Here is a 288,358-nt window from a genome sequence, read left to right as displayed (position 1 = left end):
ACACATACACACACACACACACACACACACACACACACACACACACAAATGCATACACGAACAGATCACAGCTACTTCAATAATTACACTCGAAAGTTTGGCAATAACATTCGATCTTTGGTAGGAACATTTGACAGCCGACAACAGAAACCAAAACAATGCATTGAAACAAGGGTTCAGTTCATAGTGCTGTGGAATGTGGGAAAAAAACCGGAAATTGGCATTCATAAGAAGAAGAACAACACAAAAAATGCAACAGGAGCGTAATATGTAAGAAATTGTTCCTGCAACCTGTAAGTACAGTTCAAAACATTACTACTTAATGGGAAATACCAACCACCAGAACTGTTTATAACCTATAGGTACAGTGACAAAAATGTAAATTAAATAGCAAACATATGTACATATTCCAGGCCACTGATGATGCCTTGCAGAGAACAAAGGCGAAACGCGTATGGCACTAAAATTGTGTTTCATTCAGTTGCTGTCACACGGTCCATAAGTAAAAATTATCAATATACCGTAATCCCACAACAAAATTTGCCTTTTTTAACCGAAACTGGCCGAGATAAAAAAGTGGTGCGTTACTTATTGAAGGCCCCTTGTAGTATCCACATATACCACCGAAGATACCTACAGAATAATGTCATTGTACGATTTATAGTTTAGGAGAGAAGCTTATACTTGGGATAGCCGTTTTGGTTTTGACTCTTCATCAGTCTGTGCGTGAATAATCCGAAACTAATGAAACAAAGATACTTAGGGTTTTCCGTCTTCAACCATCTTTATCTTCTTTATAAACTTATCGACACATTAACTCATTTCCAGTCAGACGTTTAAAGCTGTTTTATGCATTGGAGTTTATGTAACACCGCATCCAGTCTTGATAAAGGTTGAAGTTCGACGGTGAAGAGAGTCCACAAGTTTCTACTAGACTGCGGAGATGTTTACATCTCACCCATGGTTCAAAAGTATGCAAAATTTGGCGTTATTTAGAGGAACAGTCAAAGTTCGATAGGATGCCCTATTATTTCTCAAACCAGGAACGCATGAGTTCCACGGTCCAGGGGTAGCGTCTTTGATTAGTAGTCAAAACGTCATCGGTCCCGGGTTAATAATGCTGACTGATAATCAGCATTGGCGGCCAAAGGCAGTTTGCAATGGCTCCTAATCCTTCATTATCACATGAATCAGGGCATCATCTCCAGAGCCGGCCGGAGTGGCCGAGCGGCTCTAGGCGCTACAGTCTTGATCCGCGCGACCGGTACGGGCGCAGGTTCGAATCCTGCCTCGGGCATGGATGCTTGTGATGTCCTTAGGTTAGTTAGGTTTAAGTAGTTCTAAGTTCTAGGGGACTGATGACCTCAGAAGTTAAGTCCCATAGTGCTCAGAGCCATTTGAACCAGCCATCATCTTCAGATTTCTGCAAAGAATTTTGTGACACGGTCAAACGAGACTGAATGAAGTGTTTTGTTGAAGGTTCAACTTCAACAGATAAAGAAGGAGGCGATGCTAGCAATATTATGGTCGAGGAACGATTACCGGTATTTATAGAGACAGTAGTATTGGCGGCCGATGATTTTCGTCATAAGAAGTCACCCTCATTCTGCCAACGGGCTTGTCAAAGAGGGTGGAGGAGCGGACTGAGGTTCAGGGCACTCTCCTCTCCTTGGGATGGGAAACCGCCCCTGAAGGCGGAAGAATCAGCAATGATCAACGGCATGACAATGCAGAAGGCAATGAAAACCACTGCATTAAAGACACATAACGTGTATCCACAGGACATGTGGCCAGTAATTGAAGAAGTGTCATGATGATCTCTACATTGTCTAAAGATTCAGGAGTACTCCTGCTTTCGGACCTCTGGAAGGGGACTGCCAAGGGGGAGGTGATCATGAGAAAAAGATTCAATAACGAACGATTCTGTGCTTGACATGTCAGAAGCTTGAACATGGTAGGGAAGCTAGAAAAATTTAAAAGGGAAATGCAAAGGCTCAATCTAGATATAGTAAGGATCAGTGAAGTGAAATGGAAAGAAGACAAGGATTTCTGTCAGATGAGTATAGGGTGATATTAACAGCAGCAGAAAATGTATAACGAGAGTAGGCTTCGTTACGAAAAGGAAGGTAAGGTACTGTGAACAGTTCAGTGATAGGATTGTTATCTGTGTCGACATCGACAGCAAACCGTCACCGACTACGACAGTTCAGGTATACATGCCCATGTCGCAAGCTGAAGACATAAAGAAACTATATGAGGATATTGAAAGGGTACTACAGTACATAAAGGGAGATGAAAATCTAATAGTCATGGGGGACTGAAATGCAGTTTCAGGGGAAGGATTACAAGATAAGTTTACAGGAGAATATGGGCTTGGGACAGGGAATGAGAGACGAAAAAGAATAGCTGAGTTCTGTAACAAGTTTCAGCTAATAATAGCGAATACTCTGTTCAAAAACCACAAGAGGAGGAGGTATACTTGGAAAAGGCCGGGTGACACGGGAAGATTTCAGTTAGGTTACATCATGCTCAGACAGAGATTCCGAAATCAAATACTGGATTGTAAGGCATACCCAGGAGCAGATATAGACTCAGATCACAGTATAGTGGTGATGAAGAGTAGGCTGAAGTTTAAGACATTAGTACGGAAGAATCAGTATGCAGAGAAGTGGGATACGGAAATACTAAGGAATAACAACATACGCTTCAAGTTCTCTAAGCCTATAGATATAGCAGTAAGGAATAGCACGGTAGGCAGTACAGTTGAAGATTAATGAACATCTCTAAAAAGGGAAGTCATACAAGTTGGAAAGAAAAATAGATACAAAGAAGGTAACTGCGAAGAAACCATGGGTAACAGATGAAATACTTCAGTTGATCGACGAAAGAAGGAAGTATAAATATGATCAAGGAAATTCAGGAATACAGAAGTATAAGTCGCTGAGGAAAGAAATAAATAGGAATTGTAGGAATTCTAGGATGAAATGGCTACATGAAAAAGTGAAGAAATCTAAGAAGAAATGATTGTTGGAACGACAGACTCAGCGTACAGGAAAGTCGAAACAACCTTCGGTGACATTAAAAGCAAGGGTGGTAACATTAAGAGTGCAACGGGAATTCCACTGTTAAATGCAGAGGAGAGAGCGAGTACGTGTAAAGAGTACGATGAAGGCCTCTATGACAGGGAAGATTTGTCTGATATGATACAAGAAGAAGCAGGAGTTGACTTAGAAGAGTCAGAGATCCAGTATTATAGTCAGAATTTAAGAGTGCTTTCGGGGACTTAAGATCAAGTAAGACATAAAGGATAGGTAGCGTTCCATCAGAATTTATAAAAGCATTGGGGGAAATGGCAACAAATAGACTATTCAATTTGGTGTGTAGAATGTATGAGTCTGGCGCCATACCATCTGACCTTCGAAACAATATCATCCACACAATTCCGAAGACTGCAACAGCTGTCAAGTGTGACAATTGTCGCACAGTCAGCTCAACAGCTCATGCATCCAAGTTGCTGACATGAATAATATACAGAAGTATGGAAAAGAAAATTGAGGATGTGTTAGAAGGCTCTGAGCACTGTGGGACTTAACATCTGTGGTCATCAGTCCCCTAGAACTTAGAACTACTTAAACCTAACTAACCGAAGAACATCACACACATCCATGCCCGGGGCAGGATTCGAACCTGTGACCGTAGCGGTCACGCGGTTCCAAACTGAAGCGCTTAGAACCGCACGGCCACAACGGCCGGCCTGAGGATGTGTTAGACGACGATCATTTTGTCTTTAGGTAAAGGCACCAGAGAAGCAATTCTGACCTTGTGGTTGATAATGGAAGCAAGACTAAATAAAAATCAAGACATGTTCACAGGATTTGTTGGACTGGAAACTTTTCACGTGAATCACCTGAGTGCAAATGTCTGCTCTGCCAACGCACTCGGCCATCCTGATTTAGGTTTTCCGTGATTTCCCTAAATCGCTTCAGGCAAATGCCAGGATGGTTCCTTTGAAAGGGCACGGCCGATTTCTTCCCCCAATCTTCCCTCACCCGAGCTTGCGCTCCGTCTCTAATGAACTCGTTGTCGATGGGATGTTAAACACTAATCTCCTCCTCCTCCAACGCACTGTCCTTTTATATCCTGGGTACCCGATACTACCCCCGTCTGCGTATGTGCATATCGCTACCGCACGACTTTTGCCACCTCAGTGTATATGCCACAAGTGTGGCGTAGTCTTTGAAGTTGAGGGAGATCGCCTTGGACACCGAGCGCTGAATCCAGAGCCCCACACTGGTATCGCAGCCACCGGGCACGCAGAGCAACGAGCAGGCTGACAAGAGCCGCGGTTTCCGCCGTCGCTACGCGCGTAATCGGCGCGCGGCCTCTTCCGCGTCTGTTCCTACTGCGGAAGACGCCTTCCGGCTGGGTTCCCGCTTGTCGCCCGCCACTATCTGCGGAAAGCCTCGACGCCGGGACGCAAAACAAGATTCGCCTCCACTTCTGAGGGTACAGCTGCAACAACGTTGCCGAATCGGTCACCGAGCGAGGTGGTGCAGTGGTTAGCACATTGGACTCGCATTCGCGAGGAGGACGGTTCAGACCCGCGTTCGGCCATCCTGATTTAGGTTTTCCGCGATTTTCCTAAATCGCTTTAGGCAATTACTGGGATGATTCCTTTAAAAGGGCACGGCCGACTTCCTTCCCCCTCCTTTCCTAATCCAATCGTCGCTGTTTGGTCCCCTTCCCCGAATCAACCAACCACCCAATGGTTCAAATGGCTCTGAGCACTATGGGACTCAACTTCTGAGGTCATCAGTCCCCTAGAACTTAGAACTACTTAAATCTAACTAACCTAAGGACATCACACACATCCATGCCCGAGACAGGATTCGAACCTGCGACCGTAGCGCCTAAAACCGCTCGGACACTCCGGTCGGCAACCAACCACCCAATTCGGACCCCACGCATTTCAGGAGGAACACTAGTTTACGTTCGCAATCTTCCCATATTAGGGCTCCGTACCTCAGTGTTATAGGATCACCTTGTTGTTCATCTGTTTGCCGAGTCGAAATTTATGTGACGTACAAGAGTCTATGGTCTCTTGGCGGTGTGAAAAATTTAAGCTTCTGTCTATGTAATCAAAATATATGACCATTTATGTCACATACTTTAATCTCGAAAGGTGCCTCTCGTGGATCATAAAATTTGACAAGAAGACAGGACTGGCATTACAACCAAAGGAAAAATCGGAAGATCGTTAATTAGTAGAATAAAAAACCAGTTCAAAGCTGCAAATTTTACTTTTTTATTCAAACGATCACTAATTTCGAGCCGAGACCCGTTTTCAAATCATACCGGCCGCGGTGGTCGAGCGGCTCTAGGCCCTTCAGTCCGGAACCCCGCGACTACTACGGTCGCAGGTTCGAATCCTGCCTCGGGTATGGATGTGTGTCATGTCCTTAGGTTAGTTAGGTTTGATTAGTTCTAAGTTCTAGGCGACTGATAACCTTAGAAATTAAGTCGCATAGTGCTCAGAGCCATTTGAACCATTTGAACCACTTGTCTAATTTTACTTAACGTCATTTACATTCCCCTTACCAAGGCAGGCTACCAAATTTCTAGTCTACCACAATCTATAAAGTCGCATTTCAAAAATCATGGCATATATGTATGTTGCATACCTCCTCCTAAACCACTGAATCGATATCAACTTGGTATACATGTCACTTACTGTCTGTAAATAAGCAGTTCGATAGTCATAGGGGATGAAGAAAATATGGTGATACAGAGCCTTAAATCAGGAACGTCTGGAGCTACGGCAACTAAATTTTGTATTCGGGGTGAACATTAATAAAACCGACAAATAGCAGGGACGCTTTCTTGACTGGAAATGGAGGAAAACGTATCCTACGGACATAAGCCCGGAAATGCGTCATTGCCACAATGGATGGCGCTGATGAATGACAGTTGCTATGACCGCGTGCCGTGTGTTCCTTGTTGTTGTAGGCTGTGTTATTGACGGTGCGTACTGTAAGCTGCAGCAGAATGGTCCGGTATTCATGTCGACAACAAGTTGAGATGGTGTTTGTGTATGGCCAAGGAGATGGAAGCGGTCGAGACGCAGCACGGCTATATCAAAACAAGTACGATCACAGGCACCAACCACATCACACAACATTTCAAGCCATTTTTAGGCTCAAATGGTTCAAATGGCTCTGAGCACTATGGGACTTAACATCTGAGGTCATCAGTCCCCTAGACTTAGAACTACTTAAACCTAACTAACCTAAGGACATCACACACATCCATGCCCGAGGCAGGATTCGAACCTGCGACCGTAGCGGTCGCGCGGTTCCAGACTGAAGCGCCTAGAACCGCTCGGCCACAGCAGCCCCCCCCCCACTTTTTTAGGCGTTTGTATGATCACACTGGCAGGAATCCGTCGCTGAAGTTTGTCGGTTTTATTGATGTGTACCCTGCAGACACGTCCCCATTACCTATACTATTTGAATAATTCTTTATATAAAAATACGCTGCCGTAAAAGAAAGTACATCTGGAAAGACGACGCCGATTTTGATCCGTTGAAGGCATATGCTACCTGGGGGAAGATGTACCGACAGTGGTTTTAACGTCCCCAGCCAACAGATAGCTTAGTGGTATAGCTAACACAGCGCTATCTCTGTCTACCCTTTAATAGGGAATGCTCACAGGCAGAAGGCTCAGTGTGGTGAAAACGTATCAAGCATGCAAGAAACCATGCAACGGAGACGCACTCGTGCTTCCTACAGCCAAATAAGCGAATTTCAAAGGGATGAAATTTTGATCTTTTGGCCGAGCGTGGTTGCGTGGCAGGATCGTCCTTTGGGAGAATTGCCAACAAGTTGGACGTGCTGAGTGAGTCGTGCAACGATGATGGTGTGAGTGGTCACGTGAACATTCTCACACCTGTTCGCGAGGTACTGGATGTCCACGGAGCACAGGACCGTCATATTGCGAGGGCAGCCGTGGTAGATCGTACAGCTATCACAGTGCAGATAAGAGAGCTTGCGAGGCAGACACGTGTCAGCACGAACTACTGCGAACCGGTTATTAGCAGTGGGACTACGGACTCGCGGAATAGCCGCGCGGTCTGAGGGTCGTGTTACGGTTCACGCGGCTGCCCCCCCCCCCCCCTCCATCCGTCGGAGGTTCGACTCCACCCTCGATCATGTGTGTGTTTGTGTGTGTGTGTTTTCCATAGCGTAAGTTAGTTTGAGTTAGATTAAGTAGTGTATAAGCTTAGGGACTGATGACCTAAGCAGTTTGGTCCCCCATAACGTCTTACCATAAATTTACAGCACCGACGAGCAAGACTCGACTGATGCTGTCATAGGATGGAAGACAGAATTGCGCGCGTTAGTCTTCAGCGATGAAAGCGGATTCTGACGGACCGCAAGTGACGTTCTTTTGCGCGAACGACGTAGAGCAGTGTCTCATAGAGTGTATTCGTCCGAGGCCCCACCAAAGGCATCACGGTCTGGGTGCGATGAGCTACAACTCTCTTTCATCTTTGATGTTTCTGGAAGGGGCGCTTAACAGCGGCCGGTACCTGCAGAACGTTGTCAGATCAATTATTTTGCCGTGCGTTCAACGAGAAGGCGACGTGTTGTTCCAACAGGAAAATTCTTGCCCGTGTAACTGCAACACGTCCAGGAACTTCGCTGCCCAGCACGATTTGTGGACTTGTCTGCAGTCGAACACGTGTGGGGTACGATGGGGCGAGAAGAGAATTGTGCGACTCGTCAACCAACAACTTTTACAGAACTATGTGAACAGGTCGAGCAGGCGTAGCATAACGCATCCCAGGACAGTATTCGCCATCTGTACGACTGGACACCAGAGTAAGAGCCTGCGTTTCCGCGTGTAAAGGTTACACCACGTACTAATATGCGTGCTTCGGCATGGGTCAATACCTGAGACCTCAGTACGGCTTGTACTACTGTAAATATAATCATTTCATGTACTCCGTATGCACTGTTGCAACAATAAATCTTGATTGACTAGGAAACCCCTAAAAGGGTTTGCTATTTTTTCCAGCAGTGTACATTAAGGATAATTTACCCCAACCACCCTGAAATGACAAGGCTGTGGAAGAGGAGAGTGGTAAGGTGCTGGTAGAAACGAACAATTAACAGCAAAACTTTTATTTAAATCATTCCCAATATTTTTTAAAAAAATCTTCCTCTTGTACTCGTATAATTTTTTCTTTTATATAAAAAATATTTATAAAAACCGTTAAAAGATATGTTTAACCTAGTAGTAATCATACTAGTCCAGATCACTGGCCTAAATCCATCAAAGATTACTATGCACTAATATTCCGAAGCACAGACAGACACGTGTGTCCCTTAAACAAAAAGGACGTTCCGTCTAACACCATGAGAGCCGATACACAAAATGTGAGTTTATTTTAACTGCATAAAAGTACACTCCATCAAAACGTGACGTATGTCACCTTGCAGAGAGACAAGACTTTTATCTAAACTGAATCAAAGATATCATATTGTCAGACGTGAGACATGTCAGTCTTAAGAAACAGGAATTGCTTAAACAGAACCAAGAGAAACAACGAGGCTAAGCGTGACGCATGTCACTAAACAAAATTAAAATGACTAACGTAGAATATACGTGTTGTTTGAGTTTAAGAAAACACAGAACTTTTAATTAATATGATCTCTAATTATAGATTAACTCCCCGTGACGTGCCGTGCCATTAAAGGGAGTAAATCTTCCCTCTTTATTCTTATTAAACAGTTCATACCCGTGTCAGGTGTGAAATGTAATACACTACTGGCCATTAAAATTGCTACACCTTGAAGATAACGTGCTATAGACGCCAAATTTAACTGACAGGAAGAAGATGCTGTGATATGCAAATGATTAGCTTTTCAGAGCATTCACACAAGGTTGCCGCCGGTGGCGACACCTACAACGTGCTGACATGAGGAAAGTTTCCAACCGATTTCTCATACACAAACAGCAGTTGACCGGCGTTGCCTGGTGAAACGTTGTTGTGATGCCTCATGTAAGGAGGAGAAATGCGTACCATCACGTTTCCGACGTTGATAAAGGTCGGATTGTAGCCTATCGCGATTGCGGTTTATCGTATCGCGACACTGCTGCTCGCGTTGGCCGAGATTCAATGACTGTTAGCAGACTATGGAATCGGTGGGTTCAGGAGGGTAATACGGAACGCCATGTTGGATCCCAACGGCCTCGTATCACTAGCAGTCGAGATGACAGTCATCTTTCTGCACGAACAGTTCGACGACGTTTGCAGCAGCATGGACTATCAGTTCGAAGATCATGGCTGCGGTTACCCTTGACGCTGCATCACAGACAGGAGCGCCTGCGATGGTGTACTCAACGACGAACCTGGATGCACGAATGGCAAAACGTCATTTTTTCGGATGATTCCAGGTTCTGTTTACAGCATCATGATGGTCGCATCCGTGTTTGGCGACATCGCGGTGAACGCACATTGGAAGCGTGTATTCGTCATCGCCATACCGGCGTATCACCCGGCGTGATTGTATGGGGTGCCATTGGTTACACGTCTCGGTCACCTCATATTCGCATTGACGGCGCTTTGAACAGTGGACGTTACATTTCAGATGTGTTACGACCCGTGTCTCTACCCTTCATTCGATCCCTGCGAAACCCTACATTTCAGCAGGATAATGCACGACCGCATAATACAGTCCTGTACGGGCCTTTCTGGATACAGAAAAAGTTCGACTGCTGCCCTGGCCAGCTCATTTTCCAGATCTCTCACCATTTGAAAACGTCTGGTCAATGGTGGCCGAGCAACTGGCTCGTCACAATACGCCAGTCACTACTCTTGATGAACTGTGGTATCGTGTTGAAGCTGCATGGGCAGCTGTACCTGTACACACCATCCAAGCTCTGTTTGACTCAATGCCAAGGCGTATCAAGGCCGTTATTACGGCCAGAGGTGGTTGTTCTGGGTACTGATTTCTCAGGATCTATGCGCCCAAATTGCGTGAAAATGTAATCTCATGTCAGTTCTAGTGTAACATATTTGTCCAATGAATACCCGTTTATCATCTGCAATTCTTCTTGGTGTAGCAATTTTAATGGCCAGTAGTGTATAACACCGCCCGCGCCTCAATAGGATAGAAAGAGCAACCACTAACAGCCAAGGCTATCTGTGAGACACGCAACACAAAAGTCAAATACAGTGCAAACATTAAAGCAATCTGTCAACGTTTAGGTGTAATCGTAATTCCGCACGGGAGCCTTAGCAATGAAAGATTAATGCAGTTCACTTCAGTGGCGTAATCAAATATCAGAACAGGTTTTGATTCAGGCCTAAGGTGTAACTGAGGTGGTGCAACGCCTACTGCTGAAAATATATTAGTTAGCCTTAAAATATTAAATCCTCAAGATGATGCTATTCGAGGAACTAAATTACTCACTGGATTACCTGAACCCAAGCCTCAACAAACCTATACACAAGCTCCTTAATTACAGTCATCAACACCAGCGACGAGAGAACACGCTGCACTAGAAGGCAAAATGCTGCGGGTGATACACAAATTTGAACTGACCCAATGAACAACCGTCGCCTGCGCTCAGTTGACACTCGTTAACTGGAGTAGACAGCAAATTACAGTAATTAAACAAAATATCAAACAGAATACAGTCACCTTAGCACGAAGTGCCGACATCAGTGGACACAGTCCTGCCCTAATACAGTCACTGCGAGTGCGACTGAACATTAACTAAATTCGTGCCAACAACAGATCCATAGATCTAGTGCTGATCGGTGCTCGTGCGCTTTCGGACGAAGTTAAACAACGTCACCTGAAACTTGCACGATAGTTAAATGGTTCAAATGGCTCTGAGCACTATGGGACTCAACATCTTAGGTCATAAGTCCCCTAGAACTTAGAACTACTTAAACCTAACTAACCTAAGGACATCACACATACCCATGCCCAAGGCAGGATTCGAACCTGCGACCGTAGCAGTCCCGCGGCTCCGGACTGCAGCGCCAGAACCGCTAGACCACCGCGGCCGGCGCACGATAGTTAGACATGGCCACAAAATATTTTAGCGCTAAACAGCAATCAAGAAACCCCTCCAAAAGCAAAATTCAATACAGCCTCTCTAGATACTGGAAATGAGTGGTGCTGTGCACAAACTAAGATTTCACTCATCTAGGCAAATTAGCACTACTTGTAGAATAACTGACCATACACTCTCAAGCAGTTAACTGGCAGACGCACTTACACTGGGCAGTCCTCACTACTGTGACACTGGTAGTGAACAGGTTGGCGAGCGAAACCCACGGGCTTGACATATCTTTCCAGAACTACGTTTTTCATAAGGCTTTCAATCCCACATGGGCAGTAGTCAGTAGCTCGGACTTGCCCCACGTTCTGTCAGTACTAACAGAACTACCTGTACCTTCTCTTGGGCCGGCCACGGTGGCCGAGCGGTTCTAGGCGCTTGAGTCCGGAACCGCGCGACTGCTGCGGTTGCAGGTTCGAATCCTGCCTCGCGCATGGATGTGTGTGATGTCCTTAGGTTAGTTAGGTTTAAGTAGTTCTAAGTTCTAGGGGACTGGTGACCTCAGATGTTAAGTCCCATAGTGCTCAGAGCCATTTGAAGTTTTGAACCTTCCCTTGGTGCCGTCCAAACATCGCCTGCCGCAACCAGCGTTCATTAGTCCAGATTACTCGAACCCCACAGCCCCGCTCCTCACTCTCGCTATCCTCAAAACCCCTCTGGTCTCAGCCGGGCACCAAAGAATATAGTCACTTCCAACCACGAGTATATCGATACCCGAGAAACCATGAGATACACGTTGCACGGCACACACCCGTAATTAAATGAAACAACAAGTTTACTGTTACCAGTCACTGTTTATTTACCTCCACGATGCCTTTCAAAGGTTTAAACCTCCATCATTAGGTGGATTTGCATTTGATAGTATGACATTTGTGTGTGTGTGTGTGTGTGTTGTGTTACGATTTTTTGGAGGAACTTGTGGCACTGTCTAGTGGACGAAACAAAACACTATTTCAGAACATGGTTTTGGGTTTTTTTTTACAAAAAATTAAACGTATATCTAACGGTGAACGTAAAATAAGTAAAATAGAGTAACTCCAGTGGTCACAGGTTCCTTTCTCTGTCGTAACACATCAGGTACTTTATGTTGTTATGATGTACTTGAAGTATTTATTCCAACGCATGGGCCGGCCGGAGTGGCCGTGCGGTTCTGGGCGCTACAGTCTGGAGCCGAGCGACCGCTACGGTCGCAGGTTCGAATCCTGCCTCGGGCATGGATGTGTGTGATGTCCTTAGGTTAGTTAGGTTTAATTAGTTCTAAGTTCTAGGCGACTGATGACCTCAGAAGTTAAGTCCCATAGTGCTCAGAGCCATTTGAACCATTTGAATCCAACGTATGTATTCGACACCTCAAAACAAATACCTCCAAATCCTTAAAAATATTCTGTAATAATGTTGTTACGATGTATATTCTCTGTACTTTGCGATAAATTTTTTCTCTTCTGCTATACGATCCTTGCACCCAATAGTTTGCAGATACCATATTTGTTTGCAAACTCTGACAGTATACATGTGATGTGTTACGATACTCTGGAGGTATCGTTGTGCTGAGACGCGCATTCAGCATCACATTTGGTCCAAGAAGAGCTCCATTTGGAATGGCCATTTCACGACGAGATTACAGTACAGAACTGAAGTAAAATTGTGATGGAAAATTTTAGCATCCTCTGAAACAAAACTTGTGTAATATTTTTCCTGATTCTTAACAGGATGATGAAACTGAAAAGACCACATCCCTACATGATTCCAGGAAGGTCCACTGAGGACGACCAGCGTCATTTGTAATCCTGGAGAATTTGAAACCAGTGCGAACCTTATTCAGCGAGGAGCCTATTAAACCAACAAGATTTGCATCACAGTAACTCTGGATGTTATAATGGTCTCTGCAGAGGATAATGAAAGAGAAACTTACTCTTTGCCCTCACTAAAGTCAGCGGCGCTAACCGTTGACGGAAAGGGATGTGGAGTGCGATATTCTTTTGGAAATGAGATGATTAAGGCCTTTGAAAATGGAAAAGTCGATGCAGATCAGAATTGGTTTAGTGAAGAGGCACACTTTCATACCATAAGTTCAAGCTGCTACTCCACCTCATCAACAAAAAGTCAGTGTTTCATGCGCAATCAGTGCACAATGGATTAGTCAGACCATTTTTGTTGAGGGGCCTGTCACTAAAGGTAAATAGAGACAGTTACCATAAAGTGAACTTGTACCGGCTGCACGGCGTCCCTGGTTCGAGCAGGTTGGAGCGCGTCCACACTTGTCAAACTCGCTGTAAAGAAACTTCATCAATATTGCGCAAAATCAGCCTTAATACTAAAGTTGTATTATTATGCAATGACACTTTCCGGTTAACAGAACAGAGAAGTGATTTTTCTCGAGAACTAACACGAAAATAACAGCAACACTTTTGCAACACGTTTGTTCATAAAAGAGCTTCCACCAAAGTAGCGTCGAATGTGTAAAAGACGCCGCTGGTCCGTCTCATCCGGTGTCCCAATTCTCCTGAATTCCCTGTAGTGCGTCTTTTGCCAAGCATATCCATAACTACGCTTGCGTTTCGTTTTCACAGTCCCGCTTGGCAGCAGCACTATTTTGTAATCTCAAACGGTGGTGGTGGTGGTGGAGAGGGTTGTATGGGCGCACGATGGCAAGGTCTTCAGCGCCCGCTCAGTAACAGATTGAGACGGGTGTCAAGAAAAGGCTCAGAACAGTAAGATAAAACAGAACGTAAAACACATGTAACAAGCTTGGAAAAATATGGGCCTACCCTCACTGAAGCTTGGGACTAAGCACGTCGCCAGCAGTAAAACATGGACAACACAGGAAGAAAGTGGTAGAGGGAGCTAAAACAATAATAGCAGATGGAAGTTGCTGGCTGACCGCAAGGAAAAAGGGAGGAGCCAGCCACTGAGCAAAACACTAAAACCTCCAGTCTAAACGTTTAGGCCAGAGTACAGACACATCACAAAACTTTAAAACCCTAGCCATACGCGTCTCATCATTAGCTAAAACACAGGGCAGATTCCCATCAACTTGTGCTTCTGCCCTTGCATCACGGTATAAAATGCAGTCTGTTAAAATGTGGCGGACAGAGATGTGCACACCACAAGCATCACGAAACGGGGGATCCTCCCGCCGTACTAGAAAGCTATGTGTGAGAGGACAGCGCCCGATCCGAAGTCGTGTGAAGGTCACTTCTTCCCGCTTGAGCAACCAGCAGGAGGAACGCCACGGCCGAGTTGTTGACTTCACCAACCGCAGTTTATTGGCCGTCACCGCCAGCCATTCTTCCTCCCACAACTCCATGCACTTCTTGTGGAGTGCAGAAATGACATACTGCCATGGAATAGGACACTGGACCACATCCTGCTCTCTGCAGGCCTCCTTGGCAGCCCGATCGGCCTGTTCATTGCCCCATATTCCTACATGACCAGGCACCCAGCAGAAAGACACCTCCTTACCCCGCCGTTGGAGCAATTACAGTTGGTCATATATCAGCTGGACCATCTCCTCAGTTGGGTACAGATTCTGAAATGATTGTAAGGCACTAGGAGAATCGGAGCAGAGGAGAAATCGATTGCCGCGAACACGATTCATCCGCTCCAGTGTCTTCAGGATCGCGTGGAGCTCCGCTGCAAAAACGATATATTCATCAGGGAGGCGAATCCGAGTAACATTATCAGGGAACACTACAGAACAGCCAAGGAAATTCTCCTGTTTGGAGCCATCAGTGTAAACGACGGTAAAACCGTGATGCGCATCTAAAATGCGATAGTTAATTTAATTTAGAAGGGTTTCTGGTCCGTCAGAATTGGCGTCTACCACAGAGCTCCGTGAATTCTGGTGTGTGTGTGTGTATATGTGTGTGTGTGTGTGTGTGTGCTTCTACTTTTCTTGTTAGGAATCTACACCAATGCAATCGGAGGTCATAGCATCTAAACAACTAAATGTGTTTTTATAAGCGTAGCGGTTTATTCATTTCATGGTGTACGATTCTCTTCGTGGTTTGTGTTCATTCGAAGATTCGTTAGGCCACACCAACGGGAGGGCAGCGTAAAACCGACTGCAGAACAGGTAACGGACATGCGGATCGACTCTGAGTTCACAGAGTAAAAATGTAGGTTTTCAATCGAACATACACTCCTGTCCAGAATGAGATTTTCACTCTTCAGCGGAGTGTGCGCTGATATGAAACTTCCTGGCAGATTAAAACTGTGTGCCGGACCGAGACTCGAACTCGAGAGCTTCTGTAAAGTTTGGAATGTAGGAGACGAGGTACTGGCAGAAGTAAAGCTGTGAGGACGGGGCGTGAGTCGTGCTTGGGTAGCTCAGTGGTAGAGCACTTGCCCGCGAAAGGCAAAGGTCCCGAGTTCGAGTCTCGGTCCGGCACACAGTTTTAATCTGCCAGGAAGTTTCATATCAGCGCACACTCCGCTGCAGAGTGAAAATCTCATTCTGGAAAAGTCCCCCAGGCTGTAGCTAAGCCATGTCTCCGCAATATCCTTCCTTTCAGGAGTGCTAGTTCTGCAAGGTTCGAAGGAGAGCTTCTGTAGAGTTTGGAAGGTAGGAGACGAGGTACTGGCAGAAGTAAAGCTGTGAGGACGGGGTGTGAGTCGTGCTTGGGTAGCTCAGTGGTAGAGCACTTGCCCGCGAAATGCAAAGGTCCCGAGTTCGAGTCTCGGTCCGGCACACAGTTTTAATGTGCCAGGAAGTTTCATACACTCCTGTCATTCCCCATTCACGGATGAAGGCAATTATTTCAAGTACACGTTGCGGGAGTGGTCTTGTGCATTTTTATCCTACCCAATTAAACCGATGCAGTAATTTTTCGTGACTAAATAGTCTGAGCTATATCTGTGGAGCGCGGGTCTGCTTCTATATATGAATAACATTTGGATAATTCAACGGAGGGATGAAAGATTTGTTACGAACTTTCGGCTGACATCCAGGCCTTGACAATACTTTTGCCATTCTGCTGAATTCTTCATGTTGTCCTCGTGGCGTGTCTGAAAAAGCTGCATCGGTACTTCACCACAATCTATGAGATGTTGAGTCGAAGATAATGGAAAGAGCTTAGAATTGTCCATCATATATCTTGGGCACAGAATTTTACAGTAAGATATACACTCCTGGAAATTGAAATAAGAACACCGTGAATTCATTGTCCCAGGAAGGGGAAACTTTATTGACACATTCCTGGGGTCAGATACATCACATGATCACACTGACAGAACCACAGGCACATAGACACAGGCAACAGAGCATGCACAATGTCGGCACTAGTACAGTGTATATCCACCTTTCGCAGCAATGCAGGCTGCTATTCTCCCATGGAGACGATCGTAGAGATGCTGGATGTAGTCCTGTGGAACGGCTTGCCATGCCATTTCCACCTGGCGCCTCAGTTGGACCAGCGTTCGTGCTGGACGTGCAGACCGCGTGAGACGACGCTTCATCCAGTCCCAAACATGCTCAATGGGGGACAGATCCGGAGATCTTGCTGGCCAGGGTAGTTGACTTACACCTTCTAGAGCACGTTGGGTGGCACGGGATACTTGCGGACGTGCATTGTCCTGTTGGAACAGCAAGTTCCCTTACCGGTCTAGGAATGGTAGAACGTTGGGTTCGATGACGGTTTGGATGTACCGTGCACTATTCAGTGTCCCCTCGACGATCACCAGTGTAGGAGATCGCTCCCCACACCATGATGCCGGGTGTTGGCCCTGTGTGCCTCGGTCGTATGCAGTCCTGATTGTGGCGCTCACCTGCACGGCGCCAAACACGCATACGACCATCATTGGCACCAAGGCAGAAGCGACTCTCATCGCTGAAGACGACACGTCTCCATTCGTCCCTCCATTCACGCCTGTCGCGACACCACTGGAGGCGGGCTGCACGATGTTGGGGCGTGAGCGGAAGACGGCCTAACGGTGTGCGGGACCGTAGCCCAGCTTCATGGAGACGGTTGCGAATGGTCCTCGCCGATACCCCAGGAGCAACAGTGTCCCTAATTTGCTGGGAAGTGGCTGTGTGGTCCCCTACGGCACTGCGTAGGATCCTACGGTCTTGGCGTGCATCCGTGCGTCGCTGCGGTCCGGTCCCAGGTCGACGGGCACGTGCACCTTCCGCCGACCACTGGCGACAACATCGATGTACTGTGGAGACCTCACGCCCCACGTGTTGAGCAATTCGGCGGTACGTCCACCCGGCCTCCCGCATGCCCACTATACGCCCTCGCTCAAAGTCCGTCAACTGCACATACGGTTCACGTCCACGCTGTCGCGGCATGCTACCAGTATTAAAGACTGCGATGGAGCTCCGTATGCCACGGCAAACTGGCTGACACTGACGGCGGCGGTGCACAAATGCTGCGCAGCTAGCGCAATTCGACGGCCAACACCGCGGTTCCTGGTGTGTCCGCTGTGCCGTGCGTGTGATCATTGCTTGTACAGCCCTCTCGCAGTGTCCGGAGCAAGTATGGTGGGTCTGACACACCGGTGTCAATGTGTTCTTTTTTCCATTTCCAGGAGTGTATTAAGCTCATACAGTTTACTGTGGAACGACAGATTTTTATTATTGTATAATATTAATTTTTACCGTTCTCTGTTTTGTGTTATTTGATTAATGACTTTTTTAGTATGAATTATTTAAGACGCGTGCTCTAACCGACTTTGCAAACATTTGGATTTTAGCTCTCTCTTTAATCTTCTTGACAAATTTACTGTACAGATTTGTTCCATTGGAAAAAAATATCTTTGTCCATTAATAACAAAGTGAAGCCCATTCCTTTCAGCACTACAAATGATAGAAATTTATTTACAGATATCGGCTTTCTGAAACTATTCGTGTAAATTCAAAACTTAGCGTTCGATTATCCTCAGCAGTACTGTCGTTCCGTTGCATATTGCAGGCCATGCCTTTCCCTCACTTACGTAGACGATTTTATCAGTTGTGAAACACGATGAAGTGTCGAGATAATTACAGGTAGTAGCCTAATGACGAAGCACCGGTAGACGAAACATATACACTGCATCCTATTAGTAGAGTTCAGGGTGGGATGGGTTGTGTCAGTAACGCCCACTTTGCTTATCGGTGAACATTTCAGCTGTGTCGTGCCCAGTTACTTCGTTTTTATGTTACGGTCCCAGAGACTAGACGTTTTTCGGAGAGATGGTATAATTCTACGCAGAAATGCTATCCGACGACAAACTCTGATGTGTAGTACAATGGAAAGTAACCTCTACTATACCCTTCACAGTGGTTTGCAGAGGATGGAATTAGATATAGATGTCGGAACTTCATGTACGCAGACTGCAGACGACATTTCGTACTGACGTTGATAATCTGAAGGTCCTCCTGAGTGAGACGTGGGACTTAGGTAAAGCAGGAAAAGGTGTTGACGGGACCTAACCAGTTACCGTTGGTTGCACGGTAAACACATACACTTTATTTAAGGAAATAATTTTTAAAAGCAATCATTTTGTTAAAAATTGACTGTAACACAAGCTACACTGACGGCTGAAGGCCTTATTAAGAAAGAATTCAAAATTATTTGTCGGCTGAAGGCCACAAGCAATACTTCAGAACAATTAGCGGCTGAAGGCCTGAATTACAAATGAGGAAGACAATTACAAGTTAAAAATACCAAAATAATTTTTAAAACAATCATTAAAAAATTGACTGTAACCCAAACTACATTGAGGCTGAAGGCCTTATTAAGAAAAAATCAAATTGTCGTCTGAAGGCCACAAGCAATAGGAATAATTTAAACAAAATATTATTTTTAAACAATTGACACAATCAGACCAAATAAAGAAGGGAGTGATCCACAGACAGTGCTCCAGCGATCGACCTGAGAAAAGTCCCTACAGCTGCGTAAGCGGTGAGACAGGCAGCCAAGAGTTATGCTCACTTAACAGGATGGCAAACTAGGGACAGCTTAAACGCCGACCAGCACACTCGCAAAATCCACCTAAGACGCGATAACCAACACCACGACAGAATAACAGTTAACATCGTCAAATGACAAGCATTTAATTACACAAGTTGGCTCCATCAAATCCTAGAACGCAGACAGGGTTAAGACCAAACTGCCTATTCAAAATCTGACTAGATGCACATGGAACCGCAAAAGACAATTCCACAAACAACTCAAACAATTCTAAAACAGTCACTATACAGCAACAAGACGAACTGCGCGTAGAGATGAACGCAAAGAACACAGAAACGGTCGAAAGATCAGATACACGTCATCCAGTGAGACGACCGACCGAACGACCAACCATCAAGTCAGGCAAGGGAAACGTCGGAGTATAAAACCGCCAACTGACAGCTTGGTGGCATGAGGTCACTTCGACGGGCGGACACGCACACACACACACACACACACACACACACACACACACACACACACACACAAGTGAAAGTTGCCTTACTCGAATATAACTATCCATTCAACTTAAACTCGCTGACCACATCCTTCCATCGGGCAGTGCATATATCGCCAGCTCCCTCGACGAGTACTGGCGCTGTCGGAACTCACTACTGCTCCGTCCCAACTGAACTCCGACACATGACGAGTCGGAAATACTCGAGGTCACTCCAAAGATAGTACCACAGTACTCGCCTACGATAAACGCCGCTGCTGCCACTCACAGACAGACAAAGCGAGCAAACGTAATGGTTCCAGTAAACGGACTAAGAAAACGAGAGGTCACAATCCGAATAACGACGCCAACCTGTCAACGGCACAAACACGATCCGGAGCAGGCTCACTGAGTTTTCCCACAAATTTGTAATGGTACGTTCCCACAAATGCACGAATTTGTACAAGAAAATTTCTTTTGGTTTTAATTTAGTATAAACTGGCTTTAGCTGTATGATAAAGCAACATTCAACTGTAAGAAACAGACCTATACAATGCTGTGAATTTCACGGTACGACTATCACTTTTCTTATGCTAGATGATAAGAGTACAGCGATAAACATAAAAATTAAATAACTCTTTGCGAAATCTTTTCTACAGGGAATGGACAAAAATATTGAAACGCCACCGGAAATGCATGCTTGAGCGCCGGCCGCGGTGGTCTAGCGGTTCTGGCGCTGCAGTCCGGAACCGCGGGACTGCTACGGTCGCAGGTTCGAATCCTGCCTCGGGCATGGGTGTTTGTGATGTCCTTAGGTTAGTTAGGTTTAAGTAGTTCTAAGTTCTAGGGGACTTATGACCTAAGATGTTCAGTCCCATAGTGCTCAGAGCCATTTTTGCATGCTTGAGCGTAATGAAGACGCTAGCCAAGCCTGGAGGTTGCTCCCGCAGGTTGTGCTGTTGTGTTTGACATCGAACGACACCTTCAACACGCTGCAGGTGTCAGTCGAGGTCAGAAAACAACGCTCTGTGTAGATGTGAGTGCATCAGGTCGGAGCTAAGTGAATTCGAATTTTGGCAAATTATTGGCGCTAATATGGTGGTGATTCCTTAATAAAGGTAACAGTAGCCTTTCGTGTTTCAGACGGCCAGTGTGGCCGTGCGGTTCTAAGCGCTTCAGTTTGGAACCACGTGGCCGCTAGGGTCGCAGGTTCGAATCCTGCCTCGGGCATGGATGTGTGTGATGTCCTTAGGTTAGTTAGGTTTAAGTAGTTCTAAGTTCTAGGGGACTGATGACCACAGCAGTTGAGTCCCATAGTGCTCAGAGCCATTTGACCTTTCGTGTTTCCAGTGGCACCCTACGGAAGATTTATACCGCGTACTGGGAAAGCGGAAAGACACTATCCACTAACGAGGGAAACTCCCCATTGCTACCCCTCTCCCTCTCAGATGTAGTTTTATAACGGCACATTGGGATAGTATGTTAAAAACTGAATGCAGATCAAGCATGAAAACAAGAAGAAGGTATACTGAAGCGTGATAAAAAAAGCAAAATAGAAACAGTGAACGCTCCAAGATTAACAACTGCAACATCGAGCAAGTTAAAAGGTCTGCAGCATTGCAATTAAGCGGCCACGGTATTGGACTCCAAACCGGATGAACTGTTTTCAAAACTCCCTGGAGCCAATTCATTTTCATTGTTATTTTTTCACAAAATTATGAACTGTCTGTCCGGTCATTGAAATTTTTGATCTCTTTCTGTAGTCTTGGCTGTTGTCATTGGTGTGATTTCCTTAGGTTAGTTAGGTTTAAGTAGTTCTAAGTTCTAGGGGACTGATGACCTCAGATGTTAAGTCCCATAGTGCTCAGAGCCATTTGAACCATTCTGGAAAACTGCGTGATTGTTAAACTGTTGCGTTCATTTATCGCAACTTACGCGAGAAACTATTGTGTTTTCATCATTTCCTTGTGAGTTGTCAGATTCACATTCATACGAACATCTAAATCGGAAAAGGAGGCATATCACACTTACTCACCAGGCATAGAAGTTAGGTGCGTCGTTAAGAGATTCCTGTCACATGACACACGTACTGCCACTAAAGCCTTGCGTGACACACCAAACGTGTTTTCCAGCTGAGACTTCGGTTGACTTGTCGCTTTGTCATCAAACGTCTGCAGTTCCCATTCGAAAGCCACTTCTGTTCGGCTGCTGATAGAGTAGTTCTGCAGAACGAACTTCTATTATAGGTCCCTGCCTTACACCTCGCTGTTGGCAAAGGACGTTACACCACGACACGCACACAAATTTGAATACAGCGAGCACTGGAAAAAAAATTGGGGACCAGAGAGCTTTAAAGACCCGCTCTGTAGTCTAATATCGTGACCACTGAACGTCGACGCCGCGCGGTGGCTCTTCCATACAGCTCTGTGTTGCACTTCTTATGCTTGGACCATTCGCTGTTTCTATTTTGCTTCTTTTTCCACAGTTCAGTACACCTTCTTCCTGTTTTCATGCTTGATGTGTGTTCAGGTTTTGACGGACTGTCCACTCGGCCCTCTTATCATTAGATCTGAAGGATTCAAGAAAGGAAATAGGAGTAATCCATTGAATTACAGACCCATATCACTGACCTCAATTTGCAGTAGGATTTTGGAGCATATACTGTACTCGAACATTATGAATCACCATGAAGAAAATGACTTATTGATACATAACCAACACGGACCCAGAAAATATCGTTCTTGTGCAACACTTTATTCCCATGAAGTAATGAGTGCTGTCGACAAGGGTTCTTAGATCGATTCCATATTCCTAGATTTCTAGAAGGTGTTTGATACCGTTACTCACAAGCGACTATTAATCAAATTGCATGCTTATGGAGTATCGTCTCAGTTGTGTGACTGGTTTCCTGATTTCCTCTCAGAGAGGTCACAGTTCGTAGTGATAGACGGCAAATCATCGAGCAGAACAGAAGTGATATCTCGCGTCCCTCAAGGTAGTGTCATAGGCCCTCTGCTGTTCCTGATTTACATAAATGATCTAGGTGATAATTTGTTTTCAGAAGACGCTGTAATTTACCGTCTACCAAAATCATCAGACAATCAATTCCTGTTACAAAATGATCTAGAGAGAATTTCTGCATGGTGCGAAAAGTGGCAATTAGCACTAAACAAAGAAAAGTGCGAGGTCATCCACATGGGTACTAAAAGAAATCTGATAAATTTTAGGTATACGATAAATCGCACAAATCTAAGGGCTGTCAATTCGACTAAATTCCTAGGAATTACAATTTAGAGCTACTTAAATTGGAAAGACCACATGGATAATACTGTGGGGAAGGCGAAACAAAGATTGGGCTTTGTTGGCAGAACACTAAGCAGATGCGACAAACCAACTGAAGAGACAGCCTACATTACACTTGTCCGTCCTCTGCTGGTATAATGCTGCGCGGTGTGGGATCCTTACCAGGTAGGATTGACGGAAGACATCGAAAAAGTGCAAAGAAGGGCAGCTCGTTTCGTGTTATCGCGCAATAGGCGTGAGAGTGTCACTGATATGATACGCGAGTTGGGGTGGCAGTCACTGAAATAAAGGCGGTTTTCTTTGCGGCGAGATCTGTTTACGAAATTCCAGTCACCAACTTTCTCTTCCGAATGCGAAAATATTTTGTTGACACCCACCTACGTAGGGAGAACTGATCATCATAATAAAATAAGAGAAATTAGAGCTCGAACGGAAAGATTTAGGTGTTCCTTTTTCCCATGCGCCATTCGAGAGTGGAATGGTGGAGAAGCAATATGAAAATTGTTAGATGAGCCCTCTGCCAGGCACTTAAACGTGAATTGCAGAGTAACTATGTAGATGTAGATGTAGAGGTGCGCTGGGCAGTTTCCATTGTAAGCACGAACACGAACGAATGTGTGGGTTGAGTGAACGCGAATGACGGTCATTGAGGAGGACTGAGACCAAAATTTAGAAGATGACAGCTGCAATAATCACTCCAAAACTGAGTATCACAATCGCGAACCCTGCCAGCACCAAAACAACACGAAGAGAGCTCCTGAAAAACGAAGCTGAGGGGACCGCTGGAATCCCAAAACTACTCACCGGTGGCGCAGGGAAAACATAGTGCCGAATCATTAAATCCTGGTTTACTGAGCAATGCAAGAAATTCATTTGGTCGGATGAGTCTTGTTTCACACAGTTTCCAACTTCTCGCGGAGTGTTAAAAAATATATCGGCTCAACCACTTGTTTATAGTGTAAAACATTAAGACTGACGCGTCTCGGAAGTCAAGCTTCCATCATCAGAATAATAAAAAGTAAAAGAACCTGTTAAAACTCGCAAATGGAACATGCACCAGGCACAATAAAATTGATGATAAAATTAAAACATCGTGGCTACTTCCCTTGTTGCAGCCGTGTCTTCCAAGGTGCAACTCCACATAGTCGACAAAATACAAAAAACTCTATGGCGTCGCCTATGGTGTTCAACATCTAACCACATGGCTCTCTCCTCCATCGTCGTAAACCGCCCGTGCGTCTTCGCTGATACCACACACCACGTAGCCAAACGCAACACTGAAACGTGAGTGAGCTCACGCGCAAGTAAACAAGGAAGTATTTCGAAAAGTCAGCTGTAGCCACGCATATTTGGGAAACGGGACACCCCACGTTGGGAATAGATCAGGATCTCGTTATTTTACATAGATAGGACAAAGGCAAAAAGCTGGATCTACTAGAACAGCTGGAAATTACGACACATAGCGTGGATAATCAGAACACACTGAATGAACTTCTAACTGGTGATACAAATAACTTTTTCAAACATTTCACTGGTTTCTTTTAGTAACTACATTTTTAGGAATTGGCAGGATACCATCACCTCATGAGGTCCTTGGAGCATGTATACGTTATCTATTTGTATGGACATCTCTGTGACTTCCTGGTGCATGTTCCATTTTAGCGAGTTTTAACAGGTTCTTTTACTTTTTATTATTCTGATGATGGAAGCTTGACTTCCGAAACGCATCAATCTTAGTGTTTTACACTATAAACAAGTGGTTGAGCCGATATATTTTTTAACACTGACATTCACAACCACGACCTCTCATCCAGTATGTCGCAAGAGCGAAGAATGGTGGGGGTTCGGTAACGATTTGGACAGCCTATCAAGAGATTTCACAGTCCCCTTATTCACTGGAATATTCGCAGCATTCGCTCCAACCGAGAGGACTTGAAGTTGCTGCTCCGCTTGCACCGTCCGCTCGTCGTAGCCCTCCAGGAACCGAAGCTACGCACATGCGATCAAATTGCCTTCGCACACTACACCTCTGTGCGTTTTGACCTACCCCCTGTGGTAGGTATTCCGGCTCATGGAGGGGTTATGTTGATGGTTCGGGATGATATTCACTACGATCCCATCACATTGCACACTGGCCTGCAGGCAGTTGCCATCCGAATTACTCTCCCCACTTTCACATTTTCCATTTGTACCGTTTACACTCCATCGTCGTCTGCCGTTACCAGGGCAGACATGATGCAAATTATAGATCAGCTCCCTGCACCATTTTTGTTAACTGGAGACTTCAATGCCCACCATCCCCTTTGGGGCTCTCCAGCATTCTGCCCTAGGGGCTCCCTGTTAGCAGACCTTTTCAACCAGCTCAATCTTGTCTGCCTCAATACTGGCGCCCGTACTTTTCTTTCGGACACATCTCACACCTATGCCCATTTAGACCTCTCTATATGTACTACCCAACTTGCACGCCGGTTTGAGTGGTATGCACTTTCTGATACATATTCGAGCGACCACTTCCTGTGTGCCATCCATCTCCTGCAGCATACCCCCTCTCCGTGCTCATCTAGTTGGAACATCTCCAAAGCAGACTGGGGGCTCTTCTCTTCCAGGGCGACCTTACAGGATGAAACCTTCACAAGCTGCGATCGTCAGGTCGCACACCTCACGGAAGTCATTCTCACTGCTGCTGAATATTCCATCCCTCACCCTACTTCTTCTCCACGTCGCGTACCGGTCCCCTGGTGGACCGCAGCATGTAGAGACGCTTTACGTGCTCGTCGACGTGCTTTACGCACCTTTAAACGCCACCCTACAGTGGCGAATTGTATCAATTATAAACGATCACTTGCACAGTGTCGTCGTATTATTAAAGAAAGCAAGAAAGCCAGCTGGGCTGCTTTCACAAGCACCTTCAACAGTTTTACTCCTTCTTCTGTTGTCTGGCGTAGCCTGCGCCGGCTATCTGGCACTAAGGTCCACTCACCAGTTTCTGGCTTGACGGTCGCGAATGACGTCCTTGTGGCCCCTGAGGATGTCTCCAATGCCTTCGGCCGCTTTTTCGCAGAGGTTTCGAGCTCCGCTCATTACCACCCTGCCTTCCTCCCCCGAAAACAGGCAGAGGAGGCTAGGCCACCTAACTTCCGCTCCTCGAATCGTGAAAGTTATAATGCCCCATTCACCATGCGGGAACTCGAAAACGCACTTGCCCGGTCACGGTCCTCCGCTCTAGGGCCTGATTCTATTCATATTCAGATGCTGAAGAACCTTTCTCCTGCGGGTAAAGGTTTCCTTCTTCGTACTTACAATCGCATCTGGATTGAGCGACATGTTCCCGCATGTTGGCGCGAGTCTATTGTTGTCCCGATTCCTAAGCCGGGGAAGGACAAGCACTTGCCTTCCAGTTATCGACCCATCTCGCTTACCAGCTGTGTCTGTAAAGTGATGGAGCGAATGGTTCACTCTCGTTTGGTTTGGGTGCTCGAGTCTCGACGCCTCCTTACCAATGTACAATGTGGATTTCGTAGGCGCCGCTCTGCTGTTGACCATCTGGTTACCTTGTCGACCTTCATCATGAATAACTTCTTGCGGAAGAGCCCGACCGCAGCTGTGTTCTTTGATTTGGAGAAGGCTTACGACACCTGTTGGAGGGCGGGCATTCTCCGCACCATGCTTACATGGGGCCTTCGCGGTCGCCTCCCTCTTTTTATTCGTTCCTTTTTAATGGATCGACAGTTCAGGGTACGTGTGGGTTCTGTCCTGTCAGACACCTTTCGCCAGGAGAATGGGGTGCCACAGGGCTCAGTTTTGAGCGTCGCTCTCTTCGCCATAGCGATCAATCCAATAATGGATTGCCTCCCAGCTGATGTATCGGGATCCCTTTTCGTGGACGATTTTACCATCTATTGCAGCGCTCAGCGTACATGTTTCCTGGAGCGCTGTCTTCAGCGTTCTCTTGACCGTCTTTACTCTTGGAGTGTCGCCAGTGGCTTCCGTTTTTCTGCCGAGAAGACGGTCTGTATTAACTTCTGGCGTTACAAAGAGTTTCTCCCACCGTCCTTACGACTCGGTCCCGTTGCTCTCCCATTCGTGGAGACAACAAAATTTTTAGGTCTTACATTTGACAGGAAACTTAGCTGGTCTCCACATGTGTCATATTTGGCTGCCCGTTGTACCCGTTCTCTAAATGTCCTCCGTGTTCTCAGTGGTATGTCGTGCGAGCGGATCGAACCGTCCTACTTCGTCTATATCGGTCGATCGTCCGCTCCAAGCTGGATTATGGGAGCTTCGTATACTCCTCTGCACGGCCATCCATCTTACGCCGCCTCAACTCCATACAACATCGGGGTTTACGTCTTGCGATCGGAGCGTTTTACACTAGTCCCGTCGAGAGTCTTCATGCTGACGCTGGTGAATTGCCACTCACCTACCGGCGCGATATACTGCTTTGTCGGTATGCCTGTCGGCTACTGTCCATGCCCGACCACCCGTCTTATCGTTCCTTTTTTGACGACTCGTTCGACCGTCAATACGGGTTGTATGTCTCTGCCCTGCTACCCCCTGGAGTTCGCTTTCGTCGCCTCCTTCAACACCTTAATTTTTCACTCCCTGCAACCTTTCGAGTGGGCGAGAGCCACACGCCACCTTGGCTCCAGGCTCAGGTTCGCGTTCACCTTGACCTCAGCTCGCTCCCAAAGGAGGTTACCCCCGGTTCGGTCTACCACTCCCGTTTTGTCGAACTTCGAACGAAGTTCGTTAATATGACCTCCATTTATACAGATGGCTCTAAGACCAATGACGGGGTCGGGTGTTCTTTTATTGTCGGGGCACAAAGTTACAAATACCGGCTCCATGGCCATTGTTCGGTCTTCACAGCTGAGCTCTTTGCCCTCTACCAGGCTGTTCTTTACATCTGCCGCCACCGACATTCTGCTTATGTCATCTGCTCAGATTCCCTGAGCGCCATCCAGAGCCTCAGTGATCCGTATCCGGTTCACCCTTTCGTGCACCGGATCCAACGCTCTCTTCAGCAGCTGGTGGACGTCGGTTCTCCGGTTAGCTTTATGTGGGTTCCTGGCCATGTCGGTATCCCTGGGAACGAAGCTGCAGATGCAGCGGCCAAGGCTGCGGTCCTCCAGCCTCGGACAGCTTCTTGTTGTGTCCCTTTGCAGATTGTAGCAGGGTCATTTGTCGGCGTATTTTATCGCTGTGGCATGCCGATTGGGCTGCACTTACAGACAACAAGCTTCGGGCCTTGAAAGCTCTTCCCGTGGCTTGGACGTCCTCCTCCCGCCCTTCTCGGCGGGAGGAGGTCGTTTTGGCCCGGTTACGAATTGGACACTGCCGGTTCAGCCATCGCCATCTGCTGACGGCTGCGCCGGCGCCGTTCTGCCCATGTGGGCAATTGCTGACGGTCCGCCACATTTCAACGTCCTGCCCGGATTTTAACACACTGCGTCTTGATCTTGGCCTGCCCTGTAGTCTAGATGCCATTTTAGTGGATGACCCACGAGCAGCTGCTCGCGTTCTTCATTTTATCAACTTGACCAACCTCTCTCAGGACCTTTGATTATGCTGGTTTTTTTTTTTTAATCTTATGCCTGTCAGTCTGTCTTTTATCGTGTTTTCCCTTTTAGTTGCTGTTTTAAACTTGTGCCTGGCGGTGCATTCCTAACGTAGTCTGGGCGCTAATGACCATTGAAGTTTTGCGCCCTAAAATCACAAAAAAAAACAGTCCCCTTGGTTACTCTGCACGGCCGAATTATTGCCAAGGATTACGTGACCATTTTAACTGATCAGGTCGATCCCACGGTACAATGTTTGATCCCCATTGGTGATGCTGTGTTCGAAGAGGATAGGACTGCTGTTCACACAGCCCACATCGTCCTGGGTTTGTTTTGTGAGAACGAGAATGAATTGTCGCATTTTTCCTGGTCACCATAGCCACCAGATATCAATATTATTGAGCCTTTGTGCTCTACTTTAGTGAAGAGGATGTGTGATGGCTATCCATCTCCATCAAAGTTCCCTGAACTATTTTCCACAAAGAATGGTATAAGGTGCTCTTGAAAATCATACAGGATCTGTATTATCTATGTCGAGGTGACTGGAGGCTCAAATGGTTCAAATGGCTATGAGTTCTATGTGACTTAATATATGAGGTCATCAGTCCCCTAGACTTAGAACTACTTAAACATAAGTAACCTAAGGACATCACACACATCCTTGCCCGAGGCAGGATTCGAGCCTGCGACCGTAGCAGTTGCGCGGTTCCGGACAGAAGCGCCCAGAACCGCTCGGTCGCAGCGGCCAGCGACTGGAGGCTATTTTGAAAGCGAGCTGTTTTTCTGCACCATACTGGGCTTGGAAATATATTGTGGTTTTGGTGCCTTCATATTTTTGTCCACCCTTTGGAAGTGCTATGTACCTGACTGAAGAATGTTATTACTCACCCAAGAACGGCTCACAGAGTTTCCTGGTAGGCGTGTCTCGTCAAACGTCTCTCGGTGCATGATTTTCACAATTCTGTGTCAGCATGCCGGAAGAAACTGTAAAATACGCAACTTGACATTAATCTTCATTAGAGCCAGCTGTCAAGTCTGGTATCCGGATTTTATCTTGCCGATATTTGATTTCACATTTTTGCAGTTTTCCGTGACAGCATTCTGTCAAAGATAACTGCCTTCTTCATGAACGTCTGATTTAGCAACTGTTGATACCTACCTAGGAACTAACGCACGACTTGATCAGTCAGTATTATGACGCCACCGAAATTTGTCTCTGCACGACAGCGCCCGGTAGCAGTCCACTGCAAAAATTTTCAGGGTTCACATCTCGGGGTCAATTGTTTTGTACAGCCCTTGGCCTAAGGACCATTTGTATACCTACTGAAAGAACGGGCATACTGTAGCGATCCTGCAGCACGGAGTCAAAATTTAAATATTACATTCTCCTTCCAGCCGAGGCAAATTGAGTAGATCGGTCGCTCGTTTTGCATCAGGTACGATCTAGGGTGAATCTTAGACAGCTTATAAAATCACAATTTGTTCATGGGCCGTTCCTGCGAAAATTCAGAAAAACTGTTACTTTTGGGTACGAAAAGTACCAATTGAGATGATGGACACTTATAATTTCCATTCACGGAAGATCTTAGAAATTTTTGCCATACATTCTTAAAATGATTTTCTCTGGGAACTCGAAAACATTTTTAGATATCATTATCTGTTCCGACATACAGAGGTTCAAAGTTACCTTACTAAAGCAGAAAACCACAAAGCCATCTTGTCACCGTGGGCCGCAATTGTCCAAACAACCAACCATACAAAAGGTTCAAATTTTAACTGTACATTCTTTAGACATTCATCGAGAAATGCTATTTTCCAATTATCGAACATCTGAATCCGTTATCAAGATACAACCGCTAAACCTTAATTTTTGGAAACCAAAAGGACTAATATGGGAGGATGGTCATTTTTATAATTTTTATTCATGAAAAATCGTCGAAATTTTTATCATACGCTCTTAATACGAAATTTTTATCGAATCATTATCCGTTACCGAGTTCCAGCGGTTCAAAGTTATCCGTACTTATGCACCTAAAATATGCGCGTGATATGCGATCTGGGACGCACATGTAGTGAACACCTTGCAAGAGTTATAGGGTCACCAAAAGGTTTCTGAGGTTACCTGATTATGTTTTTAGCCAACATTTTTCACGAGTAAATCTTTATGACTCGCTGTCTCCGTATAATGGTCACTTCACGCCTGTACAAATATGCCCAACGTGGTATTGCAATGACAAAAGGTGGACTAAAATGGGTTTTAACATGCCGGAAAAGAACTTAGAATAACTGTCAAAAATTTTCTAAAACTGGAAAGAATCCAAAGTCAGTAAGTTATTTCTAATGGCATTTTTACTCTTTTACGAAACAAATCAGAAGCCGGACGTTTTCCACCCTTCATGCTTATGAACGGCATCCATTCAGGATTCAGCTACTCCAGCACCTAGCAGAGGATGACCCAGAGAGAAGTATGCAGTTTTGCATGTGGGCCCTAGAGACACGTTCAACAAGATCCATCTTTTGCGCAAAGTATCTTGTTCATGATGAGCAAACTATTTTTCACTGGTGAAGTCAACAGTCATAGCCACAGATACTGGAGAACCCGAATCGACACTGGATGGAATCTTCGAAGGTAGCTGGTGACGTAAAGGTTATTGTGAGATGTGGAGTATGGGGTACCCGTGCAAATGGACACATTTTCATTGTCCAGAACCTAAATGCTACCTTGAATGCTGCAAGAAGTGGTGTTTCCCTTAGTTCTGAATGGAGGGGGCTGCTTTCCCTCCTACTTTCACGAGGATGAGGCTCCACCACACTACAGAGCAGTTGCTCGTCAGTGGTTAGATGATTGATTTCCTGGTCATTGGATTGGCCGACGTGGTTCTATGAAATGGCCACCCAGATCACCTGATCTCACACACTTGACCTTTATCTGTGGGGTCATTTAAAGCAACTCGTATATGCAAAGAAAAGAAAAAAGAAAGAAAGAGCAGACGCCATCTCGATAGCACGTTTCAAACGTCCCCTTAGAACAATTATACAAGACTGTGCTTAAACTGACACAGAATGTTTTTAGCGCAACGCAATCTGACTATCAAAGATCCCTGCAAAAGAATGGCCCTGAGTAACATTAAACTATACCTTTCAGAAATCACTTACCTCACAAAAATCTTCGTTACTCGAACTACTGCAATACAGCGAGCGCCACTACTGCCAGCTAAATAAAAGATTCAAACTACGGAAGGCACTAACTACTGATAGGGATAGTTAGCAAATGAAAGATTTTAATAGAGAACAAACAATGTATTTACCTTAATAGTCATAATATATATAGCAGTTCATGACAAATTACAAAACTCCGCCATCTCTCTCCCCACATTCACCACTGCTGGCGGCTCACCTCCAACTGCGCAACGCTACGCGCTGTTCACATCCAGTTGCCGCTGCCCAACACTACAATGGCAGACAACAATGCAAACTAGCCACAGACTGCACACAGCACAGCCAGTGATTTTCATATAGAGCGCTACGTAACGTTGCCGATAAGAAAACATAAACAGCCTACTTACACGTTGAACAAGCGTGTGCCAGGATTTCTGGGGAAATCCCTCTGAGAGTGCAAGTCGAGTGGATTCAGCACCTTTAGATGTGCGTTGTTGACTGAGAGGGAGACCATTCTGAAAACATTAAATGACTGTCCTTAATGGAGAACAGTCCAGCCTGTAAATCCAATAAAACGTGTTGTAACTTTTGAACCGTAACTGCTACTTCGAATCCGTTTGCTGGAACGAACTTTTCAGAAAATGCATATTTCTGTTAAAAAAATTAACTTAGAATGAAGATGGCCGATTTCAAAATGGTGCCCATGTTCGGTACATACCTTAAAAGATAGCCCACCTCACCCATACCTCGCTGGAATATTCATGTTTACCCTGTCCTGTATTGTTTTTGACATAACAGGGTGTACGGCAACGTTTGACTGACCCTGTAATCGCTGCACCATGGACAAAGAGCGGGAGGATTTACTCGTTAACGAAAACTGTTCCGTATTTCTGGTGTTAGTCTTGTAGCTTTAATTTCTCCTTTTACAAGGGATGTTTCCCGACCTAATATTCGGTTAATTTTTTCTGCAGCTGTAGTCAGAGATTCAAGATGAACAGTTAAAGCTGCATACGACAACACTAGCTGTCTGAGCTCCCCGGCGTAACAGTGACAACGAAATCTGCCGCTGTCGCTATTGATAAATGACAGCAGTGGGAAAAGTATGGTGTATCCTAGGCCAAAAGATATTTTTACACGCGTTTTCCTCACTTATTGTGTTACAAAGAGTTCGAGGCGTTCAGTTTGAAGCTAGAGCTCTACCTTAACAATCCACATGATTGTTGAGCTCGCTTCTTTCTAAATATACCACGTATGAAGGGTGCTTATAATTAAAATGCAGCCAACCATAGAGGTCCAGTGTGGGCGGTAATCATCGTAAGGCAGTGAAACTGGGTTGATATGCTAATGCGGAACCGATATACGCTGGGAAAAAAATTACTTCCAATTTTGTCCACCAGGTGCAAATCTAGTGTTGTAGGGCTCTGAGCACTATGGGACTTAACATCTATGGTCATCAGTCCCCTAGAACTTAGAACTACTTAAACCTAACCAACCTAAGGACATCACACAACACCCAGTCATCACGAGGCAGAGAAAATCCCTGACCCCGCCGGGAATCGAACCCGGGTACCCGGGCGTGGGAAGCGAGAACGCTACCACACGACCACGAGCTGTCTAGTGTTGTACAGTATCTCGTCAACGACTCGTCGCTCATATGGAACGTATTGTGTCAGTGGCGGTTAATAATAAAATGAACATCATGCTTTTCTCACTTGTTTGACCTTTATTGCCCACGTCCTGTTCTCCATCCTTTACATATGGAAACATTTCTATACTTCTTTCTTGCATTCACAGCACCAGAGCAGCACTTGGTGATAAAACTGGAGCTAATATCTTTCGAGAGTAAATCGGTGTCACATTAGCTCATTAGAATATCCACCAATCTGCACTACCATACGATGATTACAGCTCACACAGGAGCTCTGCGAGTACGTGCACTTTAATTATAACCGTCTGGTATGTACTAGAGGCTGTCTTAAAGATTTAATTATCACTTTGAAAAAATGTTGTTTTGGACTTTAGTCCACAGACTGGTTTGATGCAGCTCTGTACGCTAGTCCGTCCTGTGTAAGCCTCTCCATTTCGGTTTGTTGACTACATTCAAGCCCTGATGTTGTTACCCCCTTCATTTCCTCCAATACTACACCAAACTGACGTTTTCTTGATGTGTCGTATCAACTTTGTAACCTTCTTGTAATCAAGTTGTGTTATAAATTTCTTTTATCCCCAGTTCTGTTCAGTTCCTCTTCAGTAGTACTGAGATCTACCCATCTGAACTACACGTTCCTCTGCAGCACCACATTCCAAGTATTTCTATTTGTATTTGAACTGTTTATCGTCCAACTTCCACTTCAGTACAAGGCTACGCACATGACAAACGTCAACTAACACATCTCAGTAACAAATTCATGACTGAAGTTACGCCTTTATTGTTTCTACGAAGGTATATGTCTGCAGTCATGGTTGCCAATGAAATCTATACTCCCCAACAAGCAGAATTCGTTCTTTTTGCAGATGAATCTAGTATTGTAATCGTCTAAGCTTGTATACAGAAACGGAAGAAATGGTGAACAAAGTTCTTTAAAGTATTATTGTCTGGTTTTTCTGCGACTTGGCTGATCCTCAGTTTTATAAAATACAACATATTCAATTCGGCACATTTAGGGGTACTACACCAATGATAGTGTAACAGATGGCGAGGAAATAATAAATAGGGTGGAAACTACTGATGAGAATTTAAATTGGAAAAAGCAGGTTGAGAAAATCCTAAAAGAGCTTAGTTCAGTCACTTTTGCACTTAGAATCATAGCAAATCGTGGGGTGACACGAATGAGTAAGTTGATATATTTTACATATTTTTGTTCAGTAATCTCATGAGGAATAACTCACCTTTAAGAAAGAAAGTCTTCATTCCGCAAAAAGGTGCTGCAAGAGTAATACATGATACTCACCCACGATCATCTTGTAGACATCTGTTTAAGGAGTTGGGCATTGTGACTGCTATTTCACATTAAATTTATTCTTTCATGATGTTTGTTGCATATAATCCACAACAGTTCAAAAGCAGCGCTGATGTACATAATTACAATACAGAAGGAAAAATGGCATTCATTACTCCAAATTAAGGTTGTCTGTACACAAAATGGGGTGCACAATGCTGCAACAAAAATTTTTGATTGCTTCCTCAGTGATGTAAAATTACTGACAGACAGCGAAAAAAATTTGACAACAAACTGCGAAGGTTTCTCCTTGACAACTCCTTGTATTCAGTAGAAGAATTTCTATTACTGTAATGTGTAAAAGATGGTGGGTAAGAATTACTAACTCACACCTGTACTTTTTTTTCTTTTTGTAATGTATATATAATAAAAAGACTTAGAAATGTTCAGAATGTAACCATTTGTAAAAATTAATTTTTGATTTGGATTTAAGATTACACATTATTACGATCTATCATGCAAAATGATCCATGGAACATGTAGCTAACTGACAGTACCGCAGCACGCCACTACAGAAGCCAAACAAAATGCCGTAGCCCAATGATAAAGTAGTCTCGTGCGCCAGTACTTTTCTGTGTATTCGAAGGGGAACACTGTTGCCAGCTATCCAAAATGAAATAAGCTAAATGTGTCTACGAAAAAAGCTAGAAAAATACGAAATATACCAATGTGTGTTATTGAGCAGTTTTTGCAATAATTATTCTGTGTGAAGTATTTAAATGGGGGAGGAAATACGAGTATCCAGTAAGGCAGATATTGTTAGACAACTCCAGCTACATGCAGAACGATTGGATGAAATTTTATACGCAGACAAGCCAAAATGTAATCACCGCTTCCCCAAGCCGGAGGTTCGAGTCCTCCCTCGGGCATGGGTGTGTGTACTTTGTAAGCTTAGGGACCGATGACCTCAGCAGTTTGGCCCCATAAGACCTTACCACGAATTTCCAAATTTAATCAACGCTAATATTATTTTCATGGATTTTTTTTAAACTTTAGAATCCAGTTCTTGAAAGAGTTCTTTACTCAGAGTAACTCATATCAGGTATGAATTTAGTTTAAAGGAATTTCAAGAAATAACAGTTCAACAGGATTTCGTATCATATTTTTAACTCATGTACAATGTTTCAGTTTAATGGCTTTAATAGTCGGAGAGAAACGGACGAAAGAATAAAAATTTAGAGGTATGCCTTGTGCATCTCGATAGAGAAATGAATTCTGAATGCACAAGTACTTTGAGTGCACATATAATAATTTCAGTTTTTATTTCTATGATCTGCATTTAAAAAATCAACTCTTTTTTAAACCTCGATATTTGAACGCGAAAATGTATTTAAATAAACATCTTCATTCGCATAAATTTATTTTTCTCACAATAAAAGTTAAAATAATGTTTCTATGAGGTACTTATAAGGAAAGGTTCTTAACACCTGCACTGTAATATTACATTATTTCTTACAGTTAGCAAACTACTGCACCAAATAGAAGTTCGCTGTTCCTCTTCTCAGTTCAATCGCAGGCACATTCTTTATTCCAACTGTGAAGCGTATGATTTCTGCTTCATCTGTATAAATCAAAGCCTGCTTTGTTTAGAACAGCTTCCTTCATTAACGTATTGAGAAGTTGCGTACTTTGCTATGCTGCAACAGCGTTTCCACTGTTTATTTTTCGCAGAAATATTTTTGGTCTTGTGTGTGTAGATGTTAACGAGTCCAGAATACACACCAACAAAGCTTTAGTCTGCTGTGTTGTGCTTTGTAATTCAACCTATTAATACGTTTTCATGGAAATTTGAAACAAGTTTTGAAACCTTAGTTCAATGTAAATAATTTTCCTTTAACCAACATGGATTTCAATGCTTTTCTTTTATCAAGGAAAAACCCTGGATAAGAAGTCAGATGACTGTGATAAGTATTTAGTCCGAGCCCCACCTAAATCACTCATTTGCCGGCTAAATGGTATTAAAAAGAAATCCGAGTTAGCTCTAAAGAAGCTGATTTGGCGATAATGAATGGGGACAGCCTTGCGACAATCCATGGTGAGTTCGTGGAAATGTACGTCAACAATGCACCATCGTACGTGACTGTGGTTAGGTTGCGCCGACGCTTCCATTGTGGTCAGACGAGTCTGAATGCCGAAGAACGAAGTGGCGGATTACCTGTGTGTGTGATGAACGGGGAATCGCAAAAGAAGCACCTCCACTCTGGGAGGACGGCGAATCACAGTCGAGAAGATCGTGAAAGAAGTAAAAAATCAGTCACAGAGTTGTTTTCAGCACCTTACAAGACATCAGGACAAGTAGGATGCTCCACTGAACAATCTGGGATAGGGAACCTGGGATCGGAGAAGCTAGCTTAAGGAGATACTAGGAATAAAATCTCATTGCTGTGTACTTTTTAATTTAAATTAGTTACAGTTAACTGCAAATACCATCATTGACACAATGAACATACCGTTTGTACAGTTTCTAACAAAATGTGCTGAAACTGACAGCCATCAACCTCAATGCAAGCATGCCATCGGCGAACAAGATTATGACACACTCTTACAAATATTTCGAATCACATCACAGGCAGCTACAATTCTGGCAGCTAAGTCCATTTCCGTATCCACTGGGACCTCGTACACAAGCGACTTCACATGTCCCCATAAGGAATAATCGAGAGGATTCAGGTTAGGAGACCTCGCAGGCCATGAAATAGGACCTCCCTTCCAATCCAGATCCGGCGACCAGGAAATACTGTAGCGGTACTGCTCCACCATACTGTACTGTACGTCTCTGAATAGCACTGAGTAATGAATGTGTCTATCTACACCTACATGGTTACTCTGCAAATCACATTTAAGTGCCTGTCAGATTCGTGGGTTCATAGCACGTTGTGTCATGGGACAACGTAAATACGATACAACAGACCACCTATGGACAAGGAAAGTGAACAAAACCTGCATCATGACTTCCAGGCAACCAGGCTCGTCCTCCTTTCCTTGCAGAAAATAACGAATGTACAGTCGTGGACAAAACGAGCGAGACCCCTCGCCTTTTCGTTATGCTGATCAGCACACCTTTAAAGTCTGCTACACAGTATAACAGGCAAGGCGACGAAGTGTTCCCAACATACTCTGTACAGGCGTGAAATTGACGAACTATCCAAACTTTGTCAGACTGCTTTCAGTCATATGTAAGACTATACGAGGGTTGGAACTTAGATAGTGGCAACTATTTATCCACAACCGATACAAAAGAGTTACATGTTTGCACCTGTTATTGTCCTTCAAAGTAGTCACTAGCGTTGTATAGAACACGCTGCCGTTACTAACAGTATTTTGTTATTTCGGTAAACATCCCGAATGATTGTCACATAGGCGGTGATATAAAAGTAGAAAATTCATGTTTTAGAGTCCAGAAAACTCTATGCAACAGAAACTGAAGATCATTTTGCCATTTTCATTGCGAAACTGCCGGCTTATTGATGTCTGGGGTAGTAATAGAGGGCTGTTTGCCTGGGTTGTCTGCTAGCATGGAGAAAGGTGTTTGCTACTGCAAGGGAGGTCTGGTTTGTTTTCGGTTCTAATCTCGATGGAGGCAAATATACTATCAGTTAAGCAATTTTAAGAAATTCTCGCGCCCCCAATACGTTTTATTGCTACATTTATTCTGTATTGGCGCCCTGTGGATATCAATATGAAACTCTTGTAGAATTTCGTACTTGTTGCTGCCTTCCTTTTTCCGATTCTGTCAATAATTGAATTGACTTCCGTGTGGCACTGAATGATTTTTAACTGAATTTCGTAATGAATCTTCACTCATTGCTAAATTTGCACACTTTCATTGTAGGTCAGCAACAGTAATCCACTATGACTGGTCTGAAAGTTGACACAAACCTTTTTGCGGCCGAATGCACATAATATTTTTCTAATTCGTAACGATCTGGGGTACTTTGTCTTACTAAAACAGTTGTGTTATCTCGATAAGCTGAAATTCATTTTTATTAGTACAGTTCATACTAATTAGCGTTTCTTTTTTCGTTTATATCTTATATTTACGTGTTGTGTTTAACACACTAATGAGCATTAAAATAGTCTTACACATGATTGAAAACAGTCTGACAAAGTTCGGACAGTTTGTCAATTTCACGCCTGTGCATAGTATGTTGGTAGCACTTCGTCGCCTTGCCTGTTATGCTGTGTAGCAGACTTTAAAGCTGTGCGGATCAGCATAACGAAAAGGCGAGGGGTCTCGCTCGTTTTGTCCACGACTGTACATGTAAATAAACAGCACAGTACGTGTAAACTAAACTTATACGTATTTTATTTGCAAATAAGCTGGAAAACAGGAATGCTAGGCAAAGCGGTAGACAAATTTATTTGCCGACCGCTATGGCCGAGCGGTTCTAGACGCTTCAGTCCGGAACCGCGCGACTTCTACGGTCGCAGGTTCGAATCCTGCCTCGGGCATGGATGTGTGTGATGTCCTTCGGTTAGTTAGTTTTAAGTAGTTCTAAGTTCTAGGGGACTGATGACCTCAGATGTTAAGTCCCGTAGCCATAGTGCTCAGAGCCATTTGAACCATTTTTGAACAAATTTACTTCTGTATCTTCTTAAGCCGGCTTCTCCGACACCAAGTTCCCTGTCTCAAATTGTTCAGTAGAGCATACAAAGGGGCAAAGCAAGCAATAGAAATCAGTAGATTGACCACAGTCACAAATGCGGAGACGCTACAATCATCTGGCCTAAGTGACGCTGAGTGATTTTTGGGCCTGCCGTTGTGTTGTACTGATAGGTTATGGTCATAAGGAGCAGACCGTCAGAAGAGCATCGTCTGGGTGATTGTCCAGACCAAAGGCTCCCAAACTTTTCCTGGACAGAACGCTTTGGGAATCCTGGTACTTTGATGAAACGCCATATTTATTTTGAAGGTTTTTTTTAATGAGGAAATACTTCTCATATTTAGTGACTAGCTGAAAAACCCGGCATTTACAGGGTATTTACTTTGCCAGCATTCTGTTAGAAACGAAAACAAAAAAGAATTGTGTTTGTTTAAAAGTATCGAAAAAATATCATTTCCACGTATTCATGAAAGCATCTTTGAAATTGTCCTGGACATTCCATTGTTAATTATTGTCACGTAGAATAAGGTGTAATTAGATGAATGACGAACACTAACTTCACTTAACGAAGGTTTATTCAGCACTTGCACGTACAAGAGCGCAGAGCGAACTGTCTCCGGCCAGAACACATAAGGTATATGTACAGTTACGTAACATTCCAGTACAATGATTTCTGAGATTTGTGGATACTTCTAGAATGGTCTCGAACCTATATAGAAATTAAAATTTTACGGTTTAGTTGATTTTTGAACTCACGAATCCTCTAGGCAATACTCTCGTATAATAACCACTACACCACGGTGACAGGGCTACGCAGCTTCTTCTGCGACATTGCTCCCTCCTTAAGAGAACAGTGTCTCGGAGTTCCGTCCTCCTAGTCCGGGAACGGGTCATCGGTCCTGCATCTCCGACTCCCGATGACTGATGTTCGCCCTGGAGGTGATCTTCTTAGAACGTCCTTTTCCGATACGCTCTTCGTCATCTTTCCGCTTGTTGCCTGTCGCTGGAGCTTCGAATTTACCCTGGATTGCAGGATCCTTACAGGGCTTCATTCGAAGGACGTGGACCGTATCTTTGATCTTTCGTCGTCTTGTGTCGGGGTCGAAATCTTCAACTTCATAAGTAACATCAGACAACTGTTTTACAACCTTATAAGGTCCAAAGTAGCGCCTGAGGAGCTTCTCAGAGAGATGAGCCTTCCGAACAGGAGTGAAGATCCAGATGAGGTCACCAAGCTGGTAGATAACAGGGCTGTGTCTGGCGTCATACATTCGGCGATCGTTTTCTTGAGCCTGCAGCGTGCGGAGTCGAGCTAACTGCCGAGCTTTCTCAGCTCTCGTTAACACCTAGCCGGTGTAATCGCCGCCCATGTCATCAGGATGTAACGGAAACATAGTGTCCATTGTCGTATTCGCCTCACGCCCGTGCACCAGGAAAAATGGCGTAAGTCCTGTGGTGTCTTAAATGATAACTAACTGAAAACCTCAGCTGCCGACAGGTGTTGTTGACATACCTCGATGTGGACAGATGAAAATGTATGCCGCGACCGGGACTCGAACCCGGGATCTCCTGCTTACATGACAGGCGCTCTATGCATCTAAGCCACCGAGGACACAGATGAATAGCGCGACTGCAGGGACTTATCACTTGCACGCTTCCCGTGAGACCCACATTCCCAACTGTCCACAATTCTACATATGTATTGTACCTTATAGACATGTGCCCAACCACTCATTACTCGCGCACGCTTTGGCGATTCCCGTAAGAGTTTGGGCAACCTGTGCGCAATCGCACAGACGAAGGTCAATGGCTGGGTAGCCTTTAACTATATGTACGAAGACAGTAACTTGTTCTCGAAAGAACAGTTGCTGTTGATGGCCGTGCAGCTTTTCCCTGGAATAAATGATAACTAACTGAAAACCTCAGCTGCCGACAGGTGTTGTTGATATACCTCGATGTGGACAGCTGCTGGTTTATCTCTGTCACAAAATTCGATTGAAAAACTTTCCCTCGATCAGTAATTAACGACCTTGGGGCACCATGTTTTAATACGATGTCTTCCACGATGAATTTGGCTACCTCGAATGCTTCGGCTGTTTTCACGGCTTTTGTAATGGCATAGCGTGTCAGATAATCAGTGCAAACAATAATCCATGTATTGCCTCTAGCAGACGTTGGAAATCGTCCGAGGAGGTCAATCCCAACACGCTGGAAAGGTGTTATGGCTGGTGGAATTGGTATCAGTCGGCCAGGTGGTTTCTGAGGAACTGCCTTTCTCCTCTGGCACTCTCGACAGTGCGACACATAGTAACGAACACTCCTAAATAAACCTGGGCAGAAAAATCTCTTTCGGATTCTATCGTATGTCTTAATAAATCCCAAATGTCCGGCCTCAGGTGTGTCATGGAATTTCTGTAGAACATCTAAGCGCATGTGTTTAGGAATCACTGGTACCCACCTGTTTCCAAATGGATCAAGTTTTTCTTACAAAGTAATCCATTAACTACCTTAAATTGTCCTTTCACATTCTCTGACCGATTTAAGGCAATCATAATTTGTGATAACTTGGCGTCCTTCTTCTGCTTAGCAGAGAGATCCTGGAGTGCAGCGAGACAGTCACTATCTTCATCAAAGTCTTGCACAGGGTTTCTTGAGAGACAATCGGCAGCTTCCTCTTTTGTACACTATGGTAATGACATAATCTTGAAAACGTAGTGCCCACCTGGCGAGTCGCCCTGATGGATCCTTAAGACCTGTCAACTAACAAAGTGAATGATAGTCTGTAACAACTGTGAATGGCCTTTCATAGAGACAGTCGAAATTTGCGCATGGCTCAGATCACAGCAAGACACTCTCTTTCTATAGTTTAGTAGTTTCTCTCGGCTTTTGTAAGAGTCCTAGAAGCATAGGTTATAACCTTCTCTTTTCCATCCGAAATTTGCACCAGAACAGCACCGATCCCATACCCACTGGCGTCTGTGTGTAGTTCTGTAGGTACTCTCTCATCATACAGACCAAGTACAGGGTCAGTCGTCAGAATTCTTCGCAGTACATCAAAAGGATCTTGTTGAGCACCACAACTCTTGGAGTGGCCTGGCTGTGATACAGAAGTCTTTGATAAAACGACGGTAATAAGAACATAATCCGAGGAAGCTTCTCACATTTCTAATACTTTTAGGAATAGGAAATTCCGTAACAGATCTCACCTTTTCTGGGTCTGTCCTCACACCTTCGTTTGACACAAGGTGTCCAAGTATTCTGATTTCTTTTGCTCAAAAGAGGCACTTTCTTGGATTAATTTTCAGTCCGCCTTGTTGGAGACACTTAAGAACTGCCCTCAGTCTTTTCATGTGTTCATCAAATGTCTCTGAGAACATTGTAATGTCATCTAAATAACAAAGACACATCGTCCACTTCAGGTGACATAGAAGATTATCCATCATCCGTTCAAAAGTTGCTGGTGCATTTCACAAACCAAACGGCATTACCACTCATACAGGCCCTCAGGGATGATGACTGCAGTTTTCTCACGATCAGCCTCATCTACTTCGGTTTTCCAGTATCCCGAGTACATGTCCATGATTGAGAAAAACTTAGACCCCTTCAGACGATCTAGTGTATCGTCAATTCGTGGAAGGGGGTAAACGTCGTTTTTAGTTATTTTATTAAGCTGTCTGTAATCAACACAAAAGCGCCAACTGCCATCCTTCTTCCTGATGAGAACCACTGGTGACGACCATGGGCTCTGCGAAGGCTGAATGATGTCGTTCTTCATCATTTTCTCTACCTCGTCGCGAATTATTCGACGTTCCATTGCTGACACACGTTATGCTCTCTGGCTTATTGGTTGATGGTCTCCAGTGCTAATCCGGTGTTTGTTCTTCACCTATGGTTTGAAGCATTCATAGAACTCTTGAAGAATGGCAAGTAGCTTCCTCTGTTGTTCTTTAGTGAGATCTGGTGATAGTCTAGCTAGAAAACCTTGTCTCGCAGTGGTAGCGCCAATTTCGCCCACAGACTCGGCGTGGGAGGTTTCTATGACTCTCATCTGTTCGACAATTAACGACCCAGCGTTTGCTATGCACATGCGTCTTGGAAGGACCTGCGGTTCTCGGCGACAGTTAACTATCCGCAATTCACCGAATCCGTTCTTAAACGAGACGACAGAGGCTGGGATGACCAAGTTATGCTTCAGTGGTATGCTTCTCTTACATTCTACTACAAAATCCATGGGTTGATGCATGGCATGACACATGACAGTTACTTTTCTAGCTCTGACTGCAGGAATGATCACTTCATCCAGCATACATAGTCTCCAAACACTCGGATGCTCATCTTCCTGTCCACAGTATCTCATCTCATCCAGCATAATCTACGAGGGACCACAATCAATCATTGCCTGAGAAGCTTTCAAAACGTGCCATCCGAGAATGACGTCATGACTACACTCTTGTAAGATGATGAATTGTAAGGGCTGTGTATGGCCACTTAAACCCAAACGAATGACACATATTCCTATAGGTTTTACATATTTCCCATTAGCCACCTTCAACAGAGATGTTTTGCTGTCGACGAATACGGTTTTCTGCAACTGGCGACGGTACTTCTCCGAAATGACTGAATATGATGCTACAGAGTCCACAAGAGCTTGGGCTGGTCGGCTATTTATGAGGATATCGATGTAGTTTCCTATCATTTTTGTGGTAATCGACGGCGGAGGATTTTTCTCTTCGGCGACCGCACCTCCAAGGTAGGTCGCACTCTTCAATTTTCGAGGTTGCAGTGGCTAGGTGATCGGCTGGGGCTTATAAACGGCGATGGAGACCTTGATCGGCGTGTTTGGGAGCGTCTTCTCCAGCGGCTAGCTTGCGGCGATGGTGACCTTCGTCGTCCTACACCCACATCTTCTTATTCATCTTCGTCGTCCCGGAGTTGGCGTCGGCAAAGATCGGTCTACTGTCTTCTGGCGCGGGCGTCATCAAATACCCGCCACATTTGTCGACAATAGCACACCACATGTCCCGGACGTCCGCTGTGATAACATACTGGTTGGTTATCATGGGACCTCCAGACGTCAGTCTTCCTTGGTGCCCTAACAGGTTCCTCATGCGGCATTGTAGGAACGTAACTTCACCTGGGTCTCGACTTTTTCATCGTTTTAAAGGGAAATGAAGGACGAGAGATTGGGTTCAATGTCTGTTCCACTTCCTCCCTTATGACCTCTTGAAGCATCTCGGTTTATTTGCTCGCCGTGCAATCCAAGTGCCTTCCGAACTTTCTCTCTCACTATCTGACGAAGAACACTTTTGAAATCAGTTCCTTCCTCCATCACAGACATCAATACGACGTTTGGAAGCCGTTCAAACTTCTTGCGTGTAATTATTTTTTGATGCATTTTCTCGATATACCCGCGCCATTTTATGAAGTCGTCTGCTGTCGAAACCTCCTTCAGAAGTAGGGCTTGACACATGTCTTCAGCAACAGCCTTCATGAGATGTGTAACCTCGTGTTCCTCCTTCATTCTAGGATCCACTATTTTACACAGCTCCAAGACGTCTTGAATGTAGGATGCTTTAGTTTCTTATGGACGCTGTGCCCTGCACTTTAATTTATCTTCAACCTTGCCCTTCTGTCGTTGTGTGTCGCCGAAATACTTGCGCAGTTCCGCCTGGAGTATTTCCCAGCTTGTGAACTTCTCCTCGTTGCTCTCATACCATCGCTTGGCAGTGCCCTCCAAGCAGAAAAATACGTTACCCAAACACACGGTGCCATCCCATTTTTTTAAATCTGGCTATACGCTCGTATACCTTCAGCCACATGTTTGGGTCTTGGCCATCGTCACCAGAGAACCCGGATGGATGTCTCATGTGGTGACACACAGTTGCTGTCATCGTAACGTCCTTTTCTTCTTCTGTCTCCGATAGATTGCGATCTGTTGAATATAGCTCGAACTCGGGTTTCTCGCCGCGTAAACGGCGGCTCTGTCATGGCCTGATGGGAGCCACTGTGTCGTCGATAATGTGCGCTATCACAAGTTCCAATACCAGCGTCTCCACCAGAATAATGTCACATAGAAGCAGATGTAATTAGAGGAATGACAAACACTAACTTCACTTAACGAAGGTTTATTCAGCACATGCACGTACAAGAGCGCGTAGCGAACTGCCTCCAGCCAGAACACATATGGTACACTCCTGGAAATGGAAAAAAGAACACATTGACACCGGTGTGTCAGACCCACCATACTTGCTCCGGACACTGCGAGAGGGCTGTACAAGCAATGATCACACGCACGGCACAGCGGACACACCAGGAACCGCGGTGTTGGCCGTCGAATGGCGCTAGCTGCGCAGCATTTGTGCACCGCCACCGTCAGTGTCAGCCAGTTTGCCGTGGCATACGGAGCTCCATCGCAGTCTTTAACACTGGTAGCATGCCGCGACAGCGTGGACGTGAACCGTATGTGCAGTTGACGGACTTTGAACGAGGGCGTATAGTGGGCATGCGGGAGGCTGGGTGGACGTACCGCCGAATTGCTCAACACGTGGGGCGTGAGGTTTCCACAGTACATCGATGTTGTCGCCAGTGGTCGGCGGAAGGTGCACGTGCCCGTCGACCTGGGACCGGACCGCAGCGACGCACGGATGCACGCCAAGACCGTAGCAGTGCCGTAGGGGACCACACCGCCACTTCCCAGCAAATTAGGGACACTGTTGCTCCTGGGGTATCGCCGAGGACCATTCGCAACCGTCTCCATGAAGCTGGGCTACGGTCCCGCACACCGTTAGGCCGTCTTCCGCTCACGCCCCAACATCGTGCAGCCCGCCTCCAGTGGTGTCGCGACAGGCGTGAATGGAGGGACGAATGGAGACGTGTCGTCTTCAGCGATGAGAGTCGCTTCTGCCTTGGTGCCAATGATGGTCGTATGCGTGTTTGGCGCCGTGCAGGTGAGCGCCACAATCAGGACTGCATACGACCGAGGCACACAGGGCCAACACCCGGCATCATGGTGTGGGGAGCGATCTCCTACACTGGCCGTACACCACTGGTGATCATCGAAGGGACACTGAATAGTGCACGGTACATCCAAACCGTCATCGAACCCATCGTTCTACCATTCCTAGACCGGCAAGGGAACTTGCTGTTCCAACAGGACAATGCACGTCCGCATGTATCCCGTGCCACCCAACGTGCTCTAGAAGGTGTAAGTCAACTACCCTGGCCAGCAAGATCTCCGGATCTGTCCCCCATTGAGCATGTTAGGGACTGGATGAAGCGTCGTCTCACGCGGTCTGCACGTCCAGCACGAACGCTGGTCCAACTGAGGCGCCAGGTGGAAATGACATGGCAAGCCGTTCCACAGGACTACATCCAGCATCTCTACGATCGTCTCCATGGGAGAATAGCAGCCTGCATTGCTGCGAAAGGTGGATATACACTGTACTAGTGCCGACATTGTGCATGCTCTGTTGCCTGTGTCTATGTGCCTGTGGTTCTGTCAGTGTGATCACGTGATGTATCTGACCCCAGGAATGTGTCAATAAAGATTCCCCTTCCTGGGACAATGAATTCACGGTGTTCTTAATTCAATTTCCAGGAGTGTATACAGTTACATAAAATTCCAGTACAATGATTCTTGACGTTTGTGGGTACTTCTAGAATGTACTCGAAACGAATATAGAAATTAAAATTTTGCTGTTTAGGTGAGCTTTGAACTCACGACTCTCTATGCACCAGTCCAGCATCATAATCACTACACCACTGCGACTGTGCTACTCAGCTTCTGCGACAGTATTGTTGCGATCCATCCTGAATTTTCCATTGAAATAATGAAACGGTCTTAGAGAGAAATATGCATAATGTACAAATATAAAAGTGCAGTATCCAAATTAAAAGACATGGTCCCAGACAGTTTCTGTACGCTGGGCGCCTCTGCTTCGCGTGTCTACAACGCCATTTCGTAAACGTCTCTTATGCCAGTGCCTCTCCGTCCTTCTGTAGACGGCTATCGTTTTCGCCTACAGCCGTTTGCACTTCGCAGTTGAAAGCTGTCAAAAGCGCTGCCAGATGTCGAAATTCAGTATACTGCTGTGATTATGCATTTCGTTAGTATGGTTACCTTCCAAAGTCATGTGTGTTGTATTGCAATTCATGGCATGCTCCACATACAAGACGTGGCCGTTATTCATGAAATGACAGGTGTGATGATGTGACTTACACTGCTTTAACTTTAATCCGTGAAGATGGTCAGTGACTGAAACCGGTCGATATTTGGGTTTTAAATAAAGAAAACAGCTGATGGTCAAACATGTTGTTGTGGTCTTCAGTCCTGAGACTGGTTTGATGCAGCTCTCCATGCTACTCTATCCTGTGCAAGCTTCTTCATCTCCCAGTACTACTGCAACCTACATCCTTCTGAATCTGCTTAGTGTATTCATCTCTTGGTCTCCCTCTACGATTTTTACCCTCTACGCTGCCCTCCAATACTAAATTGGTGATCCCTTGATGCCACATAACATGTCCTACCAACCGGTCCCTTCTTGTCAAGTTGTGCCACAAACTCCTCTTCTCCCCAATTCTATTCAATACCTCCTTATTAGTTATGTGATCTACCCATCTAATCTTCAGCATTCTTCTGTAGCACCACATTTCGAAAGCTTCTATTCTCCTCTTATCCAAACTATTTATCGTCCATATTTAACTTCCATACATGGCTACACTCCATACAAATACTTTCAGAAACAACTTCCTGACACTTAAATCTATACTCGATCTTAACAAATTTCTCTTCTTCAGAAACGCATTCCTTGCCATTGCACGTCTACATTTTATATCCTCTCTACTTCGACCATCATCAGTTATTTTGCTCCCCAAATAGCAAAATTCCTTTACTACTTTAAGTGTCTCATTTCCTAATCTAATTCCCTCAGCATCACCCGACTTAATTCGACTACATTTCATTATCCTCGTTTTGCTTTTGTTGATTCCTCCTTTCAAGACACTGTCCTTTCCGTTCAACTGCTCTTCCAAGTCCTTTGCTGTCTCTGACAGAATTACAATGTCATCGGCGAACCTCAAAGTTTTTATTTCTTCTCCATGGATTATAATACCTACTCCGATTTTTTCTTTTGTTTCCTTTACTGCTTGCTCAATATACATATTGAATAACAACGGGGAGAGGCTACAACCCTGTCTCACTCCCTTTCCAACCGCTGCTTCCCTTTCATGCCCCTCGATTCTTATAACTGCCATCTGGTTTCTGTACAGATTGTAAATAGCCTTTCGCTCCCTGTATTTTACCCCTGCCACCTTTAGAATTTGAAAGAGAGTATTCCATCGTTAAAAGCTTTCTCTAAGTCTAAAAAATGCTACAAACGTAGGTTTGCCTTTCCTTAATCTAGCTTCTAAGATAAGTAGTAGGGTCAGTATTGCCTCACGTGTTCCAACATTTCTACGGAATCCACACTGATCTTCCCCTAGGTCGGCTTCTACCAGTTTTTCCATTCGTCTGTAAAGAATTCGCGTTAATATTTTGCAGCTGTGATTTACTAAACTGATAGTTCTGTAATTTTCACATCTTACAACACTTGCTTTCTTTGGTATTGGATTTATTATATTCTTCTTGAAGTCTGAGGGTATTTCGCCTGTCTCATACATCTTGCTCACCAGATGGTAGGATTTTGGCAGGACTGGCTCTCCCAAGGCCGTCAGTAGTTCCAATGGAATGTTGTCTACTCTCGGGGCCTTGTTTCGACTCAGGTCTTTCAGTGTTCTGTCAAACTCTTCACGCAGTATCGTATCTCCCATTTCATCTTCATCTACATCCTCTTCCATTTCCATAATATTGTCTTCAAGTACATCGCCCTTGTATAGACCCTCTATATACTCCTTCCACCTTTCTGCTTTCCCTTGTTTGCTTAGAAATGAGTTTCCATCTGAGTTCTTGATATTCATACAAGTGGTTCTCTTATCTCCAAAGGTCTCTTTAATTTTCCTGTAGACAGTATCTGTATTACCCCTAGTGAGATAAGCCTCTACATCCTTACATTTGTTCTCTAGGCATCCCTGCTTAACCATTTTGCACTTAATGTCGATCTCATTTTGAGACGTTTGTATTCCTTTTTGCCTGCTTCATTTATTGCGTTTTTATATTTTCTCCTTTCATCAATTAAATTCAATATTTCTTGTGTTACCCAAGGATTTCTACTAGCCCTCGTCTTTTTACCTGCTAGATCCTCTGCTGCCTTCACTACTTCATCCCTCAGAGCTACCCATTCTTCTTCTACTGTATTTCTTTCTCCCATTCCTGACAATTGTTCCCTTATGCTCTCCCTGACACTCTGTACAACCTCTGGTTTAGTCAGTTTATCCAGGTCCCATCTCCTTAAATTCCCACCTTTTTGCAGTTTCTTCAGTTTTAATCTATCTACATTTTATAAATTACTTGGCACCTGTTAATGGTCACCTTCCAAAAATGATATTTCCTTTAAGTTGAGTCGACCTGAAGAGTGGTTCAAATGGTTCTGAGTAGTATGGGACTTAACATTTGAGGTCATCAGTCCCCTAGAACTTAGAACTACTTAAACCCAGTTAACCTAAGGACATCAGACACATCCATGCCCGAGGCAGGATTCGAACCTGCGACCGTAGCGGTCGCGCGGTTCCAGACTGAAGCGCCTAGAACCGCTCGGCCACACCGTCCGGCGACTGTAAGGGTGTTTTAGTAGTAAAGAATAATGTACTACAGCTTCGTGAATGATTCGGCATTTTTTCCACGTATCTCAGTGTTTATGACGTCATATGTCTTGAACTATGCCTCGTACAATGGCATAATTTTGTAGGTACATTCAGCCGGATAACAGATCAGTGATACCCGTCATCCACTACACTATTGTCAAGCTATCTAACAATACACAGAAAGAGCTTTTTCTCCAGGACTCAACTACTGGAGGGAACACCTGAACGGTGCTGCAATCGCCAGATGGCAGAGTAAGCTGCCGCCGGATATTCTTGCAAAGGAAACAACCTGCTGCACCTTATGTGGACATCACCCAATCGTCTTAAAGTGCATTTACACCTGTTCAATCTTCCGTGCGTATTAGGTTCATGCGATCGTCGCACGAACTGGAAAGAGGGCGCAAGGCCAAGTGCAAGGTCACCCATGCCTCCGACTTAGGCCGACGGGCTGCCCTGCACAGGCGCAAGAGTCTCCCCATAGCAGACACGGAGATATGTGCAACAGTCATGCACCTGTTTGCTGTTTTCTCCTGTTTGTACTTTGTTTTACTACGTCTCACTGATAAAAGATGTAGGTTTTCGCGCCTTATCTTTTCGTAAGTACTTTGGCCAATTGGAATTTGGACAGTATTATCGTGCACCTTCTTCTGTCTGACTGGTCTGTTCCATGGATTATAATAACTGAGTGAAACTTATCAACTACCTACAGCTCCTCACAAATAAGAACAACCTGGAAGCAAGATAGGGAAACATGAACAAAATAAAAAGCCTTCGTCGTACTTCAGATGACTACTTTTTAAAGAAGAGGAGTTACTCTGATACTTTTGATTAGTCGAAGTCATCTTGGATCCTTTACAAGCCGGTTTGATTCGTAAACAGGTATCGAGCAAATAATAATAATAATAAATCTCTTGCAGAAAAACGCATCCATGAAATACGTTTTCATTTGAAAATGAAATCGGAAACCCGACGTCTAACGTTTAGCATTCCTTCGTTAGCTGGCAGCCAGTCCTCATGTTTTGCAGATCAATAGACTGCAGAAACTGCTCCCCTCTAAGGTACGCAAGTTACAACTAGAGCGCACGTGGCTTTGATAGCGAATCGGCGGCAACATACCAACTATAACATGTCCAGACGCTTCAGAGGCTTCCCATTGTTTTATTCTTTGAGCTCTTCAAGCGGAGAAAAGAATATGCATTTGTAATGTATACTGGGCATGTTGCTGTGAGTGATTGTTACTTTTTTCCTTAATATGAAGTTTTCTCGTATTTCGAATTCGTCATTTCAGTTACACAGCTATGGTCGCAGGTTCGAATCCTTCCTCGGGCATGGATGTGTGTGATGTCCTTAGATTAGTTAGGTTTAAGTAGTTTTAAGTTCTAGGGGACTGATGACCTCAGATGTTAAGTCCCATGTTGCTCAGAGCCATTTAAACCATTTTTTTAGTTACACGATTTGCGAGATAAATAAAGTACACCCACTAACACGTTTTGCGAAGTAAATAAAATTCACGCGCTAGCACATTCCTCTATTTAGTGTAAATGATGAGACTATACATAGCAAGTGCTTTCTTCCCCACAGTAAGAAATATAAGTAATACACACATTAAAAAATGTTTTGCTTCACTGCGGCTCCGAGAGTTCCGAAACCTGTACAGAAAATTGGAAACATCGAATTGTACAAACATCAGTTCCGCCCTTTTTATTATCCATGAAAACCACACATTGCATGTTGTACCACCATACGGTGAGACCTTCAGAGGTAGTGGTCCACACACCGGTACCCCTAGTACCCAGTAGCACGTCCTCTTACATTGATGCATGTCTGTATTCGTCGTGGCTTAGTATCCACAAGTTCATCAAGCCACTGTTGGTTCAGATTGCCAGATTGTCCCACTCCTCAACGACTATTCGGCGTAGATCCCTCAGAGTGGTCGGTGGGTCACGTCGTCCATAAACAGCCCTTTTCAATTCATCCCATGCATGTTCGATAGGGTTCATGTCTGGAGAACATGCTGTCCACTCTAGTCGAGCGATATCGTTATCTTGAAGGAAGTCATTCACAAGATGTGTACGATGGGGGCGCGAATTGTCATCCATGAAGACGAATGCCTCGCCAGTATGCTGCCGTTATGGTTGCACTATCGGTCGGAGGATGGCATTCACGTATCGTACAGCCGTTACGGCGCCTACCATGACCACCAGCGGCGTACGTCGGCCCCACATAAAGCCACCCCAAAACATCAGGGAACCTCCGCATTGCTGCTCTCGCTGGACAGAGTGTCGAAGTTGTTCAGCCTGACCGGGTTGCCACCAAACACGTCTCCGAAGATTGTTTGGTTGAAGGCATATGCGACACTCATCGGTGAAGAGAACGTGATGCCAATCCTGGGCGGTCCATCCGGCATGTTGTTGGGCCCATCTGTACCGCGCTGCATGGTCTCGTGATTGCGACGATAGACCTCGCCATGGACGTCGGGAATGAAGTTGCGCATATTGCAGCCTATTGCGCACAGTGTGAATCGTAATATGATGTCCTGTGGCTGCACGAAAAGCATTGTTCAACAGGGTGGCGTTGCTGTCAGGGTTCCTCGAAGCATTAATCCGTAGGTAGCTGTCATCCAATGCAGTAGTAGCCCTTGGGCGGCCTGAACGAGGCATGTCATCGTCAGTTCCCGTCTCTCTGTTTCTCCTCCATGTCCGAGCAACATCGCTTTGGTTCACTCCGAGACACATGGACACTTTCTTTGTTGGGAGCCCTTCCTGGCACAAAGTAAATGTGGACGCGATCGAACCGCGGTATTGACCGTCTAGGCATGGTTGAACTACAGACAACACGAGCCGTGTATCCCCTTCCTGATTGAATGACTGGAACTGAGCGGCTGTTGGACCTCCTCCGTCCAATAAGCGCTGCTCATGCATGGTTGTTTTCATCTTTTGGCGATTTTAGTGACATCTCTGAACGGTCAAAGGGACTGTGTCTGTGATACAATATCCACAGTCAACGTACATCTTCAGGAGTTCTGGGAACTGGTGTGATGCAAAACTGTTTTTGTTATGTGTATTTGGTGATCCTCAGTCAGCCTGTAGGGGACACTTTTATGTTGCAGACTCGCTTGTGCACATCGTCAGCTCACCTGGCTGGCTCTGATAAACAAACCGACTGCCCACTTGCCAGCCACACAGGCGCATTTGGGCCAGCAAGTGCAGCTTCATAACTAGAATGGCCTGCGTGTTTCTCCCCATGTGTGAATGGAATCACTCATGCGCACATGTTGAAAAAGAACCTCTACTAGCATTGTGGGCTGGGCGTTTCCCGTTGCAAGACAAACATGCAAAAAGGGGGCAGCCTTACAGCTAATGTGAACGGGTCTTGCGTGTGAGGAACAACGCAAGATCTGGGTCACTTGCTGGTATGTCCTCTACTGGAACAGCCGCAAGGCAGGACTTGATCGGGGCAAATGAAAAGGTCATCAGAAAAGCTGACTTGACACGGAAAGGAATGAATGGACGCAACTTGATTTTTTTCGAGATGATACATAATATAAGATGAACATCAACAAAAGCAAAACGAGGATAATGGAATGTAGTCGAATTAAATCGGGTGATGCTGAGGGTATTAGATTAAGAAATGAGACGCTTAAAGTAGTAAATGAGTTTTGCTATTTTGGGAGTAAAATAACTAATGATGGTCGAAGTAGAGAGGATATAAAATGTAGACTTGCAATGGCAAGGAAAGCGTTTCTGAAGAAGAGAAATTTGTTAACATCGAGTATAGATTTAAGTGTCAGGAAGTCTTTTCTGAAAGTATTTGTATGGAGTGTAGCCAGTAGTGAAACGTGGACGATAAATAGTTTAGACAAAAAGAGAATAGAAACTTTCGAAATGTGGTGCTACAGAACAATGCTGAAGATTAGATGGGTAGATCACATAACTAATGAGGAGGTGTTGAATAGAATTGGGGAGAAGAGAAATTTGTGGCACAACTTGACTAGAAGAAGCGATCGATTGGTAGGACATATTCTGAGGCATCAAGGGTTCACCAATTTAGTATTGGAGGGCAGCGTGGAGGGTAAAAATCGTAGAGGGAGACCAAGAGATGAATACACTAAACAGATTCAGAAGGATGTAGGTTGCAGGAGGTACTGGGAGATGAAGAAGCTTGCACAGGATAGAGTAGCATGGAGAGTTGCATCAAACCAGTCTCTGGACAGAAGACCGCAACAACAACACAACTAAAACCTTGTGACTACCCCTCGTACGAGCAGAAGTGAGTTGGGCCCAGAATAGCGACCGCCGGTAAGCCGTATGCAGCTTCCACTCACTAGCCACGAGTAGTCAGTTGAGAGCAGAAATTCGTCCGCGTAATAGGGGCCCAGCAAGAGGCCGCACAGAGCCAGCGAGCAGCAGCAATCTACGCTGCGCGCACTGAGGAGGCGCCTTATCAGCTCCGGATGCTGTGGACCGGCGCGCGTTGCTCAATGCGTAATCCGTGACGCCGACTGGAGAGGCAGACACATCTCTGTCTGCGCCAGTCGTACAGCGCCGCGGGGAGGCGAGAGGAGCCGAAGCATCGCAGCCCGCCAACAACTCTGCTTCTCCGTGTGGGCGGCGCTGTCTGTCACGTGGCCCGCGTGACGTCATCACCACTGCTGTACGTACCAAAGTGATCCAGCCGTACACCGTCGCGGCTGCTATTGTGACTGTCCGCTTCGGTAAGAGTGAATTTAAGGGTATCCGTGGCGTTGTCCGTTTCGTACTGCTGTGTGGAAACGGTTCACTTGATGGATGATAGGAACAGAACACGGCCCGAGGCGTTTGATGCGCGTAGCCAACAACATTGCCCGTTCGTAATTTTCTGTGTTTCGTAAATGAAGCTAGCTTGTATTTTGTTTCACTTGCAGCTTTTTAAGATGGCCAGTTAGGTCCCAGCCTAACCAAAAATTCGGAAATCATCACATATTTGGAAAAAAGAAACAGCCAAATGTTCGTGACAACTAAGATTATAAATAGAGGGTATTGAAAAGAAGTATCCATATTTTAAGAGCTGGTAATATGGACCAAAACAAGGAATAAATGTCCAGTAAACATGGGGTGAACTGTGAGCTCTAGATCGTCTTGGCTACAGTGAAAACCATCTCTTCTACTGGGAGGCCTTGCGAAGTGGTATTATGGATCAAAACAAAAAAAGTCCGGTAAACACGGGCTCTTAAATGCATTATCTTAGGAGCTATTAGTTCTTATTCATTAGAAGAAATGTGTTTCGCAGTAGCGAAGATGAACAAGTGTTCAGAGATCTTAAAGTGTACATTTAAGATCCAGATTTACGTTGGTCATTATTTTTTGTTTTGGTCCATTCAACCACCTCTCAAAATATGGATTACTTTTGTGCCACCCTGTATTATTGCAGCTCGTGAATGTACTGTCAGGCTACAACCTACAAACAACATCAAAAATCGTGCCATATTCGGAAAAAATAGCCAAATATTTGTGCCAGCCAAGATTATAAGATTGAGTGTTTCTCATTGGCTACCGTATACCGTGACCTGATTGGCTGCGAACAACGATAACGAATTGCCAACAGCAGCACGCAGCGGAAGAGCAACTGACACCGTAAGTGCACTTTAACCTCCGCTTCAGTACCTTTTTGTTTATTTCTTCCATGACAGCAACCCTTGTTTTTCATTTTAACTCAGGAGTCACGCAGCAAAGGTGGCATACATTATTTCGATGTATTTTCGAAGCGTGATAGTTGGTGATGGTAGTGGCATACAAAAGAAATATGGAGAGGGGGGTGGGGAGGCCGGTAGAGGGGAGTAGATAGGTATTTCCTTGGACATGTTTCATGCGCAGTGAAGGTTAATTTTGTTCTTGTTTCTGTTGGATGCTGTAATTGGAATTACATGTTAAGAATACACGTGACGTAAGAATGACACCAAATATCTTTTTTACTTTGTTGCCTTTCCATAAACAGTATAAAATATACCAATGGACGCACGACTACTGATATTTTTGCAAATTATGTCATTCTTTATTTTCATAGAGGGATAATGTCTATGGACTGAGCATTTAGTTGTACAGAATGAAATTTTCTTCTTTTTCTGCCAATCTAGGGTTACACCTTCCTGCCTGTTGTGGCATGACCATCTCTTCATCAAATAATTTTATACTTTTCAATCTGATTTAAAAACATGCTACATTACAAATAAGTTTTTATTCAAACAATTATTTTACGGTGTGCTTATTACTCAGAAAGAAACTAGCAGTGATGCTGCACATCATTTGCGGAATACTTGATGATAAAATGTGTGCTACGAAATGTACATTGGCGTCAAATAAAATAGCTGCTTTAAGTCAGCTACTATGCTGTGGACGTTCTCACAATAGCTCACTCAAGTAAATATGACTGTTACTCTTGTTGCATGTTTTTCAAATTTTGTTCACAATATTGGTTTTGATAAGGAAAAGGGGAGGAAGACAAGGGATTGAGGAATGCCAAAGAACTTGCGATGTGACGCTCTAGCTATCTGGTAGCTACACAGGTTTCAGTTAAAACTGCAACATGTCACTTATTGCGCATGCAGTGTGCTTGACAGATTCGTGTACTTAGCATTGTAAAATTACAGTAGGCTACCGTAACACTACCAAAAGAGTAGACTATGGTAATTTTACTAATAACTTTTGTCAGTTAAGGTCATGTCCGCATTAGCTGTACGACGTGTGTGTTACATACCTATCGGGCGTTACCTTGTAACGATCGTTTTCTTCACATATAGGATCAGTGTCTTACGGGATTTCCCTAAAAACCGAAAACGGTGAATCGTCTAGAAACAGAGTGAGGATATATAAAGAACTGGGCAGTCTACAGAACATATTTGTTCTAGATAGTTATCCTCATGTCTATTGTATTGTATTGTATGTTAACCGGGGGCCTAGAAACGACGGAGAGGCTCCGTCCCCGCCGCAGCCGCAGCGGTCCACAACCCCACGACGACCACCGCAGTCCACTTCACCCCTCCGCTGCCCCACAGCGAACCCAGGGTTATTGTGCTGTTCGGCCCCCGGTGGACCCCCGCCCCCCACCCCCCTGGGAATGTCTCATACCAGACGAGTGTATCCTCTATGTTGGCGTGTTAGAGTAATGGTGGTGTACGCGTACGTGGAGATGGTAATGGCTTTGAGCAATATGGGTCTTAACATCTTAGGTCATCAGTCCCCTAGAACTTAGAACTACTTAAAGCTAACTAACCTAGGGACAGCACACACAACTATGCCCGAGGCAGGATTCGAACCTGCGACCGTAGCAGTTGCGGCAGATTCGTGCCGGGGACCAGCAGCTCCTTCCCGCCCGAAAAGCTGTGAGTTAGACCGCACGGCCAACTGTGCGGGGCCTCATGTCTGGACTCAGGAGTAAACAGTGTATCTAGCAAAACTGAAATTATCAATGTTGCATTCAGGTTTTATTTGAAAATTGTTGATTACAACGTGCATCAGAGTGATGTCGTAGTAACAATAAAAAAAAAAAAAAACAAGAGAGATTTGTCATATAGCGCTGGAAGATGAAATTTCCTCAAGAAAAAGTAAAAAAAAAAAAAAAACGCAAAACAAAAATATATCAAACATCATTTCACTACTTCGTCGAACTTATGTAAAACATATTTCTGTTATTCAGAATTGACTTACGCGTTTATCAATAATAGCAGAAACTCTTGCCTTTGATCATGATGAGCAATGTTTTATAGAGTACTGAATAACAACAGTAATTATATATACTTATTTATAAACTGTACTTGCATCAAAAGTAATTGCTTTGGTTACATGAAAGTGCAGAAGTTATGCGATCAACTAATTTTTCTTATAAAACGCCATTTTAAAATACGCAATGGCCTAACACTGAAATATGTGAGGGTCTAATTATATGCAAAAAGAACAAACAAACAGAAACAAAGAGAGGGTGCCGATTCCCAGTTCCTTTATTAGACATTCGTTTTTGTTTCCTTCCCTATCAACTATACTAATACTACCGGTAATCCTACCATTTCTTGCGTCCTTTATGTAGTGTACCAAAGCTACCGAACGGTAGTTCTGGTAGAGTGAAGCTCTACATGTACGGTCGTCCCATGGTGCTTCCACTCTCAACCAGCGTTCATCCATTATAATGTCACTCTCTCGTTAATCCATCACCTTTCTGTGGCTAGAGATCTGGAGAACACGCTGGCCAGGGCAGCCATCAACAGGTCTCAAACGCGATGTATCAAGACAGTACAGGGGAATATGCGGTCTTGCTTAATCGTGTTGAAAGATAACGTTAAAAAAAACATGGAAGCCATCGGTCTTAACAAGTCCTACATTTGTTTCTTACTGTCACAAATTATCGGTTATGTGAACCAGAGATTATCGTATTGTGCATCCGATGGCGCCTCTTCAGTCACGCCACGTGCTGGGTCCGTTTGAGGACGGTGATAACAATCTGCCGAAATTACTTGTACTCTGAGCCTCCACTCGTGGTTATGTTCATCGTGATGCTGTTTACAGGACAGAGAATAGTGTGAAAAAGAGGATGTGTCGCTCCAGTGTTGCCGTTTGGCGAAGTACTGTCGCCATCTCTCTCTCTCTCTCTCTCTCTCTCTCTCTCTCTCTCTCTGCTGACGCATCAAATGAAGCCACAACAAAGGAGCCTAGCTGACAGTCCTTGGCGCTGCTGAGGTTGTCTCACTGTCTGTGTGGACACATTTCGAGTTGCAAACAAGCCTGTTATCTGCCCTCAAGGTCTTGTACACGACTTCGTACACAGCGGTAAGGAGAGCTGGGCTACAGAGCGAAGTGGTAGCTGTCGTCGCAGGAAAGCTGGAAAAGAACGGAAATGACTGACGAATAAGATAATACAACAAACAGAAGATTTATGTAACCTGTATTTTCCAACCTTAAGAAGACTCATTGCAAATAATGAAGTAAGAATTAGAGTTCGCCTATCACAAGGACGAAGCACAAATGAAGGTGTAGTAGCATAGTGCTCCAAGTGCAAGTGCGCTCAGCAGCGTCACCGCTGTCCTAAATTATAGCTGCAGACGGGGCTTGTGGTACAGAGCTGCTGCAAGTGTGGCTCAGTGGATGCGCACCATTGGGTCCAATAGATCCCACATGACTGCTATCGGCGTCAGACAGAAATTTGCCATTCTGTACCAACCTTGATATGCCGTGGGGCGGTATCAGTAAGTGATACCAAACGAGCTATATGACGTGGCTGTACAGCCTTGGAAGGCTGACCGATCAATACGACTGTCGCATGGAACCGTTGAGATCCTGCGTGGCCCTGCTGATCCTATCAACTCCATAATTGACAGTCGTGGGACTCAGCCAGTTCCAGCAAGAATATGACGAGACGATAAACTGCAGCTTCAACACGTCAAGATCCTGCCACTGTTCAATCCGACACCTGGTGACAGGTGTTTCTTCTTCCTACAGCAGACATAACACCTTCTTATAAACATTCAAATGCGATTTCTGCCGCGTGATCTGTCCTTATAAACAGAATCAACATGATATAATTGCGTAGGCTTCAGCGACCAGAGTCAGTCGACACAAAAGTTTTCTGGGTTTGGTACCGCGTCATAATGTAAAAACTACTGCTGCTTTAGAAAAGCCAACGTTTCGGCCACGATTGCAGCGGCCTTCTTCTGGGTCTAATGGCGCGTTCTAGCTATGCAGTGTCCTTTATATTTTGTTGTTAGTGTTCACTGCGCATGCCATTACGTAATAATTTTAAAAAGGTAGTTAGTTTATTGGTCGCTTAAGGAAGAAGGAGAGGGAACTTTATTTTAATAGGTTGTTGCGGTGGAGGGAGAACGTGACCTCTGTTGTCCATTGGCGCTTGTGTTATGTGCCATGATTGTTGGCCACCGTCGAATGAGAAGTTGGCTGCTGTTTACCAACTGCTGGACGTCGGCCGCGCGGCGGCAGTTACTCGCCGGTGGTGCTCGTGCCTCATGTTGACAGTGCGGTCTGTTGGGCTCTCATGGCTGGCAGCCAAGCTGGGGCAAGCCTGAGTCTATCCTCCCTGTTCGTGTTGTTAGGGTGTTTAAGTATTTCGATAGCCTCTCTGATTTTGCGTTTCGTCATAATGGGCTGCTTGGCCAACACACAGGTTTCGCTGAATTTTATTTCTTGCCACAGTAATGGTAATGTTCTGCCACTGCGGAAGTAGAAAAGAATGGTACTATCCCATTTCTAGACGTCGAAGTGTACAGGAGAACGGAGGGCACACTGGGGCACAGTATATCGTAAGCCTACACATACTGACAGGTATCTGCACGCCCAATCCTACCACCACCCAACGCAGAAGAACTCTCATCCGCTCTTTGGCCATCCGTGCTCAGCGCCAAAGTGATGCTCAAAACATCACAACAGAGCTTAAAAGGTTACGCACAACGTTTTTAGCCAATGGCTACAGCCATAAGTCGATAAACACAGCCTTGTCGACGAACACAATCAAGAAAGATAAGCAGGAAATAGGCAAACTGCAGTCAACAGTTCGCTTACCCTATGTGAAAAACGTCACTGACCGAATAGGCAAACACCTTCGCCGCGTTGGGGTGCAGCCTGTCTACTATAGTGGTCGTAGGATCCAGGACGTGCTAGGCTCCACCAAGGACAAGGTGGATGCATTACACACTGCAGGCGTTTACAAGGAGGAATGCGAATGTGGAGAGGCATACATCGGCGAGACTGGTAGGCCAATAGCAACGCGCATTCGGGAGCACGAGAGTTATATTCGTATAGGGCAGCACAACAAATCCGCAGTGGCAGAACATCACCATGACTGTGGAAAAGAAATAAAATTCAGCGAAGCCTGTGTGTTGGCCAAGCAGCCAATTATGACGAAACGCAAAATCAGAGAGGCTATCGAAATACTTAAACACCCTAACAACATGAACAGGGAGGATGGAGTATGGCCGGCCGCGGTGGTCTAGCGGTTCTGGCGCTGCAGTCCGGAACCGCGGGACTGCTCCGGTCGCAGGTTCGAATCCTGCCTCGGGCATGGGTGTGTGTGATGTCCTTAGGTTAGTTAGGTTTAAGTAGTTCTAAGTTCTAGGGGACTTATGACCTAAGATGTTGAGTCCCATAGTGCTCAGAGCCATTTGAACCATTTCAACCATTTTGATGGAGTATGGCTTGCCCCATCTTGGCTGCCAGCAATCAGGGCCCAACAGACCGCACTGTCAACACGAGGCACGAGCACGACCGGCGGGTAACTGCCGCCGCGCGGCCGACGTCCAGCAGTTGGTAAACAGCAGGAAACTTCTCATTCGACGGTGGCCAACAATCATGGCACATAACACAAGCGCCAATGGACAACAGAGGTCACGTTCTCCCTCCACCGCAATAACCTATTAAAATAAAGTTCCCTCTCCTTCTTCCTTAAGCGACCAATAAACTAACTACCTTTCTACAATTATGACGTAATGGCATGCGCAGTGAACACTAACAACAAAATATAAAGGACACTGCATAGCTAGAACGCGCCATTAGACCCAGAAGAAGGCCGTTGCAATCGTGGCCGAAACGTTGACTTTTCTATAACAGCAGTAGTTTTTTACATTATGACACGGTACCAAACCCAGAAAACTTTTATGTAGAATGACCATGATGTCACTCCTATCTATGTTGTACGTTTCGACTTAAGTACGTATCATTTGCATGTCAAAGCATGAACGCTTCGTGCCGGTTTGACACTTGTTACACGCCGTCTTCATGATGTTGCAGTTTAAGTGGCCAGAAGTGTAGCAGTCTCACTGTGTTTGTGTGCGTACGTTGGTCACGATGCTCTACGCGTGACCGCGAGTATTGAGTAATACACGGCCTGACGTCATCTGACATGTCGGTTGCTGGCGCATCAGAGGCAACTAGGAAACCACAGAATGATTATGCAAACGCGCCTGGCTGCCTCTCCCACTCGCAGTGGACCTTTCAGTGCCGATAACACCGCAGTGCTTAACGAAGCCTGTTCGCAGCTTGCGGTGACCACTGGAAGAAGGAATGGAGTTGGTGATTTAGCGACACGTCGACTACGGTGCCATTTGAGACTGATATGCAGTTTCAGATTACAAAAGAATGGGACTCGGTCGTAGTGTTTTCTACACGTATACTTCGCAAGCTAAGTTTCCTTGTGTGGCGGAGCGTACTTCTGGTGCACTTCGCCTGTTCTCTGCTCCACTCGCGAAAAGCGTATGGGAAGAACAGCTGCCAATAAACCTCCGTACGGTCTCCGAATTCTCTCATTTTCGAATGCTTATTTCGTTAGACATATGTGGGAGGAAGCAATATGTCGTCCGAATCGTCTCGGGATTTAAAAAGTAAACATCTCCGTGATACACAACGCATCTCTTGCAGCATCTGCCGATGGAGTTCGCTGATGATCTCAGGAACGCAAACAGACGATCCAGTGACGAAACGCGCCGCTCTTAGTTGGATCTTCTCTATCCATGCCATTAACTCAATTTGGAAGGGTTACTGACTGATGACAAATACTCAACAGCTATCCGAACAAGTGTTTTGCTCCTCAGTATACAGAAGACGAATAATATACAATATTTCAAAAATAAAAGAGCCATTGCTGCAAAATAATGACAATTTAATAATCCGTTTCACCCTTCTGAGGCATCATCAGATTATATACAAGGAAATGGAATAATAAAAATTAATACGGAAAAGGGGGAGGGGGTCCTATCATGCACCTCTACAATGAGTAATTAAGTAATTTAAAAATAGTCGTAAGGGAAAGCTTAGGTAGTATGCTGTAAATAAGCGTTTGTCAAAACGCTATAACGCAAATATCGCGGTAATGAGTTTCGAAAGAACAGGCAAAAGGAACAAAAAAACGCAAGGAAGCCAGGGCACAGATTGCAAATTTTATCTTAAATACATCAACCAGCACCCAGAGACGTAGAAGCACAGAGCTAGGATCACGCGTATAAATCCGTAAATATCTGGCGTCATCTGTATACACAGCAGTAGTTTCCTTAAGACAAACATGTAACCATATACGTCAAACCAGAGGAAAACTGTACTCCGCGTGACGGAAAAAAATGGTTCAAATGGCTCTGAGCACTATGCGACTTAACTTCTGAGGTCATCAGTGGCCTAGAATTTAGAACTAATTAAACCTAACTAACCTAAGGACATCACACACATCCATGCCCAAGGCAGGATTCGAACCTGCGACCGTAGCGGTCGCTCGGCTCCAGACTGTAGCGCCTAGAACCGCAAGGCCACTCCGGCCGGCAGTAACGGAAACCTCAGCTAGGTGGCGTTGATACACGTAACATAGAAATTACTGCATTTAAGATATGATGAACAGTTATAATACACAACAACAACAAAAATTACAAACGTATAGAAACGAATTACAAATAATGGCAGAAAAGTTGATAAAAGTAAAAAGTACTGACGTGCAGCTTGAATGTATGGAAAAAGTGCTGCCCTAGAATTAGCAGCGGACAGCCTACGCACTAATATGTACAACCAGATACGGTATAATTATCATGATAGGACCATGCTCCCTTTTCGTATTAATATTTTCCTATTTTCCCCTTTGTATTTAGGTAATCTGGCGATGCCCAAAAAGGGTGAAACGCGTTATTAAATAATAGTTATTCTACAACCAAGGCTGTTTTATTTTTGAAATACTTGGTAACGGTTGCTGTGCAGCCAGCCAATGCAGTGAAAAGGTTTTAATATACAAATGTACGAGAAACAAGAGGAATACGTGCTAATGGAAGGCTAAGAAGGTGGTACTCGGATTAGAAAGACGGGAATATATCCCTGGCCCCCTCCCCCTCCCCCTCCCCCCCCCTATCAGTCTATAAACTGAGGAAGCAATGATGGAAATAAGTGAAAGGCTCAAGAGTGGGATTAAATTTCCGGGTGAAATGATGTAAATGACAAGATTCACTGATGATATTGCTGTCCTTAGTGAAAGCGAGGAAGCACTGCAGGTCTTGTTGAATGGAATGAACAGTCTACTGGGCACATTGAAACGTCCCCTTTGAACAATTATACAAGACTGTGCTTAAACTGACACACAATATTTTTAGCGCAACGCAATCTGACTTTCAAAGATCCCTGCAAAAGAATGGCCCTGAGTAACATTAAACTATACCTTTCACAAATCACTTACCTCACAAAAATCTTGGTTACTCGAACTACTGCAATACGGCGAGCGCCACTACTGCCAGCTAAATGAAAGATTCAAACTACAGAAGGCACTAACTACTGATAGGTATAGTTAGCAAATGAAAGATATTAATAGAGAACAAACAATGTATTTACCTTAATAGTCATAATATATATAGCAGTTCATGACAAATTACAAAACTCCGCCATCTCTCTCCCCACATCCACCACTGCTGGCGGCTCACCTCCAACTGCGCAACGCTACGCGCTGTTCACATCCAGCTGCCCAACACTACAATGGCAGACAACAATGCAAACTAGCCACAGACTGCACACAGCACAGCCAGTGATTTTCATATAGAGCGCTACGTAACGTTGCCAATAAGAAAACATAAACAGCCTACTTACATAAAGAAAACATAAACAGCCTTAGAGCGCTACGTAACGTTGCCAATAAGAAAACATAAACAGCCTACTTACAACATGCACTGAGGATTGACAGTAAACCGAGGAAATACGGATCTAATGAGGACCAGCAGAAATGACACCAACTTAACATCAAAATTAAAACTAAATTCCGCCTAAACAGGCAATGAAGCCCCAACAGCACCGACCGCCAGCCGTGTCATCCACAGCCCAAAGGTGTCACTGGAGGCGGATATAGAGGGGCATGCGGTCAGCACACCGCTCTCCCGGCCGTATGTCAGTTTACGAGATCGGATCTCAATCAAGTAGCTTGTCAGCTACCCCCTCTTGCCAACAGCGCTCGGCAGACCGGATGGTCACCCATCCAAGTGTTAGCCAAGCCCATCAGCGCTTAACTTCGGTGACCTGGCGGTAACCGGTGTAACCACTGCCGCAAGGCCGTTGGCTTAACATCAAAATTGAGGACCACAAAGTAGACAAAAGGGCTACCTTGGAAGCAAAATAATACATGATGGACAACACAAGAAGAACATAAACAGCAGGCTAGTACAGGAAACGACGGCGTTTTTTTATCAAAAGAAGTCTACAAGGAACTTCTGAGAATGTACGTTTGGAGCACGACACTTTATATAAGTGAATCACGGACAATAACCAGAACAGAAGAGAATAGAAGCATTTGAGACGTGGTTCTACAGAAGGGTTTTGAAAATAGGGTAGAGTGATAAGGTAAGAAATGAGAACGATCTCTGAGGAATAGTCGAGGTGTGGAACGTGTGGCAAACATTGTCAAGAAGGGACAGGTTGATACGACATGTGTTAAGACGTCAAAGAATATCTACCACGGTACTTGAGGACGCAATAGCGGGTTAAAATCTTTAGGGGAAGACAGAGATCTGAATATATCCGACAAACAACTCAGAACGTTGAGTCCAAATGCAATTCTGAGACGAAGAGGTTGGCCCAGGAGAGGAATTTGTGACGGTTAGAATATCCATGATGCAAAAAAAAAGAAAAGAGATATTCTTCCAAGGATCACAGCCTGGCATCTGCATTTGCTACAGTTAGTATTTTGTGGTCATTCAACTTCAGGTCGATCCGAACGGTTCGTGCTAGAGATCTTACGGTAGCTACTGTCTCCAATACCATCATGCTTCGTGACACCCACGTCAAATCAAAATCTGAGTGGCCAATTTTGGCTTTGAACTACTCTGTCCAAGCAGTGCTATTCTGGAAATACTGCATAAGGCGCACGTAGATGGTAAACAAAAAATTCAACAATATTAAAAACTTACATTCTTGAAGATCTGAGTGTGTCTGACATTTACGAGATGGATCTCGATTAGAGTAACGCCATTTAACGCTTTACAGATGTTTACAACAGCCGGGGATGGTGAATCCAAAGGCGAAATACTTCGGCCGAAAGACGCTTCCAGTATTACAAAGCAAAATGAAAACTGCGCTCAGAGAAAAAGAAAACCACGGGACTGCCAGTTATCTGCAAGAAACAAAGTCCAAGGATGGCTCGGAATAGCTGAAGAATTACAAAGGAATAATGTGTAGCAGTTCAAGGAGAACGCGTTGGATAAGTACCAGGTCGCAAATAGAGTAAAAACCTTAATTTTTAGTATACAAAGTTTCCAACTAGCTAACGAATGTTAAACTCTGCGTTGACATGACCTACAAAACGAGTTCCTTTTGGCGGATGCGATATTTTGGTGTAAGTGTAACAGATAAAAATGAAACTCTGTGTGCATGATTCCGGCGCTGAAATAAAATGTTTAGATCACCCCAACAGTAAAACCGCAAAAATTTTCGAGGTTGCCGACAAGAATACGAGGTGCATTCAAGTTCTAAAGCCTCCGATTTTTTTCTAATTAACTACTCACCCGAAATCGATGAAACTGGCGTTACTTCTCGACGTAATCGCCCTGCAGACGTACACATTTTTCACAACGCTGACGCCATGATTCCATGGCAGCGGCGAAGGCTTCTTTAGGAGTCTGTTTTGACCACTGGAAAATCGCTGAGGCAATAGCAGCACGGCTGGTGAATGTGCGGCCACGGAGAGTGTCTTTCATTGTTGGAAAAAGCCAAAAGTCACTAGGAGTCAGGTCAGGTGAGTAGGGAGCATGAGGAATCACTTCAAAGTTGTTATCACGAAGAAACTGTTAGGTAACGTTAGCTCGATGTGCGGGTGCGTTGTCTTGGTGAAACAGCACACGTGCAGCCCTTTCCAGACGTTTTTGTTGCAGTGCAGGAAGGAATTTGTTCTTCAAAACATTATCGTAGGATGCACCTGTTACCGTAGTGCCCTTTGGAACGCAGTGAGTAAGGATTACGCCCTCACTGTCCCAGAACATGGACACCATCATTTTTTCAGCACAGGCGGTTACCCGAAATTTTTTTGGTGGCAGTGAATCTGTGTGCTTCCATTGAGCTGGCTGGCGCTTTGTTTCTGGATTTAAAAATGGCGTCCACGCCTCATCTATTGTCACAACCGACGAAAAGAAAGTCCCATTCATGCTGTCGTTGCGCGTCAACATTGCTTGGCAACATGCCACACGGGCAGCCGTGTGGTCGTCCGTCAGCATTCGTGGCACCCACCTGGATGACACTTTTCGCATTTTCAGGTCGTCATGCAGGATTGTGTGCACAGAACCCACAGAAATGCCAACCCTGGAGGCGATCTGTTCAACAGTCATTCGGCGATCACCCAAAACAATTCTCTCCACTTTCTCGATCAGGTCGTCAGACTGGCTTGTGCAAGCCCGAGGTTGTTTCGGTTTGTTGTCACATGATGTTCTGCCTTCATTAAACTGTCGCACCCACGAACGCACTTTCGACACATCCATAACTCCATCACCACATGTCTCCTTCAACTGTCGATGAATTTCAATTGGTTTCACACCACGCAAATTCAGAAAACGAATGATTGCACGCTGTTCAAGTAAGGAAAACGTCGCCATTTTAAGTATTTAAAACAGTTCTCATTCTCGCCGCTGGCGGTAAAATTCCATCTGCTGTACGGTGCTGCCATCTCTGGGACGTATTGACAATGAACGCGGCCTCATTTTAAAACAATGTGTATGTTTCTATCTCTTTCCAGTCTGGAGAAAAAAATTCGGAGGCCTTAAAACTTGAATGCACCTCGTATTTTTAGATGTGCTATGGCTTCAGTCGCACATCCACTCTTAGTATCGGCCAGGCCAGGGTGAGACTAGCTGGTGCAGTGGTTAAGACGCTGGCCTTCTCTTTCAGAGAAGCTGACTTCAGTTCCTTGTCCGTCAGAATTTGAATCTCGACACCTGGTCAAGTTCCTTTCGACAGAATTCCGACTATTTCGTTCTTGTTTTTAAATGGACGTTAAACTCTGAACTTACTTCTTTCTTTCCCGAATCTCTAACCAAGAGTGGCACAAGCTCATTCTACTATGAGAGCAGGTACCGATGCGAGTCTCAACGTTCTGATACGCTGGCTTTTCAAAATAGCCCATGAATGTTCTTTCGGGTTTACTACTCGTATTCAGTAATAGCACCTAATTATTTGCAAAAACCGACGTACTGTCCTCGAAGAATATCCGCAATCATTCGCTGTAAAATTGATTTTTTCTGACCGTCTAGATTGTTTTGACATTTTTAGATGACTGGTTTCGTTTCTACAGGAACAATCCTTGGATCTATAGATAAATATAAAATAATAATTGACATATACTCTACGATATAAAGCGCTCTGTTATACTGTATTATCAGACATCAAATGTACTAGAACATAGATGACTGTCTCCGTTACAAGAGAAATCGGTCAAGCTTGTAACCAAAATATGCATGCTACGTCACAGGATGAAAAAGTAGTTTGCTAGAATCCTCGTTATTCATGTAGCCCGGAAGGTAACTGCCAATACGTGGCATCTGGTAAACTAGACAGATGTGAATGACAAATACATTTTAAATTAATGTTATCTTGTTGCTGCTGAAGTTCTCGGAAGTACTTGATTGAGTCTTATGATCTGTCACTTGTAAAAACATTATGAAAACTTCACAAAAACATGTAATTTGAATGGCAGATGGCTCCTGTCAAACCACAAGTTTTAATCAATTCAAGAAGAGTATTCTCAACAATAAAACATTGTTATTAATTTTATTTTCGATGTATTTTTCTTTCGTACGTGACAACGGGGATTCTATGATTTTTTTTATAAATAATTTTTTCTCCTACCAGTCATGATTTTCTTTTATTTATATCTTACACGACGCGTATAGAGAAATGACTCCCATTTTGAAGTGCGTTTTTATCAATGTACTGTGCCATACACAAATAAAAACGACTTGGAAACGGGAATCATTTCCCTAGACGCATCATGTAAAATACAAATAAAATAAAATCGTGATTGGTAGCAGAAAATGTATTTATAAGCAAACCCATTGTTTCCACAGTCGGAGGCTTTCACTAACTATCCATAATGGATCAAATCAAACGTGGATTCTACCAGACCGCTAATTTAGCCTGCGACGTAGCATCTCAGGTGACCTTGTTGCTGTTTGATGGAGGCTGTCCTTCATATATTAACGTTCGAATAAGTGCCTTGTTGTTTCAATGGCTGTCCCCGCAAATTGTTCTGCATTCTAAAAAAAAAAAAAAACTATGAAATCTAAACAAAGAGATGATTCGTACTCATTGTTCCATTCTATAATTTAATTTCGTAGACCGCTTGCAGATTGGTCCTTTGTGTTACATTCTCTTCTAAAGCCGGCTTGTTCCTCTAGGTAATTAAATTTTAAGGTGTTTCTTTCGTGGTTGGTGATGACATTAATGAATATCTGGTAAATTTCTCACAGTGACCAGAGATTTCTTGACAGTCTTGTAAAGTAGAATAATTTGTGTTTTGTTCCAGTATCGATGAATCGCCCTTCTCTGTGTTCAGGTTTGGATGCTTGTATTATTTGTCTTCCACGTTCATCAATTTCTAACAAAACTTCATTGTTTCCGTTCGCCTTCAGTTTCGCTACGCTCAGTTGGCTTTATGCATCTCATCAGACAGTACAACCGTAAAGCAACTTTTAACTTTGTTAATTCTCTGTGTTTGTTGTTCATCTCTTCAACTACGCGAAGAAATCTCCGAACGCTTGTACTTAATTCTCACTGTCTTTACTTCCGTGTCGTATGATATCCTAGCCGATGTAACAGGGTCACTTCCAGTTCTATTAAATCGTGAAGAGGTTGGGCGTGGGCCATCGCCGAATGACGACTGTTAAGTTTGCCGCACATTCATTTCTACCGTTCATTACACGCTGTGCGAAATGTGAAACTGCTGAAAATTCCCTTCTGAATATTCGGAAGTTCCTGACGGCACTGCAGCACTCCATGGCTAACGAAAGCCAGTAGCAGAAGACGTTCAGCTTCCTAACGACGCCTTGCATACAAGGATATGATACTGTACGAGTACCACACTGCTGCTGGGTTCGTTGTATTACATTTGTTTTATTTAACTTCGCATTTCTAATGTTAAATATTATAGTCGCATTTTACCGGATTACAGAACTGTTCAGTCGCTTGTAAACCGCTGTACGCCTGTTTCTCTCTGCGGCTGCTTACTCCACCAATACGTTCTGACCACTCCCTGCTTTCATATAGCACAGTTTAAATGGAACACTGAACGACGTTGACGTCAGACATCGTTTCTGTCCACACTGCTGCTAACTTTTGCCCTTTGGTCCTTCTGCCTACATATCACTACCGCCACTTTCTTTCTGCAAACGTCTTACGATTATGAACAGGTTTTCTCCATTCTGATTGGTGAATTTTTTTCTTTTTTCTTGGCTAATCAATGCAAATTGTGTACTGCTTCTTCTTGAATTACCACTACCTTTTCTGCGCTTTAACATTTTCCTGAAGCGAACCTTAACTCTCCTAACATTACCGCAGTTAATATTTTACGTGCATCAAATAGCACAAACATAGGTTTTATCTCTTTGCTTTTTTCGTTAATGTTGCTACGGAGACACATTTATTAGGCATCATTGTTAATACCTAATGGTTCATAATCTTCACACAATAATTGTGTTCACTGTATATCACGTCTGCAGCTGTTGAAGTCTCCGCAGATGATTCACAAATCCCACGCATTTTACTGTTCTTTTTATTTTAATATCTGCTTCACGAGGAGCATGATGTGATTGTCTTCGTCATCAGACTCTATTATGTGTATGAAAACATTCGGAGCGAATTTTTATTGCGTATTAGCTCGGCCATGCTTTGCTGTGACTCAGTCTACTTAAATAGAAAATAAAGAAAATAGAAAGCGCGCGTTTCCGATATATATGGGAGTTGCATATACGTCCTGATCTCTTTCTCTCTCCTCTCTCTGTCCATCACCCCTCCTCCTTTATTGTTGTCCGTCTTCTCTTGCTCCCACCCCCTCAACTCTCTCAGTCCGTCACTTCCTCCCCCCTTTCTCTGCCCATTTCCTCCCACCCGTCTGTCCATTTCTTCTCCCCTTCTCCCTGACCTATACATATATAAAGTATGTAATGTAGTCGTTTATTTGTAGCATGTAAAATTTAAAGTAACTCGTACATTTTGAGATTTTTGGTAATAATGTTTTCCATTTATATACGTCCATATATTAAAGAATTAGGTACCTGAAAACATGCCCACATTAGAATTCAACGTTTCGTCAAAATTTCAAAGCAATCGGCGAAAGTCATCAGAAGATCACAACCAACCGAAAAACGATTTAGAAAGGATATCAGAATGGTACAGAAATTGGCAGTTGACCCTAAATAATGGAAAGAGTGAGGTCATACACACAAATCATCATCATCATCATCATCATTTAACAGTTCCAGTTTCCCAGGTACTGGTAATGAGCCTCTTCCACTTCGTCCTGTCCAAATACACCTGTTCACCCAGAACGTCATCCACTGTCCATCCTCTGGTCACTAGATCAGCCTTAATCAAGTCCATCCATCAGGTTCGAGGTCTTCCTTGAGGTCTTTTCCCATCCACCTGTCTTTTCAAATTTATTTTGGCTGTTCTAGTTGGCTCCATTCTCATCACATGCCCGTGATGTAACACATCTACTAAAGAGAATGCCTACACTACGCTTGTCCGTTTTCTTTTGGAGTACTGCTGCGAGGTCTGAGATCCTTACCAAATAGGATTAACGAAGTATGTCGAGAAAGTTCAAAGAAGAACAGCATGTTTCGTATTATGGCGAAACAGGGGAGAGAGTGTCACGTACATGATGCAGGATTCGGGAGGGACACCATTAAAACGAAGTCGTTTTCCGTTGCGGCGGAATCTTTTGACGAAATTTCAATAATCAGCTTTCTCCATAGAATGCAAAATGTTTTGTTAACGCCGACCTACATAGGGAGAAATGATCATCATAATAAAATCAGGGAAATCAGAGCTCGCACGGAAAGATATAGGTATTCGTTTTTCCCGCGCGCTGTACGAGAGTGAAATAATGGAGAATTATTGTGAAGGTGATTCGATGAATCCCTCTGGCAGGCACTTTAATGTGATTTGCAGAGTATCAATGTATATGTAGATGAAGGAGATTTTTCGGAAATTTGAGACGTTGAAGAAACGAACATCTACATTTGTACATATACAGAAACTGTAAATGCTACTAATCGCAAATTTCCGAAAGTTTTTGACCGAACGCTTTGTAATTTTGAAACAACGTTGCACTGAAATACGCTTTCGTTTTATATATCTATTTTTTAATATATGTAACAATTTTTTGTAAATTTCATATTAGGAAAAAGTTGTTACAAAATATCTCAAAAAGTTACACTCAGAAACGCGTAAGTATTAAAGAAATAAGTCTAGGTACCTAAAAACACGCCTGAAAGAGACTGAAACGCGTCATATTTTCAAAACAAGCGGTCAAGAACTTTCGGAGACAAACTATTTTGAACAAACGAACATTTACATTTTTATTTATATAGATTTTGTGAAGGCTGTCGTATTGTCTTTTGAAGGTACAGTAACTGTTAATGGCTTATGAGTGATTATCAGTTTCATTCAGAGCGATATGTCCCCTAGTACTTATTATGTCGGTAAATATTTGTCCTTTACCTCTTCCTCGTCGTTCTTGTCACATCTTGTGTGCAGACTAGCGCCGCGCCGTCTGCGTCTGCTGCCGCCGTGCAGCAGCGCTAGGCGGCCGCTGCTGGACTACCCGTTAATCTCTGTATTTTGCGGTCCCTGTTAGTAAATATCGTTAAACTCAGTGTCGTACTAGACTAATCTGGGACCGCTCTGTAGAATGAGCACATAAAATTCCACATTAAAAAAGTTTTATTTTTAATGTTAAGAAAGATATATTTTCCGTTGCATCTGCACAATGCAAAAATGGAATTGCAAACATCTGTCAAAATATTTTACGAAATATTTTATGTTCGAGCGAATATTAACTTACTTTCGCGGTCACTCGCCACCAAGCACACCGACGACCAACATCAAACTTCAGCCTGTACTTTTTCTTTGGAACTAAAAATATTCAAAAATAATTTATCAGGAAACTTAAGAAAGCAAATTTATTAAACCCTAGAAAACTAAACTGGGGGGAAAATGTTACACTGTTACAAAATCATCGTAAATTTTACTGCGAGTACTCTATATTTTACTCAAAGGAAGTCATAATTTATAGTTTATGCACTTGTCAATGACAATACCACATTTTGTATACCACATACAAAATACGTACAAAATGTCCTGTGTTACACCCTATACTGACAATACCAGATGGGCACGAACCGCGAATGGGTACCAACTGCTATCGTAAATTTTACGAGAGTATAGTAATCTAAGGTTAAAAGGCTCAACGAATGCATGAGACTAATAAATTCTTTTCTATCGATGTTGAAGTGGATCCTTTCGATGAATACTTCATAATTTATCAGTACATTGAGAATTAACTAAAAGCACGGAAGGAAACACTTCATAGCTTTTGGACACACTTTGTAATTAAATATTAAACTTGTGCAACATACACTTGAAGAGTTGGTTGAGTTTTCCAAAGAAGTAGATAAAAAAAAGACGTAACCGGAAACATATGATAGTAATGATTGCACAATGCAAAAAGGCTTTCTGTGAAAAGAAGTAAGCACTAATATTCCAATAATAAACTTTTAAACTGAAAAATGGTTCACGAAGAACTATGTTTGCAGACCGCAGCTATATACCGGTTCAAACCATGAATACTGGGAAAGACAGAAATGAAACGATTTGTGGCCTCTGAAATACCTCAATGGAACTCTGTATATACAGGCTGTTCTTTTATTTTGAAATAAACACTTTCCTCCATTATTAGCGATTAGCTATTCGCACCCTTGGTCATTATCATGCTACATCAAAATATAGACTGTTAAGTTGCAGCACAGAACGGTGCAGGGAAAAGCAATATGCCAGCGCCGTCCCTAATAAGAGTTTCGTACAATTACAGTAGCTGCTGGCACAATTATCACAGATATCAAGTTCATTTGTAAAACAAAAAAACAGACAAAAAGTATTACTCGTAAGAAGTTGTACCTACTTAAAACATATAGGCCATTGTATAAAAACTAAAGAAAGTGACAGAGAACATACCATTGAAATTTCTTACAGTAAGTAACTCGTCTCATGTAGTGCAGACACTTACTCTGCTGTTAAAATTGCTCTGTGTTCTATGGTGCTAGATATTTAAGGTAGAGACAAACGCGAGTATGCTGGAGGGCACAACAGGATGCACAGTTACTCAATTAAATTTATCGTATAAGAAACCGAAGAAAATACACAGAAAAGAATGTTGGAATTTTAACTGATGGTAGGTGATAAATTTCACAACCGATCATCACGAAATGAAAAATAATTTGACAAATAAAGCACAAGATAAAAAAGAACAGAGTTCATTGGAGCAAGGGGGTTAGCTTTCTTCAGGGAAACAAAACATGGAAGTGCAACTTGCAGCAACACGGCTCTTATTTGCTAGAGGAAACGGAAGTCTTCAGAATCAAAAAGCAGGCTCAAGAACAGATTTTAAATGAACAGTACAAATTTAGCTAGAAGAAACATTTCTAAGAAACTACGTTAGTGATATATTTTAACGCCGTGTTTTACAATATGAAGCATTAACGTTTAGCAACAAGAATGATTCTGACGCATACTGCCTCTTCAGTGAATTAGCCGGCGGTGTAACGTTTCATCTCAATCCTTCTGCATCCCGTAAAAATTATTTCTTATTTTGTAGTTATTGGTTGTGGATTCTTCTTACTAACCTCAGGTAAACTTGCAATGCATTTTTCTGTGAATTTCATTTCATATTTTATGCGATAAACTTAATAATGTAATTGCCTATACCGCTGCGTCCTGTAGCAGATGTGCGTTTGTCTCTGTTTGAAATAGTAATGTCAGAGAACACAGAAAAAAAATTTCTTCCACTCCATTAGACCGTCTGGTGCAGCAACCGTATGTAGAATACTTGAATTAAAAATAGTCTTGGTTGCAACCTATTCTTTTATAAACAACGCGTTTCGCCTTCGTGGGGTATCTTCAGATTATCCTTAAGAACAACAAAACAAGAAAAACTTGGCGTACGGTCGCAGTTTGCACGATTCTAGATGTGAATAAGGAAATATTACTGACCTTACAATTTTCCCTTCACAACATTTTAAAAACTCATAACACGGCTGTGCGCTAGACTAAAGCACACGTCCAATCACATGAACCCGCAGAGACCCACTCAAAAACAACTAATATAATATCGTGTAACCGCGGGATACAGTTCTGAATATCTATACATAAAAGGCAATGTTCTGACTGACCGACTCACTATCCATCGCCCAGCCCAAACCTCTAAGGATAGAGACTTAAAAGTTTGTAGAAGATGTGGATCTTATACTGTAGGCTTCTTTTAAGAAGGGATTGTTTTTAAATTCCGCTCTTAAGGGGGTGAAATAGGAGATGAAAGCCTGTTTGAAAATATGTAGCTATTAAAGGAATTTTGAAACTAGAATTACGAAAACTGGTATTTGGTTTCTCAATCAGAAAACAAAAAATCCGTGTGTCAGCATCTTTGGAAAATCAACCGCTAAGGGAGTAAAATAGTGGGTGAAAGTTTTTTTTAAAATAAGTAATTACCGAAGAACTACTAAACGATTTTTAATGCTACATCTATGACAACTGGCATTTGACTTCTCGGTTAGAAACGAAAAAAAGAAAAAAAACGTGTTTCAATGCTTCTGGAAATTCAACCCCTAAGGAAAAGAAATAGGAGATGAAAATTGTTAAGAAAATATTTTGTTACATTGAAAACATTTTAAAGTTATGTTTATGACAATTGGTATTTCACTTCTTGGTTAGTTATAAAGAAATATTTGTTACTGAATAAAAGTTGCTATGGAAATATCTTTGCAAGAAAGGAAAAGGCGTAAGTAACAAAAACTTTTGACTCCAGCTAACAGCATCGGTTTTCGATCAGAAGTACATTCGGAAAAGACCATGCTTATATGGCCTTAATTCGCATGAAATTAGAAGGTGTTGCAGTTTGTGAACAACATAAAATTTCGATTAAATAGTAACAAAAAAAAGTGTTTGCAGGCCATACAGTCTACACGAACGAAGCAGCGAATTCTAAAGTAGTAAGTAAATCAACTGAACGAGACATACGGCATTAAAGTCGTACCATCAGACTAAAATTGGGCAATGTAGGACTACAGTCACAAAGACGTATGCACATTTAAATACAGTATACAGAGCTGCCGCCATAGCTTCACGGCAGAAGCAACAAGTGGCTACACAAGGGAGCAATGGCATGAGGCTGGTATACATCCTGTCGTGCTGGTATGACTTCAAGAAGGGACAGCATGACAATTATTGAACTATACGGGAAAAAACGTAAATTAGTTACAAACTACGGCCTTCACACACTTCTTTCGGCATGTGCACTGCACTCCGTCTTCAGGCCACAAGTAGCCCATCGTGACCATCCGACCGCCGTGTCATCCTCAGTTGAGGATGCGGATAGAAGGAGCGTGTGATCAGCACACCGGTCTCCCGGTCGTTACGATGGTTTTCTTTGACCGGAGCCGCTACTATTCGGTCGAGTAGCCCCTCAATTGGCATCACGAGGCTGAGTGCACCCCGAAAAATTGCAGCAGCACATAGCGACTGGATGGTCACCCATACAAGTGCCAGCCACGCCCGACAGCGCTTAACTTCGGTGATCTCACGGGAACCGGTGTATCCACGGCGGCAAGGCCGTTGCCAATTCGTCATGTAGACGTCACTATATATATTTGGATTTAGGTTATGATATGTTCGTAGTAAAGGAGTTTTGCTATTTGGGGAGCAAAATAACTGATGATGGTCGAAGTAGAGAGGATATAAAATATAGACTGGCACTGGCAAGGAAAGCATTTCTGAAGAAGAGAAATTTGTTAACATCGAGTATAGATTTAAGTGTCAGGAAGTCATTTCTGAAAGTATTTGTATGGAGTGTAGCCATGTATGGAAGTGAAACATGGACGGTACATAGTTTGGACAAGAATAGAATAGAAGCTTTCGAAATGTGGTGCTACAGAAGAATGCTGAAGATTAGATGGGTAGATCACATAACTAATGAGGAAGTATTGAATAGGATTGGGGAGAAGAGAAGTTTGTGGCACAACTTGACCAGAAGAAGGGATCGGTTGGTAGGACATATTCTGAGGCATCAAGGGATCACCAATTTAGTATTGTAGGGCAGCGTGGAGGGTAAAAATCGTAGGGGGAGACCAAGAGATGAATACACTAAGCAGATTCAGAAGGATGTAGGTTGTAGTAGGTACTGGGAGATGAAGAAGCTTCCACAGGATAGAGTAGCATGGAGAGCTGCATCAAACCAGTCTCAGGACTGAAGACCACAACAACAACATGTTCGACATGCCTTCCATCATTGAAGATGATGTGGCGCAGACGAATAGCGAAATTCTATATGACACGCTAAAGTGTCGGAACATCGATACTGACGATGACCTCCAGAACAGCTGTTTTCAGCTCAGCAATGGTTTTGGGTTTTTTGCTGTACCCTTGTGTTTAGTATAGTCCCACAAAAAGGTGTCGCATGTGTTCAGATGCGGAGAATATGGCGGCCAATCGAGGCCCATGCAAGTGGCCTCTGCGTATCCCACAGCCAGAATGCGGTCCCCATGGTGCTCCTCCAGGACTTCAAACACTCTCCTGCTTTAATGGGATCGAGATCCGTCTTACATGAACCACATCTTGTCGAAATAAGGGTCTCTTTGTACAATGGGGATGAAATCATCTTCCAAAACCTTTACTTACCGTCCGGTAGTCACCGTGCCATCAGGAATATGACACCGATTATTCCGTGACCGGACTTTGCACACCAAACAGTCACCCGTTGAGGCTGAAGAAACATCTCGATGGCGAAATGCGGCTTCTTAGTCCCCAAATGCGCTGTACCGTGACATTTTCACGTGCAAATGGCCGTCAACAACAAGGCGCATGCGCATCGTAATTCCCATCATGCCCCGTGCACTTTGAAAGTCCTAACACAAACCTTTCAGAAGTTGCGACGATTTTACAGGGTATTTCAAAATAAATATACGGGTTTTAAGGCTTTGTAGCACGTATTACATTCACCATACAATTATAAATAATACACCAAATGAAAGAGAAACACGAGCTGTTTTTTCTTAAAATTATTCAGTGTTAACACCGATCACACATCGAGTCGATAGGCGAGTTGTTCCGAAACCTTGATTAATGTGTCAGGAGTAACTGTTGCAATAACACTGTTTCTGAAGTCGGATAGATTAGCTGGTATCGCCGGCCGGACTGGCCGAGCGGTTCTAGGCGCTACAGTCTGGAACCGCGCGACCGCTACGGTCGCAGGTTCGATTCCTGCCTGGGCGTGGATGTGTGTGATGTCCTTAGGTTAGTTAGGGGACTGATGACCTCAGAAGTTAAGTCCCATAGTACTCAGAGCCAAGAGAGAGCCATTAGCTGGTATCGGAGGCACACTCACATGATCGCGTCAGATCGTGTGTGAACATGGAGCTCATGCATAAAGTGCTGTGTCAACAGGCCCTTCGCGCCCAATCCACCAGTCGGATACCACATTGTTTAATCAGTCGCGTACTGAGTTATGCCGGTGAGGCGGCGCACCATCTTGCTCCCAAATACAGATGTGTTGTTGAGCTTCTCCCCATTGAGGCACTAGCCAGAGCTGTAGCACATCAAGATCAGAAACATCAGTTACAGCTGATCCACCGAAAAATAAAGGCGGGGATATTTCTTGGGGCTAAGAGTGAAAGATTTGCACTCGTTCGACACGTTTTTTAAGTCACTCCTTGTCATTCCATTTTCTCCCCATTGCGCACGGGTATGCAAACAAATGCTCTTTCATTTGGTGTATTATTTACAATTGTAAGTTGAACGTAACAAATGCTACAACGAGTTAAAAACGGTATGTTAATTTTGAAACACCCTGTGTTTATATAGTTCAACAATTGTTACCCTGAATGTCTTGTCCAGTTTATTTATTTAGAATTCTATTCCGCGGTTACCTGATATTATATTAGTTGTTTTTGACTTGGTCTGTGCGGGTTCACTTGTTTCGACACATGATTGATTCTAGCACAGAGGTGATTTATGGCTTTTAAAATGGTGTAGAAGGAAAATTTTAAGGTCAGTGTGGGTTCATCTGATTCGATTGATGCTTCAGCCTAGCGCAGAGCCGTTATACGGGTTTTTAAAATATTGCAATAGGAAACTTTTACGAAAGCGATCCGAAAAGTAAGGTCACCAATTTATTAAAAAATATACAGAAACCTTACTTTACAATAAATTGTACGTCGTTTTGAAGCTTGAACATTTATCGATTTTTCCACAAATGTTCATATTTGTGTGAATTCGTAAGGGACCAAACTGCTGAGGTCATCGGTCCCAGGACGTACACACTACTTAAACTAACTTTAACTTATGGTAAGAACAACAGACGCACCCACGTCCGAGGGAGGACTCGAACCTCCGACGGGAGGGGGCCGCGCAATCCGTGACGTGACGCCTTTAACCACGCGGCCACTCCGCGCGACGATTTCTCCACATAATCGCCATTGCGATCGATGCATTTCTGTAAATGCTGTAGCAGTTTTTGAATGCTCCTGTCATTCCATCCCGCCGTCATGCTATTAAAGAAGCGTCGTAACTCTACCTTCACCTTCTTGTCGTCGCTGAAGCGCCTTCCTGCCAAGTGTTCTTTCATCTTGGGAAACAAGTGGTAGTTCCTGAGCACTAAGTCCGGATTATGGGGTAGATGGGTGATGATGTCCCACCCAAACTGTCGCAGAAGATCAACGGTTTGACGACCGACTGTCGTGGAGAAGGCTTATACCCTTGCTCAACATTCCTCTTCTTCGGTTCTAAATCGACTGTCTGAGTTTTTTTAAATGTTTGGCAATAACAGTCGGCGTTTATTGTCATCCAAGGAACCGTGAAGTCGACCAAGAATATTCTCCTTTCGATCCCAAAAGACACCAGTAGATTGTGTTCTTTTGAATTTTCGCGGCTTTGGTGAATCGGAATCCCGCCACTCACGTGATTATTATTTGGTCTCAGGTGTGAAGTGGAAAGTCCAGGTTTCACCAGCTGTGACAGCTGAATGCAAAAGGTTGTCCTTTACATCTGTACAGAGTTGCAGAAATTGGCGAGAAGTCTCAACGCGTTGCCGTTTGTGGTCTTCTGTCAGCACACCTTCGAAATTTCAACACTTCAGCCGAAGTCCAGTGAATGGAGCTTCGAGAAACCTCAGGAACAACATTGCAGAGCTGATTGAGAGTGATTCGTCGATCTCGAAGTACGATTTGTTCAATCTTCGCGATTGTCTGCTAGCGAATTGGCGGCCTCCCGCTTCTTTCGTCGTCATGAATTTCTGTACGACCACCTACAAACCCTCCATACCACTTGCGGACGTTTTTGACATCCATACACAACTCTCCATACACTTCCGTCAACTGTCGATGAATGTCGAATCGAATAACTGCTCTAACTTCGCATATGGCGGTAGTGTCTAACAACTGGCAGCCAAGCCCACTGAAAGCTCCAGCGAATGTGTAGTCATTTCTGTACAGAATGGAGAGGGCAAAGGAAAAAGCAGTGTGGCCACTAGCCACACAAACAGTTTTCCTGCTGCCTCAGCGCTTTGGAGACCTTACTTTTAGGATTAGGTCAGTGAAAATTCGTTATCCACTTTTAGCATCATGCAGGCTACGACCGTACCCTAATTTTTGCTTATTTATTATCCTTATAGATAATCTGTAGATCTCCCACGAAGGCGAAACACGTTGTTAATAAAAGAATAAATTACAACCAAGATCGTTTTTAATTCAAAAGAGCGCACAATAAATTACAACCAAGATTGTTTTTAATTCAAAAGAACGCAGATTAGTTTTAATAACACAGTTGGCGTTTGTGCTACACGTGACGGGTTACGCATTGTAACGGAATTTTAATGGTATGTACCCTTTCACCTTCTTTTCTTTTTATACAGTAGGGGAAAGTATCGTGCCTTGGAACGTTTTTCAGACTTCCGCCTAGGCCAGCTCTGCAATACTAGTTTAGTAAATTTTTTTCATTCCATGTTTAAATGATTGCATTCGCTTTGTACGTGCTGCAGCGTTTCTTCTGAAGTTTCAAAAACTTCTCTGGGAAATTAAGGTTTTTCCAAATAAGAAACATGTTGCAATGTGCAACACGTTCATGTATGTAGGTACAAATATACTATTGAAATTTAAAAGCATTATAATCGAGAAAATCTTCTCATAGCTGTATTCAGTCTTTTATCCGTTTCATTTTTACTCTACAACAAACCAACAATCAGACTGAAATCAAATAAAGGAGACATATTATCAAAAGCCAGTTACAAGTTTAATTATTACTGAAATCGAAGCTATTGGAAACTAACACATAATTCCATTAAAACCGAGACAGTACAAATCAGTCGCTAATAATCTGTTTATTGCCGATCTACCCATATTACAACCAATGGAATACTGTTATGAATGGTCTTGTAGGGGCTACTTGTATAGGCAAGCGATAATGATGTTTTGTTTTATATCTAACCGCACTGATGATACCCACACACTGGTTAAAATGTGAATAGGTTATTAGCGATTGATTGCTATACATTTGTCAATTTTAATAAACACAGTCGTTGAGCACACCGGTTCCATATAGAATCGAACCTGACAAATTACCATTTTCAAGACAGGTGAAATTTTTAAGACATTAACGAAACTCAGTTAACTTGCGAATATCTCGTCTTCCGTGGTATAACACCTTCTTCTCTTTCAAGGTACAAGAGATGCACTCCTTGCGAAGTATGATTACTCCGTTCATACGTTATACAACTAGTTTTAGAAAAACGTAGAAGTCTACTTGCAGCAAAAATGTGTGACTGAAGAATTAACTGTATATTGGAAATAACTTTAATATACTATACAGCACTTAAATGTGTAGAACTCGAAATGTATACACGATCTGAACGAAACACAACGTCATCTCTAACAACTGTAGAAAATGGCAGACGCTGCTTATGGCGATCTCTAATACAAGTAAGTCATTACACTGAAGACCAAAAAAATATCATGTGCTCCTAGGTACACTGTCCTCTAAATATTGTTAGTAGGGTGAACTTTAGACATATAATATTTTGTCCGTCTATTTTGATCTCAAGGTGATCGCTCGATCAATCGAAACCGGCATTTATTTTATAAATGTGCGACCAAGACAAATTTTGTGTATTAAAATAAGTTTATGTAATTGCTGAAGTAGAAACATAGAGGGCGTTGTCAATGTTTTAAAATCCAGAAACGACCTTTAAAATGTGGTGTTTCGGGACAATGGAATGTCAGATGGATTGACCGAGTATGGAATGAAGATGTCCTACAATGATTCGATGAGAAAAAATGTCTAATAATGTGAACGAATCAAAGAGTAGGAATGGTTGAGCACATGTTACGGAACGTGTGTTTGCTGAAAGTTGTAACTGAAGGAATCGTGTAACAAACGAATCACAGGAAATTTCTTAGATCTGAGTAGGCAAGACAGATCGTCCATGATGCAGGATTCAGTAATTATGCTGAAATGTGGACAAGTGACAGGAATCGAGAAGAGTATCAAACCGGCCATTGGGTTCACGACCGAAACAAACAGCTCTTCAGACCATGCATGGATGCTACTATAATTTGGAAAATATATTATGGAAAGAAGAAAGACAGTGAGTGATTTAATAATAAAATTTTCAAGCAGTGAACTCTTGTACTGGAAAAGTGTGGAGTTGAGTTAGGTCATGGTAGAGTATTTACGTGGACAAATAGCACAGCTCTGAGAACATTTTCACCAATAGTTGTGCTGTCGTTGTTCGTTGCGTAGAGACGATGGAGAAGGACTACAGTGCGTCAGTATTGTTTTTGCGGTAGCGTTGCTTAGTACGGTTATGGCGATGACACACTCGACTTTCGTGTGAGTTACTTCACATACTCGCGATTTTTTGCTGTTGTTGTGACAGTGACGTAATTTACAGAAACTGGAGTACCAGCTATCCTGTGCAAATTCCTCATTTCTGTGTACATAATTATCAGTGGACAACGAATAAGGGAACCAGAAATGTGCTGGTAATTGTCCCCCACAGTTTTCCTCAAACTCATTCTCTATCACACTACTATGCACTTATTATCAGATCATTTTTGTTTCTCCCCTGCCCCTCCCACTCCCACCTACTCACTACACAAAATTTAAACTCTATCATCACTTTTTCACTTCTCTTGCAGAGTACATAAATACACAGTAACATGATTAAATAGAATAACAAATATAATGAACTACAGAGAACAAAAAAAAATATAGATGACAATGTTAGAAACGCTACAAAACATGATACGCACTTAGAAATATACAAATAAACAGTGAACAGTGATGTACGGAATTATGCTGTGTTAAGCATCAAAAGCGCATAGTTCTGCAAAGCAGAGTAAAATTAGACCACAATTACCGGTGCTTAACGAAGAAAGGAACCAAAAACGTGCTAGTAGACGGCATTTGCTTATGTAGGCGAAACACCAAGCAGCAATGGCCGTAAGTAAAAACCAACAATTTGTTAACTAACAGTTTTTCAATTTAGAAAACAAATCAGATTGTAACTATCTTTAATTACAGACCACTGATGATGCTTTACATCAATAAAGCGAAACACTTCTGGTGAGAAAAAGGCAGATTTTCTTATAGCTGTTTTGACGGATCGCACTTAAGCCTTGCTCTCCCTAAGCAATTTTTATCCTCTATATTTCACACAATTATCACACCGATGAGTCCTTAATGCTTCAGGATATGTACTATTAACCGAACTATTACTTACTCGAGTTGCGCCACAAATTTCTTTTCTCCCTTATTTGATACAGTGCGTCGCTATCAGGTATTCGATCCACTCACGAAATCCTCAACATTCTTCTGTAACAACACACTTCAAAATTCTCTATTCTCTGCTTTCCTGGAGAGTTTATCGTCCACATTTCGCTCCGTGAAGGGCGACATTCCAGACGAATACCTGCGCACAAGACTTCGTAACACATAAACTTTCATTCGTTGGTAACTAATTTCTCTTTCTCAGAACAGCTATTCTAGCTATTGCCAGTGTACCTTCCATCAGGATTTATTTTGCAGCACAGAGAGCAAAAATCATCTACTGTTTCCTTTGTCGCATTTCCTAATCTAAATCCCTTAGGATCGTCCGATTTGATTCGAGTTCATTCCATTAAACTTGTTTTAGTTTTATTGACATTCGCCTTATAACCCCTTTTTCAGACACTACCCATTCCGTTAAACTGGTGTTCCAGGTGCTTTTCTTCCTCTGACTGAATTAAAATATTATCCATGACCGCTTCGAGAACATTTTAGCACAGAAGCGACATATTATATGCCTCCATCCCCCCCCCCCCGCCCCCCAGCCCATCTCCCTCTCTCCACTGAACCACCCCCTTCCTCAGACATTAGTGCTTTTCCTTGGGCTCTCTGTAAGACCTTTAAAACACACGTAAACCTAGTGTTAGTACAAACTTTTTCTTTTAAAATACTCCTCTGTAATACAATCAAATTTCTGAATGTTATTGAATTGCTTAATATTAAAAGAAGATTTAAAGCAGTTGCCGATATCTTTGAAATCTTTTAGTGAAACAACTACACCTACACCTATTGTATTTTTCTCGCTTCAATCAAAAGATGATACCTATTAAACAGAGTGAAAAGGAAGAAATATTAACATTACATCTTTTTAATTCCGTAATTTACAAATTATTTCGCTTACCGTCGGAAAATATGAGAAATACGGAAAAAGAAATCTAACTTAATATTGAGTGTTAAACGTAAGACACTGACGAAATGCATAAGTAGTGTTTTGCATGTGGACAAAACTCACTAGTAAGTAGTTAAATTTTAGAAAATTCAGCATTAAATTATTTCAAAACTAATAAATATGGTCAAAATTTTTATGTATGCAAACTGAGGAGGAAAACTCAAAATTAGATGTGATATGAAATAGCAATATTTTATTAATGAAGTCATGTATAATTCTTCAAGTTATGTGATATACTACTGACAATTTACCCCTTAGTTAAAAATCTTTCAGAGCACAGTCTAAGTCTCACGATTTGAAGGTATGGTTTCAGTGACTAAAGCTGACATTCCACATAAGCGTTCTTGAAAAAGTGTTGAACTAGGGTATGAAATTTAAACTTCAGTTTTGAAAACCTCCTTCCACCCAGACCCACGCGTCATGGATCAATTTTAAGAAATACAAAAGATCCAAAGAAGAGCAGCACGTTTCGTTACAGAACCGTTTAGTAAGCTCGATAGCTTCGCGGAAATGATCAGCCAACTCCATCGGCAGACGCTGCAAGATGCTCGTTGTGCACCACGGCGTGGTCTACCGTAAAAAGTTCCGAGAACGTACATTCCTAACAGAATCAACCAATGTATTGTTTCCTCCTACGTATAGATATCTTCCGAAAAGACAATAGAGATGAAATTAGAGAAATTCTAGCCCATCCTGAGGCTTAGTAGCAATCGTTCTTCTCGCAAATCATACACAAGGGGAAAAGGAAAAGTGATAACTGACAATGGTATACAAAGTACCCTCCACCTAACACCGTAAGTAGCTTGCGGAGTGTAGATATATGTAGATGTAATCAGATATGGACATAGTCAAAAAGTGCACATCTCAAATACATTTTTACTCACTAGGACAATATTTGATACCGAAACCAGGGGCGGGTCGTAAACACACATTCGCATTTTTTACTGGAACGTTTTCTCTTCTGCTATCGTATACTTTCTGCCGTGTCAATTTGCGCTACTAATGGAAGACCGAGAATACAAATTCTGCACCTGGGCGCACCTTTCAGCTTGGCGCCTGTGTCGCTTGCAACTTAAGCCGTCCCTAATGTCGTCGGCAAACCTCAAAGCTTCCATTTCTCCTGCCCAAAATTTAATTCCCTATTCATCTTCTTGGTTTTCTTTATCACATGCCAAATATACATACTGAACAATACCGAAGATTAGCTGCACCATTTTTCTCACTTCTTTCTCAGCTGTCTTCGTATATATCCTTAGCAAAGTGATGGAACAACCGGCTGTTTTTAACACCGATTGGCCAGTCGATTGTCTTTTTGTTCCGTCGGTTTTTTCAGTCGAATGAATTAGCCGAATGATACTAGACTCTGCGACCAAGTCAGCTACAGTATATGAATGTTCTTATTCGGCCGGCCGGTGTGGCCGAACGGTTCTAGACGCTTCAGTCTGGAACCGCGCGACCGCTACGGTCGCAGGTTCGAATCCTGCCTCGGGCATGGATGTGTGCGATGTCCTTAGGTTAGTTAGGTTTAATTACATCTACATCTATACTCCGCGAGCCACCTTACGGTGTGTGGCGGAGGGTACTTATTGTACCACTATCTGATCCCCCCTTCCCTGTTCCATTCACGAATTGTGCGTGGGAAGAACGACTGCTTGTAAGTCTCCGTATTTGCTCTAATTTCTCGGATCTTTTCGTTGTGATCATTACGCGAGATATATGTGGGCGGTAGTAATATGTTGCCCATCTCTTCCCGGAATGTGCTCTCTCGTAATTTCGATAATAAACCTCTCCGTATTGCGTAACGCCTTTCTTGAAGTGTTAGTTCTAAGTTCTAGGGGACTGATGACCACCGATGTTAAGTTCCATAGTGCTCAGAGCCATTTGAACCATTTGTTCTTATTCACTCAGCGGGCTTTAGTGGTTTCATTCAGTGCGAGACAACCGACTGAAACAGGTGTTCGTTGGTTTGCGGCCGTTATATGCATGTGTTCACTTAATTACCGTGTTATGAGTGGTTTCATTCAATGCGAGACAACCAACAGAAAATTTTCTGTCGATTTGCCGCCGTTCTATGAATGTTTTCTCTCAGCCTCCAGATTTGAGTGATTTTATTTATATACTTTTTCAGCTTTTTCGGTTATAAATGAACGATTACTTTTTAGAGACAAATCAAGTATTTTATTCCAAGGACATGTGAATAAAAATTGTATTAACAATCAAATTTTAACACTATTTATTATGTCGGTTTCTTGTCTGTATTTTCGGTAAAAATTTTGCGCTTGATTTTAAACTAACTTCCAGATAAGCTAGAGAGTTGAAAGTTTCAACATAACTCAGAAAAGAACAACATTGCAACATTAACTCTCTTTCGACACTGATGTGTGGCGGAGGGTACTTTGTTTTTCTGTCTGTCTGTCTGTTCGGTACAAAATTTGCAACTGATTTTAAACTCACTTTCCGATAAGCTAAAGGCGTGAAACGTTCTACGTAGCTCGGACCCTTACTACAATGTAATATTAACTCGCTTTCTTCTCTGGTGTGTGGCGCACTGTATTGGTGTAGCATTGCTATTTCCCTGTTTTCCCGTTCTAGTCGCAAATGTTTCGCATTTAAGAACGATTGGTACTAAGCTTCCGTGTGAGCTCGACCCTCTCCAACTTTTGAAGTCGGGTTCCTTTTGCGAGATATACGTAGAAGTGAGCAGCATATTGGTTGATTCAGTAGAAGAGGAACCGAAATAAACCTGAAATGCACCACATGTTTCTGCTGTAATCTCATCAAAGTATTAGAAATAAAAAATTTCACACACACAAGACTAAAAGGCAGAAAATAACTATTTAATTAAAAAACTTTTTTGACTTGAAAAGAAGGAATGAATAATTCAGTCAATGTGCAAAGCTACAGCGGTGTCGAATGCTTTCATTCGATTGCTTCCACAGACTGCGTTCACTCGAAAGACGTAAATGAGTAATAGTCCAACCGAAAAGTAAAACTACCACCGGTGAGTCGATTGTTTACGTTCGGGTGCTCTTAAGGACTAGTTTCACTCAAAAGAATGAATGAATAAATCAACCGATACGTAAAACTAAAACCGAATGAGTCGATTATTTCGCCAGCAGCCGAATCAATCGATTGTTTACAAAAAATGGTTCAAATGGCTCTGAGCACTATGGGACTTAACATCTGAGGTCCAGTCCCCTAGATCTTAGAACTACTTAATCCTAACTAACCTTAGGACAACACACACATCCGTGCCCGAGGCAGGATTCGAACCTGCGACCGTAGCGGTCGCGCGGTTCCAGACTGAAGCGCCTAGAACCGCTCGAACACATCGGCCCGCTCGATTGTTTACATGCGGTTGTTCCCGTCACTACGCTTAGCTGCTCGATATTCGAATGAAGCAGTCGAGGTGCTCGGTCGGTCCGGATAAAATTTCCCAAGGGACGGATATGCGCCTAGGGACCCGGGTTCCGTGCTCAAGACTGGCTGCGACACTTGTGGAGGAGGGGATAAGGGTCCGCGGCCATTTTAACGCTGCGATAGCGTACAGATAAACCGACGAGTTGACGACGGCGCCTGCCTCGCCGAGTTCCGACATAAACACTGGCCGGGCCGTCTGCCAACTCGTTACTGACGACAGGGAGACTTCCGCGTTCCGAAACGCAGATAGCCCACCCAGCGGCGGACTCATCGCTGCGGAGAGTCGGCTCACCGCAACCCCGCAGGTAGTACCTGCACTTTAGTACTGCTTAAAGGCCACCTAATGTGGACGCGCGCCGCTCCTACATAAGGTTTTCTGAATAAGGTTTCATTCAAATAATGAAATGCAACACGATGAATATTTGTCTGTGTTATATAAAATATTATTTACCTTGATAGCAAATTTGTATAAGGCTGATCGGGCAATCTCCTTTGAACCATTGAAATGTACATGGTCGTACTACATTCGACGAGTTACTCACTGTAACGAGATTTTAATGAAGGAAATCATTGTCCTGCGCATGTTGTTGGTATTCATAAGTAATCATTCCGTTTCACGATTTGGCGATTTAGCTTGGAAAGGATCTAATTTTCTCAATTTATAACGGACCTTCCTGCCACAAATAGTACCTAGTACAATCATCTTATTTTATACTGTGCCTTCCTGCCAGATAGCATATGATACAATTTTTTAAATACCGCTGAATTTTCATATACGTGGGGACAAATTTAAGGGTTTCTGTATTGTTTTCAAACCTATACTCTTGCTTCTGTATTTTGCTTTTTAATTGCACTGTAAAACCATTAATTTGCATCATGACTGTGCAGCGTCCTTATGAATTGGCCTCACTGGCTGTGGAAGTATTGCAAACAGTCGCTTGTCAAGCCAGCAGAAGACTTGGATGACATTCGTTTCACACCTTTATGATAACCGCTTTGTGACAGAAACAAGTTCTAGGATGGTCTTTATTGTGATTTGGCTGGCAATTTGCTCCCCATGCATTTAATAAAAACCTTGAACACTCCTCATCCTACCTTATCTGTATGCTTCATATGTCTCTTTTACGAGATTCTGTGCAAAACTTTCGGATTAAGCATATGTAGTAATGTCTTTCACCAAGTGTATATTTCTCTTCCTGTAAGTTTTTATATATCTTTGACAGCACAGTCGTGCTGTTAAATTCGCTGAAATGCACGCCTTTTGACTTTAAGCTGTTGACTACTTCATGTGTAATGTCATTTTAAATTTTACATTATTTTAATGTGTAGAACGAAGGCACCGTCGAAAACTCCAAATAAGGGACGCGTTTTTCTCTTTCTACATACGGATTTCATGTGTGCTTAAGTTGTAATGTCATTTGACGGTAACATCACTTCAAATTCATATTAAATTCATATTTTTAATTAATTATGTTAAAGAATGTTGCATATACAGGTTCTGCTCCTAACTACCACGGTCGTGAAGAATCGTTATTGAGGACGCCGGTATATGTTACTTCCTTCGCACAGATGAGTGCGATATAAGACGCTTTATGATTACAGTTTTGTTACTATGATGCAAATGAAAGACGGGTGTAAATTTTTATGTATCCATATTTTTTATTTTCTTTCTTGTTTCTGTTTGAAGCCGCTGTAACTTTTGATATTCTTTCTACCATATCACTTGAAAATGCAAAAAGGGGGCTAAAATAGCTAATAGCAAAATCGCTGAATGATGAAATACATTGATTATTCCAAAATAAAAACAACCTTACGCAGGAAAAAGATTTCCCCAAGTAACACACAGCTGCTGTATACATACACAAAAATATTGAGATTTCAATGACTTCAAGATGATTTCCTGATCAATCAAAACTGATCATCTCAGTATAATTTTGGGATCAAGATGGATAAAATTTATCATAAAAAATTAAGACCTAGCTCCCAGTAAATTTCGGAATGTCAAATCTTATTAAATTTTTCTGTACTCTATAAATTCTTACAGGTCTAAGAAACTCATTGTAAAGAATAAAAACTATATATTCTCTTATCATTAACCTTCAGTCAGCTGTGTGTATTATTTTTTTAGTCGTTTACGATAAATTTCTAAGCACTAAGGCGATACTAGACGATACTAGATTCCGTTTACCCAGTACATTTGCTCGTGTATACGATATCGAATAGCATCCTAATTTTCCTGGAAAGGAACCTTAGAACTTTACAATCGATTGTAAATCTTCTTCTCCTTCCTCCTTGCACACGTTAGGCCTGTTGTTCTGTTATGCTCTCGTCGAGAAGTTCCCCTGCCAGCTTTTCATTATCGACCTAACGATCTTATACCGTAGGCGGTGGCACTGTAGCATGTATTTTGGGATGCTCTTTGAGCTTATTCGTTGTAGATGCTTTCTCCGATTATTTTGGTAGTTCTGTGTATAATGTGTGATGGGATCCATTTTAAATTCCTTCATCGTATCTTCATTCCTTTTTTGATTCCAGTTGGTGTAACCATCTATTCCTCTCAAGAATTTCATCATATAGGCTTTGAGCCTTGTCGAATCCTTTGCTTTTATTGTCCAGGAATCGGTGTCATAGTACAGCACAGACCTTGCTAAGGTCTTACAAAGGTGCGCCTCCCCTATGGTTTCATTACATTATTAATGACACCTGCTGCTTTTGTATCCCTGGTGACTTTATTAGTTATGTGTGTTTCTTCCAGAAAGGATAGTTTACGGCCTAAATATGTGAATGAGGTCGCTCCTTCCAGAATTTCATTTTTCTGACAAATCTTTCTTAGCGCTGGGTATTTCCCACGGAAGGTCGCAGTTTTTGTTCGATCGCAAATATTTAATAATAATAAAAAAATAACTGCTTACAGGAGATAACATTAAGAGTATAAATAGATTTTACTCTTAATAATAAGATATTTAGCAACTTAAGTCGCTATTTCTTGCAACACAACGGAATCAACAAGATTATGCAGAAACTATTTTGTTATTCAATCCAAGAATCGAATATTTTAAAGATACCTCATTACTTCTCAAAATAATATGGAGTTTTGTATTTTTAAAACTTAGTATTATCCTTTCTGCATTTATTCCAGGGCTATGACTATTGTCAGTTCCTATGCAAATCAAAGAAACTGTTTAAATCGCTAATAGTATTTATTGTAAAATTTCATCGCGAAGTAGATTACCACATCTAGGTTACTGACATGCGAGCGATGTCGATTTTACGGTAACTTATAAGAAACATTGCGAAGTCACAGCAGGCGCAGTCACAAATTAGTCGCTTGTGAAAAATATTACGTGTGTACCTACTGTGCCTTAACCACTTTTCCTCTAACGATTTGTACATAAAATGTGAGAAATATTACGTTAAATTAATAAGTAGTGTCGATTCTCAATGACAGTAATTAGTTACTCAATTTTTTTTAATGTGATATTACGTACCGCAGGTGAAAAATTCGTAAACTGCCATAAAATAACACTGTATGGCTCTCAATGACGTAAACGTGACCTCCCTTCTGCAAATGGGAGGTTAAAACTGTTGAAATGCTTTGTGGATAAAATAGATATATTTCCTATTTTGTAAATCGTGTTTTACTTTTAATTAATGCTTAATATATTTTAGAGTCATTTTATGCATAATAATTACCCGAGGGAGTGATAAATGTTTGTGAGCATAAAAGACACCTTTGGTCTTGTGATCCCTTCTTCAGAGCCATGTTTTCGGTGACATTTCACATACCGTATTCGCATATTTCAAAACATGAAAGAACCTACATGACAAATACTTATTGTTTGAATAGCTGTATAATCATATACCTTCATTACAACCATTACCTTACTCCCACCGGTCGTGATTTTCTATTATTTATCCTTGTTTATTCACTACTTTTCCTATGCTACTGAGCTATGTAAAGCTTTTCAGTATGTTTCTTGCCCTACATTACCACAGCTTAGCGGACATAGTCAACCTCGAAACCTACCGGGATGCTCCCCCCCCCCCCCCCTATTTTGATCACCCCTTGGAGGTGACTGATTGAACGCGATAGTTTGTTGACTCAGTGTTTATGCATCAACACAGAGACCTAATAAATATAGTATAGTTTTACAAGAAAAGTTGTATATTCTCAAATACGTTGCAATGCCTGCTTTAAATCTAATACAGAGTACGAGCAACATTGGCAGGGATATAACGCCGAAAAGTAATACAGCAGTACCGTTTTGTAAAAATTCCCATGAAATGCGACAGATATAAGGGCGAAATATTCCGTCAGATCCAATTCCCGTCCTCTCCTCCTGGTTAAAAACAGGCCGAGTTTGGTCTTCAGATTGATCAGAATAACAAAATCCTCTTTCTAAGAGATAGAATGCCGTTACAAAATATTCTTCGTTTCAATAAAAAAATCTTGTTGCATAAGAAATTTACGATTATTAACCACATAACACACTCTCTGCTTAGGGTGCTCTTGCGGAAAATGTAGTTTTTATACCCTGTACCGTTTAAGAGCTAACATTATGGATGGCTGATGTTACGTTTGATAGTCTGTCTAGCGGTGACCGTACTGTAGTCTGGGGAACATTCTCTTAATTATTACACCAGTATTTTTAATGTCATTTGTCATCGATAATAACAGGAATGAAATATAATATGATATTCACACACAAGAATTTAAAAAAAAATATGTATATTTCGCAGACTTGTATATGGTCTGTGTTAAAAGTCTTTAACATTCTATTGTTTGATATAAAGCAAAATTTGAGAACCTTTAGAAATTTAAAAATAAGTACCTTCTCTATCACTGTATTCACAAATTAACTGAACGTCTGTTACAGTATTATAAGTATGCACTGTAACTCTACCTAGGTGTAATGTTTGTAGAAAGATTTATCCGTAGTCTTACACCAGATAAATGAAATACTTTATATCAATTACAGTCATTTTACTTACATGAAGCGGCAGACAAACTTCAGAAGAATTAATGTACCCTAAAAACAGCAGGCTTGTTTTTGAAGTAGCGCATTTTCTGCTAAGTAAAGTGTTTATTTACAAACACTTTATACAAATATAGTTGACACTTATTATATTAATAATGAGAATAAATTAACATAAATAACAGTTAATTGTCCCAGAAGCAGTTTTTATTTATTCATTTTGCAATTACTTCTCTCAGCTAAATGCCTTTGACTCATGCCAAATCTCTGAAGCCTTGAGGTCATGAAGCAGTTGGAGGAATATAAAGTGTCTGAAGGAACTCAGCAGTTCCACTAAGTTCCAGTTGCAAAACATGTAATGTAACAGACGCATTTACCTAATGGCAGATTCGAAACTGTACGTTAACAATTGTTGATCTCGAAGGGTCTTTCCAGAAACCTCTGTATTTTTGACCAGACATTTCGATTCATTTGTCTCTTATGCTGCTTGTTGCTGATGGTAAATATATACATTCACGCTAATTGGAAAGTACATAATGACACGTTATATTAGAACAATATGACTCTTTTTATTGCTCAGACGGAATTCTAATATTTACTTAACATGCAGTCTGCAGATGTAAGTCGTGGCTTTGCCGACCGTATATGCAGAATTTACGAATACGTTTTAGTGATTCGAGAAGTAAATATTTCTTATGTACACATCAGTCAAACTAAAGAGAGATTATTAATACGTTCTAACAGTAATAAAGTATATAATGTAATTTAATTCTTTGTGGGAAACGAGAGAAAAAAGAAAATTAATTCCTGTAAATATTCTTTAGCATAGCTACGACTAACATTCGTGACAAGAAAGTATTCTGTGCCAATTGATACTAATTTGGCAAATTAATAATATTTTATAACGCTTAGCTGTTTAATTTAATTGTGTCATTTCCAATACAAACATTCTTGTTATATTTGGTCCTTTTTCTGAGGCTATGGCTATCCAGATGCAAACCTGTATGTCGTTATAAACAGCAGGAAAATCCCTACCAAATATTAAACATGAAGAATTTTTGTATTTTCTTTGTTTGAAATTATTTGGTCTTAAATTCAATCTGCGAATATTTGTAGCTCTCAATCAGGGCGCCGGCGCGGCCATAATATTATCGGAATACGGGTTTGAATCGATCAGCCAAACAATCTACAGCACAATGTAACTTGTGTAGGGTTTGTGCTTCAGAAAAGTCTTTGCAAGTAAGGGAAAACGTAAAAATGCATGAAATATAACTTAGAAAAAGTATCCGTTCATTGTATGCAAATATAGAAGGTACAGGGACGATATTGGCATAACAATATAATTTGTTTCAGGTATAATACATAATCATGAAAGTAATGGGGAACTAACGGAATTTGATAATCCTGATTAACTTGGTGTCACTGCTTAAATATTTAATTAAAAAACAGTAATCGTGTTAAGGTTTAAATTTGACTTTAACGGTGCGCAAAATTTCCAGTGCCTAAAACAACGCTAAGACAGAAATTACCTACTAATATCTGCTTCTTAAGACGTCACAGTAAGAGCAGCAGATGAAATTTCCTCGAAACTTCAGAATTTCTATTCCAAGCGCAGAACATGCAGACACCTTAGCAACAAAACGTCAGAAAACCGTCAGAAAACATATGAAACTCGCCCTTAGAAAATTTTAAATGACTGTGCCGATAAACCTCTTACGTTATTTGATTTTCAAACAGCTGAGTAAAACTAAACGTACTGACATTTCTCTCTTTACCTATTCTGATCATCACTAAACTGACACACAATATTTTTAGCGCAACGCAATCTGACTACAAAAGAATGGCCGTGACTAACAATAATGTATACCTTTCATGAATCACTTACCTCACAAAAATCTTCGTTACTCGAACTACGGCAATACAGCGAGCGCCAGAGTACTGCCAGCTAAATAAAGGATTCTAACTACTGAAGGCACTAACTACTGATAGGCATAGTTAGCAAATGAAAGCTTTTGATAGAGAACAAACAATGTATTTACCTTAATAGTGTTCAAAAGTCAGAATATACAGGGTTATTACAAATGATTGAAGCGATTTCACAGCTCTACAATAACTTTATTATTTGAGATATTTTCACAATGCTTTGCACACACATACAAAAACTCAAAAAGTTTTTTTTGGCATTCACAAATGTTCGATATGTGCCCCTTTAGTGATTCGGCAGACATCAAGCTGATAATCAAGTTCCTCCCACACTCGGCGCAGCATGTCCCCATCAATGAGTTCGAAAGCATTGTTGATGCGAGCTCGCAGTTCTGGCACGTTTCTTGGTAGAGGAGGTTTAAACACTGAATCTTTCACATAACCCCACAGAAAGAAATCGCATGGGGTTAAGTCGGGAGAGCGTGGAGGCCATGACATGAATTGTTGATCTTAATCTCCACCACGACCGATCCATCGGTTTTCCAATCTCCTGTTTAAGAAATGCCGAACATCATGATGGAAGTGCAGTGGAGCACCATCCTGTTGAAAGATGAAGTCGGCGCTGTCGGTCTCCAGTTGTGGCATGAGCCAATTTTCCAGCATGTCCAGATACACGTGCCCTGTAACGTTTTTTTCGCAGAACAAAAAGGGGCCGTAAACTTTAAACCGTGAGATTGCACAAAACACGTTAACTTTTGGTGAATTGCGAATTTGCTGCACTAATGCGTGAGGATTCTCTACCGCCCAGATTCACACATTGTGTCTGTTCACTTCACCATTAAGAAAAAATGTTGCTTCATCACTGAAAACAAGTTTCGCACTGAACGCATCCTCTTCCATGAGCTGTTGCAACCGCGCCGAAAATTGAAAGCGTTTGACTTTGTCATCGGGTGTCAGGGCTTGTAGCAATTGTAAACGGTAAGGCTTCTGCTTTAGCCTTTTCCGTAAGATTTTCCAAACCGTCGGCTGTGGTACGTTTAGCTCCCTGCTTGCTTTATTCGTCGACTTCCGTGGGCTACGCGTGAAACTTGCCCGCACGCGTTCAACCGTTTCTTCGCTCACTGCAGGCCGACCCGTTGATTTACCCTTACAGAGGCATCCAGAAGCTTTAAACTGCGCATACCATCGCCGAATGGAGTTAGCAGTTGGTGGATCTTTGTTGAACTTCGTCCTGAAGTGTCGTTGCACTGTTATGACTGACTGATGTGAGTGCATTTCAAGCACGACATACGCTTTCTCGGCTCCTGTCGCCATTTTGTCTCACTGCGCTCTCGAGCTTCAGCCGAACAAAATTTTATGAGTTTTTCTACGTATCTGTAGTGTGTCGTGACCATATGTCAATGAATGGAGCTACAGTGAATTTATGAAATCGCTTCAATCATTTGTAATAGCCCTGTATATATCAGTTCATCACATCCGGTCTTTCAAATTTCGTTTATCTGACGGACATACGTTTAGATCATCCGCTCTCAAAACTCTGCCATCTCTCTTCCCACATCCACCACTGCTGGCGGCTAAACTCCAACTGCGCAACGCTACGCGCTGTTCACATCCATCTGCCCAACACTACAATAGCGAATATTCCAACAATGCCAACCAACCACAGACTGCACACAGCACAGCCAGTGATTTTCATACAGAGCGCTACGTGACGTTACCAACATAAAAACCTAAACAACCTACTTACACATAAATAATGCTAAAATTGAAAAAAAACACGTGTGTACCGTTAACTAACAAAAATTAAAACACCTGTCAGCTGCTGGATTCTACTCACAGCTGGAGACACATTTCAGAGGAGAGTTTTCGCAGTTCTCTGAGAAGTCGAATGTCTGTATACTTGTGCAAGGCAGCAGCGTTTATTTGCAAGAGAGTACACTTATTTATTTATTTAAATTTATTATTTATTGCTTTGGATCATTACAGCTTCATCACACGTGTAATGAGAAGTCAAACATAGAGTGAATTAGTATTACATGTATTGAATAATAATAATAATAATAATAATAATAAACAGAAGAAGAGGAAAAAGATTCCATAATTTGATAAGTACAAATTGTCGGATATATTTTCGAATTATTTGAACATAATTCTGAACTAATTTTGGCGAATCATGGAAAATCCATATCAAAATGTCTGGACCAGAGAAAAATCCATTCCTTTCGTAACAGCTACCTTTGGTGCACGTAAGGTATTGTTTAGAGTACTACAGGAATTCGCCAGTGTTTAAATTTCTCAATGAAAATTTGAGAGTTGTAACTACAAGTTTTCAATTCTTGCAGAAGCCTCTTGGAAACGTGTGATGCAGAACAAACCCCACTCGTCCGATACGTGACAACTGTGAACGTACATAACATTTCTAACCCCATACAGACAGTCTTGAAAATTTTTGCTTGTGGATTTTTGGACAGCTATGAAAATACTTCTAAGATCAATAATGAAAAACGTGGGGTGCATGCTCCACATAACTAATGCATGAATAGCTCACCTACATGTTATACTAAAACTTTATTTTTCTGCAAATGATTATTTTGCGCTTTTTAACCTTGTGTGTGTGTGAAATTTCTCAACCGATATAGGGTGAATCACCTAACGTTACCGCTGGATATATTTCGTAAACCACATCAAATACTGACGAACCTATTCCACAGACCGAACGTGAGGAGAGGGGCTAGTGTAATTGTTTAATACAAACCATACAAAAATGCACGGAAGTATGTTTTTTAACACAAACCTACGTTTTTTTAAATGGAATCACGTTAGTTTTGTTAGCACATCTGAACATATAAACAAATACGTAATCAGTGCCGTTTGTTGCATTGTAAAATGTTAATTACATCGGGAGATATTGTAACCTAAAGTTGACGCTTGAAACCTCCGACGTTCAGTTGCGTGTTGTAACGAATACGGGCCACGGTCGGCGAGCAGCATCTCCAGGGACATGTTTACGATGAAGACCGTGTATACGAGTGTGGCTGTAGTGCACTGTTGTGATTAGGTCTAGCTGTCGCAGTGTCCGCATGTAGCGCTTGCTGCTATTGTTATTCTGCATTCGTCTCCGCACGCAGACCAACTGTAGTACACCGTGTTACCAGACGTCTGTGATAGTGTAGTGTTGTAGGAACTGTGACCATGGTGTATTCGAACTCTGAAAAGGCGGAGATGATACTCACCTATGGCGAGTGTCGACGAAATGCAGCTGAAGCCTGCAGGGTGTATGCAGAACGGTACCCGGACAGAGAGCACCCAACGTGCCGCACATTGCAAAACATCTACCGCCAACTGTATGCAACAGGTATGGTCGTAGCACGCAAACGGGTCCGTAACAGGCCCGTCACAGGAGAAGCGGGTGCAGTTGGTGGGTTAGCTGCTGTTGCCATGAACCCACACATGATTACACGGGACATTGCGAGAGCCGGTGGACTGAGTCAAAGTAGTGTCATGCGCATACTGCATCGTCACCGCATTCACCCGTTTCATGTGTCGCTACATCAGCAATTACATGGTGATGACTTAAATCATCGAATGCAATTCTGTCAATGGGCATTAACAGAGAATGCGTTGCAGTTCTACCTGTTTACCGATGAAGCGGGTTTCGCAAACCAAGGGGCAGTGAATCTACGGAACATGCATTACTGGTCCGTGAACAATCCTCGCTGGCTCAGACAGGTAGAGCGACAGCGACCGTGGACTGTAAATGTATGGTGCGGAATCATTGGCGACCACCTCATTGGTCCTCACTTCATTGCAGGGGCCCAAACAGCTGCAACATACATCGCGTTTCTACAGAAAGATCTGCCATCGTTGCTCGAAAACGTCCCACTGGAAACGCGTCGACGTATGTGGTATCAGCATGATGGTGCATCTGCACATTCCGCAATTAACACTAGGCTGACCCTTGACAGGATGTTCGACGGGCGTTTCATAGGACGTGGAGGACGCATAAATTGGCTAGCCCGTTCTCCTGATCTTACACCTCTGGACTTCTTTCTGTGGGGTACGTTAAAGGAGAATGTGTACCGTGATGTGCCTACAACCCCAGAGGATATGAAACAACGTACTGTGGCAGCCTGCGGCGACATTACACCAGATGTACTGCGGCGTGTACGACATTCATTACGCCAGAGATTCCAATTGTGTGCAGCAAATGATGGCCACCACATTGAACATCTATTGGCCTGACATGTCGGGACACACTCTATTCCACTCCGTAATTGAAAACGGAAACCACGTGTGAACGTGTACCTCACCCTTCATGGTAATGTACATGTGCGTCAGTGAAAAAGACCAATAAAAAGGTGTTAGCATGTGGACGTAATGTGTTGTTCCAGTCTCTTCTGTACCTAAGGTCCATCACCGTTCCCTTTGGATCCCTACGTAATTCGGTGCACACGATCGAACAGCGGAGGAGTGGTACTCAAGCGTCAACTTTAGGTTACAATATCTCCGGATTTAATGAACATTTTACAATGAAACAAACGGCACTGATTACATATTTGTTTATATGTTCAGATGTGCTAACAAAACTAACGGGGTTCCATTTTAAAAAACGCAGGTTTGTGTTAAAAAACATACTTCCGTGCATTTTTGTATGGTTTGTATTAACCACTTACACTAGCCCCTCTCCTCACGTTCGGTCTGTGGAATCGATTCGTCAGTATTTGATGTGGTTTACGAAATATATCCAGCGGTAATGTTAGGTGACTCATCCTATATATATATATATATATATATATATATATATATATATATATATATATATATATATATATATAGGGTGGTCCATTGATAGTAACCGGGCCAAATATCTCACGAAATAAGCATCATACGAAAAAACTACGGAGAACGAAACTTGTCTAGCTTGAAGGGGGAAACCAGATGGCGTTATGGTTGGCCCGCTAGATGGCGCTGCCATAGGTCAAACGGATATCAACTGCGTTTCTTAAAATAGGAACCCCCATTTTTATTACATATTCGTGTAGTACGTAAAGAAATATGAACGTTTTGATTGGACCACTTTTTTCGGTTTGTGATAGATGGCGCAGTAATAGTCACAAACGTATAAGTACGTGGTATCACGTAACATTCCGCCAGTGTGGACGGTATTTGCTTCATGATACATTACCCGTGTTAAAATGGACCGTTTACCAATTGCGAAAAAGGTCGATATGTTGTTGATGTATGGCTATTGTGATCAAAATGCCCAACGGGCGTGTGCGATGTATGCTGCTCGGTATTCTAGACGACATCATCCAAGTGTACGGACAGTTCGCCGGATAGTTACGTTATTTAAGGAAACAGGAAGCGTTCAGCCACATTAACGGCCTGCAACAAATGATAATGCCCAAGTAGGTGTTTTAGCTGCTGTCGCGACTAATCCACACATCAGTAGCAGACAAATTGCGCGAGAATCGGGAATCTCAAAAACGTCGGTGTTGAGAATGCTACATCAATATCGACTGCACCCGTACCATATTTCTGTGCTCCAGGAATTGCATGGCGACGACTTTGAACGTCGTGTACAGTTCCGCTACTGGGCACAAGAGAAATTACCGGACAATGACAGTTTTTTTGCACGCGTTCTATTTAGCGACGAAGCGTCGTTCACCAACAGCGGTAACGTAAACCGGCATAATATGCACTATTGGGCAACGGAAAATCCACGATGGCTGCGACAAGTGGAACATCAGCTACCTTGGCGGGTTAATGTATGGTGCGGCATTATGGGAGGAAGGATAATTGGCCTTCACTTTATCAATGGCAGTCTAAATGGTGCAATGTATGCTGATTTCCTACGTAATGTTTTACCGATGTTATTACAAGATGTTTCACTGCATGACAGAATGGCGATGTACTTCCAACATGATGGATGTCTGGCACATAGCTCGCGTGCGGTTGGAGCGGTATTGAATAGCTTATTTCATGACAGGTGGATTGGTCGTCGAAGCACCATACCATGGCCCGCACGTTCACCGGATCTGACGTCCCCGGATTTCTTTCTGTGGGGAAAGTTGAAGGATATTTGCTATCGTGATCCACCGACAACGCCTGACAATATGCGTCAGCGCATTGTCAATCATGTGCGAACATTACGGAAGGCGAGCTACTCGCTGTTGAGAGAAATGTCGTTACACGTATTGCCAAATGCACTGAGGTTGACGGACATCATTTTGAGCATTTATTGCATTAATGTGGTATTTACAGGTAATCACGCTGTAACAGCATGCGTTCTCAGAAATTATAAGTTCACAAAGGTACATGTATCACATTGGAACAACCGAAATAAAATGTTCAAACATACCTACGTTCTGTATTTTAATTTAAAAAACCTACCTGTTACCAACTGTTCGTCGAAAATCGTGAGCCGTATGTTTGTGACTATTACAGCGCCATCTATCACAAAGCGAAAAAAGTGGTCCAACTAAAACATTTATATTTCTTTACGTACTACACGAACATGTAATAAAAAATGGGGGTTCCTATTTAAAAAAAAACGCAGTTGATATCCGTTTGGCCTATGGCAGCGCCATCTAGCGGGCCAACCATAGCGGCCATCTGGTTTCCCCCTTAAAGCTAGACAAGTTTCGTTCTTTGTAGTTTTTTCGTTTGATGCTTATTTCGTGAGATATTTGGCCCGGTCACGATCAATGGACCACCCTTATATATATATATATATATATATATATATATATATATATATATATATATATATATATATATATATACTAGCTTCGTACCATCGGCTTCCCCTGTGTACGGGTATGTCACACATATTATATGTCACACATACTGCACAAATTTCTTCCTCCCCCTCTGTCTACCCATCGTCTCTTACCGCTCTCCTCAATCGTGCCGTCCGCTCACGTATCGCCTGGAACACATTATGATTCTACCCACACAACACATTGATCCTGCAGGGCATCTAGCATGTCAGGTGTAACCAACCTTTCTCACCCCCCACCCAAAGACTGACAAGAGAGCGATTTAACACTGCAATGTCATACAGTTCTGAACTATATTTAAAAATTCATGTGGCTAGCCCATTAGGGAGCTAGTTTAAAACCAATTGCAAAATTTTTACAGTCAAACAGACAAGAAGGTAACCTAATAAAACACGTTAATAAAATAGATTACTGTGAAAGTTGAAGGTTCATCAGCTTATTAAATAATAGCTTAGATGTGTTTGGTGAATTGAATCCACTTTCTCCATCAGGCTTCTCATTTATTTTGAATTAGAGAAAACTTATGTCGGACATATCACTTATCATGTTACCAACGGAAGAATATGTATACCTAACAGATTCCACTGACGGCTCCAGTAAAAGGGTTTATGTTCTCTGCCTCACGTATCCACGTCGATCCTGCCTGTTTGCTAGCGTTATTTATTCAAGTTTTATTAGACCGTTGCTTCAACCCATCTCTTAGTTATAATTTCCATCGTCCATCTGCCGTCCGTTCGCCTCCCTACATGCACAGCCTTCTCGCATCCACTTAATTTCCCTTACGGCCATAATTACACCTTATACACCTTTATATTCCGTGATTCAGCGTGTTTGTTTGTAAAATAACTTTTTCTAGTACCACTAAAGGTTTTCTCTATGTGTATCTTTAGCACGACTCGTTTCGGGAAATGATTTCCATTTTCAAGAGCGTTTTTGTGTGCTACGCCATTTATTCGTCATGTTTTCGATGCAAGAGGTGCTGCACTGTTCTGTTATCTTTGCTGGTAAATACCGTGGTCTTTGGTCTATGTGGGTTTCTTCATAAGTGGACGACTCCGAAAGTAGAAATTTTTCCCAGATACACCGTAACTATATGTAAAGATCCACCATTCATTACAAAATTACGCAGGCAACACAGCAATGGGGCATCTCACACATCACGAATAAATGCCATAATAAACGAAAAATCACTTGAACCTGGGAGTCATTTCTCTAATTGCGTCGTGCCAAAGCTAAATAAAAACATAATCGTGATTTATAGCACAAAAAATTATTTTATAAAGAAACCCACTGGTTTTTCAATCGCAGACGTTCACCAATTATTTCCAACGGATAAAATCGAATTCACTGCTACATTTATTTCGTTTTCTGGCCTATCTAGTAATTCCCAACTTACATAGCACCATTGCATGCTGAACAACCATCTGGTTTTTAACGTTTTTCACTCTGGAACTCTGTGGCCCCCTATTATGAGTCGAAAGTAGTAATACACGTTGATAGTAAATTTTCCGTTTCAGAAATGTCGCGAGCTTACTTTTGTATTCTACCAAAAATTTTAATATTCTCTTTCTTTTTGTTGTCTTAATCTGTCATAAATACAAACTCACCATCAACTCGTTCTGTCAGTTCACGTCAATTTGTTCCCCTTTCAGCTAAGGTCCACCTATATTGCCGGCGAATTTTCATTACGTCCTGCTGTTGCCAATTCGTTATCCATGGTCGCAGCCAATCAGGTGATAGCATACGGTAGCCAACGAGAATCACTCCGTTAAGTTCTTCCATTAGTTGCTGAAACTTACCTGCACTTCCACCTTTTTAGCTATGAATTTACAACTTTATTCCTTGCATGTGTTATTTACGCTTTAATTATGTTGTTGTCTTGAAACCGAATACAGCCTCCTCCAGATGAGCAGTCACGGAAGCAGGAAACATATGACTATTAGAGATGGATTGATTATTACTACTGTACGTATACTATTCCATTTATAATTAACCTGAACGTAAAATAGAAGAGGCAGTTCTTTGTATCAGAGGCACTTTGAATTTTCTGTATTTTCCTTATTACGTCATTCATGGTGTACTTTATTGTTTCTTCTTATTTCCATAGCTGCCGCTGCAATAACACCGATGTAATGAATGAAAAATACCACCTGGATCACTATTTTTTTATTAGTAAAGACCGGTTTCGATGTGACTAGCAGATCATATTCAGATCTAAATTGAGAAAAGGAAAAATAAGGGATACATCAGTGTAACACTATAAATGCCACCGACAATGGTACTACAAATAACACTAAAACGTGAAGAAATTGTTCATATCTAGTGCTGAAAGGTGCAGTTTGTTAGTAGCGGCGTGAACGTAACATGAAACTACGTTCCGTACAACAAATACAGTCATACAAAAAACTGGTGTAGCACTTGAACAGGAGTCACTAAACAGGACAGAACGCTTCAAATTTTTGGTGAACATATTAATGCAAACTCGAACTGGAGAAAGCATATTTCTGACCTGCTGAAACAATTAAGTTTAGCTACCTTTCCTATTCCTAAAATTGCGAGTCTTTGAAATAAGAGAATCAAGCTCCTAACAAAATGCAGGAGAGGTATTAAAGCAAGTTATAAATCGAAACTAAAATCTTTTCTTGAACTCAACTCCTTCTATTCCATAGAGGAATTAGTAGTTTCTAAAAAAAATGTTACACTAGCAGGACTGAACGATAATAAGTCAAGAACGTTATATCTGGGCCTGAGCTGCGGAGTTTTTAAATGGCCATCATGTACCCATTCACGGAACTTAATAATACAGTATAATATCTCGTTAGCTTACTCGTTACACATAATGTACATGAAAAGTCGTTCAAATGATCTATGGAGCACGTAACTAACTAACTATGGTCTACCTATTATCCATTTACCTGGTTACGTTTTCGACCTATCGCATTTCATTTCGTTCTGTAAATTGTGGAAGCAGAAGGAAAGGCTTGGGGGGCTTGAAACAATTAATGCAATAGCTGAGTAAGTTTTTACCACAGTTGTGTTGCATCGAATAACCACTATCAAACTACCGGTGCTAAATCCACTTCTATCATCTTTGTGCAGCAAACAACTACAGGATTAAGGATAGGACCGCAGTTAATGGAATGACAGTAACAAAGAGATTTAGTATAGATAACTTCGCTGAAAGTCGTCGAACGGTCACTTAAATCTACATACGCACTCCTCAAATCACTATTAAGAGCACAAGGCACTATTCATTTTGCTATATTTATTAAAGCTGAGTCCATGACTATGCTACACTTTATTTCAAACTATATAAAATTTTAGTTTGTAAACATAGCTCTCTGGGATACCAGAACGTGAAATTTCTCGTTGAATTGGATTTCTCGTTGAATTTCAACATTTTTATAGAAACTTAATTCTTACAAAGAAATGTTATATCAGTATGCGTAGTTGCGTCCCTATTTTGCTGTGTATGTACGCAGCGTTACAGTAAAAGAAGCACATGTTTGTGAAAAATGTGATACTTATTAAACGTCGTAACAGTACTGATTTCTTGAGATCTATGCTGACGAATTAAAATCCAAGTCTCTGACTTGCAGATGAAGCTCTAGCTTCGATGTGCGACGTGACGTAAGTAAATATGCAATTTTTACAGAGTACTTTTTTGAATTCGCGTGTTAATATTTCATAAACTTCTGTGATATAGTTAGGTGAAGCATTTATCGAGACACTTGGACTCGCATTCTCAAAGACGGCGATTCAAACTCTGGACCTGTCATTTGATTTAGGCTTTGCGTGGTTTCCACAAACTGCTTATGGTGAAATGCAAGGACCGTTTCGTTAACAATGACACGGGCGAGTTCGTTTCACATTCATAGGCTATCTGTTCCGAGCTTGTGTTCCGTCAGTAAAGTCCTTCTGGAAAACCGAACGTTGTGCTCAGTCCTTATTACTGTTTTAAGTTCAGTTCTCGAATGAAACGTAATATGATGTCTTTTTGCTAGCTGATATTAATTTCATCTTCACGGTCTGTAGTGTGTGACGCGTAGGGGATTGAAGAGCATTTGTGAATTTTGCTTTGTAAATGGGCTCTGACAGGATAGTAAGGTATATTTATTCAATTGCATACCAATTCAAAAAATTCGGTGTTTCTGCTGCATTTCTTCCAATCACATTAGACTCTACGCGTGTGCATTGTCCTTACTTGCGCGTGGACGAAGTGCGATGGAGGGACATTGGTACGTTGGAGGGAAATCCCAACAGCACACAGGCAACCAGCTGCTTACATGTTCGTCTGCCCGCTATTCACAGACTGTGCTAATGGTTTCTAACCACGCGTTTGATTTGCAGAAGGTTTATCCAACGACTCCCAAGGCCTGCGATGCACATCGATGACAAATATTTGCTGTTCGGCGTTATACCCATTCCTATTACGATGTACTGTTGGTGCATCGACGATAAACGTGGTTCGCACTTTCCGATACGCGTAGGCACACTTCGCAATGTAGCGCTGATTCGCCCTTTTTGCCTCTTTGGCAGTAAAACCTCTAGAAATTAAATGATACGGCATTACTCATTACCACAATTATACATCCTCACTCGATAAAACATATGTATTGCTGCAAAACAATGGCCGGGGTGAAAATTTATTAACGAACACGAGAATTACGGAGACAAGATACTGTAGATAAGCAGGTAGCACCAATACACTGTCATGAACCGCGGGTAAAAAGGAATGATACATATTCGGAAAAACACAATTTTAATAGCTAAACAACAAACTATGTATGTGACGACAATATTAATTTCGTACGACTCAATGGCCCGATCAAGAACGTCAGCTCGACGCCACTTCAGCAACTATCGTGTACGTAACCCAACCAGGGAAAGGTGACCCACAGTTTAGCGTGGCACACGAATCACTTTTCGTACCTGGCGACTTTTCACTTCATTGAGAGGCCGAAGCTAGGTTAAAGGCAGACTGAAAGTTTCCATAGTTAGGCCAGGTTTCCAGGCAAGCGCTTAGAGATTATACCACTAGGACCGACAATACCAACATCTATAGTCCGCAAACCATTCTGAAGTGCACGGCAGAGAATACTTTCCATCTTGCCAGTAATTACGGCTTCTTTCCGTTCCATTCAGTCACATGATAATACAGTTTGTCAAAAGCCACTGAGTTATAAGTTTCTTGTTCAGTATTTTATCCTTCTCAGCAACTGTAGTTGTATATATCAAAATAATGAGCAACCAGCTGTACCTGTCACATTATTTGCGGGTGTCAACAGTAAGATGCATACAACAACATGCTGTGGTCATGTGGTTCATGGTGCCTGTACAAAAATGATAAAAAGAAGCCAAACAACAAGTGCAGATATCATGCCAGAACTGGTTCAAACTGTTTCAGTAGTACATTTATTTATCAGTTTTGCTGTGCCCTTAATTTAACCTATGATAAAAATGGTAGTAGGAATCTGGTTACAGACAGTCAAACACTTTAGCAATGATACTACTACCTACAAAGGTTCTGCAAGATAAGAGAATGAGGAAACATAGTAATCAGAATATTTAGTTCATGTCTTACAAAATACACAAACGTACACGAAAATGTACAATGTACAATTTACTATGTAGTTAGTAACTACACTTGCATTTTTAGTTTTATCTTGTAACACATCATACCTACTAAAATTTATTATGTTAACTTTTTTATTTTTAATCATTTTATTTACTTTATGACAGAGTAATCTTCTGTATATCGTATAATTGTACTGGTCACTGATGTGAGTACGCTGACTTGTGCACGTGTCACACGAAGCCTCGCCCAGTGCATTCTCTTTGTGTTTACTCAGAATTCAGGGAGTCCATTTTCAAAGAACCGACTAATAATTCCTTGAGAAACTTCATTAACAGCTTATTCCGTTGCTTTATCTCAAAAGGGAATTTATAAAATTACAGTATCGTCTGCAAAAAACGCCACTTACGCTTTTTGAACGTTAGTTAGTAGGTCATTCACGTACACAGTGAATGGAAGTAGACCCAAAATTGAACACTTTGGTAGGCCATTCGTCATTTCTCCCCAATCAGAACAGTTTTCTCTTACTCCAAAATCGTTTGAGTAATCCAGCATAACTTTTTTATTACCTTTGTTAGGTATTATTCAAACCAGTTGTTTGTAAAGCCTTTAATTTCGTTAAAGGTTTCTCTATGAACTCCTTAGCTGGATTCCAAGAAATAAGAAAAAAAATAATATAGTAGGGTGGTGGATGACATTAGAAAACATAAAGGAGCATCATGAAACTGTATCTTTTTAGGTGACAATATGTGAAGAAATCCAAAATCTTTATACAGCAATCATTGTAATTTTCATCGACCACATGGTATCCAATGCCGGATAATGATCTTGTCGAGAATTTTCTGTGCATTATGGTCTTCATCCGTACGCGTTTGTGTCGCTCCTGTATGTTCTCTAATGTCATCTACTACTTTACATTAGGCTGCATCTTGATCCTTAATGTTAGAATCTTGTGAAAGAACTTGTTTAGTCCATGTGCCACTTGTTCACCCGGTTGCATTATCGGCCGTCTCCATCGTTTTTTTCTATCGTGATCACAATTAAGTCTTACACTCCGGTCTGTTTCCTGATTCATTTGTTTCCCAATCTCTCCCAATAATTTCCAACATTATCCTCTCCATTGTTCGCTGATTATCCCCCAATTTTTAATGATTTTCGCATTTGAAGTTCCTGTCTCACTGCTGTGAGTCAAAACTTTAATGCTCACTAGTGTAGATCAAAAGAACTGGAAGCTTCGTATTATATTGCACACAAAGAGCACTCTAGATCATTTTTGATCTTCTTTTCATTTCTTTTTCTGTTCACCTAGTCTTCATCTTCAAATGTTCTGAAGATAGAAAGTTGTTCACTGCTTCCAAAACTTCATTTTCTTTTGCATACGTTTACTGTACATCAGTTTAGTCTTATTGCAATTGATTTTAAAGCATTTATTCGAGCTTACTTTAATATGTCCTTACATTTGTTGTTCAAGTTTATGTGTACCACACTAGTGGTAAACAGCACTACATAATCAACTAAAGAAAACCAGTTCAATGATGTTGCATTTATACCTATTCTTTCTCCGTTGCATCAGTTTAAGTATCTGTGAAAGTCTTCTAGGACTGCTAAGAACAGTTTTAATGATATGGAATATCCTTGCTGTCTCCTCTACCAGTTCTGAATTGGAAGCTTTAACCTTTGTTTAAGTTTTCTTCGGTATTCTAACAGAGACTGAATCATTGCTTTAATTCACAAGGGTTGTTGAAACTGAGTCGAAAGCGTTCTCAAATTCTACGAATCCGACAAAAAGCAGAAACACTCACTGCAATATTCTATAGTTTCATTGTTGACTTGCATATGGCACGTGTGCTCTAACCACTTCTAAATGTAGCTTGTTTCTGATTAATGTCTTCATATTCTCGAACATAATTTTAGTGAATATGACGTATCTCTTGTTGACTTTCATATGGGGGTCTTCAACCGACGTTTGTTTAATGATTTTTTTCTTATTTCCTGCACGCTTAGCTGGCATTGTCGAAAACTCACCCTCCATTGGTCGGTACCAGCAGAGGACGCTGAAACTTTGACAGTTTGAGCGATTCGTGCTGGCGAAATGTCAGAGTAAACATTAAATAAACATGACCCAAGATCCTCAAATGTAAGCCATCAGGCAGTACATCAACAACTGACCATGGAAGCCTCAGCATTCTTGTGAATATCTTGTCCAATACAGAGATCACTTCTACGGTTTTTTATCTTAATCTGTTCCTCTTCCTGTGAAACGTTTCGAGTTTTGGAAAACAGTCTCCTTTCGCGAAGATTATGAGAAGAATTTGTATAGCGTTTCCAGCTGTTTAATCATTTCTTTTAAAGCACGACTATCCCTCGACGATTTCCCTTTGTTCATATCTCAAAGGGATTTATAAATCTCGTCTGGCATTAATTCTGGAACAGTGGTTCCTATCTGGGGGTAGTTACCGCCTGATGGTAAAACGAAATTTTCTAAGGGTCAAAACAAGGGGCTTCAATTGTGTTCCGTTACTATTATCGTTATTTCGTAACACTGTAACACTGATTACATAATTTACCAGTAATTACACATTTTCCATATAAATGGTGCGTGGAACACTGTTGTGGAGGTTAGAGATTATGAAACGAAAGTGTGAACAATATCTTGCTCACATAGTTTGTACTTTGTATCATGCATCTATGACAGTAAAACTGTGACATATACGCCACATATGCTTAAATAACTCACGAAAATGCGTTCTCCAAATTGTAGGTAGTTCCATAAATATTATTGCGTTACTCATGTCACAACATTAAACGAATTGGCAGAGCAACACAACAACAGCTATGTAACGGCAACTACACTGCTATACGTCCTGTTGTGCGCATTATTATTATTATTATTATTAGCAGTGGTTAGATGAAAACCGTTGCCAGGCTGAAGTCTTCCAGCTGCTGAACTCAGAACAAAAGTGTCAAGCAACCGAGTGATTTACAAATAATAAATTCGTACGAGCCGATGCGTGCAAATAATTCGCATTCTATCCTGATTAGTCACCGATAGGTAACATAGTAATGGGTGAATAAGTAAATGCAAGTATTCATGAGTAAAAGGTACCACATTCTGAATAGCAGTCGCAAATATTAGTCTCACTGTAAGAATCCATATTATTCTGTACAGTATGTTTTACTGTGAAATATATAAAAAACCAATGTTGTCTTTGACAGCTTAATTTTATATTTTAAAATTTCTTAATTTTATAAAACTTCTTTGGTGGTATGTGTCTTTAGTACAAACATAAATATCACTCTGACTTTGTGCTCTATTAAGAGTCAGAGCAAAGGCTACTTTTATTTGACATTATTCTCTTTCATTTTCTCACAGTACACAACGCTTGCTCAAGGAAAGTGAACAACTCAAACAAAATAGTAAAATCAGATTATCAATAGATGGCGCCTTCTAAATTCCTTACATCGACGTGTATGACTGAAATCGCGTGATAGACTGCGCCTGGGTAAATAATCTGGACAACTGTAACACTTTTTGTCCATGTTAGTTAAACAGATTGTCAAGAGATGGCATCGTCTACATTGCTTTCATAAAAATGTTTTCAAAATAAAGTTTTTTAACGAAAACTATAACTGTATTTGTGTATTTTTCGTCATTACTAGTGAATGAAATCTTGAAAATGAAGTTTCGATCATTAATTTTGGTTAATACGGGAGATATGGCGCACCGAGAAAAAAAAATCACCATTGAGAAATACAATATCTGACAGCGAGTAAAATTTGATTTTAAATGAGGGAGCAGGGAGTTTTTGAAATAAGTATCGCTAGGGGAGGAGGGGCAGAGAGGAAGCAAGATCTGTAACAAGTGTCTACCCTGTTATCGGAGAATAAACTATTGGTTGCACTTGCGATGTACTTAGAATTGCTTCAACGTTCTAAAAAATGTTTTTAAAAATTTGCAGCACAAACTGCCTCGTTAGTTTGTGCTTTAATAAAAATTTTAAAAAGTCTAATACCATCTTTCTCTCATCAATTGAAAATGAAGTTTTCAAAAAAAGTTATGTTTCCTTCTAAAGTTGCGCTCTAATGTTAATGATGGTACGGGAAGGACAGGGTAGGTACTAGCTATTATCTGACTTCACTCAGGGGTAATGGAATCAGAAAAATTGGTAACCACTTTAGATTCCCATTATCGAGTAATGGTAAATGTTCAGTAGCGGATGATGAGGAACACACAGAGACCAGTGTGCTGTCTGTCCACTTTATTAACAGTCGTCACGGCCTGTGCAAACCAGATATTTCTCTGCCAGTGGTAATCACTGTGTAACAAGAATGCTAGTCAGCAAGAGGAGGAGCGGATAAGAGGAGAAAGGGAAGTCACGTCCTCATCCGGAGCAAAGTGTCGACAAGGCACGGAGGGAACGGAACGGGAAGCTTGTAGGCGGCGGCGGAAAGCGACTTCCTCGCCAGGAGGCAACCTTGTGGCTGAGTCTCAGTGCACCCCAGAGCTGCAGCCAGCCACCAGCCGCCAGCGGCGCAGGTACGAAATGAGTCCTGGCGCGGTCGCCACTTAACCAACTCCAGTATTGTTATGGCGGTCTGCCAGTCTCCGGTATCTACTTCTCTCAATAAGCAATAGTAAGCAATCGTTGCCTATTGCTTACTGTACTGCTGACGGGTCTTAGGCAGCACTGGGTGTGGATCTGAGAGGAGTGTGTTTCAAACCCCTAATTTAGGTAGTTTTTGTAAAATGCTAAAGCTAAAACTGGTTACATACTTTACACTTGTCCAGTCCTAGCTTTCATTCCAGGTCAATGAGATGTGAATACGCTATACTTGAATGTACCTCCTTTTTTTTGGGTTTCTGGTATCTTATTAGGGCCAGATTATCGTCATATACACTCCAGGTAGCAACTATACTGTGATACAGTACCTATCCTTTCTTAGACTGCTCCTATTTCTTTAACCTATTACTTTTCTATATTTTATTTTGAGAACTAGCCTGTAATTACTCAAGTCCAAAATGTATCCGTTCCAGCTTCTTTGATTATGGTGCATTCTATTTATTGGGTCTTAATGATAAGTTATTTTTCCAGCATCATTACTTCTCACTCTTATCAGAGCAGAACCATTGTTTAATTAATTTACTAAGTATGACTGTTCACGTATGTGACTCTCTTGCCATTTGCTTTGCTCTGTATATATTATTAGAAGTCATTATTTTAAAAACTGGAGACACATTTGTGAAGATAAGGTATCTACATTTAGGAATTATTATTCTGCTTAACGAGAATTTCGCGAAGTGTCAACGTAATTGCTTCACATATCGATTTTTCTTTCTGCATATAATCTAAAACCTGAAAATCTTTCAGTCATATTCGATAATGATATTTCAAGCTAAATAGTTCAAATAAGTCTCTGATATTGTTACTTATTGACAATTATTTTTATACTTTAATGTCTCGCGTCTCTTGTAGTGGCCATTTCTTTGAAACAACTGCAATTTAAAATGTCTCGTCAAAATTCTGTGTCTAGTTATGGCCATGCTATTTGTTGGCGAAATATCTGCAGGCAGTCGTCTATGCTTGAACACATCGTGTCACTGCACATAAATCTTAAAGCAGTAAGTCACATTAGATGTCCCGATGTACCATCTTCTGCACAACAGTCCACAAGATTTTGTTCTTAGAATTATAATTTTGTTAAGCTCTATCAGGACTTCTACATCGTGAAAAAATCCATTAGTCGCTCATAATCGCCTAACAATCTTTTCGATATCACACACAAATGTTTATTACAAATTCTGGTTATAAATTTGTGTTTCCAAATGAAAGCATCATCTTAAACAGTTTACATTTATTGTAGGTTAAATCAACTGAATATTGGTAGCACTTTCTTCTGATAATGTGATGCTCAAATCACATTTAATGCCTTTCACTTTAATGTAAAATTGAGCTTCGTTCTTCTTAACCATTTTATTACAATCGCTAGCTCTGCAGCACTGTACATGTATTCTGCAGGTAAGTTAAGGGGAACGTAAAAAGTTCTTCGCTCACAAATATTTATTTATAATTTTGTATGTTTCTGGGTGCAGTTTTTCCACAAACCATGGTTTCATAGCCCGCAGCTATTGTGACATATGTTTTTGATAAACGCAGAGCACGCTGTTTATGGACAAGAGCGGTTTTTGTATTTACTGTAGTACAAAAAGCAATATATATATATATATATATATATATATATATATATATATATATATATTACTCTTACTATCCACTTTCGTGCAATCATATTGTATTTCGAAGTGATAAGTTGCATCGAAAATTAGGTCATAGGACATATTGAGTAGAATGGTGCAAAACAGGTTTTAGGAGACTGATTCGCTTGTCTAGCAATTATGCAAAGAACAAAAATACCTGAATTTAGCTGTTTGAGTGGCTAAGTAATGTTTCTTCCAGTTTGAGTTTCCAACACTATGTACACCCAAACATTTAGAAGATTTTACTCTGTTTGCTGACTTTTATTCGCTTTCTACTTCAACTGTTGGTATGGCTCTATTTTTTGTACAGAACTGAATATACTGTGATTTCTCAAAACTAAGGAAAAGGCTACTCTTCGGGCAACCACTAAATAATTCTTTCAAAAACTTCATTAACAATTTATTCTGTTTGTTTGTCTCTAATTGTTTGCAAAAAGTGTTAAATCTGCTTGATGGATGTTAAGTGGAAGGTCATTCACATATTCCTTCAACGCTCCTTCGACGCACAAGCTGAACAACGGATATGATTGTCTGCAATGCTGCCTTACATCCATTTTCATACAAACTTGTCTTACTTGATTAGCTACTTACATTACTCTCGCTGGGTTTGATTCATCGATTAGGTTATTGATCTGCCTCCGTATTTAAGTCCTTACCTTCTCACTCTCTTACCACGTTTCGGCCAAGATTAACCGGTTCTTCTCAGGGACTTTGCTGGAGGCTATTGCAGTGTGCCCAGCACGGATTCAAAAAATATATTCCGTGTGAAAGACAATTTTGACTGTTTATTCAGACGAAGAAAAGGGTGTTATTGACAGGAGATCTAAAGTTAATTCTATTTTTCTAGGTTTCCAGAACTGTTTTGACACCGCTCCTCACAATCGACCTCTAATCAAATTGCTTGCCTATGGGTCATCGCCACAGTTGCGCGCCTGGATTCGTGACTTCCTGTCAGAAAGGTCACATTTCCTCCTGGCTGACTGAAACTTATCGAGTGAAACAGAACTGGTTTCTGGGGTTCCCCAAGGAAGTTTTATAGGTTCTCTACTGTTCTTAACTAATTTAAACAATTTAGGAGACGATGTGAGCTGCTCTGTCATATGATGCTGTCATTTACCGTCAATTAAACTCGTCAGAAATTCAATACGAAATACAAAACGACTTAAACATGATATCTTTAAACCACAAAAAGCGGCAATTGACCGCGAACAGTACAAAGCATTGGCCTTCCGCTTGAGTACTAAAAAGGACGCGTTAAATTTAGATGACGCGATGTATAATACAAATATAAAGGCAGTCAATTCCACTAAATAGCTAGGAATAACAATCACGAACAACTTAAACCGGAACGAACACATATTGGAGAGAGCGAATCAAAGACTGCATTCTAAGACTGCATTCTATTTGGAGAACACTTGGAAGATGCAACAAATCTACTAAAGAGAATGTCTATAATACGCTTGTCCGTCCTCTTCTCAGGTAGTGCTGTGCAGTATGGGATCCTTACCAGATAGGATTGACGAAGGACATTGAAAAGGTTCAAAGGAGGGCAAATCTTTTCACCTACATCTACATCTACGTGGATACTCTGCAAATCACACTTAAGTGCCTGGCAATAGGTTCATCGAAACACCTTCACAATAATTCTCTGTTATCCCACTGTCGAGTAGCGCGCGAAGGAACGAACACCTATATCTTTCCGTGCGAGCTCAGATTTCCCTTATTTTATTATGATGATCATTTCTCCATATATAGGCCGTCGTCAACAAACTATTGTCACATTCGGAGGAGAAAGTTGGTGACTAAAATTTCATGAGAAGATTCTGCCCCTACTAGAAATGCTTTTGGTTTAATGATGTCCACCCCTCATCCTGTACATATCCGTGACTCTCTCTGTCCTATTCCTCGATTATACAAACCGTGCGGCCCTTCTTTGAACTTTTTCGATGTACTCCGTCAATCCTATCTGGTAAGGATCCCACACCGCGCAGCAGTACTCCAAAATAGGACAGACAAGCGTACTGCAGGCAGTCTCCTTAGCAGATTTGTTGCTCCTTCTAAATATTCTGCCAATAAATAGCAGTGTTTGGTTCGCCTTCCCCACAACATTTGAAACGTCTCCTTAGAAAAATTATATACAGGACTGTGCTTAAACTGACACACAATATTTTTTAGCGCAACGCAATCTGACTTTCAGAAATCCCTACAAAAGAATGGCCCTGACTAACATTAACCTGTACCTTTCACAAATCACTTACCTCACAAAAATCTTCGTTACTCAAGCTACTGCAATACAGCGAGCGCCACTACTGCCAGCTAAATAAAAGATTCAAACTACAGAAGGCACTAACTACTGATAGGCATAGTTAGCAAATGAAAGATTTTAATAGAGAACAAACAATGTATTTACCTTAATAGTGTTGAAAAATCATAATATACATAGCAGTTCATAATATCCAGTATAACAAATTTCAAAACTCCGCCATCTCTCTCCCCACATCCACCACTGCTGGCGGCTCACCTCCAACTGCGCAACGCTACGCGCTGTTCACATCCAGCTGCCCAACACTACAATGGCAGACAACAATGCAAACTAGCCACAGACTGCACACAGCACAGCCAGTGATTTTCATACAGAGAGCGCTACGTGGCAGCGGCGTTACCAATATAAGAACCTAAACAGCCTTCTTACGCATTAACAATATGTTCTTTCCAATGTAAGTTGTTTGTAATTGTAATTCATAGGTATTTAGTTGAATTTACGGCCTTTAGATTTGATTAATTTATCGTGTAACTGAAGTTTAACAGATTGCTCTTAGCACTCATGTGGATGACCTTACGCTTTTCATTAATTAGGGTCAATTGCCAATTTTCACACAATACAGATATATTTTCTAAATCTTTGTGCAATCTGTTTTGATTTTCTGATGGCTTTACTAGACAATAAACGGTAGCGTCATCTGAAAACAACCTAAGAAGGCTGCTCAGATCGTCTCCAACATCGTTTACATAGATAAGGAACGACAAAGGGCCTATAAAACTACCTTGTGGAACGCCAGAAATCACTTCTGTTTTAATGGATGACTTTCCGTCACTTACGACGAACTGCGACCTCTCTGACAGGAAATCACGAATCCAGTCGCTTAACTGAGGCGATATTCCATACGCACACAATCTGATTACAAGCCGCTTTTAACGTACAGCATCAAAAGCCTTCTGGATATCTGGAATTACGGAATCAATTTGGAATCATTTGGCAACACCAATGAACACTTCGTGTGAGTAAAAAGCTAGTTGTGTTTCACAAGAGCGATGTTTTATAAATCTGTGCTGACTGTGTGTCTATACATCGTTCTCTTCGACGTATTTTTTAGTGTTCGAACACAATGCATGTTGCAAAATCCTGCTGCATATCGACGTTAAAGATATGGGCCTGTAATTGTGGATCACTCCTATCGCCTTCGTTGAATATTGTGTGACCTGTGCAACTTTCCGGTCTGTGGGTACGGATCTTTCGTTTTGTATTGTAATAGGGAAGGATGTGTCACGAACACGATAAGCGAGTTAGAGGGGCAATCATTGAAACAAAGGTGTTTTCACTGTGGCAAGATCGTCTCTCGAAAATTCCATCACCGTCTTTCTCCTCAGAATACAAAGATATTTTTCTGACTCCGAAGTATATAGGGAGAAATAACAGTGTCATAAAAGAAATGACGGCTCTGACAGAAAGATTTAGGCAGAAATGAGCATCGTCATAGGAGAAATCAAGGCTTCAACAGGAAGATTCTGATGTTCATTTTTACCACGTCCTGTTCGAGGGTGGAACGTTAGAGAAGTAGTCTGAAAACGGTTCTATGAATCGTCTGCCAAGCACTTAAGTGTGAATTGCGAAGTAGTTACGTAGGTGTAGATGTAGGTACGTCCTTGTAATGGGTTTCTACCGGTGACATAAAACTACCAATATTAATGCTTTAACTTTAACTGGTCGTAAAATGTCTCCGGTTGGTCTCGGAGGGAGGGGATATGTAAGAGTTTGTTCACGGATTTCAAAACTTACTGATAAATGGTAGCCCACTGCGAATCGGCGACAGGCTTTTGAGCGCCGTGTGTTTTCCTGCTGATAGTCGAGGAAATGCGGCGCCAGTTCTGCCTGTGCAGTTTGCCTAGACGGTCGCCGCTATGTGCGACGAGGCCAATGTTACGCGTCCGCTCGTGCCCTGCCGTGCTGGGACGTCGGGAGCCTGTAGTTGTCTTCTCGCTTGACGCTGTCAGGACTGCAGATGCCATTCTTATTTTGTTTGTGGACGTCCGCTGATGCCCCGCAAGTACTCGGCATTACCTGGACTTTTATCGGCTACCGACACTCACGATGATACTCCTTTCGCAATAGACCTGTTGTGCTATCCCACTTAAATAAAGCGTTCGTATTCTGCTGTGTGGGTGCTAAGAGGCCTTCCTGTTTCCTGTATTTTGAGGGCTCACACTCAGAAACGTCTCCTAAACGCCTGCAGTACTGAGAGCGCTCACGGGAACTTTAGTGGCTCCTGCTAAACACTGGATCCTGCGTCCACTGCAGAAAAAATTGGTTTCGATCCGCCTTCGCGTAAAAAAAAGAGCCTTACCGATAGCTGACGCCCTTGACGCGAGGTAAGTCTGTTTCTAGGAGTTATTCCTCTGTTTCATGAGCTCTGTCTTCCTGTCTGTGGATTTTGTATCTCTATCTCTCCTTCTCCCCCCCCCCTCTGCCTCCTTCCCTCTCCCTCTCCCTCTCCCTCACCCTCTCCCTCTCCCTCTCCCTCTCCCTCTCCCTCTCCCTCTCCCTCTCCCTCTCCCTCTCCCTCTCCCTCTCCCTCTCCCTCCCCCTCTCCCCCTCCCTTCCCCTCTCCCTCACTCCTTCTCCCTCTCTCTCCCCCCTTAGCACTCTCCCTTCCCTCCCCCCTCCCTCCCCCCCCCTCTCTCTCTACATCTGCATCAACATCTACATCGATACTCCGCAAAACACCGTACGGTGCATGAGGAGGATACCCCCTACCACTACTGGTCATTTCCTCATTTCCTTTACTCTTTCGCCTGCAGATAGAGTGAGGGAAAAACGACTGTCTGTATGCCTCCTTATGAGCCCTAATTTCTCGTATCTTGTCTTCGTGGTCCTTACGCACAATGTACGTTGGCGGCAGTAGAACCGTTCGGCAGTCAGCTTCAAATGCCGGTTCTCTTAATTTTCTCAATAGTGTTTCTCGAAAAGAACGTCGGCTTCCCTTCAGGGGTTCCCATCTGAGTTCCTGATGCATCTCTTTAACATTTATCCTATTGCTCGAACCCACTGGCAACAAATCTAGCAGCCCGCCTCTGAATTGCTGTGGTGTCTTCCTTCAGTCCGACCTGGAACGCAACCCAAACACTCGAACAATACTCAAGAATAGGTCGCAACAGGGACCTGTATGAGGTCTCCTTTACAGGTGAACATTCTTTCCTAAAATTCTCCCAATAAACCGAAGTCGACTATTCGCCTTCCCTACCACAGTTCTCATATACTAGTTCCACCTCATATCGCTTCGCAACGTTACGCCCAGCTATTTAAACGACTTGACTTAACCACGTCCCTCCTTCTCTCTGTCTCTGTCATTCCCTTCCTGCCCCCTTTCGCTCTCTCTCTTTCTCTCTGCCTTCCTGTCATATTCCCTGTTATCCCACTCTCTCTCCTTTCTCCATCCTTCTCTTCCTCCCTCCCCCTTTCTTCTCTTGCTCTCTTTATCTCTCTTTCCCTCGCAGGCATCGCTCTCCCAATCCTCCCTTTCCTGTCTTTATGTCTTATGTATTGGCACAGAATATGCTATGTATTTTTCTCATTTCTTGTTTGGTATGCAGTTGATTGGAGCAGTCAACGTGCGCACTTCCAATGCAGATGATGGTGGGATTCACCATGTACCATGGGTTAGGTTGTCCTTCATTACTGTCATTGTCAGTATCCCGTCAGGATTTCTGAATACCTTCACGTTCATGAACTAAAACACGCCATTCCTTTTCCGATACTAACTGTCTGATGGCGCTGCAGAGAACTCTTATTATTAATAAACTCTCTCGTACAAGCTGTGTTCGTATGAAAGTAGGTTCCACAGATGTTACCTCCTCCTCTACATCAGAATTTTAACGAACGCAGATTGTCTCACTTAAGTATTCGTTTTTCACGTCTGATGACATATTCGCGTCCACGGAAGTTATTTGGGCTTAAACTCACTAACAAACAAGTTTTCAGTATTTAGCCAACTCGCTGGGAAGGAGGTGGAAGTAAAACGCAAGCTGACGAAACGAATGCTAGACGGTATCTCAGTGGGCATCCCGTATCAAGGCAAACATTTGCAGAGCTCTCTTATCGGACTATGACTGGCGTTCCAAAACGTGAAAAGAAAAAGATACGCGTTTCATGAAAAAATGATTTGACTTACACGTTCCGAGATTAACAAGGGATACCAATAGCCTGCATTGACCCCGACGTGCTTCGTCGCACTGAAGGAGGTGCACAAAATGGCAATTCATGTTAAAGTGTTTCGAAAGTTACATTTCTACATCTACATCTACATCTACATTTATACTCCGCAAGCCACCCAACGGTGTGTGGCGGAGGGCACTTTACGTGCCACTGTCATTACCTCCCTTTCCTGTTCCAGTCGCGTATGGTTCGCGGGAAGAAACGACTGTCTGAAAGCCTCCGTGCGCGCTCTAATCTCTCTAATTTTACATTCGTGATCTCCTCGGGAGGTATAAGTAGGGGGAAGCAATATATTCGATACCTCATCCAGAAAAGCACCCTCTCAAAACCTGACGAGCAAGCTACACCGCGATGCAGAGCGCCTCTCTTGCAGAGTCTGCCACTTGAGTTTGTTAAACATCTCCGTAACGCTATCACGGTTACAAAATAACCATGTGACGAAACGCGCCGCTCTTCTTTGGATCTTCTCTATCTCCTCCGTCAACCCGATCTGGTACGGATCCCACACTGATGAGCAATACTCAAGTATAGGTCGAACGAGTGTTTTGTAAGCCACCTCCTTTGTTGATGGACTACATTTTCTAAGGACCCTCCCAATGAATCTCAACCTGGTACCCGCCTTACCAACAATTAATTTTATATGATCATTCCACTTCAAATCGTTCCGCACGCGTACTCCCAGATATTTTACAGAAATAACTGCTACCAGTGTTTGTTCCGCTATCATATAATCATACAATAAAGGATCCTTCTTTCTATGTATTCGCAATACATTACATTTGTCTATGTTAAGAGTCAGTTGCCACTCCCTGCACCAAGTGCCTATCCGCTGCAGATCTTCCTGCATTTCGCTACAATTTTCTAATGCTGCAACTTCTCTGTATACAACAGCATCATCCGCGAAAAGCCGCATGGAACTTCCGACACTATCTACTAGGTCATTTATATACTGTATATTGTGAAAAGCAATGGTCCCATAACACTCCCCTGTGGCACGCCAGAGGTTACTTTAACGTCTGTAGACGTCTCTCCATTGATAACAATATGCTGTGTTCTGTTTGCTAAAAACTCTTCAATCCAGCCACACAGCTGGTCTGATATTCCGTAGGCTCTTATTTTGTTTATCAGGCGACAGTGCGGAACTGTATCGAACGCCTTCCGGAAGTCAAGAAAAATAGCATCTACCTGGGAGCCTGTATCTAATATTTTCTGGGTCTCATGAACAAATAAAGCGAGTTGGGTCTCACACGATCGCTGTTTCCGGAATACATGTTGATTCCTACATAGTAGATTCTGGGTTTCCAAAAACGACATGATACTCGAGCAAAAAACATGTTCTAAAATTCTACAACAGATCGACGTCAGAGATATAGGTCTATAGTTTTGCGCATCTGCTCGACGACCCTTCTTGAAGACTGGGACTACCTGTGCTCTTTTCCAATCATTTGGAACCTTCCGTTCCTCTAGAGACTTGCGGTACACGGCTGTTAAAAGGGGGGCAAGTTCTTTCGCGTACTCTGTGTAGAATCGAATTGGTATCCCGTCAGGTCTAGTGGACTTTCCTCTGTTGAGCGATTCCAGTTGCTTTTCTATTCCTTGGACACTTATTTCGATGTCAGCCATTTTTTCGTTTGTGCGAGGATTTAGAGAAGGAACTGCAGTGCAGTCTCCTCTGTGAAACAGCTTTGGAAAAAGGTGTTTAGTATTTCAGCTTTACGGGTGTCATCCTCTGTTTCAATGCCTTCATCATCCCGGAGTGTCTGAATATGCTGTTTCGAGCCACTTACTGATTTAACGTAAGACCAGAACTTCCTAGGATTTTCTGTCAAGTCGGTACATAGAATTTTACTTTAGAATTCACTGAACGCTTCACGCATAGCCCTCCTTACGCTAACTTTGACATCGTTTAGCTTCTGTTTGTCTGAGAGGTTTTGGCTTCGTTTAAACTTGGAGTGAAGCTCTCTTTGCTTTCTCAGTAGTTTCCTAACTTTGTTGTTGTACCACGGTGGGTTTTTCCCGTCCCTCAGAGTTTTACTCGGCACGTACCTGTCTAAAACGCATTTTACGATTGCCTTGAACTTTTTCCATAAACACTCAACATTGTCAGTGTCGGAACAGAAATTTTCGCTTTGATCTGTTAGGTAGTCTGAAATCTACCTTCTATTACTCTTGCTAAACAGATAAACCTTCCTCCCTTTTTTTATATTCCTATTAACTTCCATATTCAGGGATGCTGCAACTGCCTTATGATCACTGATTCCCTGTTCTGCACATACAGAGTCGAAAAGTTCGGGTCTGTTTGTTATCAGTAGGTCCAAGAAGTAATCCCCACGCGTCAGTTCTCTGTTTAATTGCTCGAGGTAATTTTCGGATAGTGCACTCAGTATAATGTCACTCGATGCTCTGTCCCTACCACCCGTCCTAAACATCTGAGTGTCCCAGTCTATATCGGGTAAATTGAAATCTCCACCTAAGACTATAACATGCTGAGAAAATTTAAGTGAAATGTATTCCAAATTTTCTCTCAGTTGTTCTGCCACTAATGCTGCTGAGTCGGGGGGTCGGTAAAAGGAGCCAATTATTAACCTAGCTCGGTTGCAGAGTGTAACCTCCACCCATAATAATTCACAAGAACTATCCACTTCTACTTCACTACAGGATAAACTACTACTAACAGCGACGAACACTCCACCACCGGTTGCATGCAATCTATCCTTTCTAAACACCGTCTGTACCTTTGTAAAAATTTCGGCAGAATTTATCTCTGGCTTCAGCCAGCTTTCTGTACCTATAACGATTTTAGCTTCGGTGCTTTCTATCAGCGCTTGAAGTTCCGGTACTTTACCAGCGCAGCTTCGACAGTTTACAATTACAATACCGATTGCTGCTTGGTCCCTGCATGTTCTGACTTTGCCCCGCACCCGTTGAGGCTGTTGCCCTTTCTGTACTTGCCCAAGGCCATCTAACCTAAAAAACCGCCCAGCCCACGCCACACAACTCCTGCTACCCGTGTAGCCGCTTGTTGCGTGTAGTGGACTCCTGACCTATCCAGTGGAACCCGAAACCCCACCACCCTATGGCGCAAGTCGAGGAATCTGCAGCCCACACCGTCGCAGAACCGTCTCAACCTCTGATTCAGACCCTCCACTCGGCTCTGTACCAAAGGTCCGCAGTCAGTCCTGTCGACGATGCTGCAGATGGTGAGCTCTGCTTTCATCCCGCTAGCGAGACTGGCAGTCTTCACCAAATCAGATAGCTGCCGGAAGCCAGAGAGGATTTCCTCCGATCCATAGCGATACACATCATTGGTGCCGACATGAGTGACCACCTGCAGATGGGTGCACCCTGTACCCTTCATGGCATCCGGAAGAACCCTTTCCACATCTGGAATGACTCCCCCTGGTATGCACACGGAGTGCACATTGGTTTTCTTTTCCTCTCTTGCTGCCATATCCCTAAGGGGCCCCATTACGCGCCTGACGTTGGAGCTCCAAACTACAACACTTCGCCTTACGAAAAAAAGAAAACAAGGCCACAGGATCCGTTTCGGACGAGATAGAATCGACAAAACACTCAGAACAGATAAATTTTGTTTCACTTGTCAGGAATGTAACCTAACTATCTCCATCGTCAGCCCAGCCGTTCGACACCCAGTAATGGATAAAGGTCACCTCTACTTTTTCAATGTTCTGCATTCAGCAATATATATACGTGTTTTGTAATGTAATCTACTCACCCTCCGCTAAGTCATCGCTTCTCTTCTCTGTTGGAATCCAACAATGATTTTGTAATCCATCTACTCTTCACTCTCGTTTCTACCTGTCCGGCCCATGTCTTCTCGTGCGGTAGCGTTCTCGCTTCCCGCGCGTAGGTTCCCGGGTTCGATTCCCGACGGGGTCAGGGATTTTCTCTGCCTCGTGATGACTGGGTTTTGTGTGATGTCCTTAGGTTAGTTAGGTTTAAGTAGTTCTAAGTTCTAGGGGACTGATGACCATAGATGTTAAGTCCCATAGTGCTCAGAGCCATTTGAACCAACCCATGCCTTCTTCATTTCCATTGCGCCCTCTGTTCCAATCTGTTGCCTGATCCGTATGTTTTTGTCGTTTCTCTCCTAATAATATCCGACACAGATGTGTCCGTTGCTCGTTGAGTCACAGTGAGTTTATGAATGATTTTCGCATAAATCGAAACTGGAAATTCAAACTGATCATGAACTTCCCTTTTCAGTCAAATCGGAAACATTTTTTTCGAAGTTAGATTTAGTGTATCAAATGTAATCCAACCCAGTTTTATTCTTCTCTTTATTGGTTGTCCGAACAATATTGGCAGTTCATCTCCACGGGAGCAAAGAGTAAAATGCTATCACCAAAACCAAGACGATTCGAGTATGTCCACCCAACACGTGTTATTTTCTTGTTTCCGCAACTGAAGGAGCTAAAGGCTTTTCTTCTAATGGTCCTTGTAGTAAGGGTATAAGACAATCCGTATAGTAAGGGTACAAGACAAGAATGAAGTCTTTCGCCCTCTACTACTCAATCTACACACTTGTGTAACTTCGTACCAGGGTACGACTTAACTAATGCCTACTCTGAATTGTCAATACAAAGTGTAATCTGCAATACAACGTTTCCAGTGTTGTGATGTCTATATGGGCACGTTCTCAAAGCCAATAAAAAAACTATAATCGTACCCATGCATACACTTCTCTGTACAATGGAAATCGACGGTGACGAATACCTTTCTTCAGACTCCAAAAATTTGGAAATCGAATGGGAAGAGATCATGAATGTACGGAGGAAACAAACTTGGCAACATGTGGGCCTTCACATGCTTTTCGACTAACGCTGCATAAGTTTCGCTGCGAAACCCTCACACATCCTCCGTACATTCCCGATCCCTACGCATCCGATTTCCAAACTTTCGGATCACTGGAGAAAGACATTCGTGGCCGTCAATTTGCTTCGAATGAAGAGGTGCGCGCCTGGATACAATTATGGTCCTGCAAGGGCAAACTTTTTTCCACGAAGGCACTGACCGTCTTGTCTCACTGTGGAATAAACTTATTAACAATTATGATGATTACTTTTGAAAAAATAAACAGTTTACTTACTTTTTTACGGTTCCGTGCCTCACTCGGTAAAAAAAAGGAACCATTACAGGGCCACTTTGTTGTCCTTCTGCCTGTCCGACTGTTAAAAACACTTTTTGTCAGGAAAAGATGGACATATTAAGTTGAAATTTTCATAGTAAGATCTGTAGTCCCTTGGTGGCACAATAAATGTAAGATTCTAAGGCACTACAGTCAAAATATATGGCTATTTATTCGTGTATTTTGATAGTCGCGAATTCGCTCATCAAAATCAATAGGGGTCCTCCCGTTGACTGTAATAATGAAATTTGGCGATAAGCAAGGTTTCACAGTAAAACTAAAGGAAAATAAATTAGAATATTGTTAATCTATAATTACATCACAAAAAAATATTTCTTTTGTCATTTATTATCCGACTTCAAACTTAAAATTAAAGTCTGATAGAATTAAATGGAGGGTACTGGACTAGTCCATGCAGCTATGTCAGATATAGCGCTGCGGTGCTCTGATGGCTAGCGTACCTGCTTAGTAAACAAGGAGATCTGGGTTGAAGCCCTGGCCATGACAAAAATTTATTTCATTTCCTCAACTTCCATCATTACCGAAGTTAAAGTTACAACATTCTCGAGAGTCTTGGGATTTCCAGGGACGATATCTTGCCAGTATCAATGTCGATAACAGGCAAAAATAGTCGCGATTCCATGTTCCCAGGATGGATGAGCTGTCTGTATACATAATTACGTTTGTATGGGGCCGTAAGAGCGCGGGTCGTACCCGAACCAGGCCAATTTTTTCCGTCTATTTAATTTTCATTTGATTGCCGCTTATAGTGCCAAACCCAGGCCGTAATCTGAGGAACAAATTTGTGAGCATGTATGTCTGGAGAACCGAAGTGTCGGAAATGGGGTGCTGTAGAAGGTTTTTTTTTTAAAAAAGTCTACGTACTCCACAATCCATCAAATAGTAGAGTCATCTTGTATCTTTCTGCAGTCACTCAACGATGAATCTTTCCATATACCACTGCATCATCAGCAGACAGTCGCAGACTGTGCTTGAGTAGGTTTATGTGGCAAGTAACTTTACGAAATGAATGCTGGCCTATATCTCAAGTCAGCATCCTGTGTCATGGTAAATATTTGCACAGCTCTCTTATCTGAATCTGCTGGCATTCCAAAATACGCTATGAAGGATGTGCGTGGTACACGAAAAAATGATCTGAGTTAGGCATTTCGAGTATGAGAACCAACGCCAGAAGTCTGTGACCCACTTATTTCAACAGACTGAACACAGTAATCATGATGCACCCAAAAGTGAGTTGTGTAAAAGTGTTGCTGTTATTACACTTCCTTAAAAATGTAGGCCAAAGTTCATTATAGAGGATCCGCTTCAAAACACATGGGATTGAGAGAAAACTAAAATCAAAGAAAATTTACTTATATATCAAGCCTGTGACCATCATCATCATCGATGCGACATCCCGTGAGAGGTAAAGGTCTGCTTTACACGTTTTAATGCACCATGGTCAGCGACATACTTTCTTGTTGTTATATTACGTTTTCCCAATGTCTGCGTCACATCTTCTATCACGTCAACATCTTGTTCCTGTCTTATCTCTTTAATTATGGTACGGAACGTTCTTGAATCATATATATGCTTTTGGCTTGCTACATTCCCCACACACCTGTTCATTCTCATTATGTCTGCTACTCTCCTCTATCCGCTAGTACTTGTTTCCTACTAGTATAAGTGACAATCAAAAATTTCGCTTTGAGGGCGTCGCTGCAGCGTATACGCAACGATGCGCCACTCCGGTACGGTTATATAAGCACCTATATGTGGGCACGAGTTTAGTGTGGTATTCGTGTCTTTCTGGCGTGCGCGCAGTAAACGCCGAAACGCAGCCTACTGCGACGATGTTACCAAATGTATCCAAACGGGGCCAACGAGCTGTTAGTCTTTCCTTGGCTGCCGAAGAAAAACAAACGGGAGACATTCACCAGAGAAAAAGAATATGCATGGGGCAACACATTTGTCGAAAAACACCGTCTTGGGATGGTGCGCCAGGCTCCGTGCTGTTCCCGATTCGACAGCGGGCGCTAGTCGACCTTGGAGTCACACAGAAGTGACGCCAACTCAACTGGGATACACTCGAGCAGCCCCGATCTCTCCCCAAGCGATTGTCGCGCCTTCGCTCCCCTAAAAAAGACCTTGAATGGTCGACCATTCCTGTCGACCAGGATGTGTAGCAGGCGGATACGCAGAAGGGCACAGTGTTTTACCAAGCAAGAACCTTAAACCCGGTGCGTTGGCGCGATGATTGGCTCCCGGCAATTTTGCCTGATTTGCATACCGATTCTCAATCCAGTATGTAATGGAAGAGATATGTATTAACCATGGGAGACTGGAACATATTAGTAGGGGAAGAAAGAGAAGATAGAATTGCAGAAGAGTGTGGACTTGGTAGAAGGAATGAGAGAGGTGCAAGACTGAATGAGTTCTGCGATAAATTTCAGCTAGTAATAGCGAATACAGAGTTTAAAAATCACAAGAGGGAGATGTGTACTTGGAAAAGACTCGGAGATATTCGAAAATTCCAGGTGGATTACATCAGCGTCAGACAGAGGCTATTGGGTTACGAGTATAAGGCGTACCCAAGAGCAGACCACGGAAATTGTACAGATAAATATAGACAAAGAAGGTAACTGCATTGAAAATCTTGGGTTACCATCAAGAGTTTACTGCTATGTTAGCAAGTCATTTGAGTTTCCATTTTCTGCAAACCATTAATGTTGCTGCATACCCTACCGTCCAGTAGATCACAATTTAGCTGTGATGAGGAGACTGCAGTTTTTTAGAGAATCGTCCGGAAGAGTCACTGTAGAAACATGTGGGGTACTGGAGCACTGAGGAATGATGATGTCCGTCTGAAGTTATCTAAGACTGAAAAATACTTAAACCTAACTAACCATGCCCGCGACAGGATTCGAACCTGCGACCGTAGTAGCAGCGCGGTTCCGAACTGAAGCGCCTAGAACCGCTCGGTCACAGCTGCCGGCTCTAATCCTGAAGATACTGCGATAATGAATACCAAAATAGTCGTTTCAGGTGGAGAGGAACAGACCTATGTAAAAAGAGCAATCACGGAAATTGTACAGATAAATATAGACAAAGAAGATAATTGCATTGAAAATCTTTGGTTATCATCAAGAGTTTACTGCTATGTTAGCAAGTCATTTGAGTTTCCATTTTCTGCTATCCATTAATGTTGCTGTTACCGTCCAGCATGCCAGCCAGACCCTAAAATTTCTTTCTCTTTTCCTCTGCTTCCCTTCCACATATCGCTCTACGACCTTTCTTATAAGCTTCTCCTTTTTTCTTACTGCATGTCAATTTTGCTTCTTTTTATTACGTACATTCAGTAATTGTCTTTGATCTCCCACTTTACTCAGTACCTCTTCACTTTTCACTCTATCCATCTAACTTTTACTTTCCGTCCTCCTCCTATCCGCATCTCAACAGCCCCTCTTTCTATCTTACTGTCCATGTTTCAATACCCCTGTAGGTGGATACACTACACAAAACATTTTATTAGTCTTTTCTTCATATCTCTGTCCATACTGATCGAGAAAACCCTCTTTTTCTTACAAAATGTCTCTTTCGCTATTGATATCCTAATTTCAGTTCTATTGTTGCTCTTCGTTTTGTAACAGAAGTACTACTTCACTTCATCGGAGAAAGAAGGAAGTCCAAAAATGTTCAGGAGAAGTTAAGGGGTAAAGCGATATACGTCACTTAAATAAATAGGAACTGCAAGGAAGCGAAGGCGAAATGGCTGCAGTAAAAATGCGAAATAGTTAAAAGGTAATAGCCGTCGGAAGGATTGATTCAGCATATAGAAACGTCAAAGCAATTTTCGGTGGAATAAAAAAAGAACTCGTCAACATTTTGATTGCAATATAAATTCCACTGTTTAGTGCAGAAGAGACCGCAGATGGGTGGAAAGGGTACACTGAAGGCCTCTAAGAGGGCGAGAAACTGTGACGAAAAAGACATGTCGATATGGTCGACATAGGGACCGGATGTTAAGACTTTAACAGAGTTTTTGAAGGCTTGCGACCAAATAAGGCGGAAGGCATAGATAACATTCCTTCGGAGTTTCTAAAGCCATTGTGGGAATTAGCCACCAAATGGCTGTTCAAATTGATTTGTAAAATCCATGAGTCTGGAGACAAATAGTCAAACTTTCGGAAAACATCACCCCGAAGTTTTTCAGGGAAGATAAATGACTGAAGTATAGCAAAATCACGGGAATAGAAAAGAAAATTGAGGATCTGTTATATGACTATTAGGCTTTAGAAAAGGTAAAGCCTCAGCGAATTGTCGACGTAGAAAAAGCGTTTGACATGTAAAGTGGTACACGATGTACGAAAAGCCGAAGAAAATAGGTTAAGCTATAGAGACAGAGAAGTAATATGCAATATGTACAACAAGCAAAAAGGAAAAAGTAAGAATGGCAGACCAAGAACGAAGTTCTGTGATTAGGAAGGATATGGGAGATAGTGTTCGAAGTATGAGTCGAAGAAGCAATGCCGGGAATAAAGGAAAGCTTCATGAGTGGTATCAAATTTCAAGGTGCAGGAATATCAATGACTGAGTTTGCCATCATCAGTGAAAATGAGGAAGAACTGCAAGACATGCGAATAAAGCCGGTCGTTGTGGTCGAGCGGTTCTAGGCGCTTCAGTCCAGAACCACGAGGCTTCTACGGTCGCAGGTTCGAATCCTGCGTCGGGCATGAATGTGTGTGATGTCCTTAGGTTATTTATATTCAAGCAGTTGTAAGTCTAAGGGACTGATGACCTCAAATGTTAAGTCCAATAGTGCTTAGAGCCATTTGAACCCTTTTTGCTTAATAAAATTAGTAGATTAACGACCACACCCTGAAGTTAGTAAATAAACTAAAAAAGATCAACTGAAGGAGTTTCACCACCTTGGAAGAAAAATATCAAATGATGAAAGATACAAAGAGGACTTAAAAGGCAGACTAGCACAGGCAAAGAGGGCATTCCTGGCCAAATGAAGTCTGCTAGTATCAAACAACCTCCTTAATTAGCGGAAGAAATATCTGAGAGTGTACCTTTGGAACACAGCATTGTCTGGTAGTGAAACATGGACTTCGGGAAAAACGAAAAAGAAGAGAATCGAAGATCTGACATTTGGTGCTATGTATGAACGTTGAAAATTAGATGGACTGATGACAATAGGCGATTAAAAGGGAGTGTGGAAAACGCTGACTAAAAGAACGCACACAATGATGGGACATGTGTTAAGACATCAGGGCATAACATCCCTGCTACTAGAGGTAGCTGCAGAAGATAAAACGATAGGGGAAGACAGAGATAGGAATACATCCAAGAAATAATTGAGGACCTTGGATGCAAGTGCCACTCTGAGATGACGAGGTTAGCGCTGAAGAGGAATTCGTGGCGGGTAGCTTCAAATTAGTCACAGGACTAATGAGTAAGAAATTTAATAAAAGGAAAAATTCTTGAAAACTAAAGTTTTGAACGAAGTCTGGAAACCTTTCGCGATATGTACATAGCATTTTCTTTTCTTTTTTTTTCTTTTTGGACAAGGCAAGGTTAAATACAATATAAGCTGGAACGATCATGTAAAGGTACAAAGATTAGAATTCGAATATCACCTAGACGATTGAGGGTGAAGGGCAAGTGTAAGCCAACGTGATGAATACTATGTAAGTGATATGTCGGATAGAGAACAACAGACTCATTGGGGATTACTTGTAAGGGAAGGTGTCGCCGTTGATTGACTGTTGGATTCAGTATAATTTGGAAGAAATTTGTATCAGGTCTTATGAATGGCAGATTGATTTCAGTGTGGATACATGGAAGTTAAAGCGAATGGGGAAGGAACATTCTCGTAACGCCCCAATGACATTCGTCATAAATAATCTATCACAGCCGGCCACTGTGGCCGAGCTGTTCTAGGCGCTTCAGTCCGGAACCGCGCTGCTGCTATGGTCACAGGTTCGAATCCTGCCTCGGGCATGGATGTGTGCGCTGTTCTTAGGTTAGTTAGGTTTAAGCAGTTCTAAGTCTAGGGGACTGATGACCTCAGATGTTAAGTCCCATAGTGCTCAGAGCCATTTGAACCAATCTATCACAATTTGAGAAGAACAGTGATGGCCATACCTACAACACTAGAAGCAAAAAATGAACTTTATTACCTATTGTTAAAGCTGACTCAGAAAGGAAGTCAAGTGGCTCAGAAAGGAATTGAATATACAACAACAAAAATTCTTGATCGTTTGTCAAATAACATGTCTGACAGGAGCGAAGTATGTTTTAAATCTAAGGACTACAAATATTGAAGTGTAAATGAATATTAACTCTAATCATGTATAAATATCTTGTAAACTGACTCGTTCAACATCATTTCGATAAAAGAATCGTTCAAATGATCTGCGGAACATGTAAATAACTAATTAAATAATATAATATTAATGTTTTGTTTTTCGATTCTGCCAAATCCATTAAATATCCAGGCTGAACGAGCACGTCTGTTCTGCCGCAGGTACGACGAATGGGCGATCACAGCATTTACTGGGGGAGTTCTGATAAAGTGTAGCCCATCTACAATGGATGAGCGCGTATAGTACGCTTGTACGGCCTATTCTTGAGATCTGCTCGAGTGTTTATGATCCCTAGCAGGTCGGACTGAAGAAAGATCATCAAGCTAATTGAGAGGCGTGTTGATAAACATGTCACTGGCCGATTCACTCAGTACGCAAGTGTTAAATACTTCTTGAGCTTAGATGGGAATCAATGGAGGGGAAAAAAGACATCTGAGGAAATTTAAAGAACCAACATTTGCAACAGACTGCAAAGAGACCCGGTATTATACGATTAAACTATTGGCCATGAGTCACTGGAAACAGTAAAAATTGTGAAGTATGTAGCCCGGAGCGACCTAATGTCGAATTGCCACATAAAACGAGCAGTAGGTAAAGCGCAGTACAGGCTAAGATTCATTAGATGAATCGAGGAAATATAATTCATACACTAAAGAGTCGACTTACAAAATACTTCTTCGACAGACGGTTGAGTATTGTCCGTCAATTTGGAACCCTTACGACGCTGGATCAACAGAAGATATTCACAGGACCCAACGAAGAGCGGGCGGTACGTTTCGCCACGGTACTGTTTAGATGCTACCTTCGGTGGCAGACGTTACAAGAGACGAGTTGTGCATCACAAAGTGGTTTACTGTTGAAATTCCAAGTGAGTACACTCCACGAAGAATGGGACAACGTATTTACATTATTCCAACTACGTCTCGCGAAATGACCACGACACGAAAATCGTACGGTGGTTCATTAACAGTTGATCTTCACGGGTCCATTCGCAAACGGAATAAGGAAGGAAAATGATGGTGGGAAATGACGGTGGTATCACAAGTATCCTCCGTTACACACCGGAAACTGGCTTGCGTGAGTATAGACGTAGAATCGAAGGCACGTGCTGCATGACAGGAGTAATGTAGACAGTTTGAAGAAAAGAGGAAATTTATGCCATGAAAGCGTGAAAAAATGGGAATTTCGTTGTTAACGCGACTGTTCATAAATAACCATGACATCAGAGTTCGAAAGCCGTTCTACCACAGATCTTCGTTAGTGAGGACATAATCATACCATAGCAAGTTTTGCTTTTGTAAATTGATTTCAGTGCCACATGTCGTGCCATTACAGTACAGCGATTTCATCTCCATTCACTTAATGCCGGTGATATTAATTTAAAGGGTAAATGAATGTGAGTTTTAGAGCAGGACATTTAGGTGAAGCTAGACAGTGATTGACGGTAATGGATGAAGTAAAGAAAATAAGAGCAAATTGCAGTTTCACCCTCCGTTGAATTACTGTGAAGCGCAGGTATTCAATTGGCAAAGCATCATTTAGTTGAATCATTGAGTTTTAACCGAATCTTTGCGAACTGACTGCAATAAATCGTAGTTAATAAATCTGAGGATGACCTAAAAAGACTCGAAACCGGTTACCCAATAAAATAAAAAGTGACTGAGACAGTGTTTGCCTTTCTAGGTATTGCAAGTTGTCACCGTGCTCTATGTACATTATGTCTTCAATGGTATGTCAAGAAAAGGAGTCTGAAAAATAATCGGCGTAAGTTTTCTACCGGGCGAGGTGACGCAGACGTTAAGACACTGGACACTCATTCGGGAAGCATGCTGACCAACTAAAGCCTTACGATGAAGCAATGCCTCTGAAATACCTCATGATCGAGCGGCGAAATTTTCTGGCACGATCAGAATTATTTAAAATCACTAACAGCGCCAAGCATACACATTGTCTCTTCTATTTTGCTGGCGCATTTCCGTTTACCACTGGACATTTTTTCTGAAATGAAATGCATTTTTAAACCGTCTTCACAGATTTTCTCGTGGTAATTCAGCCAGTTTGATAATAAATCAGCAAGTGCTCAGTTTATTCGAACGTTAAGAAGGAAGGCCGTTGTTGAGTTCTAGAAATAGCTGGGCGCGACCCCAGAGCGATAACGGGTGTTTGATCATCATTTAATTTCCATGGAAATTTTCAACTGAGCTTTTTTTTATTTTTTATGCGGCATCTGTGTACAACGAGGTTTGGAAAATGAAAAATGATATCTAATTTCAGCAGTCTTCGTCGTTGAGCGGCAAACCGGAGTCACAGTTTCTTAAATATTTGCTGCGCGGTGTGTTATTACCGTTCGAGGCTTTATCAAGACCAGTTTCGTAATAAGAAGCGTTCTCAGTACTTCTCCTTCAAACAGGTTAGACCTCATTATTCCAGTTTGTAGGACTGTCTGAGATTAGTGGAAAACAGTACATTTGTGATTCATTATCAAAGTAAAACCTCTACCTTGATTGCTGCCTGTTCCATGAAATGCAGACATTGTGTTAGTTACGCGGGTGTCAGACAACAGATCCGTGGATACGGTTTGGAATCCCAGCTTGGTTCTAACAATTTTTTACTGTCACCGATACTTTAACTGCAGTAATATCATTACTATGTGATAAAAAGTCCTTCTGCACGCTTATTGTATGAGAAGATTTTTATATGGTTAAGACAACCTCGTCTTTGAGGAAACTCCGTTAAGTAGACAGCTTGTAAGGTACCCGTTATTTGCGGATAGAGAGCATTTTACTTTGTTTCCAGTGTTGCTATTTCACATACATGAAGTGAATGTATCAGCGCCGAAGTACGTACGGAGTAGGGAGCAAGCGGTAGGTTCCGACGCTGTCTAGCAAAGGCCGTTGGCCATCTGGCGCATTCAGAAGCAGTCGGATGAAGTGCCTAGGCAGAAATCGCTCGTGACGTCAGCAAAGAGCTACGTAGGAAAAGTACGTTCATTCTGGTGGGAGTCAAGTATCTGTTCTTGATAAATATTTGCTAAAAAAAAGTTGCCTTTTGCCACTCAGACGTTAGGAGGAATCTACGGGTCATAATTTTACGACGCCAGTAAACTTTGATGTTAATAAATAGATGAATAACTTTGGCATATCCGAAGACGTACGATCTTATACGAAATATACCGATTGTACGCTCAAGTTAAGACTGTGCGCCATATTCTGCAGTCGTCGATAGGATGCCTTTCGACCTAGTTATGCAGTAGACCATGCTCTCGTGCGGTTAATAGTTAGCTTATACTCAGTACGAACAAGTTCATTTTGCGGTGTTTCTTATATAGACGCACTTCGATGGCATCCTGTGTAAAAATCATTTGCACAAAAAAAAAAATTCTTTCCGCTTCATTACGTAAAACGTAGACATTAGTATTGCACTTTCAGAAGTCGACGGCGCTGCTACGGCTCTGCAAGAGGATATAAAACTACTACAGCATCTGGGCTCGCTAAGTCAGCTAGAGGACGGACTGGCATAATCGTCGCAAAACCCGGCTGGAAAATCGTGCCCAGGTATAATGCACGCCCGTTAAATCAGCGTCTACGGACTCACCGGCTAAACTGAGACGTTTCTGGAGGTTTGAGTACGACTGGGGGGTTGTGGCATGCTGCATTTTTATCTTGTTATTTTGAACAAACTAGTTATTTCTTCACAGTAAAATTGGAATCGGTTCTTATAATGTACTTCATTAGCAGCATGATGTGGATGCTGATAGACGTACTGAAACGAGGAGACCCCCAACAAATATCTTGCGAACCTCAACTCGCCCTGTTCACTCATGAGATAAACAGCGCCGTAGACAAAGTCGTTCAGGTTGATACTGTGTTGATTTCCAGGTGGCACTCGATACAGTTCCGCACTTCCGCTTGGTGAACAAAATGAGCTTGCCAAGTATCGGATTAGGTTTATGATTTTATACAGGACTTCCTTGCAGATAGAACTGAACACGGCGTTCTTAACCGAAAAACCGACAAATGTAAAAGTAATTTAGGGAGTGCGCCACGGGAATGTTATGTTGTAGCAGTTCCACATTCTGACCACGATGGGCCAGTAGGTACCGACCGACCGCCGTGTCGTCCTCTGCCAAATGCGTCGTGCAGGTGAGGTATGGAGCAGCACGGGTTTAGCATATCACTCTCCCGGTTTATATAGAGCAGATCCAGAGAAAAGAAGAGTGTTTCGTCACAGGATGGGCGGTTATTTTCTCCCACATGTCTTCCAAAATGACCACGACGAGAAAATGAGAGAAATTTGCTGTCATACGGAGCTTCAGATAGAGTCATTCTTCCAAATCGCCTTTCGGCAATGGAACAGGAATGAAGGGGATGGGGGGGTGGGGGGGGGGAAGAGGGAGATTCAAATGGTTCAAATGGCTCTAAGCACTATGGGACTTAACATCTGAGGTCATCAGTCCCTTAGACTTACAACTGCTTAAACCTAACTAGGAAGTGGTTCAACTTCAACACTGCTATACTAGCAAAAAATGGTTCAAATGGCTCTGAGCACTATGGGACTTAACATCTAAGGTCATCAGTCCCCTAGAACTTAGAACCACTCAAACCTAACTAACCTAAAGACATCACACACATCCATGTCCGAGGCAGGATTCAAACCTGCGACCGCAGCAGCAGCGCGGTTCCGGATTGAAGGGCCTACAACAGCTCGGCCACAACGACCGGCAGAGAGAGATTGTGGTACCAGAAATACGCTCCTCCACAAAGCGAAACGTGGCTTGTGGTGTATAGATATAGATGTAGAGCAATAAACAAGCTTTCGTGTTATGAGTTACACGTGCTGGGAATTACAAACCAGCGCAATATTCTTCTGAACTGATGAGACAAATTGCCAGACTAGTTAGTCGTGTTATTTAAAATATAAGAGCAGTCGTCTTGTTTGATTCGAGTTAGCGTTCGGAGTTTCTTGTAGCACAGGGGAATTTTTCTCTCTGTTCTATACGAGCAACAGATTCTGGAAATCACAACATTCAACATACAATGGTGGTTCAAGTCAGCGAGCTAATTTTGTCACTGTCGTCCTTCAGACAGTTTCGTTCTTTCTTTCGTTGTCGTAAGTAGGTGTAAGAAGACACTATCTATGCTAAATGAACAAGTCATGTTTCTTCCGTGCCCCGATTAATTGATTTACGATGGTCGGGTGCGATTTACCACATCAGCTCAGCCGAAAACACACTTAATTACGTTCACAATGTAGAAAAATGCAGGGAGCGTTGTGATACAAACACTACACAGGTTGGTTGGTTGATCTGGGGGAGGGGACGAAACAGCGAGGTCATCGGTCCCGTCGGATTAGGAAAGGATAGGGAGGAAAGTCGGTCGTATCCTTTCAAAGGAACCGTCCCGATACTTGCCTGAAGCGATTTAGAGAATTCAAGGAACACTTAAATCAGGATGGCCGGATGCGGGTTTGAACCGTCGTCATCCTGAATACGAGTCCAATCTGCTAACAACTGCGCCACCTCGCTCGCTACTCGTTTAATTCCAGTAAGAATTCCTACACATACTGTAATATTTCTCTTGTTAAATGAGAACGCTTGCTGTACTCTGTACAGTAATAAATACAACGCCAAACTTGTTTTCTTCATTTGCAGTACCTCGTCACCAGTAAATTCGACGTGAAAATGCTTAGAGGCTGTTAATCGCTACCGGTAATTAAACACGCCAAAACAGCTAAAGGCGACGTTCTCGGAAAGGTTTGGATCACTGTGTCTTAATAGCCATTATAAGGAGGGTGCACGCGAAACGTATTACCGATTATTGTAACAATAGAACCAGGGCTGCGAGGCGACAATATCGCACCCGGTTTCCGCGGAAACGGCCGCTCAACAGAGCCGCAGTGGCTATATAAGGCGACGCGCTGTTCCTGAAATTCAGTCGAGTCCGGCGGCAGGAGAGGTCAACACGGGGTGGCGGTCTCTGCGAGTTGTCATCTGAGTTTAGCCAAGTCTGCGACTCCACAGGTTCGTCGGCGAACCCGCGTCTGCGGCTCTTCACATCTAAGGCTCACACGACTGCACGTTGGCGACTTACCGCGTCGGTGGTCGACACTTCTGCTTGGGACTTCTCTTCTGTCACTTCTATGTGTGTGGCACAGTGCGTCTGGGACTCTATCATTTGTGCTACAGAGTTCTGACATCGAAATATTTTGTGACTGCTTCTCTAAGACTCCTACGTTCCTGAACTCTACTTGTCTGTGAACCAAGTCGTTGAGGACTAAGCTGAGCGTCTCAGAATCTTCGCCAGCTGCCTGCGGTCTGTGTGTCTGTACTATGCATCCACAAGTCTATGCACCCGCGACTCAGCACCACGCGTCCGTGAGTTTATGCTGCGCATCCTAGAGCCTGCGATAACGTCCACGAGTCTACACTGTGTGTCCACGAGCTTACGTGATGCTTCGTTCAGGAGAACACTGCGCGAGTGGACAGAAAGCGTAGTTCGTTGACGTATGGCGTAGGCTGCGTAGCGTAGATTCGTGGACTTGTAGTGGAGAGTCGCGGACGCTTAGACTTGTTGATGCATCGTACAGACTTGCAGATCGCGGACTGGTAGCTGAGATTCTCTGACGCGGAGCGTAACGTCCCCAACGACTCGAATCACCGATATGTAGAGCAGACATGGAGGAGGATTAGGTGTGTGGTCCTAAATGTGAGTCACAACCCTGTAGGCAAAACTTGTAGTGTCCCAGATGTACCGCTCCAGACATGTAAGAGTCAGAAGAGCAGTCCCACACAGATGTGTTGAGCCACAGGCGCTTAAAGTCGCCAACGCATAGTCATGCAGTTGTGTGAGCCGCAGATGTGAAGAGTCACAGACGCGAATCCATCGACGAATCTGTGGAGTCAACAGGCTTGGCTACACCCAGATGAAAATTCGCCGTTGCCATCACCATGTGTTGCTCTCTTCTGCTGCTGCACTGGATTAACTTTCAGGGGGCAGCGCGACACTACACTACGGGTCGGTGGCAGTCTGCTACACATCGACCACTCTGCGGGACACCTCATCGACTCTGCGGGACACCTCATCGACTCTGCGGGACACCTCATCGACTCTGCGGGACACCTCATCGACAGCACGCGACATCTGCTCAGCGTCGCTGCCCCGTGCAGTGCCACGAGATGTCTACGGGCAGCTGGCCCCTCAGTTCCGACCAAGGTTTTTGGGAGGTTTTCCTTGGTTGTAAGGCGAATGCCGGAACTGTATACCCCCTCCCATCGACACAAAAAAGTGGAAAAATAAATTCTAAAACCTTACTTCCTCTTGTCTTTTTATTCAGTTTTGATGTAAGTGGAGCAATAAGTGACACCATTTACTGTACCTGAAATTGCGGTGATAGCTAGCTGACTGCATTGCTGAAGCTGTAGTATGTAAAAGGAGAGATCAGTGGACACGCTACAGTTTCGAGAGTACAGTGGCACAAACACACACACACACACACACACACACACACACACACACACACACACAGAGAGAGAGAGAGAGAGAGAGGGAGGAGAGAGGAGAGAGAGAGAGAGAGAGAGGTAGGGAGAGAGATAGAGAGCTTTCAGAAAGGTCAAACAAAAGGGACAGCAAAATTGTCTTTTTGTTTGTATGCCTTCGTAAAGTTAGTTACATTGTGACATCTGCCTAATATCTTTCCCACTGCTCCTTGATACCCTTTCTTATGATACAGTATGAATATTAATAAAATCAACAAACTGCAGACGGATTCCAGTCCTGACTGGCAATGGAGGGAAAAAGGTCCTATGAACCCGGAAATGCATCGTTCCTCCGACCAACTTGCCGCGTGTTCCTTGTGTGTTCCAGGCTGTGCGACTGAGCAGCGTATTGTAAGCAGCAGAACGGTCTGGTATTCATGTAGGGAATTCAAACCGAGATGGAGTTTGTGTACGGCCATGCAGATGCAAACGGTCAAGAGGCAGTAATGTGATAACAAAACAAGAGTCCTCACAGACACGAAGCACGTCACAAAACATTTCAAGCCCTTTTTGGGCGTTAGGGTTTTGTGTGATCGTGGGTCATTTCAGACAGACGCACGTGCAGGGAGACGGTGGACTGTGTGTACACCATATTTGGAGGACCACGTTGTACACGATATTGAGACAAACCACAGTACACGATCCAGGCCACTGCCCCACCAACTTGGTGTAAGCTAAAGACCGATTACGTGTATCCTGCATGACAACCACTACCATCCCTATCACGTCCAGCGAGTGCAAGGATTACCAGCAGCGGGTTTCCCTCTATAGGAAGGATTCTGTGAATGGTTTTTGCACCAGACCATCGCAATTATGGGATTGCTGTCATCAGTCCTCTTACCGACGAAGCAACCTTTACCAGAACTGGCATCAGTCTGCATGGTCATCTGTGGGCTGCAGACAGGGTAAGTGACCAAAGGAACTTTCATTCGTCAGCACCATCTACCGCGGTAATGATGCATTTCCGAAAACATGTTCATAGGAATACTTTTCCTCCGTATCCAGTCAGGAATCCGTCCCTGCAGTTTGTCGGTTAAAAATTATTGTTCACTCTGTAGATTCAGCGAAAGCTTTTCGTAATATTCCACTGTTCAGAGCTCATCGAAGAGTCAGATTTTATCTCTGGACTACAGCAATCTCTGGAAGTCCAGCTTTTACTGGTGTACCTTAAAAGAGTTTCCTGTGTGTTTCTTAATGTACAGGTTACAGTAACCATTCTCTTTTATCGAGAGAAACGGTACGGCGCGTGTAGATTCTTACTGGAACCAAGCTGATGTGCTAAATCGTATTGAGCCATCATAAAGCAACTGCCTGTGGCGCTCTGGAAAGTAGAAATCGGTACATTTAGTTTAGCGTCCCCTTATACAGGGTGCGGCAGCGTTCCTAGTAGGATATTAAAAACACACCATCAGGCAGTAACTGTAATTTATTTATTACATGAAAGGTCAGGTAAGCGAGGCGGCCAGGAAATGTCATCAAAACGGGAAATTAATCTACCGGGAAACGTCTGTCGCAAGAAACTCATGCAAATTCTGGCCACCATTCCAGAGTTGGATCGCATCAGAAGTGCCGTCGGTAATGTCCAAGGGAATACGTTACGCCGGGTTATGGAAAGCTTCCAACGACGCCTAGATGAATGTGTCGTGCAGAGGGGGCATCAATTCACAGGAGTCATATTCAGAAAGTAATCCACGTAATGGACAGTGACTTACACATTAATAAATGGCATACCTTTAACTATTAATCGACATAAGAGGTAATAAATAAATTACAGTTACTGCCTGATGGTGTGTTTTTAATATCATACTAAGAATGCTGCCGCACCCTGTATTTACTTGTCACCGTAATCGAGGCCGCTAACGCATGCTTATGCGATGGGGCTCGACTCTGAGAGCCGTCGGTTCGAACCCTGGTGGTGTAAAATTTTCACTGCCAGTATTTGGCTGGTAAGAGGAAGAGAGAGGTGGTGTAAAGTTCCTGAACGCCAGTCCATGCGGCAGAGTCTCATGAAGTAGGGCCACATAAACCTGTTGATGGTATTCCGTCCGTCGGATGCGGAAGTTAAGCTCGGCGGTCCCCTTTTGGAGCTATTCTACGTACCAGCACCGGGTTCCACCCTCTCCCTTCGCTTCGTCCATGACAACACAAACCGCACCACTGTACATACAATCATCTCTACCCTAGATATATTCTCTGAGTATGGGATTTTATGTCACGTAGGCGCCTTACGACAGGGGGCTTTATGTTATGTATGTGTCTTACATTTACTTGTGACAGCGAGAAATGATAAAAAGATAACACACTGCGACACTGCGACATGTGAAACACAGTAAGCAGACAGCTATCGTATGCAATACCGAGGCTACTGTCGTGAAACATTATTCGAATGTTCAGTTACAGAATCTACTGCTCGTATAGTGCAGTGTGAAAAATTTGCGCCGCGAGACAAGAAAATAACTCCCCATCTCGAATCAAATAGGAGCGTCGTATTATCGGCCGTTGCTCTTGTATTTTTACCAGTATTGTACTTTATTGCAATTCCTAAGACATAAAATTGATACGAAAGGCTTATTTATCGGTCTAGCTATAAATCTATGTCTACACTCCGCAGATCATCTTACGGTGTGGGGCGGGGGTATCCCTGACATTTCGTAACATTCAACTGTTCAGAGCTCCTCGAAGAGTTGTGTGTTTCCCCTAGACTTCAGAAATCTCTGGCAGGGCTGTTTTTACTGGTGACGAGATACTGCAAATGAAGAAAAAAAGTTTGGCGTTGTATTTCTTAATGTACAGAGTACAGAAGCGTTCTCATTTAACAAGAGAAATGTTACAGTATGTGTGCTTCTAAAATCCTTGTCCTCTGTATATTTCGCATGGAAACGAAATACATCATTCGATTCGTAATCTTTCTGAAATGAAAGACCTTATTGTTTTTAAGAATGTTCGTACAAGTTTTCATTCCGTTGTATCCAGAATAAGCACATTACTTACATTCGAGTAGATACTTAGAAGTTCATACTACATTACATGGCTAACACACAACAAACATTGTCTAAGCTTTCGAAACGTTTGCAGCAAATTCGGTGTGCGAGATGATGATCGCGTAATAAGTCAGAACATGAAGTCCAACGCTTTACCACTGAAACGAATTCGCGTAGATAATACACTACTGACCATTAAAATTGCTACACCAAGAAGAACTGCAGATGATAGACGGGTATTCATTGGAGAAATGTATTATACTAGAACTGACATGTGATTACATTTTCATGCAATTTGGGCTCATAGACCCTAAGAAAGCAGTACCCAAAACAACCACCTCTGGCCATAATAACGGCCTTGATAAGCCTGGGCATTGAGTCAAACAAAGTTTGGATGGCGTGTACAGGTACAGCTGCCCATGCAGCTTCAACACGATACCACAGTTCATCAAGAGTAGGGACTGCGTATTATGACGAGCCAGTTGCTCGGCCACCATTGACCAGACGGTTTCAGTTGGTGAGAGATCTGGAGAATGTGCTGGCCAGGGCAGCAGTCGAACATTTTCTGTAACCAGAAAGGTCCGTACAGGACCTGCAACATGCGGTCGTGCATTATCCTGCTGAAATGTAGGATTTCGCAGGGATCGAATGAAGGGTAGAGCCACGGGTCGTAACACATCTGAAATGTAACGTCCCCTGTTCAAAGTGCCGTCAATGCGAACAAGAGGTGACCGAGACGTGTAACCAATGGCACCCCATACCATCACGACACGTGATACGCCAGTATGGCGATGACGAATACACGCGTCCAATGTGCGTTCACCGCGATGTCGCTAAACATGGATGCGACAATCATGATGCTGTAAACAGAACATGGATTCAACCGAAAAAATGACGTTTTGCCATTCGTGCACCCAGGTTCGTCGTTGAGTACACCATCGCAGGCGCTCCTGTCTGTGATGCAGCGTCAAGGGTAACCGCAGCCATGGTCTCCGAGCTGATAGTCCATGCTGCTGCAAACGTCGCCGAACTGTTCGTGCAGATGGTTGTTGTCTTGCAAACGTCCCCATCTGTTGACTCAGGGATCGAGACGTGGCTGCACGATCCGTTACAGCGATGGGGATAAGATGCCTGTCATCTCGACTGCTAGTAATACGAGGCCGTTGGGATCCAGCACGGCGTTCCGTATTACCCTCCTGAACACAACGATTCCATATTCTGCCAACAGTCATTGGATCTCAACCAACGCGAGCAGTAATGTCGCGATACGATAAACCGCAATCGCGATAGGCTACAATCCGACCTTTATCAAAGTCGGAAACGTGATGGTACGCATTTCTCGTGCTTACACGAGGCATCGCAACCACGTTTCACCAGGCAACGCCGGTCAACTGCTGTTTGTGTATGAGAAATCGGTTGGAAGCTTTCCTCATGTCAGCACGTTGTAGGTTTCGCCACCGGCGCCAACGTTGTGTGAATGCTCTGAAAAGCTAATCATTTGCATATCACAGCATCTTCTTCCTGTCGTTAAATTTCGCGTCTGTAGCACGTCATCTTCGTGGTGTAGCAATTTTAATGGCCAGTAGTGTAGGTATTTAGAAGTTCACATGGCGAACACACAGCAAACAAAATACGGATTTTTGTCTAAGAAACTTCCTGGCAGATTAAAACTGTGTGCCCGACCGAGACTCGAACTCGGGACCCTTGCCTTTCGCGGGCAAGTACTCTACCAACTGAGCTACCGAAGCACGACTCACGCCCGGTCCTCACAGCTTTACTTCTGCCAGTATCTCGTCTCCTACCTTCCAAACTTTACAGAAGCTCTCCTGCGAACCATGCAGAACTAGCACTCCTGAAAGAAAGGATATTGCGGAGACATGGCCTAGCCACAGACTGTGGGATGTTTCCAGAATGAGATTTTCACTCTGCAGCGGAGTGTGCGCTGATATGAAACTTTTTGTCTAAGCTTTCGAAACGTTTGCAGCAATTTCGGTGTGTGAGATGATGATCGTGTAATAAGTCAGAACATGAAGCTCAACGCTTTACCACTGAAACGAATTCGCGTAGATAATATACAGGCAATATGACGTAGCACAATAACAGTGTGATCTGTCTTTGGTAGCAGACTGGATCAGTAGGAACAGAGCTTCTGGGTCAGTTTATAGTGTTGCTTATAAATTCTGGAGGCACAGCGACATGTTGAAAACGGTTGATTTATATCCACAGGATACATCAGTTCCGGGATGGGTGCATGGAAACATTGTGCGTAGTTGTAACAGCGCAGAACGGTGCGTAATCAACAAAAGACTAGATTTAAATCGAATGCGTGGTCATGGAGAAAGCAGTCTTCTTGGTGTCCCCCAGGGAAAAATGTTGAATGTTAGAATGTTACACAGTAATGACTTCACGCTATCCAGAATTTAACAAAAACAAAATATTTAAATGCTGCATTTAAAAAAATAAAAATGAGAAATAACAGGTTCGGCGGATGTAATCATGTATGAACCTCCCATACAGGAAGATACTTACAGTCTTTGTAAAACAATGTTTCACTCATAGAGAAAGGTATCACGTCATGACCAATTTCAGCCATTTGACATACACTACGATCTTCTGCTACGTGCGCCCGCATTGTCCATACCTGTTTTCTAATACCATCTACCTACATTTTGTTATGTTGTAGTCTTGGACTTTTCTTGCATCTTTGAATCAGTCCACCAGAGAAATTCCTTGAACTAACTCCCAATTATTCGCCAGACTAAATGTCTCGCTTGTATCCACATTATTATCTTTACAGTCATAATTATCTTTTCCATTTCAGTCAGTGCAACGATCCACTCCTCCATAGTAACCCCAAACACACGTCTGTCCATTTTTCTCCGAGCACCTCACATATTTTGAATGGATTACATCTCAGAGCCATAAATCGAAACTGAAAAGACCTAGTGTTTCTAAATTTTCAGTTTCAGGCACATAACGCGTCTCTCCGCGTGGTTTGCAGTTGCATATATGACTGGCACAACGGCATAAAATTGTACCTAAGGCAATGAAGACCTGCACGTCATCTACGCTCTGTGCAAGGACTGGCAACTGATCCTCGGAATAAATAAATATTAAGTATTGCGCGTAAATGGACAGAGTGATTTAATGTGGACCAGCGACATAAAACTAGATGTAGGAATGGTGGATGCTGCGATAATTAATCGAAAGGGACATGTCGTTCATCTCTAAAACGATCTTGATTATTAAACTGTGGTGTGCAAACTGAATACCAGGTTGATTTCCGTCCGCAGCTCGTGGTCGTGCGGTAGCGTTCTCGCTTCCCACGCCCGGGTTCCCGGGTTCGATTCCCGGCGGAGTCAGGGATTTTCTCTGCCTCGTGATGACTGGGTGTTGTGTGATGTCCTTAGGTTAGTTAGGTTTAAGTAGTTCTAAGTTCTAGGGGACTGATGACCATAGCTGTTACGTCCCATAGTGCTCAGAGCCATTTGAACCATTTTAGGTTGATTTCCGGAAAGTATCTGACTCGGTGCCGCACTGCTGACTGTTAACAAAAATGCGAGGATATGGAATAAGTTTGGTGATATGTGAGTAACTCTAAATCATTTTAACGTAGTAGTAACCAGACAACTGAGTGGTCGGGAGTGTCCCAGGGAAGTGCGATTGGACCGCTCTTGCTCGCTATACAGGGTGAGTCACCTAACGTTACGGCTGGATATATTTCGTAAACCACATCAAATACTAACGAACCGTTTCCACACACCGAACGTGAGGAGAGGGGCTAGTGTAATTGGTTAATACAAACCATACAAAAATGCACGGAAGTATGTTTTTTAACACAAACGTACGTTTTTTAAATGGAACCCCGTTAGTTTTGTTAGCACACCTGAACATATAAACAAATACGTAATCAGTGCCGTTTGTTGCATTGTAAAATGTTAATTACATCCGGAGATATTGTAACCTAAAGTTGACGCTTGAGTACCACTCCTCCGCTGTTCGATCGTGTGTATCGGAGAACACTGCAACATACATCGCGTTTCTACAGAATGACCTACCATCGTTGCTCGAAGATGTCCCACTGGAAACGCATCTACGTATGTGGTATCAGCATGATGGTGCACCTGCACATTCCGCAATTAACACTAGGCTGACCCTTGACAGGGTGTTCGACGGGCGTTTCATAGGACGTGGAGGACGCATAAATTGGCCAGCCCGTTCTCCTGATCTTACAACTCTGGACTTCTTTCTGTGGGGTACGTTAAAGGAGAATGTGTACCGTGATGTGCCTACAACCCCAGAGGATATGAAACAACGTATTGTGGCAGCCTGCTGCGACGTTACACCAGATGTACTGTGGCGTGTACGACATTGATTACGCCAGAGATTGCAATTGTGTGCAGCAAATGATGGCCACCACATTGAACATCTATTGGCCTGACATGTCGGGACGCACTCTATTCCACTCCGTAATTGAAAACGGAAACCACGTGTGTACGTGTACCTCACCCCTCATGGTAATGTACATGTGCGTCAGTGAAAAAGACCAATAAAAAGGTGTTAGCATGTGGGCGTAATGTGCTGTTCCAGTCTCTTCTGTACCTGAGGGCCATCACCGTTCCCTTTGGATCCCTACGTAATTCGGTGCTCTCCGATACACACGATCGAACAGCGGAGGAGTGGTACTCAAGCGTCAACTTTAGGTTACAATATCTCCGGATGTAATTAACATTTTACAATGCAACAAACGGCACTGATTACGTATTTGTTTATATGTTCAGATGTGCTAACAAAACTAACGGGGTTCCATTTAAAAAACGTAGGTTTGTGTTAAAAAACATACTTCCGTGCATTTTTGTATGGTTTGTATTAAACAATTACAGTAGCCCCTCTCCTCACGTTCGGTCTGTGGAATCGGTTCGTCAGTATTTGATGTGGTTTATGAAATCTATCCAGCGGTAACGTTAGGTGACTCACCCTGTATACAATTTTACTATGGTGATCATTCCTTCCTCCGCAGGTGAGCGGCAACAAAATGTTTTTATACTCCGAGGAGAAAGTTGGTGATTGCAATTTTATGAGGAGGTCCTGCCGCAGCGAAAAACACCTTTGTTTTTATGACTGGAGTCCCAATTTGTGTATCATATCCCAGGCACTCTCTCCCCTATTTCATTATAAGACAAAACGAGCTTCCCTTCTTCGATCTTTTCCGATGTCCTCTGTCAGTCTTATCTGGTGCGGATCCCACAACGCACAGCAGTACTCCAGAAGAGGGCGGACAAGCGTAGTGTAAACAGTATCTTTAGTAAATTTGCTTTCCCATTACATTATCTTTGACATCGTTCCAATGTAAGTTATTCGTAACTGTAATCCCTAAGTATTCAGTTGAGTTTACAGCCATTAGATTTGTGTGATTTATCGTGTAACTGAAATTTAGCGGATCCGTTTTGTGCTCACGTGGATAACTTCACACCTTTCATGTTTGGGAATCAGTTGTCACTTTTTGCACCATTTATACCTTGTATAAATCATTTTGCAATTCGTTTCGATCATCTGATGACATTACATTACGGTAAATGACAGCATCATCTGCAAACAATCCATGAGGACTGCTCAGGCTGTCTTGTAAATGATATATCTAGATCAGGAAGAATAGGCCTGTAACACTTGCTTGGGGGACGCTAGATATTACTTCTGTTTTACTCTATGACTTTCGGTCAGTTATTACGAGCTGTGATCTTCCTCACAGAAAATCACAAAGGCAGTCACATTATTGAGACGACACTCCATAGGCACGCAATTTGATTAGGAGTCTCTTGTGAGGAACTGTGTCAGAAGCCTTATGGAAATCTAAAAATACAGAATCACTCTGACGTCCCCTGTCGATAGCACTCATTACTTCGTGAAAATAAAGAGTTAGTTGTGTTTCATAAGGACGATATTTTATGAATCAGTGCTGGCTATTTGTTAACAGTTCGTTTTCTTCGAGGTTATTTTTTTATGTTCGAGCACAGTATATGTTCTACGATCCTACTGCGGAATCGAAGTTAGTGATATTGGTCTGTAATTCAGAAGATTACTCCTGTTCCTTTCTTGGGTATTAATGTGACATGTGCAGCTTTCCATCCTTTAGGTACGGAACTTTCGATGAGGGAGCGGTTGTCTATGACTGTTAAGTATGGGGCTACTGTATCAGCATACCCTGAGAGGAATACGATTGGTGTACCAATCTGGGCCGGAAGCCTTGCCTTTCTTAAGTGTTTTAATCTGCTTCACTATAAAAAACACATCTACTTTTAAGCAATTTCAAAAAACAGTTTTCAGTAACTTTGCTTCAGAGTCGCTGTCGTCAATAACGTCGTGATTTTTATCGCGCATTGATGGTATTTATTGCGTCTTGCCGCTGGTATATTATATACATATGACCATAATCTCTTTCGGTTTTCTGTCAGATTTCCAGACAGAATTTCCTTGTGGAAGCTGTTAAAAGCATCTCGCACTTAAATTTTTGCTAAATTTCGAGCTTCTGCAAAACTTCGAGAACCTTGGGGATTTTGCGTTCTTTTAAATTTGGCAGGCTTTTTTCGTCGCTTCTGTAATAGTATTCTGACCTGCTTTGTGTGTCATGGGAGATCAGTACAATCTCTTATTAATTTATTTGATATATGTATGTCAAATTCTGCCGATACTATTTCTTTGAATTAAAACCACATCTGGTCATCGCTTGCGTAGTTAGATTGAATGGAGTGGTGACTGTATCTTAGGAAGGTGTCAAGCGAATTTTTGTCTGCTTTCTTAAATAGGTGTGTTTTGCGTTTATTTTTGGTAGGTTTGGGTATTACGGTATTCACTCTAGCTTTAACAACCTTATGGCTACTAATCCCAGTATCTGTCATTATGCTCCTTATTTGGTCAGGACTATTTCTTGCTAAGAGATCCAAATATGTTTCCACAACAATTTACTCTTAGAGTGGGCTCCTGAATTAGTTATTCAAAACAATAGTCTGAGAAAGCATTCAGTACGATTTCGGACGACGTTTCATGCCTACAACCGACTTCAAACACGTATTTTCCCCAACATATCGAGGGTAGACTGAATTCACCACCAAATATAGTTGTAGGAGTGAGGTACCTATTTGAAATGACGCTCATATTTCTTTGAACTGTTCAGCAACTGTATTATCTGAGTGGAGGGGTCGAGAAAAGAAACCAATTAGTAATTTATTCCAGGTGTCAAGTATAACCTCTACCGATCTAAATCACAGGAACTACCTTCGTTAATTTCACTGCAAGTTAAACTATTTCTGATAGCAATAAACACTCCACCACCAACTGTATTTCACGTATACTTTCTAAACGTGGTTAGGTTCTTTGTAAAAATTTCTACTGAACGTATTTCCGGCTTTAGTCAGCTTTCCATTCCTTTAACGATTTGAGATTCAGTGCTTTTTATTAGCGCTTGGAGCTCTGTTTTTTTTTCAACATAGCTACGACAGTTTACAACTGAATTATTGATTGTTCCCATGTCGACCCTCTTACTGTGGTCGTCCTACATCCACTGAGACAGAGGCCCTTTCTGCACGTTTCCAACGCCCTCTAACCTAAAAAACCGCCCATTCCCTTCCACGCAGCCCCTACTACCTGTGTATCCGCTTCCTGCGTGTAGTGGACCTCTAATCAATTTAGCGGAACCCAGAAACCCGCCACCGTATGGCGCAAGTCGAGGAATCTGCAACCTACACCATCGCAGAACCGTCTGAGCCTCTGATTGAGAACCTCCACTCGGCTCTGTACTAAAGGACTGCAATCTATTTTGTCAACGATACTACCGATGGTGAGCTTCGCCTTCATCTCGCCAGCAAGACTGGCGATCTTTTCTAGCCGGCCGCGGTGGTCTAGCGGTTCTGGCGCTGCAGTCCGGAACCGCGGGACTGTTACGGTCGCAGGTTCGAATCCTGCCTCGGGCATGGGTGTGTGTGATGTCCTTAGGTTAGTTAGGTTTAAGTAGTTCTAAGTTCTAGGGGACTTATGACCTAAGATGTTGAGTCCCATAGTGCTCAGAGCCATTTGAACCATTTTTTTGATCTTTTCTACCTGAGTTAGCCATCCGAAACCAGAGAGAATTTCTTCCGAACCAGTGACACACTGCCTCTGTTCCTTTAGAAGTTTCTCTGCAGTGACGGTTTACCATGAGGTGTCCCCCCCCCCCCCCCCCCCCGGTCATGAACTGTTTTATTAGGTAAATATCCATTTAATGCATGGTCAACTATTCTTCTAAATATGAGCCACAGTCATTCTACATGACCCTCTATATAACTACATTTAGGGTGTTCCTTATTCAGAAACGACTCTACTGCCTAGTTTGACGAAGATATAAAACTTGCTACTTGTTTTAATTACCTTTTGACCTTATTGTTGCTACAGCTGCCTCATGGTAGCTAATACGATTTTTAATGCGAATATCCTCAAAGAGGTCAGGTCTATTTGTTAATATTACATCCAGAATGTTTCCGTTATGAGTGGGCTTCCGAACAATCTGTTCTAGGCAGATCTAAGAGAAGGCATTTAGTAATGTTTCACATGAGGTTTTGTTACGCGCACCACTTACAAAATTGTAATTTTCGCAATTGGCTGTTGGATGATGAAATTCTCTTCCGTTGATGACTGTATAATTGCTGACCTTATGTTTTCTCTAAAGTTTTCGGTTACCCCTGAAAGTCAGTCTGATGATCGATACAAGAATCCGATTGGCTATCTCGCATGCAGTTTCAGTTTGTATCTCCATGGGTCTCGCTTTTTTGTGTATTTCGGCAAATACACCACCTCCATTTACCAATAGCCAATCTCTTAGGTATATATTTTTACACTGTCCCTAAAAATCTCACTGCTGTCAATTTCGGGATGTAAACAATTTTCTGCACTTTGTATTTTATGAGCTCCACTGTTTTGTAGGAGCGCTTGAAACTCTGGAAATTTGTTGAGAATGCTTCGGGAATTAATTGCCTGGATTTTAATAGTGTCGCCGGTTCCAGAGCTATATGTACAGTAGAGAGATATTTTTTAGTTAGATATGTTTGGATAGTTGCGGGGATGAAAGTATTTAACGATTAAAAGAATTGAAAAACTGGCTTTCTGGCTTCCCACGTAATTTATTTATTTGATGTTCCATCACATAATCTTTTTGGCTCCTCCGACAGATTTTGCATCTTAATTATAGTATAAATTTGTAATTTCTACTTCTTGATACGTATAACATACCTGGCAGCGATGTGTTTTCTCACATCATCCTTGTATTAGATGTTACGCATTGTAAATACAGACAAAATAGTGTATTTTTGTTCTTGCTTAGGATGGTTTTAATGTGTATAATCAGTCCGACGCTGGAATGTATATTCCGAAACCGATCATACATGTTGTACGAACAATTAACATCAATAAGTTATCGTGTAGATACGAGATATTTCGTCTTTTACAACAAAAGTTTATTTTACATCTGATCAAACGTTTCGCCTCTTCCTACTAGCAGTCATTAGTGGTTCTCATTTTTCTATTCTTTTCATGTTTCCATCCGTTTTTCTGTAGGCTCTAGATTCCCACAGTACGCGTTTCCAGTTCATCGTAGGTCACATTTACATAATTCACTAATCTAATCTTTTGAATGGCTGCAAATATTAAGAATAATATCCATAAAATGCAGCCTTTCTTTCACATAATAAGATCTCATAGGCTTAGTGTACTTTGGTTAGGTTAATTTTATATATTGGGTAGTTTTGGGCAACTAAATGACACACACTTCATTTCTTGTTGCAGAGAAGCATGCCTTGGACGATGATGGCCCGCTGGTGCTAGGGAATATGGTCTCTCAACGCCAGTGCAACGGATATTTGTACAGTTACACAGATGCTTCCATTGTCACCAGAGTCGCCGCTTGATGCAAGAGAGACAATGGCTTCAGTGCCAGAAGCAATGAATCTGGTGAAATCTGGTAGGAACGGCGCTGGATCCCCTGCTAAAGACACCCTGCGTGGTTCCACAGCAGTGGAGGACAACGGAGAACTGTCTGTGACAGTTGTAACGCGTTCGAGAGAAGACGTTCAAATCTCAGAGGGGTTCAATCAGAGCTCGATCACACATGTTGCAGTAACTGCCACTAGTACTAATGGTCAGACTAATCGACAGGGGATTAAGAGATACCTCTTCCGCGACCCTGCACAGTTACAACCGGAGTCAGGCGCCGAGAGGAGAGTTTCTCAGGGTGAGATTGTCGGGACAGAAGACCAGGTTTCTCAGAAGACAGCCACAGATGGTGGGAAACGTAGGGTAATGGAGAATGGCCGATGGATGGAGATGTCTGCTGCTCGTCCCGACGGAACCGACGTCCGAGTGTCGGCCACCAACATGACCCGGGACACCAACAGTGACGACGAATACATCGATGTCGAAACTTTCGACCCAGTCGAGGATCGACGCCAATGGCTGCTGGAGCAGAGTAGGAGGCTGGTGGCATCCAACCGGGTCCAGTATGAAGACATCACTCCACATCCTAAAATACCCTCTTCTGCTGAACAGATCAGTAGAGACGCCACTGAAACAGGAGGAGAGCACACTGCTATAGATGATGACCGCGTGCCTTCGCTGGACAGTGGCTGCTATTCTGATGAGGAAGTCAGAGTCAGGATGAGGGGATCCAGTTCTGACTGGAGCGACTCAGTTGGCGAAGCACACAGGAATAAAGAGAGTGGGACAGGAAGGCTTTCTTCTTCCAGTGTGACACCTGAGGATGCTGACAAATCTCATAGGCATAGCTACCGAAGGGTGTATCCTGTGAATGACGAAAAGATGGCGTTTTCACCTCCAGAGCCCACTAGTAGCTCAGACCGGCCAGCACCTAATCACGAACTTCGTCAAGTAGCGACTTTGAAACACAATGGAAGCTCCACAGCACATTCTCCCATCCACGTCCCGTACGTCAAGTCGTGTGGTGGATACACACTATATATTCCTGGAAAAGTCCTGCCGCCTGACAAGGATATTTCTGTATCCGGCAATGGCAACGTGAGAGTTTCTGACACACTAAGTGGCCCAGTAAGTCGCAACAGTACCGAAGTGGTGTACACAATGGATACTTCTGCAGTGAGGATGTCTACCAGCACATCATCAGCAATTGACTCACATGTACTCCTTGACAACGTGAAACATGCTGCGGCAGTAGTTCAGCGCAAAAGCGTAGTGGTAGCGACAGGTGATGATAGTACTCCACAACGAGAGCTCAACAGGTGTACTCCAGAAGAAGCTAGAGGGCATGATGAAACTCTAAGAACGAAATCTGTTGACAGGGCTAATGTACAATTGTTACCTAACAGCAGAGATGAGGCGCCGAATCGATATTTACAACAATTTAGCAGTTACAACCCAAATCGTGCAGTAATTATTCCAATTCCGAGTGAAAAATCAGCTTTCGTAAACACTTCACATAGTAGCGTGCACAGTGGATTAAAAGCTGTGGTCGCCCCGGGAAGGTATCTTCGTGTGGAAGGAAGTGTGCCTGAGACTAGAAATTCCAGGGACAGGAATGCTGTGGACTTTGAAAGAATGGCACCACCCCTGGAGACAGTGCACAGATATATTCCCAGTAGAGCATTTCTTCCTCGCGGTTACATTACTCCCCCACCTAGGATGGTAGTGAAGAACCCAGTAAGTAGTCGAGCTGATATTAACGCAGCAGTGGTAGAAGGTACAACACACCCAAATGGCTTCAACGGCAGCAATGCACGCCGCAGATCTGATGCCAGAATGACACCTGATAATTCAAGAGATAGCGAGTACGCATACCACCACAGCAAACCCATAAGGGTTGTTTACACCCCAATAAGTGACATAGCTGACGACGAACCTCCAAGAAAAGTGTCCAGGTTTTCTTATGGCAACGAAAGGCTGTTATCAATTGCCGAAATCGAGCACGAATCTCAAACTGCTATGAAACATGCTCGCTATGTGACAACAGAAGCCTTGACTGTCAGTGCCCATTCGCGAGATGCAGAAGTAAGGTCGATGAATCATTGGCCAGTCGCATATGGTTCTCATATTCTGAAGACTTACCTAAGAGGGCAGGATGCGCTCGACCAGGAATCGGTGCACCGCTCTGATAGTCCCGCATCTAGAGATGCAGTACCCGATACGGAAACCGGCTATGTCAGGCAGTGGCGCAGGAGATATGGGGATCGCCTACGTGCAGAAGAGGAATTTAATCCAGTTGACAGGAGGGAACGGATTTCGAGATCAGAAACTGAGAGCGTCACTTACGAAGGTAGTTGTAGGAAGCCATTGAACGACTATAATTCTAAGGGCGATGTGAATGGCACGCTCGACCTAAGTAAGAAAGATCTAGTCCAACAGAGGGACGGGGCTGTGTCTGCGAAGGAAGCAGTCCATTTTGAACGTGGGCAGTCACGATACGTTAGTTCTGACGAGCGCTGTTCGCCCACTGAACGGAACCCAAAATCACACAGGGACCCGGTGGTGACTCCCGCCAGTGTGATAGTGACAAGTGGGGCGGGAGGCAGTGGAAAAGGAGTCCACTCTGGTGGTGAGCACTCGAGACAAGTCATCAGGACAGTTATCGTTTCAGCTGACAGTCGGAAGGTCGGTAGTGGGCAGAAGTCGTCGCCACATCAGCCCGAGGTGGGAACTGAGCGGTTCAGAGAAGTGAGGTCCGAGGGCCGCACCGCGGAACCTTCTACGGTGTTGGCTCCAGAACCGGGTGGTCAGAGGAGTAGGTACATGATAACGAGAGAGGGGGACGGAAACAGGTTCGTAATCCGTGAGGTCGGAAGTGACGTGAGGACAGCAGCAGGACAGCTGGTTGCGATTAAGGAAAGGATAGAGAGTGAATTGGGTGGAAGTCCAACTGGTGCGGTGCAGGGGAGGCGCGTGCTGAAAGATGTGAACAGGGGCGAGGTGGGTGTCGCCCGTTCCTCAAAGAGTCCGCCAGACGAGCGGCACCGCCCTCCAGCCTCGGTCATCAGGACGGCACCCCGCGCACCGTCTCGGGAGAGTCGACCGGAGCACCAGAGACCGACCGAGGGAGACCTGTCGGACGACGAGGTGGTGGAGCTGTACCGCGTGCGGCGGGTCCTCCCCGGCGGGATGCCGCACTTCGAGCCCACGGCCGGAGAGTGCGCGTGGGCGGACGCCGAGTGGGCGTCCGGCGGGGGCACGGTCGAGGACGAGTCGGCGTACGGCCCGTCGGACAGCGACGAGGACCGCGCGCTGCGGCTGCGGGTGTCGGTGATCCTGTGGGCGCTGCTGGGCGGCGAGCGGCTGCGCGCCGTGGGCTGGCCGCGGCAGGCGGCGCGGCGCGTGCTCTGGCGCACCGTCGACGTGTGCTGCGCCGTGGCCGGCGCCAAGAGCCCGGCCGCCGTGCCGCTGCCCGCCGACCACGACTGCGGCGCCGACATGGCCTGCTTCCGCGACCACGCGCACCGCTTCCTCGAGGTGTGCGCGCCGACGCGCGACCACTGGAAGCGCTACGGCTGGGCCTCGCTCACCATCGACGCCGTCGTCGCCAAGGTCTACAGGGAAGGTGAGCCACGCGCGAGCGCACCCAGACTCCACAAAGACATTAATCACGTATTCCTTTCCTTACCTTTAGGTTCACAGACGAATGGCAAAACTGATAGAAGCCGACCTCGGGGAAGATCAGTTTGGATTCCGTAGAAATACTGCAACACGTGAGGCAATACTGACCCTACGACTTATCTTAGAAGCTAGATTAAGGAAAGGCAAAATCTAGCATTTGTAGACTTAGAGAAAGCTTTTGACAATCTACATCTACATCTACATCTACCTGATTACTCTGCAATTCACATTTAAGTGCTTGGCAGAGGGTTCATCGAACCACAATCATACTATCTCTTTACCATTCCACTCCCGAACAGCGCGCGGGAAAAACGAACACCTAAACCTTTCTGTTCGAGCTCTGATTTCTCTTATTTTATTTTGATGATCATTCCTACCTACGTAGGTTGGGCTCAACAAAATATCTTTCCATTCGGAAGGCAAAGTTGGTGACTGAAATTTCGAAAATAGATCTCGCCGCGACGAAAGACGTCTTTGCTTTAATGACTTCCATCACAACTCGCGTATCATATCTGCCACACTTTCTCCCCTATTACGTGATAATACGAAACGAGCTGCCCTTTTTTGCACTCTTTCGATGTCCTCCGTCAATCCCACCTGGTAAGGATCCCACACCGCGCAGCAATATTCTAACAGAGGACGGACGAGTGTAGTGTAAGCTGTCTCTTTAGTGGACTTGTTGCATCTTCTAAGTGTCCTGCCAATGAAACGCAACCTTTGGCTCGCCTTCCCCACAATATTATCCATGTGGTCTTTCCAACTGAAGTTGTTCGTAATTTTAACACTCAGGTACTTAGTTGAATTGACAGCCTTGAGAATTGTTCTATTTATCGATTAATCGAATTCCACCTGCCACACCATACAACAATCTTTTCTAAATCGCTTTGCAACTGACACTGGTCTTAGGATGACCTTACTAGACGGTAAATTACAGCATCATCTGCGGACAACCTAAGAGAACTGCTCAGATTGTCACCCAGGTAATTTATATAGATCAGGAACAGCAGAGGTCCCAGGACGCTTCCCTGGGGAACACCTGATATCACTTCAGTTTTACTCGATGATTTGGCGTCTGTTACTACGAACTGCGACCTTCCTGACAGGAAATCACGAATCCAGTCGCACAACTGGGACGATACCCCATAGGCCCGCAGCTTGATTAGAAGTCGCTTCTGAGGAACGGTGTCAAAAGCTTTCCGGAAATCTAGAAATACGGATTCAACTTGAGATCCCCTGTCGATAGCGGCCATTACTTCGTGCGAATAAAGAGCTAGCTGCGTTGCACAAGAACGATGTTTTCTGAAACCATGCTGATTACGTATCAATAGATCGTTCCCTTCGAGGTGATTCATAATGTTTGAATACAGTATATGCTCCAAAACCCTACAGCAAACCGACGTCAATAATATAGGTCTGTCGTTCTATGGATTACTCCTACTACCCATCAAAACACTGGTGTGATCTGCGCAATTTTCCAATCTGTAGGTACAGATCTATCGGTGAGCGAGCGGTTGTATATGATTGCTAAGTAGGGAGCTATTGTATCAGCGTAATCTGAAAGGAACCTAATCGGTGTACAATCTGGACCTGAAAACTTGCCCTATAAAGCGATTTAAGTTGCTTCGCAATGTTGACTGGAATACTCTCTTTCAAATTCTAAAGGAGGCGGGGGTAAAATACAGAGAGCGAAAGACTATTTACAATTTGTACAGAAACCAGATGGCAGTTATAAGAGTCGAGGGACATGAAAGGGAAGCAGAAGTTGGGAAGGGAGTGAGACAGGGTTGTAAACTCTCCGCGACGCTATTCAATCTGTATATTGAGCAAGCAGTAAAGGAAACAAATGAAACATTCGGAGTAGGTATTAAAATCCATGGAGAAGAAATAAAAACCTTGACGTTTGCTGATGACATTGTAATTCTGTCAGAGACAGCAAAGGACTTAGAAGAGCAGTTGAACGGAATGGATAGTGTCTTGAAAGGAGAATGTAAGATGAACATCAACAAAAGCAAAACCAGGGTAATGGAATGTAGTCGAATTAAGTCGGGTGATACTGAGGGAATTAGATTAGGAAATGAGACACTTAAAGTAGTAAAGGAGTTTTGCTATTTGGGGAGCAAAATAACTGATGATAGTCGAAGTAGAGAGGATATAAAATGTAGACTAGCAACGGCAAGGAAAGCGTTTCTGAAGAAGAGAAATTTGTTAACATCGAGTATTGATTTAAGTGTCAGGAAGTCGTTTCTGAAAGTATTTGTATGGAGTGTAGCCATGTAGTGAAACGTGGACGATAAATAGTTTAGACAAAAAGAGAATAGAAACTTTAGAAATGTGGTGCTACAGAAGAATGCTGAAGATTAGATGGGTAGATCACATAACTAATGTGGAGGTGTTGAATAGAATTGGGGAGAAGAGAAATTTGTGGCACAACTTGACCAGAAGAAGACATCGGTTGGTAGGACATGTTCTGAGGCACCAAGGGATCACCAGTTTAGTATTGGAGGACATTGTGGAGGGTAAAAATCGTAGAGGGAGACTAAGAGATGAATACACTAAACAGATTGAGAGGGATGTAGGTTGTAGTGGGTACTGGGAGATGAGGAAGCTTGCACAGCAAGGGTAGCATGGGAAGCTGCATCAAATCAGTCTCAGGACTGAAGACCACAACAACAGGTTCACAGATCTCCATACATATTATAAAAATGGAGGTACAAGTTTATGTAAATGTACAGGGTGATTCAGCCGCCCCTACCGTTGTCGTTTTATGCAGCCCGCATTGGTATAACTGGCGCAAGATTTTCATATTCTCTCACTCGCTACGCCGAGACTGTTAATTATTTCTTCTTTTCTTCTAAAAAACACATGTTTGTGGGAAATTTAGTTTTAATTGAGTTTTGTACTGAGATAATTTTTCGCTGGAGGCCATACTTTTCAAGTTATTGTAACGTCTCTTAACATAACACACATTATATGTGGTAAAAAAGGAGAAAAGAATAGTTAAACTGGGTGATTGTAATTGCATGGACAACGATCGTGTGAACTTTGTGTAATAAAGAAAACCATTATGTGCCATGTTTTATACTTGTATAGAATTACAGGGTGTTTCAAAAATGACCGGTATATTTGAAACGGCAATAAAAACTAAACGAGCAGCGATAAAAATACACCGTTTGTTGAAATATGCTTGGGACAACAGTACATTTTCAGGCAGACAAACTTTCGAAATTACAGTAGTTACAATTTTCAACAACAGATGGCGCTGCGGTCTGGGAAACTCTATAGTACGATATTTTCCACAAATCCACCATGCGTAGGAATAATACGGCGTAGTCTCTGAATGAAATTACCCGAAACCTTTGACAACGTGTCTGGCGGAATGGCTTCACATGCAGATGAGATGTACTGCTTCAGCTGTTCAATTGTTTCTGGATTCTGGCGGTACACCTGGTCTTTCAAGTGTCCCCACAGAAAGAAGTCACAGGGGTTCATGTCTGGCGAATAGGGAGGCCAATCCACGCCGCCTCCTGTATGTTTCGGATAGCCCAAAGCAATCACACGATCATCGAAATATTCATTCAGGAAATTAAAGACATCGGCCGTGCGATGTGGCCGGGCATCATCTTGCATAAACCACGAGGTGTTCGCAGTGTCGTCTAAGGCAGTTTGTACCGCCACAAATTCACGAAGAATGTCCAGATAGCGTGATGCAGTAATCGTTTCGGATCTGAAAAATGGGCCAATGATTCCTTTGGAAGAAATGGCGGCCCAGACCAGTACTTTTTGAGGATGCAGGGACGATGGGACTGCAACATGGGGCTTTTCGGTTCCCCATATGCGCCAGTTCTGTTTATTGACGAAGCCGTCCAGGTAAAAATAAGCTTCGTCAGTAAACCAAATGCTGCCCACATGCATATCGCCGTCATCAATCCTGTGCACTATATCGTTAGCGAATGTCTCTCGTGCAGCAATGGTAGCGGCGCTGAGGGGTTGCCACGTTTGAATTTTGTATGGATAGAGGTGTAAACTCTGGCGCATGAGACGATACGTGGACGTTGGCGTCATTTGGACCGCAGCTGCAACACGGCGAACGGAAACCCGAGGCCGCTGTTGGATCACCTGCTGCACTAGCTGCGCATTGCCCTCTGTGGTTGCCGTACGCGGTCGCCCTACCTTTCCAGCACGTTCATCCGTCACGTTCCCAGTCCGTTGAAATTTTTCAAACAGATCCTTTATTGTATCGCTTTTCGGTCCTTTGGTTACATTAAACCTCCGTTGAAAACTTCGTCTTGTTGCAACAACACTGTGTTCTAGGCGGTGGAATTCCAACACCAGAAAAATCCTCTGTTCTAAGGAATAAACCATGTTGTCTACAGCACACTTGCACGTTGTGAACAGCACACACTTACAGCAGAAAGACGACGTACAGAATGGCGCACCCACAGACTGCGTTGTCTTCTATATCTTTCACATCACTTGCAGCGCCATCTGTTGTTGAAAATTGTAACTACTGTAATTTCGAAAGTTTGTCCGCCTGAAAATGTAGTGTTGTCCCAAGCATATTGCAACAAACGGTGTAGTTCTATCACTGCTCGTTTAGTTTTTATTGCCGTTTCAAATATACCGGTCATTTTTGAAAAACCCTGTATGTGCCGATTGTTTTTAAAGATATCTGTGTCGGCGAGTACTGAACCGCCACAGACCATACTTACTAAATATCAAACAAAGATGAGAATATGTCACAAAGCGTATAAATAGTAGTGACCGAGTATTAATTTCTCTGTCGTCGTCTTGGAGTTACGTGAGTAGGAAGAGCCTTCTCTCAATCTTGACAAAAGAATGCTACACAAGCATACAATATAGCGTCACAGGCTCTTCCTACTCACGTAACTCCAAGAAGACGACAGAGGAATTAATGCTCGGTCACTACTATTTATACTTGTTGTAACATATTCTCACCTTTGTTTGATATTTAATAAGTATCGTCTGTGGCGGTTTCAGTACTCGCCGACACAGATATTATCTTTTAAAAAAATCGGTACATAATTCTATACAAGTATTAAACACGGCACATAATGGTTTCTCTTTATTACATAAAGTTCACACAATCGTTGTCCACGCAATTACAATCATCCAGTTCAATTATTCTTTTCTCCTTTTTTACCACGTATAATATGTGTTTTGCTAGGAGAAGTTACATTATGTAAGAAAAACATACAACAGTGACGTACAGTGCACCTCCACCCCACACTCACTCCTCGCCAGATAGGTTTTCCAGTATTTAATTAGTGGCACTCCTTCCAACCACAGTACAAGAATTTCCGACTATACGAAATATTCCCGAAATCTGACCTTTTTTGATCGCTATTGACTGGGCTGTGACGCCAACAGCACAGTCAGCTATTTCGTTAACATTATTAATTTAAACGTGCCTGTGACTTTTGTAAATGTTACGCTAAAACTGATTACGTTGACAATTTGATCCAGACTTAAATCCTGACCGGTGGGGAGCTGAGAGTGGAAGTGGAGGTGCGTTTGGAGGTCACTTTTGTACTTTTTTCTTGAATAACTGGGAAAGTACAATCTCTAACGAGAAATTTCCCAAGAAAAAGACGTTTAATTTTTTCTGTAGGAGTAAAAGATTGCACGTAGCCAACGAGAGAATACGAAAATCCCACACGTGGTTTATGAAGGCCAGATGGAATATTTCGGGTTGCATAACATGACAGTGGTAGGGGACGTGGACTCACCCTTTGCTCTTACATACGCGTATTCCCAGACTTTATTCATCTGGTATTTGAGAACAATACCACTTAGTTACCTGCAAACATTTTTACGTATATTTTAAACCTTTATGAAACTTTTTCTTGCTGAAATCCTCCACAACAAGAAAAACGTGAATCGCTTACTACAACATTTTTGTTGTTCATGCGTTAAAGCTGCCGCATTCGACATGATATTTAAATTTATTACTTATTTGCTACTAACTATATTCGCAATACATTACGTAGACAGCCGGCCGGAGTGGCCGAGCGGTTCTAGGCGCTACAGCCTGGAGCTGCGCGACCGCTCCGGTCGCAGGTTCGAATCCTGCCTCGGGCATGGATGTGTGTGATGTGCTTGGGTTAGTTAGGTTTAAGTAGTTCTAAGTTCTAGGGGACTGATGACCTCAGAAGTTAAGTCCCATAGTGCTCAGAGCCATTTGAACCATTACGTAGACAGTATCAACATATGCCGCTGATTGTACCTGTTATATCATTATACGACAAATATTTCAGGAGATGTGACGTCAAAAACATTGAACTACGTGAAAACGCAACTGCAGGACGAATTCGCTAGCTATAAAAGTGAAATAAATTTACAAATACCAGTGAAATATGTTGAATATATTTGAAAATATCTGAAATGAGGTTATGCAATAGCAAAGCCGCGGATAAAAAACTTCTCCTAAACTACTGGATGATTTCGCCCAAAACTGGTATACATATTTTTACTATCGGGAAAGAAACACTGTGAGATACACAAGTAGCAACCTCTTGTTAGAGTTGAAGTGGTACGCAGAAAGAGGACAGGGGGGAGGTGATGGATAGACAAAGAAGGGGCAGGAGGAAATGGACCCAGACATAAGGGAAGCGGAGGAAATGACAGAGAAAGGGAAGAGATGGAGATGTAGAGAGAGAGAGGACTGGGGAGGAGATGAACAGAGAGTGAGAGGAGGAGGAGATAGAGATGGCGCAGACGAGATAGAGGGAACAGAAGGAGATGAAGGAGGAGAGGAGAAGCAGCACACGGACAGAGGGGAACGAAGACTAGGTGCTCAGAGAGAATGGGGTGGAGAAAATGGACAGAGAGTGTGGGAGTAGCAGATGGTCAGAGAGGAGGGTAGAAGGGGATGGACGGAGAATGAGAGGAGGAGGGGGTGGACAAAGAGAGAAGGGAGAAATAGACGGACAGAAATAGGGCCGGAGAAGATTGACAGATAGAGCGGGGAAGAGGGGATGGACTAAGAGAACTGAAATAAATTCATACCCAGGCATTGCCGAGTATTCACCTAATCTCGAATAAAACACATTGTTCCATTGAAGCTGTCTTGTTGGTCTTCAGTATGAAGACCGGTTTGATATAGCTTTCCCAGTTACTGTAACCTGTGCATCCTCTTCATCTTTGAGTAACTACTGCAATCTATATCCTATTGAACGTGTTTACTTACTCATCTCTTGGTCTCCCTCTATATAATTCTGTTGCGCAGTGCAGTTGTGACTCAATAGGTAAAGTAGTGAAGTACAACTGTGAAACAGTTATATCGTGAGATATTCCTGAGCTCGTTATAGACGTAAGTGATTGGAAGTGCATACGTTTTTACTGTGAACTTAGGACAGAATGCCCCATACCAATCGAAAGCTGTTACAAGTTAGTTCAAAATGGTTCAAATGGCTCTAAGCACTGTGGGACTTAACATCTGAGGTCATCAGTCCCCTAGACTTGAACTGTTCAAACCTAACTAACCTAAGTACATCACAAACATCCATGTCCGAGGCAGGATTTGAACCTGCGACCGTAGCAGCAACGCCGTTCTTGACTGAAGCGCCTAGAACCGCTTCGCCACAGCGGCCGGCTACAAGTTCGCACTAAAAATATATAGTGAACTGTATTTTATTCAGCTGTAGGGATATAATATTTTTCAACGAAATATATTAAAGTAGAATCATGTATTCCGTTGTCTACGTTCATGTATACAGAACCATTTTCTGAAACTTAGGATGAAATTTTCCTTTCTTTGTGAATGTCGATGGCAACAGCATGCTGAGACGAGTAACGTGAATATATTCTAATAATTAGTGATCCTGATGTAATAAAAAAGGCAAAGGGGGCAGCATGATTCGCTACTGACATTATGTCTGTCTTTATGTAAAATTAGGACGTGGACAGAGAAGCTGATGTACCGCTGCATATTTGGTTTGGACCAGACTTCAGCTTTAAATTCTCTAACTCCTTCCTTCTACGTCATTTTGGACGTTCCATCTTAGTTGGAACATAATAATTATTTCACACATAACAGAAAACGTCAGAATTGTTTCGTTAAAATAACACGTGTATAGTCTTTTGATTCTATGTGGAGATGCTGTAATATGATTGGTTTATATCACAGACGTTTAAGTCGCCTGGCTTGTTCACTACCACCTTTAATTAGTTTGAAGGAGGTCGATCTTCTGGCCTCCTTGCCTGTCTTGCGCTCTGCTGCCGTGGCAGCGCTTATTTACTTACTGATAATGTATTAAAAACTATTGACGTTAATAAATATTGTGATTATCTGGCCACCCATTACGGGGCAGTTAACGTTCTCATTGTTCCGGCTGGAATGAAATGTGAGTGCGATACCTTAATTTGCTGGCGTCATAACCCAAATGTCGAGGTTCCGCAGAGTCTGTCTCCTTCAAATAAAATGTTACATTCGTCATTACTGACCTATTTCGACTATTTGCTCATAATCATCTCCCATGTAGAGCATATCTTTTGACACATATGTACTGATAATGTTTAATAATGTTTATATGACACACGTAAAGTGTACCAGGGTTGGACAAAAATATGGAAACAACGCGATAAATTCATACTTGAACATAAATGCAGGCGCTAGACAAGTCTGCAGATGGCGCTGATGTATTTGACAACGAACGGGACCTGTGCAACGCCTTCAGTTCGTTGTAGATGTCAGTCACGGCCAGAACAGTGTTCTGTGTAGTTCTGAGTGCATTATATCACAGCTGAGTGAATTCGAACATGCGATGGTGGTCTTATGGTGTGTGCTTCGGCCGGCCAGAGTGGCCGAGCGGTTCTAGGCGCGACAGTCTGGAACCGCGCGACCGCTACGGTCGCAGGTTCGAATCCTGCCTCGGGCACGGATGTGTGTGATGTCCTTCGGTTAGTCAGGTTTAATTACTTCTAAGTTATAGGCGACTGATGACCTCAGAAGTTAAGTCGCATAGTGCTCAGAGCCATTTGAAACATTTTTTTGGTGTGTGCTTCCTAACCAGGGGAGCCTAAGTGTTTGGTGTTTCAAGGAGCACTACATCAAACATTTCTACTGCATGCAAGGAAAGCGGAGAAACTCCATTCCCTGTCAGAATTCGGACGAAAGTGTGTGTTAAGTGATCGTGACAGAGGGTCATTGAAAAGCAATGTTCCGGGAATAAGAGGACGATAGCTGCAAACATCACTGAAGAACTTGAAACTTCTTAGTGCTTATTTAAACTGCTGAGTGAAACTGCTGCTACTGAGTGAAACTTCTGGTCTTTACCGCCAGATGAAACTTCTGGTGAAACTACTGAGTGAAACTGAACCTACTGCCTCATTACTTATTTTTATCATTTCAACACTGACCTACGGAATTTTCCCTGGCAAAGACAACACAAACGTAACCTGTTCATTCATTAGCCACAATATACAAGCCCGACATAATCTGACTGCTATAGAATAACAACATGGCTTCAAATAATTAACACAAAAGAATGGCCCTGAATTGGAAGAAATCCTAACAATAACCCATACTTTTCTTAAGTCACTTACCTCACAGAAAATGTTCATAACACGACCTAAAGCAATTACAGCAAGCATCAACTACAGCCAGCTAAATAAAAAGATTCTAACTACTATAGGCTCTACCAACAAGGAGGCATGTTGTTGTTGTGGTCTTCAGTCCTGAGACTGGTTTGATGCAGCTCTCCATGCTACTCTATCCTGTGCAAGCTGCTTCATCTCCCAGTACGTACTGCAGCCTACATCCTTCTGAATCTGCTTAGTGTATTCATCTCTTGGTCTCCCTCTACGATTTTTACCCTCCACGCTGCCCTCCAATACTAAACTGGTGATCCCTCTATGCCTCACAACATGTCCTACCAACCGATCCCTTCTTCTAGTCAAGTTGTGCCACAAACTCCTCTTCTCCCCAATTCTATTCAATACCTCCTCATTAGTTATGTGATCTACCCATCTAATCTTCAGCATTCTTCTGTAGCACCACATTTCGAAAGCTTCTATTTTCTTCTTGTCCAAACTATTTATCGTCCGCGTTTCACTTCCATACATGGCTACACTCCATACAAATACTTTCAGAAACGACTTCCTGACACTTAAATCTATACTTGATGTTAATAGATTTCTCTTCTTCAGAAACGCTTTCCTTGCCATTGCCAGTCTACATTTTATATCCTCTCTACTTCGACCATCATCAGTTATTTTGCTCCCCAAATGGCAAAACTCCTCTACTACTTTCAGTGTCTCATTTCCTAATCTAATTCTCTCAGCCTCACCCGATTTAGTTCGACTTCTAGGAGGCATATGGTTAGCAAAAGAAAGATTTTGTTGAAGAGCAAACAATGTATTTAGCAGATTTTATCTTATTCCTGTGACATCCAGTTCCAAAAATTATATAGTCGTCAATAATTCCACTACCCAAACATTACCAACTACATTCATCCTCATTTTACAATGCATGTCCTACCAACACTTACTCTCCGCGAAGGACTCATGTCCAAGCCGTCCGTTCATTAACTGCTAACTGCTAGTCCGTCCAACCATAGAGTCTCTTACCGAGGGCGCAGAGCGCTGTCAGCGATGTTAATACAGTCTACAGGGCTGCCAACATACAAACATATAAACAGACTGCTTACAAAATGAATGTTGGACTCGCGAGCCCTGTCAGCACCAAACCAACATGAAAGAGGCTCCATAATTTGGGAACTGCCTGGCGAGCTGGTATTCCAAGTCCACACATCAGCGATGCAAAAGCCCTTAACAGGAAAACGTGATTTTGAAGCTATGAAACCTGGACTGCAGAGCCATGGAAGGAGCTCATTTAGTCGGATGATTTTTATATCGCACTGTTTTCCAGCTTCTGATTGGCTTTACGTCCAAAGAGCGAAACATGGTGGGTGTTCGGTGGGGGTCTGGGCAGTTATATCGTGGTATTCCATGATCCCCTTAGATACTCTCCAAAGTCGCATTACTTTCAAGGATTACGTCGCGTCTCCCCAGGCCACCTACGTCACCAGATCTCAGTGTTACTGAGCGTTTGTCGTCCACCGTGGAATGATGGATGCATGATCGTTAACTACCTCCATCACCATTCCTCGAACTTGCTACTATTTTCAGGAAGAATGATACAAGATTCCCTCGAAAACCATAAAGAAACTATATTTATCCATTCCGATACGACTGAAGCCGTTGTGAATGCCAAAGGTTTTCGTACACTGCATTAGTCATGGTAATGTGTTGAGTTTCTGGTGTTTTCCTATTTTCGTCCAGCCCCTGTAACTGTTGTCAGTTGCACTGCAGGTATCGCCTGATGACGACCCTGAGGTCACAGATACCAGAGGAATAAAGAAATTTCATCAGCAGCAGCGGTGCAGAAAAATTGTATGATTTATAAATTTTTCAATAGCTATGGAGTATAAAAGGCATGAGAATGCGAAGCAGCTTCGCTGAACATCTAGACATATTCGTTCATTACGACGAATGCAATATCTCCTTTCACCTACCTAGTGTAGCGCAGATTCGTCTTCGCCGTTCACGTCGCCTTCTGTAGTACTTCGGAAAAGGCTCTGGTGCCCGCATTGATTGCTGTACTTAGAAGCTCGCGGTAGGCACAGGGATAAGCGCTGTACCATTCGATCTTGTCTGAAAATAAAGAGGGTATATCACAGTAAGACAAACAAAGAGATGCGTTTCATACTAACGTTAACATGATTACAGGAGGGTAGCTTCTAGACAATTCAGCACATGTGATTCGCTGCGGATTCACACAACATGTGAATATTGGCCACAAAAATACCAGTTCAGTTGACATGCGATGCAGTATTTAAGTATCATGACCAACGTAAATAATCGAAATACCGAGGATCACTCACAAAGTAACTATCGAATTTCCATGAAACTGCTGAATAGCCCACCACAGAGTTTTGCCAAGTTTCTTTTTTTTTAGGATGCATGCATGCATGTATTCTGATTCTCATCTCCTTTGTACGTTGTTACACAAAACCCAGCATGCTATAGGAAAGATGTTGCAGAAAGGTCCATAATACCACACCAGACTCTTGCTTTCGTAACTGCACCCTGTTCCGTGGTCTCCGCACGATTTGGGTGTTCTTGATGCTGCTCCTTTGGCGCAGCTAGCTTCGGGCTGTTTTAACATCAAAAGCTCAACGAGTTACTGTCGTGGTAGCGCTTCTGTCGTCATTCGCACCAGTACTCCCCAATATTCAGCTATTCCGATCTACGAGGTTTGGTTTTCACCCAGTACTACAGCATGCAATCCTTAATTTACTGACTTAGAAGTCTAGGGATCGACAGGGGAGTTTTGCTATTTGGGGAGCAAAATAACTGATGATGGTCGAAGTAGAGAGGATATAAAATGTAGACTGGCAGTGGAAAGGAAAGCATTTCTGAAGAAGAGAAATTTGTTAACATCGAGTATAGATTTAAGTGTCAGGAAGTCGTTTCTGAAAGTATTTGTATGGAGTGTAGCTACGTATGGAAGTGAAACATGGACGATAAATAGTTTAGACAAGAAGAGAATAGAAGCTTTCGAAATGTGGTGCTACAGAAGAATGCTGAAGATTAGATGGGTAGATCACATAACTAATGAGGAGGTATTGAAAAGAATTCGGGAGATGAGCAGTTTGTGGTACAACTTGACAAGAAGAAGGGACCCGTTGGTAGGACATGTTCTGAGGCATCAAGGGATCACAAATTTAGCATTGTAGGGCAGCGTGGAGGGTAAAAATCGTAGAGGGAGACCAAGAGATGAATACACTAAGCAGATTCAGAAGGATGTAGGCTGCAGTTGGTACTGGGAGATGCAGAAGCTTGCACAGGATAGAGTAGCGTGGAGAGCTGCATCAAACCAGACTCAGGACTGAAGACCAAAACAACAACAACAACAGAAATTCAACCCCTAAGAGAGTGCAATAGGGGATGAAAATTTTTGAGAATATATTTCGGTACATTGAAAATATGTTAAAGCGTAATTTAGGATAATTGGCATTTCACTTCTCGGCTAGGCATAAAGAAATTACATCTACATGGATACTCTGCAAATCACATTTAAGTGCCTTCACAATTCTCTATTATTCCAATCTCGTGTAGCGCGCGGAAGGAATGAACACCTATATCTTTCCGTACGAGCTCTGATTTCCCTTATTTTATCGAGGTTATCTTTCCGCCCTATGTAGGTCGGTGTCAACAAAATATTTTCGCATTCGGAGGAGAAAGTTGGTGATTGGAATTTCGTTAGAAGATTCCGTCGCAACAAAAAACGCCTTTCTTTTAATGATTTCCAGCCCAAATCCTGTATCATTCCGTGACACTCTCCCATATTTCGCGATAGTGCAAAACGTGCTGCCTTTCTTTGAACTTTTTCGATGTACTCCGTCAGTCCTACCTGGTAAGATTCCCACACCGCGCAGCAGTATTCTAAAAGGGGACGGACAAGTGTAGTGTAAGCAGTCTCCTTAGTAGGTCTGTTACATTTTCTAAGTGTCCTGCCAATAAAACGCAGTATTAATTGGCCATCCCCACAACATTTTCTATGTGTTCTTTCCAATTTAAGTTGTTCGTAATTGTAACACCTACGTATTTAGTTGAACATACGGCTTTTAGATTAGACTGATTTATCGTGTAACCGAAGTTTAACGAGCTCCTTTTGGCACTCATGTGGATGACCTCACACTTTTCGTTATTTAGGGTCAACTGCCACTTTCATTTTTTCTAAATCATTTTGCAGTTTGTTTTGATCGTCTGATGACTTTATTAGTCGATAAACGACAGCGACATCTGCAAACAACCGAAGACGGCTGCTCAGATTGTCTCCCAAATCGGTTATTTTCAGTGGATATTAGTTGTTAAGGAAATATATCCACAAGACGGCAAAAAGTATAACTTCTGGTCAGAACAACATTCTGAAAAGACGGCCTTAATTAGCCTAAACAAGCTTAGAATGTGTTGAAGTTTTTGAACAACATAAAAATTCGATTAAATAAAAACAAAAAAATAATCTCTGCAGGCCACATATTCGACGGGAGGAAGCAGCAGTCGCTAAGCTAGTTTTGTATAAAGATGAATCAGAGAATTCATACTAATTTTGATGTAATAACGATGTAAAGTGCAGCAGCGTTTGAAAAATGTTCAATATTAGCAATGTTAAATACTGCTTTTGCCTAGTCTGCCTTGAGTGATTTGTTTAAAGTGGTATCAGTGTTTTAAAGAAGGCTGTGAAGTCACTGAAAATGCCAGCGCACCATGGACTTCCTAGCACATCATCAATCAAGTGAAAGAAATGATTATGAACAACCTCCGAGTCATAGTCTCAGTAGTCACTGATGACGTTGCTTTACCAGCTGGCTCAGGCCACGAAGGGTTTCGGGATGCTTTATGTATGAAACGTGTGACAGGGAAGTTAGGTAAAAATTTGTAGAATTACGAACCAAAACGCCCAACTGTCCAAGTGAAAGCATTCTACATCGCAAAGACCACAGAAGCTCGATAAAAGCTGTCACATGTGAAGCTTATGCTCACTGTATTCCTTAGTTTTAACGAAATAACGCACAACGGGTTCTTGCTACAACGTCGAACGATCAGTAAGGAGTATTACAACTTCAACGCCGATTGCGTGAAGAGGTTCGAATAACATGCTCGGATTTGTGGCTTTAGCAATTCGATTACGCACCCAGGTCACACCTCGTTGCTTGTCGTGAATTTTTTAACTGTAATGATACTCAAGTCTCCACATTCACCAGACATGTCCCCATGAAACTTTTTTTCTGTTTCAGAAAATAAAGAAAATCGTAAAGAGCCGTTATTTCAGAAGCATAGTCATTAAAAACTAGTCGCTGATAGAGCTAAAGGTTATACGGAAGATCGAGTTCCAGAAGGGTTTAGGGGCTTGAAAAAAGTGTATAATTTACCAACACTTCCTCTAGTCCCTCGAAGTTTCTCGGTATCCTTTTCTGTACATAGTGCACCGGTAATTTGGGCTAGATTGAGTAAGTTTATGTTAGCTTATATAAAATTTTCTAGACTGCCATATTGGTCACCTGCATTGAAATCTAAGAAAACGGTGTTCCAAAGATAACTTCTGTCGAAGAACACACGTAATCTCTATAAATATGGAAATATTTGAGTTACACGATAAAATTAAATGCATTTTATAAGTAGAAACTAATTGCACAATAAATTCCTCTCTAGCGTCCAAAACCAATATTGAAAGCATAAACATCGACTGGTGGGCACCTATTTCTTGCGTATAAACTCTGCTTGTGTTTATCGTCTCAGTTCTAGTTTGAGACACTCTGACTCTTCCATTGCTTACGCGGCTTAGCCATGAGACTTCTACCACCTCTCAAAGAAATCTCATTGCGGTTATTTGAATTCTGCTTCTGTCTTTAGATGTCGTGTTCCGTGTCTCACTACCACAGGTTTTTGTTTGTAATGTCATGATTAAATCTACTTAATTTATATCAGAAGACTGCAAGATTTAATTACACTTGAGGATCAAATGGAAAAAACCTTAAAAAACGAAGTCAGTCAATACACACAAGTAAATGCTGATAAGTGGTTTAAAAGACCGATTTTCAAGGAAAAAGATGAACCAGACGACCAACTAAGAGTTTTTTGCATTAACAGAAGCCGCAACAGACCTTAATGCCATATGCTTGTGCTTGGTGGGACGAGAAGGTAAAGAAGAAGAAGAAGAAGAAGAAACTTCTCAGTCTCTGGAAGCTCGCTGGTCTTTCTACCAAAAAAATTCGAAGTGGCAACAAGATTCACACATAGAACCCCTGCGCCTATAGCCAGCCACACTATGAAGTAGAAACCACGGTACCATTCGTGACAAACTGATTGTCATTGCACAGTTTGTGCTGCTTAAATGAATGAAACATTCCTGTATATTGCATCTGAAACATGACTACGCAAGTATAAAGAAAAGTGTCGGAAAACATTTTTTGTCCAATTCTCTTTGTGAGATTTTTCTATGCGCTAAGTTTGTAGCGGATGTCCTGACACGTCTCACTCAAGTTACTGTCAACAACCACCGCAAAATTACTTTGGTGAGGTGTTTCTGATGGTAAGGAGCAAATCATATTTGTCAAATCCAGTAGTGCATTGCTACTAGACATGTGCGCAGGCTTACACATTTGAGAAAAGACGCTGCATTTTAAGAACTCAATCTCTACCTCGAACTCTTGCCTTGTGAGAGCTGTGTGTCCAGGTTTGAATCCATGTCCAGCACACGGTTTTAATCTGTCAGATTTTTCACATTAGCGCACCTTCCAAAGTAGAATGAAAGATTCGGTTCGGTAGATAGGCAATTTTTCAACGCAAGAAACGATTGCATTACATTTACGTTACTAAATTTATGCAAACATCGAGGGTTGCATAAGAGATTTTAGAAAATCTTGCTTTAAACCTGATGATTTAAGCTTTACCAACAAGTTTCATATTGCTGGTTCCAGTGGGCCAGCCGTAGTGACCTCGTTTGTCGCATCCGTCACTCAGCATTTCGCAAATCCGTTCACTGATTAATAAAATTGTTCGCGAGACACAGCCCAGGAGGCCTTGCAGTGCTTAATGATTCGTAGCAATAATGAAAAACTTCTTTCCTCCTTTATCGCTAATCAATGCCTGACTGAACTCGGGGCTATAAGGCGACTTGTAAATTTCTCGCGCTTCTTCCGCGTTCATCATCCAGAAACGATACACAACAAAATAGAAAGATAAACAAAGAGAAAGAAAAAGCAGGATTTCGTATGGACACACCAGGACAAACGCAAATGTTAGCCAAGCCTGCAGGTGGCGCTGTTCTACACTACTGGCCATTTAACTTGCTACATCACGAAGATGACGTGCTACACACGCGAAATTTAACCGACAAGAAGAAGATGCTGTGATATGCAAATGATTAGCTTTTCAGAGCATTCACACAAGGCTGGCGCCGGTGGCGACACCTACAACGTGCTGACATGAGGAACGCTTACAACCGATTTCTCATACACAAACAGCAGTTGACTGGCGTTGCCTGGCGAAACGTTGTTGTGATGCCTCGTGTAAGGAGGAGAAATGCGTACCATCACGTTTCCGACTTTGATAAAGGTCGGATTGTAGCCATCGCAATTGCGGTTTATACTATCGCGACATTGCTGCTCGCGTTGGTCAAGGTCCAATGACTGTTAGCAGAATATGTAATCGGTGGGTTCAGGAGAGTAATACGGAACGCCGTGCTGGATCCCAACGGTCTCGTATCACTTGCACTCGAGATGACAGGCATGTTATCTGCATGGCTGTAACGGATCGTGCAGCTACGTCTCGATTCCTGAGTCAACAGATGGGGACGTTTGCAAGACAACACTCATCTGCACGAACAGTTCGACGACGTTTGCAGCAGCATCGACTATCAGCTCGGAGAGCGTGGCTGCGGTTACCTTTGACGCTGCATCACAGACAGGAGCGCCTGCAATGGTGTACTCAATGACGAACCTGGGTGCACGAATGGCAAAACGTCATTTCTTCGGATGAATCCAGGTTCTGTTTACAGCATCATGATGGTCGCATCCGTGTTTGGCGACATCGCAATGAACGCACATTGGAAGCGTGTATTCGTCATCGCCATACTGGCGTAACACCCGGCGTGATGGTATGGGGTGCCATTGGTTACCCGTCTCGGTCACCTCTCGTTCGCACTGACGGCACTTTGAACAGTGGACGTTACATTTCAGATGCGTTACGACCCGTGGCTCTACCCTTCATTCGATCCCTGCGAAATCCTACATTTCAGCAGGATAATGCACGACCGCATGTTGCAGGTCCTGTATGGGCCTTTCTGGATACAGAAAGGCCAGCACATTCTCCAGATCTCTCACCAACTGAAAACGTCTGGTCGATGGTGGCCGAGCAACTGGCTCGTCACAATACACAAGTCACTACTCTTGATGAACTGTGGTATCGTGTTGAAGCTGCATGGGCAGCTGTACCTGTACACTCCATCCAAGCCCTGTTTGACTCAATGCCCAGGCGTATCAAGGCCGTTATTACGGCCAAAGGTGGTTGTTCTATGTACTGATTTCTCACGATCTATGCACCGAAATTGAGTGAAAATGTAATCACATGTCAGTTCTAGTATAGTATATTTGTCCAATGAATACCCGTTTATCATCTGCATTTCTTCTTGGTGTAGCAATTTTAATGGCCAGTAGTGTACCTGACAACGAAACGCACCTGTGGAAAGTCCTCAATTAATTGCAAGAGTACGTCGCGGTCAGAACAGTGTAGATGTGAGTGAATTACGAGGAAGCTAAGTGAATCTTAAGGTGGGAATATTGTTGTTACTCGTATGGTAGGCGCTGCCGTAACCAGGGGAGCCGAAGTGTGCTCGATGATGATCTTGGCACCCTTATTTTGGTGTTCCATAGGCCCCATGATTTCTCTGTAAGGTCGCATTTCTACCAACGATTATGTGACCATTTTGGCTGATCAGATTCCTTGGTATAATGTTTCTTATCCAATGGTGAGGCTGTGTTCCAAATCGCCGGATCATGTGTTGACACAGCTTGCATCGTCCAGAAATGGTTTTGTGAACACGAGGATGAATTGCCGCCCCACCCGTGGGCCACCACAGTCTCGATATCTCAGCATCATTGGGCCTTTGTTGTTAATATGGGGAGAGCGGTGCTTGTTTGCTATCAACCTCCATCATCGTTACCTGATTTTCTCACCATTTTGCAGGAACAGTGGTTTAAGATCCCCTTGAAAACGGCAGAGGAACTGTATTTATCCATTCCGAGACGGTTGGAAGCTGTTTTGAATGCCAAAGGTTTGTCTATAGTCTACAACGTATTTAGCATGGTAATGTGTTGGGTTTCCGGTGTTCCCATATTTTTGTTCAACCCCTGTGTGTTCGATAGGCACTCATAAACATTAAGTGAGAGGCAAAAAGTGTGCACGTTTTACTTTTTTATAGTTAGCACTCCACTATGCTACATACTTTAACTCCGAGTTTTAGGCCAGTTGGCCGTAGAAGTACAAGAGGTACAGAGGTATTAGAAACGGAGGGAGACGGTTGGAATGCTGTCGATGGAATACATTTAATTCACAACGACTTTGTCAGCGACTGGCGTATACACTACTGGCCATTAAAATTGCTACACCAAGAAGAAATGCAGATGATAAACGGGTATTCATTGTACAAATATATTATACTAGAACTGACATGTGATTACATTTTCAAGCAATTTGGGTGCACAGATCCTGAGAAATCAGAACCCAGAACAACCACCTCTGGCCGTAATAACGGCCTTGATACGCCTGGGCATTGAGTCAAACAGAGCTTGTATGGCGTGTACAGGTACAGCTGTCCATGCAGCTTCAACACAACACCACAGTTCATCAAGAGTAGGGACTTGCGTATTGTGACGAGCCAGTTGCTCGGCCACCATTGACCAGACGTTTTCAGTTGGTGAGAGATCTGGAGAATGTGCTGGCCAGGGCAGCAGTTGAACATTTCCTGTATCCAGAAAGGCCCGTACAGGACCTGCAACATGCGGTCGTGCATTATCCTGCTGAAATGTAAGATTCGCAGGGATCGAATGAAGGGTAAAGCTAGGGGTCGTAACACATCTGAAATGTAACGTCCACTGTTCAAAGTAGCGTCAATGCGAACAAGATGTGACTGCGACGTGTAACCAATGGCACCTCATACCATCACGCCGGGTAATACGCCTGTATGGCGATGACGAATACACGCTTCCAATGTGCGTTCACAGCGATATCGCCAAACACGGATGCGACCATCATCATGCTGTAAACAGAACCTGGATTCATCTGAAAAAATGACGTTTTGCCATTCGTGCACCCAGGTTCGTCGTTGAGTACGCCATCGCAGGCGCTACTGTCTGTGATGCAGCGTCAAGGGTAACCGCAGCCATGGTCTCCGAGCTGATAGTCCATGTTCGTGCAGATGGTTGTTGTCTTGCAAACGTCCCCGTCTGTTGACTCAGGGATCGAGACGTGGCTTTACGATCCGTTACAGCCATGCGTATAAGATGCCTGTCATCTCGACTGCTAGCGATACGAGGCCGTTGGGATCCAGCACGGCGTTCCGTATTACCCTTCTGAACCCGCCGATTCCGTATTCTGCTAACAGTTATTGGATCTCGACCAGCGCGAGCAGCAATGTCGCGATACGATAAACCGCAATCGCGATAGGCTACAGTCCGACCTTTATCAAAGTCGGAAACGTGATGGTACGCATTTCTCCTCCTTACACGAGGCATCACATCAACGTTTCACCAGGCAACGCCGGGCAACTGCTGTTTGTGTATGAGAAATCGGTTGGAAACTTTCCTCATGTCAGCACGTTGTAGGTGTCGCCACCGGCGCCAACCTTTTGTGAATGCTCTGAAAAGGTAATCATTTGCATATCACAGCATCTTCGTCTTGTCGGTTAAATTTCGCGTGTGTAGCACGTCATCTTCGTGATGTAGCAATTTTAATGGCCAGTAGGGTAGTTTGCAGCATCCCTCGGCTCCTATACATACCGATAATAATTCTTGACCCGTATGGTCATTAAACACATATTTACACGCAAACCGATCAGTGACGCGAACTCTAGTTGAAAGGTGGATATGCTGAGAAAGCCTATTTTACATGTAATTACTTCAGAATAATTCTTTAGCCTCAGCCTAGGCTCATTCCTGCCCATTTGTCCCTTAATATGTCCTTACAGTGGCTAGCACGTTGTGTACAGTGGATTTTGCAGGTGTAGACGAATGTAATATAAAACCATCTCTTTTACCCACGCTCTTATCGTAAATATTTTTGTATGGGTACTAAGTTCCCGGAAAGAATAATCCAACCTCCAAATAGAACATGAACCGATACTGAAGCCACGTGTCGGCAACCTCCGTAGGAAAAGCCAGAAAGAGGAAAAGGAAGTTGTGTTATAGGAACAAAAACTCAAGGTGCTGTGTAGGAAATATGCAAACATTGTTCGATGGCGTGGAACTGTAATGAATGCAGCAGACACCAACAAAATCCCAGGCAACCTTCTGAATACAGTCTCATGAAGAGCTGATAAATTGCGCAGTTGTTTACTGAACCCCTGCAATAGCTTGCGGAAGAGAGGCCTTTATCTGCGGGCAACTTTTCCTCGTCAGATACACCGCACGACCACCAGTCGGCCACGAGGAAACAACCAGCGCTAAGTGTTGATAAACAAGCGCGCGTGTTTGTACCGATAAAGTTTCTACGACGGGAGTCCTGCTAGGGAATCAGATAGCACAAGGAAGTAGATAGACGCCACCGAAGAAGCAATTAAAAGGGTGTGGCGTGCATTATGTAGATACTGTGTGCGGTTACGAATAGAACTTGCACTCAGCTCCTGACTTCTACGCTGCAGATATTTTTAGCTGGTAGATCATATTGCTGGAGGTGGAACAAAGTGACATCGCCAGTGTTGCGTTGAAAACGGTAGCAGAGGTGTGACGTACAGATCTATTTATGTTAGTAAAATTTATATTAATAAAAAACCTCAAGAGTTTTCACATAAAATATTTCGAGGCATTACTTTTCAGCATGTCCGTGGAAAGGCTGGAACTGAATAAAAATTATTTTAAAATATAGAAATGTGTTTGTTCTACAATACATCTTTCTCAAGAGTTTGTATCGTTGCGTTCCGCTGTATTGTAATTATTGACCAAACTACACATTTTCACGTCGAAGACGACTAAGATGAGAATGTACAAAAATGGAGAAACTTTTATTTTGCGAAATACACTGCCTGACAATAAAACAGAAGCACCCGGAAGACACTGGCGGATGTCAATGTAAGGATTTCAATATTCATGCAGCAACAAAAATTTTTGATCATTTCCCCATCAACATAAAATGTCTGACAGGTAGCAAAACAAGTTTTAAATCTAACTTAAAATCTTTTGTGCTGGACGACTTCTTCTGTTCCATTGACAAATTTCTACTTAAACGCTGCCAAACAGAGAAAAAGGAAATATTATTTCTAAGTGAAGTTGCATGAGTAGGCTCATTAATGTTAACACAAATCATGAATAAATATCCTGTAAAATGACACTCTCCATATTTTGATAAATGAACCGTTCAGGTGATCTGTGGAACATGTTAACTAACTAACTAGCGCCGGCCGGGGTGGCCGAGCGGTTCTAGGTGCTACAGTCTGGAGCCGCGCGACCCCTACGGTCGTAGGTTCGAATCTTGCCTCGGGCATGGATGTGTCTGATGTCCTTAGGTTAGTTAGGTTTAAGTAGTTCTACGTTCTAGGGGACTGATGACCTCAGCAGTTAAGTCCCATAGTACTCAGAGCCATTTGAACGATCTGACTAACTACCGTCGTACACATACGTGCCATCAGCGAGTATGTTAAGTGATTTAGAGTTACAGCTCTCTGTGACAGGTGGAACAGCCACCAGAGTGCACTAATGTTGCGGTATCTAATGTTGTCACTAGGTCTGGCAGGGCATACAAGGGGTGTGGACAGCTTCTGATGTTGTGTGATCACCGTGCGGCGCCTCGTACACGTGTGAGACAGCGTTATCAGCACTTGAGAAAGTTGGAAAGGGCCCTCATTGTTGGTCACCATTTGGCTGGCTGGTCGAATCATACAATATCCATCTTTGTGGGACAATGAGATGTGACATCAGCCCGATACTGGAGTGTGTGGAAGGAATGTGAGGGCAGACTTACTCGTCATCAATGTTCCGGCTGACCATATTTGGCCACCACAAGGGAGGATTACTGTATTGTGCACCAGTCACGACGTAACTCTTTCTCAACTGCTATCAGAGAACGATCAGTGGAGTCCCTGCAACATTCTGGACCATCCGTCAGCATTCGTTGGACACTGGCTGCATATGGACTAGGGAATTACCATCCTGTGCATGGACTGCGGTTAACACCGCAACAGAAACAGCTGCATTTGGAGTGATGCCGTCACTGAGAAGCACGGACTACTGATGATTGGTATCATATTGTCCTCAGGGTTGAATCATGGTTATGCATCACTTGGATAACCACTGTCGGCTAGCATGGTGGCAAATCTGGATTGAGATACTATTTTTCCAATGTTTTGGAGAGGCATTGTGGTGATACTCCTGGCGTTACGATACTCCTGGCGTTACGGTGTGGGGAGCCATTGGTTGGTTGGCTAATTTGGGGGAGGAGACCAGACAGCGAGGTCAATCGGTCCCATCAGGTTAGGGAAGCATGGGGAAGGAAGTCGGCCGTGCCTTTTCAAAGGAACCATCGCGGCATTTGCCTGGAGCGATATAGGTTCAAAAATGGCTCTGAGCACTATGGGACTCAACTGCTGAGGTCATTAGTCCCCTAGAACTTAGAACTAGTTAAACCTAACTAACCTAAGGACATCACAAACATCCATGCCCGAGGCAGGATTCGAACCTGCGACCGTAGCGGTCTTGCGGTTCCAGACTGCAGCGCCTTTAACCGCACGGCCACTTCGGCCGGCTGAGCGATATAGGGAAGTCACAGAAAACCTAAATCAGGATGGCCGGACGCGGGTTTGAACCGTCATCCTCCAGAATGCGAGTCCAGTGTGCTAACCACTACGCCACTTCCCTCGGTGGGGAGCCATTGGGTATGACTTCAGGTCACGGGTGACAGTGATTAAGGGAACTCTGACGGCATATGTTGGGAAATCCTGCATCCTCATATGTTAACTCTCAAGCGTTCTGCCACTTTACAACAGAACAATCCTCGTCCACACAGCATGAATCTGTATGAACCGCCTGCGTGATGTTGATATATTCTTGTTAGCAGCAGGATCCCTAGATTTGTCCTCGATAGAACATGTTATCAACATCTGCATTATTCCTATCAGTTTGCCGGCCGGGGTGGCCGAGCGGTTCTAGGCGCTACGGTCTGGAACAGCGCGACCGCTACGGTCGCAGGTTCGAATCCTACCTCGGCCATGGTTGTCTGTGTGATGTCCTTAGGTTAGTTAGGTTTAAGTAGTTTTAAGTTCTAGAGGACTGATGACCTCAGAAGTTAAGTCCCATAGTGCTCAGAGCCATTTGCACCAATCTGTCAGCTTGTCTACGCAAAATCTGTGTCTCTCTAGCTCTTCCTCTTTCAGGCCGACCCGTTAATGTTCTTCTTCGAGGCATAGCCTAAACCAAACATAGTTTCCTTATAGGACGGGACGTTGTAGCAACTCAAGGTGAAGATACTGAAAATTAGGAACACTCTGAATTTTGTGGTGACGGCAGCAAACGAACACAGAGTTAGTTCCGTTTACCAAAGTAAGTGAAAAACGATGATAATAAACAATGTTTGTTGTCCACGACGGCTTCGTTACTACGTTTCGTTTTCCACTGTTGACAACATCAGTGGCATAGCAGTTGCTGCATTATAGCTGCCCAGTATGCGAGTGTCAATGCAGATGAACCATCTGCAACTTTTAAACATGAACGTCCCTTGAATGCAACTTCACGAAACCTTGTTACTTCCGTGTGTCGTTTCTACCATAACACCCGATCGTTACGGGTGATAGAAGTTGGTAGCAATGTCAGAGACTCGCGAACTTTTCCCTCATGTGTATATATCTACTTTCTTCTACCTCTCCTTATGGCTCTGCATACACATGATTTTTTCTTTTGTGTACATCTACGGTAAGCTTCCATTCAGTTTTCATTGGCCTCCTTGTATAATTAATGTTAAAAATCGGTACTTCAATATTCGATGCTCACGTATTGATATTATGGTAATTAAATGAAACAGATGCATTATCGTTGTGAATGTCCATGTTGCTATTACTTTCTCTACGCAAAAATTATGTCTGTCTAGCTCTTCGTCTTTCACCCTGACCTGTTAGCATTCTCCTTCTCGGCATACCCTAAAATAAATTTACTTTCACCATAAGTGAAGTCGGAAGACGTAGTTAGTCAAAATGAAGATATTAAATATTTGGAACTTACTTAAATTTTCTGGTAATGGCAGCAAATGACCACACAGTTACTATTATAGAAATGTAGGCGAAATAGTGACACCAATATACAATGTTACTTACAGACTTCGTTACTAAGCTATGTTGACTGTCACTGCTGGCAACATCATTGACCTAGCATTTGTCGCATTGTAGCTGCCCGATATGCATTATTTACTGCAAATGAACCATGCAAACATGAAAGCCCCACGAATGCGATTTGTTACTTTCGTGTGTCATTTCTATCACAGCACCTGATAGGTGTGCGGGGCAGAGGTTGGTAGCTCTTCAGTTTTCGATGTTGAGGTATTGGAGATTTTAATGTGTGATAATGTAACATCAGTGTAATGAATATGAAAGCCTCTACTTTCTTTTATCACTATTAAAGGCTACATACACATTATTTTTTGTTTGTGCACATCTGTGGCAGAGTACGTTGCGAATTATGTAAGGATTATTAGCAATTAATCATCCGCAGTTAATATTAAAAATCGGTACTTCAATTACTCGTGTTCATGTATTTATAGTATGATGCCCTCCGAACTAGTGAGGTTTCATTTCGTTTCCTCGTCGCCCTGTGGATACTTGAGTTTTTTTCACTTTTGTGGTGTATGTAGTACCGCATATGTTAACGGTTTAGCTTTTATCGAAGTAATATCTCATTTAAGACTCTTGAATCTGCTATTAATAAGTAGTTTTACAGATGAACGGCCTAGACTTGTGGAAGAAGATACACATATGGGTATTTTAAAATGACTTTTATCTGTTCGAGCTAGAGTATTTCTCTCAAAGATTCGGCACGAATTCAGGATTACCCACTCGTGTAAATACAAACCTTTTTCGATATTTAAAGAAAGTTTTCGACCTTAGCACAATTTTTATGAATGATGGAGCAGTTTTTTTCAGATAGTACTTCCTTATAGATAACTGCATCATCTGCAAAAAAGGCTGAGGCTACTGTTAATACCGTCTGCCTGGTCATTAACATGCGACATGAACATTAAGGACTGGAACACGCTTTCCTAGAGCATACCTGCACTCTGAATAATTCTCTGTCAAAGATAACATGCTGCGTCCTCTCTACCAATAAATCCCTCAACCTAGTCGCAAATTTCGTTTGATATCCCAAATGATCGTATTTTCGTTAGTAAGCAGGAGTTGGGTCCCTTGTGAATGCTGTTTCCGGAATCGCTGCTGGTAGGCGCTCGCTCTCGGGTTCGGCTGATTCTCGCTCTTTCAGCAGATCGTCAAAGGAAGTTAACGCGTTCGCCACATCGGTGCTTGGTTCGGTATGAACAGTACTGAGAACAATCACTTTGTGCTTTGCAGATTTTCACGCATGAACTACCTTTGATTTTACACGTAAATCGTATGAGCGATGGAGTAATCGGAGGAGAATGTAATAGAGGGCGGACGTAATGTCTTTCTATGACTACAAATATTTATTTCTAAGGAACTATTCTAGATACGGCTAACAGCTTCTTGCAAGTCGTAGCTTAACTCAAAAAGCTTTTTATGCACACACCTACAGATATCTATGACACTGCAGTGCCTGTGTTATTTACGATGCATAGCTCCTTCTCACATCGTAATTCAGAATAAGAAAAATGGCTTTGAGCACTATGGGACTTAACATCTATGGTCATCAATCCCCTAGAACTTAGAACTACTTAAACCTAACTAACCTAAGGACAGCACACAACACCCAGTTATCACGAGGCAGAGAAAATCCCTGACCCCGCCGGGAATCGAACCCGGGAACCCACGCGCGGGAAGCGAGAACGCTATCGCACGACCACGAGCTGCGGACTCACAATAAGAGACGCACTGCAGTATCGTATTTACATGCCGACACTGGGCAAGCGAATTTCAAGTAAAATGTTTTACCTGTACGGGAATATACGTGATGTGTCTTACCTGTACGGGAATATACGTGATGGATATACGGGTACAGGCTGAAGACGCATGGATGATGACATATGGAAGTTTGGGGCTGGCCGTGAGTCGCGATTGGATAGCCAAATGGTAGCCAGCACGGTAGCTCAGCGTGTTCGGTCAGAGGGCTTCGTGCCCTCTGTAATAGAAAAGTCCGCAGCTCATGGTTGTGCGGTAGCGTTCTTGCTTCCTGCGCCCGGGTTCGATTCCCGGCGGGGTCAGGGATTTTCTCTGCTTCGTGATGACTGGGTGTTGTGTGATGTCCTTAGGTTAGTTAGGTTTAAGTAGTTCTAAGTTCTAGGGGACTGATGACCGTAGATGTTAAGTCCCATAGTGCTCAGAGCCATTTTTTTTCTAATAGAAAAACTGAGTCAAAGAATCAACTATCAACTTGAACGGACGTCTTGTGACGTCCGCCCAGCCGCCCAGACCAAACGCAACGAACTATATAGAAATACAGAACAAAAAATAAATAAATAAATAAAGTGGTAAGGCGACCGCTCGCAATGAGCGGGAAATCCGGGCTCGAGTCTCCGTCCGGTAAAAATTTTCCTGTCGTCATTCCATTCTACAGCTGATGGTTGTCCATTTTTCGCAATTGCGAATACATTTAGTGAATTCCTAATGTCTGCATGGTCTATTTCAATGAGCCTACAATTACGGCACCAACGGCCTTGCCTCAGTGGTAACACCGGTCCCTGTCAGATCACCGAAGTTAAGCGCTGTCGGGCTGGGCTAGCACTTGGATGGGTGACTATCCGGCCTGCCGGGAACTGTTGGCAAGCGGGGCGTACTCTGGCCTTGTGAGGCAAACTGAGGAGCTACTTGATTGAGAAGTAGCGGCTCCAGTCTCGTAAACTGACAAAACGGCCGGGAGAGCGGTGTATTGACCACATGACCCTTCATATCCGCATCCAGTGAAGCCTGTGGTCTCAGGATGACACGGCGGCCGGTCGGTACCGTTGGGCTGTCCACGGCCTGTTCGGACGGAGTTTAGTTTAGTTTTACTATTACGGCAACGTTTTACCTGGACATGCTGGAACTTGAAATTGCACCCCAGGTACGAGAATTTAAACAATGAGTACAGTTTCAACAAAGTGGTGCACTGCAAATTTTTGTTCGCTAATTTTTCGATCAAACCTTTTCGGAAAGGTAGACCACATAGACGGTAAAACACAATGGCCATCGCGTTCATCAAACGTAACGTCTCTTAACCTTTTTGTGGGGTTGCCATAAGGATAAAGTGTTCAGTTGACCAGTTCACGATGGTGCAGACTCTTACAGCAGGAAAACGAGAAGCGGTAGAGGCGGTGACGGAAGAAATGTTGACAAAATCATGAAAAGAAATTGCGTATCACCCACATGATGAAATAGGAACAAACAGAGTAAATGTGGAAGTGCATTTGTAAAAGACTTTGCGATTTCAGCTACCATTTGCAACAAACGGCATAGCTGTATCCAACAAAGTTAGTTAGAAATAAATTTTTGTGATCAGGGCTACACTTTAGGCTCAACCTCTACAATGTAAGAGATGTTTCTGGGAGCCAAGACACCTAGAGCACAAGACGGAAAACAAATACTACTACTACTACTACTACTACTAATGATAATAACAATAATAATAATAATAATAAAGAAAGTGTCGAAGCACTAAATGTTCCAACTGAGGAAATGAAGAGGGAATAAACTACGTATTTACCTACGTGAGGCGGGACAGACTAAAGAGGGCAAAGGCCAGAGAATAGTCACTACGAAATAATACTCAAGTCTAGTATAACTGCCGCTGTGGAAACTTAAGAGTCCGTTTGTGATTTCTCCACCTGATATTGTCTGTCGATAGTTGGTGTTCTATTCCGGAATTAACTCCTCAATTGAACTGAGCAACGAGTGATATACCTGTAAAGTTTTGATTGGTTGGTTGGTACATTTGGGGGAGAGGACCAAATAGCAAGGTCATCGGTCCCAAGGATGAGGGAAGGAAGTCGGCCACGCATTTTCAAAGGAACCGTCCTGGCATTTGCCTGAAGAGAAAACCTAAATCAGGACGGCCGGACGCTGGATTGAACCGGCGTCCTCCCGAATGCGAGTTCAGTGTGCTAACCACAGCGCCACCTCGCTCGGCGCAAAGTTTTGGAATAAGGCTATACAGAAAGCTGAAGCTGCAATTAAGTTGTCAGTGCCCTGCCAAAAAAATGCTTCAAATTTCATACATCCTGCTATTACTTTCCCTACGCCACTTTGCTTCCTTCATCCACTAGGACTGCTCAGCAGATCCGATTAACTGGTGACAAAAACGGAGTGTACGACTAGTGCGCGCCTTGCGGCTATCTCCGATACTACCGTACGGGGGAGACGAACGAGTCGCAGACCGGTGAATGGGGCAGTCATTTGAGCGGAGTGTGGCTGCGGTTCGATCGGTTTGTCCGACAGCTTATCTACAGTGCTATCATAGATGGCGGTGAGGAAATGACTGAGGCTGCCATTTGAGGAAGGGCAGCGGGCGGACCACGTCACAAAGAGGTGCAGGTATGATGAATTTTACAGAGACACGAGCGCTTTACCCGATAATACTGTAGAATACTGCAACACATGTGTATATTTGTTTGTGTATGGGGTACATAGATAAATACAAAGTGTATAAATATCTTTTTGACGTGGTTACAAGGTTACTAACATTTTTCTGAATGATTCCATGCCGCCTGCAAGTGTCAATTTTTATTTTCTATACTCTTCCTCAGTTGTAAAATGGTTCAAATGGCTCTGAGCACTATGGGACTCAACTGCTGTGCTCATAAGTCCCCTAGAACTTAGAACTACTTAAGCCTAACTAACCTAAAGACACCACACACATCCATGCCCGAGGCAGGATTCGAACCTGCGACCGTAGCGGTCGCGCGGTTCCAGACTGGAGCGCCGAGAACCGCTCGGCCACTCCGGCCGGCTCCTCAGTTGTAGACTTAGGCCATTTTCAAGTAGATTGTTAGAATTTTTTTAAATGTAATCAACCATAGATATTGAGTATGTTATTTTTAGTTAAAGTTAAAAGCAATGATTAGGCTTCATTTGCTTGGCTTTGATGCATTTATACTATACTTTACCCCGTGCCTGATGGGGCAGTGATTTAATAATTTTCTTTGAATGTAGATCCAAAGCATCCACGAGTTTTTCAATGAGCCCATGGCGCCTGCAACTGTTAGTTTTTAGTTTATTTTCACTACCGTATTGCAGAATTTCTGCCGATATAGCATTTTTTTTTCACAAAAAAAGCCTTGTAATGGTGCACTTTAAAACGTCGAAACTCAGCAGTGGCACAAAAAACAAGATAAATATTAACAGTTGCCGATCGCATGAAAACATTAAAAAAAACATCAATGGAAACGTGTGGGCTCTTCGGGTGAATAACATTTTTGTTACACTAGGTCGATGGTCGTCTTCGCAAACGCCGTCATCGAGGTGAACGGATGCTCGAGACGTGCAGTGCGTTACTGACGCAGGCTGTTGGGAGCGGTATTATTCTATGGGAGACATTTTCCTGGGCTTGCATGGGACCTGTGCTAGTAATCGAAGACAAGCTGACAACTGCATGTTGTTATCAACGGAGAGACGTCTACAGACATTAAAGTAACCTCTGGCGTGCCACAGGGGAGTGTTATGGGACCATTGCTTTTCACAATATATATAAATGACCTCGTAGATAGTGTCGGAAGTTCCATGCGGCTTTTCGCGGATGATGCTGTAGTATACAGAGAAGTTGCAGCATTAGAAAATTGTAGCGAAATGCAGGAAGATCTGCAGCGGATAGGCACTTGGTGCAGGGAGTGGCAACTGACCCTTAACATAGACAAATGTAATGTATTGCGAATACATAGAAAGAAGGATCCTTTATTGTATGATTATATGATAGCGGAACAAACACTGGTAGCAGTTACTTCTGTAAAATATCTGGGAGTATGCGTGCGGAACGATTTGAAGTGGAATGATCATATAAAATTAATTGTTGGTAAGTCGGGTACCAGGTTGAGATTCATTGGGAGAGTCCTTAGAAAATGTAGTCCATCAACAAAGGAGGTGGCTTACAAAACACTCGTTCGACCTATACTTGAGTATTGCTCATCAGTGTGGGATCCGTACCAGATCGGGTTGACGGAGGAGATAGAGAAGATCCAAAGAAGAGCGGCGCGTTTCGTCACAGGGTTATTTGGTAAGCGTGATAGCGTTACGGAGATGTTTAACAAACTCAAGTGGCAGACTCTGCAAGAGAGGCGCTCTGCATCGCGGTGTAGCTTGCTCGCCAGGTTTCGAGAGGGTGCGTTTCTGGATGAGGTATCGAATATATTGCTTCCCCCTACTTATACCTCCCGAGGAGATCACGAATGTAAAATTAGAGAGATTAGAGCGCGCGCAGAGGCTTTCAGACAGTCGTTCTTCCCGCGAACCATACGCGACTGGAACAGGAAAGGGAGATAATGACAGTGGCACGTAAAGTGCCCTCCGCCACACACCGTTGGGTGGCTTGCGGAGTATAAATGTAGATGTAGAACTGCGAGCCACCTACATCTCTTCATGCTTGACGTCTTTCCCGTTGGCGGTGTCATATTTGAGCAATATAATTGTCCGTATCTCGGAGCCAGAACCGTGCTACAGTGGTTTGAGGAACATTGTAGTGAACTCTCGGCGACCAGATTTGCCTGATTTAAATCCTATGGAACCCATTTGGGTCGCTATCGGGCGCCATCACTGCATACGCAAATCAGCGGCCCGTTATTTATGGGAATTACATCTAATGCCACGTAACTGCACAATCCTACCAACAAAATCCCTGATATGCAGAATCAGTGACGTATTTTGTTCCAAGGACAGACAAACAAGCTATTAAGCAGGTGGTCATAATGTTTTGGCTCACGAGTGTATTACAGTTCCCGTCACAATGTTCGCTCGGAAAGTGGTTGATATTGGCCTGCATTCACTGACAGCAGAAATTTCTGTCGGATTTGTAAACGATTTTCGTTAACAAGGCGTGACACTCGTTCCCGTTTCCTGTCGATTAGGATGTTTTTATTATCACTGTTATTACGACATGTGTCATGTGGGACACCATTGTTTATAGACGCACTGGACAGTCGTCACTGATACAGCAATAAATTGTGCGGCTTGATTCACGGTGTGGTCACGAGCAAGTTCAGTCACGACAGCTATTTCTGCCATTCTGGCCCGTCTCCACCTAAATCCGCCTTAATATCCTACGGTCACATAGACACCATATCAGTGCCATGACTTACGTTAGTGTCGAGGATCAGTTTAACGTCAGTTCTGGTTCATTTACAGCGCTATAAAGTGCCACTTTCTGTACCGGATGTTTAAAAACAACGTATTCTATTTCCCTACATATTGGTCAAAACACGAAGAAAAGCTCCCATAATGAACGTCCGGAAACCAGTAACTGTCGGGTTATTGGCCAATCTATCCTCTCGTTGTTATCCATCAGTTACGTAGAAGTAGACACTAAAGGCTTTGCTGCATGTGGTTCGCAAGCATCTTGACACATTGTTACGCCTTCTTTGCAGTGAATCACACACTCTTCACATATACCTGGCTACATTCTGATTGCGTCGTATGCAAGATAATCTTTACACTAATGTCCCTGTACAAGAAACGCTTATAATCGCAGAAAAAAAATTTACGTCATTTTGAAAAAGATTTTTCAGATGAACAAATCACTGACTTCATGAATCTTATCATAGTCGTAGTCAAGTACAACTATTTTGAATTTAGTGAACAATTGTGCCAGCAATCCGCCGGTCTCACTGTGGGAAATCCCTTAGCTGGGATTCTTGCCGATATTTTCATCAACTCTCTAGAAGAAAAGTCTTTAACTGATTTTCAGCTACATCACTAGGCATTCTTTCCTATTTCAGATACGATGATGATACTTTAATCATCTACAAGGGACCCGCTGGTGGCATTGACCGTATTTTCAATCTCTTCAATGATCTTCGTGAGAAAATATCTTTCACCATCGAACTTGTAAACGAGGCCCACCAATTAAACTTTTTTGACTTGACGCTTACAATAGATGATAATAAAATCGTAAAGAAACATATAATGATCAGATCGTACCTGCGTCTTCTATTCATCCACAGTCTCATAAAAACGCCTTCTGTAATTCTGCTATTCACCGAGCTACTTCCATTCCACTTTAGAAAGGAAAGTTCAACGACGAAATCAATTTACTCAAAACCATAGCAGTTAATAACGAGTATAAACCTAGCATAGTAGATGGCATCCTTAAAAAGAAAACTACTAAAAGAGTTCCTACGCTCGGCACTTCTATCGCTGAATCCAACACGAAAAAATATTTCTCTATTCCTTTCGTGGGGCCCATCTCCTATCAGATCCAACGCCTTCTTCGTAATAAATACAACTGCATCGTTGCATTATCTACCAATAATAATTTGAAAAAAAAAAAACCTTCATTCATAATTTAAAATCGATTCGGTCCCCTTTAGAAAGGTCTAGCGTCTATAATTATAGGTCACGCGCCTAAAGCTATTTGCGATATCAACATTTTGCACACCGCAAAGAAAAGACGTAAATTAGATATTCTGGAAGAATTAGAGAATTTTAAACATCTTTCTCGAAATGATAGTCTCATTCTCAATGAACAACTGCAGTTGCGCAATAAAAATTTCTACAACGGTATAAAGCCGTTACTTGACATTTAATTTCGGGTCTCATTGTGCAGTTTACCGAAATGCTTTTTCCATCCAAGTTAATTTATAATTTTTCATTTATTATATGGTTTATTGGCTGTATTTCATGTTACATCGCTTTGTATAAGCTGTGTCATTCAGCCCTTCCTGTATTTTCTATAATGATGTTTTTATGCTTCAAACTGTACTTCTAAGCTCTGATGCAGACAAAATGTTACTTTTTCTGTCTTCGTTAAACAAAATATTGCTTTTTACATTATGCACTGAACAATATTCATTATAATTTTCGTCTGTCTATACTTGGATGTTAAGTAGCCAAGTTGTACCTGCGGCTAGTAGATGGCATTCTCGATGCAATGTCATGTTCACCAGCCCACACTTGTTAACACGGGCGCCTCAGTCCGTTGCAACCTGTGGCTGTACAGGTGCGAGCAGCCCATAGTGGCTCGCCTTCACACATTCCTTCTACATCTACATCCATACTCCGCAAGCCACATGACGGTGTGTGGCGAAGGGTACCTCTATCGGTTCTCTCTTCCATTCCAGTCTCATATTGTTCGTGGAAGGAAAGATTGTCGGTATGCCTCTGTGTGGGCTCTAATCTCTCTGATTTTACCCTCAGGATCTCTTCGCGAGATACACGTGAGCAATATACTGCTTGACTCCTCGGTGAAGGTATGTTCTCGAAACTTCAACAAAAGCCCGCACCGAGCTACTGAGCGTCTCTCTTGCAGAGTCTTCCACTGGAGTTTATCTATCATCTCCGTAACGCTTTCGCGATTGCTAAATGATCCTGTAACGAAGCGCGCTGCTCTCCGTTGGATCTGCTCTATCTCTTCTATCAACCCTATCTGGTACGGATCCCACACCAGTGAGCAGTGTTCAAGCAGTGGGCGAACAAGTGTACTGTAACCTACTTCCTTTTTCCTCTGTCTTTTATTATTAGTCAGCACTTACACTTTTTATATAAAAATGTCTTGTAACTATGTTATAGGCCATTTTAATTGTTTTAATTCTGATAAAGGCACTCTTAGAAGTGTTGAAACCTTGTCAATAAGACAAAAAATAATAGTGACCGAGGGTTCATTTGTTTCAATTTTAATTTAGAAACGGTCACTGAACGAAGCAGCCATGTTTAAAACTTTGCCCCTGTAGAAATATGTTAGACTTTTTTCATTGTAGAGTGTCATGCAATAGCGTCGGTGGTTTCACGCGGAAGCAAAATTAATAATATGGTGGTTTGAGGATGAAACTACTGGCGATCAGAGGGTTAAGCATGAGTAATATTTTATCGTGAGAGCCAGTTACTTCCTCCCACATACTTCTCGTCAAGTGAACACAGCGAGAAAATTAGAACGACCAGCCGAATTTTTCTGCGATTGCTCATTCGCTTGTGATCGCATGAAAGCGATGTGTTACGGAACAGTCCAGTGAGCTCATGTATCAGTGATCACCATAATCTTCGGAAACCGAGTCCTCGATACGGTCCACGCCTAGTCTGAGGACACGTGTTCTCTATTCGTCCCCTAGATAGGGTGTTAGTCGCTATCTGCAGGGCGATAAAACTACAGGCAGCACCTGTTGCTAAGACGGCGTGTTTATCGCAGTTTTAGAGCGCGCAGTGCGTGTGTTCGCAGACATCGCGCCGTGGTTGCGGACGCTGCCGGACGAGGTGGTCCCCGCAGCGGTGCGCAGCTGCGTGCGACAGCTGCAGGCGATGCGCGCCACCGACTCGCCGCCGCAGGCCACGCCCCCTCCGGCGCTGCCGACGCCACCTCGCGACGCCACCGCCGCCACCTCCGCCACCCCCACAGCGGTCGGCCAGTTGCAGAGCCCGACGCTGGGTCTGTCCCCGGCCGTCGCCGCAGCGCCTGAGGCGGCGCAGGACGCCAGGAAGAAGCGAGGACGCCCGGCCAAGCCTGCCTCCAAGGCCGATGCAGGTATGTGCACAGCCACAGTACTTTCTGATCTTGCTACACTGCGCTGAAACTCATATCTACACTCCTGGAAACTGAAATAAGAACACCGTGAATTCATTGTCCCAGGAAGGGGAAACTTTATTGACACATTCCTGGGGTCAGATACATCACATGATCACACTGACAGAACCACGGGCACATAGACACAGGCAACAGAGCATGCACAATGTCGGCACTAGTACAGTGTATATCCACCTTTCGCAGCAATGCAGGCTGCTATTCTCCCATGGAGACGATCGTAGAGATGCTGGATGTAGTCCTGTGGAACGGCTTGCCATGCCATTTCCACCTGGCGCCTCAGTTGGACCAGCGTTCGTGCTGGACGTGCAGACCGCGTGAGACGACGCTTCATCCAGTCCCAAACATGCTCAATGGGGGACAGATCCGGAGATCTTGCTGGCCAGGGTAGTTGACTTACACCTTCTAGAGCACGTTGGGTGGCACGGGATACATGCGGACGTGCATTGTCCTGTTGGAACAGCAAGTTCCCTTACCGGTCTAGGAATGGTAGAACGATGGGTTCGATGACGGTTTGGATGTACCGTGCACTATTCAGTGTCCCCTCGACGATCACCAGTGGTGTACGGCCAGTGTAGGAGATCGCTCCCCACACCATGATGCCGGGTGTTGGCCCTGTGTGCCTCGGTCGTATGCAGTCCTGATTGTGGCGCTCACCTGCACGGCGCCAAACACGCATACGACCATTATTGGCACCAAGGCAGAAGCGACTCTCATCGCTGAAGACGACACGTCTCCATTCGTCCCTCCATTCACGCCTGTCGCGACACCACTGGAGGCGGGCTGCACGATCTTGGGGCGTGAGCGGAAGACGGCCTAACGGTGTGCGGGACCGTAGCCCAGCTTCATGGAGACGGTTGCGAATGGTCCTCGCCGATACCCCAGGAGCAACAGTGTCCCTAATTTGCTGGGAAGTGGCGGTGCGGTCCCCTACGGCACTGCGTAGGATCCTACGGTCTTGGCGTGCATCCGTGCGTCGCTGCGGTCCGGTCCCAGGTCGACGGGCACGTGCACCTTCCGCCGACCACTGGCGACAACATCGATGTACTGTGGAGACCTCACGCCCCACGTGTTGAGCAATTCGGCGGTACGTCCACCCGGCCTCCCGCATGCCCACTATACGCCCTCGCTCAAAGTCCGTCAACTGCACATACGGTTCACGTCCACGCTGTCGCGGCATGCTACCAGTGTTAAAGACTACGATGGAGCTCCGTATGCCACGGCAAACTGGCTGACACTGACGGCGGCGGTGCACAAATGCTGCGCAGCTAGCGCCATTCGACGGCCAACACCGCGGTTCCTGGTGTGTCCGCTGTGCCGTGCGTGTGATCATTGCTTGTACAGCCCTCTCGCAGTGTCCGGAGCAAGTATGGTGGGTCTGACACACCGGTGTCAATGTGTTCTTTTTTCCATTTCCAGGAGTGTAGTTAGAACTCTTTTTGGTAGACCAGCAGGAGAGGAGTGATTCTTCAATTTCTCCAGGCGTATTTTATGACGAAATAAATCTCGGGTGAACAGCCTGGTATGAATGTGCATATGACACAATATGTCGGCAATCGACGACGTTGCCATCATCAGGTGCGCTGATGTACTGACTCCCGCGTTAGCAAGGTATCTGATAAATCCCTGATTTACGTAGACCAAGGTTGTCCTTGACACTATCAAGAAGGCCCTTGGTTTTCCTCCGAGCAATGCGGGAGTGTATACATAGGTCAGACCATTCGTACCATTGAGGACCGACGCTGAGAACATCAACGGCACATCAGACTGCAACAGCCCAGTAAGTCGGCAATCGCTGAGCATTGCCTGTCGGAACTCCACAGCATGGATTATGACCAAACCAAAGTCCTGACACAGACTTCCAAATACTGGAACTGTGTCATCAAAGAAGTCATAGAGATTAGAGTAAGGGAGCCACAGTTAAATCGTGACAGCGGTTACATCCTTAGCAAGGCGTGGGAACCCGCGATCACCCGGATTAAGAAGAAAAAGGATATTTCCCAGAGTGTACCGACTTCGGGGGAGGAGGGAAGAATAACGAGAGCGGTGCCGGCAGACCCTCCTGAACGAGGAGACGTAGGACGCAGCGCCCAGGCGGCGGGAGAACGGACGCTGTACCTGGACCGCACCGACTCATAGGAAGCGCCTAAGGGAGGAACGGGAGGGGGATTGTCCTATATATACATGGCACCGGCCCACCGCCGGTCAGTACATCAGCGCACCTGATGATGGCAACGTGGTCGATTGCCGAAATATTGTGTCCTATGCACACTCATACCAGGCTGTTCACCCGAGATTTATTTCGTCAGGAGGAGAGGAATTGGGAGGGAAAATCCTCTGTTTCATGACTGGTTTAATGTAGCCCACCACGACTTCCTTCCAAACACTTCATCTCATGGAATCACCTATTCGCAACGTTCTTAGTTATTTGTTGGCTATTTTTCAGTCTCCATCTTCCCCTGCAGTCTTCGCTTTCTGTCGTTCTGTCAAGTACCATTGGAACTTATTTCATCTTAACTCACTTCCTACCATGCTGGTTGATGATTAAATCTACTAATGCATTTGGCCACATCAGCTTCTCCTCTGCCTAGCGTTTCGATCCCTCTGTTGGAATCTTTATCAGGGTTCGACTGGGGTCTCTGGATCGCTGAACACTGTCTATCCACGGGTTTTCGATCCCTCTGTTGGAATCTTCTTCAGGTTCGATTGGGATGCCTCGATGGCTGAACACTGTCCATTCAGAGGTTTTGCATCTTCTCAGGGCTCCACTGGGGTCCCTGGACGGCTGAACACTGTCCTTCTAGGGGTTTTATATCCATCTGCTGAAATATACTACTGGCTTCCACTGGGGTCCCTGGATGGCTGAACACTGTCGATCCAGGGACACTAGAGGAATTCTGAAGAATACCTCAGCAGCGGTTCGAAACGCTGAAAAGTGAAGAACTTTGAAGACGAATGTTATGTGGCCTTAAGATTCATTAATGACAAAGGCCACAAAAGCGTGAACGGTATATCCTATCGCCTTATACATTCTACTCAGTGAGATCCTTTTATCGTCAGTTCTGTGGATAACCTCATTTTCTACCTGATAATTCCACTTCATTTCGCGCATTCTTCTGTAAACCACTTACCAAATGCTTCGATTTTCTTCTTTTCTTGTTTTTCTACCCCAGGATCCACTTTGGTACACTGGTCGGATATAAATGTCAGAAATTTCTTCCCCAAATTAACGCCTATGTCCGATTTAGCTCAACGGACAAAACAATAGTTTCCCTCTTAACAGAGCACATTTGTCATTTTGGAGCGCTGTAGATGCTGCAGAACTGGTACCTGCAACTAAGACAGACCTCACCGCTGGTGTTGGTCATGGTAGTAAAACGGTGTTTACGCGCCAGTTGGTTGTATGGAATCAGCGTATTGAAACGGTTCTATGTGGAGACGTAATTGAACTGCTGAAATACCATGTTTGGACGTGCTTATGGACACATCATGAATGAAGTCCCTCGATTTGTTGGTGTTTCACTGTGGACTGTCCAACACGTCTGCAGGGAATGGTGTTGCACTAGAAGCTATATAACACAATGTAAAAACAATGATCGTAAAGAGATACTATCCGACAGGTATCGAGGTTGAGTGTCACTCATTGTCAATAACAGTCAACTCATAACCATGCAGAAACTGCTGTTATCAATGAATGCAGGCCCATCTCAGTCAGTTTCCGAGCGAATACTGCGAAGAAAAGTGCATACAACTGTCATTAATACTCAAGTACCTTGCGAAATGCATTTGTCTTCGCGATTTTATAATGACAAAAAGCGAGGTACGAACCATAGGTACAATGAAGCGTGAGTGGAGGATGTAGTTTATAACGAAGGTCTTTCAGTGATGTTTTGGGGGTGTTTTATGCACCACAACTTAGGCCACTCACTTAGGTTTTTATGACCATGAACCAGGATGTTTATTTCAACATTCTCGGAGACCAAGGCTTAGCCTTCACTCTGTGTCTGCATAATAGATATGCTATTGACACTGCCGTTCTCCAAGGTGATAGTAGCCTTTGTCACATGCGACACGTGTATGCTGTTGGTTTGACAAAATATTAGGCATGCTGTCGCACCTCGACTGTCCTGATAAATCAATCAATCATAATCCCATAGAAAATGTTGAGTGTTTGGATGATCGGATAAAACGTATCGACTGGTAACGCATTTTATTATGATAAAACTATGTGTTTTCATGCAGCCAGTCAGTGATTCCTCTCCTGTGCCAACGTTTCACTTATACCCAACGTCCTCAATTATTTTTGGGGTGTGTTCCAGTCTCTATCTTCCCCTATAATTTTGACGTTCTGCAAGTCCCTTAAGTACCATGGATGTTAGCCCTGCCGTCCTAACACATGTCCTACATGCTGTTCCTTCCTCTTGTGAGTGTTTAACACATGGTTCTCTCCTCAATGATTCTGCGCAGAACCTTTTCTAAATATCCTCCACGCCGTTGTCTTCTAAAACGTTAGAGGAGGCTAAGAAAGTAATAGAAAATGAACCTTCCATTATAAATGTAGCTAAAAGGCTTGGATGTAATGAATTCACATTACGTAAAAGATTTAAAGTAGGCTATAGAATGGCGTTATTGGGACGTTTAAGGAGAGTTTTTTCTGAGTCAGAGGAAACAGAATTGGTGGTACACTGTGTCAGTCTGGATTGTATGTTCTATGGCCGTACGTTTAAACCCTTCCGACATTTAGTACATTATTTGCGGAAAGTAGTGGTGACGGCCACCCGTTCAAAGTGGGTTCGCTCATTGATCGCTCATCATAATTTGAGTTTAAGCCACCGGAGAAAATCCTCCATCTGGAGAGTAACGGAACTTTTTTCCAGCAACTTGGAAACTTTGTTGTCTAATCATAATTTTCCATCCCATCGAGTCTATAATGAAGATGAAGCAGGAATCGAGTGTACTGGGAAAACTGCAGAAAAGTGTGGCAAGAAAAGGCCAAATAATAATATTACAATTTCTTGTTTTAAAATATTTTGTATTTAAATTAGTGATACGTTATGTCATGTTTCGATGTTGAACGCGATCAAAACGATGGGAACAGTGATGATGATGATGATGATGATTGTGATGATGGTGTTGATTTTGATGCAGTACAACATTATACAAGTTAATAATGCCAGTACTTGGCAAATACTGTAATTCTCCTGTAGTCTGTTATAATTATATTAATTTTTTGGTGTTGAATTTTGCCCTGTAACAATAAGATGTTTACCCTAGATGTCTAGTTTCTTCATTTGTAACATTTTGTGAAATATAACTTTAATACATCATACAAAGAGTCTAGAACTTGTCGTGTCGTGTAAAGTATGATCCTAGGAATATTGCGTAAAATGTTCATTGTCAGTAGAATGGAAAAGTAGAAAAGCATTAAGTATGCACCTTTGGCCTCAACTTACCCTAACCCAAAACGAATGACTTTGGGTCTCTACTTTCATTTAATCATTTTCCTACTGATCATAAACAAAACAGCAACGATGCACCCAACCAGTGCTCACCGCTATATTCCACGTAAAAGAAAGTATAATTTTCGGTTACTCAGAAGACGCTTCATCAAATGTACAAGATGAGTCGTAAGACTGTTTGAATATGAAGACTGTGTAATTTGGTGCTCATGGGTAAAAACTGCAAGTTACAGACGCTTTCACCAACATTTCACCGGCCACTGTGGCATAGCGGTTCTAGGTGCTTCAGTCCGGAACCGCGGTGCCGCTACGGTTGCAGGTTCGAATCCTACCTCGGGCATGGGTGTGTGTGATGTCCTTAGGTTAGTTATGTTTAAGTAGTTCTAAGTCTAGGGGACTGATGACCTCAGATGTTAAGTTCCATAGTGCTTAGAGCCATTTGAACCAACATTTCATTTCGCAGTCAGATTACATCATATAAAGAGGTAGACATTTCAAACACATTTAGACTCATCATTTTTGTTAAAAAACAATCCAGATCGCAATTTTTTTTTAATTTTTAAACCTGGTTACCTGTTTTGGTCTATAAGATCATCGACAGATCAAAACTCCAGATGAAGTGAGGAGCTAGTGATCGGAGCCATTGTGTAGCACCAACTTGTACCTGTCGCCAAACTGCAGGGAATACTTTTTATTAAAAATATTTGTATAGTCGCTGTTCTTGAAAATGTTACGAAATAAGAGCTACTGTGAAACTCGAAATTACGAATAATTGTCCGTTGCTGGACTTCCTCCCTTTACATATCCACCAGTTGTATTTTGTTTAAAATGTCGTCACAATAATTTAAAAGTTCACCAATACGCAATTGAAAGACAGCTGTTTCTTTCGTCATTGTAGGAGATGAACTAGTAGCATATTTCATATCCTTCCTATAGTGAAATTTTGCACAGTTTGCTTCAGGCAGGTAAAAGCATCAGCTCAAGTCACTTCTCTCATGTTTGAAGACATGTATCGGCCAGTTGAGGAAGTTGTTACTGATGCCAAACAAACGCGTCGTGACTCCTCAGGCATAATGTCTGTACCCAGCTCTGCCACGACTTTCGTAGCCCTTCTAAACTTCAGTAATACTACCGATTATTAAGGCATGGTAAGATATCGCACCTGTTGAGCAGCAATGAACTGACGAGTGACTGCCCTGTCTATTCCTTATTACAGTCCACGAGAGTTAACGGTGATCCTCCCATGGCTGGTGTCCATGGCCGTAGACTTTTTGCCTGAACCGAGGTACTCCTGGCAAACCATTAAAACACGCTCACGTAAAAAGAACAATACCTGCAAGAATCAGTGTCCCATGCATCGAGCACCCATACCCTTATCATCATTAAAGATGCCAATATTGTGCGTGTTGCTCATCCTGCGCCGTACTGTCATGAAAACGGCCAGGTTGGTTGGTTGGTTGTTTGGGGAAGGAGACCAGACAGCGTGGTCATCGGTCTCATCGCATTAGGGAAGGATGGGGAAGGAAATCGGCCGTGCCCTTTCAGAGGAACCATCCCGGCATTTGCCTGGAGTGATTTAGGGAAATCACGGAAAACCTAAATCAGGATGGCCGGACGCGGGATTGAACCGTCGTCCTCCCGAATGCGAGTCCAGTGTCTAACCACTTCGCCACCTCGCTCGGTAAAACGGCCAGTAGAATGTCAGTAGACACCTCTGCCGAATGACATACCACCATGATTCATTAGCTGTAACAACAGGAATCGAAATCAAACGGCAGTTTGCTAATGGGTATGACTCTCATATCACTCCGTTTCCCACACAATTTCGAAGTGCTCAGCTGTACATTCTTGATGGTAATTGCTCAAGGTCACTGCTTCTTATTTCGCAAGAATTTAGAATTGTTGTGTTCCAGTGTCATTACACTACATCTCACTGATTAACCAATAAACATGATTTACGATCATAATATATACTGCCTGACAAAAAGGAGGAAGAAGGAAGCGAAATGAAACAACAGGTTCAGACGGTATGTGGTGTTATTTCATTCATTACAAATATAGTCAAATTTACATAACACTTTGCACTATGAGTCCACTTATCAGTATAATGTTGAACCTCCACCCCATATGGCCTGAGTGAGAGCATTGATACTGTTGACAAGGCTCTCATAAACCCGTTGTACCCTCCGTTGGCTGGCGAGTGTTGCAACAAGTCCTTCACATCCTGGATTCTGACACCGGGCAAAGACGACGTATGAGCTGATGTCACACATGTTCAGTCAGGATCCTACTGGACACAGGAATACCTCAATGTCACGCATAGGTTCATAGAGAAATGTGCCATGTGTGTACGATAACTGCCCTGTTAAAAATGTCACCACAGTTCCGTCACATGAGTCGTAATGCATGAGGACGTATTATGTCCTTGGCATACGATTGTGCCAATAGAGTTCCTTCAGTGACTACTAGCCATGACCTGAAATCATAGCCGATGGCTACCTACAACAAAACGCTGTGAATAAATCCGGAGGAAAGACTGCCCAAATCAGTATAATGGGACGTTTATCAAGTCTCTGATATACTGCCCGACGAACGTTGACAGTGGTAGTGGTGGAGAGCCGTGATTTATCGTTTAACATAATGTGATGTAGAATAAAAATTTCTCGGTTCGCTTGTCGAGTCAAATTCGGATAAAATTCTAAGCTTTCGATTATATCTACAGGCATCTTCGTCAGGGACCAAACCTGACTGTTGTGAACAGGCAAGGTTGCGTCTATTATATCCAAAGAACGGCATCTGACTGGCTGGATTACGTCATGATAGCGCGTACAGTGGTGGTGCGCTCTACGTTCATAAATTTTGCTTGCGCTCTCTACCTATCGTTGATTGCAGCGCAGTCCATCGCATGAGGCGGTTAACTACGAGAAGTATTCCTCTGTGTCTTTTTCTTGTCTAGTGCACGTTTCCATGCAATACTAAATCCATAGCCGGTGTCTATGTTGAAATCGTTCTCACAAACTCTGATTTCAACAGCTTCTCTGATCACAGAGAACCAATACTTCCAAGCGTAAGCAATTATTCTCGTTAGTTAAGAGAAAATGTTGTGCTGATTTTACAGGTTGTGCTCTGCCGTCGCTGGTTAATCCAGATGCTGTATTTCAGGTGACACTGATGCTCGACTCAGCGATCTCGTAGTTTCTGTAAGATGAAGCTGAACTAGTCTTATTAATACTTAATCACTCGATGTGAAACAGCGAACAATAAATTAACGTCCATTAATAACGTAAATAAATCTATGCATTTACTGATCAAACCGAATAAACAAAAGACAAACGTTTTGGGGCAAAGGTATGCATGCGGTTTGTAGGATCTTTGCCTCATGACACTGGTTTCTGAGCTTCTGGTATCAGCTGCCATATATGGCAACTTGTTGAAGTAACAAGTATGCTTAATGTGCGAGTTAGATGGTGTACTTACATACAAGATATTGGTAAATCTTTTTTTTTAAGCAGACAGATAGCTATCAATTACATGGTAAATTTTTACATCCGAAAATTCCAAAAAACTAAGTCACATCACCTCTCGAAAACTTCAAAGCGCAAACTACTAACACAACACGCCTGATTCTTCCACCACACAAGCTCTCAAATGAGGGTGCAGGGCTGCCACACCACACCTACAAGTAGGAGAAACAGTAGGTTCGGATATTTGCACTGTGCGCACCTTTCCTCTGCCCACTGTATCGATTATTATTTCCACTTTTTGGCGGCACCAACTGTAAATATACAGAACTAATACCGATTAAACGACATCGATTTCTCATTCTCTACACTTTATCGAACAGAACTTGCTCATTATCTTACGTGCAATACTCACATATTTCTTACGCCCTCGATATTCTACCCCAATTTTAATTTTACCTATGTTTTTCATGCATTTCCACGTCATCCATCGGCGATTCCTCCAGTGCTACGGACCGGCTCGCCCGGCGACGCCGCTCCCTCTGCTCTGGCTGGGGCCCCCTCTGCCGGGCAGGTCTCCACTTAACGCCGCACGCCGCGATCACGTGAACAGCCCTTAGGGGCTGACGACAACAACAAAACATGTGCCTTTTCCGTGACCGCCAGAGGAACGCGACACTCTTCTGGTCAACAGTTTCTTTCCTGTACGGTACATTTATAATCAAATAACTACATTAAAAGGGATACTTAGTCCGGGGGCTAGTTTAAATATTCATTAACATATTAATGTTATCTTACAATGTCAGTACGACCAATAATTCGACACATGTAGACGTTCAAAGTCAATAGTTTCTCAATAGAGCATAAAAAAAGAAAATTCATGTAAACAAAGGATCAAACGAAGCAACGTAAGACTGAGAATGCTCTGTGGTAAACAAAAAAGTGGTAAAATGTAACATAGATGACAACATTGCTTCCTACGATACTGACCGTATAAAATAAAGGTGTATCACGTGGGAATTGTGTGTCAGTTCCCTGTAGCCTGTTCCGAAATACTACATAAAAATAAACATATATTCTACTTCTTCTGCTTCTTTCAAAGTAATAAAGCACTGCAAGTACTTGTAGCTGTATTTCCCCGTTTTTCTTTTTTATGTTCTTTACCGAGCGTCTGGAATAGTTAGCAGTTCCTGCAACTGGTGAATCTCCCCAGCTGTACGCTCAAGGCCCACGAAACTTTTTCGTTCAGGAGTCACCAGAATCAGCAGCATGTATAAACATCGCAGCTCTGGACAAGTCAGGAAGGATAAGACTTCATGGGCCACTGTCACACAAACCGATGGACTCACCAGGAGCTAAGGCGTCTGCTCCTGGTTAGTTCCTGCAACCCTTTCAGGCATAGTTTTCAATGACATTTTTGTTTCTCTCGTCTGCCTTTTCCGGTGAACACATGCCGCATAAGAGAGAAGTTCCTCTGCACCTATGATGCACACAGACTGGTCAAAAGTATCTGGGCACCTATTAGTAAAGACGTTAAGATGGGATATGTTCACCCTTCGCCTTCATCAAGACTTGAACTCTGCTGGGACACTTTCAATGAGACGCCTGAATGTCTATGGGGGGACGGCAGCACATTTTTGCTCAAGAGCCGAAACCAGGGAAGGTAGTGATGCGGGTCGCTGAAGTCTCGAGCGTATCAGAGGTTTTAACTCATTCCAAAGGAGTTCCACTGGATTAGATTGGGACTAATGGCAGGCGAGTCCATTTCTTGAATGTAATTGTCCACAACCCATTACGTCACACATGGTGCTTTATGACAGGGTGCATTCTCACTCTAATACAGCTATCATCTCCGAACTGTTCCCTACTGTACGCAGTACACAACAATTAGAAAATGCTTTCATATCCTTCCGCGTTTAGCATTTTCTTAAGCGCAATAAGGGGACCACAGCCTAACCACGAAAAACGTCCGCACATCGTAACACCACCTCTTCTTTACTTTTCTGTTGGCACTACACACGATGGTAGATGGCGTTCTCCAAATATTCGCCAAACCCAAACCCATCCATCGAATTGCCGCATGGTACAGCGGGATTCATCACTCCCAGTCACTCATGTCCAGTCATTCACCGTCTAGCGGCCTAAGTCCACACCACCGCAAGCAACATTTTGTACTGACTACATAAACGTGTGGAGTATGAAGTTATGAGCAGCTGCACGGCCATTGCACCACACCCTTTTTAACTCTCTGCGCCCAGTCACTGTGCCAGCTGGATTTCTGGTAGCTGACCGCTGTGGCCGAGCGGTTCTAGGCACTTCAGTCCGGAACTGCGCTTTTGCTGCGGTCGCAGGTTCGAATCCTGCCTCGGGCACGGATGTGTGTGATGTCCTTCGGTTAGTTAGGGTTAAGTAGTTCTAAGTCTAGGGGACTCAGATGTTAAGTCCCATAGTGCTTAGAGCCATTTGAACCATTTTGATTGCTGGTACCACTTTGAAACTCACGACTGATTCATTCCGCCAATGTCATGCGACTTTTTACAACCACACTCCACCATTTCTGACGGTTCCTGTTCGTCGGTAAATGAGGTCTGTTTGGTCAACCACATCACCAACTGGGCAACTTCTGAAGAGCTTAAATATCTCTGATGGATGTTGATCAGGTGACGTGCAATGACTACTACACGTTAGAAATCTAGCTCTTCTGACCCACTCAGTCTGCTACTACTGCTCTCTGTACTTTTATACGGCACGATATCTTCGTCTCCTTTTGTACTGGCGTGTTCGCTTCTTATGACATCTAATGGTGAATTCCGCATTATACAGTTGTGTCTGAATGCTTTGGATGACGTAGTGTATGCACGAGGACTGTTCAACACAGAATGATCATAATTTTTTTGACAACATACCTTTATTCATCTCATAATTTTGATGGTCCTTTTCAAAGTAGTCTCCCATGAATGCGGCGCACTTGTCCCAGCATTTCTGCCAGTCTTGAGACACATGCTGGAAACAATTTTTTGAGAGGTCCTTCAAAATCGCCTCCGCAGCCTTCACCACTGCTTCTGATTATTAATACTGCCTCCCACGAAGGCGTTTCTTCATGTTAGGGAATAGAAAAACGTCACATGGGGCTAAATCCGGACTATATGGAGAGTGAGGGATGCACTTCACGTTAATTTTTGCAAGATATTCAGCAACAACATTGGCAATATGCGACCGCGCATTATCGTGGTGCAGCATCCAGCATGCTTCACGGAAATGTGGTCTTTTGCGACTGATGTGGACTTGCGATGTTTTCAGGACATCCCTGTAGTATTGTCCAGTTACTGATGTGTGTGCAGGTACAACATTCTGATAAACCGTTCCACTAATATCAAAGAATGAGATGACCATAACATTCCAAGCAGAAGCAACCACTTACCCTTTTTAGGGGGGTTGGTGATGAATATTTCCACACTGAGCTTTGCTGTTTGCTCACAGGCTCAAACTGATGTAGCCAAGTTTCATCAGCAGTGATTACATCTGAAAGAAACTCGGGATCTTCCTTTAACATCAACTTTAATTGCATGCAGACCTTCGTGCGAATGTCCTTTTGTTCGGGAATCAATAGTCTTGGAACCCATCGCAAACAAACACGTGTCATGTGTAATTTCTCTGTCACCAACGTGTGCGTAGCACCCGATGAAATGTTCAGTATTTCAGAAAGTGATCTTAAGGTAATTCGTCAATGCTCTCTCACAATGACAGCAGCAGTGGTGATGTTTTCTTCCGTAAGAGCAGTAACTGGAGCACCGGGTCCACATTCCTTTGAAACTGATTGTCTCCCGTATTTAAACATTTTAAACCACCTTCGAGCTGTGCTGTAGGGAAGAACAGACTCTCCGCAGGCCTCCTGTAACATTGTGTAGGCCTCAGATGAAGATTTGTTGAGACGAAAGCAGAATTGCAAAGCCGCGTATTGTTCCTCGCGTGTTACCTCTATTGCAGCGGTAGGCGATACTGAACATGTCTGACCTTGCCTACCCCTCACAGGTGGGAACCAGGAGTCCCAACAATGAAACTACTAAGGCGTGCTTCATGCACATAAGCTAACAGAATATCATAAGATTAAATTTCAGCGCAAGAAATTAAGGCCATAAAAATTGTGATCATTCTTTATTGATCAGCCTTCGTATATATGAAGAAAGATGTTTGAGAGTAGGACTGTCAGAAAGACAATGGGTGCAAAAAAAAGCTACAGATAGTTGTAAATTAGAAATAATGAAGAGATGCTGCATAATGTACAGAAAATGTCAGAAATAATGGCAAAGCCAAGGTTAATCTTCATATAGACATCTCTATCGAATGAATAAGAACAGGCTTACAAAATAAATATTTGTGTATTTCTGGAAAAATATATCGACAGTAGCATAGCGTGCGGAAATAACAAAAGAACTAAAATGGTGCAACATCAAAGATCGGCAATAATACAAAAAAAAAATCTTTTAAGGAATAAAATAATAAATTTAGAAGGCTTTCAAGAAAGAAGAACTCGTGGACAACATGAACAGAAAAAGGGGAAAGACGGCAAGGGGAACAGAGTAAGGAGCACAAGAAAATAAGCGGAGGAACTGAAGTTGTTGATTTAAGAACATTCCGAATTTTTCAGATGTCTTTCGGCCAATAAAGTAGTGTGAGAACTAAGAGTATTGAAAATAGCAAGAAATTCCAAAAAAATAATTACAAGTTTCGTTTGACACAGGATACCTACTAGTTGCTTTCTGGAATACAAGCCAATGAGAGTTGGTTTGCGACCTAAATGGTGAAAAAACACATTCGAGCCAGGAAAAAGGCTCCCATTCACAGATTAGTGCATAAAGAGTGTAACAAAATGACATTTCAAAAATTTGGGAGATTGTAGAGGCTGAAATTTTGAACGTTTTGATGCAAGAAGCCTGTAGTCGAATATGTGAAATAATATTTCCACAGTACAACGAACTCTTTCTCCGCATTTGGTAGGCTAAGTGAATCACCAGAATACTGTGGCTTGGAAAATGTTTATTGAGAGTAGAGTACAATTAAATAATGCAAACCGAATCTGTGATTTCTCTGCTGTAGAGTAAATGCTCAATGCGACGACTACGAACTTCGTTACAACAAAGTGTAACGACGAACCATGTTTCGTTTGATTCTCTGAAAGATTCCTCGCTCTCATCTGATGGCATCAAACGCTGTAAACATACGCTCGATAAGCTCAGGTACTGCCCCTGCTGGTGTTGAGTTCGCAAAGGACTTTATGTAACCGCAGAAGAAGAAGTCAAGAGGAGGGAGGTCAGGGGAGCGCGCAGGCAAGGGGACTGAGCATCCCCTTACAGTTAGTCTCTCCCTGAAGCTGTTTGTGAGATAGGACCTGGCCCGACGATCAAAGTGCGCTGGAACACCATCGTTCTGAACCCACAGACCAGTGTGCAGTGTAAGTGAACTGCTTCCAGAAGCTCAGTCTAGGCACTGTCCAGAACGTTCAAATACCATGCATCATTGGTTGGTTGGTTGGTTGGTTTGGGGAAGGAGACCAGACAGCGTGGTCATCGGTCTCATCGGATTAGGGAAGTATGGGGAAGGAAGTCGGCCGTGCCCTTTCAGAGGAACCATCCCGGCATTTGCCTGGAGTGATTTAGGGAAATCACGGAAAACCTAAATCAGGATGTCCGGACGCGGGATTGAACCGTCGTCCTTCCGAATGCGAGTCCAGTGTCTAACCACTGCGCCACCTCGCTCGGTCATGCATAATTAAAACGATCTGGTACGATGAGTGGACCACTAAGATGACCTCCAAGAATTTCAGCCCAAATTTTCACTGACAATCTCACCTGGTAACTGCTCGTACAGGTAGTGTGTGGCTTTTCAACAGCCCTGTGATGGCTGTAGAAACTTTACTTCACATTTCCGGCTATAGGTCCCTTACATCAAAACGTTCAAAATTTCTTTCTCTGAAATCTTCCAAATTTTTAAAACGTCTATCTGTTACACCGGTACAGCATTACCCACATGTACACACTCGATCTTACTGCTAAGTCAAATACTGATATTGCTGAGTGTACATTTTGATTTCATGCCACGCAAATTACGACGCAGTCAAATTTGTGTTAGTTCGTTGCTGTTTTAGTTATTAAGTCACTTGCGTCGCATAGGTACTTTTCAAATTTTGACGAAATGCTTTTCACCGAATTTCAACTTCTTGGTACTTATGAGAAAGCGCTGTAGTAAGCACTAATTTAAACAAGTAATCATTGTGGTATTAAAATATATAACAAAAAAAAGGTGAAGCACCAGAAGACATGGTCGGATGTCAACCAAACTTTGTACACGTATACATTATCAGGTGGTATTTAAACGGTTAGAGTTACAACTGTATCTGTTGCAGGTGTCATTATGACGATTAACGTTTTAGTGCGCTAAACGGTGAGGCCATCAGAATCCTATGTGACAGGTAGAATGGCCACCAACGTTTATTCCATTGTTCGTGTTTAGTGTTGTTACCAAGCCAAATAAGGTACACAAAGCACGCCGGACGGGGTGTAGAGTCGTACTTATTGTTGGGCACATATTACCATGTTCTTTGTAAATTTGACTGGAGTTAGTGACCACGGAAACAGCATCACATAGCACCTCACCCTGCAAAATTTTATTTACTTTTCTCGTCCACTTCTCGCTGCCTCACTTCTTTTGTCAGGCAATGTATTTTATATTGGAAATTTGTTGGTAAGGACTATGTGACCAAACTGCTGAGGTCATCGGTCCCTAGGATTACACACTACTTTAACTTACACTAAGGACAACACGCACACCCATGCCCGAGGGAGGATTCGAACCTTCGACGGGGGAAGCCGCGCGAACCGTGACATGACGCCCCTAGTATCAGTACTAAAGTCTTAGGCATGTGTGACTAATTAAAAGTTGCGCGTGACAGTAAGTTATATTTGAATTTGGGGGGGGGGGGGGCAGGGGAGAGAGGAAAAACAGTAACACAACTATCAATTGAGGATAGAATCCTGAGATCCGTCTGAGGAACCTACTGTTGTATCATATTGCATCTATTTGTTGGCCTGCAGCACCCTTCTCGAGCTTGTACCTTCAGAAAGTTAATGTACTACCCTGTCGGTCTCAGAATGTAGCAGAATGGTTTCAGAAACTCAACGAAAATGAGGGTATTAGGTAAAATCTTCTAGGTTGTTGGACTACGTCATATTCCCTTCCAGTTCCTTCATCGCTATCAATATTTCGATCCCTCTGCTCTGATCTTCTTCAGCAAGTTATTGTGTTCACAGCTATCTCAACACAGTAGATCCTGACGAAGATTCCAAAAGCAGGATTGAAATGTCAATCGTGTAGAAGAAACATAATACGGCCTTACAACCTACAAGATTTCACGTAGAATAACAATGACCACGAAAGCCTATAGACGTACGTGGGTTGAGTGCCCCCTTTCCTTTCCATATCAGATGGCCTCATTCCTAGTACGGAAGTCTGGTTGTTGTTGTTGTTGTTGTGGGCTTCAGACCAAAGACTGGTTTAATGCATGTCTCCATGCTGATTTATCCTGTACAAGCCTCTTCATCTCAGAGTAACTACTGCAACCTACATCCTTCTGAATCTGCGTACTGTATTCACCTCTTGGACTCACTCTACGAATTTTACCCGCCACGCTTCCCTCCAGTAATAAATTGGTGATCCCTTTGATGTCTCAGAATACGTCCTACCAACCTATCAGTTCTTCTAATCAGATTGTGCCACAAATATTTTTTTCTCCCCGTTTCTGCTCAGTACCCCCTCATTAGTTACGTGATATACCCATCTAATATTCAGCATTCTTCTGTAGCCCCACATTTCAAAAGCATCTGTTCTCTTCGTGTCTAAACTGTTTATCGGCCATGTTCCACTTCCATACGTGGCGACACTCCACAGAAATACTTCCAAAAAAGACTTCCTGACACTTAAATCTATTCTTGATGTTAACAAATCTCTCTTCTTCAGAATCGTCCTTCTTGCCTTTGCCAGGATTCCAAGGTGCCATTTATCGAATGCCTTGGAACCATCTCCGACAAATCTCCTCAGGTTTTGGGCAGAATCTTATCGTTCATGAATGTCGATAGCTCTCCAACGCTTTCAGTCCTTCACCTTCGGCCATCTGACAAGGCGTCTGCGCCGCCATCAGGGCGATTGGGATCCTACACGCTACTAGGAAGGTGTCTCTAAATCAATCACTCGCTCGTCTATCTAGGTGAATACCCGTAGATACAGTGGAAAAGCAGCTATTTAGATAAACCTATCTCCTGTCCGGTGGAATATTTCATCACTTCTCCGAATGACGGCGTTATCTCGAAGAGGAATTGTCTCCACTTGTTTTAAGGCCTTATCTCCAGACCAAACTCGAGCCCTATCTCTTATCGCGTCGGCTCTGGCGCCTCGCCAGATATAATGTAGGTGTCTCTTACCAGCTTCTCCATCTCATCAAGTTTTTAACGAAGAAATGTTCTGAGGTTCAAGGGTCTTCTTCATATTTTGTATTTTTCCAACCTGTGGTTTAGCAACCCATTCGGCAAATCGAAATATTTTCCTCGATAGTCAGCACTCTTAAAAATGGGACGTCCCCTTTTATCAGTGCTTTGAAGTTTTCCTCTTACCCATCAGGCGGACACATAAAAGAGGGCTACAAAAAGTGAGTTACGCATGTCGTCCTACTCTGAGACCATTGCGAAACAACAGCGGCGCAGTGTCAGAAGAGCGTACATGTTCCGGGTTTCGTACAAACACAGTTCTACTGCGATACGTGTAACAGGTGCATCACACGAAGTGCGTGAATGAAACGGAGCGGCAGCTTTAAACTTACTCCAAAGCTATACGTAGTAGCCTACAACCAACCGACACACATGCGGCACTTCTTGATGTGTGCCACACTTCTATAACTCTGTCTTGCCATGAAGACATAGCTATATTTTTTTAATGTCCTACTCTCTTTTTATTACGAGTCCGTTATGATCGTACAAATACAAAAGTGTAGTTTATTGTGGAGCATGTCTTCATAACCTGTGCTCTGTGGATCAAAAGATGGAAGCTTAGTCCTGCCGAAACTATTAATTAATCCAATGTACATAACGCCGTCAAGGCAATAAAAAAGTTCATATCGGAAGATTTCTTTACATGGAATTAATTGATCGCCCTCCAGCCGACAATGTCAGGAGTTTCTTCTCCTGCCATAATAATGTGTAACTTACACTTTTAGGTCGCCTCGTACATGACAGACATGCTGTTGTGCCATGGGTTTATGGTTTTCCTTTGAAAAATGTGTTTCTCAAAGAGACTATCAATCTGGGAAATCCCTGCAGTAAATCGTGATAAGGAAAAATAGTCTGCCATGGCACAAATAAATCGTAAGATTTCCTGGTCCGAATCACACTTTTCACTCACACAAACTGACACTTTTATTGTTAACGAGTAGTACGTAGTAATAAATTATCTGTTTCCTGGTTATTTTATATCTCTTACTGACTGTAAGATCCAACTCGGGGAACGTGGCAGACATTACCGTTACTTTTTGTGCTGCCTGTCAAAAGAACATCACTCAGCCATAAGTTTGTGCACAAAAAAGAACGTAATTGTCATAGCTCGGCAGATTTATGACCAGCTTAAAATGGTACTGCGAGATAAAAAAAAGGAAAAAGAAAAAGAAATCGCTTAATGGAATACAATATTTAAAGAATGATATCATGGATCCACCAAAAGATGTTGCGTACTTATTCACAGAAAGATAGTTCCGGACAAACGACCATATTCTAGTCACAAACTAACATCACATCAAGGTAAGAGAAGGTTCCTTCGCGTTAATACGAAATTGTTTTGAGCTGCAGCATCTGTTACACGTACATCTACAGTCTCATAGGCATGTGACGGACGCAGCAATGAAACACTTACGTTTTTGACGCCTCTAGTTTGGTGTATTGTTAATCCGTGACTTGAAAATCACCACCTGTTGAACTCGTTGTCTGTAGGTAAATGTAATTACTTTTGGTGGTTCAATGACGCCGTTCTTTAAATACGTTGACTCTGTGTACACTATTCACAGTCAATATTTTGGAATGAAATAATTCGCAATATTAAGCGCTGTCTTGGAGATAATAAATCACACACATAACTCAAAAGCTAATGCTTTCCGTGACCATGACAAGGCCTTGTTTATAAGGATAACATGGCTACACTCAAATTCCTGTGCCAAGAGTTTTCTGCACTGTATGGTATATATAAACTAAAGCAGTAAAATAGGAACGAACGTTTTTCGTTAGTTACAAAACACGGTCTTATTCGAGGTGGCTATACCTTGCCTTGCTCTGAATTTTCAATTGATGTACCCATGTAGGACCAACGGTTTAACAAGAAAGACGAGCCAAGGCAGAAAGCAAAGCCAAAACATTGTCAAAAGTGAGAGGCATGACCAGCACACGAGTCTCGTACTTAATTGCTCAGCTGCCAGTATGTAACCATAAAAAAGGGTTGTTAGATTCCACCGATATAAAAAAGACTAGGAAACATAAAACGCTCAGATTCCTTCTCAGACTATCACAAAAACATTCTTAAAAGGGTACCAAAATGAAGTCCGATCAGAACTACATATTACTAACAGCAAACTGTTATATACTTGAATTAGTCTACCGGCAGTGGAGTTTGAACAATTTCCGCAGATTTATCAAGAAAATTATGTGATAACGGATACCACCGATCAGGGGAAAAAAAACATTATGACGGGAGTAATGAAGTAGCAACGAAATAAGCATGCTCTAAATTTAGAAATAGACGAAGAGATCGCAGAATCGGTTAACCTTGATGCTGAAAGAATGCAACACACACTACGTCGATAGGTACCCTTTCACAGTTTTTCTAATTAATAAACAGTAGGCACTAAATTCATGTATATTCGTCTTAGAGTTGTGGTCAACACAGAAACCATGCAAGCAATGCATCGCTACTGGTTTTCTTCTCGAGTTATTTACACTCTTCGTGCGTTTTGCACATGGCAGTTATCGTATTACTGCAACAATCCACTTATTACTGCCGTCAACGCGTTAGACGCATACCAGTCTTAATCTTCAGGCTCTGTACGCAGCAGAAGAGTAAGAAACTTGGCTCCTCCAGCGAAAAAACGGATTCACATGCATTGATCAATGACACTGATTAGAGCGAAAATCTGCAAATACGTCCACACAGTGCATCCACTAGGTCAGTTACAAGCGGCAGACTGTACTGGTGGGAACTAACAATTGGTTAATCACTTCTGTCACTAGGAGTGGGGAAGCGTGGTGGGAGGGACTTTCCCTCGAGAATCAGAGATAACGCTGGGCAGAGCGCTGTAGCTCGTTGCCAGTGCTACCTGTGGGCGAATACGCAGAATCAATACTCCATCGCATTTCTTACGAAACTCGCCTGCCTCGAGATAACTGGGTGTTTGTGTTGTCATTTCATCATCATTCATGAAAGTGGCGAGATTGGGCTGAGCGAAGGTTGGGAGTTTGTACGGGCGCTGATAACCGCGCAGTTGAGCGCCCCACAAACCAAACATCATCATCGTCATCTTCATCATCATCATATCATCATCATCATCATCTTATGAAACATTCAGGAGATTTCTTGCGTGACCACAGTCCAACTGTTTACCTGTGGAAGCTTGTCAGATATCATCATGATGTTTTTAATGTCTACAGTTAAAAAAAAAACTCTTCTGATATAGCTCTTTCTTCACTCTAGCCAACAATTACAGATACAAATGGATACTACGTTCCCCGAATACGTCATTGTACCCCACTCTTTACTTTATGATAAAACCAGTCGTTGTTCAGAATACATCTTTCTAACATCTAGATAGTTATTGTAGGACAGCCCACATGCAGATACTTCCTACACATAGATTTCTATCTCACCGTTCACATTTTTCGTATATAACCAGCCACGTACTAACCATTCATCAGAGACCCCACAATTTATTGAAGCTGCAGTCTTACGATGATCAAAACGACTTACAAAATGATTTAGATAAGATATCTCTATGGTGCGAAAAGTGGCAATTGACCCTGAATAAAGAAAAGTGTGAAGTTATTCACATGAGTACTAAAAGAAATCAGCTAAATTTCGATTACGCGATAAATCATACTAATCTTAAGGCTGTAAATTCAGCTAAACACTTAGGGATCACAATTACAAATTAGAACGATCATATTGATAATATTGTGGGTAGAGCAAACTAAAGACTGCGATTCATTGGCAGAACACTTAGAAGGTGCAACAGGTCTACTGAAGAGACTGCTTACACCACGCTTGTCCGCCCTATTCTGAAGAATTTCTGTGCGGTGTGGGATCCGCATTAGGTGGGACTGACGGATGACATAGGAAAAGTACAAAGAAGGGCAGCTCGTTTTGTATTATCGCGAAATACAGGAGATAGTGTCACAGACATGATACGTAAATTGGAATGGAAATCATTAAAACAAAGGTGTTGCGACGGGATCTTCTCATTAAATTTCAGTCACCAGTTTTCTCCTCCGATTGAGAAAACATTCTGTTGGCACCCACTTAAATAGGGAGAAATGATCATCACGATAAAATAAGAGAAATCGGGACTCGAACAGAAAAATGAAATTGCTCGTTTTTCCCGCGTGCCATTCGAGAGTGGAACGGTAGATAGACAGCTTGAAGGTGGTTCATTGAACCCTCTGCCAAGCACTTTATTGCGAATAGCAGAGTAATCACGTAGATGTATGTGTAGATGTGTTTACGTTCCACAAAATCACTCCCTCCAAATCCTCAAACGCCATTAACTTTACATGGTTTTCCATATCTACCAATCTTTCTTACAAGGATTTTTTATATTTATAAATCAAAAGCACAACTGTGTGAAGGTTCCATAGTATGGAATAATGTAGTTAATCGATTTTCGGCTTGCAAGGACAAAAAAATCTGCAGGTACAGCCATACTCTGAAAACTACTGTGACTAAGGCTTTCCGGCGTTCCATTCACTTATGGGGCGCGAGAAAGATGGTTGTTTAAATGCCTCCGTGCTTGCCGTCATTAATCTAATCTTGGCCTACACGAGAAATACGTAGGAAATGTAGTATACTTCTTGACTCATCATTTAAAGACGATTACTGAAACTTCGTAAATAGACTTTCTCAGGATAGTTCGCATCTGTCTCCAAGAGTCTGCCAGTTCAAGTCCTTTAGTATCCTTATGACACTCTCCCACGGGTCAAACAAACCTGTTACCATTCGCGGAGCCCTTCTCTGTATACGTTTATTGTTTAGTAAGGGGCCCTCACACTTGAGTAACATTCTAGTGAGTGATTTGTAACCAATCTTCTTTGTGGACTGATTACATTTCCCTAGCATTTTACCTATAAACTGAAGTATTCCACCTGCTTTCCAAGTGATCGTTCCTTTTCATATCCCTACAACTTGTTACACTCAAAAACTGTAGAGCTGACCGATTCCAGCTGTGAGTCGTTGATATTGAAGTCACAGGACACTACGATTTTTACATTTTACCTTGAAATCTTATCTATAACTATCTTATCTTTGTGCAGCTTTTTTTATACAGTAATTCATTATAGATACCTGAATAATCTGCGAGAAGTCTGATTTTACCATTAATATTGTCTGCAAAGTCATTAATATACATAATTAAAATCAGGAGTAGCAATATGCGGTGTCCTCCATATAAAAAAAAATCTTCGATTTAGTCACAAATTGTGCTTGACATTCCATACGATCTACTTTTGATAATGAGCGTAGATGTGCAACGGAGTCACATGCTTTTCGGAAATCGAGAAGTACCACATCTATCTCACAGCCTTGATCCATGGCTGTCAGTATGTCATGTGAGGAAAGTGCGTGTTGAGGTTTCCCTTGATCGATGTCTTCGGAATCCATACTGCTTGGCACGAAGGAGGTTATTCTGTTCGAGATACCTCATCAATTTTGAGCTCAGAATCTGCTCTATGATTCTACAGTGGATTTCAAAAATATTGAACGAAAGTTTTGTGGGCCACTTTTGCTACCCTTCATCTAGGCGGGAGTGCCTTTTGCTTCCTTTCAAGTAATGGGCACGGTTTTTTGTTCGGGAGACCTACAACAGACACCACCTACAGTAGATTATGGTTAAAAGAGGGGCTAACTCAGTCACAAGTTCTCTTCCTCTTCTACCCATCTTAGCGCCAGTGCAGCACTCAGTTTTTTTCTCAGCATCTACTTTTAATTTTTTCTGGTATCTTCCCTTTACGTTTGCTTACAGTTTGGTTTTCAAATGGTTCAAATGGCTCGGAGCACTATGGGACTTAACATCTGAGGTCATCAGTCCCCTAGAACTTAGAACTACTTAAACCTAACTAACCTAAGGACATCACACACATCCATGCCCGAGACAGGATTCGAACCTGTGACCGTAGCGGTCGCGCGTTTCCGGACTGAAGCGCCTACAACCACTCGGCCACACTGGCCGGCCCAGTTTGGTTTTAATATTTTCAATTACGTTACCACTTCACTGTGAGAGATGACTTTTACTCTGTTTTTAGACGTCATTGTTTTTGTGTAATATATTTTTCAAATGTATTCACGACTACAGTATGCGCTTTGATGTCCATAGTTACAGTCTGTTGATAGCCTTCTAATTCGAAAACAGGTCAACAAAACAAATTAATACTGCAGAACACCCACAATTTAGCGCTTTTTTCTATAATTATGAAGTTGTATCAAGTAGCATTAGAGGAATCAATTACCGGTGTTTTACATGGTACCCAGTGGATCAGCACTGGAAAATTCAATGTTGTGGTATATATTGCCTATGTCTCCGAGACAATGAGAATGCTACTTGATATCAATAAATTATTGTACCAGAAGAGAATGGTCGACCTAAATCTAAATAGTGTAAATGACCTTGTAATCAGTTGGTGACCTAATCTCGTAATGTTACAATGATTGGACTTAAGTGTGTTACTCAAGAGTTATTAATTCTGTATGTGGGATTCTAAGGTGAACATGAAATGAAATTTACTGTGCAACTCAGAAGCAAATAAAACTACAATCATAAACCCGCTGTGAATCATTACTCAAACATGTAAAAACCAGGATCAAGAAAATTAAAGAAACGTAATTCTCTAGTATTAAAATAGATGCCACATATATACAGCATCAGTGTTGTTGAATGACAAGTGTGCATGCACCCATAAATTCACTCTATTACTCGAAATACACTAGCTTGAGCAGTCCATCCAATTCGAGGAATATTATAAACAAACCAACTGCAAACACTTGTACACCAGCTGTCAAATTCTAATAAATCGCGGACTACGGTACTCGGTCTGTCAGAATAAAGCACAATTATGATACGTTCGCACGCATACCGTATAATGGAGGTTTGTAAATCTGTTCGTTTCACAAAGTTATTTATTTATTACGTGAGAAATCCGAGTCTGCGAAACATCACAAATGCTCTGAATTAATTGGAACAGTTGCGATTATTATTTTACAAAACGGTAAAAAATAGTAAGGGGGGATGTGATGCAAACAATACATAGGTTGGTTGGTTGGTCGTTTCGGGGGAGGGGGACCAAACAGCGAGATCATCAGTCCCATCGGATTAGCAAACGATGGGAAGGAAGTCGGCCGCGCCCTTTCAAAGTAACCATACCGTCCTTTGCCTGCAGCGATTTAGGGAAATCACCGAGAACTTAAATCAGGATGGCCGGACGCGGGCTTGAACTGTCGTCCTCCCGAATGCGAGTCCAGTGTGCTACTGCGCTACCTCGCTCGGTCAGTACAGGCTGTTTGTAAATCGGTTCATTTCATGAAGTGTTTATTCATTACATGACGAATCAGAATTTGACAAACATGACCAATGCACTAAATGAATGGGAGCAGTTATGACTATTATTTTACTAACGAAAAATTGTAGGTAGGGTTGTGAAGCAAACACTACATTTATGTATTGGTATTGTCGCAGTGACAATGTTACCTTAGAGTGACAAACTACAATATGACAGCTAGAACAACATTTCATTTTAAAGCGAATTCAAGTACTAAATTACTTTTGCAATTTAGAACCGTTATTCTATGGCAGACTTTTTCAAAAATCTCCGCTGCGACTGCACTTCATCTCTTTGCAGGATTACGAGATAGTGTGGCGACAATGATGCTGGTGTTTGGGAATATTGCGTTGAAAATAAGATCTCCAGATCCGCTGTACATCTGTTTCATCTAATGATAAGACTCCTTTACTGTCACAGCTGTCTTTGTGAGCTTGATGTCATGGTACTGCACATCGAGACTGGAATAATTCGAAACACGCAGCACTGAAGTATAGACGTTGTATATTCGCCTATATGACGTCCTACTCCATGGCATCCGCGAGACAGTCTCAGTTCTGTGACTGATACGACACAGTTCAACGATTATTCACATCAATGCAGAGTCCATAAAACGTGCAAACCTGATATCACCACAAGCAATGTTCCAACTGTAACCTACCGATTTGTGACCGTTGTACATGCGGTTAGTTCATTCACAAATAAAAAGTGCAGCACACAGTCCTCCCAGTATTAATTAGTGTCTTTTTGCAGTTAACAGCGATACAGTGTACATATTAATTTAAATGATCAGTCCGCATCCTCAAACACGAGATCAAGCACACCAACCACACCATCACGTCACCCAACAGTACTCTCCTAGTCACCGCCCTACCACTCGATTGTTCAGAGGCGATAGTAGAGTAGAGAACAGACTGTCTCACAGTTAAGGAGACTGGAGAAAAGCCTCCATGTCCTTAACGAACGTGTTTGGCGCGTCGCGCTGAGCGAGATGGCGCTGGATTGGTTAGGACGGTGGTCACTGGATTGGGGCGAGGACAGTGGCTCGATATTCGTTTTCCATCGTTTCCCCGAACCGTTGAAGATGAAATTTAGGATATTCTCTTTGACCGATTCTCTACCTCATTTTTGTGCTGCCCGAGCTTACACGAAATCATCGATGCAATTTTATGCTTTATGGTCGGGGGGAGCCCGTCATTTCTTTAACTATCGGTAAATACGATTTTACGGGAACGTTTCAAAGCAAATCCGTCTGAGTCATATCTGGAAACTGAGTATGGCACAGGACAACTGTACCGCGACCAGTCCATCGGTGACCGAACTGCACACCAAGGTGGTTCCAAACATCACCACATAATGTATCAGCGGCGTACCTGCAGAGAAATGAGGCAGAGAACGTTCGTAAAGCATTGCCCTTAAAATGTGCGTATATACTGGATAGCGTGTATTTGTGGAAAAGTCTATGTTGGAGTGATCGGACAATCCATTAATATTATGATCATCGAACATAAACGCGCTGTGGAATCGATCCCATAATGAAATATAAAATTCGTCGACGCCCAAATTCCTGAAGCCAATGAATGGCTGTAAACCAGAGGACCCAGTGTATTCCATGTAAATACATTATGGAGCTACTACGCCCGTGTGTTCTGATAAGCCATTGAAATTCTGAAACACGCAATAACTTTAACAGCAAAGGAGACAGCATCAAGGTAAACGGATCCTGGATTTCTGTGCTGCAGCGAACGACCGTTGCAGGTAACAAGGGAGAACAGCAGCATTAATGACTAGGGAGAGGCCCTAGGATGTTACCGTAACAGGTACACTTCCAGGTACGTACAATGAGGTGACTGAAGTCATGGGACAGCGATATGCCCGTATACAAGTGGCGGTGGTATCGCGTACGTAAGGTATAAAGGGCAGTGCACTGGAAAAGTTGTTATTTATATTCAGGGGAAAAGGTTTCCGACGCATTATAACCAAATGACGGGAATTAACAGACTCTGGACGCGGAATTCTAGTTGGAGCTAGACGCATGGAACATTCCATTCTGGAAATCGTTAGGGAATTCAATATTCCGAGATCCACAGTGTCAAGAGTGTGAATACCACGTTTCAGGTATTACCTCTCACAAAGGACTACGCAGTGGCCAACGGCCTTTACTTAACGACCGAGATCAGCGGCGTTAGCGTAGAGTTGTCACTACTAATAGGCAAACAACAGTGCGTGAAACAACCGCAGACATCAGTGTGGGACGCACGACGAACGAATCCGTTAGAACAGTACTGCGTAATTTGGCATTAATGGGCTACGGCAGTAGACGACCGACGCGAGTGCCGTAGCTAACATCTACATCTACATTTATACTCCGCAAGCCACTCAACGGTGTGTGGCGAAGGGCACATTACATGCCACTGTCATTACCTCCCTTTCCTGTTCCAGTCGCATATGGTTCGCGGGAAGAACGACTGCGGGAAAGCCTCCGTGCGCGCTCGAATCTCTCTAATTTTACATTCGTGATCTCCTCGGGAGGTATAAGTAGGGGGAAGCAATATATTCGATACCTCATCCAGTAACGCACCCTCTCGAAACCTTGACAGGAAGCTACAGCGCGATGCATAGCGCCTCTCTTGCAGAGTCTGCCACTTGAGTTTGCTAAACATCTCCGTAACGCTATCACTCTTACCAAATAACCCTGCGACGAAACGCGCCGCTCTTCTTTGGATCTTCTCTATCTCCTTCGTCAACCCGATCTGGTACGGATCCCACACTGATGAGCAATACTCAAGTATAGGTCGAACGAGTATTTTGTAAGCCACCTCCTTTGTTGATGGACTACGTTTTCTAGGGACTCTCCCAATGAATCTCAACCTGGCACCCGCCTTACCGACAATTAATTTTATATGATCATTCCACTTCAAATCGTCCCGTACGCATACTCCCAGATACTTTACAGAAGTAAGTGCTACCAGTGTTTGTTCCGCTATCATATAATCTTACAATAAAGGATCCTTCTTTCTATGTATTCGCAGTACATTACATTTGTCTATGTTAAGGGTCAGTTGCCACTCCCTGCACCAAGTGCCTATCCGCTGCAGCTAACAGCACAACATCGCGACCGAGCGAGGTGGCGCAGTGGTTAGACACTGGACTCGCATTCGGGAGGACGACGGTTCAATCCCGCCTCCGGCCATCCTGATTTAGGTTTTCCGTGATTTCCCTAAATCGCTCCAGGCAAATGCCGGGATGGTTCCTTTGAAAGGGCACGGCCGACTTCCTTCCCCATCCTTCACTAATCCGATGAGACCGATGACCTCGCTGTCTGGTCTCCTTCCCCAAACCACAACATCGCCTGTAGAGCCACTCCTGAGCTCGCGACCGTGTCGGTTTCTCTCTAGACGACTGGAAAACCGGGCCCTAGTCAGAAGGTTCCTGGTTTCAGTTGGTAAGAGTTGATGGTAGGGTTCGAGTGTGGCGCAGACCGTGGATGCAAGTTGCCAACAAGTCAGTGTGCAAGCTGGTGATGCGTCCATAAAGGTGTGGGCTGTGTTTACAGGGAATGGATTGGGTCTTCTGGATGTTCGGCTACTTGGAGACCATTTGCAGCCATTTCTTGACAGTAATAGCTATTCATTCTGGTGAAACATCAGACAAAACATTTAAAAAAAACTTCGGCTGAAGTTTCGAAGACAAAAGCCAACAGAAAACTCGTATTGTATGACACACACTGCTTACATACAAAGCTGGACTGAAGGACGACAATATTTTACGCAAATTATATACCAAGGGCCGTTAGAGAGGAAATGAGGGAAGGGTCGTGAGAGGAAAAAAAAGTATCACTCATACGAAGTTATGTTACGTGTCAAGAGTGAGGGATTTAGAGAGCAAATAAAATTATTTTTTTATCTAATCGGTAGAAGGAAAGTGAGTAACTCATCCACATCCCGGATGATGTAAGACGCTGACTGTTGCTAGATACTAAAGACATCTGTCACACGCTCTCAGTGGAGGACATTATCTCTCTTTACATACAGCTTAAACGCTTTCCATAGAGCATGAATTTAGCTTCACATCTTGACTTCTGATCAATTCTGATAAATATCCTCGGTATCGTTTAATAAATAAGGTAAACGCTTCTGGCAAACCGTTCAGATGTTCTACTGTATTTAATGCCAGGAAGCGTCCAGTACGACACATTTGATTTAGTAAATAATGGCTATCGAGAAACGCCAGAGATGATCAAGGATCTTAGTTGCGAAACTTTCAGACGAATTATTTATCTATCCAATGGCATTATTACAACCAACATAAACGAAAATAAACAAAGAATAACACTAATAAAGAGACAACGTTAATGTTTAGGTAACTGAAGTACGAGTCATATTCAGGAAGTCTTCAAATTGTTCCTTGTGAAGTCTCTCTGAATATGTCTGATTTATATGCTGGATTATCTGCCCCCCACTGCTGCACAGTCGCACTAAAGAGATGCGTTTAGGCCGGTCGTCTGTGGAGCCGTATTCGTCCGACTAACATGTTGTCCGTATGGTCGTACCACTAGCGCCGAAGGATGAAGCTCGTCCATTGCAACCAGCAACATCCGACACACGGTCGGCAACTGAACTGAAGTCTTACCTGATGAGATCATTCCTAGTCTCAAAGCTAGGACCAATGCAGAAACTACTTTCAAAAAGTGTCTTTCTAATTGTCGAAAAGGGATAGAGTGTACGTTTGGAACAGAAACTGGGCCGGCCGGGGTGGCCGAGCGGTTCTAGGCGCTACAGTCTGGAGCCTCGTGACCGCTATGGTCACAGGTTCGAATCCTGCCTCGGGCATGGATGTTCGTGATGTCCTTAGGTTAGTTAGGTTTAAGTAGTTCTAAGTCCTCGGGGACTAATGACCTCAGAAGTTAAGTCCCATAGTGCTCAGAGCAATTTGAACCATTTTTTTTGAAAAGAAACTGGTAAATGAAGACTGCTGCATAGTAGTAATGAAATTGATAACTGCATTCACTTGCCAACCAATACAATCGACAGAAGTATATTACGCTTCTGTCGGCGAGAACTGTGGTGTCAGTGCAGTGTATTCAATCCGACATAAGTTTATGACGTTTATTTACTCAGGGGAAGTGCACAATTGAAAGTGGGATGAATACCTTACAGAATACTAGTCACATAGGATGAACGGTGGTTGAAGGTGTTACTCTCAATATTGTTTATAGATACAGTTTCTGCAATTCTTTTAAACGCGTTATTGAAAGTACTCTATAGGTCAAGTATCAGATACTGACTAAGTCTGATCGCACGTTCTTATGATTTTGTTACATTATAATTAGCTTTTCCACTTACCTTCAATACTCTTATCCTCTGCAACTTAAACCATAGTTTCCTCTGTGAGACGCGATGGTTGTAAGTACACTATGTGATCAAACGTATCCGGACACCTGGCTGAAAATGACTCACAAGTTCGCGACTCCCTCCATCGGTAATGCTGGAATTCAGTATGGTGCCGGCCCACTCTTAGCCTTGATGACAGCTTCTACTCAAGCAGGCATACGTTCAATCAGGCGCTGGAAGATTTCTTGGGGAACTGCAGCCCATTCTTCACGGAGTGCTGCTCTGGGGGGAGGTATCGATGACGGTCGGTGAGGCATGGCAGAAAGTCAGCATTCCAAAACATCCGAAATGTGTTCTGTTGGATTCAGGTCAGGACTCTGTGCAGGCCAGTCAATTAGAGGGATGTCATTGTCGTGTAACGACTCCGCCACAGGCCGTGCATTATGAACAGGTGCTCGATCGTGTTGAAAGATGCAGTCGCAATCCCCGAATTGCTTTTCAACAGTGGGAAGCAAGAAGGTTCTTAAAACATCAATGTAGGCCAGCGCTGTGATAGTGCCACGCAACACGACAAGGGCTGCAAGTCCCCTCCATGAAAGACACGACCACACCATAACACCACCGCCTCCGAATTTTACTGTTAGCAATACGCACGCTGGCAGATGACGTTCACTGGGCATTCGCCATACCCAGACCCTGCCATCGGATCGCCAAATTGTGTATCGTGATTCGTCACTCCGCACAACGCTTTTCCACTGTGCAATCGTCCAATGTTTACGCTCCTTACAGCCAGCGAGGCGTCATTTGGCATTTACCGGTATGATGTGTGGCTTATGAGTAGCCGCTCGACTATGAAACACAATTTTCTCACCTCCCGCCGAACTGTCGCAGTACCTGCAGTGGATCCTCATGCAGTTTGGAATTCCTTGCGATGGTTTGGATAGATGTCTGCCTATTACACTTTACGACACTCTTCAACTGTCGGCGGTGTCTGTCAGTCAACAGACGAGATCGGCCTGTACGCTTTTGTGCTGTACGTGTCCCTTCACTTTTCCGCTTCACTATCTCATCGGAAACATTGGACCTAGGGGTGTTTAGGAGTGTGGAAATCTCGCGTACTGGAGTGTGAGAGAAGTGACATCCAATCACCTGACCACGTTCGAAGTGCGTGAGTTCCGCGGAGCGCCCCACTCTGGTCTCTCACGATGTATAATGACTACTGAGGTCGTCGATCTACATCTACATCTACATTTATACTCCGCAAGCCACCCAACGGTGTCTGGCAGAGGGCACTTCACGTGCCACTGTCATAACCTCCCTTTCCTGTTCCAGTCGCATATGGTTCACGGGAAGAACGACTGCCGCAATGCCTCCGTGCGCGCTCGAATCTCTCTCATTTTACATTCGTGATGTCCTCAGGGGGTATAAGTAGGGGGAAGCAATATATTTGATACCTCATCCAGAAACGCACCCTCTCGAAACCTGGACAGCAAGCTACACCGCGATGCAGAGCGCCTCTCTTGCAGAGTCTGCCACTTGAGTTTGCTAAACATCTCCGTAACGCTATCACGCTTACCAAATAACCCTGTGACGAAACGCGCCGCTCTTCTTTGGATCTTCTCTACCTCCTCCGTCAACCCGACCTAGTACGGATCCCACACTGATGTGCACTAGTCAAGTATAGGTCGAACGAGTGTTTTGTAAGCCACCTTCTTTGTTGATGGACTACATTTTCTAAGGACTCTCCCAATGAATCTCAACCTGGTACCCGCCTTACCAACAATTAATTGTATATGATCATTCCACTTCAAATCGTTCCGCATGCATACTCCCAGATATTTTACAGAAGTAACTGCTACCAGTGTTTGTTCCGCAATCATATAATCATACAATAAAGGATCCTTCTTTCTATGTATTCGCAATACATTACATTTGTCTATGTTAAGGGTCAGTTGCCGCTCCCTGCACCAAGTGCCTATCCGCTGCAGATCTTCCTGCATTTCGCTACAATTTTCCAATGCTGCAACTTCTCTGTATACTACAGCATCATCCGTGAAAAGCCGCATGGAGTACCTGGCAGTATGTTGCAGCACAATGCACCTAATATGAAAAATGTATGTTTTTGGGGGGTGTCCGGATACTTTTGATCACATAGTGTATCTTTTGTCTCGGATATTCCACAGTGACTTGTTCTCATTCACGTGACTTATAAACTTCGCTCCGTCCGTAGTTGGTAATTAAATCAGAAACACACGAAGGCACAAGCAAGAACAGGTGGTCGCTTGCAGATGCTATTACGTCCGACTACGCCTGACCAATTTCATTTCACTGGCATCCGACAGTCAGATGACCGTCCGGCCGACTCGGTCGTGTGCAGTGGACGCGTGCCAATGCCGCTACGTCTCTCGGGATTAGTCGTCCGTGTGCGGTCGTATGCGGCCGTCCAACTAACTCAACGAATACACCTCCGGTGGGCGCTCAGCCTTAGTTTACAGTTATACAATGAAACCGCTCGTTTACCATGGTCGGTTCTGTTTCCGTTAAGTATTACGTAGGATTTTCTTATGAGGTCAAAGCCAGTTGGTTTTTCATAGGTACCGTGGATTTTTTTTAGATCCGCAGTTACAGTATCTTCCTAGGCTTCATTCCAGTAATGAACAATTGCAAAGTTGTTATTTCATAAGCGTATAGTATCCGTTAATATGGATTTCTAGAGTGGACTGATTTAATACTTAAGTATTCATAGAAGGAATGAAAAGAAAGTTAATTGTTTTCAGTTTTTCCAAATTCTATAAGAAGTGCTTGGTGCGGTGGAACTGTGTGGCAAAGGTTTGATAGCCAGAAGGTGGGAGTGCTCTCAGTGGTGCCGGAAGTCATTAGTACTGCGTGATTTAGGTCGATTTCTATTTTCTTGCTGTGACGATTGCTAAACTATATTGGCAGGAGTATTCAGCTACCGAATAAACCAGATCTAAAGCCGTGGTTCCTAACGTAGACAGCGAAAAGCCGCGTGTGGTGCCACACAGCCTCTGTATGTTGTTGTTCGTTGTATGGAGTTTCTCAGGTCTTCTTTATAGCTTAAGCCTGAGTGTAAAATAACTCCTAGATATTTAGGAGTTTAAGTCTGAGTTAAGGTGAACCTGTTATAAGGAATTCCAGGTTCCATGTACGCTAGTTTATTGTTCTGGTTTTGTACGAAACGTCCGCCATAGTTGAACTGGACTGGAGTCTCCATTCACGGTAATAGTTACCCATTGCAGCCAGATCATTTGCTATAACATTGTATTTCCTTATGTTATGCAGCTAATTCCCAGCCGTTAGCGCATCCAAATTTTAAAGATGCCGATGTTCGTATATCAGCAGAATACATATTAACGTGCAGAGAAGCTAAGACAGAACGTTGAGGAAGACAGTTATGCAATTTCGTTTGCTTACTCAGTGCATTCCTAATAATCGCTTTGGACTATTGCTAAGCATGTTTTCTAGTGGTCTTGCGACCATAGGACAGTGATAACCACGAAGGAACTTACATATTGATCCTTATCTCCATATATGTCATATGCCGGCGTTAAATTTAAAAATAGCACAGATGATTTTAGTTGCCTTTGAAATTCACTTTCAGTGTAAGTAGTTAACGAGAGAAGCTGGTCTGAGCATCTTCTGTTTCGTCGGAAGCCAACTTGTTTAGATGGAACTGACTGACTCCATTATTTTATGGCTGACCCTGTTCAGGGTGATTCTTCTTGACACTTTGCGGATTATGATGGGTAATGGAATGGGCGATGGCATTGAGGTCCTTTAGTTTATTCCTCGAATTTTAATACAGGTACAGTTTTTTACTTTTTACATTTCAAGAAACGCTACTGGAGACGCTGACAGAAATGAGTCTGTTTCCTCCATAAATATCTCTCCAAATGCACTATATGATCAAGACTAGAGAAAATGAGGCACGTACAGAAGGATACGGGCAACCGTTTCTGCAATGTTACATCGCAGATGGAACACGAAGAGTAAGAATGAAAACTGATATAATGTACTCTCTGCCACGTACATTACAGTAGCGTGCTAAGTATTTATGTCAATTTAGGTACACCAGTGGAAGAGTGGTTATTTTCTTTCATGTTGAAAATGCTAATGACGATGGACAAAGGCATAAATTTTGGGATTCTCTTGAGAATGGGCAAATATCAAATACCCCACATGAGAGCCAAAAACCGTCACATACTCTCGCAAATAAATTGTAGATAATCAGGGCAAAACACTGCATAGAACACTGCAAGAAGGAGATGCAGCACCACTCCTTTTATGTGTCACTAATTCAAGAAACAGTTAAGAGTGGTTAAAAAAAGATATGAAGATGATTTAGTGGTATGGTAGCGAATAGGAATTTAAATGCAACAAAAACTGTATGACTGAAATTTGCCGTTGAGATGAATTAAGCGAGAACATTGATATTTGCAGCCTTTCAACACAATTACCTCATTACCTGCAACTAAGAAGACATCTGCGCAACTGTATAAATTTTAAAATCTTGAAACTGTTTCGTAACTAATTACTAATCTCCAGGAGAAATCACTGGATTACGAAAGGGGGGCACAGTTTTATCCACTTAAACGCGTACTCTTGAAAACATTCTTTTTATAACAATTATGTACCCATAAAGGTGAAGTAAACACGACTTATTGCGTTCATAACATATAGCAAGGAATGTCATGAGGGACACACGAAATAAGAATGGTTATGTTGGCGTTAGCTATTAATATTTTTTTCGTAATGCTTCAAAATAAGCCATCTTTGTCATATATAAGCATGAGAGACGAACTCTCGAAACAAGTTATATACAAGTAAATGGTATAACGATGGCTGTTCGGAAATAATTTCCATCATGTTTCCTTCTTGATATCTGTTACCACGCACAGACTAGAGTCTAGGAGAGATACCACTCATCTACAATATGTGAGCACCACCTTCTGAAAAATAACTGCTCGTAAGTCTAGGAGGGACAAGATAAGTAATGGCACATACTCCAGCAAGCCCATATGGAACAATCACTCAAAACTATCTGTGACGAGGCAAGATTAAAATCATGCAGTCAGGTGGAAAGAATATAAAAAGAACGGTCAGGAAATGGCTTGAGATAGAAGATAAGCGAGAAAATGAATAAGAGATACATCGACGAGATTAAGACATGGAAGGAACAGGATGTAAATGTCATCGTGTTACAAGTGAAGAAGCCTTTCTGAAAAACAGTAGATAACCACCATTCACTGCAGAGGAGTAACTGGGGAATTAGATAACATTGTCAGTATTCAGTTCAAGGCGTCGTTGAAAACAATTTTTTTACCGTAATCATGTATTACTGTCAGCTGAAATGAAAACCTTTATTCTAGCTAACACTTTCGATTGTTACTACTCATCTTCAGGCACAAGCAGTGCTCCAGTAACAGAATCTGTATGTCCATCTCACTGTCTGCGACGTCAAAAATTCGGAAAGGACAACAGAACTCTTTGCAAGGAAATCTGTGTATTGTGTTCTGTTTTCCAGTTCGTGGTTTTAACGTTATGCTGAGTGAGAGGTAACGTCATGTACGTATCCATACAGATTCTATCATTGAAAACCTTCGTGTGGTTAAAGATATTAACAGTCGAAACTGGTAGGAATAACAAAGATTTTCGTAGCAACAAACGGCGCAACGGCTCGGAAAGTATCTGCAAGCTGAAAAGTTTTTTCTTTATTTTGATATTGGAAAATTTGGCCGTACATACAACACTAAACAAACGTTTAGTGCTTCAAGGAAACATTACAGGGCGCACCATATAACATAGGTACTTTCCACTGATCTTAAGCCTGGTTACTTTACTAAATGAGTTAATGTGTTAAATATAACACGTTAAGCATATGAAACGTTTACTGTTGAATATGCAAAATATTAAGTAACGTATGTGGATAGTGTCTACATAATTTGTTGCAAATAGAATTAGTAGTAAAGAAGTAATAAACTAAAACATCTTGCCTGATGCTGAAGCTTTACCGTATGAAAAGCGAAAATATAGTGAGCGATAAACTTTATTCCTGTAGTTTGTTCTTGTGTGTGAGTGTGTTTCTTTTTTGTTTGGGGGGGGGGGGGGGGGAGAAGGAGTCAGTGAGAAAAAGATGGTTCGATATCACGTGTAAAGGTTGTTGGAAGTCGCTAAGTGCTCTGTTCTCATTCTCAAACACTGGATAAATATAGTCTGGGTAATATGTGCGCTGTGAGTCAGACTGTGACAAGATATATACACAGCAAGACTTGCCTTATTGTGTTAAACATTGACTGTAAGATTATACTTATTGATTAGTATTTATTTCTTTTCATCGCATTACAAAAAACACGAGTGTGTGATTAAGAATCTTAAACAAATTGAGCCACTGTACGTTGCGTGGCAGACGATACCATGCAGCATTACAAGTGATTTCCTTGTTTGTTCCACTCGCAAAAAGGATGAGGGAAACACTGCTGTCTACATTATACATATGTAAATTGATGGTGGAAAGCGAAGACAGGAAAGGAAAGGGATTACTGACGTTAGCTGCATCGGGACATTACACGGAATCAGCAGCGATGAGTGAAAATGTGTACCGGGCCGGAACTCGAACCTGGGATCACCTGTTTACTGGGCAGGTGAGTTAACGACTGTGCGATCCGGCACACAGCTTTATGGCAACTGCGCTGACCACCTCAGCACGCCTCACGGCCGACCAACACTCCCAGCGGGCGTCATCTGTCCGCAGTCCATGTCGATTTCCTCCATGCTCTCTACTCTGAGAGTCCCACAGGAGGTTGGGCATACTTGTGTATCCACACCGAAGAAGGCCGATCCGTTGCTAGTCTCGGCGAATCAGTTATATGAATGCGTGGTGTCTGTTCTTTTGGACCTGTTGGAAAAAAAGAAAGACACACCACGCTGGATCCATAGCTGTTATACATTGTCTAATGCAGCTGACATCAGTAATCCACTCCATTTTCTTTCCTTTCTCCACCCTCCACCTTCAATTTACATATAATGTATCGCAGCAATGCATTCGTATGACTATCTATACGCCTCTGCATGAGCCCTAATTTCTCGTGTCTTATTTTCGTGGTCCTTACGCGAAATGTATGCTGGAAGCAGTAAGCTCGTTCTACAATCAACTTCAAATATTGGTTCTCTAAATTTTCTCAATATCATTCCTGAAAAGAAAGTTGCCTTTCCTCCAGGAATTCCTATGTCAGTTCCCCAAGCATTTTCTTTTATGGCTGCGAGACCTAGACCATGAAAGCTAGTAACAAGAGCTCAACTGATGCGTCTCAGATGTGGCGTTGGCGGAAGATGTTACGCGTACCGTGAGCAGAAAGAAGAACCAACGCTTCCATTACAGAAGAACTTAGCGTCACAAGAATTTTATCTTCCCCTTTCAGCCAAAAATACTTCGAGTCCGTTGGGTACATTTTGCGAACAGAATTAGATGATTTAGAGGAGACCATCCTACAAGTCAAAATCGAAGGCAGAAGACCACTAGAAAGAGCAGCAAGTAGATGACTGGATGAAGCGAAGAAGATTACCAGCCTACCTCATCACATTATATTAAGAAGAGCTGAAGATTGCTGTGAATACAGACGTCTAATCACTACGGAAATGAATAAAGACATGAGGTCACGACATTGAGCAATACGTAAACAGGCTAATGATAAGGATGAAGAAAAAACCTAAACTATGTTCCGGGCTGCTACGTCTGCCATTTACGCAATCCTTTCCCGACGCTCCGTCGGATAGACGCGGTGGTGTTTCCAAAAGACAGTGCCTTCACGTGATGGTCACAGACCAAAGTAGTATTCCACACCTCTGAGACGTAAGAGGACGGATGCGTTGCTCAGAGTCCCGTCAGAAGGCTTTGAAGCCCGGAAGTGTGACACAACGCCGGCGGAAACCGGGGGATTGTTTTTTCCGAGACTTTCCTCTTCCTGTTTAAGTCGTCGTCACGCTTGTGAAACCCGGGGCACTCCCTGAGTAAATGGCAGCTTGGACATCGCAACTCATGACTGAAAACGATAAGCAGCCAAAATTCCGTCGAGAGACGGCCTCTTGAATCAGTGATAGTGGAATAAACTTTCTTAGTCAAAATTTTATCTCCACGAATCAGAGTGATCTGTATAACAGGTGTTTTAAAAAAGTGTCGCGTATTCCTACTGGAGGCAGTATTGGTCAACATTAGAAGAAAGTTCGTATAATTGTATCCCCGGAAACCAATACCTGTTGAGATATGTGCCAATCTGCCGACTCATTCCCACCTGTCTGTTTCGTAGAGGCAAATATTACAGGCAGTACTGCATGTCGTTGCCACGCCTCCTTCAGCTCTTTCAAATATTATTATTGCGTCACATTCATTGGTCACACGCTCCTATAAAGTCAGCACATTGTCACTGCGTTGGGCATAAACCACTGCCTTTAAATGTCTCCGTAGCCGGAAATCCAAACGAGTCAGATCTGGTAAAAGCGGTCCATAGCTCAACAGGTATTGGGCTTCGGACATGTAGGGCCTTGTCTTCTGGTTTTGGCCAATACTACTTCTTACAGGCATAGGTAACAGTTTTTTACCATCCTGTGTAGGTACTAAAGAATGTTCGTCAATCTCGTTGTGTAAATAAGAAACCTTTGCCCAGCTTGTCACTTCTGGTGGTGACCCTAACATCAGATGGGAAAGTGTTCTTTGCTTCTTTCCAAGTGCATTAGGCTATGGTCCAGCGTCAAATCTAACACATTCACAGGCTTTTTCGACAATACTTTTCGTTCCGTAGATCCAAGTTGAAGAGATCCACAAGGGTCTAGAATACCTTGAGGAAAGTGAATTTCCTCCGTAGGCTGTTTTTTAATAAAAAAATTGATATCATGTTTTTGCTTTTAGCTAATTACAGCCCATTTGGCATTTTCAACATATCTGTTGCTGTGAAAAAGTAGCCACTTAATATCTTATCTTCCATACCTTTGTGTAGAGGAAGCGCATTAAGATTTATTATGATTACGGTGATAACGAACATATCTATCACAGGTGTAAGTTAGGGATTTATTTTTCTCATTCTGCATACGAAATTCGCATTTGGCTGAGCATAAGACACCTTTGTTAAGGACACCATTAGATCGAGCTTCCTCCACACAAATGTTTGCTTATAGTTTTTCATTGTGACAAACATCCAAAGGGAGCGAAATTAGCTAATAGCAAAAGCATGAAATTACGTGTTTAGTTTGAATGAAAAATAAAAGGTACCTGCTCAGGAAAATGACTTCCATCAAAAAACTCACAGTGGCTTCGGACTCATGTATACAAATGGCTATTGATATAGAACATATCATAAAAACAAAAAGTACGTGGCGTATATTTACTAACATTTGCTTATGACATCGCGATCCTCTCCAGTAACAGGTCAGAAACAATCCATCCTCTAGAGGATCTCCTTGAAAAAGCGAAAAACTGTATCTCGCCATTTCATACGTTATCTCTTAGAGTTTTATGGACCGTTGTTCTTAACAATATGATTTCCACAACTTGTAGTTGGCAGTTATCTGCTTTAGTTTGAGTACATTTTTTGTAGTCTGTGCATAGTAACATATATCAAGAAATTTAAACCCCTAATCGAAAAACACAAATTTTCGGAGACACTTATCCACCAGAATTCAGGATGGACGCTCCAGCCACTGACAAAACCAGACTGTCATTGACGAAGTGGTTTGCTCAGTAGTGGCAGTGAGCCTCGATATGTCTCGTGATCTGCATATTGACAGTGGTGGCCGAAGCTGGTAATTTCATACCGAAATTTTGTGAGTTGGTGCCAGAAAATAAATTATTTTCAAAACAGGATGTAGGGTTGAGTGAAGTTTTTCAAGGTTTCCCTAAAACGCCTGAAGCGAATACGGAGGTGAGTTTTTTGAAAAAGGCCATGGGCGATTTTCTTCCCCATCTTTCTCCATTTCGAGTTCGTGGTTCATAGCCGACGAGGAGTTACACTCTAGCCCTCCTTCCTCCTAGCTGCTTCCTCTAGAAGATTACGGCCAAATAATAGCGCAGAAATGCGTCACAATTTCAAAAACCCGCCCTTAACAGGTAACACAATGCTTTCATTAATCAGTATATACCGCTAAATGGCGTTCTCCAGTTAAAAGGCGTTGTCTCAATTAGTCTGACATAAAAAAGAACTTTATCTCGAATTTTCTCACGTTACAATCGGCCGTAAATAGCCACATCGTAGCCCCACGCGCAGATTACCCATCACCGTTCATTCATAGCAGATAACTAGGCGCTCGTGATGTTCTATGACAGTTCTGGGGAAGTCTGAACCTCGCAACGCGATACGCCGAAACGATGACTCCACACGCCTGCGCGCATGCGCACATCTCAGAGGTTGTCCTCGGCCGCGTTTCACAAGAGCGCGGCGCTGCAACGCCTGGCCGGGAGATAACTTTTCCGTTTGCACAGGAAACCGTCTCTGATAGCTCGCATCTCGGCAACACGGCACTTCGAAACCGTCTCCTGGAGTGGGTTATCACCAGATAACACGAAACTGCGCCATATTCTTCCACGCTACGCGAACTGTTTGATCACTGCCTCCGCTAGTGAATTACTGAGTTTCGCATAGAACCCGATATTGTGAGTCTCTACCTCCACTAAAAACTAAAGAAGCGGTACAGTGTTGCACTACTTTCCGAAAGGCACAGAAAAAGTCGCAGAATAGCGATCCCTATCGATTCGATGAACAATATACACTACTGGCCATTAAAATGCTACACCAAGAAGAAGTGCAGAAGATGAACGGGTATTCATTGGACAAATATATTGTACTAGAACTGACATGCGATTACATTTCACGCAATTTGGATGCATGGATCCTGAGAAATCAGTACCCAGAACAACCACCTCTGGCCGTAATAACGGCCTTGATACGCCTGGGGCATTGAGTCAAACAGAGCTTGTATAGCGTGTGCAGGTACAGCTGCCCATGCAGCTTCAACAAGATACCACAGTTCATCGAGAGTAGTGACTGGCGTATTGTGACGAGCCAGTTGCTCGCCCACCTTGACCAGACGTTTTCAATTGTTGAGAGATCTACAGAATGAGCTGGCCACGGCAGCAGTCCAACATTTTCTGTATCCAGAAAGGCCCGTGCAGGACCTGCAACATGCGGCGTGCATTATCACGCTGAAATGTAGGGTTTCGCAGGGATCGAGTGAAGGGTAGAGCCACGGGTCGTAACACATCTGAAATGTAACGTCCACTGTTCAAAGTGCCGTCATTGCGAACAAGAGGTGACCGAGACATGTAACCAATGGTACCCCACACCGTCACGCCGGGTGATACGCCAGTATGGCGATGACGAATACACGCTTCCAGTGTGCGTTCACCGCGATGTTGCCAAACACGGATGCGACCGTCATGATGCTGTAAACAGAACCTGGATTCATCCGAAAAATGACGTTTTACCATTCGTGCACCCAGATTCGTCGTTGAGTACACCATCGCAGGCGCTATAGTCTGTGATTCAGCGTCAAGGGTAATCGCAGCCATGGTCTCCGAGTTGATAGTCGATGCTGCTGCAAACGTCGTCGAACTGTTCGTGCAGATGGTTGTTGTCTTGAAAAAGTCCCCATCTGTTGACTCAGGAATCGACACGTGGCTGCAAGATCCGTTACAGCCATGCAGATAAGATGCCTGTCATCTCGACTGCTAGTGATACGAGGCCGTTGGGATCCAGCACGGCGTTCCGTATTGCCCTCCTGAACCCACCGATTCCATATTCTGCTAACAGTCATTGGATCTCGACCAACTCGAGCAGCAATGTCGCGATACGACAAACCGCCATCGCGATAGGCTACAATCCGACCTTTATCAGAGTCGGAAACGTGATGGTACGCATTTCTCCTCCTTACACGAGGCATCACAACAACGTTTCACCAGGAAACGCTGGTCAACTGCTGTTTGTGTATGAGAAATCGGTTGGAAACTTTCCTCTTGTCAGCAAGTTGTAGGTGTCGCCACCGGCGCCGACCTTGTGTGAATGCTCTTAAAAGCTGATCATTTGCATATCACAGCATTTTCTTCCTGTCGGTTAAATTTCGCGTGTGTAGCATGTCATCTTTGTGGTGTAGCAATTTTAATGGCCAGTAGTGCACTATCCTCTCCTTTATTCTACGAGGACTGTTCGAAATTGGAAATGGAAACCACAGTTAAAATGCGGTGAAGCTTTGCACATATATGTTGGGTATTGTCTCTAGTATGCCCATCGCTCTTTTCAGTTCTGAGTGCACAGAGAGCGCTTAAATATACCTGGGGAATAGTGTCTTCCTCCAAGTATCGGTGTCTGCCGAGAGACTTCCCCTGATCTCATGCAGCCCACATAACAAAAGTGTCAAGGGTTTCCTACTTCTTGACAGTTCTCGGCCGACTCTGCAGGGGTAATGAAGATGCTCCTACAGCCTTTACGTTGGGAAGTGTTTGATCACCCACAATACAGCCCGTAATTGTCTCCATCCTGAGTTTCATCTCTGCTCCCTCGAACTGCTGGCTATGAAGACAACATTTTAGCATCGACAACGAGCCGTAAACGAGCGTAGAGAATTGGCAGAAAACACAGGCTGTGGCCTTCTATGATGCGTGTATAGTTAACTTGCTACAATATTACGACAATTGTCTAAGTCGGAGCGATGACTATGCAGAGAAGTAGCTGGAATATGTAGTAAAGGTATTGAAAATAAATGGTTTTTGATTTTCGCAGTGGTTTCAGTTTTGCGAGTAATCAGAAAACCTTACTTTCCGAATAGACGTTGTAGAGCTGAAGATAGCCTAATTCGGAAGAAAACATTTAAATAAAAATAGAAAATGCTTTGCTTATAACGTTATAAAACAAGATCAATATTGTCGCCGTCGACACAATGCGGCCTATCTATATGCTATCGAGTCAGAACAGGCGTTACACAAGAAGATGGACTATGTTATTAAATTAGATTTGAAAATTTGAATAGGCCAAGAAAAGCGAAAAAAAAAATATGCAGTAACTTGGTTAATAAAAAACGTATTTTACGGACTATAGGAATCATTTTTTTCTTCAAATAATTGCCTCCAAAATTCACTTGTGTCTTATACCCGAAGTTGATATAAAAATGTCTAGTGTGTGATTTAAAATTCCCGCCAGTCTTAAAAATGGCCATATATTCAACACCGCGGGAGACTTATGCCTGTCTGGCCACATTGGATTCAACTGGAAGCAGCATTGCGCCGATGCGAGGTACATAAGTTGCAGGGATTCACAAGCTTGCTAACACGGTCTCGCTCCCGCCCCGTCATAACAAATTAGAACATTGTCTAGCTTATGAGGCGTCGCTGCAATCTTCGGTGCCAGTGAACTTGATTTGAAAGTGATTTATGTTATCGGTAACAGTAAAATATATTTTTAGTACTTGTAAGTTTCGTAATGAAAAAAAAATAATAAAAGCTCTTCACATGATGCGGGCTATAAATGGAAAGTAATAGCGTATGCAGAAGAAAATGGAAACAGAGCAGGTGAGCGGCATTTCGGCCCTCCACCACCAAAAAAACCATTCGCCATTGGCGAGCTAGTAAAGAAGAACTCAAAAAATGAGTAAGACTAAATGTGCGAAATGAAAAATAGCCAAAACTATAAAATGGATGGATTCAAGGACGCAGTCAAAATGGCATTGGAATTAATACAAAAATGATTCAAATACACGCTGGTGAGCTAGCGCTACAGTGGAACTTTAAGGATGGAGTTGGTTGGTGTTACAGGTTTATGAAGCACCGTCTCAGATGACGATTTTCAGGGATTTTAAAGGTCAGTTGCGTTTTATAAACCAAGATTTTTTTTAGTCTGGCTTTGCAGTCTAACAATAAAAATTGTAAAAATGTTATTTTCTTAAATTCCATAAAAATTAAGTTGCGTCTTACAGTTCGTAAAATACAACAGACAGGATGTTTCAATCTCTTTGCATCAGACGTCTAATGGTGATAGATTGCTTCACGGGGAACAACTTTTGTTAGAGATAAAATGTTCGCTGATGCTTCCCGGCAACATTAGGCTCCTGGGACGACGAGATTTCACCGAACTTTTTTTAGATTAGATTTACTTTCATTCCAATTGATCCGTAGTGAGGAGGTCCTCCAGGATGTGGAACATGTCAGAAAAACAACAATACATGACAAATATTTACAACTAAAACAAATAAGCTAATGTACCATTCCACAGGTCCCATTTTTTAATGAACACTAAGAGTCATTTTACAAATACTAATGCACTGAATTTAAAATAAAAAAGTTTTTTATTTATTTATAAGGTAATAAACATGTAATACAACTACTGTAATACTTATTTACAATGAACACATTACTGCACTGAAATGGTGCAGAAGTTAGATTATACTTACACACTTACACACACACACACACACACACACACACACACACACACACACACATTTTCAGTGAACACATTACTGCTCTGAAATTGTGCAGAAGTTATGTTGTACTTATATACAAATCAGTTGGTTTTACTGAGAAATTCATCAATGGAGTAGAAGGAGTTGGCCACCAATAAATCCTTTACGCTTCTCTTAAACTGAATTTCATTGGTTGTTAAGCTTTTTATGGCTGCTGGCAAGTTATTGAAAATGTGTGTTCCTGAATAATGCACACCTTTTTGTACAAGACTAAGTGACTTTAAATCCTTGTGAAGATTATTCTTATTTCTAGTATTGATTCCATGAATTGAGCTGTTGGTTTAAAAAAGTGATATATTTTTAATGACAAATTTCATTAAGGAATAAATATATTGGGAAGCTGTAGTTAGTATCCCTAGTTCCCTAAACAGGCTTCTGCAGGATGTTCTTGAGTTCACACCACATATAATTCTTACTGCACGTTTTTGTGCCCGGAAAACTTTAGCTTGGCTTGATGAATTATCCCAAAAAATAATCCCATATGACATTATGAAATGAAAGTAAGCATAGTATGCCAGCTTTTTCATTTTTATATCCCCTATGTCTCACAAAATTCGCATTGCAAACAGAGATTTGTTAAGACGCTTCAGCAGTTCTGTGGTGTGCTCCTCCCAGTTGAATTTATTGCAGGGTCTAATAGGCAGGTGTGCTATATACTACCTATCCCAGTGAACTGATGCCTGATTTTCAAAAAGAGAACCTTAAGAATGAGCGTGTCTGACAAGGGGACCATCAGACCTGTTAGTTATGGACTGTGATGAGTCTTAGGTATGTTGTAGAGGGACATGTCCTGAGTGCGTGGCTAGCTTTCATTGCCTATTTTCCGAGCAAATAGGTATGGAAGTCTGATGCCTATTTCCTATGGCTGTAACGTCAGTCATGATTATATCAAGCGAGCGCAGCGCAGCGGCAAATTTTTGGCGCCGATCACGTTAGCGGTACGGGTTCGAATAATGGCCGTGTACTTTTTTTCAGATTTGATAGTAGAGAATATCTTTAAATAGTATATGCAGATGCAGAAGGATTCTGGATACAGACAAAAGTACTCATCAATAATTAATTTTGATCTCGATTATTTAATTAACACCGACCAAACCGGTTTTCATTAGCAGTCGACGTACGATTGGTCCCATGCAGAAGAAGGCGCGAAAACTGTCCCTGTGCAGAAAAAATATTTGAACAATATTAGTCGTTCCTTCACAGGACAGTATGCTGTAACTACGCCAGGAAACATATTCCCTTACTTTTTCTTATGTTTGGGAGAATTATTCGGAAAATTTGGTTGGATTGATCAAAAAAGAAGTGACCCATAAATTTTAAAAAAAGTGACCTGCACGAAATCAGGTAAGTTCACGAGAGTACTGTATTGAGAGTTTCAAAAATCTGTCATTCTTCTGTACGTGGGACATGATAAATTTGTTTATATTTTACATACTTGGGGAGGGCTGACTGATCAGACAGTATACGGGTAAATTTAAGATGAACCAAAAGCCTGCACCGTAAAAAGTATCCCACACAGATGTATCCCACTTTGTCATCCACGTGACTTTTAATTTTACAGGCAGGTTAAAATATTCAGGGAAAAACTCAAATGCTGAAGACTAGAGAAATCGGTTCGAGGGAAGAGTTCGTAAAAAATACATTTCCTGCTGTGACATTAACTTAGTGCAACTGCTTTTACAGGATGATGTGCATCGAAGTCGATCGAAGAAAGAAATGTCTTTTTCAATTTAAACTGTGTTTTGTGGCATCACATCTGAAAAATCTGTGTGCCTGCAAGGCAATAGCTTTATTAAATGCGTGTGATGGTCTACGGATTCGAGTTTCGATTGCTTCTACAACAAACGCCATCCGGAATACAGGAATATCAGAAATTGAGTCCGCCTTGATGCAAAACACCTTGTTATTCTTTTATTTCTTTACTATCCCAAACTAGTTTCGGCGACAAATATCACCATCATCAGTGAGGTTTTTTAATCTAAAACATACAGAAAATAGCATGGTTATACAAACACAGTAAAACATTATTACATTTTTACTATTCGTCTTTTGAAATACATTTTGCTATGGATACTTTCATACTACCTTATTGTATGTTACGACATGTTTTAAGCAATTATTGGCGCTGTTTGCGACATATTTTCTGTGCTCTTTTTTCTGTTGCCGTTTTTTACTTAGTGAACATCATCTCATCTGCAACCATGTGAGCGGCTGTTAGTAAACAAAATACTAAAAGGTAAATTTCGTATCTCAGCAATATATACTCGGGGTTGTGGTAGTGTTGTGCTTAAAACATGCTGTAACATACAATAAATAAGGTAGTATGAAAGTATCCATAGAAAACTATATTTCAAAAGATGAATAGTAAAAATGTAATAATGTTTTACTGTGTTTGTATGACCATGCTATTTTCTGCATGTTTTAGATTTAAAAAAACCACTCATGATGGTGATATTTGTCGCCGAAACTAGTTTGGGATAGCCGACCGGTGTGGCCGTGCGGTCTAGGCGCTTCAGTCTGGAACCGCGTGACCGCTCCGGTCGCAGGTTCGAATCCTGCCTCGGGCATGGATGTGTGTGATGTCCTTAGGTTAGTTAGGTTTAAGTAGTTCTAAGTTCTAGGGGACTGATGACCACAGATGTTAAGTCCCATAGTGCTCAGAGCCATTTGAACCATTTAGTTTGGGATAATAAATAAATAAACGAATAACAAGGTCTTTTGTATCAAGGCGGACTCAGTTTCTGATATTACTGTTTTTCTATGCAAACACGGGCCAAATGGAAGAGTTCCAAGATAAAATCATTGCCATCCGGAATTCTGTTCTAGCAAGCAATAGTGAGTGAGACGATTCCGTAATATATCCCGTAGCAAACTCGATACGCATCTGAAGAAAGTTTGATTGATTTATTAATGAAATTACCACGGCGAAAGTGACAATTCTTGCAAAATTTTGAAGGACATGTACTACTTAATGATACTCTGTACGATAATATCGAAAAAAATTGAAAATAAATTATAAGAAAGAAAAAAGCGTAAGTATACGGGCAGGATTAGAACTTTTGCCGCCAGCGTGATAGTCCCGAACGTTACCCAGTGCGCTCCACTAACTTGGCCAAAAGGCGATTAACGTTACAGGTATAGGAGGTACGTATAAAACTTCAGCATCGATGCTCTCAGAAACTAGATGCAGTCGCATGAAAAGCCGCTAGCCAGGACTCGGGAGAGGTATCTCTACAACATACCTAAGACTCATCAAAATATTTGATTAAGAGGCCTGTAAGTGGGGGAAGATCTTTGGAAGAGGTGAGTCAGGAACTTTAATTTTGCTGAGCCTGCTCCTTCCACGCAGAGCAGATGACTGGATTATGGGCAACACACAAGGCATGCACACACAGTAGAGTACCAATGCCTTCATGCCTCTCAGGGGCATAATCAATACAAAAGGAACCTTAGCATCACCAGGATGCGTGAGTGAACATCTTGTCTCCAACAAAAATCGTTCACCATGATGTGATCAGTCGCCCCCTAGACGTTTGATTACCCCCTAGATGTTTGATGCAAAGACTTTGAAACACCCTGCACATAAAGTATTTAGTGTTTAACTGTTGCTGATAATTTAACAGTATTGTTTGGAGACACGACAATAGCAACAAGAAAGACCAATATTTTGAAAATATTGCAGAAAAAACGTGTTTTCAATTATCTTCCCGCCAAAATGGAATACATGATGTCTTTAAAAGATTATCCGACCTATTTGAACCCAAATTACTGAAAGATTTCAAAAAATCGACAAAATAACAGCCACGAAAGAGAGCCAATAAGCTTAGGGAAAGAAAGACGAAAATGCATTATCCGTTGAGAGAGAGGAGAACCTCAAGAGAGCTATTGCGACCACCAAAATTCAATGGTGGATGCAGGAAGAGAAGTAATGATGATCTTTACAAGAAAATCATGTAACCAAATGCAACCGTGAGAATATGCAAAACGATATTTTACAGGCATCTGGTTCGGATAATTAAACACTAGGATTGCAAGAGGATTCTCATACACATCAACCAGAAAATATTTACCTGGTAGAAATGTATCCGGGAAATCAGAAACTGTATGAAGAAGATGAACGTCGATGTCTGTGCAATACATATCGAAAGAAGGTTTTAGAATTGCATCTCCAAGGGAAACCAAAAACGAAAACTCGAGTGTTATTGTTACTAATAGGAAACGACAACACTTTGAGTCAATTAAACAATATTACAATAACGTAAAGTTCAATCAGAAATACTTGTTCACGTGATCCAAGGCAAGCCAACATAAAAGTGTAGATAAAATATTGTGAATCGACTGTCATAAGACTTCCAGTTAGCTAAAGTGCCGACGATGTAATACGGCGTGGATAGATAATTAAAACGTGATTCCAGACTGGCTATGTTTGAATGGAGATGTTAGACATGAACAGAATTAATAACACTTACGTATCCCATAGCATGATTAAGACTAGCCGCGCTTAACATAGAACGATGTCTAATACTACTCATCGGGGGGGGGGGGGGGGGGGGGGTAGATCAACTCACAAGTGGTGAATTTCAATTTTCTGGTAATGCTGTTCTCGAAGCAGCTGGTCTGGAAATAAAGACAGCGAGCCGCAACATTCGCTGCCTTGAATAATTCTACATTTACTCCATAAATCATCCTGCGGTATCTGGCAGTGGGTGCATCATTGTCAGATTCCTCCTCTTGTGTTCCAGTCGGGAATAGCACGCGGAAGGAACGGCTTTTGATTTGCCACTGTATGACCTGGAATCCCTCTGATTTAACTGGCAAGGTATTCTCGCGAGAGATATGGCGGAGAAAACAATACAATGTTTGACTCTTCTAGGAATTCATGCTCTTGGAATTTTAGCAGTAAACCGGACCGTGATGAACAAGGCATCCCTTCTAGTCTACCGCTGGTGTAGGGTGAGCATCTCTGTGGCGATTTCGCCCTTACTAAATGAGACTGTGATGAAGCGTGCTGCTCTTTTTTCCAGTCTTCTCTATTTCTGCTATTAAGCCTATGTGGTAGGGATCCGAAACTCAGATACTGATCGAAAGAGAATTTTGTAAACTATATCTTTCATGGGCGAAGTACACTTCTTGAGGATTCTTTTAATGAATTTCGGTCTCATATCTGCCTTTCTTACGATTACTGAGTGTGACTGTTTCAAATAATTGTGAGATAGTTACACAATTAAACAGAAACGGATCTTTCAACCCATTTATCCGCAATATATACGGACTGCATTAATAATTGGTAGCGTAAACACAGTTGAAAGTACACGATACTCGTAGCAAAAAGCTCTCGGTAAACACGGTCTCAAAAGCGCATATCCTTACACTAAAAGCAATGACCATTTCTTCACCTTAGTTACTGTGAAACAAATCTGTTCTTCTGCAAGCTCTTTGATTTGCATATTTTGGGAGGAGGTATATGGACGCGGACAAGAAAAAAATGTCCAATAATCATGGGCTCCAAAGTGCATACCTTAGGAGGTATGAGCACTTTTTCAGTAGAGGTGATTTTCACAGTAGCGATGAAGAAGAGCTCATAGCTTTTAACGTATGCGCTTTGGAGTTCACGTTTAAAGGACAATTTTTTCTCATTTTGGTCCAGACCACCATCTCGCAAAATATGGAGTGGACTGAGCATGCAGTAGAAGATGTTTGTTTCACAGCATCGAAGATGAAGAAGTGCTCATAGCTCTTAAGGTATGCGTTCTGGAGCCCATGTTTACTACTCTTTTGCTTGAAGTATCGTGTACTTTCAACCGTATGCGTTTACGTCATTAATTACAATATACCCTGTGTATAATTATATCCGTTAGATTCCTAGTCATTCACGAACGAACCGTTTTGCATCCGCCAGAGGATGACGTTCCTCAGGGTGAAATACTCACCTATCATGAAGAAGTTTAACTTGTGCATCTCCCTATATTCACATAAACCGTACATATTGCCACACCCTCTCCCCTTTCATAGACACTGCTCCACGTAATGGAGCTCACATTATTTGCAAATAGAATCGACGACAGGGGGAATGATGTTGGTGCTAATTGCCATCACCGTACAGTAAGCACTGGCTTAGAAAGCACGAATTTAACTGTAATACGCTGCGGAAAAGCTACGCGTTTGTTTCGGAGTGCAAGAATTGTCAATTTTCTGGAATTCTTCCCCCTTTGGGTTTTCGGTGTGCTAACCTGCAAGATCTGCGGAGTATGGAAAGGTAACCACGACGTTTGCTCATGATTTCGTTCTACGCAGTATTTTCTCGCTCAAACTAAGGAAATGGTCCTTGGAAGTGAACAGTAGCAGTGCTGCTTGGAACCAGTGTTCTGAGGTTCGGACGACACACCACGTGTTATTACACCTTCAAGAGTTTTCCTTGTACATCTAACCTCTGCAGAGGTATGATTCGCAAAAGGATACGGTGGCAGCCAGAGAAAACAATGAGACCTTGTTGCATCTCCTTCTGTGAGAACCTTGATATCTTCCTAACCTTGTTTGTCAATTTATCATTCCTTTCAAACACCATGCACGTAAATAGGTAGAGTAAATAAGTAGAACGTCAAAGTCACCCGTTTGACAAAAGAATAATTATTTTTAGCCCCTGCAATGTTTTGTCATTTAAGATGTGTTTATTCAAGTGCTCATCGAGTAAAGGCGACGGCGTACTTATCGTCCATTTATTCACTCCTTCAAAACAAAAACAGGCCTACTGATAACACTGTATAGAAGATAAAAATCAGTGTTACGAATCTGAGACACGTTCACAATGGCAGCTACTTGAGTAATATGCTTGGGACACATAGTGTCTCTGTATACAACAACCTGACTTCAGCTGCGACGGATGCTTTCTATTTGTGCCTAGTGGTCTCACCGTTTCGACCTGCAAGCGAGCTATACCTCTTAATAACGACCTGTCCTTACTCAGTTAATCTTCTTCTATTTTCTATCTACCTATTTATTTTTCTGTCTACCTATTTATCTTCTTCCAATCCTATACATATACGATGCATACAAAAAAGTATCACATTTTAGAAACCCCGTAATTGTCTCCCATTGCAACACATAATTTGAAATATGGGTCAAAGGTCCTACAACCTTCCTCTGTGTTGGTGCAAAGGCGTGGCGCCCTGTAACGTCATCTTCGGGCTTGAAAACGCTTCGAACAGCAACTTGTCGACAAATGCAAGAAAGGCCAATGCTCAGAAGTTCATTTGAGATGTAAGGTGGGTTAATTATGTCACATTGGCACCAAACTTCACTAAAATTCAGCCAAACGCCTTTGTTGACGTGTCACACGATGGGAAGGTCCTCATACCCCTCTTACTTAAATTTTATCCCTTCTTTTGACGCCTCAGCGATAGAGGTCACAACCGTGACACCCAGCGTTGAAATCACAGAATTTTCTTATGGCCGAGGAAACAATTTCAGACACACCGCCGCTCATAACTGACTCGAAAGTCTTTAACAGGTGCCCTTCCCTTGGGATGTTGATTCCCACATATTTAGTGGTCGAAAACGATAGTTCTTGACCTTTGACATTGCTCACACCACTGGACGATTTAGCACTATGCTAAGGACATCATGCTGCTGCGACCCTGTTCAATGCGATCTGACCACTTTGGAGTGTGTGCGATTGCAATTTTTGCTCCGGTATACAGGGTGGAACCACTGAGTATCATTTAAGCCTGTTCTATGAAATTTGGACGTGATACGAAGCAGCCAAGGGTGTTTATGCTTTTCCAGCCCTCTTGTTTCGCACCCATCTGTGGCATCATGAACGAAACGGATAAAGGCTCTCCAAGCCCCCCTCCCCCCCCCCCCCCACCCTCCCCAAGTTTGCTAACTACATTGCTATCCACAGACCTTTGTTGAGCACATTAAAAATTTACCTATAAGAAACTTGGACACACATTCAGCTTAGTTGTGCTTTGTGGGTGCTCTAGTCCCTTCGACACCCATCAGGTGGAGTTGCCTGGACTCAGACGTTAGAGTAGCCTTGAGACACCACTCAAGTGACTGGATGTCAAAGTACCTGACAGGTACATTTCTAAGGACCTCAACAAGGCGTCAGGATGGCACCGAGGTTGTTGCCAAACTGGGAGGTCTTAGAGGGATAGTTTGCCATTTTATTCATGTACATGTCAATCATGCACACCTTCCATGACCACACCACAGGAGGACGTGATACAGGAGCACAGAAAAAGCATAAACACTCTTTACTGCTTTGGTTATACTCCAAACGCAGTTTAAGTATGGAGCAGATAACATTTTGTGCTGCTTAAATGATTTAAGTTATATTGAAGTAATGGTATTTAGTTAACTAATATTCTTCTCTGAATTGTTTCATAGCTGTATGCAGTGGACTGTAGGCAAAATTACTGCTATGCCAGACATTTCATCCAGCCATAGAAATTTTACGCTATCTGTGAAGCTGGGACATGTCGCTAGCACTTAATCTTTTCAATTTTTTTTTAATTTTTCACGTCTACGAATAGTTCTGTGGGTTCAAACTGAGGAGCAAATCTCCATCATCATGGATCGAGTCAGTACACGAAACTGAAATAGATAAAATAAAATGTAAACAGGGGCTGTACAGATGACAAGCGTCAAGTATCTATCATCAAAATCAACATTATAACACAGGAATTAGCTTAAGTTTTTTCGAAGAACTCCCCAACAGAACAGAAGGGGTGATCCATAAGGAAATTCTTCTTTTAGAGTTGAACGTGCGAATATCACTGTTAAGAGTTTTTAATTATTGCGGTAACTTATTGGAAATGGATGCAGCAGAATACTGCGCACCTCTCTGCACAAAATCAAGAAGGTACGATCCAAATGCAGTTTGGATTTCTGCCTAGTATTAACTGATTGAACGCTGCTAATTCTTGGGGATAAGCTCATACAAACGACATTACAGAAAATAAATATCGAGAGGCCAATATCAGTATTCCCTGACTCCTGAAAAAGAATCTACAAGAGGTTCATGAACTTACACCTCATAGTGCTCGATTTTGCTCGTTTCTGAGCCAAAAATATACCCTTTGTGAATGGGAAAATATGCAGGAAAGACCAATTTTCGATTTGGACCCTCACTTATTGTAGCTAGTGTTATTATGGTAAATATAGCAACACTGAGTTTTTGAACAAGATCCTGAACATAGACTTTCCATGAAATTTTACTCTCTATTTGAACGTCTATAAATCTAAACTGTTCAGACTCTCTAATTATATGCCCATTCTTTGTAACCAAAGTGCCAGTTTTAAAACTGATCACACCATTTATGTTTCAATGACATAGGTAACCGGTTTCGGTTATTTTTACATAACCATCATCAGACCCATGGCTCCCTTAGGATGGTAGGCGGAGCTCTCCTCAGCTCCTCTGAAGTCAACTGATCACTGATCAGTTGACTTCGTAGCAACTGAGGAGAGCTCCGCCTACCATCCTAAGGGAGCCATGAGGCGGAGCTCTCCTCAGCTGCTACTAAGTCAACTGATCAGTTGACTTCATAGCAGCTGAGGAGAGCTCCGCCTACCATCCTAAGGGAGCCATGGGTCTGATGATGGTTATGTAAAAATAACCGAAACCGGTTACCTATGTCATTGAAACATAAATGGTGTGATCAAGACTGAACTTTAGTCAAAATATAATAATCTATTGATCACTGTATTCCAAAAATGTTTACCAAAATTGTTTAAAAACTGAGTTGTACTGTAATTTAGCACCAAGTTATTTTGTATAAATCACGAATCTGTGTCTTGAATTGCATTATTTTATTCGCTGCCTGTTCTGCACTCAACATCCGTCATCACTAAGCTAGCATCATCAGCAAACAGAAATATTTTAGCATCACGTGTCATATTAGAAAGCATATCATTTATAAACATAAGAAACAGAAGCAGTCCCAGCATTGACTCCTGAGGGAACCCTCACATAACTGTGCATCACATAACGCCAACTACTTCCCATAGTCCTGAACAGGGGTCGAACTGCCTGTTTCTCAACCAAAAATACCCTTTGAGAATTTCTTCTGGAAAAATAATTCTGGTTGAAGTTCGAGTTACAACTTAATTCAGTGACTACAGGTAATCTGTCGCATGGTGCCGACTCTGTATACATGCTACATACGTTTTCAAGATAGTAACAGAAACCGAGATGGCATGTGGATAGTACTAGAAATATAAAAATATTTAAGATAATATTATCAAAATAAAAAGTGAGTGGACTGTCTTCGTCATACATATTACACAGTATCACCCGATCTCAGAAATATATGTGTTGAATCATGTATTGGTTAGGCAGCGTATATGAAAATTAATCAATATTTCTATTTTCATGTTTTAATTAATTTATGTTTAATGGTAAATGTTTGTTGTGTGGAAATCTGGGCATCTTAACCTATTTTATCAGAGATAATTCATTTACACTGGCAAATACCGAACACTACATTGTGCAGTACTTTCGTGTTAGAGATTTGGTGCTATCAGTTCATGGAATCTATTCTACGAATTATATTTTCTCGCTGTGAATTTATGTTTCCAGCCTTCGGAATAATATTAGAAGGGAAATAGACACTGAAAACTTGAATCATATGTGTAAACGTTTTAAGTAAAGATATGTAAAGTTCTTAGTATTAACCCACGAAGCAGGAAATTAGAATCTGTAATGTTCTGTATTCAAAATTGCTTATTATGCTGCATCAGAGACAAATTTTCTTATGTCTGAATTTTCTTAGGAAAATAAAGAGCTTACAGTCGGAAGCAATCGATCAGTTATCGATCGTGTGCTAGCTACCAATCTGTGGATACAGAAAGTGGTACATTTAAGATCATATCAGAACCTAATAAATAGTTAAGTCTAAAGAATATAGAGCCAATGTAAGGTGCGCTCCGTGATGCTCAGAGCAATACGCAGTAATTGGGTTTACGACTCTGTTTATCAAAATGTGTACATGCACATGCATAGAGCTTCAGATGAAACTTCTTTAGGGGACAGTGACACCTCCTGCGAAACAGGGCGAGCAGTAAAACTATGATACTACATCTGATCTCATCGAACAGTTGTTTGATAGTGAGAAAAACAGACAATGAGCTGAAGTTTAACTGTGTAGCCTTTGTAAATTTTTCTTTGATACGGTAAAGAAAAAAAATTCTATGTACGCACCGGAACACGTCTGGGTCTAAAAATTTTCTGAAGCGTTCTAATTGTTGAACAATCAGAACGGCTGGTGACAAATCACTTAAGATGTCGTGAAAGCTCTTCACCGATATCAACATATTCCAAAAGATAATGACCAGAAAATTCTTAATGCATAGTAACTCCTCAAAGAAATACGCAACTCCAGTCATCATTGGTGCTACCATAGAATCAAAAACACTGGACAGTCATTTGACTGTGTCGTAGCACATCTCTGAATAAAGTAGTATTGTAGCTCTCAGATGACTGTTAAATTGTTAACATGATAAGATGGCGAGAACCACAGAAAATGTGATTCTCCATGGCAGAATATGCCTGCCCGGTGTGGTCCAGATCTGTACATGCCCGAAAGGTCTACCTTAGCTTAAATGAAAGATTCCGACTAATAACAGGTTGCATGAAACCCACACAGCTCGGTAAGTTATACTGACCCTACCTCACGAAGAGCCGTTCACAAACTCACTAGATAGCTTTAGCATACCTGCGATTAACGCCACTTCATCCGGGGGTTACTTTGGACCTGAAGACCTTAAATCCTACCAGAGATTCTTGAATAAAGACGTTATCAAGCTGCCAAAAAAAAACTACCCTCCATTGAGGAGACGCCCAGTTAGAAAATGTGAAATGAAAGATTAAGAGTCCGCTGAACCGAATCGGAAAGGAAGTAGCACCAGTGAAGGCAAACCTGATCGAGTGGTGCCTCATGAATGAATGTGCCAATAAATGTGACTGTGGCGAATATCAGTGTACGGAACATCTTTTGGCCTATCCTAAATGTAGTAGTAAATGTACCCTCCACCAATTATGGCAGAAATTCAAGGAAGAATTGCACATAGCCCAATTTTGAACCGAAAAAGCTTTGATCTCCAGACACTAAAAAGCAAAGTAAGTATTTATTGTATAATCTAAACCTACGCTGTCCGATTTTGGACATATGTTTTACAAGTATAGAAAATTTGGAGGATGCCTAGTAGGGAGACATGTAAAAACAACAATATGAAAGCATAAGCGATCTGAAGACAGGAAATGCCCCACAAGACACTAGGATTATAATGAAGAGTTATGGCGGAACCGTCCGCTTATCTGTATTAGTGTTAGCAAAATCTTCTATAGGGTGTCCCAGAAATGTAGGGTCAAAATTTTACAGATGGTCAAGAACCTTAAGATGAGTGCTCTGAGAAAAGGAACTAATGGTTGGAAAATGGATATTTAGCTTTGTACTTATGTATACGTGGTTAGGACACTATCAACCTCTTTCTCTCCATAAACATATTTTGTTTCAAACAACAGTTTTCAGATGGGTACAAATTATTCATTATTCGTCGTGTGTTCGGAACTAACTAGTCAGCAGGAATTTTACACTGACACACATCTAAGTTAGCATAATGTAGACTTCCTGCAAATTTCAAAATTGTTTTTGCCAAGGGGAAAGCAAACACAGTGGGGCTTATTAAAACAAAAAGTTCATGTAGTACGAATGGAAGACCAACTGTACATAATCCACCCACATATGACGGTAGTATGGCCGAACCTCATATTTACCAGTTGGATGCGAGATCCATATCCATGCACACTGCGGAGCACCATAACACATGGATTCAGTACAGTTGGCCTTCTTACACCAATAACTTCTTTTAACCTCAGTGTTAAGAAATTCATCTAGAATACAGACGACAGTGGGGCCACCAATGTCGATGCTGAAACGTTAACACTTTGGAAACATGTGCCCCGCACCTATTTCAAATTCGAGACCTAGTGATGCATTCCCGACCAGTGGTTCCTCATCTCAGAGTACTCACTTTTGGTGTGATCCTGTACTGCCTGTGGGATTTTGACCCTAAAGGTCTTGGACGGCTTGTGTGATGACTTTTCCGGCGGCGGGGCTGACGAGTGGTTTGTTCTGTCGGTGGGCAGCAGGCCGCGTGGAGCGGGTCATGCTGTGGCGCTTCCTGCTCAACCTGCTGGAGGACCCGCGCAACGAACCGTGCATCCACTGGGTGAACCGCGACCAGGGCATCTTCCGCATCCTCAACACCGACTGGCTGGCCAGGCTGTGGGGCCGCCGGCACGGCAACCCGCGCATGACCTACGAGAAGATGGCCCGGGCCATGAGGTGAGGCGCCTCCACTTGTCCTGCACGAGACTCACTCAGCACCCAGCCTCTGCTTTCGCACTCACTGCTCGGCTCTGGCTCTCCCAATCACTTTCCACTCCTCCCTGCATGAGCAACGGATACTCGGCAGCATGTCACGAATGCACAGCTCTCCTTGGCTATTCCGGTGATGCCTTGCTTATATTCATATTTCAGCAGGGCTACACATTAAGTTGGGGACTGGGGGTCTAGCATGACCTAAACAAGAGCGTCTGATACTTTTGCATGTTGGAATATCATGGGAATAGCGCATAATCTAAAGAATGATACACTTCTTATCTGGAAAGTAGGAACCAGAAGCTTCAAATGTTCAAATGTGTGTGAATTCCTAAGGGACCAAACTGCTTAGGTCATCCGTCCCTAGACTTACACACTACTTAAACTAATTTATGCTAAGGACAATACACACACACACACACACACACACATGCCCGAGGGAGGACTCGAACCTCCGGCGGGAGGGGCCGACCAGAAGCTTGTTCTTCACTGTCAACAAACGAGGAAGAGATCTTAATCTGACTGGGATCATGTAAAATGTTGGACACCACAGGGTTCCGTTCTGGGACCGTTACTCTTCTTCATATACAACGTGTTTGTTTTAACTTGACAGAATGAAATATCTCGAAAGCGACACATACTACGAAACGAATGTTCTAGGTGAAAAGTTAATATTAGTAAAGGGGACATCTGTCATTGGTACAACTGGTCACCTCCTAACCAACTCTCCTGCGTGGGCGGGGCCAACTTTGATTTTCAAATGGAAACCATCCAATTTTATTGAATTTTTGGATTTGAAACGTCCCCTTAGAACAATTGTACACGACTGTGGTTAAACTGACACAATATTTTTTAGCGCAACGCAATCTGACTTTCAATAATCCCTGCAAAAGAATGGCCCTAACTAACATTAATCTATACCTTTCAGAAATCACTTACCTCACAAAAATCTTCATTACTCGAACTACTGCAATACAGCGTTCCTGTTTTTGCAGTTGAGATCAGAAGCATTTGATCCTACATATCATTTACGATGTAAATTTAAACCTTTGTGTTCTAACGCCTGATATTTGTGTTCAAACGGTACTAGAGAGTTGAAAATTTGATTGTATGATACAAATAACATGTCTAGAGATTGAAATTTCTGGCAAATAAGCTACTTGTATGGCAACGTAGTTTTCTGTTCCCTATGGAGTTCATTGCGGTGAGTCCCCAAACCACTGGATGCTTTATTTCGGTGGCCGCCCTCGAACCCCGCCATCAGGGCGACTGATGTCGGGGTATGTTACCGCCCAACAGTCGCAGCTCTCACGCTGGCCGTTACACGGCGATCGGCAGAATACGAGCCACAACCGATGTCATGAAGTAAAACGTCCGTGAAGTGATAGTGAAAGGCACACCTGCACATGGATGGTCACCGAAATCAAGCACCCCGATGGTGAGAAGTAAGGGTACTCACTGAAACGAAGCATCCCTATAGAAACACAAAACTATTGCATCCATGTCGTTGTTCCTCGATCACATTAAACGTAGTTAGCCAAACGATGAAACGGCTAGCCATATTATACTGTGCAGTCTCATTTCCAACACTCAGCTAATGTCGGAACATCAGTCTCAACCGTTAGAACACAAAGGTTTACACTTACATCGTAAGTGAAATGCGTAGGTTCTTAATTGCAAAAACAAATGTACTTTACATTGTCGATTACAGCGCCACCTACCACGAATGGATCGCGACGATTTGGTAAACTAAACGTATTTTCTTGAATCCGAATACGCAATTAAAATGGGGGGTTAACATCTGAAAATCCAAAGTTAACTCCTCCCACGCAGGAGAGGTTGTTAGGAGGTGGTCAGCTGTAGCACAGAAAGATGTTGTCTTTAATAACATTAACTTTTTTCCCAGAACATTCGTCTCGTAGGATGCGTCGTTTTCGAGATTTTTAGTTGGCTCAAGTTAAAAGAAACACCCTAGACAGTAATGATACCGCACTAAAGATGACATTTCTCTTTGCAGATGAAAAAGGTATTGTTGTGAAAGACGTGGAATGTAATGTTAACTCTGTAGCAAAGAAGGTGGTACATAACATTCGAGGGAAGTCGTTTTCTTGCTTAGGCTATTTTTATCTAGAAATAATCATTTTATTTCATGATTTAGCTATTAACTGATTTTGCCCCTTAGGCATTTTCAAGTTCTCTGGTGGCAAAAACATCATCAAAGGTTAGATCAGCTTCAAGAGGAAACAAGAAGTAAAATAAAAGATTAAAAATATAAAAATTTACACATATCTGTTATGTGCATCACAGTAAAAATTATAAACATATAGCTTCTTATAATCCACACGTCTCTGTGCATGCAGTAACATCTGATGGATTTCCTCAACAACGGTTCCTCTCAGTCATGGTAGTTACGCGCACAACATGCATATACAACACTGTTCAGCGTAATTCACATTAAGAAAGTAAAAAATATGAATTTCATATGTTATTATTGTCAAATTATGTTACAACTTACTATCTGTGATGTGAAATCTATATGAAAAATGAGAAAATGCAGCACTTATGGGGTTTTGTCACCGTGCCAACGTACAACACATTAAAATACTTTAGTGTAACATTAAAGTGAAATTACACACGGCGGGCAACGTCTTAAAGCCAAATTTGACTAAACAACTGCACCACCAAAGACGTAAGAAACCTTACATAAAAAGAATACAAACTTGATCAACGATGTTACTAAATATACTTAAACTAAAAGTGTGGAATATATGGTACTGTATGCTTACAATATATTACTGTAACGCAATTAGCAAAGATGTGTAATTTTTTTGTATGCATATTTTTTATTCTATTTTCTGTTTCCTCTTGAAGCTGTTGTAACTTTTGTTGTAGTTTTTATCACGAGGTAGGTTGAAAATGGCCAAGGGGGAGCAATTAGCTAATAGCTAAATCATGATATAAAGTTATTATTTCAAAATTAAGCAGCCTGTGCACGAAAACGACTTCTCTCAGGAAATTCACAGTAGCTTTGTAATACAAAAGACTGATCCGTAATATCAGCACCTGACTTTCAGAGAACAGATTAATGCTTAACTTAGCTAAAGGTAGTGCAAACAGTTTAAGACACGGAACTGTTCTAAAATCGAAACTGAATGTAGATGAAAAGATTTCCTGTAAGGATCTTGTGCACAAACGTAATGCTACTACTTTCGCTATAAGAATGATCTCTACCGGCTGTGACATTTTGCATACTTGCACCCTGTTATTTCGTGTGGTGTTATATTTTGGAACAACTCTTTGCACTCACCAAGAATAGTCTTAACAGAGAAAATCAGACTGATCCGTGCTGCGACCTTGATGTAAAGCGTTGTTCAAGATTCTAGGAATTAAAACTCTGCCATCCTCGTGCATATATCTCATTGTTAGATTTGTTGTTGAAAATATTGTTGTTGTTGCTGTTGTGGTCTTCAGTCCTGAGACTGGTTTGATGCAGCTCTCCATGCTACTCTATCCTGTGCAAGCTTCTTCATCTCCCAGTACCTACTGCAACCTACATCCTTCTGAATCTGCTTAGTGTATTGATCTCTTGGTCTCCCTCTACGATTTTTACCCTCCACGCTGCCCTCCAATGCTAAATTTGTGATCCCTCGATGCCTCAGAACATGTCCTACCAACCGAGCCCTTCTTCTAGTCAAGTTGTGCCACAAACTTCTCTTCTCCCCGATCCTATTCAATACCTCCTCATTAGTTACGTGATCTACCCACCTTATCTTCAGCATTCTTCTGTAGCACCACATTTCGAAAGCTTCTATTCTCTTCTTGTCCAAACTAGTTATCGTCCATGTCTCACTTCCATACATGGCTACACTCCATACAAATACTTTCAGAAACGACTTCCTGACACCTAAATCTATATTCGATGTTAACAAATTTCTCTTCTTGAGAAACGCTTTCCTTGCCATTGCCAGTCTACATTTTATATCCTCTCTACTTCGACCATCATCGGTTATTTTACTCCCTAAATAGCAAAACTCCTTTACTACTTTAAGTGTCTCATTTCCTAATCTAATTCCCTCAGCATCACCCGACGTAATTTGACTACATTCCATTATCCTCGTTTTGCTTTTGTTGATGTTCATCTTATATCCTCCTTTCAAGACACTGTCCATTCCGTTCAACTGCTCTTCCAAGTCCTTTGCTGTGTCTGACAGAATTACAATGTCATCGGCGAACCTCAAAGTTTTTACTTCTCTCCATGAATTGAAAATATTAAGGCATTCGAAAAAAAACTGTAACATTCATTCAGTGATCACTAGATGGAAAAGTAATATCCACCCGGATAGCACCTCTTTAACTACTGTACAGAAGAGGCCTGTGCACTATTCAACAGGCTTTCGGCATAACTGAAAAAAGTTGAGTCATAAACCCCAAGCATTCAAATTTAAATTGAAAGGTAAATAAAAAAACAGCAGTAGACTCTAAGCTTTGTCCGACGTGAGAACCGTACTAATACTTTAAAGTGGATGCAGCCGGGTACAGTAGTCCAGTGCAGCCAATATTACGACAGGTCACCTCCAGATCAAAGTACTAAGTGTACTTAGATCTGTTTTACGACATCTACTTTATTGACAATTGACGAAGATAGTGAAGACAGTAGCTATATGGTAAGGAAGCTGTTTGCAGAATATGAAAAGTGAGATTTAAGACTAAACACAAAGATAAATAGGTGTATGACACTGGGTAGCGACGAATAGCATAAATCAGGTACTGGGAGTTTCAGTATTAACTGTTATTCTTTTTTAAATATCTGTATACTATATGCTAACGTCCATGCCGCAGTGGTAACACCGGTTCCTATCAGATAACCGAAGTTAAGCCTGTCAGGTTGGGTTAGCACTTGTATGGGCGACCATCCGGTCTGCCGAGCGCTGTTGGCAAGCGTGGCGCACTCGGCCCTCGTGAGGCAAACTGAGGAGCTACTTGACTGAGAAGTAGTGGCACCAGTCTCGTAAACTGACTTACGGCCGGGAGAGCGGTGTGCTGACCACATGCCCCTCCATATCCGCACCCATTGACGCCTGTGGACTGAGGATGACACGGCGGTCGGTCGGTCCGTTGAGCCTTCCAAGGTCTGTTCGGACGGAGTTAAGCTTTTAGTTAAGGTGTAACTATATAAATGGAATGAATGTAAAAGATACTAAAAATCGTATTGGACAAGTGTATTCGCCAAAATAAACTCAAAATTTTGGAGCAATAAGATCACAAATAAAGCTAAAAGATTATCTGCGAATCAAAAGCGGAAATAGTATGTATGTGAGAGTCATGCACTTGAAAAACAAGCAGCAGAAAAGAAATGCAAGTGATATCTGTTGAACTACATTACTGGAAACGAAAACAAAACATCAAGGGTCTAAAGAACAAGGTCTGAAGAACAAGGTAGAAGAGCTAAACTATGAATGTTCTACACCACTCCGAACACCACATAATCACAGTAATAGAGAAGGGGTTAACGACTAGCATTATTTTCGTGTGGAACCAATACGGAACGTACATAAAAGTTGTCACAATGTCAAAAATATTGAAACAAGCAGTTTTGTCTAAATCTGTCCTAGGAACATGTACCTATGAGTTGTTGATCTGCTGCAGGAAACTTTCAGCTGCTTATCTCACATTTAGATTCTTTATTGAGTGACGCGTCACACAACAAGAAACAGTAATTTGTGTAGATTTCAATGAAGGTTTCTTAATATGTTCGGACAGGAACAAATGTACTGTTATCATTATTTTCCTATTTCAATCTGATTTCAGTACTTAATTTTCCAACTTGTGTGCAGTAAGCTAGCAGAATCCTGACTGACAACATTTTTGTAGACCATGCTCAGTCTGAAGCAATTAATGTGCACTCAATTATTGCAAATGGACAATTAATGGAAATAAGCAGTGTGTCTTAAGAATAAGATAATAGAGATGGTTGGGATAAGGTATATTTGGAAAGAGATGCTGATGTGAAACTCTATCAAGTAAATAATAAATTTGTGTCAATATTTGAAAATAGATTTTCTAAAAATATTAACTAGGAAGTGTACTTCTTACTAGGTCATTTCACCTGCTCTGGTCAACAAAGTTCAACCATCTCTTCCAGGGTCTTCCTCTCCATCTTGTCCCTCTAGATTTGTGACAACGAATTTGTCTTGGAAATCCATTCTTATCCATAGTAGCTACACATTCCCAGCATCTATTTCTGTGCAGGTCTATTTTCTTAGGCACTCAATCAACTTGTAATTCATTTCCAATGTCTTAATTTCTGAAGCAGTGTTCTGCAGTACCTTTAACACTACAGAGCCATCCTATTTCACAGCCAGGATCCTGCTCATATCCTTTCGGTAGGAACCCAGGGGTCAGATCTGTACAGCATAGTAGACAGTGCTATAATTTCGTAAAAATTCATCTGTGTTTCTTTCGTGCCTTTTTTTGGAACTTATTTTTTATTTGTTCCGCAGATTGTGATAAATTTTATGTCCTTGTTATCAATTTCATTGTCGAAGTTTCGTTGCATTTTATAGCCGAGATACTGAAAGTGGTTTACCTTTTCCAGTATTATATCATTTATTACACTTTTAAATCTTATAGGCGATTTTCTCTTGAATGCCATAACCTTTGTTTTCTGACTTAAGGTGTTTGTTATATTTGGAAACCAACAAATTAAGGTGATAAACAGGTTATTTTCATTTTCTTGAATTATTATTTGATCATCCACTTACAGCAGAGTATTAAAGCATTTCTTCCTGTTGATCTTTATGGCGTAGTTCATATTTTTTCTTCGAGCTCCAGTCAGTGCATAGGATACCGTGAGAATTGAAGTGAATGCCAAAGTTGTTACTGTTTTTTGCTGTTTTTAACAATCACTTTCTAAATGTAGGAGCAAAAAAATACTAATGATTCAGGTGATGAAGCAACAAAATGTATTTAAAATATCATTTCACTAGACTTTGAACAACTAGAAGTAAAACAAAGATTTTTCCCTGAAATTAATCATAAAAATTCTCTAAAGCAACGAAAATATTCTAAGGCGTTGATGGAATTTCAAACAGAATTTTTAAAAGTTGTTTTAATGACCTTAGTGATAGACATAACACGTAACTGGCAAAGGGAATTTTTGCAGGCAGGTTAAAATATGCCACTGTTAAACATCTATAGATGAAAGATGATAAGAAAGATTTAAATATTATAAAACACTTTTTTTCCTGAAGTCTTTTTCCAAAAATATCGAAAAAGTAATGTGCTCAGAAGTAGTCTCACATTTAATTAGAAGCGATTACATCACATATTAGATTCCGGGAGCACTGCTCGACTGAGGGCAATATTTATACATTCGCTCATCAAATATTGCAACCCTTAAGTAATAAAATAACACCAGTTGTAATTTTTTGTTAGCCTTCCAAGCGGTCTGAATGTGTAGATCATATTACACTCTTAGAAAAATTCCAGTTTTAGGGAATCGATAGCTATACATACAATTGATATGAATTACACTTAATACACGAAAGGCAATAACTTTGTGCTGCTGCATAATTCAAACAATTTTGGGCAGTTAGAATGTTTTGGTGACTGGGGAGAGATCACTAAGAGTGTCCCACATGGTTCAATTTTGAGTTCACTCCTATTACTTATGTATGTAAATAACCACGAACTCAACATTCAACAAACAGAGTATTTATTTTTTGCAGATCATACTATTGTTATAAATGTACCCATTAGAGAGAAAGCAATACAAGAGATTGTTGCTGTCACTTTTGAAAGATTTATTAAGCGGTTCTCTGAAAATGGGCTCTTCTGAAATATTGAGAAAACGCAGTATACTCAGTTCTGTACAAAAAACAGAGTCATACCAACAAATGATGTAGCACGTGAAATGGAGTCAGTAAATAGGGTAGAATGTTCCAAATTGTTGAGTGAACGTGCTGAAGAAAACTTGACCTGGGAGAAGCACATTACTGAGCTGATCAAACCATTAAGTTCAGCTACTTTTTCTCTTCGTACAATTTCTAGTCTTGAAAATAAACGAATCTACGTCCTACTACATACTGCTTATTTCCACGCGATAATGCCATATGGAATAATTTTCTGAAGTAACTCAAAGTTCTGACCGCACAAAACCGAGTAGTAAACCAGTATTTGGTTTTCTCCCTCAGTCATCTTGTAGGTTCCTCTCAAGAAGGTATACATATAAATTTAAAGAAAATTGTTGTAGAAAATCCATCAGATAGTGAGATCCATACCTACATGACCAGAAGAAAAAAACTGTCTTTATTATGCGTTTTTAAAGCTGTCAGTCGCTCAGAAATGTGGTCAGTATCCAGCAACAAAAATCTTTGATTATTTGCCAAAAAAGATAACAGCAGCAAAATAAGTAATCAGTTCAAACAAAAATTATTTCTTCTAGACAACTCTTTCTATTGCACAGACGAATTTTTACTTATAAACCTGTAGCTTGTAAAGAAATAATTCTAGTATTTTTTGGATATGCATGATTAGGTCTGTAAAATATAGATTCATTAATAAAAAAATTGAACACTTATGCATATGCTGTAAACTGACTCGTTCCATATCATTTCGAGAAAAAAAAAATCATTAAAATGATCCATGGAACATGTAGCTAACTAACGAAGGGCTGTAGTCTACACAGTAGACCATATCAGAAATAAATAAGCCAGGAGTATCATGGAAGCTGCTAAAAGGAAAGGGTTGCTGTCGTCTGGACGTCTAAACCGAGTGTATGGTAATAAATGGCCTAAGAATGTATTAAGGTGGATCCCAAAGGCAAAAACAGAATGAGATTGATTGACTGGAAGATGCGTGAGAGACTTCAAGGAAGATATGGAGTGTAGGACTGCCCAAGAGATTGTAAACTGAGGATCGAGAAATGAAATTAGCTGTAATCGATACATAGTACGTGTGTATGTGAGATTTTATCGCAGTTTTATCATTCTTGTGTTGGAAACTTATCTGAAAAGTACTTGTACGGTGTTAGCCACTTCGATGTTTATTTAGTCTGTTGTTAAAAAATCGATCAGCGGATATGTATTAAATTTTGCAAAAAAGTTTTAGAAATGTAAACTATTGCCTATGGCTCGCCTGCAAAACGACTGGTATAAGCGTTTCGGAGAAGGTCCTCTACGCACCAGCATCCCACCAGCAAATCACAAACCGACGAGGTTGTGAAAAAAGTGAAAGAAATGATTATGAACGATCGCCGGATCGAGAATTCGCTGATGATGTTGTCATATCAGTTAGCGCATTCCGTGAAACTTTTTCGAATGTTTTAGAAATGCAACGTGTGAAGGCAAAGTTGGTTTCGCAGTTGTTGAATTTCGTGGAAAAATAGCGCCGAATGCAAGTTGCTTGCGGATGGCTAAATGAAAACGACAGCGATGTAAAACAACCGAAACATGTCATAACAGATGACTAAACATGGGTTTACAGATATGACGTCGAAATTGAGGCTAAACCATCACAGTGGAAGAAGCATTCTGGGTCGGCAACACCGAAAACAGCTAGATAATTGCTGTCAAATGTAAAGATTACACCCACAGTTTATCTCGATTTTAACGGCGTAGTGAACCATGAGTTCTTGCCACAAGGTCGAACCATGAACAAGAAGTACTGCTTAGAAGTTCAACATCGTTTGCGTGAAGGAGTACGATAAAATCGGCCAGACTTGCGGCAGGTAATTCATGGCTATTCGATTTGAACAAAAAACAATACTGTTATGATGCCGAAGCCTCCATATTAGCCAGACATGGCCCAACGTGACATTTTTCTGTTACCAGAAGTAAACAAAAAATAAATGAGCCATCGTTTTACAAACAAAGATGAGATTAAAAAAAGCATCGCTGAGAGAACTAAAAGTTGTTCCAAAGATCGAGTTCGAGAAATGTTTTGGGGACTGAAAAAATAACTAACATAAGTATATAACATCTAAAGGGTATTATTGTGACGGAGTTAACAGTGATGCAGACGAAGGAATAAAGTTGTTTCCAAAACACAAAAATTCCAGTTTTTAACACAAACACACATACACACACACACACACGGACACGGACACGTCCGAAAGAACAGACACCATATCCATATAAGTATATAGTTCTGACCTCCTTCTGTGCTGATGCACACATATTCCCCGAACTCTTACGGGACTTGGTAAGAATGTCTTCCACGTCCGAAAGAACAGACACCATTTCCATATAAGTATATAGTTCTGACCTCCTTCTGTGCTGATGCACACATATTCCCCGAACTCTTACGGGACTTGGTAAGAATGTCTTCCACTAGTAATGAGTGTGTTGGGGTGGGACACTACGAATGTAGTGTGTGAACATACAAGGTGAGAAAGTGGATCTCGCGGGAGGCGTGTGCGAGATAGTCCCTGCAGTCGCACTATCCTCTATGCCTTCGGTGGCTCAGATGGATAGAGCGTCTGCCATGTAAGCAAACGATCCCGGTCGAGACACACATTTTCACCTGTTCCCGTTGATATATATCAAAGCCCATCAGCAACTAAAGGTATTAAAATTAATTCTAATTACTGCTTGGCCTGTCACACACTGACTGAGTAGCAGGTCTCGATGCACTCCTTACACACACACACACACACACACACACACACACATACACACTGTAAGCAAACATAACAACATCGTTCCTAACAACTATGCCGGTTGAATTGCACAGATAAGTGTCGGTGAGGAAACTTTCCAAAATACGATGTCTCGTAAAAGGCTTGCAATAGACTTCTGCATAAAATACGATTGACATTCTAATTTACCCCACTTTTGGTCTGTTAATGTGAATAGGCATTATTCCATTCAAAAAAGTTCCTGTTTGCACAACTATTTATCGGCGATCAGTAGGAGCCACTAACTATCAATTCATTCTGCGAAAACCGCACATCAATAGCACTTTCCATTTCCGCAATATTTGCGGTGCAAATTTTAGGTGTCTTGAAGCTCATCACGTTATGGCAGTGGAAAGTAAAAAGCGATTACAGTTTAACGTCACGTCGACTACAAAGTCATTACAGATGGAGCACAATCTGGGATTGAAGAAGAATGGAGAAGAAATCGGTCGCGCGCTTTTCAGAAGAACCAACCAGACATTCTCCTTCACCTTTATAGGGAACCTATGAAAACTTCCATTTGGATGACCGAGCAGGAATTGGAATCACGTTATTTCATAATACTAGTCCACTGTCGTAGCCGGACGTGGTGGCCGAGTGGTTCTAGGCGCTTCAGTCCGGAACCACGCGACTGCTACGGTCGCAGGTTCGAATCCTGCCTCGGGCATGGATGTGTGTGATATACTTAGGTTAGTTAGGTTTAAGTACTTCTAAGCTCTAGGGGACTGATGACCTCAGATGTTAAATCCCATAGTACTCAGAGCCATTTGAACCATTTTGAACCACTTTCGTAATCACTTTCATCGGCATACACCTGAGTGGTGAAACATCCAAGTGTTTTATTGCTGCTTACAAAGTGTGACTAGCAACATGAGAAAACATCCTTTACGAAGGAAATACGAAACCTGTTGAAATGGACGAGGAGGAGGATATACACAGTGTAACATTTGTGAATGTGGCTCTCTGCCACTGGGTAAACTGAACCACTCTGGAATTTCCTTCCTGCACAAGATAGGCTAAAGCTTACAAGTACGTGAAAGATTCTCCTTTGTCCCGTGAAATTCCAACCGCCCATCTTGTAGAAGCGTCACGTGTACTGGTCGTGATACAGAGGCAGCATCCGATATCCGCTATCTGTAATTCCTTTCCCTTTATCAAGGAGTGCTCTAAGGTGATGCAAAGAATTTGGAGAGCTCCCACACAAGATTACTGGCCTCGTTGTGGTATCGCTGCTCCACGAGTTATTCCCAGGAGATCCGTATAGCAAATGCTGCGGATCATCTGTAGATAATACCCTCGTATCAAACATCTCACACTCGTTCCGCTAGATGAACAACAGTTCTCCTTTAGTGAAGGTTTTTTTGTGAGTGCTTCTGAGCGTCCGTGATAAGGTTACCTTCTCATCGTGTTGCCCTTTGGCCAGTGTGATTGTCTGGCGATAGGAAATATTCTTCAAAAAAGTGTCGTCGTTTGACTTTTCCCATGATCAAATATTTCCACTTCAGTTTCTGCTTATTAGGCAGTACAGGTCCCGCAACCATAACCGAGATGTCACTAAAGCACGCCTTCGGTGGCGCTCAACCCGGAGGCAAGCCGGTTCGAATCCCGCTGTTGGACGAAATTCTTCATTGGGCCGGTAAGAGGTGCAGAGATGGTGGCGTTAGGTTCCTGATCGCTAGGCTTTGCACCAAAGCCATGGACTTAATTGCAAACCTCTCCTCAGTATGTCATGAACTGAAGGTATGCGCTACTGTTGACTATGATCCGTCCATCGGATGGGAATGTTAAGCTCGGCGCCACCCTTGGTGCTATTTTGGAGTAGCTTACGTGCTAGCACGGGGTCTCGTCCTCGCCCTTTCCTTCATCTACAGCATCACGAACCCAGCCCCACACTATACAACCACTCGTCACAATCCTCCACACGACACATAACGAGTCGGCGGAAGCAATGACAAACCACCTCCACTAGGGTCTTCCCAAGAGCGGCTGTGTAGGATTTCCGCACCTGCTTCATTACGGTAATTCCCTGAGTATGGGACTACTACGAATTTTGACTCAGAACGTGATAAGAAAAATTTCCAGGAAATTAAATATCGTTGATAAATTACATTCGGATGAACAGGGAGTATCGAATTAATGACATTTTTTTCGAGATTTTCTTTACTTGGCGATTTGTAAATAACAATTTTCCGAAAGTGAGAGAAAGTAGTTGGTTATAGCCATAAACCTTGTTTGGTTCTTCAGGAGGGTTGCAGAAACCTAAGATATTTCGTTTATTTGAACTACAAGAAATATCGAAAATGATTTATGCTACAGGCGTATTAAAGCCTTGGTGATGGAAATAGTCTCAACTGCTAATTCTTTGTGACACTACCATGCGTTCCATAAGTTATTTTTGATTCGTGAGAATGTCGCACACTTGTTTATCTTCTGCTTAAGTTTTTTTAGAGTTGGACGTTTCGTTGACTTTCAAGTTAAAGTGGTGGAAAAGGCAGTAAACCATGTGCCACTAATCATACTTAGATGCAGCTATGTTTGATAACAGTCTTCTTGAAGATAACTAGGCAGCTGCTAGAAGAAGGAAAGGATAAGGTTTAAAAATGAGAATATTAGCTGCAGTCTTTCTCGCTCGTTCGAAAGGCAGAAGGAGACTTAACAGTGACCATGTCCCCTTGCCAGAGTCGTAGCTGATGTGGTGATATGTTACCCTCGACAGATCAGTCATTTTGTTATCAGTATAATATTGTCATGCAGATGGCAGTAATATGAGACTATGAAGTGTAGTGTCTCTCTATGTATTACTACAGACACCGTTATTTTTCTAAACAGAGTTTTGGGGTACTCTACACTAGATTTAATGGAGCGACAATTACTCAATTTTTCAATATAGCTGATTACTTATTTACCTACAAAACTACATTGTAATTAAAAACGAAATAAATCCGATTTACTACCGTGAGATAAATCGTTGGCGAACTTTTTTAAGTTTTCCAACAGCAACAGGAAGTTACATTCCGGACAGAAAAGTTCATAGATGCGCGTCCACCAGCGTTCCCCCAGAAATAGAGTACTGCGTGTAGCTGCAAAATAGGAGATGATAAGAGATTTCAGTTCTGTTCATTCACTAAACTGTAAAGAGGCTACTGCGTTTGATTTAATCATCAGAACGGCGAATTACTCTCAATAGTTTTACAAGAAATATATTTTCAACATGAAAATAACATATTTCATTTGTTCCCACACTATTTTCGGAGCATTATAACTCACTTTTCAATGCAGCCATCCTTGTCATTAACGTAGGGTCGCACAAGGGTTGTATCAGCATTTCACTAGAACGTGGACAAGAATAATGTTCTGCTCTGATGTGTCTAGAATATTCTGCAAAGAAATAGAACGTAGAATCGAAGTCAGATGATCAGCAACTGTGCGCCACCATCTCCACCTCTTGCTATCCAAACACTACCGAAAGTATTTTGTACCTACAGGAGAGGTGCGCTACCGCATCAAAATGGTTTATCAACATGAATTGAAGGAGCACTCTATAAGAACAGATAGTACTTACTAGAGTGGGAAAGAAGACCACTAAAAGGTCGAAACACCCAGAAATGTGCTTCTAGAGAACCAGCCGCTTGCGTTCACATCTAGAATTCAGAAGAATCCATCATAACGCCTAGATAAAGTGGAAGCAGAAGCGTTCCTCGATACCTGCAAAATTCTAAGAAGTTGACACCCCACTAGATGCTCTAGTGCCGAGAAAACATTTACAAGAATCCTTTTGTGACTAAAGCGAGATAAGAGATTCCTAATTTCTGTATCAGTCTCAGTCGTTTGATAAGATAGGTGGGTACCGACGAAAGATGCTGGCATCTCATCTCGTCAGCTAAAGTAGTGTGAAAAATAGTGTTCTGTAGGTGTCATATTCGGCGTAAGGCAATACACCTCTGTAGCATATAGCAAAGTGGTAGTTTCAAAAACGACAATATTTCGAATATTTTAAAGCCATTTGAGCTGACTGCAAAATATACAGCAGAAGCTACAAATAACGGGTATTAGCCACACGTTTGTAACTTGGCTTTTACTTTTCCCGTTTCACTTCTTTTCCTTTCTCACAGATAAGTAATGTCTCCCCTCCAGTATATTTCTCCTGTCACCATGACAGAGGCAGCATTCGACTTCAAGTCTTACTGCAGATGGTCCTGCCGAAACTTGATGTGTGAATGCACTGGGACAGGATGCACGAGTTACAGACGAGAAACACGTAGAGAAATTGTAGTTGATTTTTCTACATTTTTCAGCACGAATGAAAGCTGAATCAGCTTTTCCATCATTAATCAATAATACCGCATTATTAGTGGAAATAATCCTGTTACACATTGGTAATTGTTAAAACAGATAAAAAGTATGAAAAAGATAGAACAGTTTCTTTATTGCAGCTCATAGACTCAAGAGGGCCATAGACACGGGTTCCCAGGTAGATGCCGTGCTTCTTGACTTCCGCAAGGCGTTCGATACAGTTCCCATCAGTCGTTTAATGAACGAAGTAAGAGCATATGGACTATCAGACCAATTGTGTGATTGGATTGAAGAGCTCCTAGATAACAGAACGCAGCATGTCATTCTCAATGGAGAGAAGTCTTCCGAAGTAAGAATGATTTCAGGTGTGCCGCAGGGGAGTGTCGTAGGACCGTTGCTATTTACAATATACATTAATGACCTTGTGGATAACATAGGAAGTTCACTGAAGCTTTTTGTGGATGATGCTGTGGTGTAACGAGAGGTTGTAACAATGGAAAATTGTACTGAAATGCAGGAGGATCTGTAAAGAATTGACGCATGGTGCAGGGAATGGCAATTGAATCTCAATGTAGACAAGTGTAATGTGCTGCGAATACATAGAAAGAAAAATCCTTTATCCTTTAGCTACAATACAGCAGGTCAGCAACTGGAAGCAGTTAATTCCATAAATTATCTGGGAGTAGGCGTTAGGAGTGATTTAAAATAGAATGGTCATATAAAGTTGATCGTCGGTAAAGCAGATGGCAGACTGAGATTCATTCGAAGAATCCTAAGGAAATGCAGTCCGAAAACAAAGGAAGTCGGTTACAGTACACTTTTTCGCCCACTGCTTGAATATTGCTCACCAGTGTGGGATCTGTACCAGATAGGATTGATAGAAGAGATAGAGAAGATCCAACGGAGAGCAGCGCGCTTCGTTACAGGATCGTTTAGTAATCGCGAAAGCGTTACGGAGATGATAGATAAACTCCAGTGGAAGACTTTGCAGGAGAGACACTCAGTAGCTCGGTACGGGCTTTTGTTGAAGTTTCGAGAAGATACCTTCACCGAGGAGTCAGGAAGTATATTGCTCCCTCCTACGTATATCTCGAAAAAAGGGACCGTGAGGATAAAATCAGAGAGATTAGAGCCCACACAGAGGCATACCGACAATCTTTCTTTCCACGAACAATACATGACAGGAATAGAAGGGAGAACCCATAGAGGTACTGAAGATACCCTCCGCCACACACCGTCAGGTGGCTTTCGCAGTATGGATGTAGATGTAGATGTAGAAATGGGACGACAATATAGCTGCCGACTAATTAACTAACGTGTCTGCATAAGAAAGAAAATCGTTCGAATTTCAAACGTACTCTGGGGAAACCGTACTGAGAGTGAATGGGGTTGTTAACTAGCCGTGATGGTTCTAGGGATTCGTTGAAAGTGGCGGCATTGGCCTTATTAGCCGCACATTGGCGAGCGGAAAGCAGATGCTTCGACTCGAGGTGTGCATCGTCTTCACTCTGGCATATTCTCACGATGTGACGGAATTTGTAGTAAGACTGACTCGAAGGTAGTGGATGTTGGAGCAGGCTGCACCAAAGTGACTGCTGCACCAAAGTGCTGTGCCAGTTGACACAAGACACGAATTTCACAAATGAGATGAAACGAGTCAGTGAACTACGCGAGTGAGTGGGGTTAAGATGGCCTCTGCGGAAGAATACTCAATGTTGCCAATCCTACAGGGTTACTGTAGTTGCCTACCCTGTTATGTGTTTATCGTGGGGGCAAAAACTTTCTTATCCCTAGAGTTGCCCTTTCCAAGTGGCGTCATCGCTAGGGCATAAACATCTCCCTCTGCTACCGCGTGACCCACGCGCAATATTTGAACCGAACGGCTCCGGGTACCACCGCGATATTGGGATTTTTAATGAAATGATTTATGTATAAAACACCCTCAGACTTCTTGTCGCGTCAGTGCAGTAGGATGGAGGTCATAGTTGAAAGCTTGAGGCTTTACCCTGAATTGACGCGGCAAGAAGTCCGAGAATGTTTTATACAACTGTGCCGTCGCGAAAGACGTAGTTCTCATAAAAACGGTTCACGCTACTCACAGTATGGTTCTGACATCAAAGTCTAATAGTTCAACCTTTCCATCGGTAGTTTCAGAACTTCGCTCATAACTGATTTTACCAGAGAGATTTTCATATTAAATTTATACATTTGCTTAACATATAAGAGCAAAAAGTAGGTTAGACATTATTACTGCAAGCCAAGTAATTTTCTTTGTGGGCTGCATTACAGTTAAAAGCTGCACGGATACAATGAGATGACAAAACACATGACATACCTCCTAATATTGTGTCAGACATTTTGCCCAGTGTGACCCACCAGGTTAGCCGAGAGCGTAAATGCGCAGTTTCCTGGACTCCGGCAGGCGCGCCAGCCCCGAATCGAATCCACCTGGCGGATTAACGACGAGAGCCGGTGTGCTGGCCAGCCTGTATATGGTTTTTAGGTGGTTTTCCACACCCCACAAGGTGAATACCGGGCTGGTCCCCACGTCCCACCTCAGTTACACGACTCGTAGATATTTGAAACACTTTTGCACTGTATCATGATTTACACTAGACGCAGGCAGCTGGGGTACACTGATTTCAACTCGGGGGGGGGGGGGGGGGTATGGGGTGGCGGCAGGAAGGGCATCCGGCCACCCCTTAGAATTAACCATGCCAAATCCGATTGTAACAGTGCCGACCCTGTGCAAGCTGCGTGACCAAGGCTCAAGCGATACATACATACATTTTGCCTGGTGTAGTGCAGCAACTCGACGTGGTGTGTACTCAACACGTTGCATAAATATTGAGCCATGCTGCCCATAAAGCGGTTTATAACTGTGAAAGTGTTCCTGTTGTAAGACTGTGTGCACGAACTGATCTCCCTGTTATGTCCCATAAATGTTCGATGGGCTTCACTTCGGGCAGTCTAGATGGTCGGAGCTTTCTCTCGAATTGTCCTGTCCAGAATGCTCTTCAAACCAATCGTGAACAACTGTGACCTGGTGGTATGGCGCATTGACATCCATAAAAATTCCATCGTTGTTTGGAAACAAGTAGCCTAACGTAACGATTTCCAGCCGCAGATCAGTTAAGCTGGACCAGAGGACCCTGTCCATTCCATTTCAACACAGTTCAAACCATTATGAATCCACCACCAGCCTACACAGTGCCTTGTTGACAATTGGGTCCACGGCTCTGTGCGGCCTGCTTCACATTCGAATACTACCATCAGCTCTTACCAATTAAAACTGTGATTCAGCTTACCAGGCCACGGTTTTCCAGTCGTCTAGGGTCCAGGCGTAATGGTCATGAACCAAAAGGAGGCGCTGAAGGCTAGGTCGTGCTGTTAGCAAAGGCACACATGTCAGTCGCCTGCTGCCATAGCCCTTTAACGCCAAATTTCGCCGCACTATCCTATCGGATATGTCCGTCGTACGGGCCACATTTATTTCTGTGGTTATTTCACGCAGTGTTGCTTGTCTGTTAGCACTCACAGCGCAAATTCCGCTGCTCTCGGTCGTTAAGTGGAGGTAGTATCCCGCTGCGTTGTCCATGGTGAAAGGTAATGCCTGAAATGTGGTGTTCTCGACACACTCTTGACGCTGTGGATCACGGAATATTGAACTCCCTAACGATTTTCGAAATGGACTGTCCCATGCTTCCGCGTTCATTCTTATAATTCTCTTCCTGCGGCCATAATCACGTTGGAAACCTTTTCATGTGAATCACCTGAATACAAATGATTGCTCCGCCATTGCACTGTCTCCGTTTATAGGTTTTTGCGCGATACAGTCACCATCTGTATGTGTGCGTGATGTTGTCCCATTATTTTTTGTCACCTCATTGTTCATTCAGCATAGTTATCGTATCCCTGGAACCAACTGCCGGAGCGTCCTACCAGTCGTTCAATTCCTCGACGACAGAAATCTGCTACTTGGTCACAGAGGCACTCAACAACCGCTTTGTGAGCGCCCTCATCGTTATAAACTGTTTTTCTTCCCAAATGTTCTTTCAGCTTGCCGACAAGATTCCCTGGACATTGTCGTCTGTGGCTGATGTCGACGGCCTGCCTTCCGCATTAGCATCATCCATGTCCGTTGGAAACTGATGAAACTGTTGGCACCTTTTAAATAGGACTGGACCCGACATTGCATTTGGTCCACATACCGCCAGAAGTTCACGGTGAATATGTGTGCAGTTTAGATGTTTTCTCAGCAAACATCGTACTCTCTCCTGTACTGTAACTTTGGAGTATTTTTTCAGTTGTCGTGCAGTTTCATTCACACTCTGTGATTCACCTGGTTTCCATACCTCTGCTGAACTGTATCTCCTGGAAAACCCTAGAACATAGTCTCTTCTGACAATGTGACAATGCCTCACTCTTCTTACGCAGTAGTCTTAGCGTTGGATGACATCTTTCTGAAGTCCTTGCGTAGGATTGGGATAAGCAGCAAGAAACGCTTTACCCTGGTTTACACGTAAATGAAATATTTGTCAGAGAACAGAAGTGTCTGTGACACCAGAAAATCAGCGTGCCTAAACAATGCATTTTAGAACATCTGTCGCTTCTTCCTGTCTGCGATTTCTCCTTTGGCTTCATCGCACAGTCGGTTGCACCTACCACGTAACATTTCTTACAGCGCTGGATATTTCTTACCGCAGTCTTTTGTGCTGCATTTCTCACCGATAGCAGAAGTTGGTGGTTCTGATAAAATCTATTTGCTTTAAAGGGGTTTTCCACTGGCCGCTAGATACTTAAAGGATACTCTCAGCAATATTTTCTGTAGGCCGATTCATTTTGCAATCTTATTCGAGTTCTTGACAGTTCGTTGTCAAGCCGCTACTCTAGTGCCACTTCTAGACGTGATAACGCTGCCTATTCAATGGACCTACTTTTATCATTATCGCTGTTTCTCATCATCCATTCTCAGGACCCCATCACCAGATTTTAAAAACTTAACTACTGTCACCTGTATCTTTATGATGGTACAACGTTCTGCCGTGCAAAGATTACTGTAGAATCCTCATAGCAGGTCTTCGTTAACTTGATTTCAACGTCAGTGTTCCTTACAGACTTCTCCGTACATCGCAGTCTGTACGCATCCATGTGCAACGCATTTTTTTTTCGAATGGTCTCCACCAACCGTCCATCACGTCGTCGTCATCTCTTGGAAAGTAATATCTTGATACATGAACCATCGTCTTGTCTGGCAATACGTCGAGACCACCTTCGTTTTTGTTGTGGTCATAATTACGTCTTTCTCTTAGGATGATTCCATGATCCTTGCCTTTCCTTTCCAGGCTCTCTCAGTGGGTCACCATTAACGTCCAAAAGTACTGCATGATATTTCTACTCTTCCGTTTATTTCTCTTGCTGTTCACCCATCTTATTCAATCACTCTACACAAAATATCTCATCACTTAGTTTTAAGACTCATTGTTAATTTTTAGTATTCTCTTTTCGGTGTGTCGTTTGCACATTTCTGTAGTCAAATAAAAATCATTTCCAGGTCAGTTTTCAAACTTTCTCTACTGCGATTTTCTGTTTGTTTATCTGTACTAGTTGCGAACAGTAGAACGTCGTTAATATAGCGTACGTGGTTCACATACGGCCCATCAACTGGGTCTTTCTCCGTGTTCGTAGTCTAACGATCTGCTGTGAATTGTTTTGCTGATATGGAATCTCTTTGACTGGCTCCTCCCACTATTCTGCTGATGTGAAATTGTAACAGTAGCATTTAAATACACATTTTTTTAGTATTTATGTCTTTTTTAGTTTCGTAGACGCCATCAGTTGACTACCCGAAAGGCTCTTTAAAGGAAGTCACTACCCACTTCCTATTCAGTCCTTATCCGCCTGAGCTAATGCCCTAAAATTACAATCCCTCCGTCTTCTTTCGCGACCCAGCATCGTGAGTGTCTATAGGACACAGTTGAATATCGAAGGATAGATAGATCCGTTTTCTTCAGCATAGTATCAAACTTTTATTTGAATTTTGGTTGTACAGTGTAGGGAGATCCCATTGAAAGAAACGGAAGGGATATTTTCTGACTTATCGAGTCATATATGTATCACAATTCTACCACGATAGTGATATGAATAAGTGATCATAGAAATTTACCACTGTTGATGATTAATAAGCTGAAACGAAATGCGTTTTCCACACAGACAAAGAGTCTTTAATTTAGTCACAGACACGGACCTCAGATGTCAAAAAATATAAATAAAAAGAGATACGAAGTGATCTCTTATACAGGCACGAAGTCTGCTTCCTTTTTAAAAAAAACAACATCGAGAGACCACCAAATTTAACGTTCCCATCCGAACTGTTTACCATCAGCAATGTCACACACCATCACTCCATAAGACATTGCAACGTAATTGAGAATATGGTGCATTACATTGGCACAAGGTCTGTTTATATACGCCATCACTTGCTCTCCTACTGCCGGCCACACATTTTCCCCGACCATCTTGGTTCAAATTGGCCACCATCGTATCAAAATCACCACACCACCATATGATTCTAGCTACTTAATTAAATCAATCAGTGTATTAGCTAATGCACCATATTACAGCATAAAGTATTTGGAACTTAATCATTATTTATTTTTTTGGTTAGGCATGTGTGCCTGTTCAAGCATATTATCATCCCTCTTCCTTCGCCTTCCGAATCACGTGTTCCCATTCGGTTGTTATTCTACAGCCTACATGGGTGGACACTACTGTCCATTTGTAGAATGTTATTTTCACCTATATCCCCCGATTGTAATCACTTATTTAAAATATCTTCATTGAGTTGTTTTTTGTCTATTGCTAGTCTGATACTATTAGTTATTGTTCCAACTTCATTCATAAACTTAAAGTATGAGTCCTGAGATAGGATCCTGCTGTGGACACACGCAACTCAATCCATACAGAAGAGTTTTGACCGTCAGTTTTATACAGGGTGTAAATTTTAAGTTGACAAACCAGAATACCTCGAAAAATAAGCTTCACACGAAAAATGTGTAGAATCCAAAGTTGATTATTTTCGAGGGGGACATCTGCTGGTGCTAATATTAGCCCGCCACCCCAGCCCCCTGGGGGTGGGGTGAAAGGCAACTTTAAAATTTCAAATGGGAACCCTCATTTTTTATTGCAGAGTCAGATTCTACATAAAAAACTACGTACATTTTGTCTTAAACATTTGTTTTGATTCTTGGTAGTTGGCGCTCTAATTCAAGGAAATCCATGTTCCCATTTTTGCGTGGAAAATGGGTACGGACAGATAAAAAATACTGATTTACTTCGTAAATTTTGATTCGCTAAAACTAAAACTCTTCCTCTCTCCCCATAGGGTGGGGATTGAGATAGAGGAATTAGAGTTTTACAAATGTTGACCCACATATTATTTTTTTCCGCAGACTCGCATAAGTTTTGTTTGTTTCGTGGTCATGAGGCCACAAAACTTTTAATTTTCAAACAAATCATCTGACTAGCTAACTAAACTAACCAAATATCCTACTTACTAACGAACAAAAGTTGTGTGGCCTCTTGACCACGAAACAAACAAAACGTATCCGAATCTGCAGTAAAAATTAATATGTGGGTCAACATTTGTAAAACTCTAATTTAGCGAATCAAAATTTACGAAGTAAATAAGCATTTTTTATTTATCCGTAACTATTTTCCACGCAAAAATTAGAACTAGGGTTTTCTTGAATTTGAGCGCTAACTACCTAGAATGAAAACAAATGTTTAAGACAAAATGTACGTAGTTTTTTGTGTAGAATCTGGCTCTGCAATAAAAATGGAGGTTCCCATTTGAAATTTTAAAGTTGCCTGCCGCCCCACCCCGGATGGGGCTGGGGTGGGGGGCTAATTTTAGCACCAGCAGATGGCCCCCTCGAAAATAATCAGCTTTGGATTCTACATATTTTTTCGTGTGAAGCTTATTTTTCGAGTTAGAATAGTACTGCGTAATTTGGCATTAATGGGCTACGGCAGTAGACGACCGACGCGAGTGCCGTAGCTAACATCTACATCTACATATATACTCCGCAGGCCACCCAACGGTGTGTGGCGGAGGGCACTTTACGTGCCACTGTGCCCTTTCCGGTTCCAGTCGCGTATGGTTCGCGGGAAGAGCGACTGCCGGAAAGCCTCCGTACGAGCTCTAATCTCTCTAATTTTACATTCGTGATCTCCTCGGGAGGTATAAGTATGGGGAAGCAATATATTCGGTACCTCATGCAAAAACGCACCCTCTCGAAACCTGGACAGCAAGCTACACCGCGATGCAGAGCGCCTCTCTTGCAGAGTCTGCCACTTGAGTTTGCTAAATATCTCCGTAACGCTATCACGCTTACCAGATAACCCTGTGACGAAACGCGCCGCTCTTCTTTGGACCTTCTCTATCTCCTCCTGGTTTGTCAGCTTAAAATTTAGACCCTGTGTATTTATTTGGTTACTTATGTTTTCATTCCATTCAAGCCAGTGTAGAATAGAGCCTAGCATTTTTTTGCGTTGTGCTGTATAGCCACGAGACTAAATCAAGCGCTTTATCTGTGCAGGACGTACTACAGATCCAAGGTGCTCCAGCCAGTCCCAAGGTCTCCCAACCTGCCACGGAAGCTCGTCTACAAGTTCAACCCAGCCGTCGTCCAGAGGGTTGCCGCGGCAAACAAGCTAGCCCAGCAGCAGCAACAGCAGCAGCAGCAGCATCACCAGCAGCGGCTCCGACAACCCAAGCACGCCCTGCAGTACGAGGCTGACCAGGCACGCAAGGTGGGCCCCGACCCTCGACCCCCACCCCAATCACAGCCGAAGGACCGCAGCCAGCAGGTGATGGTGCTCGGCCACCAGCAGCTCAGGCAGCTGCCCCCGCATGAGCACTACTACCTCAGCGAGAGGGGTCAGCACCACAAGCTGCAGCTGCACCAGGCTGGTGACTTTCTGAAGCCTCTGGAGAACGGTAGGCATTGGGAACCTCATCACCACGAGCAGGTGCTCCACCAGCCTGAAGACAATCGGCTCTCACCCGAAGATGGCAATAAGGAATTGTTGCAACTGCGCCTGCACCAATACCACCAACATCAGTTACAGCTCTATCAGATGCGTCATCTTAACGATGAACAAAAACCGCTGCTGCGTGACGTCCACAACACTGTACATAAAGAAACCCATCAACTGCTGCATCACCATCAACAGTGGACTCATCAGATACACAAAAATACAGATCAGCACAGTCCTCAGTCACACGGTGATAGTCAGCACTTGGAGGATCACAAGCAGGATCACCAACAGCACCTACGAGCATCTGAAGGAAACAGTCATCATCAACCGACCAGGTCGCTTTCTGATGATCAACACAGTCACTCACCCAAAGAACAGCATAACCTTCAAGTGATGCAGCGAGTATCCGCCAGTCCTAACGATCGCCTAAACCCCACAATCGAGGACAACCTTCGCCAAAAGGGAGAGCAGCTCCAACTGGAACAAGCACGTACCCAACGTGAAGATTCTCGCAGTTCCCCCGAGCAGCACGACCTTAATGACATTCAGCGACAGCAGGTGCCAAACGAAAGAGAGTCTTCATCACCTCACGCTCAACAAACCTGACCATCAGTGATCAAAATCCTGACAGTGACTATTGTGTACGCGACTCAGTCTTCGGAAAAAGCAGAAACGGACAATAAGTTTCGATTCATACTGTTCTAATGTTTATTTTCTGAGTACAATAAAGACGTTGTGGAGTATGTAGATGATCTCAGATTTCTAGTTTCAGTGACAATTCAGCTGACTGAGCTATAGTGGGTGATCACGACAACCTCCATTCAAAGGACTAATCTAAATGATTCTGAACGTTTGAGTGAAATAATGATAGTTCCTAAGCCAAAGAACTTGTAGTCAGTCTGTACTTAAGACCTAAGTTTACTGCCAATTTCTTATTAATATATTTTAACTATTCAAAGATAATTAAAAAACAAAAAATTAAATGAATCTGAAGTGTTTCCACGAATTTTCTTTCCCAAGATTATTAACTTATTTAAGAAGATGCACTTAAATGCTAGTTTACGGAGCAGCCAGAACGGTTTATTGTCTCTCTGTACCCTCCTCAGGTCTTATGTAGCATATGTCCTGCAAGCAACTTTTACAATTTACTAGCTAAGAGAATAAACCAAACTCACTGTGACAGACTGTAGTATATACCGGGTGACAACTATTGAACTACACGAAAAAAACGTAAATTAGTTACACACTACGGCGTGCACACACTTTATTCAACATGTAAATGTCACTACAGGTATTCGGACTTAGGTTATGACATGTGCGATATGCCTCCCATCTAGGCGATGGTGTGGCCCAGACGAATGGCGAAATGTTGTCGATGACCTCCTGAGTGGCTGTTTTCAGCTCATAAATTGTTTTGGGGTTATTGCTGTACATTTTATCTTCAATATAGCCCCACAAAAAGGGGTCTCATGTGTTCAGATCCAGAGAATATGGCGGCCAATCGAGGACCATGCCAGTGGCTTCTGGGTACCCTAAAGCCAAAATGCAGTCCCCAGAGTGCTCCTCCAGGACACCAAACACTCTCCTGCTTCGATGGGGTCGAGCTCCGTCTTACTTGAACCACACTTTATCGAAATCAGGGTCACTTTGGACAAAGGGGATGAAATCATCTTCCAAAACCTTCGCGTACCGTTCGGTGGTCACTGTGCCATCAAGGAATATCGCACCGATTATTCCGTGACTGCACACTGCGCACCACACAGTCACCCGTTGAGGGTGAAGAGGCTTCTGGCTCACGAAATGTGGATTCTCAGTCCCCCAAATGCGCCAATTCTGTTTATTGGCGAACCCATCCAATTTAAAGTGCGCATCGTCGCTGAACCAAAAACCAATGCGCATACTAATTCCCATCTTGCCCCGCAGCCAACCGTGCAGTTTGAACATGTTAATGCAAACCGTTCACAAGTTATGACTATTTTATTTCATATAGTTCAATAATTATCACCCTGTGCTTTCCACCAAGAGATTTCGTTTTACATATTGCCAGTAGGTGGCAGCATCTACCTGGACGAAACTCCTCATTGCAGTTTCAGCGTGTCTTCGAGAAATAAAGAAAATTTTTGTTTGCTTTTTGTAATTTTCCACGAGAAAATTCTGTAATTTGCTTATACACCCTACTCTTTCAAATAAGTGATTGCTTATTTCATCATAACAGTACAGCGATATATATTTTTTTCGGTGTTGCACTATATCTACATTCGGCTGCAACCAATACTTTTTCGCATTCCAGCGGCATTCTTTCATAATTTTCAGGTGTTTGACACTGAGTTTCCTGAGTATTGCACATATTTCAGTTATTTTTTGATGCAAGTAGTATTCATTTTGAAAACATCCTAAATTTTTGATCATTCGTAGCAGTCTTTTTACTGTGTTTACAGATGTTCTGTGTTTACCATCCGCCACAGGACACACACCTAATCGGTAGTACAATTCTGTTCATATCAGGAGCACATCAGGAGCAACGGTAAGAACAGTTACTGCCATGTGGTTTCGCAGATCTGCGGTAAAGATGGAACATAAACTCTGCCCTTGATTTAACTCCACACTAAAAATCAATACGCATAAAATCATTATTTTTTAGAGTGTTCAGTCATTTGAAAAGATGGTGAAGGGAGCTATGGTAAGAGAGTGGTCATCCAGCGACGATGTAAAAGGAAAGCGGAATTGCTATGGACTACTGGTCTCAGCACTAGCTATCGTGGGCGGCCCCTCCAATTGTGTTAAGACTGGCGTGATTATGATACCATACGTTTCCCGATTGCGTTATGTACATTTATGCTCTCCTCCCGCCCACCTCATACATGAAGGGTGACAATTATTGAACTATATGAAATAAAATTGACATAGCCTCTGAAAGGTTTGCGTTAGGATGTCCAAACTGCTCGGGTGGCCGCGGGCATCATTGGAAATATATGGTTTGATTTAGCGACGATGGGTTTGCCAATAAGCAAAATTGACACATTTGGGAGACTAAGAATCGGCATTTCGCGATCGAGAAGTCTCTTCGCCCTCAACGAGTGACTGTGGTGTGCAGCGTCCAGTCACGGAATAATCGGTGCGATATTCCTTGATGGCACGGTGACTACCGAACAGTACGTGTAGGTTTTGGAAGATATTTTCGTCCCTGTTATCCAAAGTGACCCTGATTTCGAGAAGATATGGTTCATGCAAGACGGAGCTCGACCCATCGAAGCAGGAGAGTGTTTGATGTCCTGGAGGAGCACTTTGGGGACCGTATTCTCGCTCTGGGGTACCCAGAGGCGACTGGCTTGGGTCTCGATTGGCCACCATATACTCCAGGTCTGAACACATGCTACTCCTTTTTTTGTGCTTTATTAAAGACAAGATGTACAGGAATAACCCCAGAACCATTGCTGAGCTGAAAAGAGCCACTCAGGAGATCGTCGACAGCATCGATGTTCCGACACTTCAGCGGGTCACGTAGAATTTCGCTATTCGTCTGCGCCACATCATCGCCAATGATGGCAGGCATATCGAACATGTCATAACCTAAATCTGAATATCTGTAGTGATGTTCACATGTTGAATAAAGTGTGTGCACACAGGTAGTTTGTAACTAATTTTCGTTCTTTTCAGATAGTTTAATAATTGTCCAAATACATAATTGTCCAAATACATATACATAATTCTATAAAAGATTATTTACTGTGCGAATGGTTTAACATAAGCTAAGCGGACGAGATACGTGTCAACCTACGACCTGCAACCACTCTACATGCGACCTGAAAGGAGTGTTGGTCTGTTGTCGTCGAAGTCTTTTGGCTCCTTCTCAGTGGTGACCACACACCCGTGCAGTATGTTCCAGTTTTTTGCAAAGTTCGATAACAAATATCAGGAAAATGGCAAGAGAAGGTCAATAACCATAGCAGACACTGAAGCTTATTGCCAGTTTAATTCATTCTCACTTATATTAAACCTCTGAATATTAGTAGTGGTACGAAGAGCAGTGACGAAGTCTGAAAGAATGGAGGCGTGTCTAAACTCACTGTTCAAGAGGATCGATCGACGAAAAAGTCAGCCATCGGAAATCCGCTGATTTAGCACACAGACTTTGAAAAGAATGTTGCACACTTCGTTCCCGTGCTAAGACCGTTGCGCAACGAGAGTGTCATATTCTCAGAAGAGAGCGCACATTACTACAGATTTCCTGCAGACGTAGTTATGCTGCGAACCAATAACAGCAGTATCGCAGTGTGGGGCTGAAATGGTGCAACAACTGGAAACGTGCTACAAAGTTGAAGTACGAGGGACAATACAAGTCTTGTGGGCAAAATGTCTAAACTGCGCACAACTTCGCCGTGAGAGTATGGCTGTATCTGGAACAAATTCAGTCTCGCGCCATGCCGTAGTGGAAAGGAACGTGGCCGGACAGACGTGGGTGACGCTGGTCGGAAAGGCACGCCATTGACTTCGACTGCAGACATCCAGGCAATCGAAGAAATAATTCACAGCAGTCGCAGGTTTTCCAACGATGAGGACGTACACACAGTTCTCGAATGCCACCGTGACCAAGGAACGGATTTCTATTGTCGAGGAGCTGAACGATTCGTACAAGCTCCGACCGCTAATTACAAAGACTTGGTGACTACCCAAATCCGCGTCCGACTATGAAGATTTACATTTTCCGTGATTTCCCGAAATTCTTCCAGCAACTGCCGGGATGCTTCCTTTGGAAGGATGCGGTCGATTTCCTTCCCTAATCAACGAAAATTTTTTATCACAGAAACTAGAGTCGGGATGTGGTCGGTGTCTCAGCGGCAAAGTGCCAGTCTATTTATGCAAAGACATCGGGTTCGATCCCCAATCAACCCCAGGATTTTCACCCGTCACGTATCACTTCTTTCACGTCTGGCACTATATTTTATGTACAGCTGAATTTAAATACCTATTATTGCACTCGCCAATCGTGAACCTCACTTGTTTACAGCAAATTGTTAATACTAAACGCAGTGGCCACTTCAGTGGTTTTAAATAATGTGTTTATTCTGTCCAAAATAGTTCCCATGTAAGTCATTTTAGTAAATTGTCTATTGTGAGCTACAGGATGCTATTGAACTGTTGTAATTTATGAAATAACGTATCAACTAGATCAGTGTTAAAATGATTGACTGTGGCAATTTACTTTAAAATGTCTAACCCTCTCCGGATATCAACGGCTTTAAGGGCCGATCCCAACACTCTATGAATCATAGATCAGTAATATGATTTTTATGCTTAATTAGGTGACCAGGTGACGCATTTATGATCACTTCACATGCAGTTGACTTTCTGTAAATTGTGAAACAACGTTTAGCATTGCAATCTGAGATTGTCAAGTCAAGGAAATTTGTCCTATTATTCTCAACAATTGCAAACACTAATTTGGAATGAATACCGGAGAAAATATTAGTGGCAGCATCTAAATCTACTCTGGGGCCGTTACATAAAATCATCGAATCGTCCATATACTTTTTGCAGAGAAGAAATTTATTTGCTGTAAAAAATTGTAATTCAATAAAATTTACATAAATAACAGCCACAATTCCGGGCAAAGAATTACTCATTGATAGACCATCTTTTTGATAATATGTTTTATCATTAAACGAAAAACAACTGAAACTGAGCGCATTTTCGAGTAGAAACTCTTCTATTTCATCTTTTTTCATAACTTTACCCTGCAGTAAATTCTCCCTAATTATGTTAACGGTATCGGAGATCGGTACATTTGTACAGAAATTTTTGATATCTAAATTGGCAAATCTTGCACTGTCAGGGATGTCAATGTTGTATATTGCTTTTGTTGACTCGTGACTGCTCTTCATACTACAATTATTTCCATATATGTAAAATGATTTAAAATCTCTTTCAGTTTTTTGTCTAATTTATATGTGGGACAATTTCTACAATTGACAATTGGTCATATTGCCAAATTAGGCTTATGAAGCTTTAATTGCGATCTTAGCTTCGGCAGACTAAATAAACTTCTGTTGCGATCGAGACTGTTTTACTGAATTTTAATATTTTACACCGATCGCCGTTGACACTCCATTAATAGAATGCTTTCTAAATCATAATGTTGTGGCTAAATGACGGGAAGGCAGGGAAGGATAAGTTATAAAATTGACGCTCCACGTTCAGACTTTTAGGAAACGCTCAAGAAATAATATTGTCAATGCAATACCCAAACCATTTTCTTTTGCATAAAGAACACAATTTTCTGTTTATACGTTTAGCTAAAAGTTGGCAACAGCCTGCAGTTTCTATAATTAGTGTGCTCCATTAAGTCCTGATTATGTTTCAAAGAATTTTAGTAAAATATGTGTTACAAGTGATGTGGAATAGGAAGAGATTCACACTGAAAATTCCGAATACTGAAACGAATATTCATTCAAACTTCCATAAGTCCTCAAAGTGAAGCTTAAACTGATCCTATGCACTATGCACGAAGTTTTCAACACCAGAAACTTACCCTCTCTACAGAGTTGCCAAGACACCGTAACCAAGCAGTAGGAGTGTGTGTGTGTGTGTGTGTGTGTGTGTGTGTGTGTGAGAGAGAGAGAGAGAGAGAAAGAGAGAGAGAGAGAGCTATACTCCGGCTACACATTACGAAAACATAAGTGCAAATATCTGCCAAAAAATCAGGGAAAATGCGCCTTACATGCGTAGCAAATGTTTTCTGCTGCTTTAATCGGTGTAGCAGGCTAGAGAATTTAAAAAGGGATTTTGTATTCTTGAGACACAATAATAATAATTGCAAGGTTACTCGACAATCTTATACATATACTTGAAATTAATATTTTTCATAAATTCAGGTAAATGAAACACAAGTTTCGTGAGATAATAATATGATCACCCATTAGACCCTTGCACGAATGTTTTATGCGGAAGTAACTAAGCTATATGTTTCCGTGTGTAAGTCAATCAATGTTTCACTCAGCATCACTTCTGCTTGTAACGAACAGATCAGAGGTAGGCCACTCTTTGCATCAGTAAGTTACTTTCAGGTCAGGGAGGGTACGTTTGCCTCAAGAACTTGGCAGCTCTGCCACATTCTGATTAGATGTTTTACCATACTCTAATATTTCAAGCTCACCACGACCAATTATAACCACTTTATGAATGAATGCACAAGTTTGGGTCTGTGTTTTGTTAATCACGGGGAAAGTAAACGCTATTATGAAGATTCAACTTGCTTTCAGTTGGGGGGAAGTTAGCCAGCGGGCAATATCAAATTATTTCTGGCATAACATATACTGCCCGTTGTGCTATTTAAGTATTGGTGTTTGAAGAACCAGAACTGAGCTTAGTCACATTCTGTTATGCTAATTTATGTGGGCATTTCAGGAGAGCAACCTTATCTCGGACTTAAAAACAACTGAGCGTTGCAGTACAGAACACAAAAGTCAAGGTATTATACAGACACCAAAAAGCCTCAAAGATACAGATAGCCGTACGGTACGTCCAGTCACAATAAATTTGTATTTTCGGAGAGGTCAGACAATCTTGTAGCATCCTCAAGAGAGGCGGTAGCCTTTTCAGTACTTGGAGAGGTAACATTCTGAATGATTGTTTTGCTGTACTGGTGTAGTGAACGACATAAAGCAAGGAGCAAAGTACAGACGCTATTTTTACCGAGGAGAGACAGCTCTGCTGTGTGGTTACATGATGATGGCACCCACTTGCATAATAGCGAGGCGGTAAAACAGTCACGCATTGTTATCTCCGGACGGGGACTACTCAAGAAAATTTCATCGTCAAGGGAGATGTGTCGGCCTGCAGAACGTTAAATTCCTTAATCTGGTAATTTGGCTACAGAATTTAAAAAAGTGAAATGGATAGCTGAAGTTGAATATACACTCCTGGAAATTGAAATAAGAACACCGTGAATTCATTGTCCCAGGAAGGGGAAACTTTATTGACACATTCCTGGGGTCAGATACATCACATGATCACACTGACAGAACCACAGGCACATAGACACAGGCAACAGAGCATGCACAATGTCGGCACTAGTACAGTGTATATCCACCTTTCGCAGCAATGCAGGCTGCTATTCTCCCATGGAGACGATCGTAGAGATGCTGGATGTAGTCCTGTGGAACGGCTTGCCATGCCATTTCCACCTGGCGCCTCAGTTGGACCAGCGTTCGTGCTGGACGTGCAGACCGCGTGAGACGACGCTTCATCCAGTCCCAAACATGCTCAATGGGGGACAGATCCGGAGAGCTTGCTGTCCAGGGTAGTTGACTTACACATTCTAGAGCACGTTGGGTGGCACGGGATACATGCGGACGTGCATTGTCCTGTTGGAACAGCAAGTTCCCTTGCCGGTCTAGGAATGGTAGAACGATGGGTTCGATGACGGTTTGGATGTACCGTGCACTATTCAGTGTCCCCTCGACGATCACCAGTGGTGTACGGCCAGTGTAGGAGATCGCTCCCCACACCATGATGCCGGGTGTTGGCCCTGTGTGCCTCGGTCGTATGCAGTCCTGATTGTGGCGCTCACCTGCACGGTGCCAAACACGCATACGACCATCATTGGCACCAAGGCAGAAGCGACTCTCATCGCTGAAGTCGACACGTCTCCATTCGTCCCTCCATTCACGCCTGTCGCGACACCACTGGAGGCGGGCTGCACGATGTTGGGGCGTGAGCGGAAGACGGCCTAACGGTGTGCGGGACCGTAGCCCAGCTTCATGGAGACGGTTGCGAATGGTCCTCGCCGATACCCCAGGAGCAACAGTGTCCCTAATTTGCTGGGAAGTGGCGGTGCGGTCCCCTACGGCACTGCGTAGGATCCTACGGTCTTGGCGTGCATCCGTGCATCGCTGCGGTCCGGTCCCAGGTCGAGGGGCACGTGCACCTTCCGCCGACCACTGGCGACAACATCGATGTACTGTGGAGACCTCACGCCCCACGTGTTGAGCAATTCGGCGGTACGTCCACCCGGCCTCCCGCATGCCCACTATACGCCCTCGCTCAAAGTCCGTCAACTGCACATACGGTTCACGTCCACGCTGTCGCGGCATGCTACCAGTGTTGAAGACTGCGATGGAGCTCCGTATGCCACGGCAAACTGGCTGACACTGACGGCGGCGGTGCACAAATGCTGCGCAGCTAGCGCCATTCGACGGCCAACACCGCGGTTCCTGGTGTGTCCGCTGTGCCGTGCGTGTGATCATTGCTTGTACAGCCCTCTCGCAGTGTCCGGAGCAAGTATGGTGGGTCTGACACACCGGTGTCAATGTGTTCTTTTTTCCATTTCCAGGAGTGTAGTTGGAATTACTGAATAGTGGTGGCAGGAAAAACAGAATTTAAGGTCAGGTGAGTCCGACTTATAAATACTCTACTGCTTGTGTGGAAACCGCAACACCAAGAAGGAGACTTAACTGCAAAGATTACCTCCGTGACAATAAATGAATGGAATTACAGAACTGTAAAAGCAGTATGGCCAAGACAATTCTGTACGGATCGACGTCGCCACGTGGTGCAATCAGAACCTCTAATCGTCGAGGCATGCAGTCAAAGAGGACATGGACATGCTGCAGGCTGTTTGTGGCTGCTTCCACAAATTATCCACAGTGGTTGAAGAAGGACCAGAACGAACAAGTTGCTGACAGACTATACCACAGATATATTCGACGTGTGACATGACAGGCGAAGTTGCAGGCTGGGAAGCAGGGGTTCACTTCGTTCTTCGAAGAAGACTTGCACACTTCTTGCGAAATATGGCTAAGCATTGCCCCTCTGAAATATGACTTGGGGAGCTACCTGCAGGAGAGGCAGTTTCTCTGGCTGTAAGGCCTCTCTGATGTAGTTGCTGTTCAGATTGTTCTCGCTATGCAGGACGCGACGTTGCGTGTTTTAACCAATGGTGCCGCCAAACCATTACACTTTACTTTTGTCCGCTGTGTCCCTCAACAGAGCATTTTACCAGACTGCGTTTACCAAGGTTGCGTCTAACACATACACAGCTCTCGCTATACATGTTGTAGCACTGGTCCGAAAAAGACTACGCTTTGCCTCCCAGCTCGCTCCATTGTAGTCTGAGGCCTTGATGGTTTCTGGGCACTGGAGACAGACGCAACGGAATTCGCGCAACTAGCCTCTCAGCTGATTCTGTCTGAGACGGCCACTGTGGCCGAGAGGTTCTAGGCGCTTCAGTCCGGAACCGCGTGACTGCTACGGTCGCAGGTTCGAACCCTGACTCGGGCATGGATGTGTGTGGTGTCCTTAGGTTAGTTAGGTTTAAGTAGTTCTAAGTTCTAGGGTCGGCCGGTGTGGCCGAGCGGTTCTAGGCGCTACAGTCTGGAACCGCGCGACAGCTACGGGTTATTACGTTATTATTGGGAATGGAAATACTTATTGCTTATGTAATTAACGTGAGAAGATTAGGTCAAAGGTTTGGTCGAGTCGGAAAATAAATTAATTTAATCACAGACCAAAACCTCACAAAAATGCATACGTTGCGATGTCGCTCATACCGGATACGATGTAATTAATAGTATTCCCCGTGCACTGTTCACGACAATCAAATATTTAAAATAAAATAGAAAGTGCATGAACACTGCATAAGATCAGCTCCCAGCAACACACCTGAAAATAAGACTTAATCTAAAGCATTTGTTATAAAATACAAGGGGAAACTAATCACTGGACCTGTGTGTAAGGAAACGCGTTGGATGTGCTAACGGGAAAGCTACGAGGTGAGTGGCTTAGGTGCAAAAACGTAACCTCGGTACACAAAAGAAAATTGTAGATAAAATCATTTATTCCTAAGATAAGGATGTGAGGCATGTACACAATTCCTGATAACATTAATTCCTAAAACATTAAGAAAAGCATCGATACATACACCGTTATAATCTACACCTAAAATAATTGGTGTGAATCATTCACACAACTGCTGTTGCCTGATAACTGATCGCAATAACTCGTGAACGGTGCACGTTTCGCAGTACACCCACGTGCCCACGTGGTTTGTGGAGACGCAATTTCTAGGTATCGTGGCCAAGTTGGAACAATATCACGTCACACAATCATGAACAGTTAACGTTCTTTAAAACAAACATGAGACCGGACAGTTAGTGATGACGGTAGCCCAACAAACTCTAATGTTCAACCACGTGGTCGGCTCCCCACGGACGAGAGATACATAAAGCAAGGAAAATTTACGAGAAAGCAAAGCTATTACTATGTAGAAAAATGAAAGTTTATACAGGCACAGCTGAAGGCAAACAGACATTCATACAGAAGCGAGTGCTCACTTGTTATCGACACCTTTGTGTGGCGCTCTTCCGGTGGATCCAAGTCTGCTATAGCAATTTACTAAAAGAAAAATATGCCAAAGTTTTGCATTCCTTGCTGCGACAAGGCAAAGCAATCTTTCAGAGCTGAAAAGCGAAACCTAAAGCTAACAGCTCTCCCCTCGCCAAATAACAACGCGCCACGCGGTCAGTCTAACTCACCCTTCTTCGACTGGAGCACAGCTGTGGACGCTTCCCGTACCGGCGGCAGACTGCCTCCCTTTTTCATCTCCAGCCTCCTCCACGCTCCGCGTGGCCCGGTAAACCCAAAGATGCCATTTCCGCCACCAACCTAACGCAGGCGGATTTCTCACAAGTAGCGCAAACCTCTTTGCCTACTTGACCACTACGAGAGTTGGCTATTCTGTACAACTGCTGCTGAATCTGTATGACTATCATAGACTTTCTGCAGCAGACTACGCCACCGTCTAGCAACGTGACACACAACGACATTCATTCAGTCACACCACTATGAGAGTTATGAGGAAAGAGAAATAAGGAAAAGAAAGAGAAATGCTAGTGAAAATGGGCAACCGGACTAATGAAAGGTGGCTACAGGACCCTTTCATCATTCGAATCCGCCCTTGGGCTTGGATGTGTGTGATGTCCTTAGGTTAGTTAGGTTTAATTAGTTCTAAGTTCTAGAGGACTGATGACCTCAGAAGTTAAGTCCCATAGTACTCAGAGCCATTTGAACCATTTTTTTTAAGTTCTAGGGGACTGATGACCTGAGATGTTAAGTCCAATAGTGCTCAGAGTGTTAAGTCCAATAGTGCTCAGAGCCATTTGAACCGTTTTTTATTGTCTCTGACCGTCGACGCAGATATGTCCACATCTGTTCCACTCCTCCGACATTGAGCCAACGCTGGGCAGGAAACTGTTCTTTTGATTACGACCATGTGGACAAGACAACAGTCGCTCTGCACTGTGTTCACATTGTGTGGTCAGTAGCTACTCGTCGCTGTGCATGACCTTCTTGCACCCATTGGTACCACAAATGCAATACTGTCGTACCAGCGTTCCCTGTACGAATTGCAACGTCACAGTACAACAAAGTCGTTTCCCAGAGGCTAATCATTCTGTCCCGCTGTAACCCTTTCACAAGCTGGCATTGTGGCCTTTGTCATCGACGAGTTATAACGGCACTTGCTTCCTTGCTTGCACGTTTCTACGCCGTTTGGTGGCTCTGCCCCGACTGAGTGTGGTGTAACTCGCAAAAGAGGCCGCTGCTCGGTGTACGTCCACGCCTCCTCTCCTTTGGAGTGATCCCGGCTATAGCTCCTGGGTGATGTAATTTTCACAAACATTATTGTACTAAATCAGACAGGCGTAGCCCAGGAGTAAGTCCAATGACACACCTGACAATAGGAATGAAAGTAAGCTTCATTGAGTAGAATAGTGGACGCATTACAGTATCCAAGAACGACACGTAGCCAACAACCACCAAGTACTCGTTTATGTACCAATTAGCTTAGCCAGTGAAGAGTTTCAAAGAATTTATAATGAGGTATAATAAATCAATTACATATTTATTTGTGCTCTGGGACTGGAATACAATAATCTGAAAATGAAGTGAAAGGAAAATAGGAGAACATGGGCAGCGCGAAAGGAAAAAAAAAAGAAGAAGCCCTGTGATAGTATCATGACAGAATATAATTTAATCATCGCTAAAACTTGGTTTCAGAATCATATAAAAAAATTTATATACTCGGGAAGAGACCTGGAGACGTTGGAATCTTTCAGATAGGTTATATAGAAGACAGTTTTGGGTCTTGATACACTTTTCAGACTTCCACCTCTAGCCCGCCCTGTAACAAAAGTTTAATATATTTTGTTATTTCATGTTTGTCCTCAGCTTGTGGTCTCACGGTAGCGTTCTCGCTTTCCGAGCACGGGGTCCCGGGTTCGATTCCCGGCAGGGTCAGAGATTTTCCACCTGGGTGTTGTTGTGTCGTCTTCATCATCGTCATTCATCCTCATTACGGTCGGTGGAAGGCAATGGCAAACCACCTCCGCTAGGACCTTGCCTAGTACGGCGGTGCAGGTCTCCCGCATCGCCCCCTACGCTCTGTCGAGGAGTATGGGACATCATCATCATCATTTCATGTTTGAATGATGGCGTTCACTTTTTATGTGTTGCAGTCTTTTTCCGAAATTACAAAAATTGCTAAGGACAATTAAGATTTTTCCAAATGTTAAAACATATTTTAAGGTACTACATGGTAACGTACCTAGGAACAAATATTCTTTTGAAATGTAGAACCGTTGTATTCGAGAAAATTTTGTCAATGCTGTATTGAGTCTCTATTACATTATTAGTCTGTTACACACCAATAATGAGTAAGTGAAATAAATAAAGCACGATACTAATCAAAATCCAGTTACAAGTTAAATATCTTTTAAAACTGAAGGTATCGGTTACCAACACAAATTACCATTTCACAGACAGGTAAAATTGTTAAGACATTACCGAAAATTTGCAAATATTACATGTTCCATAGTAAGAGATCTTCTTCTGTTTCAAGGTACAAGATGGTACACGACCGACGAAGTTTTAAAAGTATACTGAATTCTACTTGCCATGAAAATCTGTAACTGAAAAATTAACAAAATATTCCAAATAGCTTTAATATATTATATGGCACTTACATGTGTAGAACGCGAAATATTTACAAAAGCTGCACGGACTGTACTACTGGACTACGTGGAAAAAGGCCTGGGTGAATAATGTGCAGAGTGACGACTTCAAACACTTATTAATTAAAATCATGAAACTAGCAAATAAAACAATTTTTTGAAATGAAGTTTATCTGGGCAAGAATTAAACAAAATTTTACAGTTTTTTTAGTAAAATTATCTTGAGAAACCAGGCTCATGGCCGGAAAGAAGAGTCTGAAGGTGACAAATTAACTTTCGGAACCGATAAAGATAATAAAATTTATTATTTGACTGAAAATTATCGTGAAAAAATATCATACTACAAGAAATGGTGCTGGTAGGAAGTTAGAGGGAGTGCGTCCTCCAGATACAAAGTCACTGATTAATTTCAATGTGGGACACTGTAAGAGATTACGTAGGGCAATAACTCTGTTCACCTGAAAAACAAGAAATACTAGCATTCATCAAACAACGATTACAATTCTTGTCGTACCAATTGGGACATGTGGCTATTCATTCTTATACCACCACATCACTAGCTACTATAATCCAGTAACACTTGAAATTACTCATAAAATTACTGTAAGAACTTCATAAGAAGTTCCTCAACATTATGTACAGTAAGATATGTAGCAACTCACGCCGAGCAAGTTAAAATTTTAATGAGCAGGAGA

At 42.8% G+C, this 288,358-nt stretch overlaps 1 protein-coding gene across 1 annotated transcript; it reads left to right on the top strand.

The window, feature by feature from the left end:
- The first annotated feature begins 55,115 nt into the window (after positions 1–55,115).
- On the top strand, positions 55,116–274,640 carry LOC126160506 (uncharacterized). The gene is made up of 5 exons (XM_049916912.1): positions 55,116–55,476; positions 152,127–155,898; positions 191,252–191,554; positions 249,413–249,611; positions 273,216–274,640. Exons 2-5 carry the CDS (start codon positions 152,217–152,219, stop codon positions 274,261–274,263), a joined length of 5,232 nt encoding a protein of 1,743 aa, XP_049772869.1. The 5' UTR covers positions 55,116–55,476; positions 152,127–152,216; the 3' UTR covers positions 274,264–274,640.
- Positions 274,641–288,358: the final 13,718 nt, after the last annotated feature.

The sequence above is a fragment of the Schistocerca cancellata genome, chromosome 2, assembly GCF_023864275.1.
Source record: "Schistocerca cancellata isolate TAMUIC-IGC-003103 chromosome 2, iqSchCanc2.1, whole genome shotgun sequence".
NCBI lineage: Eukaryota > Metazoa > Arthropoda > Insecta > Orthoptera > Acrididae > Schistocerca > Schistocerca cancellata.
This window is presented reverse-complemented; position numbering and strand designations above follow the sequence as displayed.

Bases quoted from the DNA above. Each gene is read 5' to 3' on its own strand.
- LOC126160506 (XM_049916912.1), top strand. From the start codon at position 152,217: ATGCTTCCATTGTCACCAGAGTCGCCGCTTGATGCAAGAGAGACAATG. The intron at 155,899-191,251 runs GTGAGCCACGCG...GTGTGTTCGCAG, and splicing joins CGCCAAGGTCTACAGGGAAG to ACATCGCGCCGTGGTTGCGG. The intron at 191,555-249,412 runs GTATGTGCACAG...GTCGGTGGGCAG, and splicing joins TGCCTCCAAGGCCGATGCAG to CAGGCCGCGTGGAGCGGGTC.